This window comes from Nomascus leucogenys, chromosome 7b (assembly GCF_006542625.1).
Source record: "Nomascus leucogenys isolate Asia chromosome 7b, Asia_NLE_v1, whole genome shotgun sequence".
NCBI classification, from domain to species: domain Eukaryota; kingdom Metazoa; phylum Chordata; class Mammalia; order Primates; family Hylobatidae; genus Nomascus; species Nomascus leucogenys.
Window position 1 is genome coordinate 4,594,207 of NC_044387.1, and position 283,685 is coordinate 4,877,891.

Genomic DNA, 283,685 nt, shown 5'->3' on the forward strand with positions numbered 1-283,685 from the left:
GCCCCTGGGCATCTTGGTCTCTGGATAGATTGGAAAACCACTTCTTGTCGCCTCCCACCCATTTTTTTGTTCCTTTATTCACTTGCTTTTTAAGAACATTTGATGGGCCCTGTGTGAAGGACCATCTTCCCCACAGCCCTGTAGGGTGTGTGTTGGGGAATAACCCTATGTATGGATGGGGAAATTGAGGCTGAGAGAGCTTTAGTGGCCTGGCCAAGTCCACAAGGCCAGAAATGGGTGGTGGGGGCCACCCAGACCCCCACTCCAGAGCTTGAGCTCTGCCTGACACCTGGGCTGCCGGTGCCTCTGCCCAAGCCCAAAGTCCCCACTTGGGGCCAGGCCCCTCCCATCAGCCTCTGAGCACCCCCAGACCCTCCTGCCCAATCTCTAGATAATCATCCAGTCCCAGCAGGCACACCAGGCCTTTCACCCCCACCCTGGCCTGGGCATTCCCAGAATTAAGGACTCCCATCCTCTGAGAGTGGGACCCCAGGCAGCCCAGTGCTCCATTAGGCAAGTTTATCGGGAATAAGATTGGAGCAGGAGGAAGGGCTGTGTCCCGCGACATCTGAAACTCCAGGCCTGGCAGTTTGGACTCTGGCCAGTGGAGAGCCATGGAGCGTTCCTGGGTGGGGCTGGGGTGGGTGTGGGAAGATCACTCTGGTGGCTGCTCTGCTTCTCTATCACTTACAAGCCCCTCTTGGGACATACGTTCCCTTGACTGGGAGACAGTTTTCCCCCCATCAGGGGCTGGGGTGAGGCAAAACCAAAGCTGGAGGATGCGAGATCCCTGCTTGGTGCTAGACAGGCGGCCAGTGAGGGATCAGCGTCGTGCTCCTTCTCCAGGGCTCAGCACCGGGCCGTGTCCAGGATGTTAGGACCAGAGGGGTTCTCGGCGACTGCAGACAAGTCCTCATGCTACAGGCCTGGGAACAAAGCCCACGGGGGAGGCCCCGCCCCACTGTAAGGCCTGGCCAGCGCATAGCGCACAGTAGGCCTGGGAGAATGGCTCAGCAACAGAGAGCCTGAACCCAGGTTCTCAGGGAGGATGTTAGGAACTGGCCAAACCGGTTGCAGATGAGTTTCCCGGCAGCTTTTCTTAGGTTTTTACAAGAAGCTGCATGGTCAGACAGGGCCTGCCTTCCTACCCTCCTGCCTCCTCCCTCTATTCTCCTCCCTAAGAGCCACCACCGGGCTCCCTTCTGAGAAGGGCTCTGCCCAGAGGCCCCTCTCCAGCCCCAGAGACCTGGCATCTGGGGAAGCAGCTGCCCTCCTTGTGGTCTCTGGCCAGCCAGCTGCATCTCTCTAGACCTCAGTTTCCATCTCTGTAAAACAGAGCTAAGAGGAGCCAGCTCTTCCCAGCATCCAGTTCTGCATCCCCAGGGCCTCCACCTCGGTCAGCCATGGGTCCCCTGTGGACAACAGGAGCAGCTTGGCCCTTGATGGCTGAGGATGCAGATCTCGGTGTGAAGGGCAGAGCCCCGGAGGATAAGGGCTCGGGACCCCTAGCTCAGTGCTCTGTCTCCAAACTGCAGCTACTTGAGCCATGCACCTTGGCCTCCATGGCTCTATCTGTAAGGGGCACGCTGTCACGTTTTTCTCCACCCAACACTGCCCTGACGGCCGTGTGGCCCCACTCCCTCCCTGGGCTCATAAAGCTTCATCCACAGCTGGAATCTGCACAGGCGCTGCTCTCAGCACTCCCATTGCCAGATCTGCAGCATGCAAGCCTCCCCTGGGCTCTGGGGACAGAACTCAGCATCCTGAGGAAGATGCAGAGGCAGGACTGTGGCCGGCAGGATGGCTGCGGTCAGAGCCTGGCTCTGGTACCGGGTGGCTTCTCCCTGTGGCCTTCAGAGGCCTGTCCTTCCCAGGCCTGCTGCAAGGACAGGGGCCACCAACCTCAGTGCTACTGAGACCACAGCCCTCTCCCCAACCATGTCCTCCACCCTCCAGCTTCCCTGCCTGACCTCAGACCCCACCTGGGTCCTCGCCTGCCTTCTCTGCCAGGCAGACTCCTGCTTACCTCTAAGACAAAGCTCCAGGCCCCCTCGCCCAGAAGCCTTCACTGCCTCCTCGCTGGGCAAGGCCCTGATGAGGGAGGCTGGGGGCCATGGAACCCTGTCTGGGTCCTGGGAAGGCTTCCTGGAGGAGGTGATGATGGAGCAGAAGTTTAAGTCAAAAGGAGGCAAGAAGGAGCCATCGAGGAAGGCAGGTTGGAGTCTGTCGAGGGCCCTTGCCATCCCGAGGTGTTGACCACTTTACGCTGTGGCCTCTGCAGGGGCTAGGCCAAGTCCCTTCCAAGAGCCTGGCACACACACGGTGAGTGCCAATATATTGACTATCTGACCTTTGAAAAATAACACGTGTGGAATATTGAATCTTGGTCATACTCACATTGTTGAGCCCATCTGTCTCTGTGTCCATGGTATTTCACAGTACAGTGTATTTTTAAAATATGGCCTTATTATTTTTAAAGTTTGTTTCCATCAATTTTCCTGCAATCTTCAAAGTTTGAATTAATCTTTCTTTCTTTTTCTTTTTTTTTTTTTGAGAGGGAGTCTTGCTCTGTTGCCCAGGCTGGAGTGCAGTGGTGCAATCTCGGCTCAGTGCAGCCTCCACCTCCCGGATTCAAGTGATTCTCCTGCCTCAGCCTCTTGAGTAGCTGGGATTACAGGCGCCTTCAACCACACCCAGCTAATTTTTGGGGCTGTTTGTTTGTTTGTTTGTTTTGAGATGGAGTCTCACTCTGTCACCCAGGCTGGAGTGCAGTGGCGCGATCTTGGCTCACTGCAACCTTTTCCTCCTGGGTTCAAGCGATTCTTATGCCTCAGCCTCCCGAGCAGCTGGGATTAAAGGCATCTGCCACCGTGCCTGACTAATTTTTGTATTTTTAGTAGAGACAGTTTTACCAAATTGGCCAGGCTGAACTCGAACTCCTGACCTCTAGTAATATGCCCACCTCGGCCTCCCAAAGTGTTGGGATTACAGGCATGAGCCACCACGCCCGGCCTGGATCAATCTTCATTAATCCAAAGGTCATGATCTACCCAGAAGTGTTCACTGATAGCTCACATTCACATTTTAATGGCCCCAGAATGTGAATCTGTGCTGTCCATGGACACTTCTGGGTAGATGATGACATTTGGATCAAGAAAATTGTCTCTCTGTGCAGGGTTGGGGTACCTTGTGAGCACACGGCAGGTTCTCAGTTCTGATATTTTGTGTTGAAATGTGTAAATATTTCAGCCCAAAGTTTCCCACAGGTGCTGTCTTTTGGCCTCCATTCGGAGTAAAATATTTAACAAATATTTGTACAAGACAAATCTCGTCAAATAAATTGCTTCTATGATGATTTTTAATGATTCTTCAAATGTATGTGCTGCAAAACTGTGGGCCTACTTAATTCCATTCCATTTCAATCCAGAATATAAATTTATCCAATTAATAGCAGGAACTCCATGAGCTGATGCTCCCCAAGGTTCAGGATGGTCCTAAGGACACAGGTACGATTTCCAAATGAAATATTGTCACTTTCTGAGCCTTCACTAGTGAATGTGATCAATTCCTGTCTGGCTTCTGTAGGGATGACTGAATTTTAATGTCTTTTGCTTTGCAAGCCGTGTTTCCAATCATTGCAATTCTACATTTCAAAGCTGAAGTGTTTTGGTGCTTCATTTGTTGAAGTCTTTGATTACACTTCTGATTTTTTTTTTTTTTAACAAACCACAAGCAAAATTTAGAGAACCTGTTTCCAAAGACACGCATGAGCATGGCAGGTCTCCTGGGCTTGTCCTCGAAGCAGCGTTCTGGAGGCTTCTGTGCTTGGGAGGCGAGAGGCTGGCAAGGCTGGAGTCTCTGTGCCAGAGCGGCTCTGTGAAGGTGACACCGCATTGTCTCAGATGCGTTGCCGTGCAGCTCCTGTGACTGGGCACACACACGGGAAGACAGTGGCAAAGGTGAATAACCACAGCCTCTGCTTTGCCACTTGGTCACAGCCGCAGTTATGAATTCTGTGAGTGTCACCGCCAAGCTCGTCTCTACCCCATTTGGTGTCTGACTTTAATGAGAACATTGCTTTTACCACAGAATTTCTATGTCTATCATCATCGCAAAAACAAACAATTTTGCCTTCGTGCTGAACTTTTAAACAGAATTCACAAGAGCGTTCACGATCATGTCTAATGAGTCACTCGAGACAGAATCAACTTCTAAAAGCTTTACCTTGATTGCATAGATCGGGGGAAAAATCCAGCCGCCGCTGGAATTTGCAATTTGCTGGTGGTGTCTCAGGAGTAGGGGTGGTCCCAGCTGTCCCCAGCCAGGGTGGCTGCAAGTTCCGTTCCAGGGTTCGCCTCAAGCTGCTCTGCCCAGCTTCTAGAAGCACAGGCCGCTACGGCCCAGGGCCCCAGGTACCTGCCAAGGTGCAGCCAGCCCCTGGGAGGCCGGGGTCTGAGAGACAGGCCTCATGAGGACATGTGGGCTTTTCACTGGCTCATAGCCACACACAGTCTGAGGTGGTGGGCGGGTCTTAGTCCCCCGAGACACAAGTAGGGAAACAGGCTCTGGGTCAGCAGGTGCCTCACCCAGGTTGAGACAGGGTGGAACGGAGACTGAACCCACGTCTAGCCATGCCTGCCTGGTGGGCAAGGCCGGGGGCATGAGGGTGTGTGGGTGCTGCATGTGGGGAAGGGAACTCAGGTCCCTGGCCAGAGGTGGCTCCCCAGGATATCTGGTTCCAACGCCACTTCTCTTACCAGCCTGAAATGCCACTGTTGGGCTTCATGTCGTGGCTTGATGCCTCACGTGGCATCTCCTGTCCTCGCTGGCCCCTGAGCCCTTCTGTGGTCAGGCATGTCCTATCTCGTGGGGTTCCATGGGACACTGTTTGGGAATCACTGAGTGATCTGTGCATTAAAAGCAGTTGCACTGAGAGGGCTTCCAGGGGCTGGCGTAGCCTGGCCCAGCAGAGGGGGCCTGGTCTATGGGCAGTTGCCAGGCTTCTCAGCCTCACAGTGCTGCTTCCTTCCTGTTCAGCCTCCAGCAGGTCCCCTCCTCCGCCTGTTTCCCCACTTGTAAAATGGGGTGACTGACCTGCAGGATGTCCCTTCTCATGTTGTCAGGAGCTGATTCCCCAGGGCCTTGAGCACATGAGGCAGGAGGGGACCTGCCAGGCCAGAGGCTGCTCACACGTCCCAGCCAGGCCCCAGTGGGGCCCCAGCCTGCTCACCACAGCCCCAGACCACAGCTGCCAAGGCCTCCTGAGGCGGCCCCCGCAGCCCAGGGCCCTGCCCAGACAGGGAAGCCCGGGAGCAGGGGGGAGAATCGGTTCCACAGGGCTTAGGTGTTCCCAGGAAAGGCAGCTCCGGGCAGCCTCTGCCAAGACGCCAGAGGGCCACCTGAAGAGGGATGCCCCGGGCTGGGCGGGAGCTCTCTCCAGAGGCTGCTGTGTGTGGGCGAGGGGTCTGGGGTGTTCAGGTCTTGGGGCTCTGGGCCAGCCTTTCTCCTTCCAGAGAGGGTCTCTGCAAATGGCTGTCTGCGTGGACCGGGGAGCAGCGTGACCACACCCAGGGGTGCAGAGATGGGGGCTTGAGAGTGCCCCGGGCCCGGGTGTGGCCGAGGAGACAGAGGGGTTGTTGCCCACTTCAGTCAAGAGAGTCAGGGCAGGCCTGGTGGCACCCCGGTTGGCACACCCCATCGTGGGCTGTCCGGGTGAGGTGGGTGGGGCTGGGACTCTGCTGGTTCTGGTTGCTATAGGCACTGATCCCCCGGGGCACGGGCTCAGCCTGCTCATTTGTTCATTCCACGCACACAGACCACACTCGAAGATGGCCCTTGGGGTGTCTGGCCTGGGGTGGGGGCCACAGGGGCTCATAGCTTGGAGGGGAAGAGAGGCAGAGGGAGACAGATCAGGCAGGGATAGGCTGCTGGGTGGGGAAGGGGCGCTGTGCACACAGGTGTGGCCGATTCTGGGGGTGGGGTGCTAGGTGTCCACACTCACTCCCAACGGTACTTAGCTACTTCCCGTGGGGCACAGGCGCGTGTGGGCACTGGGCCACCGCAGTGAACAAGACAGACCAAAGCCTGCCTCCCTGGATGGCCGCTCCAGCACAGACACAGAAAACGAAAGAGGAAGGGAAGTACTGGGCTGTGATGAAGATCCTGCAGGGCCACTGGGCTGGCACAGGGTGGGGCCCTGAGGGATGGGGTGGAAGCGGGGCCTCACCGAGAAGTGTCCCCACAGCCAAGACCTGAAGGCGGGGAGGGAGTGGGCCCCAGGGTGTTGGGGGCATGGGAGGAGCAGCAGAGGATGAGGGGGACTGAGGCCCAGAAAACATCTGTGGCTGGGGTGGATGAGGCCAGGTGTGAGGGTGCGAGGACGCGGGGTGAGCACTGCCCCTAGCAGAGGCTGTTGGGGGCCGGGCGGACATGGGGCAGGTGCTGCTGCAGCTACCAGGAGAGGGAGGGCGGTGCTGGGACTTGGGATAGAGACGTCTGGTTCTGAACACGCCATGGAGGTGGGGCCAGCGGGGTTGGCTGAAGGACAGACAGGGGGCTGGGAGAATGGCAGGTATGGGAGAACCCAGGGCTATGGCCTGAGCTCCTGGGAGGAAGGAGGCAAGGGCTGTGCGGGAAGCTGGGAAGGGGTCGGAGCAGGGAGGAAGATGGTTTCTCAGACAAGGTCCTCTGGAGAAATGAGGCTGGTCTTGGGCCGAAAGTTGGTTTTAGGTCTGACGGGACATGGAGGGCCCTTGCTCGTGGGGTCTAGCGGTGCCTCCCTTTCTCAGTCTGGCAGCCTGATTACTGCACACATCCCAACGCACCTCCCTGCCCCTCACACACACGCCCTCACACACACGCCCCTCACACACACACCCTCACACACATGCCCTCACACACACGCCCCTCACACACACGCCCTCTCACATACACACCCCCGCACACACACGCCCTCTCACACACACGCCCCACACCCTGTGCAGCCTGTGGGGCACAGCGCACCCCCGTGGGTGTGGGAGGAAGGGCTGACGGCTTTCCAATTCTTACCACGTGCCAAGCTCTGGGACTGGTGGTCCGACCCAGGCCGTGGGACCCCCTGGGACGAAAACATGATTTATCCCCAATTTTTGCAGCTCTGAAAACTCAGTTGAGGCCAGAGGGAGGGAGTGACTTGCCCAGAGCCTCGTGCTGGTTCCCGGGGGAGAGGGGAAGGGCAGAGCTCATCAGGGCCCCAGGACCCTGCCTCTGGGGTGGGGGCCTCTTGTCCTGTTTTCCGATGGAGCATCAGTCCCTCACCCGGGCCACAGAGCCAGTACCGGGATTTGGACGGGGGCCGCTGGAGGCCAAAGCCGCTGTTTTTCCAGGGCTCTTGCCTGCCTCTGGGACCTGTGGGAATTTTCCCTCCCGAGAGCCCTGAAAGGCCGTGGGGGCGGGGTGCTGGGTCCCGCTGATGGAGGCGAAAGGGCCACACGCTTTTTGTGGTCGAATTATCCAAACAGTGAATGGCTGCATCCGCCCGGGCGGCTGTGAACCGGACGGCTTTGTCCAGTCCTGAGAACGGCGGCGCGGAGGGGCCAGACAAAGCCGGCGCTGACGCCGCCTTTTCCATGGTCTTTTTCCACGGTCCGGCACAAAGCCAGGCCCAGTGACTGGGGCGGGAGGGGGCTTGGGCTTTAGTCACGGCCCCGCCGGGAGGGCAAGGGGCCCCACCGGAGCGTCCCATCAGGATGGGAACAAAATGGGGTGGGCCGACTCGCTGACGGTCCTCTCCATCCTTGAAAGGCCCCCCAACCCCCAGAGGAGGGCTGAGAGGGACAGCAAGAGACACTCAGGTCCCTGCTGCCATCAGCACCCACCCAGCCTGGCCCCAAGGCTGGATGCCATCTCCCAGATGGCGCCTGGCTCCTCGGATGGACCTCAGACCCCTGGCTGGCCTCTCCATGCCTGGGTGGGCAAGACCCTTTTAGCCTGATGGCCAGCGACCCCCAAAGGAGCCCAGCCAGCAACGCTAAAGCTGATGTCTCAGAAAGAGTCCATGTGCTTCAGGGGCAGAGGGGACAGCAGAATGTCCCCTCTTTGGGGCCACGGCTGGGAGCCCCTCATCCTCACCACTCTGTTCAGGGACGGCCTGTCCTGGGGGCTCAGTGCTGCCCCTGGCATAGGTGGCCAAGGAGTGACCACAGGCCAGAAGCCAAGCCAGGCCCCCGCCAGGCCACCTTCTGCTCCAGATGGCAGTGTACCCCTCTGCCAGGGGTCAGAGTGAGGCCTGAGATGCAGGGAAGGGTGGGGCCGAGGGGGGCCCAGAAGAGGAGCCCGCAGCGGGCAGCAAGGACCCTGGAGCCCGTCCTGGCTCGGACACCTGGAGCTGGACCGTAGCAGGAGGCCTCTGGCTGCCCTGGGCCTCGCCTGCCTGAGGGTTTTTTGAGGGTCAGAGACTGAGCCCTGGGCCTGTCAATGAGCAGGCGACCCCATACTTGTGCCCACGGTCCACGGCCGACCTGGGCAAGGAGGAACTGCGGGTAGCCTTGGGCCAACAGCAGGTGTGGGGTTTTGAGGGGCCAGGCAGGGAGAGAATCTGAGTGGGCATTGGGTGGGTGGGGGCCCTGCCGTGAGAGCACCCGGGGGCTTGGTGAGAGCCGAGGGCAGGCGGCGTGGGCTCATTTCTGCGTTTAGAAAACTCTTCCCAAGCTGTCCAGGGAGAGCTGGAATGGAAATGCTTGGTGGGTCTGTGAGGGCCGCTGCAGGCATTCTAAGAGCTGGTGTCTATTCAAGAGGAGAGACAGTGGGGAGCTGGGGTGCCCGGGTGAGCTGGCACAGGGTGCAGGGCATGTTGTGAGGGGCAGGGGAGGTGTGTTGGGATGTGTGCAGTAATCAGGAAGAAGGCCTCCTCTGGGAACTGGGGTGCCCGGGTAAGCTGGAAGAAGGGTCAGGTCTGGGGCTGAGCAAGGGGACTGTGCCTGGGAGGAGCATGTTCTGGAGGCCAGGAGAGCAGGCGGGTAGCCCCGCCGTCCGCTAGCCTCTCACATGCCATGATTACATCGCCAAGTCCGCAAGAGTGCCCCTGTGGGTGCCGTGTCACTTACATCTAGGGAAACTGAGGCACAAAGTGACTCACCAGAGCCAGAGCTAGGACCAAGGTGGGCCCCACTTCAGCTGGGACCGATGCCACAGCTCATCCTGAGACCTCGTGCCATCCTGGGGGAAGCTCACCCTGTCCCCACGGGGACTCCCGGCCCTGTCCCACATGGGACCCGGGTGCAGGGCCTGTGGGGAAGTGCCCGGGCCTTGGCCAGGACTGGGTCATCTTCCCTCAGCCAAAGTAGGGCGTGCCCAGCCAGAAGGTGGAGCCCCCGGTATCACTCGGCCCTGCTGCCCTCCGAAGCCTGCCCCAACTCCCATCTGGGGCCGGTCAGCTCTGCTCATAGCCAAGAGCCTGTGGCAGCCGTGGGGGCAGGGAGGACAGCCCTGGCTTCACCCCAGTGGGAAAGGCAGGTTCTGACGAGGAAGCAACTGGGCAGGTCCAGCCCCCATCAGTGGTGCCCGGGGAGGCTGTCCAGGCACCCTCCTGGCCTGGCTACCAGGCTGCGGCCACAGTCTTCCACCAGGATGTGACCAAAGGCCTGGCCGAGGTCTGCGGGCCACCTGGAGGACACTTGGAGGGCCGGGAGCGTGTGTGCATGTGAGTACGTGCGTGAACGTGTGACTGTGCGTGTGGGTGTGTATGAGAGTGCGTGCGTGTGTGCATGTGAGTACGTGCGTGAATGTGTGAGTGTGCGTGTGGGTGTGTGTGTATGAGAGTGCATGTGTGTGAATGTGAGTGTGAATGTGGTGAGAAGTGTGAATGTGTGATGAATGTGTGTGAGAAAGTGTGAATGCGTGAGTGCGTGTGTGAGCGTGAATGTGAATGTGTGTGACTGTGTGTGTGAACGTGCATGTGTGAGTGCATGCATGAGTGAATGTGCATGTGTGATGTGAGTGTGCATGTGTGTGATTGTGAGTGCATGTGTATGAATGTGTGTGAGTGCATGTGTGTGTGTGAATGTGTGTGAGTGCCTTGTGTGCATGAGAATGTGAATGTGTGTGTGAATGTGTGTGTGAATGTGTGTGTACGTATGTAGCCTGCCTGGGCTCTGGCACCATGGGGACCCTGTGGTCAGGTGTCTCTGCTCCCACAGTCTCTGCTCCTGGCCTCCTCTCTGAGCCTCCATCTCCCTGACTCTCCAGTGGGGATGAAAATGCTCACAAAACCATTATGAACAATAGGAAATGAGGTGATTTGCACAAATCAGCACTGCTCTTGGCACATAGCCGTTGCTCAAAAAATGGTAACTTGCCCTTTGCATGACCCAGAACCTTTAGGGGCCTGGCCGCGGTGTCGCAGAGAAGCAGCCGCTGTCTGCACCATTGCAGGCTCCAGATACTCCCGGTTCTCAGCAAACATTTCCCGGGGTCCTACAACAGGCCCTGGGTCCGGCTGGGGCCAAGGATCCCGTGGTGATCAGAACATGGTCCCTACTCTTAGTGAACTCTGATCAGCGCAGGAGATGGAAACTTTGCCTACCACCATATGGTGGCTGTGGGAGGGGAAGTGTGTGTGTGCATGCGTGAGTGTGTGAGTATGTGTGTGTGTGTGGTGTGAGTGGGAGTATGTGTGTGTGTGCATGCGTGAGTGTGTGAGTATGTGTGTGTGTGTGCATGTGTGAGCATGTGAGTACGTGTGTGAGTATGTGATATTTGAAGCATGGCCAGCCCCTAGGCTTGCTGGGCTGGGGTGCAGTCAGGGAGGGCTTCCTGGAGGAGGGAGCATCCGAGTGAAATATGTAGAAAGACTATGCATGGGCCTGGGTGATAGAGAGAAGAACTGCCAGGAGAGGGGTGGGAAGGAGGGTGCTGGGGTTGGTGGGGCCAGGGGTTGTACCTAAGCAAGGTGCCCTGAATCAGGCAGGCTCTGAGTCCTTCCAGGCCCTCCCTCCCGAGAACCTGACGTGGAGGGCCTGGGACCACATGGCCCTCTCAGACCCTCCTTAGGTGGCACCAGAAGATGCGTCAGGCCCTAGTGTTGGGGGCAGGCCGGGTGCAGGGTGCCCCGGATGAGGAGGAGGCCCAGCCCAGTGCTCGTCAGTGCCCTGGGCCCCCTCTGCCCCCTTCCAGATGCAGATGGCAGCACTGGGCTCTCATGGGGCAGAGACCACTGAGGTCTGGGGCTGGGACCTGCTTCAGCGGGCATTCAAGCAGAGTGCGTCTGGCCCGAAGCCACCTGGGAATGGCATTTGTATCGTGAATGAGGGCGGAAGGGAGCATGCATCTCTGACAAGCCCACTAATGTGTTTGGAGACAGCCAGCGAGCAGCCCTGGATGCTCGGTCACTGCTGCTCGCTCGGTCACTGCTGCTCACCCGGTCAGCCGCCTTTGTTCTCCCGGGCCCCTGGGCGCTGGAGTCGCTGTCACGTGACGTCGTCCCAGTCAGTGGAATCCGATTCTGCTTCTGAGGCAGGTCCTGTTCAGACTGAAGTGGGGGATGCACCATAGGCCCAGGACCCCACGGCCCCTGCTGGTCCCTCCAGGCCTCACCACCAGGCTCCTCCCTCCACACCTGACACCCCCAGCTCCACCAGCACAGGAAGAGGGCACATGTTCACCCCTCCATCCACCCCACCACCCCTAGTTCACACCTGGCAGGGAGACCCCCTGGGCAGTGGGAGTGGTGAGCTGAGATGGATGAGGCAGGCTGTGGTGGCGAGGGGACAGTCAGGGACAGAGGGGGCACCCTGAAGATGAGCGTGAAGAGCAGGGGAGGCATGGAGGTGGGGGCCAGTACAAGGCCGAGAGAGTGTGGTGGGAGGGGCAGTGTCTCCTGCTCCCACAAATCCCTGTCCCTGGGGGGTGGGACCCTGCTCAGCCCCTGTGGGAAGGGGGCCATCTTGGCCAACTCTGTGGGCCCCATGGGGTAGTGGGAGGCAGTCACCCCGGGCAGGGCTCCCCACCTCTGCACTGGGGGTGCAGAGGAAGCCCCCCGTCCAGCTCCATTGACGCCCACGAGGCCCCTGAGCAGGCTCCTGTGAAGGGCAAAGGCCGCTGGCTGGGGCCAGGAAGGCTGCGGGGCGGTGCTCGGACCCAGCCTCAAATGAAGCCTGGGAGCGGGTGGATGGGGAAACAGACAAATTCGCTGAGGGGAGGGGCGGCCACGTGCAGACTTGGGGGAGTGAGGCTGAGCAGGGAGCCCAGGCTTTGGGAGGGCCGCCCCTGTCACCACAGCTTGGTCCAGGCCGTGTGTCCCAGCTCCCAGGCAAGGGTTTGCGGCACCAAATCACCCTTCCAGAAATTGCTGAAATCTCTACTGTCCAAACCTATCACCTCCTTAATCAAAGAAAGCATACAGCCCATCAACACAACAGGGGAGCCAGCCTGGCCTCGTCCCAGCACCTCCTGCCCAGCCCCCTTCCTGCACTGCCCTGCCCGCAGCCTGGGCATCCTCTCCAGCTGTCAGTGACAGGGACAATGACAGCCACGTCCTGGTGGCCTCTCAGGGACAGCCACGTGCTGAGGGAGAACATCCTGTCCTGGCTCATCTCGCTGTCACACCCTCACTGACTGGACCGAGGGCTCGGGGCAGCCACCACCACTACCCAGTTGCACAGCAAACCCAAGTGAGACCATTGCAGTCCCCAGGCTGGGCCAGGCCCTTGCCCCGGTCCCCATGTGAGGGACAGCCTGGCTCAGTGCCTTTGGCCGCACCATGCAGCCTCCAATGAGATAAGGGTGGGGAACTCCCTGCCAGCTGCCAGGGGGTTCTGGGCTGGTTTATTCCTGAAACACATCTGCCTTCCTTGAACACATCCCTTAGCTCCCCACGGCCCACAAAGTGCAGCTGGAGTGAGCGGGGGCCCTTCCCAAGCTGTCCCTGCGGCCGGGGGCCTTGCATTGCTCCCAGTCAGGACCCTGGGCTTCCTCAAAGGCTTTGTTTGCGTGGGGGCCCGAGGCATCCACAGCCTTCCCAGTTACCTGCCCTGACCAGCCCTCAGCTGTGCCTTCGATGGCATGGGCCGCCGGGCATCTCACCCCTCCATGCTCACTGAGGTCAGAGACAGCGCTTCCCCGCCACCCAGTCTTGGGTGGAGACCAGGCGCTGCTCTTGACTCGGACTTCAGGAGTCCTGCTGCACGCTGCCAGGCAGAGGTGTGGGCTGGACGGGCATCGGTGTCAGGAGTTCACCTCCCGGCTGGACACAGACACGTTTAAACCCAAGGCCGCGGAGGGACCGGGTTAGTGGTCACGATGCCACACTCCCCATCGCCTTGAGGGAGGCCTCCAAGCTTGGAATTATGGTTCTCAAATATGTACTTACTTGGGTTTGCTTTTGAAAAGGTTAGGATTTAAGTATCACCCAATAACACACACATGCCCAGCTACATCTGAAATTACAGGGCCGCTGGGCTCAGGGTCTGGCCTGTGCCCACAGCTGGGTGAGGAAGTGCCCACTGCAGCTGGGCCATTCCACCCAGGGAGGGGTGGGTCCGAGGGGTGCCGCATACCTGAGCCGTCACAGTGGGGGCTCTAGTGTGTCACTCACCAGGCAAAGGAGGGTCTTCAGGACACTCTGAGGACAGGAGGGAGTTACCTCTCCTCTGCGTGGCTCAAGTTATCATCTGGAAAATGGGGACGAGGCTGTTGCAAGGAGTAGAGAAAATAGATGCAAAGAACCTACCCAAATGCCGCTTGCAGCAAACACACACAGGGACCTTGAGGGTATGAACAGCACGGGAGCAGGGCGGGAGGTGACGAGCCCAGGCTATGTGTGTCTGGGGCTCAGGGCTCAGCATGTGAAATGTGCCCGATAATGGTGGTGATGATTATCAGCCACATCATCACTCTCGGCTGTGCGAAGGCTGGCCCAGCAAGGAAGGGGGTGGCACGGGTGATGCCAGGGATCCCACTGCAGAGGGTAGAGCAAATCCTTGGAGAGTGCAGTGTTCGCCCTGGGAGGAGCCCCTGTGCTGGGCACCCGTGGAGAAGGCCAGGGCATGAGTCAGGACCGCTGAGGCCAAACCTACCCCTGGAGCCCAGAGGCACCGCTGCAGCCAGGTCTCCCAGCTGCCCGGCCTGGCTCTCCACTGATGGTGTGACTGGGCTGGCTCCTCCCCAGGCCTCGGGGCTTTGGATGGCACATGCAGTACCCAAGCTGGCTGGGCCGCAGCTGTCACCGATCACCAGCCTCAACATTCTCCCCCACATCTGCCATCTCCCCAGCCCCGCGGCCGCTGGGTGTGGCTCAGGCCCAGGAAAACAGCACCCTTGCTGGGACTTGCCTGCCCACGCTCCACCTGTGGGGTGGAAGTGGGGTGAGGTGGCCTGGAGAGGGAGCCACCCTGACCGCCCACACCTGGCTTCAGGGAGCACTCCCGCCCGGGCTGCCCAGCGCTGACCGTCCCCCTCGTTCTCCCTGCAAAGTGAGTCCTGGCTCTGGAGCTGAAACACGAACTCGCTGGTTCCACGCCCAGGGCCTGGCATTGGCTCCACACTCACCTGAGTACCGGCCGCCTTCCTCCTGGCTCCCAGCCTTAGCTCCTGGTCCTCCCATCCCTGCCCTCCTCCCTAGGTGTCCCCTCATCCTTCATCCATCTACTGCTGGGAGCCCGGGAGGGTGGGGTTGCATAGGCCCTTTCCTTTACTGCTGTGTGACTGGGAGAAAGTCAGTTAACGTCTCTGTGCCCCTGGTTCCTCTCTGTCGGTGCTGTCCTCTGGGGCGGGCGCTGGGGTTCTGTCGATGTCATAGGTGCTTTGCCCAGTGCTGACAAATGCCCGTCAGGCTGGCGCTGGGACAATGTGGAATGCTCAGGCAGTGGTCGCTTCGCCTGTTTCAGTCAGTGCTCCCTGGGCCGCCTCCATTACCCCACTTTACACAGGTGCGCACTTGTCGGCGGGGGGATCACCGGACTGGGAGCTACCTGAAGGCAAGTCCCCTTCTCCTTAGGCCCCCATGGGTATGGATAATGGGTCACTGGTCTGGGGGGCTTCCCCATCTCTTCGGCGGCAGAGCAGCGTGAGCCCCTCCCAGGATCTGGACTGTGGCCCTTGTCGGGAGGGGGTTTGCCAGCTTCTCCTGTGCGACGTTTTCTCACATTCATTAAACCGCTGGGTGCGGCAGAGCCAAGACGGCTCAGAGACATACGGAGCTTGCCAGCCGCCAGGTTCAGGCCACAGTCAGACCACAGACAATGGCACCTGCAGAATTCTCAGCCTGGCTCATGCAGCTGTAAGAGCCAGGGTGGAAGTGACTGTCCGCTGGGGTTCAACCTCCCATCTTGAACAATGTCGGTCACAGATAGTCTTCAATGGGGCCGGGCGCGGTGGCTCACGCCTGTAATCCCAGCACTTTGGGAGGCCGAGGTGGGTGGATCACGAAGTCAGGAGTTCAAGACCAGCATGGCCAAGATGGTGAAACCCCATCTGTACTAAAAACTCCAAAAATTAGCCAGGCGCGGTGGCAGGTGCCTGTAATCCCAGCTACTCAGGAGGCTGAGGCAGGAGAATCACTTGAACCCGGGCGGCAGAGGTTGCAGTGAGCTGAGATCATCCCACTGTACTCCAGCCTGGGTGACAGAGTAAGACTCGGTCTCCAGAAAAGAAAAAAAAAAAAAAGTCTTCAATGGGTATATCCCCCATAAGACGTGATAGACAGCAGGGAGCTCTGACCCTCACATGGGAGGTGTCTGCCGGCCACAGGCCGTCCCCAAGGATGGAAAGGCCCTGAGCCCCAGAAGCTCGGTGGCCCCAGCCTCCTCCTCCCAAGGAGCACCAGGACAGGGCTGGGCACAGGGACGTCTAAGAGACAGCCCGGGCGGGAAGCACCCACTCCGGACATTGTGGGGCTGTGTGAACATAGAAGCAAGCCGCTTAGCCTCCCGGCCTCAGTTTCTTCATCTATAACATGGAAATGAGAAGACACCCCGTGAGCAGGGAGGGCACTGTCACTGTCACGATCATTCCCATGGTCACCACTGCTCTCCGGAGAGCAGCTGCCACGGGGGCGCTGGGGCCAGGCGGCATCCAAGTGGCCCGGACTCACTGGCTTACTGCAGCCCTCCTGGGACCGGCCGGCCAGCTGGGTGCTGGGAGCCACCAGGAGGTGAAGTTTAAGCGAAGGCCTCACTCGCTTCACTGGCTTAGGCGCAAAAAACCCAAACCCAAACAAAACGCAGCACCAGCTCCTGACAAGCGCCTTTGTGTCTGCAGAATCGTCCACTCTGCTCTAGGACATCTGCGGCTGCCCAGGCAGCGGACTCGGCGAGAACAAGGGCTCTGCTCTGAATAGGGATTCACGCGGGCAATTCTCACCGCGGCTGCATTCATCAGGGCCCCGGTGCCCGGGGGCTTCCTTCAGGCCCTGCCCCCAGGACCCCGGCTGGCTCCAGCATTCTCTCCCCGGGGTGGTCCCTGGCCCTCCCATCCCCAGCGCCTGCCACTGCCCCTGAGGCTGCCCGGGGGACTGGGGGGTATTGTCCCGGGACACCTGCCCTGTGCCGAGCCGCGGGCACTCGGGTCACCACGGCTGGGGCTCGTTCACACGGCCTGAAAGGCGTCCCCTCCATCCGCACTTGCCCTTCTCCTCCTCGCCGCAGGGGGAGGGGCCGGGCAGAGGCAAACAGTATTTTTTCTGTTCTCTCCGGCACAAATGGAATTCAGTTAGTGAAGAAGAAACCCAAGCCCAGCCAAACTGCGCTTTAAAAAATCCCGCAGGAGAGAAACGTCTTCCCATACCCCCGGCAAATCAATGGGATCGATGGTTCCCGTGCGTTCTCCTTCCTTCCCCCCAGAACTCATGGGTGCAGCTGGAAGGTCCTCTCCCGCACCAAGGCAGACCCGGCAACAGGGATACCTGATGAATACAAATACATGAGCCCCAGCCGCGACCCCATTCCTGACAAACCGTGATGGGAAAGCCAGACCATCCTCGGAGGCGGCTGGCCAGCAGACAGACCCTGGGCAGGGTTCAGCCCGCTCGCTGGGCTCCGCTCCTCCCCCACAGTCGTGGGCGCCCTCAGCCCGGCCACCTCTTCTGCTTTTCCTCAAGGACTTGACCACTGCCCAGAGCTGCCAGGAGCAGCCCCTGGGTGGCCTGGGGCCTGGACACTAGGAGGTCACCGCAGGTGGCTGAGTCCAGGCTGGCTGGAGGCCATGGGGCCTGCCTTCCCCAAAGCCTCTGTCACCAGCCCCCTCCCTGCTGTTCCCAGAGCTGTCACTCTTAAGCACTCACTACATGGTCAGGAGGTGGTCGCAGTGGAGGCAGCTGACCTTCCCTCCTTGTATGGCTGCACATGTCCCCCGAGTCACAGCAGAGGTCCCCCCAACAGGGAAACACCAAGAGCCTTCCCAGAGCCTGTCCTGATGGCCGAGGCCTCTCCTCTCCCTCGAGCATCCTTCAGAAGAGGATGGAGGATTTGCCAACATGTCCTGTCCTATCTCTGAAGGTTGCACTGTGTACAGAGACCTACTCTGCCCATAGAACCCACTATTCTCGGATCATCAGTTTGAAACCAGAAGAGAAATGTGGCAGGCTTTTTTTTTTTTTTTAGAGCACTCCCTGACCCTGGGCCGAGGCAGAGGCCACAGCAGCTTTGTGTTATGGGAAGATCACAGGGCAGGGGTCCAGGGGTCTCGGCCCTGGCCATGGTTCTGCTGGGCGCAGCACGATTCATGCAAATCCCTGTTGCTGAGTTCTTCCATTTGGGAACTGGGCCAGTTGGGCCCAGGACCAGAGCATTTGAGGTCTAAGAGTCTTTGACTCTAAAGTAGAGTCTATTTTTTGCCCACTAGATGATAGCAAGGAGGGAGGGAGGGAGGAAGGGAGGGAAGGAAGGGAGGGAAGGAAGGGAAGGAAGGGAGGGAAGGAAGAGAAGGAAGGGAGGGGGGCGGGAGGGAGGGAGGAAAGAAGGAAGGAAGGAAGGAAGGGAGGGACGGAGGGAGGGAGGCAGGCAGGGAGGGAGGGAGGGCAGGCAGAAGTGTGTAGGAAGGAGGGAGGGAAGCAGGGAGGGAAGGAAGAAGGGAGGGTAGGAAGGAAGAAGGGAGGGAAAGAGGGAGGGAAGGGGGAGGGAAGGAGGGAGGGAATGTGTGGGAAGGAGGGAGGGAAGGGGGGAGGGTAGGAAGGAAGAAGGGAGGGAAGGAGGAAGGGAAGGGAGAGGGAAGAAGGGAGGGAAGGAGGGAAGGAAGGGGGAGGGAAGGAGGGAGGGAGTGTGTGGGAAGGAGGGAGGGAAGGGGGGAGGGTAGGAAAGAAGAAGGGAGGGAAGGAGGAAGGGAAGGGGGGAGGGAAGAAGGGAGGGAAGGAGGGAGGGAAGGGGGAGGGAAGGAGGGAGGGAGTGTGTAGGAAGGAGGGAGGGAAGGCCGGAGGGTGTCAGCTGTGGGGAGGCCGCCCTGTCTGACTGGCTAGTGGCCGTCATGGCCCAGAAACCCTCTGCTTTGGGACTTTGCACATGCTCTTCTCTCCCTGTGAGGGGACCACGGGCTGTCTCCCCAGCCCCTCTGCTCTCTCTTCTTCTGGAAGTGCTGGGGCCTGGGTCTACCCCAAGACCCCTCTGCCTCTCCCCAGGCTGTGAGCTCCCCGAGGACTATGCCCCCTCTGCTTATACCACCTGCAGGTCCTCCAGCCCCGGCACTGGAGGGCCTTGGCCACCGGCATAGCAGCCTCATCTTCTGGCTGGATGTGAGTGTCCTCCCGCAGGGACCTCGTGGACACCTGTGTTTGCAGAGACGCTTTCTCAGGAAGGGCAGCTGGCTGGGAGGCCAGGATCCAGCCCCCCAGGCCCACTGTGAGTGCTACCTCAGCCTCCCTGCCGGCCCAGTCCACAGATGAGAACTTTCTAGGGTGCAAGAGTGGGAAGGGGCAGAAATACGCACAAAGGGCGCTGCCTGCCTCTCGCTCAGCTCCACATCCTTTGATGTTTGAAACCCACGGGAATCATTGCAATCGTTCAGAAGGGACTTGGCCACAGGTGACTTGTCTGCAGATTGCTGGAGCGCTAATGAGTGCTAATTACAAGCTGACTGCTTGCCAGGCAATCTGCCCTGCTGGGCAGGCGGGGCCACAGCTGAGCGAGGGGCGGCGCGTGGGGGGCGGGGTGTTGGGCCCCGGTGCTGGCTTTGAGGATGGGCTGTGAGAATCGACTCTGTTTAAACGTGTTGGACATATTCACAGGGGAGAAGAGACCAATCACGCCTTCAAGGAGGGACAGTGGCGAGGCCGGCCCGCGGCGGAGTCTTTGGCTGCAAAGGCGAGGATGGGGCCCAGCAGGGTTGCCATGGAAACAGCTTCTGATTGGAAGGGGCCCCTTGCAGGGTGTGAAGGACAGAAGGCAGCACCCTGAATCCTCTCTACCCCCGCCTGCCACCTGGGATCCTCTCCGGAGCAGGGCGGCTGTGGACCTGCCTGGTGCTCAGAAGGGGGAAGGGGGAACTGCTCTCGGTGGAGGGGTCACCTAGAGCTTGGTCTCTGACGGCCGGCAGGCAGCCCGGTGAGGGCTTTGGCTTAAAAGTTGCTGGTGGATGGCTCTGGCCGCCGTGTTCTGAGCTCACGGCCGGTGCCTGCCACTGCAATGGGCGATGGATGGGCACCACCTCATCCCTGCTTCCCAGTGAGCCCTGGAGGTCAGTGCTGTGATCTCGACTTGACAGATAAGGAAACTGAGGCTCAGAGAGGTCACGAGAATGTGTTTGGGTCACAGGTGGGTGAGGGAGAGGCAGAGCTGGTGACAAACTAGGGGAAGAGGTTCCCACAAGGGTCCAAGGTGAATATCAAAATCACGAGGATGACCGATGACACCTTCTACCTCAGCCCGCTGTGTGGCGGCCGGATTTCCTCAGCGAGTTGGAGTCCAGCTCCCGCCTTCACTTTATAGTGGGAAATTTGGGTCAACCGGGGGAGGGGACTTGCTGGGGCCGAAACCCAGATCGAGCTCCGCTTTCCCTTCCACTGCCTCTGGGCAGCCCCATTGGACCCTGGTTCATGGTCTATTTTTAAAGGAAACGCCCTCCCGAGGGTGTCCCCTGCTCCTCCCTCCTGCGCAGGTGGGTGGGGAGCCCCAGGGTGGCAGGTGCAGTGTGGAGAGGGACCTCACCTTCCATCCTCTTCCTGGATGAGAAATGTCACATCAGGGCCCACGGGGAGAAGCGGCACAAGCTCCATGGGCCCTGCTCGGGCCTCAGGTTACACCCTGCAGCCGGGGTGCTCGTGAGGGGAGACTCTGGGATGATAGTGAGGAGCCACACTGGGAATGCGGTCTCCTGCCCACCCTCTGCTGGTCCACGACCCCGGGGACAGCAGGGCTCGAGGTGGGAGGTGGAGAATGCGGCTGTGCAGGGTTCTGCTGGCTGGCTCTCCAGGCTGTCTCCGTCTCACTCTGCTCTCTGCCTTTTTTCAAAATCCAGTAGACCCAGAATCTTCTGGTCACCCCACTCCTGCGGGGAACAAAGAGGAAAAGGACATCAGTGCTCTGAGCGCCCCCTCCACACATGGGAAGATGCTTAGGGGAGCCCATCTAATCCAGACCTCCTGACAGGCCTGCAAGGAAGCTGTTAGTATCCCCAGTTTTACCGTAACTCCCAAAGTCTCTTTGCTTCTAAGTCGTCAGTACTGGGCCCCGGGCTTTGCATGGGCAAAGTGGGTTCTGTGTGTCCAGGAGATGGGTCCTATTTTGAAAACCCCCAGCAGCTGCCTCAGGGCACTCAGTCTCCATTCTGAGCCCTGCTTCTAGGGCCTCTGCAGCTGGATGTGTGCCTGGCTCTACCCAGAAAAACGCCTCTGTGTCCCAGGTGTTCTCGGCGCCCCTCTGTGGGTTCTCTGGTCCCATGGGGATGGACGTGGGCTGCAGGCCAGGCGGCTGGGTCTTTCCCAGCCTTGCTTCCGGAATGTGTAGACTGGGGTGGGGCAGGGGTGGGAGTGAGGAATAAGAGCCTGCCCCTCCTCCCCCAACCTCTTCCCCCATGCAGCCAGCTAGGAGCCCCTTCCTGAGCCTGTCCCCTCGGGCCACTGGCCTGATCACAGTGCCTTTCTCTAGGAAGATCCTCAAAGAGCCAGAGCCCATGCAGGACCTGGGGAGACCCTGAGGGGGAGCCCACTTCCTGGAGTCTCTGGCTGGCCCCTGTTTCTGGGATGTGTGCATTGATACGAAAGCTGAACATCAGGTCCCAGAAAGGTGCTTTGGGCTTATTTCTCCAACCCACAGACAAGCCCTCTTTTCCCATTAGAAACTCACCTCAGAGCCAAGTGGCCCTGGAGAAGCTGCCTCTGTGGCCCGGTCTGCAGGGTGGAGTCACCGTGGGTCCCTCGCATCAGACATCCTGCCTGTGGGCCAGACACCTGCTCTCCTCCAAGAAGCCTCAATGTCCAGAGAAGGGATCCTGCGGTGACCAAGGGACAGGCCTGTTTTCTGGGTCACCAGATCTTGGCATTTATTATTTGCCCCCAGGAAGGTCTGAAGGATTTTACTTTTAAAAACAATAGTCGGCTGGACGCGGTGGCTCACGCCTGTAATCCCAGCACTTTGGGAGGCCGAGGCGGGTGGATCACCTGAGGTCAGGAGTTCAAGAACAGCCTGACCAACATGGAGAAACCCCGTCTCTACTAATACTACAAAATTAGCCGGGTGTGGTGGTAGGCGCCTGTAATCCCAGCTACTTGGGAGGCTGAGGCAAGAGAATGGCTTGAACCCTGGAGGTGGAGGTTGCAGTGAGCTGAGATCGTGCCACTGCACTCCAGCCTGGGCAACAAGAGCAAAACTCTGTCTCAAACAAGCATACAAACAAACAATAGTCTGGGATTTCCACTGGCAAATACCAAAGCTATGATGTGCAAGAGGAGATGTTATAAGCTGAGTGGCTGAAACACGGCCGGGCTACCTGGAGTGGCTGCAGCCTCAGGGTGGGAGCCGAGGCCCCGCCTGATGGGGGAGGGTCACAGTCATGAGATGTCATCAGGGCTGGGGTGGCACGTGCCAGTCCAGACTGGGTGGTGCTGGGGTCCCTGTGAGGGCTCCCCAAGACAGATGCCGCTTTGCAGCTCCTGGAGGAGCTGGGAACTGAGGGAGTGAGGGAAAGGCCCAGGCCACGTTCTGGGACCAGATGTCCCACTGGTGCTTCCTTCCTGTCTGACCTGACCTTGAGTGCCCTCTCTTCGGTAGCTGTCCCCTCTGGAGCCGCTGTGATTCGTGTCCTGCCTGCTGTCTCGGCCCCCATGGGCTCAGCGAACCGCTTGCTCACTGAGTGTCCGGGGCATGGAGCTGTGAGCTGTGAACAAGGAGCTCTGCAAGGAACCCCAGGACCTTCTGTACCCCGGAAGGGAAGCACAGCACCCACTCCCCAGCGGGAGCCCAGGCTGCCTTTGCCAGGGCCTCCTGACTCACCCCCACCCCTGGGCGTCCCTCTGTCACCGTGTGCTCCACAGGCCGGGCCTGGCTTGTGGGCTGCTCCAAGCCTCTGCTCGGGGGTCTCTATCCAAGCACAGCGGAGAGCCCTCTCCCTGTCCCGCTTGTGCTCTGCAGGTGTCTGGCAGATGCTCACTCCTGGGCCCAGTTCCGCGTCTACCCCACCACAGGGCAGGGCCTGGGAAGGCCTGCTGGGCACAGGTTGGCAGAAACACGGCCTGAGACTCTTCTCCAGGAACAACGTGCAGTCTCTCTCCTGGGTCCAGGGGTTCCCCGAATGCATGTGGGGTGGGGGTGGGGGTCACCTCATGCTTGGCCTCCACAGCAACGGGCAGACCCTCCTGGGGTTAGGGAGGGTTCCACCCTACAAACCCCTAGCTGAGGCCAACTTGCAAAAGGAAGAGAAAGCTCCCAGACAGACCTTTTTTTTTTCTCTTTTCTTAAACATTTTCTTCAGTTTATAGAGATACGACTTTTGTGTTTGCTTTTGTTCCCATCATCAGGGGAGTGGTTGAGGAGTACTGAATCCATTACTACTTTGATGACGAAGGTAAGATTCCAGATTCACATTTCCAGGTACCAAGAGTTCCCTCTAAATGCCACAGTCAAGTCAGCCTTTGTTTACATTTCTTTCTACTGAACACATCATTGGACAACATGGCAAAACCCTGTCTCTACTAAAAATTCAAAGATTAGCAGGTCGTGGTGGCGGGCGTCTGTAATCCCAGCTACTTGGGAGGCTGAGGCAGGAGAATCGCTTGAACCTGCGGGGTGGAGGTTGCAGTGAGCCGAGATTGCACCACTGCACTCCAGCCTGGGCAACAAGAGTGAAACTCTGTCTCAAAAAATAGATAAATAAATGAATAAATAAATAAATAAAGTTGTTTTGATTCTTCTATTTTCCACACATTTCCATATGAATTTTAGAGTCAGTTTGTCAGTTTCTACAACAAAAGCCTGCTGGAATCTTTATTGCAATTACATTGACTCAATAGATCAATTTGAGAGGAAAATGGCATCTTAACAACTTGGAGTTTTCCAAGCCATGAATGTAGTATACCTCTCCATTAATGTAGATCTCATTTATCTCGGCTGTGTATTTTTAATGCACAGGTTTTTCACATTTGTGTCAGATTTATCCTTAAGTATTTCTTAATTTTCAATTGCTTGTTGCTAGTGCACAGAAATACAATTGATTTATGTGTATAGATTTTGTTCCTGCAGCCTTATTAAATTCAGTGATTAGTTCTAGTAGCTTTTTGTAGCTTCACTGGACTTTCTACATAGATGATCATGTCATCCGCAAATAAAGACAGTTTTGTTTCCTCCTTTCCAGTCTGAATTTCCTTTATTTATTTTTCTTGACCCATTTCCCTGGCTAGAACTTCCAGTACAATGTTGAATGGAAGTGGCGAGAGTGAACATCGTTCTTTTATTCCTGATCTCAGGGGGAAAACATTCAGTCTTTCACCACTAAGTGTGATGTTATCTGCAGGGTTTTTGTAGATGTCTGTTGTCAGGTTGAGGAAGTTCCCTTCTATTTCTGGTTTGGTGAGAGTTTTTATAAGGAATAGATGTTAGATTTTGTCAGTTGCCTTTTCTGCACGTATTGAGATGATTATATGAATTTTTGGGGTTTTTTTTTTTTTGAGACGAAGTCTCGCTCTGTCACCCAGGTTGGAATGCAGTGGCGCCATCTCTGCTCACTGAAACCTCCGCCTCCTGGGTTCAAGTGATTCACGTGCTTCAGCTTCCCAGGTAGCTGGGACCACAGGCATGTGCCACCACGCCCAGCTCATTTTGTATTTCTAGTAGAGTCGAGGTTTCACCATGTTGGCCAGGCTGGTCTTGAACTCCTGACCTCATGTGGTCCACCCACGTCGACCTCCCAAAGTGCTGGGATTACAGGTTTGAGCCACTGTGCCCGGCCTATATGAGTTTTTTTTTTCTTTTTAAGTTTTTTAGTGTGGTAAATTGATTAATTTTTAAACCAACCTTGCATTCCTGGGATAAACCCTCCTTGGTCCTTGTATTATTCTTTTTATATATTGTTGGATTCAACTTACTAAAGTTTGTTTAGAATTTTTGCATCTACATTCATGAGACAAACTGTTCTGTAGTCCTGAACAGTGTAGTCCTGTCCCTTCTGTCTCTGGATTTGTGTCATGGAATAAGTTTGGAAATATATCCTCTTCTTTAATATTTTGAGAGTTTGTGTAGAATTCCTTAAGTGTTTCTTAGAATTCACTAGTGAAGGCATCTGGATCAGAAGTTTTCTTTGTGCAATTTCAATTTCTTTAATGGATATTGGGATAGTCACATTCTCTATTTCTTCTTGAATGAGCTTTGGAAGCTCATGTCTTTCAAAGAATCTGATCATTTTATGTAAGTTGTCACATTTATAGGCATAAATTTGTTCATAATATTCCTTTATTATCTTTTCAACATCTGTAGAATCTGCAGGATGCTACCTTTCTCATTTCTGATATTAGAAATTGGTATCTTCTCCTTTTTTCTTCCTGATCAGTTTGGCTAGAATTTTATCAGTTTTATCGATCTTCCCAAAGAGGAAGCCAGTGGTTTCATTTTCTTCCTGTATTACCTTTCTATTTTCTATTTCATTGGTTTTCACTTTGATCTTTATTATTTCCTTTCTTTTGCTCACTTTAAGTTTAATTTGCTCTATTTCTAGTTTCTTAAGGTGGAACTGAGGTCACTGATTTGAGCTCTTTCATCTTTTCTAATATAGGCATTTGGCAGCATCTGAAGCTAAGCGCAGCTCTGCCTTAGGACTTTCTCACAAATTCTGTGCTATATTTCCATTTTCATTCAGGTTATAATACTTTCTAATTTTACTTTTGGTATCTTCTTTGATGAATGGAGTATAAGTTATTTGGTTTTCAAGTATTTGGGGATTGTCAAGTTATTGTTAATCATTATGTTTTTGATTTCCATTATGGCCAGAGAACATATTTTGTATAAGTTGAATCCTTTTACATTTTATGGACCAGAATATGGTCTATCTTGGTAAATGTTCTATGTACACTTAAAAAGAAGGTTTATTTTGCTGTGATTGAGTACAGCATTCCATAAATTATAATTCAGTCAAGTTGGCAGATAATGTTGCTCAGATCTATTATATCCTTACCGATTGTCTACTTGTTCTATCAATGATTGAGAGAGGGATATTGGAATCTCTGGCCATGATTGTGGTTTCTTTCTTTGTTCAGTTCCATCAGTTTGTGCATGCATTTTGAAGCACTGTTATAAGTAGATAGCTATTTAAGATTGTTCTGTCTTCTTGATTAATTGACACCTTTATAATTATTAGGTGGCCTTCTTTATGCCTGGTAATATTCTTTCCTCTGAAATTTACTTCAGTGCTGTAGCTATTCCAGCTTTCTTTTGACAACTGTTATTATGGTGTGTTTTTTTCTATCCTTTTACTTTTAACCTCATGGTGTTTGTCCCTTCCACCATGTGAGAACACAGCTAGAAGATGCCATCTTTGAAACAGAGAGCAGCTCTCACCAGACACCCAATCTGCTAGCATCTTGATCTTGGACTTCCCAGCCGCCAGAACAGTAAGCAATAAATTCTGTTGGTTATAAATTACTCAGTCTAACATATTTTGTTATAGCATCCTGAAGCTTCTAAGACAGAGGAGTTTAGACTATTTGCATTTAATGTGATTATTAATATAGTTAGGTTTAAGTCTATCATCCTGTAGTTAGTTATAAAATCAGGAAGTATGACTCCTCCAACTTTGTTCTTTTTCAAGATTTCTTGGCTATTTGGGACCCCTTACAATTCCATATGAATTTGAGGTTGGCATTTTCTATTTCTGCAAAAAGGCCCTTGAAATTTTGATAGCTACTGCATTGAATCTATAGATTACTTTGTGCGGTATTGCCATGTTAACAATATTAAGTCTTCCAATCCATGAATATGGGATATCTTTTCATTTATTTAAGCATTCTTTTCAATTATCTTTTAAGGAGAATTAAACAATTTTTAAAATCTTGCATACATACCCATGGAGGTGCCATTTTCAGTGTTCTTCTTTCGTTTGTGTAGATCTATATTTCCATCTGATATTTTTCCTCTGCAGGGAGGACTTTAACTTTTTTTTTACAGTGCAAATATGTTGCCAGTATGTTTTCTCCCCTATTTTTGTGTTTTAAAATGTCATTATTTAACCTTTGGTTTTGAAAGATATTTCACTGAGTATATTTTTGTTGAAAATATCTTTTGAAATATATTTTTGCTTTACATGTGGGTATTGGTTGACAGTTTTTGATCCCAGTACTTTAAAGATGTTGCTTCACTGTCTTCCCACTTGCATTGTTTCTGATAAGAAGTCTGTTGCCATTCTTATTTTCTTCCTTTCTAGGTAATATGTCTTTCCCCCTCTCTGGCTGCTTTTAAGATGTTCTCTTTATTACTGTTTTTGAGCAATTCTAGTATGACGTACCTTGGTGTTTTCTTCATGGTTCTTGTGTTTGGAGTTTGAGGACTCCTTAGATCTGTGGGTTTGTAGCTTTCATTGTTTTGGAAAAATTTTGATCATTATTTTTTCAAAAAATTTTTCCATTCCCTACCTCCTCTCCTTCAGGGGTTCCAATTATTAAGCTGCTTGAAGTTGACCTACAGTTCATTGATGTTCTCTATTTTGTGGAATTCTTTTCCCTCTGTGTGTTTCTTTGTGGATAGTTTCTATTGCTATGTCTTCAAACATGCTGGGATTACAAGCATGAGTCACTGTGCCTGGCCTGATTGGAGTATACATATATTTTTAAATCCTATATGTTTCTATTGTGTGACCTTGTGGAATACAATTATGATAATTTTATATATATATGTGTATATATATATATGTGTATATATATATATATATATATATATATTTTTTTTTTTTTTTTTTTTTTTTGAGACAGAGTCTTGCTCTGTCACCCAGGCAGGAGTGCAGTGGCATGATCTCCGCTCACTGCAACCTCCACCTCCAGGGCTCAAGCAATTATCCTGCCTCAGCCTCCAAAGTAGCTGGGATTACAGGTGCACACCACCACGCCTGGTTTATTTTTGTATTTTTTTAGTAGAGACAGGGTTTCACCATGTTGGCCAGACTGGTCTCAAACTCCTGACCTCAAGTGATCTGCCTGCCTCGGCCTCCCAAAGTGCTGGGATTACAGGCGTGAACCACCACGCCCAGTGATAACTATTTTAATGTCCTTCTTTGCTAATTGTAACATCTGTGTTAATCATGGGTCAGTTTTGATTGCTTAATCATTTCCTCATTATGTCAGTATTAGTAATATTTCCTGCTTCTTTGTATGTCTCATAATCTCTGGATATTTGACATTTGGTAAAACAGTGAATATCTTTGCATTCCAGTAAATATGCTTTGTTCTGGGATGCAGTTACGTTACTTGGAATTAGTTTAATTCTTCATAATATATTTATTAGAAAGTCCTGGATAAGTAGTCAGTCTAGGATTAATTTTATTCTCCACTACTGAGGCAAGACCTTTCTTACTCAACCCGCCCCTCCCCAACCCCAGACACAAATATGCCAAATGCCCCACCAGAATTATGGATTGTTCCAGTCTGGCTGGTGGAAATAGACATTATTCCTGGGCCTGTGTGAGTGCCAGGTATTTTTTTTTTTTTTTTTTTTTGAGATGGAGTCTTGCTCTGTCGCCAGGCTGGAGTGCAGTGGCACAATCTCAGCTCACTGCAACCTCCACCTCCTGGGTTTAAGTGATTCTCCTGCCTCAGCCTCCCAAGTAGCTGAGACTACAGGCGCCTGCCACCATGCCCGGCTAATTTTTTGTACTTTTTTTTTTTTTTTTTTTTTGAGACGGAGTCTCGCTCTGTTGCCCAGGCTGGAGTGCAGTGGCGTGATCTCAGCTCACTGCAAGCTCCACCTCCCAGGTTCACGCCATTCTCCTGCCTCAGCCTCCTGAGTAGCTGGAACTACAGGTGCCCACCACCATGCCCTGCTAATTTTTTGTGTTTTTAGTAGAGACAGGGTTTCACTGTGTTAGTCAGGATGGTCTCGATCTCCTGACCTTGTGTTCCTCCTGCCTTGGCCTCCCAAAGTGCTGGGATTACAGGCGTGAGCCACCGGGCCCGGCCTGTACTTTTAGTAGAGATGGGGTTTCACCATGTTGGCCAGGATGGTCTCGATCTCCTGACCTCGTGATCTGCCCACCTCAGCCTCCCAAAATGTTGGGATTACACGCGTAAGCCACTGCGCCCGGCCTGTTCTTTTTAATCCTTTAGGATGATTCTCTCCAAAAGCCTCAATTATTTTCCTCCCATATTTGCAGTGATCTATATTCTGGGGGACACTGGAAAGGCACCCCTGCACGTCTCTCACTTCCCTCCCTGCATAACTCTCTTTTCTCTGAAACTCTGTCCAGTGAACTCCAGCTGCCTTGATCTTCCTGGACTCCCAGCCCCACCTCTGCAACTTGGGAGTCTTCTGGGATCTGTCTGGCTTCCCCCTGCCTGCACCATGGCCGGGGGAGAAATCTGCCTCTCTCAAGGCGGAAATGTGGGGCAATTAGAGGGGCTCACCTTGCTTGTTTCCTTTCTCTCTGGGATCACTGCATTTAATTTTGCCTGATGTTGGGGTCTTGGAAGCCACTGTTTCATATATTCTGTCTGATTATTTCAGTTGTTGCAGGTGTGGTAAAGAAGCCTGTTACTCCATTTTGGCCAGAAGCAGAAGTGCTCTGTCTTTTTAAATCAAGTATTGGCCACCTCCTACTTGCAGGGTATGTGACCCCCCACACAAAGCCAGACAAATGCCAGCCCTCTCCTGACTACAATTCCACCCAAGGGATAATGGATTGGTGGTGGTAGTGATGGGGAAAACTGCAGACAGTAATTTTTACAGAAAGAGAATAAAATGTGATTTGACACAGGTTATTAGGTACCTGGGCTGGCCGGGGTCCCTGGACAGAGGCAAGCAAGCCAGAAGCTACCTCCTGGTGGGATGCCCATGGGCTTTGTTCATGCAGATGAAAAGCCTGGTGTTCCCCATCTCCACGATGCCAAGGCTGAGAGAGCCTGGAACCCCTGGCTTGTGGTTCTGAATGCTGTTCAGAGAGCAGTTTCCCTTTGAACTGGAGAAAGAGACTGACAAAGGTGCCACACGCCAGGAAGAAGGGGGAGAACAAATTTCCCCAGGTGAGGGCAAAATAAAATAAGAGCCAGTTGAGGGGCTGATTGTGATTCAGGCTGCATCAAGCCAAGCCTGGAATTATGCTAACTACAGCCATGGTCATTACCGCCCTGGTCCCTGAGAGCCACTGTGCTCTGAGCATTCCCAGGGTTACCTTGTTTGGTCTACATGGTGACCAGTAGGGTCGCTTGTAGCCTTCCTATTTGAGAGAGGCTGGTGCTTGTCCGGGAGGAGGCACTCTCCCTCACCATGGCCGAGCAGGCATAGTGGAGCTAGCCCTGCCCTTGGGGTGGGCAGGAGCAGGGGCTGCAAGCCCTGTTGCCCTCTGGGAAGGCAGGGTCCTCCTTCCTGCAAATGAGATGCTACACAAGAGGGTCTTGACAGGAAGGGCCCGCACAGGGTTCAGTCTCCTGTTGGGCTGCAAGGAGTTGTTAGCAAAGTTCAGGACCCCTGGCTCCATAACCAGTGGCAGCACCAGCAAGTGTGTGTGTGTGTGTGCAAGTGCATGTGTGCACGTGTGAGTGTGAGCATGTGTGGTAGCAGGGACTCCCAGAGCTCTGAGCCCAAGGCTGAGACTGGGCCTGCCGATGCTCTCCAGTTCTACAACTGTCACAAGAATGTGGCAGCCAGGGCTAAGCTGGGGAGCTAATCCGGCTTTGATGCTGACCCTCTGGCCATCCAGGGCGCTGAGGTCAGGACCACCCGCTCCGGCCCTGGATGAAATGCAGTGGGAGTGGGAGTGGAAGGCTGGAGTGCCCTGGGACTCATGAAGACTCGCCCCTGGGACCACCTTGTTGCAACTTCTGCTTCTGAGAAAGGAGGACGGGGCCGTCCATGTGCTGTTCGCTCAGCAGCTGTTTGCCAGGCACCTGGCATGTGCCAGGGCTGCCCAAGGCGCAGGGATGCAGTGGTGAGCAAAGGGACCCACATGCTACCCTTGCGAGCCAGACAGTGCACGTAATAGACCTTGGGCCAGCCAGATGGCTGCAAGTCCAAGACAACCGGGAGGCAGGGCAGGAGAGACAGGCCACTGCAGGGAGGAGGCTGCAGGTGCAATTTCATGGAGAAGGTGACATTTTCGCAGACTGGGAGGAGATGCGGGAATGAGGTGGCAGATGTCTGAGGGAGGAGTATCCGAGTGAAGGAAGCTTCTGGTGCCTTGGGCCTGAAGCAGGAGGAAGCCTGGTCTGAGTGAGGAGCACCTCAGGGGCCGCGGCGGCAGAAGGGGAAGGCAGGGCAGTGCCCCCTCTGTGAGCTCCAGGGACGCTGGGCAGTGCGCTGAGCAAGCTGGGAGTCTTTGGAGGGTTTTGGCAGAAGAATGATGTGATTTGACTTAGGTTCAGAAAGGATGAAGGGTGGGGACTTATGGTGGCCACACCAGGGGCAAGGAGCCCAGGGAAGGCGCAGCCGTGACCATCAGGAAGAGCAGAGGCAGCTTGCTGTGGCTTAGCCCCGGAGGCCGGGTTCTGGCCATGTCTGGAAGGGACAGCCACGGGATTTTCTGATGGAATAAATGTGAGATTGGAGAGAAAGAGGGGAGTCAGGGACAAGTCTAAAGTTTGTGTGGGGAGAAAAGGGAAGAAAGGAGTTGTCATTTTCTGAGTTTGGGAAGTTGCGGATGGGGGCAGGTCTGGGCTGGGGCGGGTGCCAGGCGAGGCATCCGGCTTGGCCTGGAGTTGGATGTAGGAGTCTGGAGCTCAGGGCAGCGTCCAGGCTGCCCATATTTGGGGGCCATAGGAGAATTATTGCGTCTGAAGAACCAGATGGGTTTCCAGGGAGTGTAGAAGAGAGAAACCCGGTGGAGAGCACAGGGGAGAAGCCGCCAGCGGGGAAAGTAGGGAACCCAGCAGGAGGGCAAGACGAGGAGGAGTCGCAGCCAGACTGAGGGACATGAAAGCCTTCAGAGGAGGAGCTGTGGGGTGGGAGAAAGGGGATCCCAATGGGAGACGCAAGTGGATGGCACTTGAGGGGCTTTACTTTCAGAAAGAGCAGAGACACGCAGGGCAGCTGGAGGGGTGGGCATCAGAACGGGGATTTTCAGATGGGCGAAGTCACAGCTCCTGAGCACCTGCTGTGGGCGGCTGTGGAGTGGTGGGGGGCCCGGGGGCGCAGAGATACAAGGGGCTCGGCTGGCAGCCGGCTCGGCTGGGGGTGGGCAGTGAGTCTGGGGAAGGGGGCTTCCGGTGCTGCTGTTTCCAGAGCTGGAAGGAGGGGACAGGAGCGCAGGGTGGCCGCAGCAGCGTGGATGGAGGCGTGAGGGCTCGGGGGCCGCGGTCATGCCTGTGGTCACGGCTGCCAAGGAACGCGCGAGTGGACAGATTTAACCCGGGAGGAGACCGCGTGGGGCTGCGGAGAGGGCCCGGGGCCGCGGGTGCGTGCAGGGTAGGGGCGCGCTGGGGAGGAGGGCGCGCCGGGCCGCGGGCAGAGGCCGGAGGCGGCGCTTGGCCCGACGCGTTCAGGTCGTGCCCTGCTCTGGAGAGGCCGAGCGAGGGTAGGGAGCCGCTGTCTGTGCCTAAGCTTCCCGCTCTGTGAAATGCAAACAACACTCGCCCTGACCTCCCGGGATGCGACAGCTCTGGAGGGCGCTGGGGAGGGTCCGCCTCATTGTCGTCGTGGAGAAGTGAGCGCCGGGGGCTGAGGCCCGGGGCTGCGGGACACCCCTGGGCGCGGGAGAATCTCCGAGACCCGCGACGGGAGCGGCCTGGGCGCGTGGGGCGGAGGCGGGGCCGGGCCGGGCGGCGGAGGTGCTGGGGGTCGAGGACCGGGCCGGGCCATCCCGCAGAGGGCAGTGCAGGATCGGCCCTGGCCACATGCGCCCTCCAGCTGCCAGGGCCGCTCCGCCGCGCCGCGCCGCGCCCTCTCCCGAGGCCCCAGCGGTTCTCCAGCACCGGGTGCGGCGCTGAGCTGCCGTTCTCGCCTTGGACTGTCACAGCAGCCCCGGGACGCGGCCGATCAGCTCCGCTTCATAGAGAAGGAAACTGAGGTCCCGAGAGGTCAAGCACCTCGCCCCAGGCCACACAGCTAGAAACGGGGAGGCCGGGCTGAGACCCCGCCCTCCGCAGTGGGGACGCGTGGGCTCCTGACCCCTGCGAACAGCGGGTTGCTCCTGACCCTGCGCCGCCGGCTTCCTCAGGGCCCTCGCAGTCCGCCGCCTTGTCCCCTGTCTGGCCCCGCGCCTGCAGGCATCCCTCCCGCGCTGCAGGACTTGATCGGGGCTTGGGGTGGGCCGCGGCGGGTCTGGGGTCCTCTGGCTCCCGCGCTTACGGGAGCGGCGGGGAGGGAAGCCCGCCTCGGAAGGGCCCCCTTTGCCGGGCACAGGCAGGCGGGTCCCCCTGCGCTCCTCGCTCCCGGGCTGTGGCCTCACGTCCCCGGGCCACGGCGCTGCAGCCACGCGGGCGGCGCGAAGTCGTGGAAGGAGCGGACCGTCCTCCCCGGGCACTGTGGGACTGCGGGCCTTCCCGGTCCAAGCCGAAGCAGGTGCGGTGGAGCACGGCCCCGCACGGGGCAGGGGGAGTGGTCGAGGGCCCGGGAGCGCGCTGTCTCCACCTCCCCAGCACTCGCCTGCCCCGCGCCAGAGCTCCTGCCTTCCCCCATGGCCTAGGGGAAGGGAGCTGGGTGTTCTCAGAGGGACCCGGGGAAGGGACGGGCAGGGACCCCTCGACGACATGGAAGGAAAGAGGGGAGGAGAGGGAGGGTGGGCACGGGAAGGGGAGCAGCTGAGGGGCTGGGAGGGAAGCGGAGAGTAGCGGGGAGCCAGGCGGAGGAGCGGACTTGTTATTTACAGTTATTAATTGCTGGGAACAGATTGCAGCTGGAAACGCTCTCGGTGCCAGCTCTCGGTGCCAGCTGAACCTCTCGGAGCAAGCCCCATTCGCGCAGGCCGCTGTGAGCGAAGGCTCCACACGAGCATCTCCTGGGTGTGAGATCTCAGTAACTCCAGGCCTCACATCCAGACACCCAGGCCCTGGAGCCTGCGAGCCTCCTGAGGGTCTCTAACCGACTCCGGCTGGATAGTGCGGGCCCTCAACTTGCCCAGTATGAGTCATCGTGGCAACACTTCGGAAAATACCCAAGTCACTACAATTACAGCATTATCAATCGCTGCCATCGCTCTGGAACTCAACCCAATGAAACTGGCAAGAATGCCAGCCGGGCCGGGCCGGGAGGAATCCAGTTCTTGGCGAAGGCTGCCTGCCTGGCAGTGCGTCTGTGGCCACGCCAAGCCACAAGCCCTGTGTGGTTGAAGCTGCAGAGGTGTCGGCTCCATTTCACAGTCATGGACACTGAGGCCCACCAAGGCTAAGGCCTCTCTTTCAGCCCAAACCCTCGGCAGAAAACCCAGAGAGGGAAAGGCTGCCTGGCCAAAGCCTGCCTCAGAGGGCAGGGGGTGGTGGTGGGTAGGGGGCAGTGGAGAGGGCCTCAGTATGGCCATGCACCACACTAGCCCCCGGCATGGTGGCCTTTCATGGAGCGTCTATCCCGTGTCGGCCAGGCCATGGGCTGTGCATGCATTATCCCATCAACCTCAACAAAGTAGGTGCCATGATCCCTGTCTTACAGACGATGAAACAAAGGCTCAAAGCGTTTGTCACTTGCCCAGGGTCACTCAGTTAGTAAATGACAGCTCTGGGTTCAAACCCAGCCCCATCTGACTCCAGGTCCATGCTGCTTCCACACAGACTCGCCATCTGTCTCCTGCCTGAAGGTGAATGTGCTGACAGAGGGCACCGTCTCAGTGCCTGTGTGCACGTGTGCACATGCCACGCCCATCAGCAAAGATCCCACTGGCCCCCTGCCTCTGACATCCTGCGGGCGGACAGCCTGGCCCAGCAGAGTGCGGAGGCCAAGTACAGCTGGCCCACCCACGATCCAGTGGTGCTCCATGCTCCTAATCAGTAAGATATGTTTCTGGAATAAAAACCACATCAGCATTTTTATTTTCAAGTTCAGACAAGGCTTTTTTTTTTTTCTTCCCAATTTTCCCTTCACATGGGTGAGGCAAATCTTCCTGCCTTGACTGACAAGTCTTTAGACTCAGCTATACATTAAAAGAAGCAAAGAATCAACGACAACGGCGCAGAGAGACTTCTCTTCTTCCTTGAGTTTTTCAGATTTCAGTAACACCACAGCCCATAATTACTAATGCAAAATTAAAAAAAAAAAAAGATACCAAGACGGAGGCTAAGTGCTTCTTTGCTGTGTGTCCCGGCAAACCACATGGGACAAGCTCCAGGACAGTTCCTGTCCTTCCCTTGGTTAAAGTACAGTCTCACCTTTCTTCCCAAGGACCTTCCTGGGGAGCAGGGCCGGGGGTCCCCAGGTAGATGGGCTCCCAGACTGGGAGCAGGGAGGGGGAGAGCCTGGCGAGTGCTGGTGCTTCCGACAGAAAGATGGACTAATATAATAAAAGGAAAGATGAGTGGGGATGAGGAAGCGGGAGGCGGGAAGGGGAGAGGCGAGCCGGCGTCGGGAAGCTGCTGCAACTGTGCAGGCCCAGGTGTGAGCCAGCAGCTAAAGGGAAACCACTTACAGCTCAAGAATACCAAGAGTAGGCGAAAGCCTCTCTCAGGAGTGGGGAGGACGCCATGGTTACAGAGTAAACATTACCATTTCCTCTCCCCTCCTTCTTAGTGTTTTTCAGAGTATATTCAAGTTAAAAGTCTCTCCTCAAGGAATTTAACTTGACTTCTATTTAAGAAAAGGTGAGGGTGAGGGAGGCAAATTCAATGCAGTAAGTTTCTTGGGCACTTGTTCAGAAAGGTTTCTGAGAAAAGCAGAGCCTCAAACGCTGGTAGGTGGAGGAGAGGTGGAGAAGCTACCGGCAGAGCTAACTGCACAAGTTACCTCCTTCCAGAGGCAAACCCGAGAGAACAGGGCACTTCACTGTGGGGCCTGTTCCGGGCACTGCTGGATGTCAGACACTTGGGCCCACTAAATGTCAGTGACTGACAACTCACGCTCCCACATAGTCCAAAATGCCCCCTGGTGGGGGGAGGGGGTACTGCCGCCAGAGAGCTGCTGGGGTGGATAATTGGGTGTGTGGGGATTTTCTCACCTCTGGAAGGAGGTTAGACATGCAGTTAGCTCTGCCGGGAGCTCTTCCACCTCTTCTCCATCTGGCTCACCCAGCTCAGCGTTTGAGGCTCTGCTTAAATGTTATTTCTTATAACTTTTCTGAACAAATGCTCAACAAACTTACTGCCTTGAATTTGCAGTAGTGTGTGATGTGTGGGTGTGAGGGGGCACAGAGTGAAGAAGGATGGTGGTTAGAGATTGGGGTGTCAAGAGGCAGCAGCTGGCTCATCAGTTGCCTCAAATGCCATCTTGGGGAGGAAGCCACTGAAGAATTTCAGGTAGGGGAATGGCAGGACAGATCTGCACTCCAGAAAGATCACTTCGGCTGCTGGGTGAATCATGCTTTAGAGAAAGATAAGATTGATGATTGAGGCCTGGAATTTTCTTTGTGGAAGACAATTTCTTTTCTTTCTTTTCTTTTTTTTTTTTAAGAGACAGGACCTAGCTCTGTTGCCCAGGCTGAAGTGCAGTAGCACAATCATGGCTCACTACAGCCTCAGCCTCCTGGGGTCAGGCAATCCTCTCACCTCAGCCTCCTGAGTAGCTGGGACTACAGGTATGAGCAAACACCCTTGGCTAATTGTTTTATTTTTTGTAGAGATAGGGTCTTGCTCTGTTGCCCAGGCTGCTCTCGAACTCCTAGGTTCAAGGAATCCTCCTATCTCAGCGTCCCAAAGTGCTGGGATTACAGGCGTGAGTGAACTGCTGAGCCCAGCCTCAACTTTAATAGATATAGGGCTATTTGGATTTTCTATTTCTTCTTGTGTCCATTTTAATAATTCATGTCTTTCATGGAAATAATTTCATCTAAGCTGTCAAGATTTTTGGCATAAAGTTATTCATAATTTTTCTTTATCTCCCTTCGTAGGACTTGTAGTGATGTCCCATCTGTCACTGCTGATATCCTTAAAGTGTGGGGTTTTTTTCTAGCTGGAGATTTAGCAATTTTATTGATGTTTTCAAAGATCCAGCTTTTGGTTTTATTGATTTTTATCTATTGTTTGACAATTTTCGATTCCATTCAGTTCTGCTTTTCCTGGTATTGTTTTCTTCTTACTTATGTCTTTCACTTGCTCTTGTTTTTCTAGTTTCTTATGTTGGGAACTTAGATCGTCATTTTTCAGTCTCCCTTTTCTTCTAGCACAGCATAAAGCTCTGCATTTCCCTCAAGCACTGCTTTAGCTGCATCTAAAAAATTTCCAGATATTGTATTTTCCATATTATTCAGTTCAACATATTTCCAATTTGCCTTTTAATGTCTTCTTTGACCCACAAGTTATTCATAAAAATGCTTTTCAATTTCCAAATATTCAGACTTTTCCAGGCATCTTTTTGTTATATATTTTAATTTAGTTCTGTATGTGAAATCATAGTTATTCTCTAGAATTTCAAGCATAAACATACTACCTTAGGATAACATTCTGAGTGAAGGGACATGAAAATGCAGGTTTTAGAAGTAAGAATATAGCTTTCTCTCAGTATATTTGGGAGTATTCCACAAACACTGCATTTTTAGCCTATGTTTGATCGAAAAAAATCCATTTTATAAGTGTCTCCTTGCAGTTCATACTCGTGTTGAGGGCCAGCTGTATTTCCGAACGTTAAAAGAAAGCATGTTCCATTTCAAAATGGATAATGGTGGGTACTACATTTTTCTGTATTTGAATTCTATTAAGATCATTGAAGGAGTGATGTAATTGTTCTATTTTAAAGCATCTCAGCTATTTGTTGAAAATTATATTATTTGCATCTGTAAATACTTAAGATGAAAAAATTAGAAATCAACTTGATAGTTTGATACAGATTTTTTTCCATGTTCTTTGGGGAGATGTGAACAAAATGAAGATAACTTAGCTGAATAATGAATAACAAAGTATCTGGAATTCAGGCATTTTCTTTTTCTTTTAGGATGGGTCAGGATTGAGCCTACAGGAAAGGAGGTGGCAGGGAGGGAGAGGTGGAAGATGCAGGAGACTGAGGATTGCCCAAGCGTGAGGTCCCTGTGGAAGGGGAATGGGCAGCGTCGCTCACAGGTGGAGGGGCTGGCCTTGGAAGGAGATGGGCTTCTTTCACTGTCCAGGAGGGAGAGAGGGACAGGTGGGTGCAGGTGCAGGCTGGAAGGTTTGGGGGTGAGACATCGAGGGAGTTCCTGTTGGAAGGTCCTGGTGAAGTAGAAGGTGAGAGGAGATGGGGGGCCAGATGTTTGGGCAGAATTCAGGTTTTCAGTAGCCCCTGCGGGGCTCAAGGGTGCTGATGGCATGATGCACGCACTATGAAAGGAGACTGTTCGACACTATTGCAGCCCCTGTCACAATTGAAGCTGCGCTTCTTTAGTGCCTTAGTTGGAGAGCCACTGTCTGTCTTTTCCCAGTGCCCAGCCCAGGGTCTGGTGCTTGGTATTTGTTGAAGGGATGGATTGCTGGACACGTGAGCCTGGGCATCATCAAAGCACAGCTGTGAGAAAGCCAGGTTGGGCTGTCATGACCAGGCCTAAGACTGCAGTGACCTGCTGCCTGCTTCCCACAAGTGTCCCGTTCATCTCTCTCCCAGCGCCTGCTCTGAGTGAGTCGTCATGATGCATGAAACCATCTACGGCAGTAGGTACACGTCCCAGGGGTTAGTGGAAGGTGCAGATCGAGGCGGACCGGAGTCCTTGGAAGGTTTCCTGACAGGGGGAGGACACTGTGGCCGGGCTTTAAAGAGCGAGCAGGTTTTTGGTGGGGGAGAACAACGTGAATAAAAGCCCAGAATAAGGACCCACACAGATCCTGCCAATGGAAGCAGGTGGGGCTCTGCCATCCTCTGCTGCAGCAGGATTCTCTGTGCACTCCACCCCGCCCCCCACCCCACTCTGCAGGAGCCCCAGCACGGCAGCTGCCATTTGCTCAGCACCTTCTAAGAGCAAGGTACCCTCTGGAAACCACCGGATGGAATCCTGACCTCGATTCTGGTTTGCTGGAGCGACTGTCTGCCTTTAGTTATGTTCAGGCCTTCAATGTATTGGATGGGGCCTGCCCACGTTGGGGAGGGCCCTCTACTTTATGGGGTTTACCAATTCAAATTCAATTCAAATGCTAATCTCATCTAGAGACACCCTCGTGAGCCCAAAATAATACCTGAACAAATATCTGGGCACCCTATGGCCTGGTCAAGTTGACATGTAAAATGAACCATCATGCCCTACGTCCTGTGAGAATGCAGGGGTGATGTGCGTGTGCCTTCTCATGCAGGAGCACTGGCGCTGGCGAGTCTCACACAGGGGCACTGGCACGGGAGGGTCTCACAAAGGGGCACTGACGCAGGCGGGTCTCACAAAGGGGCACTGACGCAGGCAGGCCTCACGTGCAGGCAAGTCTCAGCAGGGAGGATGGAAAGGAGGAGGGAGCAGGATGGACAGGAGGCTGCAGCTGGTCACCAGGGAAGGGACTCAGGCCTGGCACTCGCTCACCTGGGCCCCATGTGAACTGCACCCCACCGGGCTAGCTCCAGTGAGAGCAGGGACTGAGCCTGTCCTATGACCCCTGTGCATATTTACTACTGTCGTGGGCTGAATGGTGTCCCCCACCCACCCCCCCCAATTCATGTGTTGCAGGACCTCAGAGTGTGACTACATTTGCAGGTAGGACTTTTTTTTTTTTTTTTTTTTTTTTTTTTTTTTTTTTTCTTTGCAGGTAGGACCTTTACAGAGGTCATTAAATTAAAATGGGGCATTAGGGTGGACCCTAACCCAACCTGACTGGTGTCCTTGTAAGAAAAGGGGATGTGGACATACAAGGAGACCCCAGGGGCACAGAAGGACAACCAAGTGAGGAGGTCGCAAGCCAAGGAGACAGGCCCCAGAAGAAACCAGCCCTGTCGACACCTGGACCTGGGACTTCCAGCACCCAGACTGTGAGAAAATAGATTTCTGTTGCCTAAGCCATGAGTCAGCAGCATTTTGTGACGGCAGCCTGAGCTGACTAATACAAGTGCATAGTTAGTTCTCAGTGTTTGCTGAAGGTTGAATCAATAAGTGCTTTCGCCCCAGCCCTGGGTTAGCTCAGTGCAATGCAGGGAGGCAAATGTGAAAGGGCCCAGAGCCGTCACAGGAGCAGAGGGCTGTTCAGGAAGTCTTCCTGGAGGAGATTTCTGGGGGCGCACCCGGTGGACACAGGTTGGGGAGGTTCTAAGTGGGGGCTCGCGTGGGCGTCAGCCTTGAGCCAGAAGAGACCGCCAAGTGCTTTGCGGCTGCTGCATGGTCACCTGCCAGAGAAGGTGGGCTGGAGGAGGGCTCGGGACGCACCTCATGTGCCTCTCTAAGGAGTCTGGGCCATGTCCTGAGGGCAGCGGGAGCCTCCAACAGGAGATTCTCAAGGAAGATACCTCTAGTGGCTGCAGAAGAATTGGGCAACACAAAGCTGGCACTGCAGGGCAGAGGCGGGAGGCAGCCTGGCCAAGTGGAAGGGGCAGACTAGGCTCCGCACCCACCTGGGCGAGCCCAGCGATTCAGCGTCTCTGAGCACCAAGGTCTACATCTTCTCCAGCAAACCCGAATTGAGGGGAGGATTCCATCCAGTGCTTTCTGTAAGGTGCCTTGCTCTTAGAAGATGCTGAGCAAACAGCCGCTGCCCTGCTGGGGCTCATGCAGAGTGAGGTAGTGGGTAGGAGCCCAGAGGGAATCAAAGGAGATTCAAAGGTGCAGGGAGACTGGAATGCGAGAGTGGATTTGTCATTGAAGATGCACTTGCTCACCGTGGCAGGGTCTGGAAGACAAACCTGTCCCCCCGACTGAGCAGCACGGTTTTGAGGAGCCTGGGCTCCTTGAAGAGCTCTGTGATTGCTCTTCTCTGTAGGTCAGACTCGCGGTGGGAACTGTGGTCACTGAGCTGGGAAATGTAAATGCAGTGGGTGCCAGTGAATGCTGGGGTGCCAGGGGCCAAGTAGCAGCCCTCACCCACCAAAGGCAGGGCAGGCACAGCCACTGTAATGTACAGCAGAGCCCAGGCAGTGAGGGGGTCTGACTCTCACGGAGCTGTGACACGGGCTAGTTGATCATGGTGTTCCTACAAGGGCAATAGATAGAGAAGCTACTCAATTCTTCCTAGATACATGCATAAACAGAAACGTTCTAGGTCAAGTGAACAAAAGTCTAACCTGAATCATAAAAACAAGGGCCATGCCCCTCAATTTCTACACCTGAGCCAGTTGACAGACCCAGCACCCCTAGAGTGAAAGGAAGGCCAGGTCCCCTTGAGGAAGGACACCAGTACCCTACCAACATTTTATACAATTAGTATTTCTTGGCTGGGCACAATGACTCATGTCTGGAATCCCAGCTACTCAGGAGGCTAAGGTGGGAGGATAGCTTGAGCCTGGGAGGTGGAGGTTGCAGTGAGCTGAGATTATGCCACCTGGGCAACAGAGCAAAATCTGGCCTCAAAAACAAACAAAATTCTCCCAGGTCTTTTTAACCAGAGTTAACTGTGCACTGAGGAAAAGGAAATAACCAGACTTTTTGTGGACCCTGCTGGACACTGGCTCTGAACTGACCCTGATTCCAGGAGACCCAAAATGTCACCATGGTCCACTAGTCAGAGTCAGGGCTTATGGAGGTCAGGTGATCAATGGAATTTTAGGTCAGGTCCATCTCACAGTGGGCCCAGCAGGTCCCTGAACCCATCCTGTGGTTATCTTCCCAATTCCAGATGCAAAATTGGAATAGTTTGACCCAGCAGCTGGCAGAATCCCCATACTGGTTTCCTGACCTGTGGAATGAGGGCTGTTACAGTGGAAAAGGCCAACTGGAGGCCACTAGAACTGCCTCTACCTGGGAAAATAGTAAACTGAAAGGAATACTGCATTCCTGGAGGGACTGCTGAGATGAGTGCCACCACTGAAGGATCCGAAGGAGGCAGGGGTGGTGACTCCCACCAAACCCTCATTCATTCAACTCACCTATTTGCCTGTGCAGAGACTAGATGGATCTTAGAAAATGACAGTGGATTATCATAAACTCAAGGCGGTGACTCCAATTGCAGCTGCTTTACCAGAAAGGGTTTCACTGCTTGAGCAAATTAACACATCTCCTTCAGGCAGCTACTGATCTGCCAAGTGTTCTTGTCTGATATCTATTAGTAAAGACCATCGGGAGCGGTGTGCTTTCACTTGGCAAGGTCAATGATACACTCTCACAGCCCTACCTCAGGGACACAGCAACCCTCCCATCTACATCATAATTTAGTTCACAAGGATCCTGGTTGCCTTTCCCTTCCACCAGGTATCACACGAATCCACACTGATGACATGATGCTGACTGAACCCAGTGAGCAGGAAGTAGCAAAGCAGTAGACCTACTAGTCAGACATTTGTGTGTCAGGGGGTGGGAAGGAAATCCAACTAAAATTCAGCGGCCTTCTACCTCAATGAAATTTCTAGTGGTCCAGTTGTGTGGGGGCATGTCAAGACAGCACTTCTAAAGTGAAGGATAAATTGTTAAATCAGATCCCTCCTATAACCAAAAAGGAGGCACAATGCCTAGTGGACCTCTTTGGATTTTGGAGACAACATAGTCCTCATCTGGGGGTATTAGCCCTTTTACCAAGTAACCAAAAAAGCTGCTGGCTCTGAGCGGGGCCCAGAGCAGGAGGAGGCTCTCCAGCAGGCTCTCTGCCACTCAGGCCATAAGAGCCAGCAGATCCAGTGGTGCTGAGGTGTCAGTGGCAGACAGGGACGCTGCATGGAGCCTGTGGCAGGCCCCATAGGTAAATCCCAGCACAGGCTCTTGGGATTTGGGGGCAGGGCTCCACCACCTTCCACAGATGCCTGCTCTCCTTTCGAGAAACAGCCCTTGGCCTACTGCTGGGCCTTAGCACAGACAGAACACTTAACCAGAGGCCATCAAGTCACCATGTGACCTGAGCTGCCCATCATGACCTGGGTGTTATCTGACCCACCAAGCCACAAAGTTGGGCATGCACAGCAGCGCTCCATCATCAACCGAAAGTGGCATATATGTGAATGGGTGTGAGCGGACCCTGAAGGCACAAATTACACGAAGAAGTGGCCCAAATGCCCATGTTCCCCACTCCTGCTACCTTGCCCTCTCTCTCCCAGAGAGAGAAGTGTTGAAGCCTGCATGACGGCTTCAGAGAGTTCCCTGTGATCAGCTGTCAGAAGAGAGGACTTGGGCCTGGTTCTCAGATGGTTCTGCATGATTCACAGGCACCACCTGAAATGGGACAGCTGTAGTGTGACAGCCCCTTTCTGGGACACCCCTGAAGGAGACTGGTGAAGGGAAATCTTCCCAGTGGGCAGAACTTCAAGCAATGCATCTGGTTGTGCACTGTGCCTGGAAGGAGAGATGACCAGATGTGTGACTGTCTACCAATTCATGAGCTGTGGCCAAAGGTCTGGCTGGGTGGCCAGGGACTTGGAAGGAGCATGACTGAAAAGTTGGTGACAAGGAAGTCTTAGGACTCATTTTCCATGAGAATGCGCACCAAAAGATGACCTCAGCAAAGCAGGATTTTAAAAAATCTGGTGGAGAGAATAGCCCACTGTGGGAATGCCAGGCAGCCTGTTTTCCCAGCCACTCCTGTCACTGTCCAATGGGCTCATGAACAAAGTGGCCATGGTGGCAGTGATGGAGGCTATGCATGGGCTCAGCAACATGGAATTCCACCCACCAAGGCTGCCTGACTACCACCGAGCATCCAGTTGGCCAGAAGCAGAGACCAACATTGAGGCCAATATGGCACCATTCCCCAGGATGACTGACCAGCTACCTGGTAGCAGGCAGATGACAAGGACTGCTCCCACCACAGAAGGAACAGCATTTTGTCTTTACTGAAACAGACGCTCTGGGTACAATTGCCTTCCCTACATGCAATGCAGTAGCAGAAGGCAGTTATAAATACCAGCTACAACCACATGACCAATCTAATGATGAATATGTTTGTGGGTGTAAATCTATAAAGCATAGCAAGTATCTTCATTTTCTTTCCTAGATTATTCCTTTACCATGCAACATGAGGTGTACTGACTTTACAGTATAGTAAGTATTGTTAATTTTACATCACAGTATTTAAGTTATAGGATATCAAGGAGAGGAATAAACACTTAAGGACTCCATTTCCTCTTCGGGTGAAGGGGTTAGTGCCTTTTCACTTGTACTCGGGATACGTGTATCATTTAGGCAGAATTATGACTTTGTTATTGTCTTCATTTGGAGAAGTATGGTTTATGGAGACAGGTATGGGTGCCAAGTTGACAAAGGGTGAACTTGCAATGGTTAATTTTATGTGTCAACATGACTGGGCCATAGGATGCCCAGATATCTGGTTACACATTATTTCTGGGTGTGTCGATGAGGGTGTTTCTAGAACAGTTTGGCATCTGGACGGAATAATGCAGACAGTCCGCCCCAGGGTGGGTTGGCTTCATCCCATATGCTGACGGCCTGAAAAGAACAAGGCAGAGGAACGTTAAATGCTGTCTCTGCCTGCTGCTTGAACTGAAACATTGGTCTTCTGCCCATGGACTGGGACTTACACCACTGGCTCTCCTGGTTCTCTGCCTTTGGACGCAAAATGGAATTTACACCACTGCTTTCCTGGTCCTCAGTTTGCAGACAGTAGATTGTGGGACTTTGGTCTACATGGTTTGTGAGCCAGTTCCTTATTTTACGTATATTCCTATTGACTTCTCTGGAGAAATCCCTCTCTTAATGGTGTTTCTTGTAATTTTTTTATGAAGTCCATTTTAGGGGCTTTAGTAACATACTTTAAAAATTTTCTTGTAAATTTGTTTGACTTCATTGTAGATTCTGGATATTAGTCCTTTGTCAGATGAGTAGGTTGCAAAAATTTTCTCCCATTCTGTAGGTTGCCTGTTCACTCTGATGGTAGTTTCTTTTGCTGTGCAGAAGCTCTTTAGTTTAATTAGATCCCATTTGTTAATTTTGGCTTTTGTTGCCATTGCTTTTGGTGTTTTAGACATGAAGTCCTTGCCCATGCCTATGTCCTGAATGGTATTGCCTAGGTTTTCTTCTAGGGTTTTTATGGTTTTAGGTATAACATATAAGTCTTTAATCCATCTTGAATTAATTTTTGTATAAGGTGTAAGGAAGGGATCCAGTTTCAGCTTTCTACATATGGCTAGCCAGTTTTCCCAGCACCATTTATTAAATAGGGAATCCTTCCCCCATTGCTTGTTTTTGTCAGGTTTGTCAAAGATCAGATAGTTGTAGATATGCGGCATTATTTCTGAGGGCTCTGTTCTGTTCCATTGGTCTATATCTCTGTTTTGGTACCAGTACCACGCTGTTTTGGTTAATGAACTCAAACAAATTTACAAGAAAAAAAACAAACAACCCCATCAAAAAGCGGGCAAAGGATATGAGCAGACACTTGTCAAAAGAAGACATTTATGGAGCCAAAAAACACATGAAAAAATGCTCACCATCACTGGCCATCAGAGAAATGCAAATCAAAACCACAATGAGATACCATCTCACACCAGTTAGAATGGCCATCATTAAAAGTCAGGAAACAACAGGTGCTGGAGAGGATGTGGAGAAATAGGAACACTTTTACACTGTTGGTGGGACTGTAAACTAGTTCAACCATTGTGGAAGTCAATGTGGCGATTCCTCAGGGATCTAGAACTAGAAATACCATTTGACCCAGCCATCCCATTACTGAGTATATACCCAAAGGATTATAAATCATGCTGCTATAAAGACACATGCACATGTATGTTTATAGCAGCACTATTCACAATAGCAAAGACTTGGAACCAACCCAAATGTCCAACAACGATAGACTGGATTAAGAAAATGTGGCACATATACACCATGGAATACTATGCAGCCATAAAAAATGATGAGTTCATGTCCTTTGTAGGGACATGGATGAATCTGGAAACCATCATTCTCAGCAAACTATCACAAGGACAAAAAACCAAACACCGCATGCTCTCACTCATAGGTGGGAATTGAACAATGAGAACACATGGACACAGAAAGGGGAACATCACACACCGGGGACTGTTGTGGGGTGTGGGGAAGGGGGAGTGATAGCATTAGGAGATATACCTAATGCTAAATGACGAGTTAATGGGTGTAGCACACCAACATGGCACATGTATACATATGTAACAAACCTGCACATTGTGCACATGTACGCTAAAACTTAAAGTATAATAATAATAAAAAAAATTTTACCCTATATACTCATGAGACTCTATTTCCTTTAAGTTTTAGCATTTTGCTGAATGTCATTTAGCATTTTGTCAGATCTACAATCCATCTAGGAATTGATATTCTTATATGGTATAAGGGAAGGGTCACTTATCCTTGCTCCAAGCCCCCAATATTCAGTGGTCCCAGTGTGATTTGTTGAAATGACCACCTTCCCCTTTGCCCGCCACCCCATGCTCTGCAGTGCTACCTTTTAAAACATATTGTGCCCACATATATGTCTGTTTCTGGACACTATTCTGTGATCTACTTATCTACCTGGGTGCTAGTACAATATTCTTTTAACTAAGCTTGCTTTTAATAGTTTTGATATTTACTAGAGCAACTTCTCCACTTGGTTCTTCATTCAGAGTATCTTGGCTATTCTTGGTTTTGTTGTTATTGCATTTTGTTATACACTTTAGAATTTATTTAAAAAATTTATTTCCTAACTCTCTGTTGCTAGTATGTAGAAATTCAATGAACTTTTGTATATTAAACTTGTATCCAGCAACCTTGCTGTATTCATTTATTCATTCTAACAACTTATGCAGACTTTTTTTTGCATTAGCTATATAAACAATCCTACTGTTTTAGTTCTTTTCCCATGATTACCCCTCCACCTCCCTTTTTCCCCCTGCATTTCATTGGCTATTTCACCTTTCCAACATAAGGATAAATGTAAGCAGTGAATTGTGATTGACTTTTGCCTTGTTCTTAATAGCAAAAAGAAAATCTTCAACATTTCTTCAACCAGTCCAACGTTTGCTGTAGGGGTTTTTGTAGGTATTCTTCAGAATAAGAAAGTTCTCTTCTACTCCAAATTTGCTAAGTTTATTTTTACTATCACAATTGAATGTTGAATTTTATTATACTTTTTTCCCTGTACTAGTTGATAATGATTTTGTTTTATTAATATGGTGGTTTTCTAATTGACTTTAACATTTTTTTTTAATTTTTAAATTTATTTTTTAAAGACATGATCTCGCTATTTTGCCCAGGCTGGTCTTTTACTCCTGGGCTCAAGTGATCCTCCCACCATAGCCTCCGGAGTAGCTGATACTATAGGCACGTACCACTGTGCCCAGCTACTGACTTTTAAAAAATGTTGTACCAATCTTACATCCCTAAAATATATAGTTTGTTAATATCATGTTTAGGGTCTTTGGATTTACGTTAATGCATGAGGTCGACTTTTCCATGCTTTCAAAGTTACTGGGTTCAGGGTTCAATATGTCTACTAAGGCTGACCCTAACTGCATTGTTCAAATACTTAATATCCTTAGATATTATTTTTGTCTGCTTATTCTAGCACTTACTAAGAGAAATTTATTAAAAATTTCCACTGTGATTGTGGATTTCTCTACTTTTCCTCTCGTCAGTTTTTGCTTAATATACTTTAAGGCTATGCTCCATACTGATATAATCACCCTTTTCTTGCTCTCTATTCTTTTCTGAAACTACATCGTCCCTGACACTTTTTTTTTTCCTGTCTCAAGTATATCCATTAGTATTTCTATTAGTGAAAGTCTGCTGGCAATGATTCACTAGAGTTTATCTAAAATATCTTTATTCCCTTTTCATTTTTCATTTTTTTTTTCTTTTTGCGAGAGGGCAGGGCAGGAATATAGAATTCTAGGTTGGCAATTATTTACTTTCAACCCTTCAAAGATAGCATTCTATTTCCTTCTGGCTTACATATTTCTGTTGGTAAGTCAGCTGTCAGTCTAATATTTACTCCTCTGAAGGTAACCTGTGTTATTTCTTGTGTAAGTTAACTACTGCTGTATAACAAATTATCCCAAAACTCAAGGGCCTACAATAAGAACATCTGTCAGTTCCTGTGAAGCAAGAATACAGATGCAGCTTAGCTGGTTTCTCCAGCTCTGGGTCTTGCATAAGGATGTGGTCATCTGAAGGGCTGGCTGGGCAGGGTCTGGCCTCCTGGACCATTCAGGTGGCTGTTCCTCATAAGATGGTGGCTGGAGGCCTCCCTCAATTCCTTGCCACGTGAGCATCTCACAACATGGCAGCTCACTTCATTAGAGTGAGCAAGTGAGAGGGCAAGAGTGCCAATAAGATGGAAGTTCCAGTTTTTAAAAATCTAATCATGCAAGTGACATCCATTACTCTTACCATATTCTATTAGAGGCAATTTAGTAGGTTCAGCCCATGCTCAAGAGGAGAGGATCACAGAAGGCACGAGGTAGAATCATAGGAGTCATCTCAGAAGTTGCTGTCCCCATTTTTCAAGCTGCTTTAGAGATTAAATATTTGTCACTGATTTTCAGTGGTTTTGCAATGTGTTGTTTTCTTTGATTTATTCTTCTTGGGGTTCACTGGGATTCTTGAATCTGTGGCTTGATGTCTGTCTCAGTTTTGGAAGATTCTTAGCTAGCATCTCTCCAAAATTGCTTCTGCCCCATTGCGACGTGTGAAACAAATCTTTATGGCGCATGCCTTATCCTCCATTACAAAGGACATTAGGTATATTTGCTGTGTTTCAAACAAACTGGCAAGCAAGGTTCCTACCATTTATTAGTTTGCCAGGGCTGCCATACAAAGTACCAAACACTGAGCAGCTTAAACAACAGAAATTTATTCTCTCTTCTGAGGCCTCATTCCCTGGCTTATAGATTATTGTCGTCTCCCTGTGTCGTCTCATGGTCTTCCCTCTGTATCTGTGTCCAAACTTCCTCTTTTTATAAAAGAACAGCAGTTATACTGGATTAGGGTCCACCCTAATGACTTTATTTTAACTTAGTTCTTTAAAAACCTTGGCTCCAAATACGGTCACATTCTGAGGTTAGGACTTCATTATATGAATTTTGGGGGGACACAATTCAGCCCATAACACCCACCAAAATGTCCTTTTGCTTGTAAACATGTTTCCCTTCAAATGCACTACAGAATGTCTCTAGAAGAGGTGAAAATCATGTTACTACTCAAACACCTGCGAAAATCGTAAATGTGTGCCCTGTTGCGATAAGCATATGTTGTTTGTGAGAGGTTGTGTGTGTTGAGATAAAACATAGTTATTTTACCCAAAGACATAAATCCCTGCTATACTCATAAGCTGTAAGTAACTCCCTTAACCCATGATGTAACGGAGGAGGTTAGTGTGGGCATAACCAGTCAGAACAATGCAATTGTGAGCTTATAGGATAAGAAGCGCACTAAGTGCCCAGATACCCAGTCAAAGCCCAGCCTGTCAGAGCACGTGGAGGATCGAGAGAGCGCTGACCACCTGAGTCTCTTTATAATGCACCGAGCTGGCTGAGAGAGCACTGCATGCCAACCACATATTGACTCCAGCCCCTTATGCAGACTGGGATGAGAAGTCTCTAAGTGGTGGTCACTAGACATGCTGGCTGGGGCAAGAAACCTGCAAGTGAGACTAAGGCAAAAAGAGAGAGAGAAAAAGACTGACCAACCTCGGGAAATGGTGCCCCTCTCTTCTGCTTGCTCACGATTACTGCTTGGCTTATTGAAGGAACTAAAAGAATCACCTCTGGGCTAAGTGATGCTCATGTGAATTTTCTCTCAATACTCTGCTTTCTTGGTAACATTCAAACCCCAAGGTTTGGTGGTGACTTTTGGGTATTATTACTAAAAACTAAAGCACCCATTTTTTCCTCTCTTCTTAGACCCTAAATAGGGATATCAGAACCTTTCACTGTATCCTATATGTCTTTTACTCTATCATCTATATTTTTCATCATTTGGTCTCTTAGCGATCCCTTCTGGATGTTTTCAACTGAGCTATTTTCCTTCCATTTGCTATTTATCTTTTTTGTGGCTAAACTCATCCACTGATTTCTTAATTTTGGTTATATTTTTCCAGTTCAAGAATTTTCATTTGATCCCCATCACAATGTGTCCCTTCTTTTGCTGACATTTCCAATATTATCCTTTGTCTCTTTAAACATATTGAATAAAGTTATTTGAAATTCCTGCCTGAAGACTCCACTATCAGGAGCCCCTCTACGTTTGTTTCTATTCGTTATCGTTTCTTTTGACTTTCATATCGTGTTGTCTTGTCACCTCCTGTTTTTGAGACAACGTGTATGAAAAATTATACAAATAATGTAAGACCAAGGGTAGAGCCATTTTCCTGAGATTTCTGTTGCTAGACGCCTGGGTGAGCAGTACTCTAGGATGTAGTGCATCACTGACATCACACGTCATAGCACACAAGGGGAACTTTAGTTCAGTTTCTGGGGTGGAAATGGTTGGAAATCGAGTGTGGTCTCTAGGAAGAACTACTTCCGGTTCACTGTGACTCTTCTGACTCAGCCCACTGGGTCCCCACCTGTAGCAATGGAGGTTCACCAGGACAGCATCGCACCGCCTTGGCTCCCAGGACTCTCATAAGCACTCCTTGGCCCCTTAGCCACTCTGCCTCCTCCTCTGAAGTAAAAATACTCTCAGAGGAAATAGCAACCCAAATACACTTATCTTCCTGGGCCTCTTTTCACTCCCAGACCCTGGCCCTATAAATTCCTTGCTGTGTCTTGCTAGCTCCCACGTACCTTTAAACAGTAGCTGAAACTATTCTGACCTGTGTTTCAGCTGCCTTCAGAGGGGTTTGGTCAGAACTACCTAGTCAATCACCACCAGATTCGGAAGTGCCTTTTCTTTTCTAATATGATTACTTTTCTGAGACAAATCTTCTTTAACCCCTTATCTTCCTTCCTTGACCTCCCACAGTATGCTGTGGATAAGAAATCAGAAAAACCCAGAAGATAAGGCTTTATGCCCTGAGATGTTCACTGCAGCATTTCTAATGATAAGAAGCAGAAAATAAAATGTCTAACAAGAAGGGAATGGTAGCCGGGTGCAGTGGCTCACGCCTGTAGACCCAAGTACTCAGGAGGCTGAAGTGGGAGGATTAATTGAGCCCAGGAGTTCAAGGCTGCAGGGAACCGTGGTTGTGGCATTAAATTTCAGCCTGTGTGATAGAGCAAGACCCCCTCCCCACCAATACATAAATATATAAAAAACAGAAGGGAATGCTCAAGTCTATTATGGTACATTTTTGTGATAAAGCCATTAAAAATTTTTTGAGGGGTCTCTAACATATTGAGGAGCTTCATGCTCTAATGTCGAGAGCAAGTTTAGACTGTGGGCCACACGTTGACAGCAGGCCTCCTTCACTAGTCTTTCTACAACCTCACCCTAGATAATCTCATTGATTTCCATGGCTTCTTATCATCTATACATAAAACCAATGATTCCAAATATCTATTTCCAGTACTGATCTGTCTTCTGAGCCCTAGTTTACAGGTCCAATTACTTTTTAAAATCATCACCACTTGGATGTCTCAAAAGTATCTCAAACTTCATTTGCCCAAAATAGAATTCTGGATTCTCTTTGCCACAAATAAAACATACACAAGAACTAATCTTCACATTCAACTTTTCCACCACAGTGAATGGACAATCATCCACCCAGCTGCTCAACAGATCTCAGGAGCTACTCTTGTGGACTTCATGCACCCCACCCTCAGCTGGTCCTACGGATCCTCTCTCAGACACATAGTTCCAACACAAGTCTTTCTCTCCAATTCCATTGCCACCATGCTTGTCTAGATCACTGTCATCAACAGCCCCATACGCAATTTCTCTACTTTCATTCTTTCTCCTCTCCATTTTCCACACTGCAGCAAGAGTAGTCATTTAAAAGTGCAAGCAGACGGCAACATGGCACATGTATACATACGTAACTTACCTGCACATTGTGCACATGTACCCTAAAACTTAAAAGTATAATAATAATAAAAAAATCCTATAATTAAAAGTGCAAGCAGAATCTTTGCACTCCTCTGCTAAAAATGGCTCAATAGCTTCCCAATGTACTTCAAGCAAAATTCAAATTCCTCCCATGGCCTTGAAGACCCTGCATGATCTGATTCCTGCTGACCCCTCTGACTTGGTCTCATGATGTTCTCCCATGGCCACCAGGCACTGGGCCCACTGGCCACCCTCCTGGTCCCTGAACAGGTGAAGCTTTTCCAATTTTGGGGCCTCTGCACTTGCTGCTCCCTCGTCTTCCAGAACACTTCTCTCTGATTCTTTGCACAGCTGGCACCTTTTCAATCTTCTGGCTTTTACTCAAAAAGAACACCCCAGTTACCATCAACTTGCCTATTTTCTTCATGGCACTTACTGCAATATGCAATACTCTCGTTTTATGTATTTGTTCACTTATTAATAACTTTCTGTCACCCTCACCAGAAGATAATCTTTATGAGAGCAGAGGCCATGTCTGTCTTGTTCACTGTTGTATCCCCAGTGCGTGGTACAGTCCTCGAGGGGGAAACTTAGGCTCAGAGTGGTTAAGTAACTTGCTCAAGGCCACACAGCTGGCAAGTGAAGTTGAGACTCCAACTTGGGTTTTTCTAATTGCAAGCCTATGTTCTTCCCATAGCACTCTCCTTGCTCTACATCTGATATGGTTTGGATTTGTGCCCCTGCCCAATTTTCATGTCCAACTGTAATCCCCTATGTCCTGATGGGAGGTGACTGGATCATGTGGGTGGATTTCACCCTTGCTGTTCTCATGATAGTGAGTTCTCAAGAGATCTGGTTAAAAGTGTGTAGCACTTCCCCACCACCCTCACTCTCTTCCTCCTGCTCCAGCCACGTAAGACGTGCCTGCTTCCCCTTCTGCCATGATCCTAAGTTTCCTGAGGCCTCCCCAGCCATACTTCCTGTATAGCCTGCAGAGCCATGAGCCAGTTAAACCTCTTTTCTTTATAAATTACCCAATCTCAGGGAGTTCTGTATAGCAATGCGAGAATGCACTAATACAACGTCCAAAACCATAGTCCAGGCATTTTTGCTACATTAATTTTCCATGATTCTGGGAAAAGAAGCTATCTATTTTTTTCTCATTCATTCTCTTCCAATTAACTATAGCAATTAATCACTAAGCATTAACTGCTGTGTGTCCTTGGGCATAACTTCTCTGTGATTCAACTTCCTCATTCATATAATGGGATTAATACCAGGACTAAGCACTTCACACACAACCACTTGCTTGTGCTGTCATGTGCTCTGATCAGGCAGGTGGTATTATGAGCCGCATTTTCAGTGGGGCTGACAGTGAGAAAATGGAGACACCCAGAGCTTATGGAACCTGCCCATGGGTAAGCAGGAGAAAGAGCAGGGACTGGAACCCAGGAATTCTAGCTTCAGAGCTGATATTCTTGGACAATACACTTTACAAAGTGGTGAAAAAATTAAATCCATATGATAAAAATTGCCTAAGCCCTTGCTTCAATGATGTGAAATAAGCATAGAAATTTGTGGGTAAATGAATAATGTATATGACATTGTTTAAACAAAAAGAAACATTTAATATAATGTTTCTAATTTAAGCAAGAATAAATAATTATGGAAAATTATGAAAATTAATTTCCACTGACAGGAATGTCTCTGGTTGAGATGAGGAAAGTCTGATGGATGAGTTAATACCATAACCACTATGTTTACAGCAAAAGCTTAAAAATTCATGTATATTGTGGATGGTCAATCAAATTCATATTGTAAAATATCACATAATATTTGACCTCAAAATATAAATAAATATATAAAGTGTGTAGGAAAGAGGAAAACAGATATTGTGTCATACAAACACAAGAAAAAAATCTGAATTTTGAAAACAAGGTTTTTAATTGATTTTATGTGGACAAGCCAATATGGCTGAAACGATCAGAACCTTGGACAGCACCGAGAGGGCGTTTTATTGTTGTTGTTTTGGTTCCCTCCCATCCCACAGGCTTGGTTTTATATTAAATCTTAAATGTCAAGATTCTTCCTCAACTTTTCTGCATTTAAAAATTCTGCCTCAATTCTACTGCTTCACATGTGAAGCACTTATCTGTAGAACTCACTGATGATGAAAGACTTTTTAAAAAGTTTTCTTTCTGCAAAGACTGTCATTTTTGTTCTAACATCTTTGTTTATTCATTCAAGGATAGAAATTAAAGGACAGTAAAAAAATCATTTTAAGACCAGGCGCAGTGGCTCATGCCTGTAATCCCAGCATTTTGGGAGGCCGAGGAGGGCGGATCATGAGGTTAGGAGTTTGAGACCAGCCTGGCAAACATGGTGAAACCCTGTCTCTACTAAAAATACAAAAATTATAATCCCAGCTACTCGGGGGGCTGAGGCAGGAGAACTGCTTGAACCTGGGAAGCAGAGGTTGCAGTGAACTGAGATCGCGCCACTGCACTCCAGCTTGGGTGACAGAGCAAGACTCTGTCTCGAAAAAAAAATCATTTAAATAACACTTAAATGTCATGTATTATCAGGGCAGTACATGAATGACTTCAAAAGAGAATGGATGTAAGATGCACAATAAAAAAAATTTTGATTTAAAGACGTATTAATTGGTAGCCCAAATCATCTCAATCATTTTTTCTATATCCTATTTTGCAAATGACATGTTTTAGCAGTTTCCAAAGCCCTATGCTTAGATTGTGAAGTTAGTGAACAACAACAAAAAAATGCATCTCAATGTCAGCTCCTAAAAACAAAAACAAAAACAGAACCACAAAATCAGGACGTTGTATTAGTGCGTTCTCGTATTGCTATACAGAACTCCCTGAGAACTGGATAATTTATACAGAAAAGAGGTTTAACTGGCTCATGGCTCTGTGGGCTCTACAGGAAGGATGGCTGGGGAGGCCTCAGGAAACGTAGGATCATGGCAGAAGAGGAAGCAGGCATGTCTTACATGGCTGGGGCAGGAGGACAATGAACAAATATTAACAAACCCTAACAGTTTAGTAAGTTGGCCCTTGACATCTGTGGAGTATTGGTTTCAGGAACCCCCTTGGATGCCAAAATCTATGTATGGATGCTCAAGTCTCTGACATGAACCTTCACAGTATTTGCATAGAAACTACCCGCATTCTCCCACATACTTTAAATCATCTCCAGATTACTTGTAACACCTACTAAAATGTAAACGCTATGGAAATAGTTGTTACCTTGTATTTTAAAATTTGTATTTTTTTGTTGTTGTACTACTATTTTATTTTTCCTGAGTATTTTCAATCCCTAGTTGGTTCAATCTGTGGATACAGAACCTGTGGCTACAGAGAGCAGACTGTTTTAAGATTGCAAAAATAAGTATTTTTGAAATCTTCACATCCATTGTTAAAGTATTAAAAAATAATCACTCTGCAAATACTTGGACTCAGTATCAAGCTGAGAAGCCTTCCCCTCTATCTTTTAAAGTGAAGCCAGCTAAAAGCTTTGTCAGCTTGCTCTTGAAAGCAATAATATGGTCACAAAACTTGCTGTGACCATTCTGTCTCTTTACAAATTTTGTAAGGCTGGCCTGCTTTTTTCTTCCTTCTAAATGACTGATTGAGGTGGTGATTAATCCTCTATAGCATGTAAAACAAGGTTCTCAGGAGCTCTGAGTCCACGGTAGAGGACAGGGAAGCTGTTGTGCTCAAGAATTAATCCATCCGAGGGAATCAAAGGCAGCCACAATGCAGTCATCAGCATGTTTTCACTATGCAAGCCCCACACTTCCTACTTAGAAAACACATAACCATTACCCCATTCTGTATTCTCACAAGGCTCCCTTTTATTTATTTGTGTTTGTTATTATATAGCTCATACCGACAAGTTTGTGTGATTCCACTGGTGTGCACACATCCATTGAGACAGGAAAAAAAGAAGTGTCTATTGCAAACTTGTTAAAAGGGAAAAGGGACTCCCACTGTTTTCTCCCTTTGGCCAGGCTTCTATTTAGAGAACAGAGCTTTAACTCTTTATGTCCCAGGAGAGAATGACTCCTTTGTGTAATTTTAAATTCTGCAATGGCTTCTTTACTGATGGAAAGTCATAAATGAGAGAAAAAATGTTATTCATAAATTGCTGCAATCCTAGAAGCTGATGTGTCTTCAGAGTTACACAGAGTACATTAGATAGCACACAGGAAAACTTTTACTTCATTCTCAACATGCTTAAGCTATTTTTACAAATCAGTTAAAGTATGTCTACACAAAGCTTAGAAGCACTTTATTTGGGAGCAATCAGTATTTTTGTAAAAACTTTTGGACAGGTCTTTATTGTTTTTATTTTGGAAGGTTCAACGTGAATTGTGCAAAATCTCTGGATATATTAGTTTAGCGATATGGCTGTTGAAGAAGATAATATGTTTTAAGCATTCACAACGTGATCTCCCCCTAGAGCTTTTGTTGATGATATGAATGATCTGGATTCAGTGAGTTCAGTGGTCATTTAATCCAGTCCTACCTCTCACACAGCAGACAGATAGACAGATAGATGAACAGACAGACAGATAACTAGATGTCAAATAAACTCCTGCTCCCTAAAAGTACTTTTGCAATTCCAATGAAGACACGGCTAAAACTGAATGGCACCTTTATGAGACTGGTGCTTTTTAAATCAAAGAAGATAGAAATGAACCTTTAATCTATGGCACTGCACCAGAGCAGAACATAAGCTATTCCTTCCCCCATGACAGAGGCATGAAGCCGGGGAGGACACAGGCATTCACCTTGACACAGAATGGGTCCTGGGATGTCTACTTCTGGGACGAACTGGAACAAGAAGAGTTAAGTGCCCACATGTTCTCTCACCAACCTCGCTCCCTGCCACATTCCAAAGGGATAGGGCTCAGTGACAAGACAGCCCAGTACCTAAAATGAAGAGGGAGGGTTCTCGAATTAATTAACTGGAAATGAGTCTTGTCAATGTTTTGGAAAGGCAGAGGGGTGAAAAGAGATTGCTAGAATTAATCACAGTGAGAAACTACTTCAACCGCCTGCCAGAGTTCAGAAAACCCAATGAGAAGAGGAATATAAAGAATGATGCTGACTTGCCATCTGAAGGGACAAACACAGTCAAGCAAACGTCCAAGTTTTGTCAAATAAGGGTTGTGCCCTCCAAGAGACTGGTTTATTATCTGCTGTCACAGTAAGTACAATATATTCTTCAAACGCACTTTCTATCCAGGGGGACAAAGGCAAACCACACAGTTACATTAATGCAAGGAAACAAGAGAACACTCAGTTACTTCACTTTTAGCTTATACATGTTAAACTCTACTACCTAAAAGATTTGTAAGTTCCCAAATTTGTACTTATAAATCTTCAAACACTTGCAATTTCACATAATGTAGAAGATGAGAAATCCATGAAACAGATTCCAAAAATTCAGGTATTTGGATGTAGTTCATTCACTAAGAAGAAAAAAGAAACAAAATTGCAGATATAACAAATCTATTCACAAGATTCATCAGACAAAGGGGAAAAAACCCAGAACTTTGGTCAGTAATGACAAATAACTTAGAGAAACCTAAAACAATTCATGCAATATTATTCAAGGAGTTTTGTTTTTTAAACTATAGTGAACATTAACTATCTTTTAAAGAAAATCTAATTCCTATGAGTAACTTACTTTTAGACCATGTATAAATTTTGATATGCCTTTCATATTTTTCACCCAGAATGAGTTTGAAATTTTATCTCTTTTAAGAAAATGGCAGCATAAAGCCGGAACAAAAAAACCGTTTGCAGCTATCTTTACGGCTTTCCTCGGTAAACCACTACAGAGGGCACAATTCTCCCATCCACATTCTTACAAAGAGCCTCGTGCTTGAAACAACGGGGAAGTGGAAACAGCTTTCTACAAACCAAAGGGAAAGACAGTTCCCTCGAGGGCACTTACTGGCTTAGGGGTGTCTCTAGTAGATTTCAGGATCAACTTGTCGCCTTTCTTTTCAACTTCAAAACCCACTTTTTTAAGTAGGGATGCATCTGCCAGCCCCTGTTCCTCCATCTTTGCAATCAAATCTTGGTTTTGGCTGTTGTCTTCGGTAAGGTTTCGGATGGCATATATCACCCACTGGGTCAGAACTGGAGCCAGAGTGAAGGAATGTGACAACATACTTTCCTGTTTGATAACTTCACATAAGAATTATCAGAAAAGGAGTAGAGGAGCACAGAAACACGGAACGCCCACTATCAATTAACAAGTTTTCTTGAGGATGCATTCTATGAATATGCATCTAAAGTGCAAACACATTAAAAAGAGGCAACGCATGCATATGCACATATACATCCAGCATGTGTGTGTGATGCCCAGCCACTGGCACCCAGAGATATTTACTCAGTATTTGTTGAATGAATGAATGAACAAGGAAGCAAAGACTTAGAGCAGCTCAAACTGAAGTTTATGAACCCAAGAACACACACACAGGCAAACGTGTGTGCGTGCACACACACACATTCCTTTGTTGAATAATTATGTTACTGACTCACTAGGGAAAGAATAAGAGGAGCACTAAAGAATCAGTCACAAAGACGTCAGGTTAGAATCAGGAAAAACATCTTGTTTTAATGGGAGCCCAGTTAGAAACAAGAATTGTTTCCTAGGAGTCACCATGGAATTTCCCGCATTCAGTATTCTAAAGATGAAGCTGGAAGGCCTTTGAAGGATTTGCTGTGTTTAGTTTGAATACTCAGGCTCCTGAAAGCATCGGGGCTCACTGTGCCCAAGTGTTCACCTGGCACGTTCCGCTTGGCAGGAGACCAGAGACAACCTACGAAAACTGGGATAGCATCGCCACATTACTGAGTAGGGCATTTGATTTAATCACCAAGAGCCGTGTAAACCTCATGCAAACATTAACCTATTATATGTAGTTCTATAAAGGACTGTACAAAAACTACTGCAGGGACCAGTCTTCAGTGGTTGGATCCAGGGTCATATATAAGAGACTGCCAAGAGAGGCTGTGTCCCCACTGGGCCTGGCACCCTGATCCAGGGGGAACAACAAAGAACCTAGGGTGGAACAAATACTTTTCCAAAGAAAGAGACCTCCCTGCCCATGAGCAGATAAAGGCATCAAGACAAACAAGTCCTGTCCCCTGATGATTATCAGATGCTTCCCACTCAGGCATTGCCAATGCCAGAACCAGGGAGTCAGTGTCCCCACAAGGTATCAAACCCTAGAGCTAAAGAGCCAAGTCTTCTGATCCTGCCCTGAACGCCCCTATGCAACGCTGTGGCCAGTTCTGAGACATTTCTAGCTCCCCCAACATGGCATGAGAACACGGCGAAAACTTCAACATTCACAAAGCTGGTGCTCTTTCCTGTAGTATTTGGGAAAGAAAATGAGTCCAACAGTTTCTCTCCCTAGTTCAACAGCCTCAAAAGAAAACAGTAAAAATGACTGTCCAATTAAGTCAGACAACTGAAATGTACTAAGCAGGCAGCTGTATGCTCAGGAAGTGTTTTGTATTTAAAAAGGTTGCTCCATCTTAGTCCCTCCAATACACACCGGGTGAGCTGGCCCAGCGTCCTCTTTGCTTCCCCACTCACAGCTCTTAAGCTCCTGGTCTGTCTCCCTGCTCCTCCGTGGCTGCGGTCACGTGTTCCTGGGGCCTTGGGCCTCAACATGGAGCCTGGCACAAAGCAAAGGATCAACCAACATGTGCTGAGTGAATGACCTGCTGGTCTTTGGAGGTTTAGCATCAAAACCACTGGTGGGTATAAATGACTGACCTTTTCCAGATGGCAGAGAAAAGAACTGTCAGTGCCCAGCTAATGCTGGTTCTATAATCAGTCATCTGTCTATGGTGGGGAAAAAGTTCTTATTTTGTCATTTATCTGTCATTCTCTCATGACAAAGTCCAGGTCCTTTATATGGCTGCATTTCTTTTCTGGAGACAGAACCTATTCAAATATTCAAATGCAGAAAACCTAAATTTGAATATCTGCCTCTTTTCCACGATCACTGAACCCCCACTTTGTGCCAGTATAGAGAATAAAGATAATGAGCCTCGGTATCAAGCACTTCCAACATATTCGTCAATTTCTCAACAATGAATTATTTGAATTTCACACCCAGGATGTCACTGTCAATATACAAATTCATTTTCTCACTTTTTGTAGGAAAAGGAGGAGTCAGTGATTACAAGGAGAACTGACTCAAGGAGCATGAAATATGTGTATAAGACTGGGGAATTTTTGTTCATAACTCTCTAATGGTAAATGAAAGAAGCATAACACTTCTTTCTGAAATGTCCTGGTTATTCACTTAAATATAATTAAAGTAGGAAAGCTGAAATCCCCAATAATGCATTCAGAGCTCCTGAGATCAGAGGGGTGGTTGGCTCAGAAACTGAAGAGTCTGGTGCCAGCACCGTCACTGCCAGCAGCAAACGCAGGATGTCTCTGGAGGAAAGGGACTATCAAAGTGCTCCACTCCAGGGCATGCGAGACCCCCCCAGACGGCCCCTACCCACCTCTCCTGCCAGGCACCCTCATCTCTCAACCTCTGGCAATGTTGCAACGCTGGCCTCCCCTGTGTCTCCGCACACACGAATCCCTGACCTGGGATGTGCTTCCCTCAATGCTGCTTCCTTTCTCATGGGGCACACTTAGCCTTCAAGGGTCAGCAAGTATCACAGTCTCCCGGAAGCCTTCCCTGTGTTAGCTACCCCTCGTCACCTGCTTAGATTAGGTGCACCTGCTGTCTGTTTCCAGTGCATTCTCGCTCTCTTTTTTAACAGTTCTCATCACACCGCACTCTACTCATCTGCTGATGAGTCTGTGAGCTCCTTGAGGGCAGGATCCACATCTAATTGACTTCGATATCCTAGCACCGAGTCTAGTTCCCAGCACAAAGTGGATGTTCAATACATATTTATTGAAATTGTGTCTTGAAAGCCTAGGCTCAAGTGATCCTCTTGCCTCAGCCTCCCGAATAGCTGGGACTACAGCCACTGTGTCTGGCCTTATCGAAACTATGTAAGCTATGACTGTTTGTTTGTATTTCTGTATGCCCTAATGTACTGTGAACTCCTCGCAACAAAACCAGTGGTACTCACTTCTCTGTGCTCTGTCCCTAGCGTGATGCTGGGAAATGTTTGCTAAATGAACAAATGTAAGCATGCTATCTCTCATTCACCACGTGGGTGGGGCCATGGTGGCACTGCAGCGACTCACAGGGTGTGTTTTTGCCTCCTGTTCTTGGTGTGGTTTCCCGACTCAGGGCTTTTTAGGGTTTGAGAGATTACATGAAAGTAAACCGATATAAATGCAACCCAGGCAAGGAGGCTCAACTGCATAAATAAATGGTCCATGACAACGAAACACCAGAATTCCCATGTGGATGGGATCAAAGAGTGGCTTTTAATCATGTTCATCTTGGGGTTGGAGGGCAACATTTCTATCACGTTTTGTGAAAATACTGTTATCATGGTATTTTAATAGCAACCCACCCTTAAAGTGTTTGGTATCTAATTTCTGTAGAATACAAACTTACACAATGCCTGCTTTATATATAAGGCAAGTGGAGCACAGAAAGAATGAGACTGAAGAAAAGCCCTCTTGGAGATGAAGGGCTGCCAGGTGTCTCCCTCAAACAGGGGCACTGGTTGCAGCTGGGGTGATGGGTCCTGCTCAGCCCCCTGCAGCCCCAGGATTCAGGCATACTACTTCAGAAACAAAATATGATAGTCAAGTATTTCACACGGAGCAGATTCTTGGAGTAGCCACTGACCTGACAACCTAACAGAAGAAGCACTGAAGCCCAAAGCAGAAAAGGCATTTTTGTCTTCTTCCAAAATTAGTATCCAAAGTGCAAAAACATGTAAGTCAAGGAAGTGTGAAAGGCTGAGAAGAAATAGGGCCACAAGACCACTCTGGAGTCAACTCCCTTTCAGGGCCTTGAAAATCAGAAATCACAACCATGCCAATAATAGTAAACCTCCACACTTTTCATTTAAATATACATTTAATACTCTTAACGTATTTTAAGTGAAATTCATCTTTCCTTCCAGTTTAAGGCGGACTTCACGAAGGTAGAACCCCTACGCATTCTTCTTAGGCAGATGTGAAGTTTGCTCCACTGCCCCCTCTAAATGAGCACCAACATTTTGGGGTTTGTGTTGTCTACCTGTAAATCAAATACTACACAAACCCCCTCTAATCTGTTCCTATTTCCAGTGAGAACATTTTAGCACTGCTGTCTTGGGTTCTAGACTTAATCAAAATCACAAAATCAATTTTTCATAGTTGTTTCTTTCAAGAAATTTTGAGTAGAAAATAAAAACATTGTAAAATATAGCCCTAGGAAGCGTGTCTGGTCCACAGCCCTGGGTCATGAATATGCATGCCACTCCTTGTTAGAGTGCAGCCTGTGCAGACCTAGACAGTCTGAAGTGTCACGAGAGAGATTAAAGCAAGTCTCAGTTAATATTCACATTGCCCTCTTGTTCCCTCTCTAAAGGGACAGAGAGGAAGAAAGAGTAGGGGAGAAAATTAAACATCTTCTAAAGTCTCTAATCCCACCAACATCTGAAGTGCTTTATTGTATGCTTAGCTTTAGAAAGAGAGCTTCTAACGTTTCCATAGCTACTACAAATAGAAGGCATGAGCCTGTTTGTTGCAAAACTGCCTTGAAAGAACCCTGCAATCAGCACTAGAGCGGGACTTGATAGTGCTGGCCAGCTCTTCAGCAGGGGACTCTGGGGTCTTGACCCAGGCCACCAAGACCACAGCGTCAGTAAAGCACCTCGTACTGCTGAATGGCCGAGGCAGCACTGCACTGGGCCTCAGCTGGTTCAACACAGGGCCCAACACTAAACTGGGTGGCCTTGTCAGCAAGGTGATAAGATATTAGCAGGGGAGAAGAACATAGGCTGGGAAACAGCATGATACAGAAAAACAATCCACGGTAAGGGTATTAATGACCAGCAGATTGATGTGCCAAGCTCACTTTTAAAGTACAGTCAGGTAAGCTGAAATGTTAAAACTGGAATTGTCTGATGAGACAGATTCCATCAAGCTAAACTATTCTTTCAGCTATTAAAATCAGTGCTACTTAAAGTCCTGTACATCATTAAATGTAGATTCTAGGGCGACAGGAACTCTGTTCTGGTCACTGCTCTGTCGGTGCTTAGAAGACTGCTAAGAACAGGGGTCAGCAAATGATGGCCTGTGCTTTTTATGACAGTAAACTAAAAACAGTTTTAATATATTTAGATGATTGGAAAAAAAATCTAAAGAATACTGATTTCTGACACATGAAAATTATTTGAAGTTCAAATGTCAGTATCCGTAAACAAGGTTCTACGGCACACAGCCATGCCCATCACTTGCCTGTGTTGGCAGCCGCTGTCACACTGCAAGGGCAGGGTGGAGGAGCTGCCAAGACATAGCATGGCCTACAGAGCCAAAATATTTACTATGTGGCCCTTCACAGAAAAGGTGTGCCAACTTCCAGCCTAGAACATGGGAAGCCCTAATGAATATCTGTTGAATTAATAAATAAATAGGCCGGGCACAGTGGCTCACGCCAGTAATCCCAACACTTTGGGAGGCTGAGGCAGGCGGATCACGAGGTCAGGAGTTTGAGACCAGCCTGGCCAACATGGTGAAACCTCATCTCTACTAAAAATACAAAAAAATCAGCTAGGCGTGCTGGTAAGCCGCCTGCAGTCCCAGCTACTCGGGAGACTGAGGCAGGAGAAATCGCTTAAACCCGGGAGGCAGAGGTTGCAGTGAGCCAAGATTGCGCCACTGTACTCCAGCCTGGGCAACAGAGCAAGACTCTGTCTCAAAAATAAGAAAATAAATAAACCAACCTTAAAAAGTACTGGCACTGAAAAAATATGCATTATGTAAATTAAAATGATTTAAATGTGTTAAAAGACTTTTCATGATGTTCTGATATATATGGACTTTATTTATAATATCTGTATAACAGATGCATATATTATATGTAATATCTGTATTTAGTTTTTGCATCCAAGATATATATTTTAAAACTCTTTTTAGATAACAAACCCATGAAGGCAAGGGATTTGTGTGCTGCAGGGCTTTCCAAAGTACACTGTGGAGCAGGGAGGGGCGCACAATTAGAACCTCTCCCAGAGCTGGCCTGCACATAGCATGGTCAGCACGGGCAAGCCTACTCCACCCAGGCTTTTACAAACCTGTGTAATTATCTGCCCTGTTAGAAAAAGGTTTTCCTAGATGAAGATGCTTCACAAATCCCTTGTCACATCTAAACAAATATCTTCTCGGACCATGGTAAAATGTAGAGATTTTAGAATGCAAAGTAGTAGTTCAGTTTAAAAATTGTTCTCAAAATGCGTTATATTTCTACAAACCAAAATACTTTAAAATATGCCAATTTCTGTCAGCCAAAGAAGAAAACACGCCAAGAGTGTGGCCCTGAAAAGGCAACCTCCTCACCCCATCTCACCCCACTGCATCCCCAGGGGGAGTCCTCATTGACCTTGGCCCTGTTCTCTAAGAACTTTCTTACTGAGAGGAAAAAAGACACTTCCCAAAGTGCTGCCCAGGGAGCCCGGGCTTCCTGGAGTTTCATGGGACTTGTGCTACCTGTTGGGACAACCTCCAAAAAGAAGAGCTCCCACTCGCAGGGTGCGGGAGAGTAGGGCAGGAGGCAGGAGAGAGGGAGCGGGCCAGGCAAGATGGAGGTCCTGTGACAGAGATACATCTGAAGATCCCCTTACTTTTGCAAGGGGCCACAAGTTTTTCAGAATAAACTCAAATGTCAAGAGATGTTTTCACTGCTTTCTAAAGTTCATTTTACTTCCACCTTCATCTGTTATGATTATCTTCTGTTCTCAACTCTCATTTATGTCACTGGTCCCACTGCATACTCTTCTCATTCAGAAAATTAAAGTAGAAGTCTAATTTATGGTGCAGATTCTACACAGTGTCTCCTTGCATGACGCTGGAAACTATGTGTGCAATACCCACCACAAACCAGCCATTTTGGCTCCCTCTTCCTTCTCTAAATTGTTGGTCTATCTGGTATCTAATTTCCCTCTGACTTTTTATATTTTAATACGACAGAACATCTGTGCTTCAAATGTTTCCATGCAGTGCTGTATGTACTGTTCTATGTTTTGTAGCCTGTTATGCCTTAATAGCATTTAAAAATAAAAGCTAAAATCATGAGTATGTATACCCTCCAATTTACCAATTAATGGCTAATTGCTAATACTGAAAGTGTTAAAAAAAAATACTAAAAGAAGGCAGAGAAATAATTGTCAGATTTGGAATTTTTTTTTTTTTTTTTTTTTGAGACGGAGTCTCGCTCTGTCACCCAGGCTGGAGTGCAGTGGCGCAATCTCGGCTCACTGCAAGCTCCGCCTCCCGGGTTCACGCCATTCTCCTGCCTCAGCCTGCCGAGTAGCTGGGACTACAGGCACCCGCCACCACACCCGGCTATATTTTGTATTTTTAGTAGAGACGGGGTTTCACTGTGTTAGCCAGGATGGTCTCGATCTCCTGACCTCGTGATCTGCCTGCCTCTGCCTCCCAAAGTGCTGGGATTACAGGCGTGAGCCACCGTGCCCGGCCCAGATTTGGAAATTATAGGTTACAATCTGAAGAATATAGAGTAAGATTTGCATTTAATACACACTATAAGAAAGAGCAGTTTCAGTCTTTCCGGAGGGAAAAAGCCATCTCAGCAACACCCCTGCACTGAAAGCTGAGGCTGCTTCTCGGCTTCTAGGCTGTAAGGGAAGTGGTACATAGGCCCCATAAAACACTGCTGAGTTTTGACAGAACTACATTTCACACCTCTGTCCACTAGAGATTTTATATCTGTGCATAACCCAAATCAGTACTTTATTAAAGATGCTGAAATGAGGGCCCATTCACTGTCCTTGCTTGGCACAATGTACTTTCCATAAATTGTCAAGGGAGAGGGGAGATGTTCCTGACTTCACAGGCCTCCTCTCTGAAGCCTGAAACCTCTCTCTCTACAAGGCTTACACTTCCTCCACTGCATCCCGTGGGCCTGAGCGAAGGGCTGTGGCACCAGTGTGCTGTCCAGGCCTTGTTGGGCGTGTACTCTCCATCCCTCACCAGTCCCAGATGTGAAAGCTCAAGCGCCCATGCTAGGCAAAGCAGGACCCATGAGCCCATCCATCTGGCAGTGAAGTCATGGGAAGATGACCTGTGCCCTGCACAATCATCGCACACACTGCCCACTCCAAAAGCTTCTGTGGCCAATGGAGGGCCGTGCTCACAGGTACCTCACATTCACGGGGTTTTGGCGGTGAAGGATCCTGTGGCAATGAAACTAATTTTGTACATGACATGCTCTGGAATCATTTTACTGACCACTTCAAAGCAAAGCGTGGTACGAAGCAGTCACAGTCTGGCAGCCCCATCACACACAGGTTTCAGGGTCAGAAACAACCAATACCACTTCTAACTTAAACCACACGAAAGGGTTTCGGGGCCATGAAGTAGTTCCAGTTGGATTTGGGGCAGCACTCCAATGTCACATCTGAGACTCGGAAGGAGCCACTGTATGCAGCATGGTTAGCAGAGTGCCTGGCACACCCATGCACACTGCAGACATTCAGGCCACGGTGCACGAATTCTGACTCCAGAGAATGTGTGTTCACCGTGTGCTCAGACTCCTATCTTACTGGTCCTTGTAGCTCCTGGCTACAGTACGAGTGTTTAAAATATTTGCCTGTTGGTGCCTGGATTTGATCTACTTATGAGGGGGTAGCTCCCAGAGTTCTGTCAGATCTGGGCTGAAAGGGAGGTGTGATTTAATAAATGCATGTGGATACACAGCCACGATACAATGTCAGCCTTCATGCTGCAGGAGACAGTTGTGGGAGAGCAGCATTCTGGGGACAATAACCTTCTAAAGTAAACAACAGTGCTCAGTGTCTCCACACACAACCCGGGACGCTGCCAGTAGCACACCGGCAGAGCTTCACTGCCCAGATGGTGGCAGGGGAGGTCCTAACGATAGGGGATTTATGAATGGGAGTCAATAGAAACCCAGTAGAAACAGGGGAAGTGTCAGGCCTCGCCTGCCAGGTAAAGAGGATGTTTACCAAGTACCTGGTGATCTTTGGGATCAGTGGTCACATAATAAGCTGGCCCCACTGAATTTCTGTTCCTGGAACACACTGCCACTCCCAATGCAAGTGAAACTCGTACATTTAAGTGTCTCTCACATAAGCCAAGACTGAAAATGAGATTGCCAGTTTACCTTCACAAAATAGTAGCACGAGTAAAACTAATAAAGGTAACAGCATCGGTTGTCACATTCCAGGACACAGGATGTGCCAGGGGCTGTTCTAAGTGTGAAAGCATTCAATCCTCACAAACTCTCTATGCGGTAGATGTTCGTTACTATCCTCATTCTACTGATGAGAAAACTAAGACACACAGAGGCGAACATGGCCAAGGTCCCGCAACTGGATGTGTTCAAGGTGGATCTGGAAATAGACAGTCAGGCTCCAGCGTCCGCTCCCCTGATTGCGATGCCATATCGCTGCTAAGTATTCTGTCATGGCCAGTCCATCCAGAGAGACCTCTGCAGGGCAGAGCAGTTCTTCTTCCGGGCTGCTATGACTGCACGTTTCTGAGCTATGCCTGCAAACCAGTACAAGGAACGGTAGGTTTTGTGATACATGAAATACATCCCTTTCTCTTCAAAGAAATCCCAAGTGATAAAATAAACTTGCAGACACCAAAGTAACTATCTCTGCAAAATACCTTTAGAACTAGCTAATAAGCTAACAATTCAAAGGGAAATAAAAATTTGGAGCAGAAAATGTAAACCCACCTAAGTTATAAGACATTAGTGTTCATCTAGCACTGTTGATATTTCAAAATTAATGAAGTACAGCCAAGGATCAAAAATAGTTCTAAGTTAGAAAGGATTAAATGAAGAACATGAACAGGGTGGAGCTTCTGGCGATTTAGAACAGACAAGACACAGCAGGCCCTGAGGAGTCAGGGAGCGCGCTTACGCTGTACACACCAGTGTCTGGGCATCTGGTAGCACTTGCTCCATTAGCATTAGTTACCATGGCCATCCTGACCTGCCTCCTCACCCCACCTCCCCCGACGCCTCAAGCAGCTCCCAGGAAGTCGGTGGTCAAGGGTGGGGAGGGCTTGCAGGGTGAACAGAGACAGATACCAGATGCGTGCGCTTCCCAAGGACTCTACTGTGCTGCAAAGTCAACACAGGAGAGAGGTTCTCATTTCATGCTGTCTGCTTTCACTTCTAACAGTAATAGGTGACTCAAGAGTTAGCTGCAGTCTGATTGATTTCTTTCAACAAGGAGATCTCTAATTCTAATTTATCCTCATCAGGGGAAGAGCACTACTATATCCATTTAAAGTCAGGACAACCTTCAGCAGAAAGGTATAATACATAAATAACTCCAACATTAATTATAACACTTTAGACTATTTAAAAGCCAAGTGGTCATGCTGGTGACACTTAGTTCTAAAACTCTCCCTTGACGCGTATCTCTCTAAAAAATTTCTGAAGTACTGAATATTTCATTTTGGGGAGAAAATTCATTGAATTACAGAAACTTAATACTTTAACACTGTTTTCCTCTTTTCTATAAATACACCTCTTGATATTTAGACTGGCGGTGGAGCAAGGGATTTAGATATGAACAAATTCAAACTGTTAATCTTACATCTGAATGTCTCTCAAAAATTTAATCACGATCTATTCATTCATTTAATAAATATGAAGGCAAAGTGCTCAATACTGGTAAGACAACAGCTAACAGGATAGTCCAATCCCGGCCCTTGGGGCGTTTACATTCTAGCACTTGGAGAGGCAGGCCCTAAACCAAAAAACAAAGTCTGAAAGGGGTGACAGCGCATAATTACAAGAGGACAACTTGGGGAAAGAGGGGAGTTAGGGAAGGCCTCTCTGAGGAATTAACATCACAGCTGAAACTCAAAGGATGAAAAGAAGCCAGACCCCTAGAGAGCTGAGGAGGAGGTTGCAGACGGGAGCAGGCCACGCGGCGCCTCCACATGGAGGAACATTGATGAGAAAAACTTGTATGGCTGGGAAGAATGAGTGAGGGAGAGTGGATAAAATGAAGCAGAGGTCAGTCAAGGCCAGCTCTTTCAGGGATTCTTAGGCTATGGTAAGGAGCTTGCTGTACTGCATTCTAACACAATGAGAACCCATCGAAAGAGCTGAAGTAGAAAAATTAAGAAGCTCTTGTGGGCAGCTGCGTGGAGAGTGGAACAAGGGAGCAGGAGTCCATAATGGCGAGAATAAAATTTTGGAATAATACAGACTTGGGTTCAATTACGGCTCTGCCATTTTACAAGCCGCACGGCTTTGGGCAATTTACACTTTATCAAGGCAGTTGTTCCACCTGTGAACTTGGACAGGTAGTGGGTACAGGTGACGGAAAGGGGTGTTTGCCATGTGCACAACACACTCAGTGCACCTGAGAGCCATGGGTACAGTGGAGCTCCAGCACAGGCTCTAGGTGGGCTTACAGGCCACCACGCTCCTCTATCAGGCATGTGACTTCACATCCTTTCACCAACGAGGGGGGAGACAAAATGATCTCTCAATATGTCAAACGATAGTACAGAAAAGTGATTATGTTCTTGGGCCTTGTGGGCAGAAAGTTGAGGTTCAAATTGCATTGCCGTTCTGCTGCCAAACAGCTGGTGGCCCTAGCCAGTTATAAAACCATTTGCCTAAATTCCCCCCTCTATAAAATGAAGATAAAAATATTGTTTCATAGGATGGATGCAAAGATGAAATAAGATCACAATGCCTGGCATGAAAGAGGCACTCAATGTCAGATATTACTGTTAAACAGACAGAACTGTTTGCTTTTTTTGACCCTGAAGAATGATTAATTAGAAAACTATTTTGTGCTCAGGCCCCTGATGAAGATCTGAGACATACAGGAAAAGTCTGAGGTACAGTTGCTGCCTACATTTATTTTTCTCCAGATTTTACACATAACATAAAATTTCGCATCCTAACTATATTAAAGAGTACACTTTGGTAGTGTTAAACGCATTCACAACATTGTGTGTCTATCACTACCATCCATCTCCACAACTCGTCTCGTAAACTGAAACTCAGTCCCCATTAAACAGTAATTCCCTTTCTTCTCTCCCCTCAACCACTGGCAAGCACTCTACTTTCTGTCTCCGTGATTTTGACTACTCTAAGTACCTCTTATAAATAAGCTGACACAGTATGACTGGCTTATTTCACTAAGCGTAAGGTCCTCAGGGTTCATCCATGTTGCAGTGTGTGTCAGAACTGCCTTCCTTTTAAGGCTGAATCATATTTCATTAAATGTAGAGGCCACATTTTGTTTACCCACTGATCCTTTGGTGGACACCTGGGTTGCTTCTACCTTTTGGCTACTGCACATAATGCTGCTAGGAACACGGTGTACAAATACTTCTTTGAGACACTACTCTCAATTCTTTCGGGTATATACCCAGAAGTGGAATTGCTAAATCATATATATAGTCATTCTACCTTTAACTTTTTGGGGACTTGCCAAACCGTTTTCCACAATGGCTGCACCATTTTACATTCCCATCAGTAATGCATGGGAGTTCTGATTTCTCCACATTCATGCGAAGACTTGTTTGTTTGTTTTTTTTCTTGCTTTATATAGTGGCTATCCTCATGGGTGTGCGGTGGTATCTCATTGTGGTTTTGATTTGCATTTTTCTCATGATTAGTGATGCTGAGTATATTTGCATGTGCTTCTTGGCCATTTGTATATCTTACTGGAGAAATGTGTACTCGGTCTTTTGTCCATTTTTGAATCAGGTTGTTTTATTGTTGTTAAGTTTTATGAATTCTCTATATACTTTAGATATCTATCCCTTATCAAATAAATAATTTGCAAATATATTCTCCCGTTCTGTGGATTACATTTTCACTGTGTTGAATGATTCTTTCACTCTGTTGAATGATGCAAAATATTTTAAAATTTTCATGTAGTCCAATTTATCATTTTTCCTTTTGCTGTCTGTGGGTTTGGTATCACACCCAATAAATAATTGCCAAATCCAATGTCATGTGAAGCTTCTGCTCTGTATTTTCATCTAAGAGTCTTACATTTAATCCACTTTGAGTTAATTTTTGTATATGATGTTAAGTAAGGGTTCAGTTTCATTCTTTTGCACCTGGATATCCAGCTTCCTTATCACCGTCTACAGAAAAGACTGCCTTTTCTCCACTGAATGGTGTTGTCATCCTTTTCAACAATCATTTGACTACATTTGTGGAGATTTATTTCTGGATTCTCTATTCTGTCCCACTAGTCCAGTTGTCTGTCTTCATGTTAGTACCACACTGTTTTGATTATTGTAGCTTTATTATAAGTTTCAAAATCAGGAAGTGTGAGTCTTCCAGCTCTGTTCTTCTTATATATTGTTTTGGCTATTCAATGTCCCTTGAGATTCCATATGAAGTTTGGAATGGGTTTTTCTATTTCTGCAAAAAATTTCATTGGGATACTGACATGACTTGCATTAAAATCTGTAATTGCTTTGAGCAGTACTGACATCTTAACAATATTGTTTTTCAACACATGAACATGAGATGTGTTCCCACTTATGTCTCCTTTAATTTGTTTCAGCAATGTTTTATAGTTTTCATGGTACAAATCTTTCACCTCCTTAATTCCTAAGTATTTTATTATTTTTGATGCTATTATAAAAGGAATTGCTTTTGTAATTTCCATTCCAGGTCAGTATTAGTAAATAGAATGCAACTGATTTCTGTGTGTTGACTTTATATAGTGCTACTTTACTGACTTCATTAAAACATGAGTTTTAATGGTTTTTCTGTATGAGGGGGATGGAATCCTTAGGGTTTTCCATAGATCACATAATCTGTGAAAAGATAATTTTACTTCTTCCTCTAATTTGGATGCCTTTTCTTTTTCTTAACTGGTTTGGTTAGAACTTCTAGTAAGATATTGAATAAAAGTGATGAAAGTGGACATCCTTGCCTTGTTCCCGGATCTTAGAGAAAAAGCTTTCAGTCTTTCATCATGGAATACGTTTGCTGTTGATTTTTCACTTGTTGGGTTTTCATGGCTTTTATTATGTTGAGGTAGTTTCATTATATTCCCAGTTTGTTGAGTTTTTTTTTTTTTATCATGAAGAGATGTTGAATTTTGTCAAATGCTTTTTCTGTATCAACTGAATCTATCATGTGTTTCTTTCCCTTCATTCTATTAATATGGTGTATTACACTGGTCAATTTCAGTATGTTGAACCACCCCTGCATTCCAGGAATAAATTCCATTTGGTCACGGTGTGTAATTCTTTTAGTATGCTGTTAAATTCATGTTCATAAAGGATATCGGTCTTTAGTTTTCTTGTAGGGTCTCTGTCTAGCTTTTGTACCAGGGTAATGCTGGCTTCATAAAATGAGTTAGGAAGGGTTCTCTTCAATTTTTCTGGAAAAGTTTGAGAAGGATTAGTATTAGGTCCCCTTGAAATGTTTGCTAGAATTCACCAGTGAAGGTATCAGGTTTAGGGCTTTTCTTTGTGAGATTTTTCATTGCTGATTCAATTATCTTACTAGTGATAGGTCTGTCCGTATTTTCTGTTTTTTTTGTGACTTAGTTATGATAGGTTTTGAGCTTCTAGGAATTTGTCCATTTCATCTACATTATCCAAACTGATGGTGTACAGTTGTTCACAGTGCTCTCTTGCAACCCTTTTTATTTCTGTAGAATCAGCAGTAATGTCCCCACTTTCATTTCTGATAATTTGAGTCTTCTTTTTACCTTAGTCCACCTAGCTAAAAGTTGGTAAATTTTTGTTTATCTTTAAAAAACCAACTTCTGTTTTCATAATTTTCTCTATTATTTTTCTATTCTCTAGTTTGTTTTATCTCTGCCCTAATATTTATTATCTTCCTTTTGCTAGCTTTGGGTTTACTCTGTCTAAGTCTTTATCTAGTTCCTTGAACTTTCTTATTTTTTAATGTAAAGATTTATAGCTATAAATTTCCCCCTTAGCATTATTTTTGCTGTGTCCCATAAGTTCTGTTATGTTGTCTTTTCATTTTCGTTTGTCTCTAAATATTTTTTTCTTCTTCTTTTTTTAAATTTTTAATAGAGATGGGGCTTCACCATGTTGCCCAGGCAGGTCTTGAACTCCTGGCCTCCAGCAATCCTCCTACTTTGGCCTCCCAAACTGCTGGGATTACAGGTATGAGCCACTGCACCCAGCTGACCTCTAAGTATTTTCTAATTTCCCTTGTGATTTCTTCTTTGATCTACTGGTTAACAGTATGTTTTTTAATTTCCATAAATTTGTGAATATTCCAGTTTTAGTTTTATTTCTGGTATCTAACAACATCCAGTTGTGGTCAGAAAAGATACTCTGTATGATATCTTTAAAAATCTATGGAAACTTAATTTGTTACCTAACATATGCTCTATCCTGGAAAATGTCTTCTGTGCACTTGAGAACAATGTATATGCTCTTGTTGTAGGATAGAGTGTTCTGTGTATGTCTGTTAGATCTAGTTTGTTTACTAAGTCCTTTGTTTCCTTACTTACCTTCTGTCTGGTTCTTCTATCCATTATTGAGAGTAGGGTAATGAAGTTTCCAACTATTACTGTAGAACTATTTCTTCCTTCGGTTTTTGCTTCATATATTTTGGCCTGTTAATCGGTCTGTGCAAATTTGTATCTGTTATATCTTCTTACTGTATTGAAACTTTATTATGTTCTTCTTTTTCTCTTGCAACCTTTATTTGATTTAAAATCATTTTGTCTGATATTAGTCACGTCTGCTCTCTCTTACCATTTCCTTATACTATCTTTTTCTATCCTCTTATTTTCAACCTATTTGTGTCTTTGGATCTAAACTGAATCTCTTGTAGACAGTACAGTTAGATCAAGTGTTTTTATCCATTCTGTTGATCTCTGTCTTTTGATTACAGAGCTTGATCCATTTACATTTAAATAATTACCAATAAGGGCTTATTTATGTCATTTTGCTATTTGTTTCCCATATGCCTTATAACTTATTTCTTGCATTACTGTCTTCTTTTTAGTTTATTTTTTGTACTGAAATGTTTAAGTTCCTTTTTCATTTCCTTTTGTGTATATTCTATAGCTGTGTCCGTGTGTGTGTGTGTGTGTGTGTGTGTGTGTGGTTACCATGGGGATTACATTTAACATTCTAAAGTTATAATACTCTAATTCTAATTTATGCCAGTTTTACTTCAATAACATCCAAAAATGCTGCTCCTTTACAGCTCTGCTTACTCCCTTTGGTTAACATAAAAAAAATTATAACCTTATACACTGTGTACCCTAAAATATAAACTAGTAATCCTTTTAGACACATTAGTCTCTTAAAATATGTAGAAAACAAAATGTGAAGTTATAAACTAGCTTGTATATTGCTCATGAATTTATCTCTATTGAGATCTTTATTTCTTCATATAGCATCAAGTTACTGTCTGTTGTCTTCTCATTTCACCCTGCAGGATTACCTTGAGCATTTCTTGCAAGGCAGGTCTAGTGGTAATAAACTCCATCAGCTTTTGTTCGTCTGTGAATGCCTTAATTTATCCCTCATGTTTGAAGGACAGTTTGGACAGACAAACGATTCTTAGTTGACAGTTTTTTCTTTTAGCACTTTGAACATTTTGGCCCACTGCCTTCGGGCCTCCAGAGTTTCTAATAAGAAAACTGCTGATAATCCTATGGATTATCTCTTGCATGTGATGGACTGCTTCTTCCTTGCTGCTTTTAAGATTCTCTTTATCTCTGTCTTTCAAAACTCAAAACTCTGACGATAATGTGTCTCCTTGAGCTCATCTTACTTGGAGTTCACCAAGTTTCCTGGATGTATATATTCGTGACTTCCATCAAATGTGGAAAATTTTCAGTCCTTATTTCTTCAGATATCCTCTCTGCCCTTTTCTCTCTCTTTTTCCTTGTTTCCCACAATGCGTATGTTGGTTGGCTTGATGGTGTTCCACATATCCCTTAGGCTCTGTTCACTTTTCTACAACCTTTTTTCTTTCTGCTTGTTGGACTTAATATTTTCCATTGTCCTAGCTTCCTTCTGCCTGCTCAAATCTGCCTTCGAATCCTTCTAGTAAATTTATTTCAGGTATTGTACTTTCAGCTCCAGAATTTCTCTTTGATTTATCTTCAGGTCTTCTATCTCTTTGTTGACATTTCATTTTGTCCATATTGGGCTTTTTGTTTTGTTTTGATTTAGAGACAGGGCCTGGCTCTGTTCCCCAGGCTAGAGCACAGTGGCACAATCTCAGCTCATTGCAACCTCCACCTCCTGGGCTCAAGACATCCTCCCACCTCAGCCTCCCAAGTAGCTGGGACTACAGGTGCACACCACCACGCCTGGGGCTAATTTTTGTAGAGATGAGGTTTTGCCATTTTACCAGGCTGGTCTCAAACTCCTGAGCTCAAGCCACCTGCCTTGGTAGGTGCTGGGATTACTGATGTGAGCCACTGCACCTGGGCTTGTCCATATATTGTTTTATTGATTTTCCACACATGCTCCTTTAGTTCCTTGAGCATCTTTAGTAAGACACTTGTTTTAAAATATAGTAGATGAATCCAAGAATGGTTTCTGTTTGTTTCATTTTTTTCCCCCTTGAATGGGCCTACTTTCCTGTTTCTTATGTATGCCTTATGATTGTTTTTGAAATGGGACATCTGACTCTAATAATGTAGTAACTCTAGAATTCAGATTCTAAGCCAAAGTGTTTGCTACTTTTGTTACTGTTCATTATTATTATTATTTCTGGATTGTTGCAGGCTTTCTCTGTGCCAAGGATAAGCCTGAGGTGTAAATTTAAGATCTTCTCAGGTCTTCTCTGAGCCTATGCTATTCCCTGGGAATCTACGGTAACTTTCTAATTTTCCCTGTATATATAGTTATTTTTCAACATCCTAGTATTTAATGCCTGGTTCCCAAAAGATGCAAAAGAAAAATAAAGGGAAGAGGGAAAAAGGGTGTTGGCCTTTTAAATACCCAGAAAGCCACTTCAGCCAGAGATGGAAGGACTTACAACAATGGGGGCAGGTGCAACAATATTGGCCTCCACTCCTTTGTCTGTACCTCTGTGATCAAAAGCTGAAATCAGTCATCAGAGCACTGACCCCAGATATTTGCATGTCAGGGTCTTTTTGGCCCACCCTACCTGGCTCCCACAAGCTGCTTGCAAGATGCCCTAGGAACAGTGTACAGCTGCTGCCATAGGACTGGGGATGGAAGAGGAATAGCTGCCACTGTGCTAGAGCTGAAATTGACAGAAGTTAACTCCACTTTACCATTCAAGCCTTCTTGTGGACATTGCAAGACTTCAGTGGACTTCAGAGTACCAAAAGAGTTACATCAGATTCAGTACAAATGTTGTCTAGGTGAGAAGACAGATTCCTGGGACCTCCTACCCATGAATTTCCCTGAACTCTCTCCCACACAAATCTGTTATTACTGTTGTTGTTACAAGGTCTTTATCTTGAGGTCAACAAAGACAGGTTATAGATTCTGGGTATCACAGAAAAAGCTAGATCACATCACCTCTGTCCATAGATAAAAACCTCTATCAATTCAGTTATCAGTACAAATCTGTTTTCTAGCTGCCACCAAACACCCATGGATATGTGATGTGTTTACTGCATTTTATAAGTTATTGTTCCCAACTAGCATCTGATGCCACTTGAAGATTTCATTAAATACGACATGATTCTTAGAGTTTCCTCATTTTCCCTTTACCAATTTTCAACTAAGGGATGGAAAGTAAAGACAATCACTATGGAAGGGGGAGAGAGCAGAGATGGTGCCTATGTTTACTCTAAATATCAATTCAGTGCCTTCAGGAGAGTTCGTTGCAGAGAAATAAACACATAATTACAAAGTATTATAAAAGCTACAATGTTAAATTATAGGATAAGGTGAAACAATAAAAAGGGGGCCTTAAATTTGAGTTGGGATCATGAAAGCCTTATCTTAAATAAATTATATTTAAATCAAACTCAAAGGTGAGTAGGAGTTGGCCAAATGTAGAAAGGGGAGAACTCCAGTGAGAGGAACAGTATGTGCAGGTCTCTGTGAGGTGCAGGGGCAGTGTGGGATATTAGAAGAGGGTGGCCAAAATGCTGGAAGGGAAAACAGGATAGGCTGACTACACTCAGCAGGTAAGAGCGTGGGGAAGGCAAAGGAAGGTAGGAAGGTAAGTCCCTGCTCCAGAACTTACTGCATACCCACTGTACCACCATGTGCCAGGGACTACCAAAACAAACAAACAAATAAAAAAAAAACGAAGAAGTAAACATGATGTGCTTTGCTCTCAAGGAGCTCACAAAAAAGTACAAGTGACAGACCCAGCAAGGGCACGTCACAAGATGCTGAGGGCACAGAGTCTCCCAGGTGACCTGAGTGCCTGCCCCCAAGCCTAGCAGGGAGTGTGCCCACCTACCATACTGAAACCTTCATGGGAGCACACAGTGTCTCTTTTTTGGTCAACCGTTGTATCCCTAGCAGCTAGAACAGTGTGCAGCACATAACATACCAGCTACTCAATAAATACCTGCCGAATAAATGCATGAACATAATGATACAGCAATTGACTGAATCCAGCAACATATAAGAAGGATAATATATGAAAAGTTGGTTAACATTCAAAATTTGCCCTACCGGATACCAAGATCATAAAGTCACGATGATTACAAGAGTACAGTATCAGGCCAGGGACAGAGAATACAGCACAGGAAACAGAATCATGCCTGTAGGACAATGATTTATGACAAGGCGGTCCTGCAGAGCCAAGGGTAAAACAAAGGTTTTTAAATACTGAAACTGAAACAACTACATAACCACAGGGGAAATTAAAAAAAGATAGAATCCCTACTGTACACAATAAGAATTACAATTCTGATAGATTACAAATCTAGATAGAAGGCAAAACTGTAAAGCTTTTAGCATACTTTTATGACCTCAGAGTCTTCGACAAGACACAAAAATCACTAAACATAGAAGGAAAGACTGATAAATTTTACATTAAAATTGGGAATTTTTATTCATTAAAACACCATAGAAGTCAAAACAGAAGTTACGTCTGGGGACTGACAGTGAGGGAGATGGGACACTCAAGAAGCCTTCTAGGGAGATGGGCATGTTCTGTATTTCCATCTGGGTGATGGGTACATAGGTCTGTACTTATGTCAAGATGTATACTTAAAAAATTTTGCAGTTTACTCTATGTAAGTTATACCTCAATGAAATAAGACGACACCATGAGGAAAGTAAGAACAAAGATGGATGGGAGAGACTATTTCAACACATACAACTGGACAAATAATTTTTATCCTGGATATAGAAAAAAGTTCTTAAAAATCAGTTTTTAAAACACCTAACTAAGGGCAAAAAATCTGAACAAACTCTTCATGACACAAGAAATCCAAATAGCCAAAACCCACAAAACTATGTTTATTAATATTAGAGAAATTTGGCTGGGCACTGTGGCTCACACCTGTAATCCCAACACTCTGGAAGGCCAAGGCAGACGGATCACCTGAGGTCAGGAGTTCAAGACCAGCCTGACCAACATGATGAAACCCCATCTCTACAAAAATTAGCCAGGTGTGGTGGCGGGCACCTGTAATCCCTGCTACTCAGGAGGCTCAGGCAGGAGAATCGCTTGAACCCAGGAGGTGGAGGTTGCAGTGAGCCGAGATCGTGCCACTGCACTCCAACCTAGGCGACAGAGCGAGACTCCATCTCAAAAAGAAAAAAAAAAAAAAATTAGAGAAATTCAAATAAAATCACAACATATTATACTCCTCAGAATGGCAAATATTACAAGGTCTGACTGCATCAAGTGTTGGCAAGAAGGCAGAGTGAAAGGAGCTTTCATATACTGCTGATGGAAAACAGGTATCACTACTCTGAAGGGTCTGGCATCATCTAAGATAAAGATATACATGCCCTAAAGCCCAGAAATCCCATGCCTAGAAAAACACCCACACATATGTGTAGCAGGACACATACACTGTACCAAGATGCTCACAGCAATAACTGTAATAGCCCCAAAGTGGAAATATGACAAATATCCACCAACAGTAGAATGCAAAAATGTTAAAATTTCTTACAATGAAATGCTATAAAATAGACCAAACACAATTTTGGTGAATCTCACAATCATGATTTTGAATGACAGGAAACAAAAGAATGCAGGCTATGATTCTGTTTATATGAACTTCAAAGACGGCCAATCTACCAGACATGGTTTAGACACACTCTGGAGTTGACGCTGGGGAAGAGCAGGGAAGGCCTGGTGCTGGTCAGGCCAGCGGAAGACTGGATGGATTTCTCAGGGAAGGCTGGCAGTGTTTTTGCCTCTCGACCTGAGTGTTGGTATGTGGATGTCTGCTTTATAATTATTTGCCAAATGTATATATGTATATATTGGCTTCACTTTTCAGTATGCACGTTACATTTCAAAATAAAAACAAGAAGTTTTAAAAAAACTAGGATGACTGAAGTGAGACCTGAAGTGTGAGGGGGATCTGTCAAACGCAGTTCACAGGTTGCATCAGGTAGACAGCACCAAGACATACAGCCCCCAAATGTCAAGATGTATACTTAAAACTTGCAGTTGACTGTATGTAAGCGATACCTCAATGAAATAAGACACCATGAGGTACTAAGATGGATGGGAGAGACTATTTCAACACATACAACTGAACAAACAATTTTTATCCTGGATACAGACTCGCAAATGTCGCCATGATGTGCAGTGCCTTCCCAGCTCAGGTGCCTGACTTGCTTTTTCTGCATCAGAAACCTAGCAGGGAGAGGAGGTTGGGGTCTTTCACAATCATCATTTTCTTCTTGAAAACCCATTAGGATTTCCTGGTGCTTCCTAATTATGCCTGGAGGAAACTGTGCTAGGTTCGTTTGATTTTTTTTTTTTTAAACAGACAGGTCTCACTATGTTGCCCAGGCTGCTCTCAAACTCCCAGGCTCAAGCGATCCTCCTGACTCAGCCTCCTGAATAGCTGGGAGGCGTGAGCCACTATGCCTGGTAATTGTACTCGTTTCTACAAGTGCTTTAGGAGAGAAACACAAAGGAAGTAGTTTTGATTCTGATACACTTTGGCTTCTCTCAAAAAACTGGGAAAATATTTTGACTTTTCTACAGGCTTTTCCTATCTTCAGTCAGAAAGTGCACATCTCTATCTGAATCTGACAGAGCCATCATTCTCTGAGCTTCTCGGAGAATGTTAAAGTTAGGTCATTTTCCAAAGACGAAGGCAAGACTCTCTTGTAAAAGTTAAGTCTCGTCATATTCAGGTGAAAAATCTTAAAGGCAAGGCTGGGTCCTTCTCGTAGAAACTCGAGCCATTTCTATTCGTGCTTTTCCCTGGCTTCTGTCCAGCACTGAGGCTCTTTCATAGCACAGGGCCTGTTTTGGGCTGTGCTCAGTTAACCCTGAAGAAAAGGTTTGTCCATTCCCCAAGACGACTTTCCCGGCAGCTCACAAAAACCAACCACCACTGTTGGGATGGCCGGGGTAAGCAAACCACCCTGGCAATGCCTGTGGTCACGGGGTCCAACATCTTTTGTCTTGACCTCAATAAAGATTTTAAGACTAAAGAATGGTAAGAGTTGAAAAGGTGAGAACGTCTAAAAGTTAGCTTTATTTTTATACTTTCTCCAATGAAGGGATAATGTGGATACACAAAACCACAAGGATCAGAAAGCCCAAAGCAGCCAGAGGCTTCCCTTTTCCTCTAGCCACCCCGTCTCACTCCATAAGCAGCAGTCAACTCCAGGCAGAAAAGCGGACCTCTGAATTCCCTCCAAGTTGCTCAGGGTCCAAGTCGCTTATCATTAGAAGAAACACAAATGAGAGATGTGCAGGTTGGGTCAGAGCCTCTGAGTAGACGTCCTTTCTTCTACCACCCCTTAGCGTTCTGTCCTGTATTATCACAATGGCCTGTTTCTCTAACTAGATGGTGATCAGAGCTTGCATCTTCCTTAGGTTGGTGGTCCCACCGTAGCACACGGCCTTTTCATTTCCTAGATAAGGAAATGAGTGCCTGCTTATAAGTCCCATTGGAGATTTTCCTTCAAAGAACCCTTCACAGATTCTAACAGGCCCAATACGTTTTTGTTTTTTAATGTATTGGTCCTAGAATAACTGGTACAGAGAATAGAACACTTCCTGATCCTGATAGAAATGATCATCTCAAAATAAGACAGCCCAGGAGTTACAGTCCAACAGTGCTGAATGGCTGTGACACACTCATGTTTTGACCAGACCCTTGGTCACTGCTAAATGTGACTAAGGTCTTTTTAGACAAAAATCCTGACAATTATCAGGGTTACTGGAACATGTTCCTTTATGCTAAACTTTGGCTACCCAGTCTCTCAGGTGTCTCACAAAATATATAATCTGTGTGGCAATGGTATTTAAGTTTGGCAATTTAAAAAGGTATTAACTTTCTCAATGTATCCAAAAGTCACTGCTGTTTTTAATTAATCTAATGCAAAAAGAAAAACTGGCAAATAATTAACTTCGTAAGAAAATACATACATTAAATGATAATAATAATGTATATAAGCACAGACCACAGGCCAAGAACTCATCTCAGCACTTCATGCACAGGCAGTCACACTTCCTTCCAGTCTCAATCCAGCAGCTTTCCTGAAGGTAAAGCTTCCTCCACGGGACTGCTGTGATCACAGAAGTGCCCAAGTGGTTCTGAGTCAACTATAATGAATACGTCAGTGATGTGGCTTGGTAAAGCCACTTGGGGACAGAGTGAGACATCATTATGCAGCACAGCAAGGGTGTCCTGTGACTGCCGAACTTTGTGTTCGTTCCATGCAGAGACAGGCTCAGTGGAATCAGAGTGTGCTTCCCACCCACAGAGGCAGCATTTGAAGGAAACCATCAGGCATGTGGATTTTGGGCTGATACTTTAGGTTACTTTAGGCTTATGATCTGATCTTATACATCAGATGCAAAATTTCTAAAATACAAAGTTAAGAATTATAAAAGCTCTTATTCTATTCTATTCTATCCTATTCTATTCTATTATTCTATTCTATTCTTCATACTACAGAGAAATCAGGAGGAATGCAGGATGGCTACTCTGTTAAATGTACTGTTTGAGTAAACAATTTTGAAAAACAAGTATTTCATGTAGCTTCTAAATTTAAAATACTTTCTTAAGCTAGTAAGCTTACAACTGGTCTAGAATAGTGACTATTAAGGTGAAATTATTTAGGCATGGATTTCTCATGTTTTCCCTACATATCAGACTACACAAGTTTTAGGCATGCAAAGAAGCCAGAGACACAGTGCACCAAGGTCAGGCCCCAGGGTGCTGCCATCAGCCTGCATCAGTCACGGGGCTTGGCTCTAAGGAGCAGGTCCTTAGGAATAGGCAATCAGTGTCCACATACAGTTTTGTTTCTGTTTTCAAATAAATGTCAGCTGGTGGCCCTTAGAACATTAACAGCGACCACTGAGAAGCACACTTAGGAAAACATGGCAGACAGGCAGCTGAAGTAACCGAGAGCAAGTCCAGGGAAGCAGCTTCCCAAACCTCTTTCGCGCAGCTTCCCAAACCTCTTTCGCACAACTTCCTGTGTGAGGACAGTCGTGCCCTGATCCCTGCCCCGGGCCGCTGAAAGCGAGGGTGGTCACCTTCAGACCAAAAAGGACCATCCACATGGCTTACACTGAGAACCTCGCTCTGAAAAACAACAGGCTGACATCTTCTGACTGATGTGAGAATAAACACGAAGAATCCTGCTTTTACCACAGGTAAACCAGACAAGCAGAACTGTATGCGCTTTGACTCCTGAGAGCCAGGGAGAGCTGAGCAACCAGGCTTGGCAGGACAAACGCAAGGCACCAGCCTGCAGGAACACAGAGGCCTGAGGCAGAGAGAGGGACGCAGTGACCGTGGCTCTAAAGACACACAGTGCATAACTGTTAACGCCCTGGAAAGAAGCCAGGCTGTCTGCCAATCTGTACACTGTAAAACTCCCAGTGTGCTGACACAGCTTTAGCTTCCAGCCTCAGTGATTCTGGAGGTGTAAGAAAATGAGGGGCACAAAACTAAAAGCTAAGTAGACAAAACCTGAAGGAGCACAACTTGGAATATTTACCTGTATAGTCTCATTTTAAAACAGTTCGACTACCTGCCAAGACACCTGAGCGAGGAAAGGAAGTCCCTTTTCTGAAAGCTTATGCATTCCAGCATGTCCTTCTTCTCCAACTTCCAGCTTCTCGCTCTGGGAGCCCGTTGCTAGGATACTAGGAGAGCTGGCTAAAGCAGGTCCCCCACACTCTTTCACTAGGGATGGGTCTGTTTGAATGGTGACTCCTGCATCTGTGTAGTAGAGGCAGTTGGTGGCGGCGGGCTACTCTTACTGGTCTGGGCTGGGAGCATCACCAATTCATCTCACAGTCCTGCAATCTGCAATCAGCTCCCTTCACTCACACAGGGCCCTGGGAGGCCTCCGCTCACCTGTGAAATCACCTTCTGTGTATGCACTTGTTTGTCTTCATTGATCTGGTTTACACAGATAAATCACACTAGTTGAGGGTGAGAGATTTACTACACAACTTAAAAAAAAAAAATTAAGGCTGGGCAGGGTAGCTCATGCCTGTAATCCTAGCACTTTGGGAGGCCAAGGCTGGGGGATCACTTGAGGTCAGGAGTTCAAGACCGGTCTGGCCAACGTGGTGAAACCCCATCTCTACTGAAAATACAAAAATTAGCCAGGCGTCGTGGCATGTACCTGTAATCCCCACTGCTAGAGAGGGTGAAGCACAAGAATCACTTGAACTCAGGAGGCGCAGGTTGCAGTGAGCAGAGATCGCGCCACTGCACTCCAGCCTGGGTGACAGAGCAAGACTCTGTCTTTAAAAAAAAAAAAAAAAAATTTAAATCAATGGGAAGCCATACCAAAAAGATTCTCTCTTAAAAGCAAAACAGCACTAATGGGTTTTCAATAACTGAACAATTAACACGTAGCGCTTATAAGCTGTTTAATCCTGAGAACGTAGAAATAAGCGGAAGAGAGGCCGCCCCTCCAGAGGAAGAAAGGCTGGCTTTGGCAGGAAGATGTCCTAGTCATTCGCTGCATCAAACAAACGTCAGGATGGCCAAAATGAGATATTAAAGCAGACACACATTGCTTTGTGAACACAGAGCAGGTGCTCCCTGGCATGGAAATTCGTTGCTATCTTTTACAAACCACACCGAGCCTAGCCAGCTGTGCCATCTCGAGGTATTTAAGACACTTCCCTGAGGAGCCTCCTTCCGGCTGTTTGGCAGGCCCAATACCACACTAGATTCTCCACCAAGAAGAGTACAGAACAGAACATGTTCCTACATTTATTCTAAGATTCCTGCATTTCCAAAGATGTGGCACTACAGTTCAGAACGTCCCAAATGGAAGCTCCAAAATGCACATGTGACTAATAAAGACTCCATGAGGTTCTGCAAGCCAGAACACCTGCTTCACACAGGCTTTCCCACATTTTATTAAAAGAAGGCTTCTCCCATATATTACCTATTAAGATACTACAGACAAAATATGCTTTGGAGCACATTTTGGAAACAGTCCCCTGGGTTCACAGGGTCCAATGTTGGGGATGCACTCAGGGTGCGGGAGCAAGATGACATAGTTCCCGCCTGGGATAAACTTTCCTCGGGGGAAAGGTTACATATCTGGGTATTCTGGTGTGTTGTGTTCAGGGAGAGGCAGAGCAACCCAACCCAACTATAACACACCAAATGGAGGCACTCAGCTCACTGAAGGGATCTAGAGAGAACTCTGAGAGGAAGACATACATGACCCAAGTCTAAAAGGAGGAAAGAGGGGAAACGGGAGAGGTATCTGTTTCCCAAGGAGCTACTATCTCAGTGCTCAGCACTTTCTCCTGATTATGATCTAAGATCAAAATAGGGCAGTGAATTTTTATTTATTTATTTTTATTTTTTAGATAGAGTCTTGCTGCAACACCCAGGCTGGCATGCCAATGACACAATCTCAGCTCACTACAACCTGCGCCTTGCAGGTTCAAGCGATTCTCCTGCCTCAGCCTCCCGAGTAGCTGGGACTAAGGGTACACGCCACCACGCCTGGCTAATTTTTTTTTTGTATTTTTAGGAAATACAGGGTTTCACCATGTTGACTAGGCTGGTCTCGAACTCCTGACCTCAAGTGATGCACACACCTCGGCCTCCCAAAGTGCTAGGATTACAGGCAGGAGCCACCGCGCCCGGCCAGACAGTGAATTTTATTGAGTGGTTACTATGTGCTAGATGCTCAGTAGGATTAATGAAAGATTTTGTATCCAACACAGATGTATAGTCACCTCTCCCTCAAGGAATTACAATTCAAAGAAACACTGACATTCATCCTTCACATGGATGAAGGAACTGTGTGGAGTTTAAACATCTGAATTAGGAACAAAGCCTTGGAGTCAGAGAAAGCTGGGTTTACACCCTGGCCCCATCACAAGCCAGGAGAGCTTGAACCAGCTACTTTAACTCTCAGAGCTTTAGTTTTCTCACTTGTAAAATGGAAACAATTTTTTCCAACAAAGAGGACTGTTCCAGTGACACCATGAAAAAGGAAGGAAGAAAGGGAGGGAAGGAGGGAGGGAGGGAGGGAAGGAAAGGAAAGGAAAAAAGTGAAAACAAAACAGAAAAACCCAAAGACAACTGTTCTGAAAATGTAGCACAGGATTTGGCATACCGAAAGCACTCAATAAATGATTTAAACAATTTTAATATGAGTGCAGCAGAATGTCCTACCTGCACTGCTCATCTTAGGTAAGTTCTTTCACGTGTACTTCCACCTGACTCCCCGCCATAGGAAGACTTAAAACATGTCCAGCACCCTCCTCCCCTGCCAATCCCTACCCTTCTACCCCACGTAACTATTATTCCGACTTCTATTACCATAGATGAATCCTGCCTGTTCCTGAACTTCAGGTAGATGAACTGTACATCTTTTTGATGTACAGTTTGAATCTTTTTGAATCTGGCTTCTTTCACTCAGTATCATGCTAGTGACATCCCTCCATGTGTTACACATAGCAGTTCACTCCTCTTTACTGCCATATAGTATTCCACGACATGAACACACCACAATTTAACTACCTATTCCACTACTGCACATCCGGGTTATTTCTACTTTGGGGCTCTGAAGAATAAGGCTGCTGTGAGCATTCTTGCACGTGTCTCCTAATGCAGCAGTCCCCAACCTTTTTGGCACCAGGGACTTGTTTCATGGGAGACAATTTTTCCACGGATGGATGGGGGTGTGTGGTTTCAGATGAAACTGTTCCACCTCAAATCATCAGGCCTTAGTTAGATTCTCATAAGGAGCATGCAACCTAGATCCCTCACATGTGCAGCTCACAATAGGGTTCAGGCTCCTATGAGAATCTAATGCCGCCACTAATCTGACGAGAGACAGAGCTCAGGTGGTGATGCTCACTCACCTCCTGCTGATCTGACCAGAGACGGAGCTCAGGTGGTGATTGATGCTCGCTCACCTCCTACTGATCTGAAGGGAGACAGAGATCAGGTGGTGATTGATGCTCGCTCACCTCCTACTGATCTGATGGCAAACGCAGCTCAGGTGGTGATTGATGCTCATTCACCTCCTGCTGATCTGACGGGAGATGGAGCTCAGGTGGTGACTGATGCTCGCTCACCTCCTACTGATCTGACGGGAGATGGAGCTCAGGTGGTGATGCTCGCTCACCTCCTTGCTGATCTGAAGGGAGACGGAGCTCAGGTGGTGATTGATGCTCGCTCACCTCCTTGCTGATCTGAAGGGAGACGGAGCTCAGGTGGTGATTGATGCTCGCTCACCTCCTGCTGTGCTGCCCAGTACCAGGTCTGCGGCAGAGGGGATGGGGACTCCTCTTCTAATAAACATGTATCTGCATTTCTCTTTGGGGATATACTAGAGTGGAACTGCTGATTCACAGGACAGCTGTATGTTTAATGTTAGCACACATTCCCAACCAAAAAGCTTTCCAAAGCAATTCTTCCTCTTTACATCCCACCATCATGTGTTAAAGTTCAGGCTGCTTCATATCCTTGCCATCACTGAGTATTGTTGGGGCTTTTAAATTAGCCATTCTGGTGGGGTCTAGTGGTTACCTGTTGTGGATTAAATCTGCATTTCCCTGATGACTAATGATGCTGAATTCATTCCATATGCTTACTAACCATTTGGATTTCTTCTCTTGTGAAGTGGCATGCAAGTCTTCAGTCCATTTTTAAAAATTGAATTGTTTCTTTTCCTTGTTGTTTCGTATAAGTCCTTATCCTTTGTCAGATATATGTAATGCAAACATCGTTTCAAAGTCTTTCTCTTACAGTTAGTGTTTTTAAGTTAGCCTTTGTGTGCCTTAAGAAACCTTTGCCCATCCAAGATAATAACCAAAGTCTTCTGTGATTCTTCTAGAAGATCTTTTGTTTTACCATTCACACTGAGGTCTATAAGTTCAACTTGAATTGACATTTCTGAATGGTGTGAGTTAGGATTCCCAGGTCATTCTTTCCCCACTATGGACATTAAATCGGTCCAGCACCATTTATGAGAAAAACCATCCTTTTCTCAGTGAACTTCAGTGAGGCCTTTGTTGAGTGTGGGTGAATCTGTTTCTGGACTCTATTCTGTTCGGTGATATTATCTGAGTTTCACCACTGACCCACAGTGCAATCACAGATAAAAATTTACCTTTCTTATAGGAATGAATAGCTACATAGGATATTTGTACAAAAACACTTATTTGTTGAGAAACTATTTCGGGCCACTTTATAGGCATGATAACATTTCACACTCACTATAACCCTGTTGGGGTAGGTCCCATTCTACAGACAAAGCTAAAACTTAAAGAGATTGAGTGCAATGCTCAGAAATTAAGGAGTGGCAGAACTTGAGTGTGGGTCCGCCTGGCCACAGGACTAATGCCCTTGCCACTGTGCCGTTCTTCCTCAACATAGGATTACCGGGAAAACTACTGTTCAGTGATTATTCCTATAAACTCTTACATTTCTGTACAGAAGTGAATTTTATTTTCTTACAAATCAGGTGTTTAAATTTTTAAAAAAATGAAGAAAGGAAGAAAAAAGACAAAAACAAACAAAAAAACCCAAAACAACCCAGTCTGGACTCTCATTCTATCCCTGTCCCCACACCCTCCCCCCAATAAAAACAATATGAAAAAAAAATCCCACATCAAGAACAACTGATCAAAACACAGATCAAAAAAGAATGAAAGAAAAACACTTCAAATAAAGTTCAGCTGTTTCTATTTGGAAACAACAACAACAAAAAATCCCACAATAAACTGACAAATAAGAAATTGCCTCTGTGGTAGCAGAGCTGGAATTTTCCGATGGCATTGGCTACTGTGTCATTACTGTGGGTGACCCAAAAGTGAGTTGGGTGAGTGAACAGCTGGGCCCTAGTTGGGCTCGTGTCCCTGAGGAGGCAGCAGCCAGGGCAGTCCTTCAGAGTTAAGCTTCCCCTTGTAGCTGGTGCCTTTTCCCTGGATTTGGAAATCCCTGGTGGTCTCTAAAAGCTACCTCCAAGAAATGGAAAAGGACCCTTCCAGCCCCACCCCCTACTGTGGGGCAGTTTTTGTTTCTAATCTGCTCTGATAGGCCAGTTTGGATTTCCTAACCCCTAGGGTGGCCGACAAAAGTGGAATCTTCTATACAGTCTTGACTGCAGATGTCCCATGGGGCACGGGTAGACTCCTATCCAAAGGCATCCCAGGCCTCACCCCTATCCCAAGAAGGACATTATCCAGAGTGCTCAGAGAAGGGTGGTATTGTTATTAGTGGATATTCAATATCAGCACTGATTCTAGTCTTAGCATGCCCAAAATATCTATTGCTTTTTAACACAAAATACTAAAATTAAATTCAATAAAACTTGGATGGTGCTAATTACTAGAAAAATGGGTTAAACCAAATTTTAAATAATATGACTGACAAACCAAGAATACTTAATTTACCAGAGTCGAAGAACCCATGGGAGACATTTCTCTTGAGCTTAGAACCACCCTCTCCCCCAAAATAAATACACACACATGCACACGCACACACACATATTTCACCAAGCTGCTCTTTGCTCATTTATTTGTTCTTTCCTTTTCCTATTCAGATATCTATCTAAGAAATATTTTTTGGTTATCTACTACATGCAAGAGAATGGTATATTAATATTGAGGTGAAACACAGAAAACTTGATCCCTGCCCTTCGGAAACAATCCAGCGGGTAATCCAGACATAAATGCACACATATTTAACAATAACCTGTGATGAGCTGAAGGAACAGAACAAGTTTTGGCAGGGATCGGCAGGGGTGGCTCTCGGCTGCGACTTGAGAGAAAAGACACAGAACGCTGGGTGTGAAGCATGAGGATGACCGAGCCCGGGAGGAGCACAAGCAGAGATGTGCTTGGACGACTGCCTTCACGCAGGAACTGAGATCCTTCTCGGGAACAAAAACTTAGGTGTGCCGGGGGAATGCTGAAGAAGGGGAGAACGGCACTGGATACAAATGAAGAGGACCTTTTAGAATGTGATAGACTAGGCTTATTCTGAGGATGATGGGCAGTCTAGGAGGCTCTGTGAACAGGGGCATGCTTATGCGAGGTGGTGTGGGGAGTGGGAGAGTCAGAGAGGAATGATCCAGTTTTGGTTTTCAAAGATCATCACACTGAATGAATGCAGAATCAAAAATCACCTGGACCCAGCAGGAGCAGAAACTGAAAGACGAGTTAGGAAGTCACTGCCGAAGTTCAGGGCCAGCAATGATGCAAGTGTGGATTGGATGGTGGCACTGGGGATAGAGGCAATATCATCATTGTGTGAACATCACAGAATGTACTCACATTCTAGGCTATATTACCTAGTAACCTACTACACACCCAGGCCGTATGGTATACCCTACTGCTTCTAGAGTATAGAACTGTATAGCATGTAACTGTACTTAATACTGTAGGCGACTGTAATACAATGATAAGTATTTGTGTATCTAAACATAGAAAAGGTACAGTAAAAATACAGTATTACAGCCTTATGGGACCAAGGTTGAATATGGGTCTGTGTTGACCAAAACATTACTATGTAGCACATGACTGTATATACTTTATACAAGAAACACATCTCAGACAGAAAGGTTGAGAATAAAAGGACTGATAAAATTGTACCATGTAAATATCAATCCAAAGCAAGCTAGGATAGCTATATTAATATTTGGCAGAAAATCATTTTTAGAGATAAAGAGGGTCACTTCATAATGATAACAGGACTATTCTCAGGACCTATCATACACCTTTACTTAAAAATCTTACCTCAAAACATATAAAGGGAATATTTATATAATGAAAAATAAAATTAGATGAATCCATAATCAAAGGTTGACATTTTAAAACACCTCTCTAATTGATAAATCAAAGTAGACAAAAATATCAGTAAAAACATAAAAGTTTTAAATACCACCATTTACAAACTTGACCTAATGTATGTATATACATTACTATACCTCACTACTGGAAAACAGACATGCTTCTCATGCTCACATAGGACATTTGCAAAAACTGACCATATTACTAGGTCATAAATCAAGTCTCAAAGAATTTCATAAGACAGAGGATATCACGTAGGTGCTATTTGATCACAATGCATTTATACTAGAAATCAAGCTCCAAAAGATAACTAAACAATTCTTAATTGTTTAGAAATGAATTTCTAATAATCCACAAGTCAAAAAAGAAGTTATAATAAAAATTGAAAAACACTTTTAAATGAATGGCAACAAAATAATACATACAAAATCCATGCAATGGAGTTCAAGAGGTATAAAGAAAAGAGTAAAACTGAAAATTATTAATCCTAAATAAGTGGACAGATATAACATGTTCTTGGGTTGGAAACTAAGTATTGTATGTCAATTCTCATCAAATTCATTTCAGTCAATGCAATTTCAATGAATAACTCAGTATGTGGGGGCTTTAAATTGTTTTTGTTAGTGGTAAACGAGGTTATTTGTGTGTATACAGGTATATACATGTATGTGCATGTGCACATGACCAAATGTGTAGAATTTATACTGATTCTAAAACTTTTATGCAAAAATACAAATGACCAAAAATGGTCCTAACACTGTTACAAAAGAAGAGACAAATTCGAAGAACTGACTTATCCTTTACCAAGACATACTGGAAAGCTATAGGAATTAAGACCATCACACTGATGCAGGGATAGACAAAAAGATGGATGGAAAAGAAAGCAGAGTCCACAAACAGACTCAAAACTTGTATCAATACTTCTGATAAAGATGGTACTACAGTGAACAAACACATGTTCTTTTCAGTAACTAGGGCCAGGACAATTGTGTGCCATCTGGAGAGAATAGAAATAGATCCTAACACACTCCGTACACAAAAGCTGACTCTAAATGAATTACAGACATATATATAAAAGGTAAAACTATAAAGCATTCAAAAGATAATATACTATTATCATCATAACCGCAGGGTAAAGAAATACTTCTTAAAACAAGATACACATGCAAAAAACCTTAACTATAAAGGAAAAGAGATGAATTTGACTAAAAGTAAAGAACTTCTGTTATTCAAAAGAAACTATAAAGAAAATGACAAGGTAATCACAGAACAGGAAAGAGAAAATACTAGCAACACATGTAGCTGACAAAGAACTTCAATCTAGAATATATAAAGATGTGTTAACAAATAATAAAGAAAAATATCCCAATGGGCAAAACGTTTGACCAAGGGCATTGTAATGTATACACACATACGCACATATGCACACACACACCTCAAATAGCAAACACTTTAGCAGATGCCAAGCCTCATTCACAGCGTGGGCAACAGGGAACGGGATGTGCAGTCCCAACTCCAGGGGAAGCACGAGGGAGGGAGGGGAGGAGGTGGTGTACAGGAGCTGAATGCTCATGTCATAATATAAACAGGTCACACCAAAACTTGATATATCAAGAAACAACAATAAAGCATATTATTTAGATATACAAAAGTACCTACTAGAAGAAATAGCTAAGAGAGTGAATTAAAAAGTGTAAAAAGTGGAGCTAGAGATATTGTTCCCTCATTGAATGCCTTTTGGTATTTAAAAATCCCCATATGGGTGTATTATTTTCATGAATTAAAAAAATAAAAGAAAAAATCCACAAGAAAGGGGGAAAAAGAGTGAATGGGAAGCGAGGAGTAAAGTAGGAGTCATTAGATAATTCTTTGGGAATAGCCTGGAAGGAGCATCAATGTGGTTTTACCTAGGGTATAATAAGGTGAATTTTGAAATTGTATCATGTCCTTATTTACTTTAGTACTACGAAGGCCAGATTTTAATTTATAGCTCACATCTAAAAACTGAATCTCTAGGCTGTAATGCTTTTTCATTTCTGACCATTCAACTACCACTCTACTCTCCCTTTGCACTGATATTTCAGTATGTGTCTCATATCTTACTACATTTTATATGACTTTAAAATCTGGTAGGCTTAATAAATACAACTCCAAAGAATTACTGAATACACATAACACTAAAGATGCTTGTGATATTTTATCTTTTCTTAATGATTCAGGAGATTCCGTGATCTTGCAATGTTTCACTGATTACCATTCTAAAAGCCAGTTATCCAGCTAAAGATATAGCTATCCATATAAATTTTTACATGTGTAACTCTGAACCATTTCTCCACTATATGAATATGTTTATGTGGTTCTCTGCATGTGCTCTGTCTCCCCCCGGTGACTTGTGAGAAGGCAGTGTGGGGAAATGGCTAAGGTCAGGCACTCACATGTATAAAATCTGGTTCTGACCTCTGGGCAAGGTAGAGACTCAGTTTTATTTCATCATCTACAACATACAGATGATAATAATAGTATCTGCTTCATGGTGTTGTCAGAGTTCAATAAGGCAATGGGTGTAAACACACAAGAGGGACTGAATGAATGTTTCCTGAAGGAAGAAGTGAATGAATGAATGGCCATCTGGCAAGGAGGACACCAAGGTGGAAGGTGCGGCAAGCATCTGTAGGCCTACGATGTGCTCGTATACAACAGTCCTTTTATTTTTTGGTCTTTGCTAAAAGCCAAAGACTAGCAATGAAAATCCTCTTCACTGGAAGGTCAATTCAGGGAATGTAAAAGTAAACTGTGAATTTCTTTTTTCATAATAAATCATCATTTTCATTGGGAAATGCAACATCTGCAATTGTACCTGAACATTCTTGCACTGCTTTCCCACGACTAGAAGCTTTCTTCTTTTTTCTTTCCTTTTTGGGGGGCTAAAAAAACGTCAACACTCTTTAACGAGCACAGCCTGCAGGGACTCATGATAACAAATTTGGTTTAGTGCATGATAACTCATGCACTAAACCAAATTTGCTTTACCCTGCAGAGGAGTCTTCTGAGGCTGTGTATTTGTCTTTTCCTGACTGAACTTACAAGCTACTGTGCTCTTTAAAATAAGATTGTTTTCTATTGCTAATCAGACAAATGACAGTATCTTCAGCACAAATAATAAGCATTGCTCAGTCTACTTAACTTTGAAACACATGATTTTCATCAGCTGCTTTTCTCTTCTTGGCAGAAGCCATAGTTTTATTTTTAAAATGCCCCCCCTCCTCAGTCTCCTCAATGCTAGGCTGGGCTCCTCACTGCCTCCCGCAGGCTACACTCCTAGTCCTTGCAGTAGCCTTATTCACCCCTGCCCCACCACCAGCCAAGCAGTGACCAGGACAAGGAACACAGCTAAGTTTGGCTTTCACCAGGGAAGTTCGTGAAATTAAACAGTAGGTTTTATCTCAAATCTAAACAAGCTGTATCTGGTCCCTGGTTACTCACCACTGTACAGTTTTGTATAGTACAATTACTTGAACCGGTAGGAAAAAAGCAGGGTCCCTGCAGAACACCCTCCAGCAAGGGTGGCCAACCCAAGCCAGGGCAAGAGCCAGCACTCTCAGCTTCTGCAGCAGAGGGCTGCAGGACAAACCCTCCGAAGATGAGAATTCAGCACCACTGAAATGCTCCTTCCTCTTACTAGGGAGCCAGAGTGCACCTCATGTTTCTATGATGCCAAACCCTTGTTAAAACAGTACTTCCAAAAGACTGGATACTCAGAATCTCTATAACAAAACAATGTACAATAGTTCATGTTTACTCTAAAGACCACACACACACTGGAAAGGTGACACTGGTGATGTGCAGCACAGTGCCTTGCATGGGCTGCCACTGCCCCAGGTTTTAAAGTGCTTTTTGGCCACATGCTCATTTGTAATGTCTTATTCACCTTGAAAAAATTAGCTTACCATATTACGAAGATTACAGAAATGATATTCTAGCACCATAACTCTGAGAAAATGATTTGGTTCTCAGGAACAAGTAAACAAGCAAGCAAGGCAGCCAGCTACACACTCAATGAACATGAGGAAAGGGACTTGTTTTGCTAAGGGCCCCGGCTGTAAACTTGTGCAAGGTAATTCACATGCAAGGATACAGGGGTTACCGTCACTGACGTTGCAGTTATCCAGGATCAACGGGATACCATCCAGCTCATTTACCTAGAGAGAAAGAAGATAAGTTTATACACTGAAAACAGCATGGCTATAGTCAGAGATTACAGATGATTTGTTCCTTTTGTGTTTTCTTACTCAATGTTATAATACTGTTTGCACTATTATCTGAAATACCTATATCATCCCAGAACTATATAAAACAGAAACGTAAACGAAAAGTGATATTTTATTTTATTTTCACTGGACTTCAAAAAAAAATATTGGGGCAATTAGGTAGCCATATAAAAAAGAATCTAAGTAGATCACTTCCTAACATTGCTCACCAAGATAAACTCCAGATAGATATGAGATCTAAATTTAAATAATAAAAAAAATCAGTACCAGAAAAAAACATGGGTGAATTCCTCTTCTAAGCTGGGAACAGGAAAAGCTTTCCTAACTATGATTCAATCCGGAAGCAACAGGGGAAAGGTTTTAAAATTTGACTATTTGTTTTTTAAGGCAAATGAGAACCGGGAAAATTATTTGTAAGGTATCACAGATTTGGAAGATATTTGCAAAGGATTAATATTTTAATATATAAAAAACTTGTAAAAATTTAACCACCACCAACAATACAATAGAAAAACAGGTGAGATACATGAAACATACATGGCACTGAAAATACAAATAAACTAAAAAGACATCAGAATATGTTCAAACGTGCTCATAAGAGGGAAGCAAATTATAATTACACACATTTCTTACCTGCCAGACTAACAAATAACCAAGTCTGACAACAAATGCTATCGGTGAGGCCACAGGGAAACAGGAACTCTCATACACTGCTGGAGGAAAAATGGTACAACTCCCATGAAAGGGAACTGGGTGTAGGCAGCAAAATGACACGTGGCCCAGTAACCCCATTTCTAAAACTACAGATCAAAAGCACACTACCCCATGAAATAATGTGTGACAAAAGGTTATTCACTACAGCACAGTTTATTTTGTTATTTTATTTTTTTGTAAAGATGAGGTCTCACTATGTTGCCCAGGCTGGTCTCAAACTCCCAGCCTCAAGTGATCCTCCTGCCTTGGTCTCCCAAAGCACTGGGATTATAGGCATGAGTCACTGTGCCTGGCCCAGTCCATTTTTTGCTGAGACATCATCACAAACTATAAAATTCACACTTTTAAAGTGTGCAATTTGGTGGTTTTCAGTATATTCACAGTTATGTAACCATTAGCATGATCCAATTTTCCAACATTTTCCTCACCCCTAAAAGAAACTCCACACCCACTGGCAGTCACTCCTTATTCTTCCCTCCCCCGAGTCCTTGGCAACTATCCTTCTACTTCCTGTCTCTCTGGATTTGCCTGTTCTGGACATTTCCTATAATGGAGTCAGATAATCTGAACGACACGTAGCCTTTTGAACCTGGCTTCTTTCACTCAAGGTTCACCCATGTTGTGGCACGTCAGCGCTTCATTTCTTTTCATGGCTGAGTAACGTGAATAGTGCATTGTATGGATATGCCACATTGCATTTTTCCATTCACCCACTAATGGACATTTGTGTTATTTCCACCTCTAGGTTATCATGATAATGCTGCTCTGAATGTGCACGTACATGTTTTTAAGTGGATATAAGTATTCATTGCTCTTGGGTATATACCTAGGAGTCAAACTGCTAGATCATATGAGTTATAAACATTTGAGGAACAGCCAGACTGTTTTCACAGTGTTTACAGTATTTTGCATTTTCACCCAGCAATGTATGAGGGTTCCAGCATCTCCACAATCTCACAAACACTTGCTATTGTCTGCCTTTTGTATTAGGCATTCTAGTGTAAGTGAAGTGGTATGTCACTGTGGTTTTGATGCGCATTTCTGATGACTAATAATACTGGGTGCAGCACAACTTACTATGAAACGACTCAAGTCTCCACGAATGGGGGCTGCTTACATAAACTATGGTGCAAACACAGTAGACTGCTATATGGCTGTGAATGTGAGTGGAGAAGACTGCTGATGGACTGCTGTGGGAGGACTGCCAGGAGATGTAGCCAGATTACAACATGTTAATAGCCCTATATGAGAATCTTGTGTGTGATAAAGGAGTATTTTTAAATACTCTGAACAAGAAACAATGGAAGGTTAAACCAAAAACAAATCATGGTTATCCACAGGGTAAAGAGGAGAATGGGGTTGAGGAAACAGGAATGGAGACTCTGTGAATGTGCCTTGTATAATTTTGACTTTGGAATCCTCTGTGTTTTATCTAATTTTAAAAAATTAAATTTAAAGTTACAAAAATTGAAAACATACAAATTAATCTTCAGAAATAAACAGTATTTTGACTTTACATCCCTAGTGAGATATACATAACCTAAGATGATACAGAACTGCATAGAAGTGTTTAAACTGCATTCAGTCATCTGAACATTAACTATTCCAAACGCCATGTCCCACTGAAAGAAACCAGATCTCCAGCTGATTCTAATGCACAGGCTTGCTAGTAATCTATTAACAATCCTTATTTTACAAAGGCCAGGAAAAAGAGAATAAATTAGTCGGTAACCATCTAATTTCTGTAATTTTTTTTCCAGGCACTGAAGGTGTGATGGGAAATGAACTACTATTTAGTAGACACCTGGCATATACTAGGCAATCAGATGCTTTAATGATTTCGTTTAATTCTGAAATGCTACAGTAAGTATTATTGGTTCCCTTTTACAGATAAAAAAGTGAGGCTCAGAAGTCCCCTCCCTGTGGTCACTGACCTAATAAGTGCTATTCAAGGTGAGGTCTGGAGACCACTGTCAGTTTGTAGGAACAGACACTGAAGGGAGGAGCTGAGAAACTGCTGACAATATGACAGCCATGCGGTGTCTGCTGAATCTTACAATGAAATTTGGGCTTGAATTCTTATGTCTTTTTTTAGATTTATTTTTCTAGTCATTCATTTTATACTATATTCTATCCAAATGTAGGTCCAGGATGGTTTGAGGGAAAGATAAGTGGCTCTTCACCACAGCTAGTTTAGGAAGCACTGGCATGGAGGGTTCGACCACTATAGAGAGTGGGTCTTGGAGGGGGGATCATGTGTTTGAGAAGCACGGAGAGAGTTTTATGGCCAAGCTGGTAATGACCCCACCTAAGACTGTATCCAAAGCTTCCCAAGGATGCCCTCACACCCCCACTTCTCCTCGGATAATCTGCCCCACATCTACCAGCAGGATGGGGTACGTACGCACAGTAAAGTCTGCAAATGGGAAAGAAGAGATGCCAAATGCCTTTGCCTTGTGCTGACCGATACTGGGATGAAGATAAGGAGAAATCCAGAAAAGAAGCAAGGGCCCTGTAAGTGTCACTGAGAGGAAAGAATCCAGCTCGTACTCACCAGCTCTCCACAAATGTGTGATCCAAACCCTTCTGGAACACAGGTGCATCTCCACACCAGATTGAGGTTGGTTTTCATGCTCATAGTTTGTTTAGCTAGAAGAACATACAGCATGGGGCTCACAGAGAAGGCCTCCCTAAAGAAGTGGCATTTAGCTTAAGATGAGAAGAATGAACAGGAATTAAATAAGGCAAAGGGGACTGTGGGAGTGTTTTGGGCAGGCGGAAGAGTATGTGCGAAAGCTGGAAGATAAGATGAAACATGAAGCTCATGGAACTGGGAGACAGTGCGGCATAGGGATTAAGAGTGGCCACTGTGGAGCCAGGCTGCTGGGGTCAAAGCCTGGCTATGAGATCTGTTGGCCTTGGGCAAGTCAAGAAACCCCTAAGACTTGGTTTCCTCCTCTGTAAAATGGGGATGATAGTGCCTTCTTCAAAGAGTAACCTGTGAGTGTGTTTAGCACATAGTAAATGCTCAATAAAGAGCACTGGGAGTGATAGCAGTAGTTGGTGACATTCACACTGTTAAATGCAATTAGTTCATTTAGGAACAAGGGGTTGAGCAGTAGCTCCTAAATGCATGACAAAACTGAATAATTACCTCAACAGGGCTGAATTTACACTTCCTCTCTGCATTAGGCAAAATTTCAAATTTATTTTCAAAAACCAAGTTTTTTTTGATAAGTGAGAAATAAGAGTATTCAGGATTTATTATTCAATGCATGGAAAACACCTCACTTTCTACAAAAAAAAAGTAGAACTCTTGGGATATGCTAAATGGGTAAGATGTTCTTTGAAGGAAATGAAATCACACACTAAAAACTGAAATTAAACAGGCAATAAAGGTGAAATAAAGAGTTCTTAAAAATCACGGTTCCACTGGAGTTGTGGGTCAACTGAGGGTATGCGTTCCTGGATAAATATTTCTTATTCATACAGCTGCTTTAGGAAAGGATACAACGGAACCACTTATAGAAGTTCATTAAATGTTTACAACATAAATGACCTATTCTGGACAAGGATGACAGTGGCATTATGATAAATACACAATTATATACTTAAGAATGAACACAGGTTAAGGTCACTGGGAAAAGTAGACACCAATACAGCACCTTCAGGAAGGGTGACTGACAATACAATTTTGTTATTACAAAGTCCAAGTTTACTGCTGTAACTACAAGTGTCAAGCTAATGTTGGGGGCAGGAGAGAAACAATTAAGTTTTCTTCTGTCAGCACTTCATTAAACAAGAAAGTTGTTTGTTTCTTTACTAACATGTTGGGAGTTGATTGTAGGCCCGTAATTAATGAGTCACAAGTTACAGTTCACACTGAGGAGCCAAGCTCAGTCAACACTTTCCCGTGGTAGTGCATCTCCAGGAGACAATAAGCCTGGCTTAAACAAATTAACATTTAGCCTCTGGAAATGAAGTGTAAACAGAGGACAACAAATAGATTTGCTAACTGTTCTTTCCCACATTAGCCAATAATGCCAGAGTAGGCACTCTGCAAAGGGTACAGGCCCAACTCTAATAACCAAGCTCCTTTGGGAAAACATATTAGGTTGATAGAAAACAGAGCCTGTTAGTTGTGTGACCTTGGGGAGGTTTCTGAACTTCATTAAGTCTAAATTTTCTTACATGAAACAAGAGGGCCATACCCACCTCCTAGGTGTACAGTGAGGACTGTATGGGAAAGCATCCAGCATGGTGCCCAGCACATCATGAGACCACAGGAAATGGCAATGATTTGTAATATTATTTTCATTTGGCTCTGAGATTCTAAAGGTTTCCTTTACCATCCACATTTGAAAAGAGCTGGATATGGTAATCCTTCACCAACCACTAGTTGTCTTTCAGCAAAGTTTGAATATGGAAAGATATACTTCTACAATCATAAGAAATTTGGTAGATATGGGGTTACTCTAAGTTAGTGTAATGTTGTTCTTGACTGTCTCTTGAACTGGGCATATGTCTGGATTTGTAATTTCCATCCATACTCTTCTGCTGGCTTTAGCCTTACACAGCAATTCTAAGTCTCACAAAAATATAGTACCATCGATCTTTGTGTTGCATTTGTTTCCATGGTGTTTTGTGCCACTTAGCAGTGGGCATTTCAGGCCTGAGGTGCTGCTTTTGTCCACAATGCCTGAGCAGCAACAAATGGTGTGACTCGAGCAGAAGTAAAAAAGCAAGTGGCCTGGGCATTGCAGACACTCTCTAGAGAGAAAACTCAGAGCCAAAGTCTGGCCAGTGCTCCTTAGCCTTGGCTACAACTTAGCATCACTTGGGGGAGGTTTTAAAAAGTGCCAGTGCTGTGGTCCCAACCCCAGAACAAATGAATCTGAATCTCTGCGCATTAGTGTTTTAGACAAACTCTCCAGGTGACTCTAATATGCAGCCAAGGTGAAACCGCCTGATCTCCCCAAAGCCAAACAGCACCCATCAAGCCAACCTGTGAGACCTGCTCAGAAGAAACGCCTGAAACCTAACACACTGCCCTCCACACACTATCCCCTTTGGTGCTTCGTTTTCTTTACTTCTAAAAGGCACTTTATTGAGGTATAATTTACATAAACTGCAAGTGCATCTGCACAGCCACAGACAAATCAAGACACAGGATGTTCCCATCACCCCCAAAAGCTCCTTGTGCAGCTCTGCATTCACTGCAGCTCACCTCGCTCCTGCCCCATCTCCTCTTAGGCACCTGTTTCCGTCATTACAGGTAAATTTTGTCCGTTCTATAACACAAATGGGTTTAATAAAACCGTTTTCCAATGTTTTCGAGATTCATCCACGTTGTTACATGTATCAGTAATTTTTGTTTATTTCTGATTATGAATATACTACCATTTATTTATCCATTCGTGTTGATGGCCACTGGGTTGATACCAGTTTTATCTGCAATGAATGGAGGTGCTATGAACACATGCATCTGTATCTTTTCATGGGTGCATGTTTTCATTTTTTGGGTGGATACCTATGAATGAAATTGCTGGGTCATATGAAGTATATGTTCAACTTTATTAAGAACTGCCACAGTATTTTCCAAAGTAGTTGTACCATTTTACATTCTCTCCTACAATGTATTGGAGTTACTCTAGATCTTTACCGACACTTGATATATTGTCAGACGTTTTAGGCAGCATCACACTGTGGTCTTAATTTACATTTCCCTGATGGCTAATAATGTAAAGTATCTTCAGGTGTTTATGGGACATTTCTGTTTCTTTAGAGAAATGTTATTCAAATATTTTGCTCATTTTATTAACTGGGTTGTTTTCTTCTCATTGAGTTGTAAGAGGTTCTTTACATATTCTGCATATGAGTAAGTCCTGTGCCAGATATATGTATTGCAAATATTTTCTCCTATACGATGGCTTGTTTTTTCAATTTTTAAATAATACGTTTCAAAGAGCATTGACTTTTTTAATATAGATGAGATACAATTTACCAAAACATTTTTTCATGGTATTTTTTATATCCTAAAAAGTCCTGGCCTACTTCAACATATCCATAATGTTTTCTTCTACAAGTTTTGTATTTCCAGCTTTTATGTTGCTATTTTAAATCAATTTTTGTTTGGTATACATTAAGAGTCTAGGTTCTTTTTTACTCCATAAGTATATAAGATCGTTCCAGTGCCATTGTTGAAAAAAATGTCCTTTCTCCACTGAGTCTGCACTCTATTCTATTCCACTGGTATATACATCTATATTTACATAAATACCATACTATCTTAATTAACTTTATAGTAAGTCATGAAAGAAGTAATATAATCCTCTCTGTTTTGTTTTCAAAATTGTTTTGGCAATTGTATTAGTTTAGTAGGGCTGCCTTAACAAAGTATCACAAACCAAATGGTATAAAAAACAGGAATTTATTGTTTCACAGTTCTGGATGGTAGAAGTCGAAGATCAAGATGTTGGCAAGGTTGGTTCTTTCTGAGGACTAGGAAGGAGAATTTGTTCTAGGCCTCTCTTTAGCTACTGATAGTTTGCTGGCAATCTTTGGTGTCCTTGGTTTTTAGATCTCTGTCTGTATTTTCACATGACATTCTCATTCTGTGTGTTATCTGTGCCCAAATTTCCCCTTTTTATAAGGACACCACTCATACTGGATTAGGGGCCCATCCTCCTCCAGTATGATCTCATCTTAAGTAATTACACTGGCAATGACACTGTTTCCAAATAAGGTCACGCTGTAAGGTATTGGGGTTTAGCAATTCAACATATGAATTTTGGGGGGTAGAATTCAATCCATAACAGCTATTCTAGGTCTTTTGCCATTTCCAAATTTTAAAACCAGCTCATCAATTTTTATAAAAAATGTTTCCTGGGACGGGCGTGGTGGCAGGCGCCTGTAATCCCAGCTACTCGGGAGGCTGAGGCAGGAGAATCTCTCGAACCCGGGAGGCAGAGGTTGCAGTGAGCTGAGATCACACCAGCCAGAGTAACAAGAGCGAAACTCCGTCTCAAAAAAAAAAAACAAAAGCAAAACACAAATGTCTCCTGGCATTCTGACTGGTATAGCATTCACTCTATAGGTCAACTTGGGGAGATCTTATACTTAACAATATTGAGCTGTCTGTTAAATTTTAACTTCTCTCAGCAATGTTTTATGGTTTTCAGAGTATAGGTCTTGCACATATTTAATTAAAGTTTATTCCTAAATGTTTCATGTTTTATGATGCTATTGTACGTGGCATTTAAATTTTTTATTTGCTAGTTTTATATAATTTTCATTTACATATCTTGTAACCATTCAAAATTCACTTCTCATAACTTTATCAATTCCTTAACACATATGATCATCTCATTTATGAATAAAGCCAGTTTTACTTCTTTCCAATCTGTATGCATCTGATTTTTCTTGGCTTAGTGAGTTGCTTTGGACCTTCAGCATGTTCTTTACTGGAGTGGTGAGAGCAGAAATTCTTGCCTTGTTCCTGATGTCAGAGAGAGAGCAGTGTTTCATCATAAAGTCTGAAACTAGCTGTTGAATTTTTTTTTCATAGATGCCTTTTTCAGGATGAGAAAGTTCCTTTATACTGTTAGTTTGTGGCAAATTTTGATGTGAATGAGTGTGAATTTTGTTCCAAATGCTTTTCCTCTATTGAGATAATCATATTGTTTCCTCTCTCTTATTCTGTTAATATGGGAGAATTAAAGTGTCTGCTTTTCTAACATTAAACCAACAGTGCACGGCTGAGATAAACCATCACAGTTCATGATACATTATCACTTTCTGTATTACAAGATCCACTTTGCTGATATTTTGAAAAGTGTTTGTATGTTTCTGATCATGAGACACTGCTCTGTAGTTACTTTGTTCCCTTTTAAGGTTTTTGTCCGGATTGGGAACAGAGTAATGGTGGCTTCATAAAATAAGTTGAGAAGTGTTCCCTCCTCTATTTTCTGAAAGAGAAAGATTAGGTATATGCTTTCCTTCTTAAATGCTTGACAGAATTCACTGCTGAAACTATGTGTGCCTGGAGATTTTGTTGTAGAAACATTTTAAACTACACATTTAATTTTTAAAAATATTTATCCTTTATTCAGTTTTTATTTTGTTTCTTTCAAGAAAACTGTTCATACCATCTGTCAAAAATTTTTGGCATCAAGTTGTTTATGCTATTCCCTTATTATCTTTTTAATGTCTGTAATATCTATAATGATGTCTCCTCTTTCACTGCTGATAGAGGTCATTTATATTTTGTCTCATTTTCTTGACAGGTAGACAGATTTATCTGGAAAGACTGATCAGTCTTTTTAAATATGCATCCAGCTTCTGATTACATGGATTTTCTCCACTCTATGTCTATTATATTTTCTACTTCAATGATTTCCATTCTTATCTTTGTTAATTCTTTTCTTCTACTTACATTGGTTTAATCTACTCTTGGTTTTATCAGCTTCTTAAGTTGGAAACTAAGATGACTGATCTTAAATCTGTCTTGTTTTCTCATGTATTTTAAATTTCCTAAACAGTACTTTATCCCCATCTCACAATTTAGGTATGCCATTTTTCATTTTTATTCAGTTCAAAATATATTCTAATTTCGATATGATTGTGTCTATGATGTGGGTTATTTAGAAGTGTACTGTTTAATTTTCAAATATCTTGGGATTTTAGAGATATTTTATAGTTTTAATTTATAATTCTGCTGTAGAGACAGAATACAGTCTATGTTTTCAGTTCTTCTACATTTATTGAGCTCTGTTATGGCCCCAGCATATGGTCTGCCTTGGTGAATGTTCTATGTGTACTGGAAAGAACGTACATGCTGTTATTGGTGCAGTGTTCACTAAATTTCACTTGATCAAGGTGGCTGATGGTATTCCAGTTTTCCATATTCATCCTGCTTTTCTTTCAGCTTGTTCTGTGATTTATAAAGATAAGAACGCTGATATCTCCAATTATGACTGCAGATCGATTTTTTCTTTCAGGCGAAAGTTTTAGTTTCAGTTATTTGAAATTCTGCTATTAGCAATGTATGTTTAGGCTATTATGTCTTCTTGATGAACTGACCCTTTAATCATTATGAAATATCACTCTTTTATATCTAGGGAAACTCTTTGTCCTTAGGTCTATTTTGTCTAATATTAATATAGCCACTCCAGCTTTCTTATAAGTGTTTACATGGTATATCATTCTTTCACTCTTAAGATATCTTCATCTTTATATTCAAAGTATATTTCTTATCATAGCATATAATTGATACTTGCCTTTTAAAATCCAGTATAGGCCAGGCATGGTGGCTCACGCCTATAATCCCAATGCTGTGGGAGGATCATTTGAGGTCAGGAGTTCAAGACCAGTCTGACCAACATGGTGAAACCCCATCTATCGGGGGAACCAGCCCCCAATATTTCAACATAGGTTCTTTTCTATTTTCCCTAAGTGTCAGCCAGTCTGAGAAATAGTACAAAAGAGAGAAATTTTACAGCTGGGTCTCTGAGAGTGACATCACATGTTGGCAGGTTCTGTGATGCCCCTTGAGCCGCAAAACCAGTTTTTTTATTAGGGGTTTCAAAAGGGGAGGGGTGTACAAACAGGGTGTGGGTCACGAGATCACATGCTTCAAAGGCAATGAAATATCATAAGGGCAGAGAGGCAGAGTGAGATCACAAGGCCAGGGTGAAACTAGAATTACTGATGAAGGTCCATGTCCTGCTGGGCACACACTGTCATTGATAAACATCTTAACAGGAAACAGGGTTCGAGAGCAGACAACCGGTCTGACTAGAATTCGCCAGGCTGGGATTTCCTAATCCTAGCAAGCCTGAGGGTGCTGCAGGAGACCAGGGAGTATTTCATCCCTTATCTACAACTGCATAAAACAGACACTCCCAGAGCGGCCATTTTAGAGACCTCCCCTGGGAATGCATTTGTTTCCCAGGGTTATTCCTTGCTGAGAAAAGAATTCAGCGATATTTCTCCTATTCACTTTCTGAAAGAAGAGAAATATGACTCTGTTCTGGCCAGCCCTGCAGGCAGTCAGGCCTTATGGTTATCTCCCTTGTTCCTTGAAAATCGCTGTTACCCTGTTCTTTTTCAAGATGCGCAGATTTCATATTGTTCAAACACACATGCTTTACAAACAATTTGTGCAGATAATGTGATCATCACAAGGTCCTGAGGTCACACATCCTCAGCTTATGAAGATGATGGGATTAAGAGATTAAAGATAAGACAGGCATAGGAAATTATAAGAGTATTGATTGGGGAAGTGATAAATGTCCATGAAATCTTCACAATTTATGTTCAGAGACTGCAGTAAAGACAGGCATAAGAAATTATAAAAGTATTAATTTTGAGAACTAATAAATGTCCATGAAATCTTCACAATTTATGTTCTTCTGCCATGGCTTCAGCCAGTCCCTCCATTCAGGGTCCCTGACTTCTCGCAACAGTGTCTCTACTAAAAATACAAAAATTAGCTGGGTGTGGTGGTGAACCTATAATCTCAGCTACTCGGGAGGCTGAGGCAGAAGAATCGCTTGAACCTGGTAGGCAGAGGTTGCAGTGAGCTGAGATTGTGCCACTGCACTCCAGCCTGGACAACATAGAGAGACTTCATCTCAAAAATGAATAGAATAGAATAGAATAGAATAGAATAGAATAGAATAGAATAGAATAGAATAGAATAGAATAGAATAGAATAGAATCCATTCTAATAGTCTTTTAGTTGGATATTTAAGCCATTTACATTTAATATATTTATCAGCGCGACTGAGTTTATCATTCTGCCATCTATTTTCTATTTGTCTTGACTATTCTTTGTTCTTATTTTCCAGACTCTTTTGAGACTGAGCATTTTTAAATATTCCACTTATTTCTCCAATACTGGCTTATTAACTGTCTCTCTCTTTTTCTAAAAGTGGTTGCACTGGAGTTTAGAGTATACATCTTTACCTTGTTGCAGTCTATCTACAAATAATAACCATACTACCCCACATACAATGTAAGAATGTTGTAACTGTATACTCCGTTTAATCTTTGAGCAATTACTCTCATATATTTTTCTTCTATATACACATTAAAAATCCCCTAATATATTGCCATTATGATTACTTTAAAGAGCCAATTACATTTCAAAGAAAATTAAAAGTGAGAGTAGAAATATTTTCTTTTTACCCATATATTTAACTTTCCCAGTGATTCTGATCCTTTGTATATATTTGTATAGGTCAGGTTTCCATGTGCTATCATTTACTTTCACCTTGTTGAACTTCATTTAACATTTCTTACAAGACATTTTGCCTTCTTTTTTTTGACCTTCATTTTTCAAGGATATTTTGGCTGGATATATAATTCTAGATTAACAGTTTTCCTTTAGTATTTTAAAGATGTCATTCCATTGATTCCTGTCTTGCATCATTTCTGAAGGAAAGCCTGTTATCATTTTTACCTTTGTTCTTATAAAGTGACAGGCAAGAAAGTCAGTGAATTAGAGTAACAACACTGCAGAGAAGATTAGCCAAAACCAAAAGCTGGTTATTTGTAAACATTAATAGAATGGAAAATTCCAGAAAGACTGAGGAAGGAAAAAAGAGACATCTTTTTTTTTTTTAAGAAAGAATAGAATTAAAATGGAGAAACAGGTTTTAGACAACCTAGATAAAATATTAAAATATGTACAATTTTATGAAAAAAATGTGAAAATCTAGATGAAATAGATATTTCTGAGAAAAGTAGAAAATGTTAAAAGTCACAGAAAAAATCAAAGGCTTGGATACAACTGTCCTTTTTAAAGTGCCCAGCCAGGCTACTGCCCGTGTCCTGCAGAGGTAGGAGGCAGGGCTCGGACACCTGACCAAACTGAGGACTACCTAAAACAGGTAGGTCGGGGCGGCAGCCATTTTCCATAAGACATACCCACCAATATGTCATGTCAGTTTACCATTGCCATGGCAACACCCAGAAGTTACCGCCCCTTTCCATAGCAACAACCTGATGACCTGAGAGTTGCCATCCTTTTCCTAGAAATTTCTGCATAAACTGCCCCCAATTCGCATATAGTTAAAAGTGGGTATAAATATGAGTGCAGACCTGCCTCTGAGCTGCTATTCTGGGCACACTGCCTACAGGGCAGCCCTGCTGTGCAAGGAGCAGCACCGCTGTGCAAGGAGCAGCACCTCTGTGCTGCTATACACTGCTGCTTCAATCAAAGTTGCTGTTTACCACCACCAGCTCACCTCTGATTTATTTCCCGGGCAAAGCCAAGAACCTTCCCAGGCTAAGTCCCAATTTGGGGGCTTGCCTGTCCTGCATCACTGGGGAAAGGCAGGAGTCGGGGGTGGCAAGAGCTCCTCAGTAGCAGGCAAGAGGGCCTCAGCATGGAGCTGTGTGATTGGTGACTTCTCTTGAGATGCTGTGGCACCTGCATCCTTGGCAAAGGCTGGTGGAATAGACTGTGACTTCTGAAGCAATAGCTGCCTAAAATGAAGGTGCAGGCTCCAGAATTCTAGTCATTTGTCACAGAAAGATTGAAGAGCCTGACAGAATTATTTGTTAAAGAGAATTATGAATTCAGAATAGCAGAAGGAGCAGTGAGGGATTTATTAAATGGAATAAGACCTCAAGATGTGGACTCTGCTACCATCGTTACCCCTATTCAAATGCAGTAGATGTTTCCGTCAGCTGGTATTTGGATGATGGACAGGAGAAAAGCACAGAACAATTACTGCCAGGCTTCGTGAAGACAATTTTGAAATTACTACACTCTGGATTGATGTTGTCACTGATGGAAGACATGCTGAGGACAAATTCACAACTGACTAGGAGATGCTGAACACAAAGCTCTCTAGCAAACAATTCTATGTCTTTGGGTTTTGATGGTACTTTATCTAATTTAATAGTTATGGAGATTTTTTAAAATAAGAAAAGTTTGTTGGACATCAACAGAGTACAATACAATTGTTTTTGAATTTTAAGATATGTCAGGTTTTGTGGGAGAACTGCAGACAAACCTGGTGACCACGGTCCTGAGAAGCAACTGCAGAGCCTGCAAAAGGCCTGGCTGGGCTTTAGGAGGAGAAAGCATTTGGGTGGAACTAAAAAAGCTCTTGCCAGTAAACATGTAAATCATTTGATTCACCTCATCTATGATCTTCATGTGGCTCCTTATGTAGGTGTAACTGCCAACGCAAGTTTAGAAGAATTTAACAAAGTCAGTAAAAATGTCGAAGGTTTTTCACCAAAGCCAATGACTCTTTTGGCCTCATTATTCAAAGCACAGAATGATGTCACAAAATTGGACTGGAGGTTGATGATTTCAAAAGAAGAGAAAAACCTTGGCTTATTTATAGTTAAAAATAAAAAAGACTGAATTAAAGCAATAGATAGTTCAGAGCCACTGAAACCCTACCAAGACTTTCTTAGGGACTTTAGGGAACTTGCCGTGACTTCTCACATACGTGAACTACTGAAGAGCCAAGGAGAGCAACATCCCCTAAAGGAAAGGCAGCTGTGGTCCCTTCCTCCAGTTCCTGTTCAGTGGGCACGACACCAGAAAAGTGGACATTTCTTGGGAGAAAAGAAACCAGGGCTCTATTACAACAACTACAAGAACAGTGGAGAAAAAGTGGTTACCAAGGGGAAAAAGATAAACTTCTAAGTTACCTAAAGCTAGAGGGCTCACTACTAAAAAGTGGAAACTTTTTGGTAAGACCAGTTTATTTATTGCCCTCCCTCTTAGTGAGATAAAACTACAGCAGAATAAAAGCCAGCTTAGAGGACCTCTTTAGAAGAATAACGGTCTTATTTAGTGAAGTATAATTATATTTTAGGTACTAAATTTAAGCCTACCTCCTCTTAATCTAATTTATATCATTGAATCTTCTAATTCTTTCAGAATAATTTCTATGAGAAGGGTAGAGTTGACTTCTCCTATTTTAATCTATTTAGACTTTTTTAAAAATTTTTGTTTTTGCAAAGGATAGTGCTAAGATTGATTTTAAGAAAAGGTAATTGCCTTGAAGAAAAAATGTTTATTAACATTTGGAATGTTTATAAGTGTCAGTTCTTATCTGAATTCCAAAATAAACTGTGCCTGAGAAGAAAATAAGAAAAAATATTAAAAGAACAAAAATTTTTAAAGATACTAAAATGACCAAGACTCACTAACAAACACAAAGAAGCAAACAGCTCTCAAGCGAGTTCCACCCAATTTTCAAGAAACAGAACATCTATTTTGTATATAAGTTGTTCCAAAACAACAGAAAAGTAAGGAAAGATTTCCAACTCATTTTACAAGGCTAGTATGACTTTGTTCCAAAACCAGGAAAGATAGACCACTGTAAAGAAATTAAAGGCCTTTTTAACTTAAGGAAATAGATCCCCTTCCCCTAAAATATTCTAGAAATAATACTAGCATAACTAAATCAAAGGTGCTACAATAATACATCATGTTCAGGCAGACTTTTCTCAAAAATGCAAGAATAGATTCAAGTGGATCAGAAAATCTACAATGAACCTCATTAATGCACTCATAATATCAACCATCACAGAAAAAGTACCCGACCATGCTTAGCCCCTATTTATGATTTTTTTGATTACCAGAAAACTAGAGAACTTTTTTAACTTCAAAAAGGCTATGTGTCAGAAACCCACAGTAAATGTCATAGGTAAAGGAAAGTTTACATAGATGCTAAGACCAGAAAAAAAAACACAAGGATACTGTCTCCTGGCACTGATATAGAAAAATAAATTCAATAAAATACTATAATTTTAAAAGGTCTTTGTTTAAAATGTTCTGTCTCTAGAAATCAAGGATGCTCAGAAAATCAAAGAGGAACTAGAGTGATGTAAAAAGTATTTCAGTCTATCAGAACAGAAACAATGAAATAATAAAAACAAACTAAAGCAATAAGGCTGATTTAGCTGGAAAACAGTAATGTTTTTTGGAGTAAGAGCACTTTGGGAGGCCAAAGAGGGAGGCTGGCTTGAGGTCAGGAGTTTGAGACCAGCCTGGGCAACATAGAGAGACCCCATCTCAACAAATAATTTTTTAAAAAATTAGCTGGGTGTGATAGTGCATAACTGTAGTCCCAGCTACTAGGGAGGCTGAGTCATGAAGATGGGTTGAGCCCAGGAGTTCGAGAGTACAGTAAGCTATGTCTGTGCCACTGCACTGCAGATTGGGCGACAGAGAGAGGGAGAGAGAGACTCTGTCTTGAAAAATAAACAATAAAAATAAATGAAATGGGAAATAAGATCTAGAAGGTCAGGATAAAAAGATATAAAAAGGAATGAAAATGCACTGTGTTCTAACACACTTACAGTGAATTTTAGAAAAGAGTAGATGTTTCAGTGGTTATTTGAACAGAAACTGTGATTGGGTCCTACAAAACCCATGAGAGAAGCAAGGCATGGTCTTGACTCACTGGAATTACTGACAGCAAGATCCAAGAAATTACTGAGGAGATTGCTCCCAAATGTGTAGCCCCCCAACTGTCAGAGACTAACTGAAATCTGGTGAAGGAGAAATGAAAACTTTCTCCATCTTTCCCTCAGATATCACAGACTTTCTGCTATGGTCTGTTAGTTGGCAACAGGTAAGAAGTATTCGTTTCTGGGGACATAGTTTTGCTTGGGGTAACTATTAGAAGACCAGGAACTGGCTTGTTTTCTAACTCTGGTGTATGTGTGGGGCGGCGGGGGGGGTGGGTGGGGTGTATGTTTTGATAATCTTGTGTCCTGTTAACTTTTTTAATTTTAAAAAGTGAGGCATATCAGAGGCTTGGTATTGGGTGTTCCTGAAAGAACCACACACATTCCAGCAAGAGACAGTCCAGGCTGCAGCTGTTAAAAAAAAATCCTGACCCTACACAGGCATTAGGAGCCCCTCTAACTGGGATTGTGCAGAATAAGAAATCAGGGAGAATATATTTTGAATTTCAATTTATTTGAACACACATGGGCAAGAGAATTGGACTTTAATGCCTTTGGACTTTAATTTAAAATGCAATGTAATCTTTGGATTTTAATATCTCTCTGGGAATCTGATAATGACATAGAATTAATATTCAAACATGGAGTGTCTCTTATGGGCATTTTATTATTACAATGAATGTAGGCCTTTCATCGGAGTATCTTAATATGGAATGAATTTTCCACCTTGAGGTCAAAGTGATTTTGCAGTTAATTAGATTCATGTGTTGTTCTGACCCACTTAAGAGTCTTCTGGGGGTAAAATATCCACTCCTCAGCAGTGGTCCAAGAGGAAAAAAAAGGAGTGTAGTTGGCAAAGCAGCCTTATGAAGGTGGGAGCAGGACGATCCTGACAAACTGAGCTTCTCTCCAAAGGAAGGACACACTCCTACATCCCTAACGGCCAAAGCTAAAGCCCAACACATCAGTGCACCACCACCACCACCACCACCACCACAAAAGGGCTGGATGGGTTAGAAGGCTCTCCCTCTCTTCTTGTCATGGAGAGAGCTGTATTAACATACTAACCCCTAACTTTTCCAGGCCCTTCACTGGCCCCTTCCCAGGGTGGTGACAATCGAATCCCTCTTTGAGTTGAGCTGTATAGCGTCTATGGTATACAGAGCAGCTATTTGTTTGCTTGTCTCACTCTTTCATTAGACTCTGGGGCTTTCAATGACAAAAACCATGTTTCCACTCATCCTTGCATCCCTTGCCCGGTCCCGAGATACTTAACAATGATTTGCCGAAAAAAATATACGCGCGTGAGAGGCAAAAGCTCACCTTCCACCCTTGCAGGGTCCAAATATAACCAACAGATACGCACTGAATGAAACTTAGCCAGGGGGAGGCAGGTGAGTAAATTAGTAACTAAAAATACATTTACAGATTATGGTAATTCCTATAAAATAAATAATTAAGATGATCTACTAGAGATTGAGAGAGTGGCCAGAGACTGTTTTAGAGGGGTGGTCAGATGAGCCTTTCAGGTCATGATGATGTACTGATACAGTCTGAAGAAGCACTGATACAGAGCAGTAACTCTCCATCCTTACTGTCAATCTACATCTCCTGGGGAGCTTTTAAAACTACCTAAGTCTTGGCCCCACCTCATGCCAACTTAATCTGTATCTTGGGGGTGATGGTCCTGGAACAGATAACATAGTTTAAAAGCTCCTGGCTGGGCATGGTGGCTCATGCCTGTAATCCTAGTGCTTTCGGAGGGTGAGGCGGGAGGACCACTTGAGGTCACAAATTCGAGACCAGTCTGAACAACATGGCGAGACCTCATCTCTACAAAAAATTAAAAATTAGTTGGGTGTGGTGTGTAAGCCTGTAGTCCCAGCTACCCGGGAGGCTGAGGTGGGAGGATCGCTCAGGAGTTCAAAGTTCCAGGGAGCTTTGACTGTGCCACTGCACTGCAGCCTGGGCAGCAGAGACCCTGTCTTTCATTAACTAATGAACTAAAAGCTCCCTAGGTGACTCAGATTCACAGAAGGGTTGAATATAAAGTCTTGGAAATCAGGAAAAAAAATTTAGATTTGCGTGAAAAGGAGCAAGAGCGGCACCAAGAAGGCCAGTAAGGAAGCTGCTGTGGACGGTGAATGAAAGATGATGCAGGCCTGAAGGCTGCGACACCAGTGGGGACAGAAAGATGCAGGTGGATACGAGACACATGGTAACTGCTCTCTAGGACAGCGGTAAGAGAAAGAAACAACTGGAAGATTCTAAGAGTCTGGTTGAACTGGATGTGTGGTGGGATCATTTACTGGGAGGGCAAAGAAAAGTTCTGGGGATGCAGGACACAAGGGCACAGTTTGGGCATATTTCGCGGGAGGCACTTAGAGACAAGACACCTAAGTAAACGTTAGCAGTTATATATTATCCATCTCTTATACATTGAGAATGTGAGCAGTTATGTCCCCTAGTGTGGAGCCCCAGGGACATGTCTGGGCTCAACAGGCATTCTGCTGTCATCTGCACACAAATGGCCCTTAAATCTTGGGCACTGGAAATCTCCTAAAGGGGGTAGATGGAGACAGCAAAAGGCTCAGGACATAAAGGTCTCAGGAGAGAAATCCTGGTGCTCCTTGTATAACCTTGGCATCAGCACCAAGTATTACTCAACCAAAAGATTTGAGTAATCCAACACTAAATAATGTAGGCAAATGTAAACACTCATTCCTGATAGATTAATTTGTAAATGATATGAATATTTTTGTTCCTGGAAAAAGATCATCAGTAACTGAAATTGCATAAGATTTTCTTTAAAAGTTACAGTGATCATCAAATTATTTGCCCGCTGATTGTTTTTCAGGGTAACTTCTTTCGGAAATGTATTTCCAAACTGTGAGCTGTGAAATATGCAAATTTCCTACTGTGTTCTGTTAAAATCATACAGGAATAACAGACACACATACATATATACCTCACTAAACTGAATTAAATTATTTTAATGCCAAATGACTATTCTGTCCAAAGCTGGGATATGGGAAGAGCCACAAAAGTATTGATGAGAAAGTTCAACTCAAGACGAATGGACAGCATTCCTTCCCATACAGTAAGTCTACTGAGTACCGAAGGTCAAAAGAAGCAAATGCCAGGCTTGGGAACTGGAGGCTAGAAGGTGAGAAGGAAACTGCCAGGGCACTCGGCATTTCCTGGGCCCTCCTGTCTCCCTAGTGCCCTGAGGGAAAAGGGGCCAGGAGGCAGATCAAGACACAGCAGTAGACGGAAAAACGTCCGAACTCCAGTTTTGGAGTCAACGAGAATTAGAGTCCATTTCAGCTAGAGGATCGTCACCCTCAAATCTCACTGCAGCCCAGCTGAACAGTCTAGGGTCTGACCTTTCTTTCAGGAGCCAAGCCCCAACCCTGAGATGGGGACAGATCCTATCCATGAAAATTCTCTGTGTTTTTCGATGCACATATATTAAATACTTATACTTAATTTGTTAAAAAAATGAAGATCTTTATATATACAGTATTTTAGATCTTTCCATACAATAAAAATTATTTGAAAATGTCATTTTCTGACAGTATATTCTATTCAGTCACTACAACCTACTATAATTTACTGAACATTTCAGGACATTTGCATCATGACTAAATTTTCACCAACAATGTAATGAGCATCCATATATACAATTTTTTTTTAACCTCATCACTGATTATTTCCTTTGGAGAAATTCCCAAAAGAATTACTGGACAAAAACAAAACCAAACCATCTTTGAGTGTCTTTGAGACATACTGTTAAAATGCCTCCCAAGAGGGTTCTCCCAATTCATACCACCCCTAGAACTGTCCGTGCTTCCCTTTTTCTTACTGATGCTGCAGATTTTTAAAGTTGCTTTTTTGATAGGTAAAAAATGTTCTTTGGGGCTTTCCTCTGCCTTAAAGGAAGGCTGAGCATTCCTCCAGCTGCCTACATTTTATAAATTAAGATTTTATGAGATAAAGGCATTTAATAGTACAAGTTTTGCTGACCAGCTGAGATGTGCCCGCAGCATTGCACTTGGAGTGGGTACGAGACCTGAGTAAGGAAGAACCAACAATCCTTCCGACCAGGGAGCAACGCCCTGGCAGGAAGGGTGATAAAGTGCGGGCTGCACTGGCGCCCAGCTTCTCACACAAGGACTGCACCAATGCACGGGGCCTCAGTGGCCACATGGGAACACAGTGAGGCTGAGAATGTCAGAGACTGCATCCCATAAACTAACGCTGCTCTCCAAGACACCTCCAAAAAGAAAGGAATCCAGAGAGAATGATACTAGAGTTCCATGGCAAAACTCAATAGGGTAAAGTAGTAAGTAGCATTCTCCAAGCTTTTGTGACAAAATAAAGATGCTTTTCAAGAATAGTAATGGCAGAGGCTCTTAAAGTACCCAGAAGTACAAAACACAATGTGATTGATACAAATATTCTCTGAGTTCAACTACCAAATTCCAGAAAAATTAGCAACTATCTTTTCTTTAGCAAACATTCACATCTGAATTTACTGCAATTTTCTCATGAATTATTCAACTAGCAGATAAAATCTTAAATAATGAATGAAATTAGCTGATTTTTAAGAAGCTAGCTATATTTCTGATTACAAGATGAAAAAAATATTTGGTGAATGAATGTTGAATCACTGCATAGCTATAAAATTTGTCTGCTTTGTCCAAAACCACCAGAAACCTTAGAGCTAGATGTCAGAAAGGTATTTTCAACTGATTTGGAATGCAAAATATCTTCCCATGTTTGGTCCAGGAGGATGTGGCTCAGAGGCTGCCAAGTATACCCCTCCTGCAGGACGATGCAGACCCCTTTGCACAGGACTGTCTCTGACTCTGAGCCTCGCGGCTTCCTCAGACTTCCACAGAACAAGAGGTAATGGCAAGAAAGCAGGGACAGGACCCAGGAGCATTAAGTTAAGCCTGGCACTGTCACCTGCTCGGCCATGTGAACTTAGGTGAGTCATTTTGGCCTCATGAAAAACAGGCCAAAAAGCTCTACTGCAAACAGAAGGTGTCATTTTGGTGTCATTTTAGTGTCATTTTAGTAAACGGTAAGAAAACAGAACATCTTACACAATACCTGGCTTCTAGAAAGTGCTCAATAAAATGGTAGAATTTAATATCATCTTTTATTTGTCCGTCTACTTAGGGCATTTTTGTTGCATTCTTTCTAAAGAACTTTAAACTAGCTGAATCATAAGAAAAAAAGTAGAAGCACAGTGTTAGTTTTCGATTACTGTCATTTCTTTAAGACAGTTTAATTAGGCAAAATGTCAAAAGCTGGCCAGTGAAGTATTTAAAGAGCTAGATGAAAGATCCCCATTTTTAAGCAGAAGCAGGAGAAAATATGAATCAAGAAGTGAATTTATCTCTAATGTACTTGAGTGCACATTACTTAAAACTCCACTCCATTTAGTAGCCTTCCAAAAGTACCACAAGACATGACTTGAGAAAGCAACAATACCAGAAAGGGATGGGTAAACCATGGCAGCAGCAGAGAAAACAAAGCAGCTCTGAAAAGTTGTTTTGGCACATCTGTGCTAACACGCACAGCTACATTTAGAACAAAAATAACCCATACAGCAAGTTTTTAAAAATATGCATTCTGCCTCTGCTACTTGGGGTGCAATCCCCACCCATAATGCATCATCTACAATGTCATACTTCAGTGCCTGAACAAACAGAATTCTGTCATGAACACATTCAGTCTTTAATTTTTAACCCATGGACAGAATCTCAATTGCTTGTTGTATTATGATAAGCTCCTTGCCATCAATAAATAATGCCTTGGAAACTGTTGATCAGCTTGCCCACGGTGTTTAAAAAATAAAAAAAAAAAAGGCTTGCTGGGAGCTCAAGTGTCCAGCCTGTGCTGGGAATCTGCCACACAGCAGCCCTCAGAATGACTATCTGGAATGTGTAAGAATAGCCATGAGGTCCATTTGGGCCCTGCTCTAAGCTGTGTGTCCTCTGGGAACAGGGAGGGGGTGGACAGGCGAGCCCACAGGAAGCCAATCCCTTCTCCCATGCCTGCCATCCACACATCCTGACAGCCTAGCACAGACCTCCAAGGTGAGACATGTGGAAGCCCCACTGTTACCTGAGGCAGACTGTGCAATGTGACACTTAGGGTGCAGATTACGATTAGGGGACTACGTCTTGCAAATCAAGATCATGTGTCTTAGAAACTGTGTTAGCTCTGCCTGAAAATGGGAAATAGGCGAGGGAAAGGAAACATGCCAAGTATCCTATTATATTGCAAATCTCTTACATGCAAATATTTGGTATTCCTAATGGTTTTGCGAGGTAGAAAATAATGTTCCAAGGTGACAGATAAAGAAAATGAGATCTGTAAGGGTTAACTTGTTCACAGTCACAGAGCTTAATGAGTGGCAAAGCCCAGATCTGCTTAATTTAAAAATGTACGTTTTTTTTAATTGTACCACGCAAATTGCAGGTAACTATTTCTGGTTTTCAGAAAAGAGAGAATGGCTGAAATAATATTAAATGTGCTGGAAAACCTCAAAGTGTGCAAATGAAGAGTGTTGAGGATTAAGAAGGGGAGAGGGAGGGCCAATGACACAGACCCGGCCTGCTGTAGGACAGGGGCCGGCCCGCAAAGCAGTCAGGGACAAATGCAGGTAGTGGGCTGCCAGCCTCAGCAGACCTAGGAAGACACCTCAAGTGCCAAACTCTCAGCAGCCTTGACCTACAGGCAAGAAGTCTGACCATTTCCTCGGTGCCCTCGGGAATCGTGCCATCAGCACGACACAAACATGACAACAGCATTTTCAGGTCCTTTTTCCAAGACCTATTTCTCTGTGTGCTAACACCTGGCACCTCTTTTAATTCTTCTATTTATTTATTTGATAAACATTTAAAAGAAAGCTACTTTGTGACAGACCTTGTACTGGGGACTAAAAGGTAAATCAGAAACAGGTACTGCTCTTACCAATGTCACGATGTGGGTGGGGATAAGGGAGAGAGAAGGCCCCACAGACAAGCAAAAAGCACCATTCACATCCAGCACTGGAGGGAAACACGAAGGGCTGCGGGAATACAGAAGAGGACACCTGAGCCGGCCAGGCAGGTCCAATCAGGGGCAGCCCTGAGGGCCAAGCTTACCAGTTTTAACTTTGTCCTGAAGGCAACAGGAAGAATTTACAGAGACTAGTGTTTCAGAAAAGAACAGAGAGTTGTACCCTCATTCAAGGATTCACGTTTTGCAATTTTCAGTTACCTCTGGTCTGAAACTATTAAGTGGAAAATTCCTAAAATAAACAACTCCTGTTTTTTAAGTTGTGCACCATGCTGAGGAGCATGAGAAAATCTCTCGCCATCCCTCCCAGTGCTTGAATCCTCCCTTGTCCAGCACATCTACACTGTCTATGCTCCCCAGCCATTCTGCCATGATATCACAGTGCTTGTGTTCAGGGAACCCTTATTTTACTTAACAATGACCTCAAAGTATAAGAGCAGTGATGCTGCCAATTTGAATATGCCAAAGAGAAGCCATAAAGTGCTTCCTTTAAGTGAAAAGGTCAGAGTTCTAGACCTAAGAAAAAAACCATATGCTGAGGTTGCTAAGATCAATAGTATGAACAAATCTTGTCTGTGAAATTGTAAGCAATCTATTGTTGTAAACGTTCTAGTTTACCATTAGTTATTATTGTTAATCTCTTACGGTGCCTAATTTATAAATTAAACTTTATCACAGGTACATATGCATAGCACAAAACCTCACATACATAGGGTTTGGTACTATCTTCGGTTTCAACATCTACTGGGAGTCTTGGAACATATCCCCCATGGATAAGAGGAGCGGACTGTATACATTTCTTTGACATTTAATTTATTATGGTAAAGTGCACAAATAGTATGTGTATCGCTTATACAAGTTTTATATATGTAGGCAGATGTGTAACCACCACTCATATAGTGATAAAGAACATTCCAGCACCAGAGACTCCCTTGTGTCCTCTCCCAGTTGATAACCCCTACTAGAGGTTAGTATTCTGACCTCTATCACCCTACATTACTTTGGCCACTTCTGGGATTTTGGATCAATGGAGTCATACAGTAGGCACTCTCTTGTGCCCAGCTGCTGCACATCCCAGAAGCTCCCTTGGTCACCACTATGTATATTCCACTGAATGAATACCATAATGTATTTATCCACTCGATTAGTGATAGACACGTGGGTTGTTTCCAGTCTTTGGCTATTATAAATTAGGCTGCTATGAACATTTGTATTCAGGGCTTTTGGTGGACACAAGCACTCATTTCTACAGAATACATACCAATGTAATAGCTGGTTTAGCAAAACAATATATTTAGCAAAAACACTATCACTTTTGTTGAAAATGCTGGTTGATGTATCCTGGACTAAGGCCAATAGGCCCGAGTCATGAAGTATAAAAGACTGAGAAGAGATCCTTTCTTGTTTTAACAGGAATGATGGGTTAATAGGATCATGAAAATTTCCAGAGAGTTGAGTCATTTGCTATTCAAAAGCTATACCAAGGAAACTCGATCCAGTCTTGACCCTCTTGAATTTCTAGGTTTACGGTTTTTGCCAAATTGAGGAAATTATTCTTTTGAATACTTTTTCGGCCTTTTATTAAAGTCCCACATATCCCTGAAGCTTGGTTAACTTTTTCGTACAGTCTATTTTCTTTCTGTTGTTCAGACTGGATAATTTTTATTCCATCCTCCAGTTCCCTGATTTTTCCTTCCAGCATCTCCATTCTGCCACTGAACCCAATCACTGAGTTTTGGCTTTTTATTTCAGGTTGCTGTCTTCTTTAGTCCTAAAATTTCCACGTGGCTTTTCTTTGTATCTTCCATTTCTTTGCTGAGATTTTTTTCATTTGTTTCCAGTGTGGTCATAATTGCTTACAGAAGCATTTCTATGATGGATGCTTTGAAATCCTCATCAGATTATTCCAACATCCATGTCATCATCTTGGTATTGGCATCTGTTGACTGCCTTTGCTCACTCAAGCTAAGATTTTCCTGGTCCTTAGTGTAACCCATGATTTTTAATTGTACTCTAAACATTTGGGTGTAGTGGTATGAGAAAACTGAATCTTAAGTTTAAGTCTCCTATTTTAGCAGAGCTTGTTCAACAACAGCATGTGGAAGGCAGAGCAGCTCACTACTGCCAGGTTGTGGTGAAGATCTAGGTCCCTCACTCAACCTCCTTTGACACCTGGGGAGGGAGGGGTGCCTCACTACTGCTGGGCAGAGCTGGTTGTTCATGCTCCCTACTCGGTCTCTGCTGACAGTACAGCTGGGCAGGGGTTGGGTGATGCCTCATTACTGCCCAGTGGGGATAAAAACCTGGCTCCCAGCTCCATCTTCTCTGACACCACCTAGCAGGGGTGAGGGGTGCCTCATTATAACCAGGGGAAGGTTTCTGTTTCGGCTCCCCATTCAACCTTTGTTGGTGGGCTGGGGCCACATTCTTTTCCGTGGTGTTTGGCTGAAATAGGGCACTTATTGTCTAAAAGTTTTCTGTCTTAAGTTGCCCCCTTCTTGGTCCTTTAGGGAGAAAGAGTGAGCTTTCCTCAGGGCTTTCTGGTCTGCACCCATTGGTGTTTCTGCGTTGACAGCTTCTCTAACATTAATCAGTCTGAGAAAACCCAGGGAACTTGCCACCTTATCGTTTCTGAGTCTCAAGGCCCCTTGCCAGTATGCCATCTTCTCCCCACCTGTCAAGTGTTTCCATGATTGTTTCATATATGATGACAGGGTTCTGGATGTATTTAGCTGGAGAGATACAGGGAAGTGCATCTGTACCACCTTAATCCAGAATCCCAAGTCCAATTGCCAACATATTGTTTTTAAGGTGCCAAAGGACTTCCATTAGCAAATGAAGACACAAGTCACTGATCCAGGTTTAGATTTCAGAAGATTAGGATATATTTGTGCAAACAAAAATAAAGGCAGTTAATACGTACTAAGCATTGGCCAGCACTGTTCACGTTACATGTAGTATCTGACCTAATCCTCCCTATGAGCCTCTGAGGCAGGACTTCCTGTTATCCCATTCTACAGAGGGGTAAACAGGCTGGCACAGGTTCATGTCCACTCCACAGCAGGGCCAGGGTTGAACCTAGGTCTGCCTGACTCCAGAGCCAGACCTCTTCCCACCACACTGCATAAATTCTGAAATGGGCAACAAGGGGGCTTTCACATCCTGCTGTCATGAGAGCAAACAGTCCGACGGGCACAGTGGCTTATGCCTGTAATCTCAGCAATTTGGGAGGCTGAAGCGGGCGGATCATTTGAGGTCAGGAGTTCAAGACCAGCCTGGCCACCATGGTGAAACCTCATCTCTACTAAAAATACAAAAATTAGCTGGGCATGGTGGCACACGCCTGTAATCCCAGCTACTCAGGAGGCTGAGGCAGGGTAATCGCTTGAACCTGGGAAGTGGAGGTTGCAGTGAACCAAGATCGTGCCACTGTACTCCAGCCTGGGTGACAGAGCGAGACTCCGTCTCAAAAAAAAAAAAAAAAAAAAAAAAAAAAAAAAAAAAAAAAAAAAAAAAGATGATGCAGTCTGCCTTTTTATCTGTATAAGCCTTTTTATTTGGAATTTCATGAATGTAGAATACTTAGATACTGAAAATATTAACTTTAAATGTTTAAGGGCAAGGACTCCTGATTGGTAAAATTATTGGAGTATACTTTTCCACTTCTTTATCAATCAGAGATTTTTTTTCAAAAACACATTATTAATTCCTAAATATTTTAAAAATGAAAGCTCCAGAAGAATGGCATGTTTCCAAATAAAGTACGAATGATTCTTTTTCTTTGTACTCTCAAAAAGTATGTACGAATTCTATTTCATCTCTGCTAGATCACAAACCACAAACTACAGAGTTCAAGTCTTCGCTTTCTTGTCTGTAACCAAGCAAGGCAATATAGAATTGGTCCTTTCACAGCATCTGTGCTTTCAGATCTAAACTTTTCCTACAGGGTTATGTGCCAAAGGAAGAGCGTTAGAGGAAAAAGGATACTACATAAACACCACATAAAAATGACAAAGATGCCTACTGAGGCCTGAAATCACTACCGGTGGTTGTGTACTGCAAGACGGCCACTCACCCCAACAGCAAGTCTAGTCTCGCTCCCAGCTGTGGAGGTTTCTCTCCTTGAAAGAACAACAACAACGAAAGCCCAACATAACCTTCTTCCTTCCCGTCCGTCTTTAGTCTTCTGAATTACAGTCTTCTGAATGATATTCTGGAGTCTCAGAATGCCAGAACTGGAAAGTGCCTTCAGTGACTATGTGGTCCAACAAAAATCATACTTCCACTTACAGATGAGGCCCATGAAAGAAAATTATCCTCATTAAGAAGTTGAAGAAACTGACAATTTCTCAAGATGAGTAGGGTCGTGTTACTCCAATATTATGCATTCTGTACTTAGAAACATGAAGAAATGGAGGTGTTGCTTCATTATGAAAGGGAAGAAGTGGTGGCTTCTTGCAGGAGAGAAGAATGATGCAAAGCTTTATTTTGGGAAATCTGGTCACAGAGAAAATTCATAAATCTCATACTCAAGAGCTGAAAAGAGTCTGGAAAAACTCAGTCCAGTCTCCTTACTTTACCAACGAGGAACACAGCAAAATTATTTTCCCCAACTCATGTAATCAGGAGCTTCTACATCCTCTGATACTCCATATCCATTCCACTCACCAGACATGCCTGAGTGCCAAGATGGAGAGTGCTCACATCCTAGGACCTTTTTGTATAAATATCAAATTAATTAATTATCAAAATTGAATGTATACAAAGAAACTAGTATTAATTTCATATATTAATCAAATGTTTACTTTTTCCATTCTCATCTTTTCCATCTGAGCCATCCTGTGTACCAAGAACAATCTTGTCAATCTCAGACTGCTCTTAGCTGGGAACTCAGTGACATGATTTTATTCACTTAATGGAGAATCCTAATTTCATACAAGCTCCTCTCTCTCTTTTTTAGGCTAATTGTACCAGATATATGCCCAATTACTTCTAATCATTCGTTATTTAGCAAAAACCTCAAGAATAGTAAACATGGACTTATAAGGGTTCCAACCCTGAACAGAGGTTCTACTTTGTTTTACACATTAACAACCCTATATTTAGCATAATAACGAACATACTGAGCATGTATTCTACTTATGCTTTACAGGTATCATATATTAATTCATCTAATCCTCCCTAGGAGGCATGTACAATTATCCTCATAAAGATAAATTTCACTGAGACGCAAGCTCCATAAGGGCCAGTATTTGTTCACTGCTGTATTTCCTGAGCCTGGAGCAGGGCCTGGCACATAGTAAGTTCATAATATATACTCACTGAGTGAATGGATAAATGACATTAATAGGGGAAAAATTAAGGTACAAAGAGGTTACAGAACATGATCAATGTCATACAGCTATTGCATAACAAAGATGGGATTCAAATTACTGAGTTTTTTATTGCATTAAGTCAGGGGCCAGCAAACTTTTTCTGTAAAGGGCTAGAAAATAAGTAGTTAAGACTCTGCAAACCATACGGTCTCCACTGCAACTACTCAACTGTGTTGTAGTATGTGAATGGCCATAGGCAATATTAAAGAAATGGACACAATTATGTCCCAATAAAACTTTATTTACAAATAGAGGCCCACAGCATAGTCTGCTCACCCCTACATTAAATCCTCATAAGAATCAAGCTCTTTCCACTACACCTCATGGTCTCTGAAAAGGAGACTTGCAGACCAATCATGCAGTAAGAATTTGCTTTTGCATTTTTAGGCTATAAAGCAGAATCTCAATTCTCATTTGCATCTTGAAATCAGAACCATGACTCCAGCAGGCAGCTAGAGCTTAAGTGAACAGGCAGGTGTGGAGGGGTGCATGCAAGTGCACAGACATAGTTAATCCAAAATCTGTTTTCACAAGAAAATCTGACCTTACATTAAGCACTGTGATCTGGAAACAATGCAAAGACTCCATCTGGAAGACAGGCAGGGCACAGGACTGGCCATTTCTGTTCTCATAGGAAAACAGCCTAACCAAACTAAACACTAACCTGGTTAAACGTGAGGCTGAACATAGCTGAATGCATTAATCATCAGACAGGACAATAAAGGAAAATATGCAAGCTCTCTCCCAACTGTTTACCACTTGTATTTTTCTTGGAACAGAAATGCATTTTCTATATTATATGAACCTGTAAAAAACACATACCTGGTAAAACATCTGAACATATACTCTGGATCAAGAGAATATTAAAACATGAAATATTCCATCATCATTAAAGAATTTTGAGTTCACAAAGGTTTAAACACCCACCTGACTCCAGCTATGGTAACAACGACATAACAGAAACTAAACAGCACTTTATGCTAACTAGATATAATCTTGATAATTATAGGCTATTCAGTGTGTAACAAAGTATGACAAACCTCTCCCTAAGGCTGATCCATCTCAGTAAGTAAGGTATCACTTAGGAGTAACATGGCAAAGTTTGAACAGGAAAACCCAAATGAATTATTTTTCAAAATATAAAAGTAGCTTTCTGGTTTATTTAAAATTAATGCTCATGCATACATAAAATCATTCAAGTTCAACGTTGTCCATTATTCAAATGACATAAATATTATTTGCCTCAAAAAGTTCAACTTGATACATTTATTGAGAAATTATGTGCAAAAATGATGCATAGGAATAAAAAGCTGAAAACGGTATAGATCCTTCCATGAAGAAACTTTAAAAAACTCTTATTTGTCTCAGAATCACTGGCAAAAACATAATTTAATTAGAATACCAATGCTTAAAAAAACAGTGGCAGCAGCAGTTAGTATTTTCGGTGATATTCATATACCAAACATCATGTGATATACTTTACATATATTATCTTTTGTGTTTATAGCAATGCAGCAAGACATAATGCATACATTATTTTTATTTTCTCTATTGAGAAAGCTAGGGCTCAATTACTCTTGCTCCAGATCACACAACTAGTGGGCAGCTGAGCCATGCAGGCTTCCGAACCAGGTTGCTTGGCCTTCAAGTAGAAACTTCTCTTCCATATCACAGTTTAATTCCCTTAAAGCAGGGTTCCAACTTTGACATTTAAAAAAAAAAAAAAGGTTATCAGGGAGTGCAAATTATATGAAAAACTTTGTATGGCTGTGGGTGTGTGAACTTTCCTGAGGGGAAAATTTTAAGGGGGAAAAAATGAAAGGTGGTCAGACAAAATATCCATGTCACACATCACACCTGCAGACATGATGATCTTCGTTTCAAACACCTTCTTGAGTGACATGCTTATGAAAGTGCTTTATAGACTGGAAAGTGCTATCAAAAGATTAGTTCTTATTAACAAAGCAACAAGTGGGTGGTTTATGATTAAGGTAAACCATGGTCCACATTAAGTTTTAGACAGAAAGAAATGGAAACAATCACTGAAGCCTTTACACAACGGGTGTTTTTTTATTCTGCAAACTATTACCTCTGGTTAACCGTAGGCTTACAGAGTATATCACCATCTTGATTTCGAGAACATGAAAACTAAAGTTCAGAAAGGTAACAGGACATGCTCAAGGGTGGTGATGCACAGCCCTGGGCTCTCTGAATTGGGTTCCCCTCTAGCAGACAGGTCAGGTGTGGGTCAAGGGCGGAACCAATGGGCTGTGGAGTGGCCACAGATGTCGGTGCCCACGGTGGCTCCACTTAATCTCAGGGAGTGCCAGGTTTCAAACAACAGCAAAGGGATATTAATGTTACCTCACTGGCTGGCTGTGAGGGGCTGAATGATATAACAGGTTAAAGTCTATAGAAATATTTATTATTGGTGCTACTGTGCTAAATAAATTGAAGATCCAGGTCATGACATAAGGCATTAATGAGGAAATAAAAACTTTAAGCATGGAAACTACTCAAATGCTGTTTTTCACTAAATCTCTCTCAATAACAATACTGCAAGTCACATTTTTATTATAAATAGTCACACTAAAGAGAAAAACAGTGTTATTACACAGGCTAACACTGCCGAAAGCCATGTTTGGCAGTCACCTAATTCTAACCATATTTTCCAATATTAACTGCATTTTAATAAAACTGAGACACTACAAAATAATTATTTCTGAACCTGCTTCAACAAGTAAATAGAAAATGTTTGAACAGAATAAAGACAACTAAACATGGACTAAATATAAACTTTCAGCAAGCACCCGCCCCCTCTACAAACCCTCACAATGTTTGTGTTTTCCAACATGTCTCGATTTCTTACAAAATCTCCATCGAGCCACTTAAGAGAGGGTGCACCTCAGCTAACAGCCCCTATGTTGAGGTCCAGATGTGAGCACAGGGACAGGGACACAGCCCCATGCCCAGGACCAGTGGCCTCCTGTTATGTCCAGCCCTCCCAGTCCTCCATGTGCACACGTCTGTCCCCTGCCCACTACCACCCGCCCCTTCTCTAGGAGTGGTAAGGACTGAGGGCCAGTGTTTCCCAAAGAAGGCCCCAGACCAGAATTCCCACCTCTAGAAATGGTGGAGTCCTAAAATCTGCAGAGTGGGTAAGTGCTTCTGGTAATACAACACTAAAGTTTTACAAACTACTAAAAAAAGGGATGGGGAAAAGGCAAAACAAACAAAAAACAAAACAAAACAAAAAAAACTTTAGTGTTTCTCCGACCCCTGCCTTTACTTATTTATATGTTTGTTTTGAGACAGAGTCTCACTCTGTCACCCAGGCTGGAGTGCACTGGCGTGATCTTGGCTCACTGCAGCCTGCAACCTCCACCTCCCGGGTTTAAGTGATTCTCCTGCCTCAGCCTCCCCGGTAGCTAGGATTACAGGTGCATGCCACCACACCCAGCTAATTTTTTTATTTTTAGTAGAGACAGGGTTTCACCATGGTGGTCAGGCTGGTCTCAAACTCCTGGCCTCAAGTGATCCGCCCGCCTCAGCCTCCCAAAGTGCTAGGATTATAAGCATGAGCCACCGCATCCAGCCCCCCTGCCTTTATTTTGTAAAAAACATTAAACATCCTTTCGCCTTTTCAGGAACCTGACGTGGAAGATTTCCTAGAGTTGGGATCCTTTGCTGTACAACACTGGTCAGGACTGGAGAGGCAGGGAGGTGTCAGGTGGACATCTGGAATTTCCTAATAGTGATCTCCTCTTACATCAAAGTAGTAGTTCCCCTCTGCCTCTAAGGCAGACTTGATTTCCAACATAAGGAACAGGAGACCTGGAGCTCACAGGACTGCTTGCTCGCACACTGTGTCTGCATTATCTGTCTCACTCCAAAATAGCGATGCGGGGACTGGTAGGGACAGGCTGCCATTCCAGACAGGTGCAGCTCCTGCTCTCGCTCTACTGGACAGATGGCCATGGTCAACAGTCACAGAGTTATGGAGGCCAAAAACTCCCCCAGCAGAAATGCCAAGTAGGAGGCAGCTGCCCCACCATTCCTACTAAGGCAGGGCCACCCCCAGACATTAGCGGGCTGTCACAGTGCTCCCAGAATGCCAGCGCACACATGCACATGCTGAAATGGTGCTGGCTGAAGCACATGGCATCAAATGGTTCTGTCTGCAAGACCTGAAGAGGGGCTGTCTTGATGGCTTCATGTTCCTTACAGTTTGATTCTACTGGCCATTCTCTCTACCCAGAAAGGACTGTAATGAGAAATCTACATAGTATCCCACTAATGGGAAATCATTACATAGAAATACACCTGTGGATAAACCCATCCTTCTCTTGTTCTTCCAATGGTTGAGTCTTTTAAAACAAACAAACAAACAAACAAACATTAGTTCATTTCTTTTTTCTTTCTGTGGTTTTGTTTTTCTTGTGATATTTTTTACTGTCTCTTCAGGTTTAATAATTCTTCATTCAGGCCAGGTGCAGTGGCTCACACCTGTAATCCCAGCATTTTGGGAGGCCGAGGTGGGTAGATCACCAGAGGTCAGGAGTTCGAGACTAGCCTGGCCAACATGGTGAAACCCCATCTCTACTAAAAATACAAAAATTAGTCAGGCATGGTGGTGCAGCCTGTAATCCCAGTTACTCAGGAGGCTGAGGCAGGAGAATCGCTTGAACCTGGGAGGTGGAGGTTGCAGTGAGCCGAGATTGCACCACTGCACTCCAACCTGGGTGACAGAGACAGACCCCCATCTCAAAAAATAAATAAATAAATAAATAATTCTTCATTCAGTAAAAAGTAGGTTCTGTTCCCATTTAACCCCCACAGAGAAGAAGGCAGGCAGGGACATCACAGCATGATCAAGTAAGGCTTGTGACTCAGTGAGACATAAAATGGCAATAAAAGGCATACAAATTGGAAAGGAAGAAATAAAACTTCATCCTTATTCACAGGATATGATTGTTTATGTAGAGAATCTCAGAGAATCTATTTTTCAAATCTCCTAGAATGAATGAGTTGAGCAAGGCCATAGGACACAAGGTCAATGCAAAAGTTAACCATATTTCCACATGCGAGATGAACAACCAGGAACTGGCTGTTTTTAAAGAGTAACATGTACAGTAGCTTCCCCACCACACGTTATACACAGTCAGCCCTTGTGTCTCTGGGTTCCACAGCGTCAGACTAATTCAACTGCAGATCAAAAATATCTGGGGGGAAAAAACTTTAAAAATACAGTATAGTGACTATGCACACAGCATTTACATGTATTAGGTATTATAAGAAGTCTACAGATGGTTTAAAGTATATGGGAGGATGTACATAGGTGATATGCAAATACTATACCATTTTGTATCAGGGACTTCAACATCCATTTTTGGTAGCCACAGGGGTCCTGGAACAAATACCCCATGGGTACCAAGCAACCACTGTGCTAAATAAATCTAACAAAGCACATACAGGATCTACATGCTGAAAATGAGAAAACACTGATGAAAGACATCAGAGAAGATCTCAATAAAAAGACATTCCTGGTCCACGGATGGGAAGACTCAACACAGTAAGACATTCATTCCCCCCAAAGAGAGCTGTATATTTAACGCAATTCCAATCACAATCACAGCAGAATTTTGTAGAGTTATGAAAGAGCTATTCTAAAATTTACATGGAAGGGTAAAGAAGATTAAATCGCTAAAATAAAGTTGGATGAATCACACTATCCAATTTTAAGATTTACTGTAAATTGACAGTAATAAAGATAACGTTGTACTGGTGAAGAGACAGGCACAAATATCGACGGAATAAAATAGTGTATCCGGAAATAGACCCACACAAATTGGGCCATTTGATCTTTGACAAAGGTGCAAAAGCAATTCAATGAACAAAAAAGGAGTCTTTTTAACAAATGCTGCTAGAATAATTCATCATCCATTTGCAAAACAATGAACCTTGACCTAACCCTCACACCTTATAGAGACTAACTCAAAAGGATACTAGATCTAAACAGAAAACATAAAAGTACAAAATTTTAGGAAGAAAACCTATGAGAAAATTCTTGTGATTTTGAATTAGGGACAGAGTTCTCGAAATGACACGAAAAGTATGATTCACAAAAGAAAAAAATTGATAAAGTGAACTTCAAAAATTTTAACTCTTGCTCTGCCAAACACTCTGCTAAGAGAATGAAAATGTGGACTACTGACTAAAGAAAATACTGTGGATCACATCTTTGACAAAGAACTTGTGACCGGAATACACAAAGAATGCTCAAAATTCTACAATAACAAAACAATCCAGCTGGGCACAGTGGAGAGCACCTGTAAGCTCAGCTCCTCAGGAGGCCAAAGCAGGAGGATGGCTTGAGCCCAAGGAATTTGAGGTCAGTCTGGACAACATAGCAAGGCCCCTTCTCTTTTAAAAAAATAAAAATTAAAACAGAAAGAAAACAACCCAATTTCAAAATAAGGAAAAAACTGGAACAGATACGTCACCAAAGAAGACTCAGGCCGGGCACGGTGGTTCACCCCTGTAATCCCAACACTTTGGGAGGCCGAGGTGGGTGGATCACTTGAGGTCAGGAGTTCGAGACCAGCCTGGCCAACATGGCGAAACTTGTCTCTACTAAAAATACAAAAATTTGCTGGGTGTGGTGGTGCATGCCTGTAATCCCGGCTACTCGGGAGGCTGAGGCAGGAAAATCACTTCAACCCGGGAGGCGGAGGTTGTAGTGAGCAAAGATCACATCATTGCACTCCAGCCTGGGCAACAGAGGAAGATTCCATCTCAAAAAAAAAAAAAAAAAACTCAAGGATGGCAAATTAAACATATGAAAAAACGTCCAACATCATTAGCCATTAGGGCAATAAAAACTACAACAAAATGAGATACCACTACACACTTATTAGAATGGCTAAATTAAAAATACTGACAATACCAAGAGCTGACAAGGATGTGCAGAGTTGTATTCCATTGTATGGATGTACCATTGTTTATGCATTCAACCATTAAAGAACATTTGGGTTGTTTTCAGCTTTTGGCTACCGTAAATAAAGCTTCTGTGAACATTTGTGTGTAGAGGTTTTTGTGTGAACCTCTTTTCACTTCTCCAGGGTAAATACTTAGGAATGTGACTGCAGGGTTTTGTGACAGTATGGTTAATTTTATAGGAAGCTGTCAGGGTGTAGTGGCTGTACCATTTTGCATCAGAGGGAAGAAGGCAGCCGCAGAGAGCCAAAAGGGCTGGCCTCGAGTGCTCCCAGGATAGATCTTGGGTTCTTCTCTCTGAGAAGGCTCTGTGGCTCTGTCCTCTCTCTCCAAGTGAGCACTTCCTGAAAAGCTACTCAGGGATCAAGGAGGGAATGTGGGGGTATTCCCAGGCCATGGGACCAAATGAAACAATTCACTGGCTAACGGGTCCTGGCAAGGCATGGAGAATGTGAGGTGGCTGGATCCTGCCCTTAGCTCCCCTTTCTTTGAGAAGCCCTCTTCAGATTCTGGGCTGAGCCTAGCTGCAGTGAGCTCTCATGCTTACAAGTTTGTTGCCTCAGACAGTCAGAGAACCAACAGTGGCTCTCGCACATGTGGACGTGGCTCTGTGTGAAGCCCTCAGGTCTGGTCCATTCTGGGAGGACTCAGAGGCCAGGTCTGCCTATCATCCAGCTCATTCAGAGCCCCCTCTGCAATGTTAAACTTTCTTTGAATTTATCTCATCGTTAAGAAACACATATGCATTGCAACCTAATACAAACACACATTCACAGACACATACAGAAACACACGTTTGTGTCCCATTAGTGTGTATATTCATCACATACCTCCCTCTTTTTCACATCACCTGTCCCAACCAGCGACAGTACTTATTACAATGTGTCCTTATCCTGTGTCATTTTTAAAAAATTCTCACTATGACCAAAGAATTCACTTCATATCTCATTAATGGGATGCAACCCACATTTTTAAAAACTCTGCTTAAGATGGGATTTAAACAGACATGGGTTTCAATCATATTTGCTATAAATTGCTTGGGCAAATTACTTTTGACTTTGGTTCCTCATGTCCTCATGTGTAAGACAGGAATAACACCTCTCCTAGGTAAATGGCATACAGAAAGCACACAGCTTGACACATAATCATTTCTCAAGAAACAGTAGCCATTACTGGTCTAGAAACTCTAAGCCGCCCTTCTTCAGCTCTTAGTCTTGCCATCTGGGCCACAGCCTGCTCTGTGAAACTGCATCTGAGAACCTTTATTTAGAACTGTATTTATAGAGTGACAAAATACTTGTGGTAACATTTAATTTTTATTCAACCAACATGTTTATAACTTACATTTCATCAGAAAATTTTTTATATTTTTTAATTTCCTGACACTTTTAAGAGTTTTTGTTCAGATCACACTCTACTGCATACAGAGTAAATTCATTCATCAGACATTTTCTGAGCACCTGGCAGACATCTTACCAGGCTACTCAAGAAGGCAAGAGAAAAGAGGCGTGGCTCCTGGCCAGGAAGATGCCCAAGGCTGGCTTCAAGGTCCTAGGGAATCGGCCTTGGTCTACTTTTCTTGACCAAGTCTATTTGAGATTCTCTCTAGCTTTAGCCAAACCTATACTGACCCTTTACCTTTCTTCCTCTGTACCTCTGCTGGTGTAATTCATTCCTTTGGAATATTCTCTTCATCTCCACATAACTGCTACCCACCCTTTCTCAAGGCCCAACTCCACGGTGACCTCTTTTCCAAGCCATCTCCACTCCCCCATACTGTGGCATTGGGGGCCTTCTGTGCCCTCATCGGGCAGGATTCTACCCATTTCATGCTTGATTCTCCCATCTACCTAGCACAGTGCCCTGTAGCAAGCAGATCCTGTAGAAATGTCTGTTGTGTCTATGAATATAACAACAAAAATGTGTTTATATGGGGGAGCGGGGACGAATGGCGCCCAACTGCACACATTACTCTGTTGATAAAGCTGCCTTTCAGATTCCATGATGATTCCCCTACCCACCAAGAGCTCTCAACCTCGGGTCAACAACAACAACTCTTTAAAAATTTTTAACCATTTTTTTAAATGAAAATTTTCAAATATACCACAAAGTACACAGAGAGAGAGGTATAATACATACTCACACACCCAACATTCGGCTTCAAAAACCACCATGTTGTCAACTTGTTTCATCTGTCTTCTTCCCACACTTTTTCCCACCAAGAGTATTTAAAATAAATCTCAGCGAATCATTTCACCAGCTAATACCTCGGTATTTCTAACACATAGCACCTTAACAAAAATAACCAGACTGCCATTGTTTTGCCTAGAAAGATTAATTACAATTTCTTAATATTACCTAAGAGCCAGTCCATGTTCAAATATCCATGGACATCTCTACATGAACATCTCAAAAATGTCCTTTACAACTAGTTTGTTCAAATCAGCACTCCAACAAAGTCAACACAGAGCATCTGCTTGCTGTGCCTCCTAAATCGTTTTAATCTGTAAAGGTATGTTCCTCCCCACTCCTTTCAGGCCATCTGTCACTGAGCAAGTTGGCTGTTTGTCTTGTAAATTTTTTTTAATGCCCTCTGGATTTGGTGACTACGTTTTCTTTAACGTGCCCTTCTCTCTCATGCCTGTATTTTCTCTAAACTGGCAGTTAGATCTAGAGGTTTGATTTGGTTGCAATGAATTTGTTTTAGCAAGAAAACTTCACAGGTGGTATTATACTCACTACATACATTCTTAGCATCATTACGAACTATGGGATTTTTGTGTTTTTTACACAAACCAGTTGTGTTTTGTATGTGTTTCAATCCACTACATTTTTTTTTTCATCCTCAAACCACCCCTGCTTTGCACAATGGACAACACTTTAAGGGTCTTGTGTCCTTGTGACATAGCTGCAGGGGGACTTTGGCAACTTTCTTGTACATCTGTATGTCCGAGGTCCCCACCTTCCCCATTTCCTGCCCCACCTAGAACCAGCCATATCTCCAAGGAGCCCTGGTTCCTTATAGAGAAAAATGGTATTAAGAAAGCACAATTTGGATGATACCAGGGCTCAATGACTTTAGTTCTTTTCAGTGAACAAGGGTAGGAAATAGGCACTTTCTGGAAAGAAAAACACTAACCATGAATTCATACTGTTATTTCCAACTCAAACTTTAAGGGTTTTAAACTTCACCTCTTTGCTTTTATCTTTTTATCTCTATTATGCTGAAATTCTTGCTTTCTAACAGCTTTAACATAATCAGTTTTCTCTACTCTAAAATAAAGTATGTAGCACACACACATACAACAGTGTATACACATACACACATCCAACAGTGTGTACACATACACACACACGTGTGCACACATACACACATACAACAGTGTGCACACATACACACATCCAACAGTGTGTACACACACACACATCCAACAGTGTGTACACACACACATCCAAGTGTGTACACACACACACATCCAACAGTGTGTACACATACACACATCCAACAGTGTGCACACATACACACACACAACAGTGTGCACACATACACACACACACAGTGTAAGTATTTCAGAGTAGCAATACCAACGCTGCTACTAACAGAATGCAGTTTATAATTTCTCTGTGGCTCTTCTGTTCCTAGGCTATATCCCACTAGAATTACATTGTCAAAGTACGATGTTTTAAAATCAGTTCAAATATCCCCTCTGTGAGATATACACAGATTCCTTCCTTCCTTTTCTCCTTCTTCCTTCCTCCAACCCTCTCCTTTTTTTTTCTTTCTTTCAAGAAGAGATTGTATTTGTATTTCCTTTTTAATTTTTTAATTAAGTAAAACATATACCTGATTTCAAAGTAATTCTATAAAACAGGCACACTCAAAGAATTTTAGTTTCTAACCCTGTCTATTCCACCCTGGCCTCTCCTCTTAAAGCTAACCATGTTTAAAATGAGTTTTTAGTTTATTCTTCCATGGTTTCTTTTTTAAATTACATAGAAAAAATGTGTGGGGGGTGTGTGTGTGTGCGTGTATGTGTATATAAATACACATAAATATACATTATATACATATATGTATATAAATATATATGTACATATATTCATATTTCTCCCTCTGTATTACATAAAAGATATAGTATACTATAAAAATGTTTTGCGATTGCTATTTCCACATAATAATACATCTCACTCAGATCACTCTGCAGAATATATAGAGGTCTACTTCATTCATTTTTACAATGCACTGTATTTCATTATATGGACATACCAGAAATCCCCTCCTGATGGACACCTGGTTTGTTTCTAACTCCTTGGAATAAGAAATAATGTTGCAATTAGTGGTCTTGAACTAGTTTCTAGTATAGAGTCCTAAAAGCAAGACTGCTGAGTCAAAAAGCAAAAGCATATGAATTTTACCAGACACTACCAAATTCCTATCTACGAAGACGGCTCCATTTTGCATTTCCACCACAGCAAGAGAATATTTGTTGCCCTATGGTCTTGCCAACTACATTTGATATCAAACGGGTGAAAAATGGTATCTCAGTGAGTAGTTTAATGTGCATTTTTCATGAGCAAAGTTAAGCATTGTTTCACCTTTGCGTTTATTTTTCTGTAAACTGTCTATTCATATCTTTTATCCATTTTTCCGTAGGGCTACTGGTTTTTTCCTTAATTTTTGGAAACTCTTTGTATTATGGATATTAGGCTTTCTGTTTGTGATTTAAGTTGCAAATCTTTTCCCCTATTTTTTCTTTATCATTTTATGTGCTTATTTGCTCCTTGTCATCCAACTTTTTTTTAATGTACTTAAATTTATCAACCTTTTCTCTTATTGCTTCCAGACTCTGAGGTTATATAACGGAACTCATTCATGTTTTCTCCTAATACTTGCGTGGGTTCAGGTGCTGTTACATTTACACCTGTGCCATGTACAGTTCATTCAAACTGATGTATGTTATAAGGGATGAATCCAATTTTATCTAAAGGAGGAGTTCCCAACCTTTTTGGCACCAGGGACTGATTTCATGGAAGGCAATTTTTTCCACAGACTGGGGGGAAGAGGGGTTGCGGGGAAGACTTCAGGATGAAACTGTTCTATCTCAGATCATCAAGCATTAGATTCTCATAGACAGCATGCAACCTAGATCCCTCGCATGCACAGTTCACAACAGTATTCACGCTCCTGTGAGACTCTAATGCCACCTCTGACCTGACTAGAGGCAGAGCTCAGCTGTGTGGCCTGGTTCCTAACAGGCCATGGACCAGTACCAGTCCATGGACCAGGGATTGGGGAACCCCTGATCTAGAGGTAGCAGATATCCTTGTCCCCATACTTTTTGTTAAATAATCCTTCTTTTCCTCCCAGTGATCTGAGATGCCAGCTTTATCACACACTGCATTTCCAAAAACATTTGAATCTATTTCTGGATTTTTCTACTGTGCCCCATTAGCCTGTCAGCCCCTTCATGTGCCAATGCCAGGTTGTTTTGAACAGTGGAAGCTGTGTAACATTTTTAGTATCTGATAGAACTAGCTGTTATTTTTCTTTTTCAGGGAATTTCCTGGCTATTATTGCTCATTTATTTAGCTAAAGAAATTTAGAATCAATTAATCTAGCTCAAAAAAAATGAGGCTATTACTGAGATCATATTAAATTTGTAAATTAATGTAAGGAGAAATGCCATCTGAATGAAATCGAGTCTTTTTACCTAAGCACATGGTACAAATAGGAACAATTTTCATGTAGGCTGCTTCCATCTCAGTAGGGTCTTCCTGAGAACAACCAATATTTTGAACAGCAAGAGTAAGATTTGCAATTTTCAGGAAGTAATTTATATTTGAGGAGTGATTTATGACATGGAGGGGCTTTTAAAATATTTGCACTAAAGATATGAGCACCAATAAGGGGGAATTTAGGTAATGCCAAGGTGCAGGTGGAGGAGGGGAGCAAATCCACCACAATCAACCCCTCAGTCCCAGCCGATTCTAGCGCAACTTCTTGCAATTAGGAATTAGGGATAGAGAGAAGAATAATTCACCAGAGCACAAGTTTATCTTCCAAGATTTGGGCAGCATTTTAATGCCTCTAAACTAATTTCTAACGACTGGCAAAGTTTCACTTTACTACAAAGCCTGCCAAGTCTCCCTAGTGCTCTATCTCCCTCCTGGTGGCTTTCAGACTCGTCTTGCTCCTCGCAGCATCTCTGTATCTTCCTATGATGCTGTGCTGCAACCTCCTGCTCTTTATCATCCCCACACTAAGTCAAATCTTTCCTCCTGCCATTGCCTTGGGGAAGAAGTGGCTTCTAGGACTGGCCCCGCGATGAGAGGGCAATCTCCTTGGCTCCCGGTAGTGTTTCCACAGGAGCATACTTTACACTGCTTTCCAACCAGTATGTTTCTTCAAACGTGTTTCACCAGAAATCCTGAAAGGGATTTTTACCATTTATAAAATGGAAAGTTTATCATATAATCCTTTAAACTGTAAAATATAAGATTACTGGTGACAATGACTGTTGGGAATTAACTGATTGAAAAATGAAGAGCATATACTGAAGATGTGAAGAGGTTCAGAATAAAAGCCTCATAACAATTTAAAACAGACAAATGTCCCCACGGTCGCAAGGACACTAGCAGACAGCACTGACATCCTAGCTGTCTGATGCTGAGAATTCAACAGAATGTGTGTGGAGCAGAAGCGCCTGTAAATTTCCAATAACTCCACAGCTTACTAAATATACATGTGGTTTCGGAATGTTGTTATTTGTTCCATCCAGAGAGTCTCATCTTACACCGTTCTGAATAAATTCTTTGGGTGCTCAAATTTTGCTTTGCTCCACTTCACCAAAGCATGCAAGGGTTTGATACCAAAAAAGAGAAAACTCTATCTTAGCTTCAATCTACCCACAAAGGATGATGGAGTAAAAAGTCAACGAAACTACCACTGAGTAGTCGACTGAGTAGTTCACTGAGACAAAGGCTCGTGAAGAGCGAGTTGGATTCTGAAGTCTGAAAGGATGAGGCCAAACAAACCCGGATTAGCCAGATGCAAGGGATATGTCTTTTGAGAGCTGAGACTCAAACTCATGGGGAAGGGAGGGGAGTTGTAAACATTTTATAGAACAGAAGCCTTGCTAAGGGAAACCCTTTCACGGAACCTTACCAGGTGCCCCGATCACATGCTCAGCAGGAAGGCAGTGTGACAGGAGGGAATCTGAGAGGTCTGGGCCTGGGGCAACAACGCTTGCCTGAGTGGGAGTGGGAGTGGGGGTGGGGGTTGGGGGGTGGGGATGGATCTAACCCTGCAGAGAGGGAACTCCCCTGCGATGGCGGAAGGAGAAGATGATTCCTGCAGAGAACTGGGACTTAGCAAGCAAGCGTATGAAGTCAGGGTCAGATGCTGCAGTATTGAAGATGAGTGTGCACCATGAGGAAGGATTTCAAGCATACGCTGCAGGATCAGGGAGAAGCAGAGAGACTGCCGGAGAGGCCAGGGAGAAACTGGCTGGCCGAATTCTGGAATGGAACTCACAAGTCAGGTATTATAATTTTCTCCAATAACATGTAGCAGCCTTAGATAAGAAGGGGGCCTGGAAGACACTGGGGGAGGTAGGGGTAAGAGCCTAACACGCCAGCACTTCAGTATGGCCCACGCTTAGCAGCTCACTCAGTGAGCCCACTCCACCACCATGCTATGCTGTTCCCAGCACCAGAATGGTGAAGAGACAAATGGTCCCTGCCTATCCTCCTTGTACTTACATTCTAGGGTTGCAAAGAGCAGAGCAGACAAAACCAACCACAAATGTGCCTGTAAATGCGTGCATATGAAGACAGTCTGACCTGTGGCAATGAAGGAACAGAGAAAAAGGCAAGAGCCCAACCTGGGGCAAAGGAAGGGCCCAAAGAGCAGGGACAGAGAGGTGGGGGGCGTGGTGGGGTCCGACTTTTAATGGGTAGGGGGCAGGAAAGGCCTGTGAGGAGATGAGCAAACACCTGAAGGTGCAGCAGCCACACACTCTGCAGACCTGGGGCTGTGGGGAGGAGTGCAAGCACAGAGGCTCAGGCAAGGAGCTGCCTGTCTCCTGGCAAAGCAAGCGAGGGGCCAAGTCCAAAGGCCTCAGCTTGAACTCAAAGGCCTTCCGTAACCTTGACGAAACCTTCACTCCCACTCAGCCTCATCTCTGAGGAGCCCTCCAAGTCTCTCCAGCCATTTCCCGCGTTCCTTCCTTCTCTGCCTTCAACACGCCAGGCCCACCTCACCACCGCACTCTCTCCAGTTCTCCACATTCTCCCACCACCTCCCTGCCCCCAGAACACTGCCCGGCAGCCCTCCCCAACTGAGAGTCACCAGGGTGAGGGAGAGGGGGCAGGAAGGCCACAGAAACATCATTTCCTAGGCCTCCTTCCAGATGAAAATGCTGTAGCCACAGCCTCCTACTCCAGGAAAAGGGACCACGCAGTTCTTTGCACAGGAGAGGCCATGGCTTTACAAAGCGCTTCTTAAATGCTTCTGTGCATTCCAATCCCCTGAGGATGGTCTGATTCTGAATGCTGGGGTGGAGCCTGAGACTCTGCATCTCAGACAAGCCCCTAGGTGATGCCTCTGCAGTCCATAGTCTGGGCTGCAAGGAACTAAGACAGGGATGGAGACAGACCCAAGGGAAGCCATGCAATTACTCTCACTTGGAATTTGGAGCCAAAACACAGGAGGAAGGCATCTGTCCATGGGGGCTCCAGAGCAGGGAGGGGAGGAGGTGGAGAGATGGCTGGGGCCATGTGAGGCCACCAGCCTGGAGACAGGAGTAAGAGTGAGGTGGCCTCTGGGGGACCAGGCGGCAGTCCCTGAGTCCTGGAAGCCCCTTGGTTCATAATCTGTGCTCTCCCTGTGGCCTGAACACATACACTCTTGCCCAGCTTCTTTTCAGCCAGCTGGAGAGCGAGGAGGAAGCACCCTGGCCAGACAGCAGCATGCCTGGGAGCCTCCCAGGAAGACATAACAGGTGTGCAGACCCAGGTTCGGCTAGGGTGGAGCCATCAACACTCAGCCAGAACATACACCGTGCAAAGAATCCTGCTGCTGTGGTCTGCTTCTGACTGAAATCAACTGCTTTATCTGCTATCTATCATAACAAAGATAAATAAGAAATGAGATGTAGTCATGAAGCAGGAGTGCCTACCCTGGGTCGGGCCCTCTGTCAGGCAACGCAAAGACACAGAAAAATAAGCTGAGGTACCTGCACCTCCAGAAAGAAACGCAGGCTGCTCAGAGGAAACAGACAAAGGGCAAATAAATAGAAACACAGTCTCAGAAATGCACAGGGGACAGAGACTGACTTCCTTTCTACCTGTAATGTCAAGCTTTTCACTTTTTCTGTAATTGTTACACGTAAAATACTCTTTTCTGAGAAACTTTTGTTGTTGGCTCACTTAAACCATAAAGTGAAGTAAAAACATATGACTAAATAGGAAGTTTTTAAAAATCAGAAAACCTGGGACTCAGAAGGCTCTTAAAGGTGAATCTGGTCCATTCACTTGCTTCAGTTAAGACCACACCTACTTCATCCTACAGATGTGTTTTTTTTAAAAAGCCAGATTATACTTTAATCTATTTAAGTATAGTTTCAGCCCAACTGCACTTAAATCAACCTCTTCTGTTGTAGCCAACATTTTAAAAAATCTAACACAATGGTCTAATTTTTTAAAATTTTAATTAAAGGCCCATTTAGAAAAGCAACCAACTTTTGATATTCCCTGAGGTGGAACTTAAAACAGGTTTTAATGTAACTACTAACAAGGACTAAGCAAAAACTGGGAAGAAGTGTATGATAAAAAAATAAATAAAGAGCAAAGGCTTGCATAAAATGTTCCAGTCACTGGATTATAATACTTCATTACATTTAATTTTTACCTTTTCAAAATTATACCTATGATACCGTATTACAATTTAACCGGTTATCACCTAGTCTTCCATAAAGGTTGGTGAGAAATGAAAATTAAGTAAACATAGTATTACATAAGCACTTAGAAAAGTTTAACTGTGAAAACAATGAACAGATTCAAAAATATTCATTTGTTCATCCCTAAAAGTTTATAGAGCCCAGAACTGTGCCAGGGGCCCTGGAGAGAATGAGGAGCAAACCGACATGGAGCTTACATACTAGGCTTGCAGTGTGTTAGATGGTAATATAGTCTCTGCTCAAAATCACCAATATAAAAACATTAAAGTCACAGCTACTTGGGAGGCTGAGGCTGGGGAATCGCCTGAACCTGGGAGGTGGAGGTTGCAGTGAGCCGAGATCGCACCACTGCATTCCAACCTGGCAACAGAGCAAGACTCTGTCTCAATAAAATAAAATAAAATAAAATGCTGAGGTCACCCTTGAAAACATAAGGCAACAATGAAAATTCAACTTATTTCCCAAAAGGAAAACAACAATAATGAAACAGAATAAGCTACCTGAAAGAAAGCTTCCTCTTTCATTACTCTTTTATCAAATTATTGTCTCTCAAATATGTCCTTTTATTTCCAGGCTTATCACCACCCTCCAACCAGGCCTCCACTGCTGCAGCAACCTTTTTTTTTTTTTTTTGAGACGGAGTCTCGCTCTGTCGCCCAGGCTGGAGTGCAGTGGCGCAGTCTCGGCTCACTGCAAGCTCTGCCTCCCGGGTTCACGCCATTCTCCTGCCTCAGCCTCTCCGAGTAGCTGGGACTACAGGCGCCCGCCACCACGCCCGGCTAATTTTTTGTATTTTTTAGTAGAGACGGGGTTTCACCGTGGTATCAATCTCCTGACCTCATGATCCGCCCGCCTCAGCCTCCCAAAGTGCTGGGATTACAAGCGTGAGCCACCACGCCCGGCTGCAGCAACCTTTTAACTGGCTCAGGAATCCACTCCGCACACTGGTGCTCTTATCAGTGAGGATGGGCTAGTTCGTGCTGCAGTAACAAACAATCCACAAAAATCTAAGTGGCTTAAAATGTAAGTTTCTTTCTTTCTCATGCCACTTAACAGCTGTGTGGCCTTGGGTACACTACTTAACCATTCTGGCCCTCAGTCTCCTCATCTGCAACATGGGAAAGGTATCATCATTAAATGAGGTAAGAGATGAATACTCAGAACTGTGCCTAGGACACAGGACACACTCAATAAACAACTACTATTGCTGTCATCGTTGTTATTCTTGACACCACAAATCTTGATCAGAAGCCTTCCTAGCTTCTGATCAAGGCTTCTGATCAAGATTTGGGGTATCAGAAATAATGGGATATGACTACACCCTATCATCTAGCCATCTGTCTCCCACAGTAGATCATGAGCTACTTGAGAACAAGGACTGCCTCTGACTCCACTGCTGAACTGCAGAGGTTCACAGAAAGTGGCACATGGTAAGCACTCAGAAGTGCTTGCTGCACTAAAGGGAACGATGTTGAATAATAATTACTGGTGCGTGAATAAACCCCACATGTGCTGGACATACACAGAGTCCCATATTAATGAGGGAACACTCTCAGATGCATCTGGCCCACAGGAAACCTAACTAAAAGCACATGATGAAGATAGGGAATGTCATCTGTAGGTAGGAAAGATGGTTTTACAGGCCCAGAACCAAGCCACAGTGTGAGCTAGGCCACCAGTACATGGGCTACTGCTCCCAGGCAAGTCTAAGCAAACGAAAGAGGATGTTCCACGTTGTGGAATTAGCACAAATCTATCTCCATGTGGGGAAAGAATGTAATTCAAGATTCCCCCTGTTCCTCCTTCCTTTCTTAGGGCCATCATTCCCCTGCCCCATGCTCTCCTGGCACACTGGCACACAACAGCCAGCATGAAAAAAACTTTCTGAGGGGATAGAGGTACTCTCTGTACCTTGACTGGGGTGGTAGTTACACAGGTGCAGACATCTGTCAAAACTTATCAGCCATTCATTAAAAATCTGTGTTTAGCTATATATAAATTAGAAAGAGAGAGAAGCAAGTGGTGGACAGTGCTGACTGTTATATGGTCCCTTAGCTCATGCTGGCAGGTGAGGTGTGACCCCGCCCCACCCCATCCCCTAGAAAACTAGAGCCTTATGAAGGGCAGGGTGGCTGGGAGGGAGAAGCTGATGCAGCTCGGTAAACTGGCCTCTGGAGGACATTACGAAACCTTGCTCATCCTCGTGCAGCCTCAGCTCCCTCAGGAGGCCTTTCCTCCTGCTTCATGGCACAAGAAGAGTACGGAACCCTCACCCTGATCAGACTGCTCTAGAATCTTTTTTGTTTGTTTGACACGGAGTCTTGCTCTGTCACTCAGGCTGGAATGCAGTGATGCGATCTCGGCTCACTGCAATCTCTGCCTCCGGAGTTCAGGTGATTCACATGCCTGAGCCTCCCGAGTAGCTGGGATTACAGGCGTGCACCACCATGCCCAGCACTTTTTGTATTTTTAGTAGAGACAGGGTTTCACCATGTTAGCCAGGCTGGTCTTGAACTCCTGACCTCAGGTGATCCGCCCACCTCAGCCTCCCAAAGTGTTGCGATTACAGGTGTGAACCACCATGCCCGTACTCTAGAATCTTTTACTATTTAACATCGTCCTCTAAGCTTCAAGTTACTTGAGGGTGAGGACCTTTTCTTCCCCTTCCTTCTCTCCAGCACCTTGCATAATGCTTGGCACACACTGTGCTCTTAATCAATATTTGTTTCTCTGGCAGTAAGTTTCTAAAGTTATCTTTAAAGATATGAGATATACTGCCTTTAAATAAGAATGGTACTTCTAAGTAAGAATAATGTCTAAATTACATTAAATCTTGTTAACTCTAAAGATTTAAATCTCTTCTTTTTTGGATAGGTATGACTCCTACTGCCATGATTTATGACTCCATAAAAGCCATGTATTTACTGGGCAGAATAAATGGTAAGCTTGGTATGCATAACACAGCACTAGAATTCTTGCTATAAAGATTACTGATGCCTCAGGCTGTTATAAACGAGATGTCACATGAAGCTATGCATCAAGAGCTTGCCCTGAAGACAAAAACGTCGCATACTGCTCTATCGAGTCCACGTTCAGTTACAGCTCCTGGCGCTCTGCAGTGGCTATGTGTATGCACATGTGTGTGCACAAACACATGGCCAGTGTGTTTAAATGAACACCTGGCAACCCAAAAACAACCTCTTAAAGATAGCTGTCAGAGCATGAAACATTGTACTAACCAGGAACTTCCATGGTTGTGGATTAGCACAATAACACATCAAAGCAACCTTGAATTACGTGTGATATGCCTTAGGAAACTTCAGTTATTGATGATCAATAATTTGAATCTAATCTTTTGAACCAAAAAGAATTATGTATTTTGTTCCAAGCACAAAGTCAGTGGGTATAGCTCAAGCCATGAATATGTAATTTCCTAAAAGTAAAACTGGTTTTTCTGAGTCTTCATATGGATTCTCAATGGCTAGAGAAGCCTGCAGTAACAATGGTGGTGCTCCATGGAGGCACTGGTGGTCTGTCGAGTACCTGTGCTTTCCACACCGTGGCTCAGCTAACTCCAAACAACCCTGCAGGGAGACTGTGGCCCTGCTCCACAGCCAAGGGACACGAGCAGTGTGGACGACTCTGAGCCAAATGTCAGGCGGGAGCCCCGGAAGCTCAGGACAACGGGGGCTGGCAGGGGCGGGGTGTGGAGGCAGCACCAGGTGTCCCCTACCCACTGCATGGGGCTTCCTGATGCCACTGTTCTCGTAACAGATAGTTGCATCTGTCTCTGCCATACATTTTGGAAGCATCAAATTTAGTTTGAATTTGTGTGTCTCATCACAAAAGCTCAACTTTTTTTCTTCTTTTACAAATTTCAAAAAAAGTAAATAGTATCTACAGCAGAGGTCCAATAAATGCCAATTTTATAAATATAAGCTACACAAATATGACTGTGTGGAGAAAGTGTGCCAGAGTTTATTTCTCTAATAAGTCCAAGTTGAATCATGTAAGAAAAGTACTAATAGAGAATAACTCTTAAAAGAGAATCAAATATGAATGAATATAACTCTAATCACATTTTTTAATAAATGTAATTTCAAAACAATTTGACTTATAAGGTCAGCATATGAAAAATGTATTGAATCTTATGTGTATGTAAAAAAAAATTTATCCTATCCATATTTACTAATACTGTACTAATGTTTTTTTTTTTCTAAAATGGCTAGAAATGATTTTTCAAGATTAAGAATAAATCTATCTTAAAGAGAATACAGAGAAAGAACCCATTTCTTTCTCCCTCCAAAGTACTGAATGAAACATCCACACCTCCCCTTGGAACATTCTCCAGAAGCCTTGAACAGGGAGCAGCGAAATCCTGAATTCCAGCCTGGGCTCCCACCTCGGAGCCTCAGGCATTTTCTGCCCCTGCTCCCAGCCAGCAGGCGCTGCTGGGCCACACTGTTAGAATCAGCTGGTATTGCTCCAGCTACACTGAAGCTCTGAGGCATTTTTGTTTTGTGTGGGGCTAGGGGAGGGAGGAGGGTGTAGCTGAAAGTCGCCAGGGTTGGAATTCCAACAGGCAAAGGACACACCCTCTCTTCGAACTGCTCCGAGGCCGCCAGTGGGATTTTTCCTGTCAACACCCCCGCCACCCGCCTCCCCATCACTCCCCAGTCCTCCTCCTCCACAGCCCCAGCCCCAGGCAGTCCAGCCAGAGCTGCAGGTGCAGACCAAAGCCATTCCTCCACAAATAGGAGGAGGGCACAGCCACTTGGGAAAGCATCTGGAACCGTGTCTCTCGTCTGGTTCTTCTCCACTCCTTCCCTCTTCCTCAGTTTCCACATGCTGATGGAGTGGGATTCACACGATGAAAACTCAACTCCAACTCCCTCTCTTGCCCCCAACTCTGACATGGAAATGATTTCATTTAAAGGTTCCTCTTGGATTTTTCCAGTGGATATATTCAATATTATCACTAAAACATGTCAAGTAAATAGCAATGAATCATTCCCAGAAAGTAGTCTCACATTAAACCAATTATTCAAATGTCTGAGAGTAATATGAGCTAAGTGCAGCTTGTAGAAGGATTTGTAACATAAGATGTACAATAATACAAAAAGTTCAACCTGAAAAGGACAATCACAACCCCCAACCCCAGCCCACAGTAAACTCTGAAGGGCAGCTTCAGCTGGACTGGGAAAAGTTCAACATATTTAGCTCTTTTCTTTTCACGCGATAGTTCATTTTTCTCAAATGATTAAAGCATACATATTCTCTTGCTTAAAGTTGGTACACAATTTCCTCTAATAAATATATCTTTTGGGAAATGTCAGTCTTTTAAGGCTGTACACAGAATATTGATTACTTAAAAAGGGTCTGGGGCTGGGCACGGTGGCTCATACCTACAATTCCAATGCTTTGGGAGGTGAGGCAGGAAGATCACTTGAGATTAGCCTAGGCAACAAAGCAAGACCTCATCTCTACAAAAAATACAAACATTAGCCAGGCATGGTGGTGGACAACTGTAGTCCAAGCTACTCAGGAGATTAAGGTGGGAGGATCCCTTGAGCCCAGGAGTTTAAGGCCACAGTGATCCCGTTCACACCACTGCACTCCAGCCTGGGTGAGAAAGCACAACCTTGTCTCTTTAAAAAAAAAAAAAAAAAAAGTCTAGGTAAACAAAGATAATTCCATTTTAAACTTAATTTATGATAACATGGAAAACTCTGGCTAATGGCATCCCCAGTGGTCACCTCTCTCAAGAGACTTGGCCAAGGCCAAGTCTGTGCCAAACATGGCAGAAGGAGGTGGGTGGGCGGCTATGCGGTGGTGCAGAGCATGGGTCTGGGGCCAGGCCACCTGGGTTCTTATGTGGTTGCACCCTTGACTGGCTGTGTGTGACCTCGGGCAAGCTATTGAACCCTGATGTGCCTCAGTTCACAGATTTCTATGATGGGGATAGTATGTTCTCATCTAGGAAATATCATGAGGATGAACGCACTGATATATTTAAGGGCTCAGAAGAGTACCTGACACACAGTGAGCACTATAAAATGCTCGCCTGCATTACTGTGACTCTGGTCATTATTATTCATTTTGGAAGCAGTTTACTTTTCAAGGTCTTGAATAAGGTTCAAAATTTTATTTTTCCAATCTATATAAGAAACCAAGTTAATATTACCTTTCCCCCAAAAGACACATGGGTACTTCCAAATATACACAAATTATTACTATTAGTAGCATGAAAAACACAAACAAGATATTGATGACAGTAACCAACCCCAGAACTTAGCGTGGCTAGGAGGAGGGGAGGGGAAAGGAGCAGAGCCTGGGAGGCAGTGAGAAGGCAGAAAAGCCAGAGAACCTTCACACCTCTTCTTGCTCCTCTTTGGTCTCTTCAGACCCCCTAATCAGAGTTTGCTCTCAGGAAAAACTAGAAATACATCCATACAAGTATGCAAAAGAAGGATGAGGGCTGAAAACATTTCCCCTCCAAGGTGTGTTTGCATTTTGACATAGATCTGAACTAAAGGAAACGAAAAGTTAAAAGTGGAATTCCTATCACGATGACAATATCAGAAGGATAGAGGGTCATGGAGAAATCAGGCCACACCTCTGACTATCTGAATGGGCCACTGCTGCAGGATTTACAAGCACTGTGCAGGCACAGGAAGTCCTGAACAAGCGTTTGGAGGGTTGGAGATCTGCTGTAAGGGCCACATACGTGACCAGCACAGGACCACAGGTGGTACTCCTTCCCCATGCCCTGCCACCTGGCTTTCCTGAGCACCAAGATGCTGGCTTGTGAGAGAGAGCCAGTCAGTCCTGTGTGTTGAGGGACAGTCTCGCAGCTCACAGGCAGAGAAGGAACTGGCATGGACCTCATGCTTCTCATACCCTTGGCACCCCTTCATGGTGGCTGCCTGCCCAAGAGCCTGTTGCAAGGAGGGCCAAGACTTTTTTTTTTTGAGACAGAGTCTCACTCTGTTGCCCAGGCTGGAGTGCAGTGGCATGATCTCAGCTCACTGCAACCTCTGCCTCCAGAGTTCAAGCGATCCTCCTGCCTCAGCCTCCCAAGTAGCTGGGACTACAAGCATGTGCCACCATATCCGGCTAATTTTTTTGTATTTTAAGTAGAGTCAGGGTTTCACCATGTTGGTCAGACTGGTCTCGAACTCCTGACCTCAGGTGATCCACTGGCCTCGGCCTCCCAAAGTGCTGGGATTACAGGCTTGCAGGACTATTGAGACAGCACTCCCACCACTGAGTGGCTTTGAGGAGGCCTTTCCTGCACATTTAACTTAGAGAGGCAGAATGACGCAGTAAGCACAGGCTCCGAAGAGGATGAGATAAAACAAAACACACCTCTGAAACATCCCACTAAAGCCCATGCAGGAGGCATTCATGGAAGGTCACTGTGACTGCTGTCATCAATAGTAATTTAATCCTTACAAGAAATGTATGAGGGAAGCAAAATCATCTCTACTTTACAGATGAAGAAAGGGAGACTCACAAATTAAGTCAACATGTGAGGCGTTGCCTGGGTAGAAAGCAAGAACTTCTAGAATTTAAACTGTTTTTTCCCCTGAATCAAAATTTCCCATGCACCATGAAGGTACGTGTGCCAAGCTGCTGGAGCCCACCTCCGTGGGTTGTCTCTCAGCAGCTCCTGCTTAGCTGACAGGACTCGCTTTTGCACTTAACCCGATAAGGCTCGGGAACCCAGGTTGCGTCCTGCCACTGGGCACTGTATCATTCTCAGAGGCCAGGAATAAAACCCAGAGAGGCAGACAAGAGTGGAGGCATCCAGGATCCAACTAGGACAAGGTTCCTGGAGGCTAGAGTTTTAAGGACTGCAAACAAGTAGGTGGCTTTGGGCTTACAAAGGGCAGAGACAAGGAATGAAAAACTCTAGTCTAGGATGGGACCCCATCACAGGCTGCCACTTCATAAAAATCTCTGTGTACCAGTTAAAAAGGTTTTGGGTTGCTCAGACATCTCAGTGGGGGACCAGGGAAGACCATTATCACAGGTAGCTACTGCATCCAGAGTCACATTGTCAGTGTGGTACTAGAATCCTAAGTCAAGAAATTATATTAATATAAAAACCGAGATGGGCGCAGTGGCTCATGCCTGTAATCCCAGCACTTTGGGAGGCTGGGGCGGGTGGACTGCCTGAAGTCAGGAGTTCAAGACCAGCCTGGCCAACATAGTAAAACCCCATCTCTACTAAAAATACAAAAAATTAACTGGGTGTGGTGGTGCGCACGCATAATCCCAGCTACTAGGAAGGCCGAAGCAAGAGAATCGCTTAATCCCGGGAGGCGGAGGTTGCAGCGAGCCGAGATCACACCATAGCACTCCAGCCTGGGCAAGAGCGAGACTCCGTCTCAAAAAAAAAAAAAAAAAAAAAAGTGGTAAGAGGTGAGTGGACCCTCTAGGACCCGAGGAGACGAAAACAAAAGCAAATCACTCTGTGAATACAAGTCCACAGCCAGGACCTATGGAACTTCTGCAGAAAAAGGTTTCTCCTAAGAAGAGGAGATCAAGTTAAAAGACAGAAAAGAAAATCACTGGGAGAAGAAACCACGGGTGGGGAGGAGGAGGGGAGGGGTTAAGGGAAAAGGGAAATGAGAGAGAACAAATGAGAAAAACTGTACCCTAAAAACTAGAAATAAAAACAATCTCCAAGAGAAAATAAGTGTCTTAAATGACTCAAGACAAAGATGGACAACACAATAAAAAAGTAAGTTGATCAGCTGGGCACAGTGGCTCACGCCTGTAATCCCAGCACTTTGGGAGGCCGAGGTGGGCGGATTACCTGAGGTTGGGAGTTCAAGACCACCCTGACCAACATAGGGGAACCCCATCTCTACTAAAAATACAAAAATTAGCTGGGCATGGTGGCACATGCCTGTAATCCCAGCTACTCGGGAGGCTGAAGAAGAAGAATCGCTTGAACCTGGGAGGCGGGGGTTGCGTTGAGATCGTGCCACTGCACTCCAGCCTTGGCAACAAGAACAAAACTCCGTCTCAAAAAAAAAAAAAAAGAAGTGGATCTGAAAAAACAATACAAAATAATTCTCAGAAATGAGAGCTACAATAAGGAATCTACTAAGGCTGAAACTGGCCTAACCCTTAGCTCCCACAGTGAGTGCAGAGCCCATCGTGCAGCCAGCGGGCCAGCTCTCTGGCACAGTCCCAGTCCCAGCCCCAACCCCTCAGGTGCCACTGGGTCCTGCACTGTCCCACACACCTGCTCACCCACAGCCTGCAAGGCTGACCCACTCCTCTAACTGCCTAACTCTTTCTCATTCATCCTTCAAGGCCTGGATCCGGGAGGTTCTTCCTGAAGTTCCAAGTAGAGCCATTTATACCAAGCACTTAGGTACTTTTCTACTGGCTCTCAATCCTGTCACACACCACTTATTCTATGATACTGAGATGATAGTTTCTACATCTGTCTCCTTCTTTACACTGTGAATTCCTCGAGAGAACACTAGGCCAAATCCATTTCTGCATTCCCAGTGTCTAGAATACTGGCTGGTACACAGCATATGGCAAACACATACTTGTTGAATTGAACTACAAGCTCTTACCACTATGCCAAAATAGCACATGCATTTCTATTTGGAGTAAAAAATATTCCCAACTTTAACTGCAATATAGCAGTAGGTTTGAATTCAAACTAAAATCCACAGCCTGAAACTAAGTATCATTTTTGTTCTATTAGAATATGATGGGTATGAAATTAAATTCTACCTGAATAAGATAAGCAATCAGCTTTTAAAACATGGGGGTGGGGGAGTCAGACAATGCCTTCAAGCACTGATGGGAAAAAAGTCTTTTATAGGAACATAACTTTGATCCTCTTAATTTTCAGCTGCTGCCAGGAAAAAAAAAAAACTAAATATGCTAAAGATCAAAACTGTTTGAGATGTGGGACAGACATTTCCATCTTATTATTATTATTTTTAGAAAAAGGTAGAGCTACTTTCCAACATTTGAAATAAGAGCACTTTTCTCATTTAACCAAGGAAATGAAGCCTGGGGAGATACATAGATATTTCACAGTCAGATTTTCATTAGATTGAGATATGTCATAGAAATCTTGAACATTCAAGCACTCAGTAAGAGCTGATGTACCCAAGTCAGAACACCTGACAACAGAAAGGAAATTCAAATTCCTATTCCTTTAAAGGGGAAAAAACACATATAACACAGTGGAAGAATGATCTTTATATTTCCATCTCTCTGTCTGTCTCTTTCTCTCTCTCTCTCGAAAACACACAAACCCTATCACCACCAGCCCAGCTATTAATTATCTCAGTTAGCAAAATTCTCCAGATCCAATGCTAATGTTTTACTTTTAAAAATCTTTCAACTGAAAGTATAATTGAAATTGTCATTGCTAAAGCCCCCAGATCTTGGCCAAAGAAGGGTTAAGAGGTGTACAAAGTATAAAAGAAGAACAAAGAGGCTGGGCATGGTGGCTCACACCTGTAATCCCAGCACTTTGGGAGGCCGCTGCAGGTGGATCACTTGAGGTCAGGAATTCAAGACCAGCCTGGGCAACATGGTGAAACCCCGTCTCTACTAAAAATACAATAATTAGCCAGGTATGGTGGCACATGCCTGTAATCGCAGCTACTCAGGAGGCTGAGGCAGGAGAATCGCTTGAACTCAGGAGGCAGAGGTTGCAGTGAGCTGAGATCACACCACTGCACTCCAGCCTGAGCAACAAAGCAAGACTCCATCTCAAAAAAATAACAGGAAAGTAGAAGAAAGAAAGAATTACTACAATCACTAATGAACGGAGCATGTTCTCTTCTTATGGAGAAAAACAGGAGTTCTAGACAGGTACCCCTCTCTTTTCTAACAGCACCTTGTTGTTATTAAAGTAATTCATGTTCAATGTAAGGATCACAAAAAGTACACAGAAAAAAAAAAAAGAACCAATCTTTAATGCTCTCAGCCAGAGAGAATTGCTATTAATATTGTACTGTATTTCTTTCGGGTCATTTGGTCATGCACATATGTATTTGTGTACCTTAAATATACATATAACATAGATATGAAACATACACAAGTAGGGACTTATTAGGCACAGGGCTGTCTCCAGCTTCAAATTCCCACTTACTATGACATCATGAGCACTATAACAATACACTAAATACACTCTGAAAACATGATTTTTATTGGATGCATAACATTTAACTACAATTTATTAAAAACCCATTTTCCACCTATGGGAAAAGTAGACTGTTCTTAATATCAATAGTGCTGAAATAAGCATAATTATAAATGTATCTGATCCTAAGTGCTTATTATGTCTTCTATTAATTATCTAACTTCACAACCCTATGCCATAAATGCTAACATTATTTCATATTTGGTTGAGTAAACTGAGTCACAGAGAGGCTAAATAACTTACTAAAGGTTACCAGCTATTATTTAGAAGAATCCAGGTTTCAATGCAGGTAGGCTGGCTCCAGAGCCAGAGCTCCTCATTTATTTGTGGTCAGATCTATGATAACCTTCATTGTTTCTAATCCATAAAATATAGTGCCTTATTCTGAAAAATGAATTAAATATTATTCTGGTGTTTGTTACAGGTGAGCCTAGCTTCCTCCCAGTAGTTAGCCGGTTACTCTTGGTTCCCCTTTTACATAAGCTTTCCTTTTCTCCCCGGGTTGTTGGATTATCCTTATCACATGGTAAATTCGTGTAACTTCTCCTGGGTCTGTTTGGAAACTATGTCCGCCTCCACTAACCTATAAACTTTTGTAAATTGTTTTGATTATTTTAGCCTTAAAGTATATTTTAATATTAATATGACAATTCCTCAATTATTTTCATTTTATAGTCAAAATTATGGCTTATTTTTCACAGTGGGATTTTAATTGGTCTAATAATAAAAATGAGTTTAAAAATAACTAACATCTTTCCCATATTCCATACTTCCATACAGGAACAAGGTACAGCTCTCAGTTTATACAGCTGGTTTTCCCCTCACCTAAGTCTCAGATATTCTTCTTTTGGATACTGTGAAATAATTGTTTTTACTGTTAAACACAAATCCATTTAAAATCACTGTTGTCAGCCGGGTGTGGTGACTCATACCTGTAATCCTAGCACTTTGGGAGGACAAGGTAAACAGATTGCTCAAGCTCAGGAGTTCAAGACCAGCCTGGGCAACATGGCAAAATCCCGCCTCTACAAAAAAAAAATACAAAAATTGGCCAGGTGTGGTGACACACCTCTAGTACCAGCTACTTGGGTGGCTGAGGCGGGAGGATCACTTGAGCACAGAACTGCGGTGAGCTGTGATCACACCACTGCACTCCAGCCTGGGTGACAAAAGCAAGACCCTGTCTCAAAAATAAAATTAAATTAAAATGTCTGTTATCTAAAAATTGATCATATGGCATAACTAAAGAAAACTGAGTAGCAGTTAGGAAAACTGGATTCATGACTTTTACAAACTGCGGAATCATCATGGGCAGCACATTACTTCCCCAATGTCTCCCTTTCTGTGTCTACAGTATGGGGTAAATTATGCTTCTCGGAAATATGCATGTGCCTGAAATGTAGCCCTCAACATGAACCTTAAAGAAACCATATTCAGGCCAGGCAAGGTGACTCAAACCTGTAATCCGAGCACTTTGGGAGGTCAAGGAAGGAGGACTGCCTGAGGCCAGGAGTTTGAGACCAGCCTGGGCAACACAGTGAGACCCTGTTTTTCTACCAGAAAAATTTTTTTAGTAGTGGTGGCACATGCCTGCAGTCCCAGTTATGTGGGAGGCTGAGGTAGGAGAATCGTTTGAGCCCATGAGTTCAAGGCTAAAATGAGCTATAATCACACCACTGCACTCCAGCCTGAGCAATAGAGCAAGACCCCACCTCTTAAAAAAGAAAAAAAGAAAGGGAAAGAAAAAAGAAACTACATTTATGAAAACACTAGACATTAGACGATAATGAAAAAAGTTCAGTAAGAATTGTGGAAAAAGCTATAATACAATGCCCTGCCACCTCAAGGAGTCACACAGATTTGGTCATAGATTTCAAAGGACCAGTCTCAAACATCTCCTTTTGTGGTGATAGTGGAAGCAGTGGATGGTAACAGGAAAAGTATGGGCTCTGGAGTCAGAATTTGGCCTGCTATCGCTCCAAGCAAGTAACTACTCTAAGCTTGGCTCACCAGTAAAGCAAGGGAAGTCATCCAGCGTCCATTAATTTCACTACACTATGTACCCAGTGTTACGGCAGGTGTTAAGCCAAATATGATGTGTCTGCCTTCAAGGCACTTAAAGCCTAGGGAGGAATATGTGGTGGTAGGAATTCCATGATGAAGCACAGGTCAAGGGCCTGGAGCCTAGTTAGTTTGCAATAGTAATGGTGATCGACAATAGTACGCTGTTACATTGCGATTATATAATTAGTATCATTCTTCTTTTTAAATAATGTTATGCATTTCCTAGAAAAGAATAAGTCAATTATTGTACAACAAGACACAGAAAAGGGGTTTTTGGAGTCAAATGGTAGACCATCCTTTAAGTCTTTAAAAAAAAATTTTACAGCTGCAACAAACTAAACCATGATAGGTTTCCTCTAGATAGGAATTTTAATTTCATTTACTGTTACAGGAACTGTAAGTTCAGGAAACTAATGGTGACAGTTTGATTTATGAATTTTGACATATTTCTTGAACTGGGATTACATTACAAAGAAGTGGAATTCTAAGCAAGCCAGATCTTGCCTATACATTCAATCTTCAAATCAATAAGCTGAGATTTGGTGCAACTTGCTTCTGACAAGAGGAAAAACACACAATCCAATTGAGGTAAGACATATGCCCTGTAATTTAAAAGTTCCTTAACATACTTTCAGAATTGAGCTAGAACAGATTTTGGAATTCACGCAGAAAACACTTCAGCTCTTTACTAGATAATAACATAAGAGAAATTCAAGTCAGAAAGCATTTATGACAAGAATCAAAATTACTCTCATCCTAAAGAAAGTTCTCACATTTGTTTTCATTTTACTTCCTCCATAAAGCCCCATCTATTAGAAAAAGTAATATATACAGAATACAGAATATGAGGATTACTTTGAATTTTGCAAATCCTTGTGAAATGGTGTCTACAAATTTCTATGTAAATACATACAATGGGGAGACACTGGAATGAACTAGATCTTTTCAATTCCAGAGGGACTGGTAGGGAGGGGAAGAGGAGGGACACGGAAGTATTATAGTTAGAGACATAAGGCAATCCATTATATACTTACTTTTTTTTTTTTAAGACAGAGTCTCGCTCTGTTGCCCAGGCTAGAGTGCAGTGGCACGATCACGGCTCCCTGTAGCTTCGACCTACTGGGCTTAATCAACCGTCCCACCTCACCCCCCCCAAGCACCTGGGAGGACTGGCTAATTTTTTAATTTTTTTAGAGGAAGGGTCTTATTACATTGCCCATGCTGGTCTCAAACTCCTGGGCTCAGGTGATCCTCCTGCCTTGGCCCCCAAAGTAACTGGAAATACCGGCTATTTATTTTTTTAGAGACGGGAGGTCTTACTATGTTGCCCAGGCTGGTCTCAAACTCCTGGGCTCAAGTGATCCTCCTGCCTCAGCTTCCGAAAGTACTAGGATTACAGACATGAGATACTTCCTATACATGATCACATTTAATCCTCCCAACCCCACAAGGAGGTGTAACTGCTCCTATTTTATACATGAAGAAGCTGAGATTCAGAAAGGTTAAGACACTTGTCCAAATTTAAACAGTTAATAGATGGTCAACTAAGAGGCAACTCTGAGTTTACTGAACTCTAAAGTCTCATAAGCTCTCTGCCTGCTGTAAGGTTCCTCTATGAACAGCACACATGTGGATCCAATGTTACAAGCCAAGCAATGACAGAAAAGTCAGTGACAGGAGAACCCACTGCTCAGACATTTTCTGTTCCTTTTTTTTAAAACAGGGTCTTGCACCCTCACCGAGGCTAGAACGCAGTGGCACAATCACGGTGCACTGCAGTCTTGACCTCCTGGGCTCAAGCAATCCTCCTACCTTAGTCTCCCAAATAGCTGGGACTACAGACATGCACCAACATATTCAGCTAATTTTTAAATATTTTGTAGAGATGGAGTCTTACTATGTTGTCTGGCTGGTCTCCAATTTCTGAGCTCTAACAATCTCCCGCCTCAGCCTTCCAATGTGCTTGCTGGGTTTACAAGCATGAGCCACTGCACCCAGCCCCCCAGACATTTTCAATAGCCTGCCTGGAATTCCCCAATTAGACAGGCAGAGAGTTAGGTTGCTATAAAGAAGGAAAAACATATATCTGGGAAAGAGAGTGAATTAAGCCATTATCATCCAGAAAGACTTGGGAGATGGGTTTTATGAAAGACAAAACATCAAGGGAGGAGGCAAGGACAAAATTGGTGGTAACGGTGGTATAACTAAGAAGGGATGGAGGTTGCTAAAGTAAAATTGAGTGATACCCAAATCAAATGTTTCATACGTCACAGTTCTGCTGGTGATCAGTTTATGTATGTGTATCACACTAAACACTTATTAAGTAAAACCAAAAACAACAGCACACATATACTGAAATATGCATCAGAATCAACAACCCATAACTTATTTACCCACAGAAACTGATTATAGGTAGAGTATAAGTCAGAGGGCGAGCAGAGGGCAGAAGAGTATAGTGAGGAGTGTAGAAGAGAAAGTGTTTCTGCACAGGTCAACAGGGTACCTGTGACCTTGAGTTCTGAAGGCCAAGTTAAGCTCACTCAGGGAAAGTATGAAGATTGGGAAGTCCACACAGTGCTAGTATAGGCTGAGAATATAGAAGCTGGCCCTGCCTGAGCACCAAGGGCCATGCCACCCTGGCCTATTTTACAGTTGCAAAAAGAAAAACACTAGCACATATTAGTTAAGCATTTATTTATTTCTCTGCAGAGCAATCACTCGATCAATTATTCGAGTAACTGACAAGTCAGCCAGTACTGATGTACAAAACAGGTACTAATCCTCATTAAGGGCAACAACCTAAATAAAATCATTAGGAAATAGCCATCGATTTTTTTTTCAGTTTCATGATTTAACAGACAAATACGCTGCTTGAAAACATTTCAGACAGGAGGAAATAATAAAGGAGTTAATAATTTGCCTGTTCTTGGCTCCTCGCAACTAGATACAAAAAGGGTGGAAAATAGTACGCCCCACCAAAAAACCCACTAAAAATTGATCATGTTATGAATGTTTAACAACTGTAAATTCAGTCTTAAATTTTATTTAAGATTAATGAAAAAACTGCATTCAGATCTACAAAGCCTAAACCTGGGATTTAAAAAATATTTTTTAATTACTTGCAAATATTATACAATACAGATGTTCTTACAATTTAAAATATATATGATTTGGATCAAATAAAACTATGGCAAATTACAGTAAATTAGAATATATTCAAACATAAAAAAAGACTTTCAAAAATAATTACAGAACTCAGAATTTAGAGGAACATTAATTTTCATTTGAAAAGTTATTTATTTTTACTAGTCTTTGTAAATATAGTCAGAAAATTGTATAGTAATATTTACACTCCTTGAACAGAACTGTGTCTTATTTGCTGTATATCTTCAGAACCTAAAAGTGTACTTGATATGTAGTAAACATTCAACATTCAATTTATTTTACAAATAAATTGTCATTCAAGAAAAATTAGAAAAATTTACTGAATGCCTACTATGTGCCAGGTACAACTTAGACGCTGGGAGTAACATGATGAGCAACACAAAGTTAATGAAAAATGTATTACAAAGATTAGTTTATGTATATAAATGAACCTGCCTTCAAAACTGACAACTGAAGGGGCCAAATAAAGTTTGTCTTTACATGTTGAACTTTTTCATATAGTACAGACTTACTTTAAAATTAAGGTATGCTTGTAGTAAAAGATTTATAGGCACATATATTTGACATGGGATCATCAAGTATGTGACTGCTGGGAATATTTTCTATCAGGGAGGAGGAAGGAGGAGGAGAAAAAACTGAACAGCATTTCTACAACCTTTAGCAGAACGGACATATGGCGCATCCTAGTCAATACAATTTCCTTGGTGGGCAGAAGGTAAACTAGATCATCTGTCTGTCCGATTTGAAAAATGCACTTAGCTTTATGAAATAAACATATTTGATTTTTCTTCTAATAAAGATTCACTTAAAGAGGTTATGACAATAGTGAAGAAAAGAAGAATAGGGAAGAAAAAGGTAAACCATACATTCCTTATTCTAAAAAAGAAGAAGCTGAAGAATGCTTTCTTCATGTTTATAGCATTAGTATCTTTGCGCTTCTTACAATAGAAACCAAAACAGAATCTCCATTTAGGTCCACAAAAGTTTAGAAGTAAACTACTCACTACAGTGATTAGCAAGGAAATACTACACAAGTCGAGAACAAAAAAACAAGGTAAGAATAGAAGTCAGTAAGGATTTGACACCTCCCTACCATGACGAGGTAAAGGGAAGTCTAGCAATTCCTTTACAATTCAGGAAACACTACATCTATCACGTGTACAGACTTAAGCATTAAAGACTCATGAGAATTTGGGATAAAATACATTTCTGTACAGATTTTAGATCTGAGGTGAGGTACCTTGATTCTCTTAAATCTTGCCCAAAGACAAGTATCTCAAAGAAAGATGACCATCCTTCCAATTGATACCATGCTCCTGGCAGTCCAGTGCCTGTCCTTAGAGAGAAATGCTCCTGGCACAGCCAGCCCAGAGGACACATCACCCCCCTGTTCCTCTCTGACAGGCCTCACCACATGGACTTTTGCTACAGCTCCTAGTGCACATGTGTCATTCCACCACTAAAGTGACTGTCTCCTCCAGAGCATGCAGCACTCGGCAATTCTCACTCAGCAAGTGCTAGCTGAGTTAAATCACACTTGGTCTCTGGGCCTTGGTTTCTTCATTTAGAAAATGATGGTGGAAATATCTTTTCAGCCCTTTCCACAGAGGTATCATAAGGCTCCAACAAACTAAAACAGATGAAAAGAGCTCTGGAAAATGGAAAGGGCCACAGAAGTGTAAGGGGCCATCTAGCAGGTGGGCACCATACTCACTGCAATGGATGAAGGTACACAGACAACACGGACACAGTTGGGCTTGAAAGAGTCTTGCTCAAAATTCAGAGGAATCAGGCAGTACACAAAGATTTTAGGAAAATTTGTGTCATGAGCAGTTTTGAGATTCTGATTCAAAGAGGCAAGCATGGTCCCCAGATGATGCCAGAATGGAAGCTTCACAGAAGATATTAATACCTTGCCTGAATTACCCATCAAAGGATCCCCAAGCTGGCAAACATTCATATTTGATGAATGGGTGAATCAGAAACAAGGATGAGAGGACCCCCAGAGCTCCAGACTTCAATCAGGAGGGAGTCTAAGGGTTCTGGCTGGCCTAGGAGACCCAGATTGACCAGCCTCCAGCCTGAAGTCCTTCAGGAAGTCTATTTTAAACCCTTTTCTCCAACCTTTTGGAAAGTTCTCACTATGGGGCAGGGAAGTGAGCATAGGCCTGGGAACTCAATAGGCAAACAAATCCAAATTCTACCCTGGGCTCTGCACCTCACTAGCTGGATGGCCTCTCTTTAAAATGTGGTTACCAGAACCTGCTTTGCAAGGCTCATGCAAAGATTAAAGTTGATAATACATGTAATTCACTAAGCACAATGCAAGGACATAGTAAACACTAAACAATAAGTCATCAGTCCCTTTTGTCTTCTGGGCAAAGGAGGAACCCAAATTAGGCTAGATGATACGAAATCCCTCCCAACTCAGATCTTTAGTCTTAGAGCAGAGACAGAGCCAAATTTCCCTTAAAGCCCTAGCTGGGTTAGAAGTGAGACAATCCATCAAGACAAAACACTGAGAATTACTGGTCCCATGATAAAGACCTGCTACATAACCATCCATTCCATTTTCCCAAAACTATAACCAAAGTCATCTGAGTGCGAGTGAACTCCATCCCTTGAGGCAACAATGAGCAAGGCAAATATCTGTAACACCCAGCTGGAACCAGGATTTGGCTACAAGAATAAAGAAGACTCTAGCACATCCAGAATAAGATTTCGGTGTTGTGCCGGTCTTTGGAAGGAGGAAAAAATCCCAGAGGTAATGCTTTCAGGTTCAGGCCTTTTGTTGACACATGTAAGAAACTGAGAGAAACAGAGGGCATTTGAGTTGATACTCAAAGAATGAACTCCTTCATACCCTCTAAACTGTTTGCTGAGAAATCAGCAGTGCTATTAGCAACTGCACAAGTGACAGGACACACCATGGACTTCCTGTGTGCCCCAGTGACCTCTGCACAGCAGCACTTGGGCACACTCCATATTTACTTATGGTGCAATCTGATCCTGACTTCAGTGAGTTATTTCACAAGCCTTTTAAGGGTTACTACATTTTGTTTCTATAAGAGGCCAGTCCAAATTAGCAACAAAAGAATAGTTAAACACAAGAAAAACCACCTCTTTTGTGCTCAGGAAAGGCAGTCCTGGTCTTTAAAGAGGTAAAGTGCTTTATTCTCTATCAACTTTCTTTTGCAAAAATCAGTCCAGTAATTTCCCAAGGGGGAATTAGTAGTCTCACTCTCCTGGAGATGAGGATTGCCAAAATGGTGCGCCCATATACTGAAAGTGCAAGTTGTCCAGCGTTTGGTTCTGTGCCATGTCTCACAGGAATTATTCCAGTTATCAACGGCTACATAACAAATTACCCCAACATTTAGCATCTTAAAGTGGCCATTTTATTTTCAATCTTTCTCCCCGCCTTTGTTTTTCAGACTAGATGATTTCTAGTGATGTATCTTAAAGTGTACTGGCTCTTTCCTCTGTGATCTTTCCTGAGGTTAGGCACATTCAGTATTTTTTATTTATTTATTTTAGATACTATATTTTTCAGTTCTAGAATTTCCATTTGGTTCTTTTTTATAGTTTCTATTTCTGAGACATCCTATCTTTTCACTCTTATGAAGCGTATTTCCTTTACATCCTTGAGCACGGTTACATTTGGTACTTTAAAATCCTTGTCTGCTAAGCCCAGTATCTGTGTCCTCTCACAGTCAGTCTCTGCTGATCATCTTTTCAATTGAGAACAGGTCACATTTTCCTGAACGTCAAGTAACTGTAAACTGTATCCTGGACATTACAGGATACATTATGCTGTGGCAATTCCGGATTATATTATATTCCTCTAAAGAGTGTTGATTTTTTTTTTTTTAGAGGGCAATTATCAATTATCTACAGTGTAAGCTGGACTTAATACTATAAACTCTAAGGTGGGAGCTCAAATCTCAATACAATTATTTCATCCTTAGCTTAGCTGCTTGGAGCCTGCCCCACGTGTGATTCAGGCATTAGCAGAGATTTAGGTAGCTGACACCCAGAGTTTGGGGTCTGTTTTCTACTTTCCACAATTCCCCCCTCACTTTCCAATGCTATGGTTGCCCTCAAACTGTTCTTTGATTCCTCAAGCTAGAAAGACGGAAGATTTTGTAACTGACTTTTCACTGCCCTGCATGCCACACACTGTGTCATTCCCTTCTTCCAAGTGTCAATTTCACTCCAGAATCTGCCCGTTTGTGTCAAATTCGAGTGTCTTCACATGGCTATTTTTTGTCCAAAGTTTCTAATTGCTATTTGAAGAAGGATCAGTCCAACAGTAACTGACTGGGCTACTAACAGAAGCAGGACCTACATCACTTATTTATTTTTTCCTATTTTTTACTTTTTCTCATAATACTATGGGTCATAAATTCAGGAAGGACTTTGCCCAGTAGGGGGGCCCTGATCTATGTGGCATCACCTGGGCAAGTAAGAAACTGAGGATGGATCCACTCCCAAGATGGTTTCTTGCACACATCTCATGCCTTGGTGTTCCTGCACTAGACTTTTCCTCTCTCCTCATTGTATCTTATCTTCCAGGGCTTTTCCATGTGTATTCAGCAACTCACAGCAAGGTGATCTCCGGGAATCTATACTTCTTACATAGTGACTGGCTTCTAAGAAGCCAGAAGTAGAATCAGCTAGACCAGTTAAGGGCTATGCTAGAAATGGTATAGGATCACATATTTGATTGCTCACAGCAGCCACAGGGCCTGCCCAGATTCAAGTGGATGGAGAAATAGATGCCAACCCTTGACAGGGGAGTGGCAAAGTCATACTGCAGACACACATGTACAATGCAAGACATTCTGCCACCATCTTAGAAAAATATAATCTGGCACAAATTTGATTAATATTTAACTAAGCAATGCCACCTGGAGTAAAACTCCAGAAAAATACAGAAAGGCGAGATCAATCTGAAGCATGTGGTCCAATTGCCCTGAGATCTTTCTTACCATTCTCTCACATTCTCAATATAACTACCTTCAAGCTGTTCTGCACATAAGAGGTTTCTAAAAGCAGCCTACTAAGTCCTCAAAGACTTCATACTTAAATATTATATTCCTTTTATATCCATTTTAAAATGTCTAGAAGAAAAGGCTTATGATGCTATTGTCCATAAACATAGGATATAGATCTAAGCTTTGTTTGTTCTTAAGAAAATAGGCAATAATAACTAGTGTTTATTAGATATGTACTGTGTGTTAGAAATTTGTCTAGGCTCCAAAGAGCCTATATGTTAACATATACATATATATACACACACACACACACGTGTGTGTATGTGTGTATGTGTGTGTGTGTGTGTGTGTGTGTATTCATATATAATATATATCTCTCTATCCAAGCTACTTTCTAAGCACCTCAGGCTTTCACTCCAATAGAGTGAATGTCTTCCAAAGACTATATTCTAAATGAAGCCATGCATGTATAATACATACTAAGAAATCCTCTTACCTTGTCTTGGTTATCTTTATTCTTGTAACATAGATTTCCAATCAGACGAATGAGATGAGACTTAAACCCCTCGGCCACATTGGAGATGTCACCTTCTGCTCTCACGCAACCACAATTACTGAAGATGTTTGTGGTTTCTTTTCCAGCTACATGAATCACCCGTAAAAGATCTATAACCAAAAGAGTAAACTTCATTTTCCACAGAAATGTAACTTTTAGTATTTTGTACTAATAGTTTTCCATAAACGAATCTAATTTATTTTAATAGGCTAAAGGTAGAGCACAGAAAGCTTTATTTAAATAATGATTACAAGGCTCTTCTGCCTTTGCTTTAAAAAATGATTAGAAGGCTCTTCTGCCTTTGCTTTAAATTTTTTGACTCTAGTTTTGGGGAGATAAGCCATAATGACTACCCCAACTCAGAGTTTCTATTTATCTACAAAAAAAGTTAGCTAAAAGTTTGCTAGCATCCTTCTTACAAAAAGGTTTCCAATCTCAACTTCTTTATGAAAGAATTTTTCTAATAACTTCAGTCAGTGAAGTCTAAAACACAGTATCTATCCATAATGATGCATATGACAGAAACCAAGAAGAGTGCTTATTTTTCCCTCATCCAACTGGCCAAATCATCAGAAGCCAGCATGTGTTCTCTATACTTCACTCCAGCTACATTCAGGAGAAAGAACTTACCACTGCTCTACTTTATGAGCACCTCCAGGCAGCCAATGAAAACAGACAATCTTCCAGGAACTGCATTTCAGTGTTTCTGCATTATCTCATTTAACCCTCTCAACAAACCTATACAGGAAGGTATCACTTTCCCAATTTTATAATGAAGAAAACAACAGGCTCAGAAAAGTTGGCACTTGGCAGAGCTGAGATGGCAACCCACATCGACCCTGGCTCCAAACTCAGGCTCTTTCCATAATCACTCAAGGGTGCTAGGTTTGCGGTGTTTCATTTAAATTATCACTAAAAGCACTGTACTCAAAATACAACACTGATGAGGAATTCTAAGGATCTTACTCTACAGCTCACTGCTAGCTCATCTATACTGCTAGACACAAAGTCATCTTTCTCAGTACACTGGTCTCCAGAGTAAGTATCATCTTTTTAAAGGAAAAAATTGCAAATAATGAATAGCAAACTTAAGCATCGCTAGCCACAAGAAACAGGTTCTACTTGAATTATTTTGCAGACAGCTTTTTAGCAAGGTTGGTAATACTTTTAACAATGGTTTCTTGTTTAAAACCTTTTTCTCATAAGATTTGTATATATAATATGTATAAAACACCATTCTATGTGTTCACTAAATGTAAATGGGAAAAATTTACTGCCACATTTTGCAAAGCTATAGTAATATAAAACCACAATCATCATCGCAAACCTGCCTGCCCCACCTTCTTCATCACATCCTATATTGATGAAACATCTACTATGTGCATAAGAGGCATTGTCATCCTCATGCTACTGAGAAGGAATCTTCAGTTAAACAGAAGGAAAGTGGCTGAACAACCATGTGGGCTCAGGTTTATCTGGCCTGCCTGAACTGTTACAACACTGTGATTCCTCTCAAAAAAGTATATTCACAAAATTCCCAAAAGTACACTGAAAATTAAGGATTTGTATTTGGATTTACATTACAGTATGACAAGCCAAAGATTTCTTAGCTAAAAATACAATGTGTGATATTTCACTCACCAATCACTCTTTCCAGCAAGCCAGGGAAAACCTGCAGATAGCCGAGCAGCTCAGTATTCGCAGTCATTTCGCACAGGACGTCGAGAAGCCTAATCGTAGCCAGCGCCTCCTAGAAAGAAAAGAAAACATAAGTTTTAAGCATATTTTAAGTGAAATTATTTAACTGTTATAAATAACTGTAAGAGAATAAAATATTTCAATAAATTTAAAGAGTCAGTGCTTGTAATAAGTCAAAGAGAAAAAACTATGAAGAACAAAACAGAAGTATGAAATATGTACACGACTCATCATTTTCACTAACAGCAGACATCTGCCATCAAGAATGCAAGATTATGTGTCATTATGTGTCTTCTTGGAGCAAAGAGTCAGAAAAGTTCTTATTCAAGCAAAAAGACATTCCAACAGTGGAATAAATGTTCAAAATTACTAGCTACGTACATGACATTTATGCAAATACTTTCTTTTTAAAGCATTCCCAGCATGCAAATTCCACTTTAAAGATACAAATATCCCATAAAATACATTAATTCCTTGTCCACAGAAATCCTGTAAAATGCTGTGGTTGAAAAAACTCTGGCTTTAAGAACTTGCATAATTTCTGGGTAAATATGAACTTCTATGCAGTATCTTGGTAGATCAGAAAGACAGTATTATTTGAAAATGCTACTTCACATAGTTACTAAATAATTTATCAAATACACTGCATGACCAAGAAAGTACCCAGTACCAACTGCACAGCATTAAGTAGTCTATACAAAAATTTTAAATGTAACTTTTGTATAGATTTTGAATCCCATTTTTAAAGTACCCATTATTTGACAAAATGTGGCAGAGATTATAAAGTTAGTCCATAAAGATAACATTCTTTTTTTTTTTTTTTTTGAGACGGAGTCTCGCTCTGTCGCCCAGGCTGGAGTGCAGTGGCGCGATCTCGGCTCACTGCAAGCCCCGCCTCCCGGGTTCACGCCATTCTCCTGCCTCAGCCTCTCCGAGTAGCTGGGACTACAGGTGCCCGCCACCACACCCGGCTAATTTTTTGTATTTTTAGTAGAGACGGGGTTTCACCGTGGTCTTGATCTCCCGACCTCGTGATCCACCCGCCTCGGCCTCCGAAAGTGCTGGGATTACAAGCGTGAGCCACCGAGCCCGGCCAAGATAACATTCTTCACTTTGGGAGGCCGAGGGCAGAAGATCACTTGAGGTGAAGAGTTCAAGATCAGCCTGGTCGATATGGTGAAATCCCGTCTCCACTAAAAAAAAATATAAAAATTAGCCAGGCCTGGTGGTGGGTGCCTGTAATCCCAGCTACTATGGAGGCTGAGGCAGGAGAATCGTTTCAACCCAGGAGGCAGAGGTTGCAGTGAGCCACGATCACGCCACTGGACTGTAGCCTGGGCAACAGAGCAAGACTCTGTCTCAACCAAAAAAAAAAAAAAAAGATAACATTCTTCAAAAGAAAGACAAATTACTTCCTTGTTAATTCTAAATGTGTATTTACTGTTTTCTAATTAAGAGATTTAAAGGTAATACATTAATATAGTATTCTGAAATCTCAAAATAAATAGCAAAAAACAACACATATTTTTAATGTCTTGGATCTTTAATTTTATATCATAGCCTTCTTTTGCTAAAGAGTTAAGTGGGAAAAATCTAGATTAGAAGTCTAGATTAGTAGTACCATGTTAAAACGAGTCTTGACCAAGTCCATGAATTTCACAAAGCTTCATCGACCTCTTTTGTTAAAGGTGTAGTTGCCCAGATTGTTATCTTGAGATATCACTGCTCCTTCAAGAATAGACCTGGGTAACCCTGGACATCTTGTCATAGCAGATAACAAAAATGCTATTACAGGCTACTAGGGTCATGTCAGAAATTCAGAATCAGAAACAACTTGATGAGGCTCCCACCGGCCAGCGATGGCACATTAAACATCAGAAAGAATTACAATGGCAACAGACTGAAAACAAAGCAAGCGGTTTTAAAGCTATGGCTTCATAATGAAAATAAAACAAAACAAACCAACTCACTGGTCATCTTTGAATGATGCCACAAAACCAACTCATTACTCTGAAGATTGGTAATCAAGAGGGAAAACAATCGAGCACTTATCCTGCCTTTCTTCACCCAGTGTACCTCACAGAACCTAAGAACTGGCTAGGGAAAGTTTCTCTTTAAAAAATATTCCTGCTAATAAACAAAGAAGGAACAATAATGTTAAAATGCCACCATTTTGCAACCCCTAAAGAATTCATGGATCTAGGTGATCATTAATGACTGCTAATATCACAAAGAGATAACCAAGCCTCATGTGCTTCTTGATGAAAGTAGTATCACCAACAGTGAAACACTACTGCAAAAAATAAACAAAAAAAAAACTAACCCAAATCTGAATATGCCTGTGGAACTAATTTTCATTCACAGGAAATGCAAGGTAAACAAGAATATGTTAAGTGCCACCCTGGAGACATACTCATCAAAATCTGAAATCCAGAAAAGTCTACAGGAAAAACAACCCAGTTTCTCCAACAAATAAGTAGCAAAGAGGAAAAAAAGAAGAGGAAAGGGGAACCTATACACTAGAGTAAAGTTATGTCAATCACTTGCAACATATGGCCCTTATCTGTATGGTGTTTCCACAAAATAAACTTGAAAAAGATTATTAGACAATGGGGGAAATCTGAATACTATTTATTTGATAATAAATGTTATTATTAGTTATTTTAGATGTTCTCATCACATTATACTTGTGTCTGAAAACTCCTTATCTTTTAGAGTAACTGATGAAATATGCTGGAGCTTTGATTCAGTCCACGGCAACTGGCATAAGAATGAGTGGAACTGTGGAGGAAAGAAGAATGGTGATGAAGGGGAAGCTGCTGAAGCCAGGGGATGGCATATGGAGTATAAGTACACTTTCTTCTTAGTCTATGTTTGAAATTTTCCACATTAAAACGACAGAAATAAAATTAGAGGTTGGAAGAGATGAACTGGAAGTCTCCTTCCAGCTCTTAAATTCTATGATATTAACTAAAATAAACCTAAAAGAAAATTAATCTATCCCCACCTAACACATCCCCAATTTTAGTCATTAACATCATTTTATTAATAAAGTGTTTTTAATGAGCATCTGGAAATTAGTAATGAAAGAACAGCCAGGAAAAATTACTGTCTTAAAAAATAAGATTAATGAGTAAAATGCCCTTCCAGATATTTAAAAGTCTTATGAAACTAATATTAATTAAATCAGGCACTAGGGCAAAAAAAAAAAAGAAAAAAAAAAAGACAAGCAAATGAAGGGAACATCGTGAAAGATTTTGAAGTGAGCAAAAAAAAAAAAAAAAGATTAATCTCCTGTCTAGCTCACCTGTCTCACGTAACACTGTCATTTAATATCTTTGAGCAATTTTACAGTTTTGTAAGTTACAGAAAACTTATATTAATACAGAATTATTCCTGTCCATTAAAATGCAAATTAGTTATATCTGCCTGGACTGCAACTACTTGGTCGACAGATCAGTTTTTGCATTTTTTTGTATGTTCATTTCAGCGTTCCTTTATGGCATATAAACACATACCTCTCTGAATTCTCCCTTCTCCAGTTGTTAACATCTTACTGGTTCCCTCCAATTTGTTTGGAGGAACCAGTAATTGATCCAAATAAATAAAAGAATTTTGGATATGATATAGGTAGGTGGGAGGATCCTCAAGCCCAGGAGTTGGAGCATATAGTGAGCTATGATTGACCACTACACTCCAGCCTGGGGAACAGGGCAAGACCCTGTCTCTATTAAAAAATATATATATATAGTGGAAAGGATAAGATTATTCACTAAATGGTAACGAAATAATAACAGATAACATTTAGGGAACATTAACTATGTACCAATCCGCATATTAAATGTTTATATTAAAATACAACCTGGCCGGGCACAGTGGCCCACGCCTATAATCCTAGCACTTTGGGAGCCCGAGGCGGGTGGATCACCCAAAGTCAGGAGTTCAAGACCAGCCTGGCCAACATGGTGAAACCCCATCTCTACTAAAAATACAAAAATTAGCAGGGCATGGTGGTGGGTGCCTCCAGCTACACAGGAGGCTGAGGGAGGAGAATCGCTTGAACCCGAGAGATGCAGGTTGCAGTGAGCCAAGACCACACCTCGGCATTCCAGCCTGGGCAACAGAGCAAGACTCTATCTCAAAATAAAAAATACTACTAATAATAATATAACCCACTTCAAGAAAAAGAAGGGCAGAGAGAGGATGAATAACTTTTCCAAGATCATATACCTGTAACAGAAGATTCAAACCCAGTCAGTCTCACACCAAAGATTTTATAATCTTGGATAGTCAAAAGACATAAATAATTCATTTGGATCCGTAACTCACTCCTTACTCAAAAATAAATTCTAGATAAATAAAAAATGAGAACTAAGTACTGAAAGAACTAGACTATGTAGGTGTGTATTTCCACAATCTAAGTGGAGAATTTACTTAAAAACAAACAAACAAAAATCTTCTTGGCTGTCAGCTGTCAAAAAAAAAAAAATCCAGAGGCCAGAAGGACAAAATTGATAACCTTAACTAGATTAAACACAAACAAAAAACGACTACAAGGCTAACAGAACATCAGAAATAAATTCAAACAAAAATTACATAAACAATAGTTTACTGTATGTATGACAGAAAGATTAATTTCCAGAAAACGCTTTTTAATAAATGCATTTTAAAGAGTAACCTAATATGCAAAAACAAACATAATGGTCACTGAAAAACATTAACAAGAAATAGTAATTAAATCAGATCTGCAAAAGGCAGCTCATGCAATCTTGTGTTGCACTGGTGTGCAACTTAGAAATCTCTCTAAAGTTTTTAAATACACATAATTCTTCGACCCAGCAACTCAACTCCAGGAATTTATAATCTTAGATTTACTTATCCAAAATTTGTTCAAGGATGTTCACTATAACATTATTTGTAAAGGTTAAAAGAAAGAAAAAGCAACCTGAAAGCAGCTGAAACATCTATAGGGAACAAATGAAAAAATTATGAGTCTATATAGTTAAATATTATTCAACTATTAAAAACATACAATGAATATACACATGCTAAAATGCAAAGATGTACAAGTTATATCATAAGTAAAAACAGGAAGTTGAAGAATAGTGCAAAAAATGAAAACAAAAAACATATAGGTGTGTATATACAAAAAAAGACCTTTGAAAAGAAAACAAAAAGGATATGCAGATAGATCTATAGAAAACAAATGGAGGCTGGACAAAACGGGGAAAACTTTGTAACTTTTTTTTCTTTCTAAGATGGGAGTCTTGCTCTGTCACCCAGGCTGAAGTGCAATGGCGCAACCTCGGCTCACTGAAACCTCCGCCTCCCGGGTTCAAGTGATTCTCTGCCTCCGCCTCCCGAGTAGCTGGGATTACAGGCGTCTGCCACCATACCTGGCTAATTTTTGTATTTTTAGTAGAGACGGGGTCTCACCATGTTGGTCAGGCTGGTCTCAAACTCCTGACCTCAGGCGATCCGCCCACCTCGGCCTCCCAAAGTACAGGTGTAAGCCACCACGCCTGGCTGAAACTTTGTAACTTTATGTTTCACTGACTTCAGCTTAAATAATTTTTAAGAACAAAGCAAGTACTATTTGCATAATACAAAAATTTAAGCCCTTAATATGTGGAAAAAATACACTATTTATTGTAGAATATGTATTAAATATGTATTATGTAATTAAATATGTAATACCTACTGCATAACAGGTACTACAATATGGCCTAAACTGGGGTTGCAAAGATTAAAACAGAATGCAAATCCCACAACCTGGCGACAATTATCGTAATACATGGGTATCAGAAAATACAAAGCTAAAAAGAATGTTTTTTGAGCTTTCAGAGAAAAGGCAAGGCTTGCTGCAAGTGAACAAGATTCTGAACTGACAAAAATATATCAAAAACTGGAAACAAGTATACAAAATAGAGGCCGGGCGTGGTGGCTCACGCCTGTAATCCCAGCACTTTGGGAGGCCGGGGCAGGCGGATCACGAGGTCAGGAGATTGAGACCATCCTGGCTAACACGGTGAAACCCCGTGTCTACTAAAAATACAAAAAATTAGCTGGGCGAGGTGGCGGGCACCTGTAGTCCCAGCTACTCGGGAGGCTGAGGTGGGAGAATGGCATGAATCCAGGAAGAGCTTGCAGTGAGCCGAGATCATGCCACTGCACTCCAGCCTGGGCAACAGAGCGAGACTCCGTCTCAAAAAAGAAAAAAAAAAAAAAAAAACAAGTATACAAAATATATCAAAAGACAGGAATAAGTACATTAACATGAAAACCCAAAACTATTTTTATAAAGAAATGTATGAAGAAAACCTTGAGATTTTAAAGCCAAACAATTACATAAATTAAAAAACACATGCTATAAATACAACTGTTTCCATTCTCACTTTTCAGTCATAGCATTGAGAACTTTATTGAATATCTATCTTGTCCTAAAAAGATCACCAATGAGTAAATGCAGTGGTTTGGCAGAAGAATGGCTGGGGTGGAAGAGGCAGGTGGAAAACCCTGATTTGTAGCATTTGCTGGTTTCCATGGCACAACTACTTCCACCATGGATGATTTCAAGGTACCAACAATTTAACAATCAGCTCACAAATTTCTAAGCACTTAATAATCAACTCTTAGAAGTCACCACAGGCCAGCTCCAGTATACCACCTGGTCTCTGGCATATTTAAATACTGGCAATAAGGGGTCCTCTTTAAAAAAAAAAAAAAAAAAGTATGACATATCTGCATTAATATGCACAAGTCATAAATGTATAGCTCAATAAACTTCCAAAAGTAAATTAATTTGGCTTTGCAAAAGAAAACTGCCTACAAATTTTTTTTTTTTTTTTTTTTTCTGGAGACAGGATCTCACTCTTCCCCTGGCTGGAGTGCAGTAGCGCAATCACAGCTCACTGCAGCCTCAACCTTCTGGGCTTAGGCAAGCCTCCCACCTCAGCCTCACCAGTAGCTAGGACCACAGGCACACGCCACCACACCCAGCTAATTCTTTGTTTTTTTTTGTACAGATGGAGTCTCCTTATGTTGCCCAGGCTGGTCTCCAACTCCTGGGCTTAAGCAATCCTCCCACGCGTTGGCGTCCCAAAGTATTAGGATTACGGGCATGAGCCACTGTTCCCAGTCTACAATTTTCCACTCCATTAATATATAAAAATACTTCCCGTCTTAGAGAACAAAGTCTGAAGGAAAAAAAGAAGTTTTCCTAAATATGAAAAGTTACACCAGGAATTTCTCGCTACAATACTGAAATCACCTATATTTTAAACAGAAGTGCCTTGAAAAGTTTAAAGCTGTGATCTGTCTTTTCTCTGTCTCCTAGAGAATTTTTAAAACTGTTCTTAAGCCCGACTCACTGCTCCTCCTGCTGGAAACAAAGGCAAATCTATCTCCAGAAAGTAAACGCAAGCCCCTGAATAAAGACCTTTCTTTCCTATCACAGAAAATGAGAACTAAAGTAACGAAATGATTAGTAAGACCTAACATGGTCTATATGACAAAGCACAGAAAATCAATACCAAAATGGTCCTGAAGGAAAGTATATTCACAAAAAAGGAAATATACTCTCATGGTCGAGCAGTCATAGCCATGAGCTGCATTTACAACAGGAGTTAACAGTTTCACAGTATTACACATCACTCTCCGGGAAACAATACGGATCACATTCTCTACATTCCCGCCTGTGGACAGTGGATGAGTACCCACTCTGGATTCCAATCCCTCTCCTCCAGTGTCACCCATTTGCCAACAGTGATTCCAGCATCAATTACTCCCTCTCTACCTGACCATTCATATCAGCATACAAAGGAACTCTCTATCATCTTTTACTGTGTTTAAATCAGCTTTATTGAGGCATAATATACATGCAATGAAATACATCCACCTTAAGCATACAGTACAGAGTTGTGTCAAGGTATACAGCTAAGTGCCACATTCTACTATGCAGAAAGTTCCCTCCTGTTCCCCTGCAATCAATTCCACTCATTCATTTCCAGACCCACGTGACATCTGATCTATTTTCTGTCAGGACCGATATATCTGGCCTGCTACAGAATCCCATGGAAATGGAATCAGCCAGCATGTTTTCTAGTCTGTCTGGCTTCTCTCCCTCAGCACTTTTGAGATTCTTCCCTGTCGTATCACAAGTGCATCCCTTTTTACAGCTGAGTGGTCCAGAGAAAGAACAATTCTAACTTTATGACAGAAGAAAGGGAGAATAGATAAAAACAGGAAGTTCTGAAGTAAAGAGGAGGGATAGAGAACTAACATAAGCTCCCTTCCACACCCTGATAAAACAAGACCTGAATGATCTAAGGTAGGCTTAAGGAGAATAAAAAATAGTTTAAATAATTAACCAGGACAGTATACAACTAGGAATCTCCTATAAGGAAGAGAAGAAGCAAACTGTCTACAAAGCAGTTTGGAAGTATGTATCAAGAGCTTTAAACATGTGATATCCTTATACATAGCAATTTCATTTCTAAGATTATGTCCTAGGATAATAACTGTGGAAATGTGCAAAGATGTAACTATAAAGGCATGTACTACAGTATTATCTAAAATAAGTAGAAATAAGAACAACCTACTGCCAGACATGGTGGCTCATGCCAGTAATCCCAGCACCTTGGCAGGCTGAGGCAGGCAGATCACTTGAAGTCAGGAGTTCAAGACCAGCCAGGCCAATATGCTGAAACCCCGCCTCTACCAAAAATACAAAAATTATCTGGGCATGGTGGTGTGCACCTGTAATCCCAGTTATTTGGGTGGCCAAGACAGGAGAATTGACTGAACCCGGGGGGCGGAGGTTGCAGTGAGTCAACATTGTGCCACTGTGCTCCAGCCTGGGTGACGGAGCAAGGCTTTGTCCCAAAACAAACAAACAAACAAAAAAACAACCTAAATGTCCAACTACAGGGATTTGGACAAATAAATAGGAAATTCTTTACTTGAAATGCTATGTTGGCTTTTTTTTTTTTTTTTTCTTTTTTTGAGACAAGGGTCTCACTCCATCACCCGGGCTGGAGTGCAGTGGGGCAATTATGGCTCACTGCAGCCTCAACCTCCTGGGCTCAAGTGACCCTCCCACCTCAGCCTCCCAAGTAGCTAGGTCTATAGGCATGTGCCACCATGCCCAGTTAATTTTTGTATTTTTTGCAGAGACGGGGTTTCACTGTGTTGCCCAGGGTGATCTGGAATTCCTGGGCTCAAGTGATCCTCCCGCCTTGGCCTCCCAAAGAAGTGGGGTTACAGGTGTAAGGCACTGTGCCCACCCTATGTTGGCATTTATTTAAAAAGACATTTACAATGTATTATTTATTTATTCATTCAGCAAATATTTGTTCAGTGCCTACCATATACATAGTACTATGGACACAACAGTCAAAATTTCTGCCCTTTTAGAGCTTACATTCCGAAGAAAAAATGGGAACCTGCAAACAGAAGGCACAGAAAGATTCCACTTTTAATAGATACATATGTGCACATGTCTATGTCTGTGTGCACGTATCTGACGTCATCTGCCTAGAAAATTAACCAGAATTTCTCTAAGTCATTGACTCTGGATGGTAGGAATAAGGACACTGTTTTCCCTTATCTAAATTTTCTAATTATTCTCATACATGGATACATTACTTACATAATATTTTTTACAGCTTTTAAAAAAGAATTCTCATAGAGGACTTGGCTGAGTTAGAAAATCTGTCCATTCTCTTTTACCCGAGATTGGGAAATCTGCCTCCCTTACCTCATCATCAGGAGGCTCCTCAGAGGCCAACTTGAGCACAGTCTTGCACTGATCCACAAAGGTGCTTGCAATCAATTCAGCATGCCGCAAAAACACAGGGATGTCATCCTTGGTGAGTGGCTCATCACTTGTTATCCTGGCTATCATAAGGTCTAACAGTGTAACTCTGTAAAACATAAAGGATTTCTGCATGAATCTATAATACTTAAATTATACAATGCTAAAAATACCTAGGAAAGCAACTTTAAGGGAATATTATTATTTTAAATTCCTTACCTTGCTTATAATGTCTAGCTAGGAAAAACATGAATAAAGTTAATCTTCATCAATCACCTATTTTTTAAATTCTCAGTTTCTTTTATGTGTCTTGGCCACAGAAACTAGAAATGCTTAATGCAGCTTTTATGTCCATTACTTTCAACATTAAAATAATTCAACATTTTAGACATGCGCAGTTTTTTGTATGAACACATCTGCAATACTAGCAACAGCAAAGTGAAATGGGCTAACATTCATTCACTATTTTCTACAGAGCTAAGCATTTTACACACTTTTTTTTTTTTTATTATACTTTAGGTTTTAGGGTACATGTGCACAATGTGCAGGTTTGTTACATATGTATCCATGTGCCATGTTGATTTCCTGCGCCCATTAACTCGTCATTTAGCATTAGGTATATCTCCTAATGCTGTCCCTCCTCCCTCCCCCAACCCCACAACAGTCCCCGGAGTGTGATGTTCCCCTTCCTGTGTCCATGAGTTCTCATTGTTCAATTCCCACCTATGAGTGAGAACATGCAGTGTTTGGTTTTTTGTCCTTGCGATAGTTTACTGAGAATGATGTTTTCCAGTTTCATCCATGTCCCTACAAAGGACATGAACTCATCATTTTTTATGGCTGCATAGTATTCCATGGTGTATATGTGCCATATTTTCTTAATCCAGTCTATCGTTGTTGGACATTTGGGTTGGTTCCAAATCTTTGCTATTGTGAATAGTGCCGCAATAAACATACGTGTGCATGTGTCTTTATAGCAGCATGATTTATAGTCCTTTGGGTATATACCCAGTAATGAGGTGGCTGGGTCAAATGGTATTTCTAGTTCTAGATCCCTGAGGAATCGCCACACTGACCTCCACAATGGTTGAACCAGTTTACAGTCCCACCAACAGTGTAAAAGTGTTCCTATTTCTCCACATCCTCTCCAGCACCTGTTTCCTGATTTTTTAATGATGGCCATTCTAACTGGTGTGAGATGGTATCTCACTGTGGTTTTGATTTGCATTTCTCTGATGGCCAGTGATGATGAGCATTTCTTCATGTGTTTTTTGGCTGCATAAATGTCTTCTTTTGAGAAGTGTCTGTTCATGTCCTTTGCCCACTTTTTGATGGGGTTGTTTGTTTTTTTCTTGTAAATTTGTTTGAGTTCATTGTAGATTCTGGATATTAGCCCTTTGTCAGATGAGTAGGTTGCAAAAATTTTCTCCCATTCTGTAGGTTGCCTGTTCACTCTGATGGTAGTTTCTTTTGCTGTGCAGAAGCTCTTTAGTTTAATGAGATCCCATTTGTCAATTTTGGCTTTTGTTGCCATTGCTTTTGGTGTTTTAGACATGAAATCCTTGCCCACGCCTATGTCCTGAATGGTATTGCCTAGGTTTTCTTGTAGGATTTTAATGGTTTTAGGTCTAACATTTAAGTCTTTAATCCATCTTGAATTAATTTTTGTATAAGGTGTAAGGAAGGGATCCAGTTTCAGCTTTCTACATATCCTTGATGAACATTGATGCAAAAATCCTCAATAAAATACTGGCAAACCGAATCCAGCAGCACATCAAAAAGCTTATCCACCATAATCAAGTGGGCTTCATCCCTGGGATGCAAGGCTGGTTCAACATATGCAAATCAATAAATGTAATCCAGCATATAAACAGAACCAAAGACAAAAACCACATGATTATCTCAATAGATGCAGAAAAGGCCTTTGACAAAATTCAACAACCCTTCATGCTAACAACTCTCAATAAATTAGGTATTGATGGGACATATCTCAAAATAATAAGAGCTATCTATGACAAACCCACAGCCAATATCATACTGAATGGGCAAAAACTGGAAGCATTCCCTCTGAAAACTGGCACAAGACAGGGATGCCCTCTCTCACCGCTCCTATTCAACATAGTGCTGGAAGTTCTGGCCAGGGCAATCAGGCAGGAGAAGGAAATAAACGGTATTCAATTAGGAAAAGAGGAAGTCAAATTGTCCCTGTTTGCAGATGACATGATTGTATATCTAGAAAACCCCATTGTCTCAGCCCAAAATCTCCTTAAGCTGATTAGCAACTTCAGCAAAGTCTCAGGATACAAAATCAATGTACAAAAATCACAAGCATTCTTGTACACCAATAACAGACAAACAGAGAGCCAAATCATGAGTGAACTCCCATTCACAATTGCTTCAAAGAGAATAAAATACCTAGGAATCCAACTTACAAGGGATGTGAAGGACCTCTTCAAGGAGAACTACAAACCACTGCTCAATGAAATAAAAGAGGATACAAACAAATGGAAGAACATTCCATGCTCATGGGTTGGAAGAATCAATATCGTGAAAATGGCCATACTGCCCAAGGTAATTTATACATTCAATGCCATCCCCATCAAGCTACCAATGACTTTCTTCACAGAATTGGAAAAAACTACTTTAAAGTTCATATGGAACCAAAAAAGAGCCCACATCGCCAAGTCAATCCTAAGCCAAAAGAACAAAGCTGGAGGCATCATGCTACCTGACTTCAAACTATACTACAAGGCTACAGTAACCAAAACAGCATGGTACTGGTACCACAACAGAGACATAGATCAATGGAACAGAACAGAGCCCTCAGAAATGATGCCGCATATCTACAACTATCTGATCTTTGACAAACCTGACAAAAACACGAAATGGGGAAAGGATTCCCTATTTAATAAATGGTGCTGGCATTTTACACACATTGTATCATTTAATCCTCACAAAAACTCCATGAGGCAGGTACTGTCATTAGTTTCACATTAAAGGTGGGTAAATAAGGCTTGGTGAGGTTAATTAACTTGTCCAGTGTCACAAAACCACTGAGAGTCTAAGCTAGGATTCAATCTGTGCCCTGAGCCAGGTGCTTTAACCATTCATTTGATAGTCTTTACTGTGAAACTTTACTATTCGTTTTAGTTTACACAAACACAAATCTGAAGACCAAGACTGTGCCATTTTTACGTCAATATATGAATTACCAAATAAATATTTCTTTTCAACCATCTCTTTCCTTCTCCTAGGAAAAATGAATCACATAGGTCAATCTGTCTAGCATAAATCAATTAGGACATATGCTCAAAATTACATTTTGATTTGGGATTATATGTGTAATTCTAATTTCTATAGAAGAAAGGGTACACATATCTAAACTGCTTGTTAGCAAATAAGGGTAAATGCACTCAAATTAGGCATGGAACATTTCTTACCAAGAGAAAAATTTAAATTATTTACTGCTTCAAGTAAGAAATAAAACTATACCAAACACTTCCTGTACTGTGGCCAAATGATGGGAAATATTATCAGTCTGGAAAAATCACCTACAGACCTTAGCAATTTTCAAAACTCCTAAAACCTCAGATTTCTTGTGACAATAATTAATCCAAAATAAAACAAATACACGGTCCACTCAGTTGAGCACAGTATTAGAGAATTTCTGCTTTCCCTTATTTATATATAATCTTTAAAAATAAATTGAGGCTAAAAGTTCTAAAGCTTGAAATAAAAGGTCAACAGGCACCAGAATGGAACCTCTTGAAAGCACAAAATGCACAGCACCTATAAAACAGTAACACGATGGAGAACACAAAATATCCAGGTAACAATCAACATGATAGCTGGAATAGTACCTCGCATCTCAGTATTAACGTTGAATATAAATCATCTAAATGCTCCACTTAAAAGATACAGATTGGCAGAATGGATTAAAAAAAAATCACAAACCAAATATCTGCTGTCTTCAACAGACTCACCTAAAAGATAAGGAGTCTTACAGAATCAAAGTAAAGTGGGTGGGAAAAGATACTTCATGCAAATGGAAACCAAAAGCGAGCAGAATAGCTCTTATGTCAGATAAAATAGACTTTAAAGCAACAACATTAAAAATAGACAAACAAGGTCATTATATGATGATAAAAGGATCGATCCAACAGGAAGATATTATAATCCTAAATATATATGCACCTAACTCTAAAGCTCCCAGATTCACAAAACAATTACTAGACCTAAGAAAAGACAGACCACATGACAGGTCACAAAGCAAGTCTCAATAAATTTTTTAAAAATCAAAATATATTGGCCAGGTGTGGTGGCTCACACCTGAAATCCCAGCACTTTGGGAGGCCGAGGATGGGGGATCACCTGAGATCAGGCATTCGAGACCAGCCTGGCCTCATCTCTACTAAAAATGAAACCCCATCTCTACTAAAAATACAAAAACAACTAGCCAGCCGTGGTGGCAGGGGCCTGTAATCCAACTACTCAGGAGGCTGAGGTGGAAGAATCACTTGAACCCAGGAGGCAGAGGTTACAGTAAGCCAAGATCATGCCACTGCACCCCAGCCTGGGCGACAGAGTGAGACTCAGTCTTAGATAAGATAGATAGATAGATAGATAGATAGATAGATAGAGAGAGAGAGATATAGATAGATAGATAGACAGACAGACAGATAGAACCATATCAAGTATCTTCTCAGACCACAATAGAATAAAACTAGAAATCAATTCCAAAAGGAACCCTCAAAACTACATAAATACATGGAAATTAAACAAGCTGCTCCTGCATGATTTTGGGGTTAACAATGAAATCAAGATGGACATTTAAAAGTTATTCAAAATAAATAATAACAGATACAATTTATCAAAACTTCTGGGATACAGCAAAAGCAGTGCTAAAAGGAAAGTTTATAGTGCTAAATGCCTACATCAAAAAGTCTGAAAGATCACAAGTTGACAATCTACCATCATACCTCAAAGAACTAGAGAAACAAGAACCAACTAGGCCAGGTGTGGTGGCTTAGACCTGTAATCCCAGCACTTTGGGAGGCAGAGGCAGGAGAATTGCTTAGCCCCAAAGTTTGAGACCAGCCTGGGTGACATGGTGAAATGCTGTCTCTACAAAATATTAAAAAATTAGTCAGGCATGGTGGTGCATGCCTGTAGTCCCAGCTACTTTGAAGGCTGAGATGGGAGGATCACTTCAGCCCAGGAAGGTCAAGGCTGCAGTGATTGTGCTACTGCACACCAGCCTGAGTGACACAGCACAACGCTGTCTCAAGAGGAACAAGCCAAACCCAAAGCTAGCAAAAGAAAAGAAATAACAAAGATCAGAGCAGAACTAAATGAAATCGAAACAAAAGATGAAAATACAAAATATAAAAGTTGGTTCTTTGAAAAGATAAATAAAATCGATAGACCATTAGCTAGGTTAACCAAGAAGGGAGAAAATTCAAATTAGCTCAATTAGAAACAGAAATGGAGACATTATAGCTGGCACCACAGAAATACAAAAGACCATTTAAGGTCACTATGAACACCTCTGTGCAAACAAACAAGAAAATTTAGAGGAAATGAACAAATCTCTGAAAACGTACAACCCTCCTAGCTTGAATCAGAAAGAAATAGGAGGTCTGAACAGACCAGTAACAACCAGTGAGATTGAATCAATAATAACAAAAATTGCCAAAAAACAAAAAGCCCAGAGCCAGACGGATACATGGCCAAATTCCACCAGACATTCAAAGAACTGGCACCAATCATACTGAAACTATTCCAAAAGGCTGAGAAAGAGAGAATCCTACCTAACTCTTACCTAACTCACTCTATGAAGCCAGTATCACTCTGATACCAAAAGCAGTAAAGGACATAACAAAAAAAGAAAACTACAGACCAATATCCCTGATGAACATCAGATGCAAAAATCCTCAACAAAATACTAGAAAACTGAATCCATAAGCCCAGCAAAAAGATAATTCACCATGATCAAGTGGGTTTCATCTCAGGATGTAGGGATGGTTCAACATACCCAAGTAAATGTGATTCATGACATAAACAGAATTAAAAACAAAAACCATATGATCATCTCAATAGACGCAGAAAAAACGTTCAACAAAATCCAGCATCCCTCTGTGATAAAAATCTGGGCATAGAAGGAACATATCTCAAAGTAGTAAAAGCCACACATGACAAACCCATAGCCAACCTCATACTTAATGGGGAAAAAGACGAAAGCATTGCCCCTAAGAACTGGAACAAGACAAGGATGTCCACTTTCACCACTTCTATTCAGTATAGCACTGGAAGGTCTAGCCAGAACAATCAGGCAAGAGAAATAAACAAAGGGCATCCACATTGGAAAAGAGGAAGGCAAACTATCTCTGTTTGCCAATGATACGATCATATGCCTAGAAAACCCTAAAGACTTTACCAAAAGACTCCTAGATTTGATCAATGAATACAGTAAAGTCTCAGGTAACAAAATAAATGTACACAAATCAGTAGCACTGGTATACATCAACAATAACCAAGCTGAGAAACAAATCAAGACCACAGTCCCTTTTAAAATAGCTGCAAAAAAAAAAAAAAAAAAAAAATCAAATGCCTGGGAATATACTTAACCAAGAAGGTGAAAGATCTCTACAAGGAAAACTATAAAACATGGCTGAAAGAAATCACAGATGACACAAACTAATGGAAATACATCCCATGCTCATGGATTAGAAGAATCAATACCATTAAAATGATCATATGCCCAAAGCAATATATAGATTCAATGCAATTCCTATCAAAATACCAACATCATTTTTCATACAATTAGAAAAAATAATCCTAAAATTCATATGGAACCAAAAAAGAGCCCAAATATCCAAAGCAATATTAAGCAAAAAGAACAATTCTAAGGCATCACATTACTCCAACTTCAAATTATACTACAAGGCTATAGTAACCAAAACAGAATTGTACTGATATAAAGCTAGATATACAGACCAATAGACTAGAATAAAGAAACCAGAAATAAGGCCAAATACTTACAATCAGCTGACCTTCCATAAAAGCATACAAAAACATAAATTGGGGAAAGAACCTCCTATTCAATAAACAGTTCTGGGAAAACTGGATAGCCATAGGTAGAAAAATAAAACTAGATCTCTCACCATATACAAAAATCAACTTGAGATGGATCAAAGATTTAAATCTAGACCAGAAACCATAAAAATTCTAAGAGAAAACCTAGGAAAAACTTTATGACATTGTCAAAGGCAAAGCATTTATGACTAAGATCCCAAAAGCAAATGGAACAAAAACTAAATAAATGGGACCTAGTTAAACTAAAATGCATCTGCACAGCAGAAGAAATAATCATCAGAGTAAACAGACAACCAACAGAATGGGAGAAAACATTTGCAACTATGCATCTGACAAAGAACTAATATCCAGAATCTACAAGGAACTCAAACAAATCAGTAAGAAAAAAACAAATAATTTCATCAAAAAGTGGGCAAATGACATGAATAGACATTTCCCAAAAGAAGATCTACAAATGGCCAACAAACATGAAAAAATGCTCAACATCACTAGTCATCAGGGAAATGCAAATTAAAACCACAATGAGATGCCACCTTAACCTGTCAGAATGGCCATTATTAAAAAGTCAAAAAACAACAGATGTTGCCATGGATGTAGTGAAAAAGGAATGCATATACAATGCTGGGGGGAAAGTAAAATAGTATAACCTTTATGGAAAATAGTATGGGGACTTCTCAAAGAACTAAAAGTAGATCTACCATTCAATCCAGCAATCCACTACTGGGTATCTACCCAAAGGAAAAGACACCTGCATGCATATGTTTATCACAGAACAACTCACAATTGCAAAGATATAGAACCAATCTAAGTACCCATCAACTGATGAATGAACAAAGAAAACGTGATATACATACACAATGGAATACTACTCAGCCATAAAAAAGAATGAAATAATGTCTTATGCAGCAACTTGGTTGGAGCTGGAAGCCTTTTTTTTTTTTTTTTTTTTTTTTTTTTTTGAGACAGGGTCTCACTCTGTCACCTAGGCTGGAGTGCAGTAGCATGATCTCGGCTCACTGCAACCTCCGTCTCCCAGGTTCAAGCAATTCTTATGCCTCAGCCTCCCCGAGTAGCTGGGATAACAGGCATGCGCCACCACGCCTGGCTAATTTTTGTATTTTCTGTAGAGACGGGGTTTCTCCATGTTGGCCAGGCTAGTCTCAAACTCCTGGTCTCAAGTGATCTGACTTCCTCCGCCTCCCAAAGTGCTGGGATTACAGGTGTGAGCCACCATGCCCAGTTAGAGGCCATTATTCTAAGTGAAGAACTCAGAAACAGAAAAATCAAATACCATATGTTCTCACTTATAAGTGGGAGCTAAGCTATGGGTACACAAAGACATACAGAGTAGTATAATGGACATTGGAGACTCAGCAGGCGGGAAGTTAGGAGGAGGGTAAGAAATAAAAACTACATATCAGGTATAATATACACTGCTCAGGTGACAGTGCACTAAAATTGCCAACTTCACCACTATACAACCCATCCATGTGACCAAAACCACACCACTATACAACCCATCCAGGCAGCCAAAACCACACCACTATACAACCCATCCATATGACCAAAAACCACACCACTATACAACCCACCCATGTGACCAAAACCACACCACTATACAACCCATCCATGTGACCAAAACCACTTATACCCCAAAAGCTACTGAAATTCTATGTCTATATAAAATATAGATATACCTATCTATATATATCTCTATCACAAGTGGATCTATCTACATATATATATACATACACACACACACACACACACACACACACACACACAACTTTCAAGGAATGCTAAGAAAGAGACCACCTATTCCATGTGGCCCAAATGCCTACTCTAAATACATTCCTTTTAAATCGGATTACATAATGTAGCAGTTATTGCTAAGTATAAGAAGTCAGGGTCCCTGGCTTCAGGGAATTTGGCACCTAGTTCACTATTTCTTGAATAGGTAATGAAATAGAAGAAAATAATTGTATCAGATTTGTAAGTGTTAAGGTATCCACAGATAGGGATGTGGAGAAATGAGAAAGAAAACAGATGGGTTACAACTGAAGAAAAAAAACAAACAATAGTGCAGATCCTGAATCAGGGGCAGATCCCAAATTGGCAGTCCTGAGGTGAGGACAGGAAGGGTGGGCCCCAAGGTGGTGGAAATCAAAGTTGTTCAGCAGCAACAGGAGACTCCGGGGGTCCAAGTGGATGAGGTGCAGGGAGATCTGCAAGTGCTAAAGGGAGGTAGAAGCACACGCTGCCTTCCTTACACAATGACACACAGGCCAGCCTCCTCTGGCTCAACTTCTCCCTGGCCCAGCAGATGCCACCTGTATAATGCAGGTTTATTATATGGTTACAAGACGAGAGAGCTAACGATGTGGGTACTGAGTGATTCCAAAGGAAAGAAGCGGTCAAAGTCAGAAATGAATCTTTAAAATATAAAACTGCAAACTAAGTTTGAATATCACCTCAGAATAGACTATCCTTCATTAAATGATCCTACTTACATTAAGTCACCTGCCATTTAAACCTTCTAATGGTTCCCACTGTTAAGGAATGAGTCTAAAAGCTCTTTAGTCTGGTATACAGGTCTCCCCACCAGACACTCCACCCAACTCTCTACCTCTTCCTTGAAAATATAAAAGAATACAAGTGGTCTAACAAATGCTAGTTACTCACTGACTTATTCACTGTGGTGTGAAGGATGCAAAAGTAGGAAAGACTCAGCTAAAGCGGTTAGAGGTTACAGCTGTCTAGAATTATTACACATTGGTGTGAAAGTCTTGCTCCCTTAACCCAGAAATCATCACTCAGGCTGCTCTGAGTTCACCAGACACACCCCTCCAAGCAGAGCCCTGCTGCCATAATTTTGTCTCCCAATCACTGGCTGTCATTAGCATTCTATTTCTAATTCTCCCCTGATTAAATACAGTACTTACATAGTCTGCCTTAAAATTATGATTCCTGTTTTTTTTTTGTTTTTTTTTTTTCATGTGACAGAGTCTCACTCTGTTGCCCAGGCTGGAATGCAGTGAAGCAATCTTAGCACACTGCAACCTCCACCTCCTGAATTAAAGTGATTCTCCTGGCTTAGCCTCCCGAGTAGCTGGAACTACAGGCCTCAGAACTCCAATTTGGAAAACGTCAAGAATAATACCTATTTCACAGAGTTTGTGAGGATTAAATGACAAGGGCTACATGGTGCCTTCTATACATAACAGTGATGCTACCTGGAGAAAACGGCAAGGTCATCAGCATAGTAGTATTAGTTGTTAGACTTGTAGTTGCAGTAATAGTAGTAACAGCATGGAAGCAGAAATAGCAATAGCTCAGGTTACAGATTAAGGTATTTGCCCTGGGTTACAGAGGTACTGAGGTGGTATTTGAACTCTTTCTGATGCCAAAGTCAATTATCTTCTTCCCTGCAACACATTTACGGGGGTGACCATTACATGCCAGGCACCGAGAGTTTTATACATATTTCAATCAGTTATCATAACAATTTGATAGGGTAGCTACCATTATTCTCATTAACCTATCCAAAGTAGTAAATGGCAGCGCTAGCATCTGTCCTTAACTACTATGCTGTACATAGAGATTATAAACCTGAAAACTACACAAGCTGTTTACCACGAGCAGCTAGTCCAATTTGTTAATATTCACTCCAATTCACCTGGAAAAGGAGACCAGACAAGTATGTAAATGTAGGCTCTCATTTTTGCTGAATCATGCCACGCAAATTGATGATGAGTCTATATCCAAAATTTCCCCACCAAGTAATCTGCATGAACAGACTACCAGCCTCTGGGTGAAGAAGTCAACTAATTTTGACAACAATGAAAAGAACTAGCACAAGAAAAAAGCTTAAGAATTTACACAGCACTTTCATTCTTGTACATAACAACACATGGTTATTACCCTCACAGTGAGGGCAGGGACTGTGTCTCTGTAACGTTCACACGCACTCACTTGCCCTCTCACCTCCCACCATGGGGTAACACAGCAAGAGAGCTCTCACCAAATGCCAGTGCCATGTTCTTGGACTTCCCAGCCTCAGACTGTTAGAAATAAATTTCTTTTCTTTATAAATTACCACTCTCCAGTACTCTGTTATGGCAGCAGAAAACAGATTAAGACAGTAGATGCACCATTTACATTCCCACCAGTGGGAAATAAACAGTGCACAAGGGTTCCAGTTTCTCCATATCCTTGCCCAAACTTCTTCTTTTCAGTCTGTTGATAGTAGCCATCCTAATGGGTATCAAGTGGTACCTCACTGTAGTTTATTGTTAATGGGTACACAGAGTTTCTGATACACAAGATGAAAAAGTTCCAGAAGTTGGCTGCACAACAATGTGAACATACTTCACACCAGTGAACTGTACATTAAAAAATGTTTACAATTGTAGTCTGGCATGGTGACCCACACCTGTACTCCCAGCTACTGGGGAGGCTGAGGTGGGAGGACTGTTTGAGGCTGTAGTGCACTATGATCACACTTGTGAGCAGCCACTGCACTCTAGCCTGGGCAACACAAGCAAGACCTTGTATTATACCTTTTCCAAAAAAAAAAAAATGGTTACAATAGTAAACTTTATATTATGTGTGATTTACCACAAGTTTTTGACAAAGGCTATTGTCAAAATCTAGTCAAAGATTCCACAGGGTAAACTAGGGCTGTGACAAAAAAGAGAATAAATACATAAGACCTTGGGATAGTATAACTGATAAGGTTTACTGACCAGTATGAACTGAAAAGGTAAAGTGGAGAAGCTGAGTATAACCTTGAGGTTTCCAACTTAGTAGATAACATTAATCAATATACTAGAGGAACACTTTATTGAGTAAGAATATTCATTCATTCATTCATTCATGCTTTCCCTGAAAAACTACTTTTTTTTTCTTTTTGAGCACCTGCTATGTGCCAACCACTGACTGGAAATGTGGAATGAAGAATAAGAAGGGATGAATCCTTGCCCTCAGGGTGCCAAAAATCTAATGGAAATGTGCTACAATAACAAACAGGTATGTGACATGACACGATGAATGAATGATGTGATGAAATGACAGCTCATCTCCTCCAGAAGAAAAATAAAGCAGGGGCAAGAGGAGGTGACAACTGAGCAGAACCTTGAATGAAGTAAGGATGCACCTGATACAACTTTATCAATAAAAATAGAACATTTTTAGTCTACCATCCCCATGTAGTTATGTAATAAATCATTTAAAAACAGGTAATTTTGATAGACTATGGAAAATATCAGCTTGAATATTAAAATACAATTAAACTGTGCATTCTTCTTGTATTCAGGTGTTCCTTACTGCAAAAAAAAATACTAATTTTTAGCACTGTATATCGTATTATTTCTTTTAGGTCAAAAAACTACAAATACTTCTCTATCTGTAATGGGGGTATACATATAGTGAAAGGAGCACTGGAATTGGACTTATAAACCTGGTATTTCATGTGACTTTAAAGCATAAGCTTTTCCTGTTTGTTAAAGATATTAAAGAAGAAAAATGACCTAATTAATAAAAGACTACAAAAAGTACACAAAGCTTAACTACTGAAACCTAAATATAAAGTAAAAAGTCCAAAACCACTAAAACTCGTGACTACAATCAAAAGATTAACAACTTTAAGAGATTTTCATCATTAGATCTGTAGTTTCTGAATATATTTTGTTATTTTCCTAAGGCAACATTTCTAATAAAGTTAGGAAAAATATATTCTATTGAAAAGTGTACTGCAAATTATTTATTCAATCTCCTTAATTTACAGGTCAAGAAACTGAATCCCTTGTACCTTACCATAGAGGTTTAGGAAAAAAAAAAAAAAATACACACACACATGAAACTGAATCCCAGCAAGGTCACATAAAGAACTATAATCATAGCAAAGCACAGGGCCAGTGTCTTAGACTCCTAGGTCACTGTTTTTCCTACTATAATAACTGTGACATTGTGGACGGGTGTCAATTTTTAGTCCGAATTATCCATCAGAAACCTATAAACCTAGCAGAGTGTATCACAAATAATAACACCCATGACCTAAACAAATGAGTACACCTCAAATATTCAACTGTAATACACAGCTACATAAATTACTATTCTAAAATCCAGGCATATGCGTAATATTTTGTTCTTAACGTTTTTCTTAATATGCATTTACTGAATAATGGCACCAACCTGGATCCTGCTACCCTCCATAAATCACTGCCTATCGTGGCTAAGCTGTAATGTTAACCAACCAATTTAAAACCATTACCAACACAGAAACATGTATTTAGAGATTCTGTGCCAACTCAGAAACCACACAGCTTTTCAGTCACATGCACCGAATACCCTATATGGAATGCTAAATACTCAAAACCACGCTGGTTGGGGGGTTACCTTTCTTGATTGTTCAGTTTGGGAAACATGGCTTGTACCAATTCGGGGCTTTTCAGAAAGAGGTCTGTAATAATCAAGAACCTAGGGAAAAAAGAGGAGGAAAGTTTGGTTACTTGAAACGTAGTAAAAAGAGACACGCCCTTACCTACTTTATAGCCACAGCTTACACACAAAAGCATTTCTTTTCAGTGAATTTTTGATTTGCTGTAATCTTAAATGTGTTAAAAGGTTCGCATACTATTAATCTATTAGCAGCTAAAAGGAAAAAAAATCCTAAAAATATTTTTCTCCAATTTTACTACTGAAAGCTTTATTGAAATAATTTAAATTGATTCAATGGAAAGACAGGGCTACTACAGCTTTTATCTAAGTTGAGAAAGAAAAATTCTTCATTTAGCAACAAGATCAGGTATAAACAAAAAACATATTAAATTGTTTTAGTCAGAAGCTAACTGCTATAATGAACCAGAGAAAGACTTGTCACACTTCCATTACTGGCTTGATTATTCATTCTTTAAGAATTCTCAAGTTACCAAGAAAACATCCTCATTGTCAAGCAATGCACTCATCTAAACTTAAGAGATCAACTTATGGAAACCCCAAGGCAAAGATTATAGGAATAGTTCTTCAAAGTACCCCTGTGACAACTAAAAAGATTCAACAGTATTATTAATTAATTATGAATTATATTTACCAGAGGGCATCTGAGGAAAAGACTTAAGAACTAAGGAATACACTGTTTATAACCAGGTTATAGCAATAAAAATTGACTGCAAGCATTAAATATATTGACACATAGTTTAATCATTTAACAATACAATAATACAATAAAACTATATTCAGTCATAACCAAATGAAGCATATTAACTACTACAATACACTGTCACTTCACATAAAAGCGAAATCCAAATACATATTCTATTTCCTCTACAGCATTTAAAATAGCTGATCAACACTCTGATGTAAAATATTCCTAAAAATAATGGATAAAATCTGAAATTCTCAAAAAGTATTCCTATCAATCTGGGCAGGTCAATAGAAATCTATGCATTCCCAGATGGATACACAAACTAAACTGAGATCTTAAAGCTCATTCATAATTCAGGTACTTAGAATTTAAAGCATTTTCCCATAAGAATAGCAAAAACGCAATATTCCTAGTCACAAGCCATATTTCCAAATATATTCTCCAAACAATAAAGACCCATATTTAGACAGATAATTTTACAGAAGACCATGTTAAGTGCTGACAGACACACATTAAGGATTATATAATAGAAACAAATGTATCTAACCAATAGGCTGGGGGCAAGAGGGGGTGATAGGGGGCAAGAAGATCAAACAGGCTAGAGGAGGTATTTTGCCAATCCCTAGAAGAAGGAAAAGAAGACAGCATTTAAATTAGAAGGGGAAAAAAAGGACTTAGAAAAACCGCAAGAAGGAAAGAACAGCAGTGTGTTTGGGGAACTACAAGCAACAAAATACTATTAGGGCTTCAAAAGGAAGTCAGGACCCAAAAGCGTGGGTCTTCAGAGTGTCTCAGGTGAAGAAAGTTGCCTCAACCAAGGTTTAAGTTTATTGAAGACTGATGTGATAACTACACATTCTTTCATAGTGTTGGTAATTAGTGCTCTCTTTCTTTTTTCTTCATCAATTTTGTTGGTCAAAGATCAACTTTTGCCTTTGTGAATTTTTTCTATTGTTTTTGTCTTATGTTTCATTGATTTCTGTCATCTTTTATTTCTTTCTTTCTTACTTACTCAGGACTTACTATGCTCTTCTTTTTCTATCCTCTTAAAATAGAACTGTGGGTCACTGATTTCAGACCTTTCTTTATTAATAGAAACATTCAAGGCCGCGGCTCACACCTTGTAATCCCAGCACTTGGGAGACTGAGGTGGGTGGATTACTTGAGGCCAAGAGTTTGAGACCAGCCTGGCCAACATAGCATAGTGAAACCCCATCTCTACCAAAAACACACAAAAAATAGTTGGACGTGGTGGTGCCTGCCTGTAATCCCAGCTACTCAGGAAGCTGAGGTATGAGAATCACTTGAACGCAGGAGGCAGAGGTTGCAGTGAGCCAAGATCATGCCACTGCACTCCAGCATGGGTGACAGAGCAAGACTCTACCTCCAAAAAAAAAAAAAAAGCAATAAACTCTACTCTAAGCACCGCTTTCGTTTTTGTTGTCTTTTTAAGACACGGGGTCTCACTCTGTCGCCCTAGCTGGAGTGCAGTTGTGCGATCATAGCTCACTGCACCCTCAAACTTCTAGGTTCGAATAATTTTCCCACCTCAGTCTCTCAAGCAGATAGGACTACACGCATGTGCCACCATACGCAGCTTTTTTAATTATTTTTTTGGCAGAGACAGTGTCTTACTATGTTGCCCTGGCTGGTCTTGAACTCCTGGCCTCAAGCTATCCTCTGTTCTCAGACTCCCAAAGTGCTGGGATTACAGGCATGAGCCACCACACTTGGCTGCTTTTGCTTTACCCCACAAAACTTGATACTTCAGTTCAAAATATTTTCTAATTTGCCTGTGATTTCTTTTTTGACAAATCAATCAGATGTGTTAATTTCCAAAAGTTTGGAATTTTTCTAGAAATCATCTTATGAGTAAGAGAATGTGCTCTATGATTTCAATCCCTTACACATTTACTGAAACTTTTCTACAGGCCAGCCTATGGTCTACCTTAGTGAACATGACACATGCAGGTGAAAAGAAAGTGGAGTTTGGAAGTGCTAAGGGAAGGTCTATAAATATCACTCAGGTGAAGGTGGCTACCTACGACAGTACTACTGAGATCATCTGTATCAGGGGTGTCCAATCTTTTGGCTTCCCTGGGCCACACTGGAAGAAGAAGAATTGTCTTGGGGCACAGATAAAATACACTAACACTAACAACAGCTGATGAGCTTAACAACAACAACAACAACAAGAAGTAAGAAAGACAACTCATGTTACAAGAAAGTTCACAAATTTGTGTTGGGCAGCATTCAAAGCCATCCTGGGGCACATACAGCCCACAGGTTGGACAAGCTTGATCCATATCATCATGTTTATATAATGTATAAAACATCAGTCTATACTGATATTTGTCTATGAGTTCTGCCCATGGCTGAAAAGCAGGTGTTAAAATCTCCAACCATCGCTTCTGCTTCTGGGCATAATGGAATAACAATTTACCCCCTACCTTAAACAACATAAAACCAGACAATATATATGAACAGTTTTTAAACAGTGGGCAACAGACTGGGTCTGCTTTGCTTTGGAAATTTTCTTCTTGAAAAACCAAAAAACTCCTAATAAATGTTCAATAAATGTGATTTGATCAATATGTTTATAAAATCCTTAAGGACTTAAAATAGTAGAACTGAGACATCGTAAAGGAAGGACTAAGTTCTGCACGCTGGAATGTGTGGTCAGGAAGCAAAAGTTGAAGTAAAAAAGTTGTCCATGGATGGAGCAGTAAGGGTACAGGGATTAGGGCAAGGACGGAGGAAAAGGGAAGACAGGTCTCAGCCATGACAATGCTCTGTTGCTGGGACCACCAGCATCATCTGAAACAAAAATGAGAGTGAATCCACACTGCAACCTTTAAACCAACATAAATTCCAAGTAAATCAAATACTTAAATAACAAAATTGAAATGATATACTAGAAGAAAGCCTTGGTAGAGGAAAGGCCTTATTATAGCTATTATCAAAACTACGGTTCAGGAGAACCAGATAAAGCCTGAAGTGACTGAAGGACAACAATGCCACCAATCACTAGGCTTATTCAACAAATACTACTACCAAAAACCCTTCAATGGATGGGGTTGGCAAACTTTTCCATAAAGGGCCAGATAGTAAATATTTTAAGCTTTGCAGGCCAAATGGTCTCTGTCACAACTACTCAACTCTGCCACTGTTGCATGAAAGCAGCCATAGACAATATATAAACAAGCTTGGCGTGTTCCAATAAAACTTTATTTATAAAAAGAAGCAGTGGACTGGATTCAGACCATGGGCCATAGTTTGTCAACACATCTTCTAGGTGATTTGGATAGAATGATGACCAGGACAAACTCCAGGGCCTTATGGAGCTAGTCCTACATTCTAGCAACCAACAATAAACAAGAAAGCAAGTAAGATTTGTATAATGTTCGACAGTGGTAAGTGCTATTAAACAAATGAATAAAAGAGAGTAAAGCTATACGGGTTTAGAGGAAACACTACTGAACATAAAGTGCTGGGAATGTCTCTCAGTCGAAATGATAGATATTTGAACAGAGACCTAAAAGAGCTAGCCATGCGAAGATCTAAAGGAAGGTTCCATGCAGAAAGACAGTGGGTGTTAAGATTCAGGACAGAACAAACTTGGAGTATTCAAAGAAAAACAGTAAGACCAGATGGAACTAATGAGCAGGAGTAAAAGTAGTAAGAAATAAGATGAGGTGGTCAGTCAGACGCCAGGACATGACAAGTACTTTGGATTTGCTTCTAGGTTGCAATAAGAAGGCACTGAACGGTTTATTTAAGCAAGGAGTGACAAGAGCTACAGTAATTTTTAAAAGGTCACTCTGGCTACTGTGTGATGATTCAGAGGGCAAAAGGAGAGACAGAAAGATGAGTAAGAAAGTTCTGGCAGTAGCAATGAAAGACGTCTATGGCAGAGGAGGTGTGAAGTAGGTGAATTTGGAACACATTTTGAAGATAGGGCTGACAAGTATAAGTGAATGAGAGTGAAAGAAAATCAGGACTCAGGTTCCAGGCCTCAGCAAACGAGTAAATGATGGTACCAGTTACTGAACGATAAACGTTGGTAGAGTAACAGGAGGTGTTATACGTGGGGGAAATCAAAAGTTTGGATGCAGCCTTCATACATTTCAGATGCCAATTAGAAGCACATAATAGGAAGCTGTATATGTAAATCTGGAGCTTCAGCAAGAGGTCAAGGCCAGAAACATAAATGTGGAAATCATCAATTTAGAAGAGGTATTTAAAGCTGTGGTATGAGATGAGGTCACCCAGAGAATGAGCAATAATGGAGAAGAGTGGTCTGAGGACCAGCCGTGGGCCATGACAACCCTGAGCAGGCAAGAACAGGAGCCAACACAGGAAGCAGGAAATATGCCTTACAACAAAGCCAGCACAGGAGAAAAATGAGACAAAGATGAGACAGATACTGATGACATCTTTCAGCCCTGGATTCACCGTGCCTTCACCCAATGACCCTGGAATTTTTCAGTTGTATAAGCCAATAAATTCCTTTATGTGCATAAACCATCTGAAGTGGACTTCAGTCACTTAGATTCAGAAGAATCATGGCTAAAATAATGCTTATCACATGCCAGACGTTATCTTGTTAAGGATCCAATAACAAACAACACTAAATCCTGCCTTACAGGGAGCTCACAGTCTAATGGACAATTAAATGTGCTAAGTGCCATGAAAGTGGAATGCATGGCTGTTGTGAGCGAACAGAAGAGCGGCAACAGATTCAGACTGCAAGAGGATGGACAATTATGTTTATCTTCCTAATATTGTTACACTTAAGCTGATAATAAAATGTACATGCATAAGGCAAGACACATCCCTAGAGAATACAAAATAAATCAACTAGATAACCCAAATATTAACAAAAAAGAATGCTTTGCTCCCAGTTATAACTTCATTTTTGTAGTGAAACTGGGTAAAAGTTCAATGGATTAATAAAAGTTTAGGCCGGGCACGGTGGCTCATACCTGTAATCCCAGCACTTTGGGAGACAGGTGGGGAGATCACCTGAGGTCAGGAGTTCAAGACCAGGCTGGCTGACATGATGAAACCCCGTCTCTACTAAAAATACAAAAAATTAGCCAGGCGTGGTGGCGCACACCTGTAGTCTTAGCTACTCAGGGGGCTGAGATGGGAGAATCACTTGAACCCAGGAGGCAGAGGTTGCAGTGAGTCAAGATCACACCACTGCACTCCAGCCTGGGCAACAGAGTGAGACTCTGTCTCAAAAAGAAAAAGTTTATACCAAAAGAGGCTAAAACTGAAAGAGTTCACACCTCACCTTTGAAATGCAGACCTCCTCTCTGAAAATTGGTAATTTTCATAATACATGACATGGTATTAATAAAAATGGGATAGGCCCTCAAGTTTGGCATCACTTGCAATCCTGCCTCTGCTATATGCTAGTTGTGTGACCTTGGTCAGGCTGGTTTACTCTGCTTAACTTTCATATGTACATAGTAGCAAAATACAATTCACAGGATGGCAGCAATGTGAAAATGAGATTACACAGACAAAGCAACCAACACATCACAGGATCAGCACGAGGCAGTCCTACCTCTTCCTCTACTGTGTAATTCTGCACTGACTGACCTAACCTACCAGTGCACATTTACTGGACTTTCAGATTTAGATGAACTCAAAATAGAATCCCTGGATTCATCTAGGGTTATCTAAGAGCATGAAAACATCTTTCACACCTACAAACAAAAGAACAGACATTTTTAGAAAGACATTATCCCAATAATTCAAACCAAGTAGTGCCAAAGACTTTCTCGCCTACACTTTCCTGTGTCTCTAGTATACTCAAATAAAAAAACCCAAAGTTATTGGAATCACATTTGCCCTTTTCTAAGAAACAAGCAAAGGAAGAAAAGAAAACATAATGAAACCATGAATTCTAAGACCATGTAGTTTTGTATTACTTGCCACCTATCTCCTAAAATGTAGGGGAGAAAAAAGGGAGAAAGTGGGTTTTCTCCAATTTCTAGGGATAAGTTTATATTTAACAGCAAAAACAACAGTTTTGTTGGAAGCCTCTGGATATTCTGTGATCTCATTGTTTGTTACCAAATGTAGAGTTCCTCTCACACAAATCAAAGTATTCCGCACCTGGACTGCAGAAGCGATCATTTAACCACTACTAGATCCATCCTTTGTTCCTTTCTGAATTCCTTCTAGTGGTCTCTAATACCTTTAACTTGAGCTATTTATATTTTATATTATATTAACAGATTTTATATTCTGCCCTTTACGACCTTTTGCCCTTTATTCCAAGCTGCTAAAAAAAAAACTGCAGATGATTAAAATACAGACCCAAGGTACTCAACAAATAAAACAGAACTCAGCTACAGAAAATTTCTCTAAGTTGACTCTAATGATTGATCCTGTCATGTTACATTTGCATACAAATGGAAGTTTTCTAAGTTAAACACATCATATTATTGTATGTACCAACTTCTGTTTGTTTGTAAATCTTGACTGAAATACAAATGAATATTCAGAAAAAGAAATAATTTCAAAATTAAGTATAATTTCAACAGAATGATAAAAGATTACACTGAAAGAAGCCAAAATTGAAAAAGCTCATACCTCACCTGTGAATGCCAGTGGGATTACAGGTGGCTCAAGGCTTACTCCCTGGAGAAAATCTGTGGCCTAATCATACACTGACTACTATGTGCAAAACATATGCAAAAATAGATTTTCTTAAAAACAGGATATTACTAAAACATAAACAACAAAATTTGTGATAAATTTTATAATGAGAAAGGGTCAACGCATCAAGAAGGTATAACAATCATAAATATAAACGTGTGTGTGTACTTAACAGAGCGTGAAAATAAGGGAAGCAAAAACTGACAGAACTGAAGGAAAAAATGGATGATAATTCACTTTCAATAACGAAAAGAACTAGAACAGAAGATCAGCAAGGAAATAGAAGATTTAAACAACACTATCAACCATCTAGCCAATCAGACCTAATAGATATCTACAGAACATGCCACCAAAACCAGCAGCATACACATTCTATTCAAGTGTACATGGAACATTCTCTGTGATAGATCATATGTCAGGCCATAAAAGAAGCCTAGGTAATGTCAAAAAGAATGAAATCATATAAAGTGGGTTCTCTGGCCACATGGAATAAAATTAGAAAACCATAACAAAAGGAAATTTAGAAAATAAACAAATATGTGGAAATTAAACAACAAACTCTCAAATAACCAATAGGTCACAAGGGAAATTAGACTATAATTTGAAATAAATGAAAATAAAAGCACAAACACCAAAATTTACAGAATACTAAATTATGTGATGCTAAAGCAGTTCCTACCAGGAAATTTGGAGATGTAAATGCCTATGTAAAAAAGACGGAAGATCTCATATCAGTAACCTAACCTTCCATCTTGAGAAACTAGAAGAAGAAGAGCAAACCAAACCCAAAGCAAGCAGAAGAAAGAATATAATAAAGATTACAGCAAAAAGAAATGAAATAGAGAATAACAGTCAAGAAAATCAACAAAACCAAAAGTTGGTTCTCTGAAAAGAGCAAAAACTCTAACAAACCTTTAGCTATAGTGAACAAGAAAAAAGAGAAGACTCAAATTACTAAAATCAGGAATGAAGAGGGGACATTCCTACCAATCTTACATAAATAAAAAAATTCTAAGGGTCTACTACTACTATGAACAATTTGTGCCAACAAATTAGACAGCCTAGACCAGTGGTCCCAACCTTTTTGGCACCAGGGACTAGTTTCATGAAAGACAATTTTTCCATAGACAGGGGTGGGGGGACAGTTTCAGGATGAAACTGTTCTACCTCAGATCATCAGGCATTAGTTGTAATAGATTCTCATAAGGAGTGTGAGACCTAGATCCCTCGCATGCCCAGTTCACAATAGGGTTTGTGCTCCTAAGAGAATCGAATGTGGCTGATGACCTGACAAGAAGTGGAGCTCAGGCAGGAATGCTTGCCTGCCTGCTGCTTATCTTGTGCTATGTGGCCCTGTTCCTAACAAGCCATAGACAGGTACCAGTCCACAGGTCGAGGGCTGGAGGACCCCTGGCCTAGACCAAACAGGCAAATTCCTAGAAAGACACAAACTACCAAAACCAACCGAAAAAGACAACAATCATCAGAGATGAGAAATAAATGTATTTAATATCTTGGCCGGGCGCAGTGGCTCACGCCTGTAATCCCAGCACTTTGGGAAGCTGAGGCGGGTGGATCATGAGATTAGGAGTTCAATACCAACCTGGCCAAGATGGTGAAACCCTGTCTCTACTAAAAATACAAAAAAAATTAGCCGAGTGTGGTGGTGGGCACCTGCAATCCCAGCTATTCAGGAGGCTGAGGCAGAGAACTGCTTGAACCCAAGAGGTGGGGGTTGCCGTGAGCCGAGATCGCGCCACTGCACTCCAGCCTGGGCAACACAGTGAGACTTCGTCTCAAAAAAAAAACCCAAGACCTGTAACAATAGCAGGTTTGAATTAGTAACCAAAACCCTTCCCATGATAAAAAGCCCAAGACCAGATGGCTTCACCAGTGAATTCTACCACATATTTAAAGATGAATACCGATCCTTTACAATCTTCCAAAAACAAAACAAAACAAAACCTCATTCTGTAAAGTCAATATTTACCTGATACCAAAATCGGAAAAAGAAACCACAAAAAGAAAAAAAAACTACAAACCTATATGCCTTATGAATATAGATGCAAAAATCCCCAACAAAATATGAACCAAATCCAGCAACATATAAAAAGGATTATACACTATGAACAAGTGGGATTTATCTCAGGAATCCAAAGTCGATTTAAAGTATAAACATCACTGTCAGACAAAGTATTAATAGACTAAAAGACAAAGCCATATGATTATCTCAACAGACACAAAATATATTTGATAAAATAGACTTTCATAATAAAAACATTCAACAAGTAAAAGAAAATCAGTAGAAGTAGAACAAAGTTTATCATCCTGAGCAAGGGCTTCTAAGAAAACTCCACAGGCAACAACACACTGAAAGACTGCCCCACTAAGATCTTAAATAAGACAGATATGTCTGCTCTCACCAATTCTACTCAACATTGTATTGGAATTTCCAGTCAGGGCAACTAGGCAAGGAAAAGAAAGAAAAGGCAACCCAACTGGAAAGAAAAAAGTATTACCTACTTGCAGATGGCACGGTCCTGTACAGAGAAAATCCTGAGAATCACATACACAAAAAAACTACTAAAACTATAAATAAGTTCAGGAAGAAAAATTGCAGGATACAAGATTAATATACAAAAATCAGTTGTAGTTCTACACATTAGCAATGAACAATCCAAAAATGAAAGAATTCCATTTGCAATACCATCAAAAAGAATAAAATACTTAGAATAAACTGAACTAACGACACCCAAAACTCATAGACTAAAAACTACAAAACATAACTGACGAAAATTTAAAAGGCCTAAATAAATAGATGAATATCCTCTATTCATGGATTGGAACACTTAATCTAGGTAAGATGGCAATACACCCCCAAGTTGGTCTACAGATTCATGTAATTCTTATCAAAATTCCAGCTTTTTTTTTTTTTAACAAATTAAAAAGTTTATCCTAAAATTAATATGGAAACAGAAGGGACACAGGACAACAAAACTGAAAAAGAACAAAGTTAGAAAACTCACACTTCCTGATTTCAAAATTTACTATAAAATTACAGTAATCAAGACACTGTAGTACTGGCAAAGAGAGAAAATGGACTGGAAAAAAAAAAACAAAAAAGCACTGAACAGAGCCTCAGGGACTTACAAAACAACAACAAAAGACTAACACTTGTATCTTCAGAGTCTAGGGGAACAGCTCCACATAATGCCCTGGTGACCTTGGATGTATCCATATATACCATGCATGCCAGAGCTTGAACAGTGGCTAATCTGAGTCTTGCCTGCTGAATACCTGTGATCCTCCTGGAACCCGAGATTGGAGGGGCCTGAGGCTTCTGAGGCTGTATCCTTTTTGCTCTTCTGTCTTCTAAGGGAGGCTGTCATGAGACAGGTTCTAACGAGTTTGGAGCTAATGAGGTACAGAGCTTTCTGCCTTGTCCCTCTTAGCATATAAAGCCTCTTTAAACAGTCAAGAAGGGCTCCTCAGGGATGGGGTACCTTACAATTCACATCCTAATCATCCAGGTCTTTGTGGTGTCTGGGACAAGGATCAGGAGGAGCTGGCCCCTTTGCCTTCTTCTTTTCTCTGTCTATATAAGTAACAAACTGTCTAAACCTAAAAGTAGATTGTTGTAACTTGTATTATTTTCACAGTCCCATCAGTTGAGCCACAGCCTTGGCCCTGCCTTGGACTGTGTGTGCGCCTAAAACATGGAGTCCCAGAAGAAGTGGAGAGAGAACAAGGGCCTGAAAAAAAGTATTCAAACAAATAACAGCGAAAATTTCCCAAATTAACTTCCCCAATTTGGCAAAAGACATAAATCTACTGATTCAAGAAGTTGAGGAAACCCCAAAAAGAGTAAACCCAAAGAAATCTATGCCAATACCATAATTAACCTCTGAAAAGACAAAGAAAAATCTTAAAAGCAATCACAGAGAAATAACACATTATGTATGAAGGATGGCAGTACATTATGTATTGGGGGGCAATTTGAATGGCAGTCACTATCTCATCTGCACAGATGCTTACAAGGCTCGCACCAAACTCTGATCTAATGAACTAGTTACTGCAGCCACAGCAGTCTGATCTGTACACTCCAAAGGTGCCTGGGCATTTCACACTGTTTTTTCATACACCAAGAATGTCTTTCCCACTCCTCACCACCTTAAAGAATTCTCTTTGTCCTTAAAGGCTCAACTCAAGCCTCACTTTATTCACCTCATTCACAAGTTCTCTAGATTCTGCTCAAAATCTTTTCTAATTCTGTCAACACATGCTAAGTTTTAACTTATCGTTCAATTATCACAATGTCCAAATTTTTACTTGAAACTTCTGCAAGGGAAGTGATCTGTCAGGATGCCCCAAAGCAATCAAATTTCTAACAAGATACTTACGGCCATTCTGATTCAGGATGTTTTTGGTAAGCAACTATGACATCAATCGCAATATTGAGGTTTTCCTCCAGTTCTTTCATTCTTTCATGATTAAGGGATGTAAACAAAATCATTGAAGAGTAGGCAACAATTTTTTTGTCCGGGTGATTTAAGCAAGACCTTCCAAACAAGGAAATGAGATTGTTAGCCCAATTTAGTAAGGTGATAAAATAAAACACAAAAATAACAATAATACCATTAGCAAATTCACTACATGCTAACACTTTTGAGGACTTAAGGGAGAATTATAGCACTTTAAAATAAGTAGATTATTTACTATAAAAATAGTAAATATAAACTTAGTCACAATAAAAAGTATCCAAAATATTAAAGTTGAAGTTGACATAGAACTCAGAAGGCAAAAAGCAAATAATTTACCATTAAAGAAAAAGATTAAAATGACTACATTTATAAAACATTAAAATGTTCATTCTTGTTAGAAAGAAAAAATCAACAGGTACAAAATGATACCTCAATGACTGCTGGCACTGCTTTAATAGTCCTTAGGGACAAGATGCCTACAGGAGAGATGGTATAGTGGGGCAAGAAATAGAATTTGGAGTCAGGAGCCTCGCTATAACTCCTAGCTCGTCTAGCTATCAGCCAGGTGACCTGGGGAAGGTCACTGACATATTGATTGTCAATTATATCATGGGTTATGCAATATGGCAGGGTTTTTTTTTTTTTCATTTAAACTTCATAATACTCTTCTGAAGGAGGTATTATTCATATATTTCAGATAAAGAATTTGTTAGCTTCACTTGGCCAGTAGCACAAAGCCAGGACCTGACAAAACTGGAATTCAAATTTGGTTGTATCTGTCCCATAAATGCATAAAGAGTGAAGGCAAAGAACCTCTCTTAATACGTTTTCTGGTATAAAAAATAAAATACAATAACAAAACCTTCTCTATTTCATAGGGTTTTTAATGACGATCAAATGAGATCATCTAAAAGCAACATGTAAACTGTTAAGACTTCTCTGACTGTCCTACACTTAAGCCTCTCCCTTGTTTTTCTACTACACCCTGGATTTACCCTAATTACCTTAGTTCTAACATCACAACGTATGTGCCTGTTCCTTTACTTTCCCAACCAAAGAATGAAATCTTCAGGAATAACGAATATTTAAGTTACCACCATATTTTAATCATCTATCCCAAAACCTGGCAGATATTAGGTGTCCAAAATGTTTTAAGGGAATGAATTCTCAAAAATAAGCAATGTCTATTTCTGTAGCTTGAATTTCATAATTCTCTTCTTCCACCTAAGCTGAAATATCATTAATATATATAACATTAATATATATACACCTTCAACTCTTAATTATTTGCAGGAATTTGAGAAATTCCATGAGCTACAAGTGAATTAGAGTTTATCCCATCTTAACGCTATACTTCACAGAGGAGCCCAGGAAAGCTGTACAACAAGGAAGGGCATCACGGAATTTAAGCAGCACGGGTATTTACAATGAGCATAGATAGACTTTGGATCCAGATGGCAGCAATGGGTTTACACTCTACCTCTGCAGTTTACCAATGATGAGCTTCAGGTTTCTCATCGGTCCAAATGGGGAGATAGTAACACTTACTCTGCAGGCTATTGTGAGAACAGAAAAAATATATGGATAATGCCCAGTTCAGGGTATGTACACAACAGCTGCTGCCCTGCTGTGCTGCTTATATTGTTGCAACCACCAGAGTCACCCCATTCATTGGCACCAAAGCCTGGATTCCAAGCCAGGCCTCCCACTCCCAGACTGTGCCTTTCCTACTAGGTATACTGCCTCTATTGCCTGCTCACCTTTTACCTCAATGCTCAATTTCTTATGAACAGAGCTGGTTTTTAAGAAGTAGAATCACCAGAAAAAGTACCAGGATCCAATCCAGACAAATGGAATGTTACCCACATCTTATACTGATAAACGGACTGGTTACTCACTTCTTACATGGATAAACTGACTGTTGATCCCTATCTTCTTCTCATCTTCCAAAACATATAGCATTGTGCTGAGCATATCCGTATTCAACACATAAACAATTTTAATTCATTGCCCATACTTTGATGTTTTATTTTCATTGTGTTTCTTATAAATTTCAGTGTCCTTAACAATATTACTTACTTTATCCATGACTTTATTTTTGTAAAAGTAAACTGATATACATACAATCAAGGGCACAAATCTTAAGTGTACATACAGCTCAGTGAACAAAGTTTGGATATGTACACATCCATGTAACCACCACCAAGGTCAAGATATAGACGAACACTTCCAGGACCCAGGTGTTTCCCTAGTGCCCTCTCCCAGCTGGTACCCACCCACCAAGAACAACTACTATCCTGAACTCTATTACAGTGGGTTACTTTTTCCTGTTTTCAAACTTTATATAAAATGGAAAAATATAACCACAGTCTTCTCACAAGTTAGAAAAATTCTTATCAATATACTCACAAAAACAGTTCTGGGAAAGCATGCACCCAAACAATAGACTGGGAATCTTCATTCCGTGAGGCAATGTTGCCTAAAAACTGCAGGCCACAGCGAAAAGCTAAGAATATATAAAAGTTATAAATAAATAAATCATTAAACACAATAAGTAAATGCATCTTAAGAAATATTCTCCATGTTATTAAACAGAAAGTTTCTGCTTGCTTCTTTTAAAAATTAAGGTCTCTCTCCACAAGTTCACTTTGGGAATAACATGAATATGCTGTGGCTGGGAGCGGTGGCTCACGCCTGTAATCCCAGCACCTTGGGAGGCCAAGGCGGGTGGATCACTTGAGGCCAGGAGTCCAAGACCAGCCTGGCCAATATGTCAAAACCCCATCTCTACTAAAAGTAAAAAAAATTACTCGGGAGGCTGAGGCATGAGAATTGCTTGAACCTGGGAGGCAGAGGTTGCAATGGGCCAAGATCATGCCACTGCACTCTAGCCTGGGAGACAGAGTCTCACTCAGTCTCAAAAAAAAATAAATAAATAAATAATAATTAATATGCCTTACCAAAACAATATACTCTACATACAAAATTAATTAACTTATCGCCTGGGTGCAGTGGCTCACACCTGTAATCCCAGCACTCTGGGAAGACGATGGGGGTGCGGATCACCTGAGGTCAGGAGTTCGAGACCAGCCTGGCCAACGTGATGAAACCCCGTCGCTACTAAAAATACAAAAATTAGCCAGGCGTGGTGGAAGGCGCCTGTAATCCCAGCTACTTAGGAGGCTGAGGCAGGGAGAATTGCTTGAACCCGGGAGATGGAGGTTCCAGTGAGCCAAGATCGAGCCACTGCATCCAGCCTGGGAGACAGACCCAGACTCTGTCTCAAAAAAAAAAAAAAGAAAAAAGAAAAAAAAAAGATTTCTACTGAATATTTTAGAATATTAACACTCAGATCTGTATAAAACTGAACATGCAAAAAGCCAACAGTATAGGTTGATCTGAAAACCAACTGATCCAACAACTCATCAGGCACCTAAGATTCATGCTCGGGATCAGAACACAATTCTGAAAAGGAAAAGGCTTAAAGATGTCCTAGAAACAAGAAAAGAAAACTCCAGACAGGTACAAATGACAGTTTACTTTACCAAACAGCTTATCAACTGATCTTTATGTAAATACTGCAAATGTTATGAAGACCCTCAAAAATCCCAACATTATTTTTACAGATTAAGAAAGAATAAAGTCCAAAAACAACACCAATAACTCCATTAAAATAACTCATGCTTGTGTTTACATAAAATTTGATGAGCATAATATATTCGTCATACCACTGCAATTATTCCCTGAAAATAATACTCTAAATATTATTTTGGCAATGTAATTACAGTTCTCACCTCAAGTGTGGTAACAAAAAACTGGCACACATACCCTGCTAAAAAATCTACCTAGAATAAAGTTCTCAAAGAGAAAGAGTCAAAAAGGTACAGGCACTTTGTTAGGAACCAGAATACTTTTAAAAAGATTATTTGTATTAGGTTTAAACTAACACACCATAAAATTTTTTCTAAGTTTCACTGTTGAATCCAAATTTCATTGCTGAATTTCAACTAAAATTCGGTCATTTCACTAACTGCCGTTTTCAAGGTGATGAGAAATATTACTTCCTTTCCGTTTTCCTTCTTGCCTCAATAATACCCTTCCAGTAGTATCTGTGGCTAAACACAAGCCATCTACTAAATAGGAACACAACTGAAAAATTAAATAAGACCTGAATAAATAGACAGATGTTCCATATTCATGAACTTGAAAACTCAATAGTGTTAAGACAAAAATTCTTCCCAAATTGATCTATAGATTCAATATTATCCAAAGTATCTACAATGTATAGAAAACCTTTACAACTCTACAAGAAATAGACACAAACAGCCCAATTAAAAACTGGACAAACGACTCAAATGGACATTTCTCCAAAGAAGATTTACAAATGGCCAGTAAGTACGTGATCATTTAGGAAATGCAAATCAAAACCACAATGAAGTACTCCCACTTCACACCCACCAGGATGACTACAACACAGAAAGAAAGAGTCAGCAAGGATGCAAGAAATGGGAACATTCATACGGTGTCGGTGAAAAGTCATATGATTCAGCTGCTATGGAAAAGTCTGACAGCTCCTCAAATGTTAAGCAGAGTTACCATATGACCCAGCAATTCTATTCCTAGGTATACACCCAAAAGAATTAAAAACAGATAAACAATTGCATGTACCAGCATGTTCACAACAGCATTACTCATGATAGCCAAAAGGTGGAAACAACTTAAATGTCCAACAAACAATGAATGGATAAACAAAATGTGATATATCAACACAACCGAGTATTACTCCACCATAAAGAGGAACGAAGTAATGATACACACTACAAGGTGGATGAACCTTAAAAACATTATGCTAAGTGAAAGGAGTAAGACTCCAAAGGTCACATAATTAATTCTATGATTCCATTTATATGAAATATCCAGAGTAGATAGATCTACAGAGACAGAATGCAAAATAGTGGTTGCCAGGGGCTACAGGGAGGTGGAAAGAGAGCGACTGCTCAATGAAAACAGGGTATCCTCTTAGGATGATTTTTAGGCTGGACACGGTGGCTCACGCCTGTAATTCCAGCACTTTCGGAGGCCAAGGTGGGTGGTTCACCTGAAGTCAGGAGTTCAAGACCAGCCTGGCCAACGTGGTGAACCCCCATCTCTACTAAAAATACAAAAATTAGCCAGGCGTGGTGGTGGGTGCCTGTAATCCCAACTACTCAGGAGGCTGAGGCAGAATTGCTTGAACCTGGGAGGCGGAGACTAGTGAGCCAAGATTGTGCCACTGCACTCCAGCATGGGCAACAAGAGCGAAACTCTGTCTCAAAAAAAAAAAAAAATTTTTTTTTTAATTAGGCAGAGATGGTAGTTGCACAATACTGTGAATGTACTAAATGCCACTCGATTGTTCACTTTAAAATAGTTAACAATATGTGAATCTCACATCCATAAAAAATAATTAAACTCATATAAATGTAACTACCTAAATTAAGAACAACTCTTAATACAGCTAACATGTAACAAGTCTGTAAGAATCTACCCTCCCTGACTAGTGAATATGAGTGAATAGCCAAGCTAACAACCAAATAACTAATTTAGTCCTCGATGACAAACTGGTTCATAAAAGTAGTTTCAGATATCTGCTCCGTTAAAGTTTTTCCTAGGTCATCTACCTGCTTCAGTGAAAAGTAATCCTGTGAAGGATGAAATAATCTTTTACCATATATTGCAAAAACTAAATACATCTTTTGTAGCACATTTGGGATAGAGCAGAAAAACGAGATACTGGACTGAGGGGGACATGGAGTCAAAAGAAGATATTTTTAAATGAAAAATGGGAGAGCATATTATATGCTGATGAAAATGATGGAGTAAAGAGGAAAAAAACAGAGGCTGCCTGAGAGCAAGGGGATAATTTCAGGAGAAATGCTTCTGCGTGGGCAAGTGGCGAGGAAATCCAGCACATGGTGGAGGGGCTGGCTCCACTCTAATAGTTATTTAATCACAGCATTTATACAGCACTTCCCCTTTGCTTCTTTATTTAGGATATATCATTAAAAGAGAAACCTCCTTCAGCCCACCACAGCGCTGCAGCTCTGGAGCGCCACACTGCCCGTCCCATCAGGATCACCAATTATAAAACACAGTACATTCTGAACTTTCTTTCTCAATTACTATACCACACAGAGACCTCAAAATAGCTGCCTTCCCAAGTGACACAGTGAAACACGGACTTTACTGCTAATTTATAATTCCCCAATTTTGAGTACTGATGCTTCCATTTTATTATAAAATGGAGCTACAGAAGTATCTTTAAATATATAATGTCGTAAAAACATTTCACAACTAAATCCTACATCCTTTCAATTTCTTGAGACTATTTTAAAAACTGATGCTCAAAAAAACGTTGCGATGCACTTTGTGTGTAAATTCCTAAAGGAAGTAATTAATTTTTAATTACCATTTCCTAAAGGAATACTTCAAAATCAAATAGCAAGATCCAAGAATTTTTAGCAAACTGAGTTTAAAATGAAAACACTAAGAAATCACAGAAATTAAACCAAGCCAGACAGTGGCTCTAACACGCTAATTTAGCCTATTTCACCTGTGAAAAAAGACCATCACCTCTAGTTCTTGTTTATCTACCAAGAGAAGCACACATATTAACATCAATAGAAATATGCCTCATGTGGCCAGGTGCGGTGGTTCACGCCTGTAATCCCAGCACTTTGAGAAGCCGAGACGGATGGATTATGAGGTAAGGAGTTCAAGACCTGCCTGGCCAAGGTGAAACCCCATCTCTACTAAAAAAATACAAAAAATTAGCCGAGCCTGGTAGCAGGGGCCTGTAATCCCAGCTACTTGGGAGGCTGAGGCAGGAGAATCACTTGAACTTGGCAGGAAGGCGGCGGGTGCAGCGAGCCAATATTGCACCACTGCACTCCAGCCTGGGCGACAGAGTAAGACTCTGTCTCAAAAAAAAAAAAAAAAAAGAAATATGCCTCATGCGAAGTAGAGGCATTAAAACTGTATATAAAACAATTTGTAAGTCAAATCATATTTTAAATGCAACTGGAGACTTCTCATTCATTGAATTATAAAGACGTTATTACAACAACAATTTTTTTTTTTGAGATGGAGTCTTGCTCTGTCGCCCAGGCTGGAGTTCAGTGGCGGCAATCTCGGCTCACTGCAAGCTCCGCCTCCCAGGTTCACGCCATTCTCCTGCCTCAGCCTCCCGAGTAGCTGGGACTACAGGCGCCCGCCACCATGCCCAGCTAATTTTTTGTATTTTTACTAGAGACAGGGTTTCACCATGTTAGCCAGGTCGATCTCCTGACCTCGTGATCCGCCCACTTCGGTCTCCCAAAGTGCTGGGATTACAGGCGTGAGCCATGGTGCCTGGCCAACAACAACAAAATTTAACCTATAATTTAGCACATCTAACTTATCCACCTGGAAATTTACATTAAAATTTTCTGGGTTTTTTTTTTTGTTTTTTTTGTTTTTTTTTGTTTTTTTTGAGACACAGTCTTGCTCTGTCACCCAGGCTGGAGTGTAGCGGTGTGATCTCAGCCCACTGCAACTTCCACCTCCCAGGCTCAAGCAATCTTCCTACCTCAGCCTCCAAGTAGCTGGGACTACAGGCGTGTGCCACCATGCCCTGTTATTTTTGTTTTTTTTTTTTTGAGACAGAATTTCACTCTTGTCACCCAGGCTGGAGTGCAATGGCATGATCTCGGCTCACTGCAACCTCCACCTCCTGGGTTCAAGCAATTCTCCTGCCTCAGCCTCCTGAGTAGCTGGGATTACAAGTATGCACCATCACGCCCAGCTAATTTTTGTATTTTTAGTAGAGAGGGGGTTTCACCATGTTGGCCAGGCTGGTCTTGAATTCCTGACCTCAAATGATCTGCCCACCTCAGCCTCCCAAAGTGCTGGGATTACAGGCGTGAGCCACTGCACCCAACCTTTGTATTTTTTTAGAAACGGGGCTTCACCATGTTGCCCAGGCTGGTCTCGAACGCCTGAGCTCAAGCAATCTGTCCACCTTGGCCTCTCCAAGTGTTAGGATTACAGGCATGAGCCACGGCACCCAGCCTACATCAAGATTTTCTTATCAAATAATTTAGGTTTACCCATAAAGTATTTCAATTCCTGGGACAAAGAGATCATATATTAAAAATCTATGTTTTTTTTAAACATTATGTTAAGATAATAACCACTGACCAAAGGAAAGGTGTTGATGCTAGAAGAACAAAGACCAAAACCATTCTACTAATGAGTCTAAAGAAGCGTGGTGTTTCTCTTAATCCCAAGTCAACAACCGTTAACAATCAGAGCTAAGTTCCATTTTCATCACACTAGATACTTAACTTAGACACTTAACATGTGGCTCCCCTCAACGGAATGTGAGTTCTCTAAGGGCAGACACTTTTTGTCTGTTTTGGTCACTGTCTGAATCACACCCAAAACCTAGACCAGGGCCTGTCACATTCATAAATATTAAAAGATGGTCTATTAGTCTTACCACAGACTGAATGGCTTAAACAACAGACAATTATTTTCACACAGTTCTGGTGGCTGGAGATCCAAGATCAAGGTGTCAACAGGGCTGATTTCTTCTGAGGTCTCTCTCCTTGGCCTGCAGAAGGTCATCTTCTCCCTGTGTCTTCACATGGTCTTTACTCTGAGCATGGCCATGTCCTAATTTCCTCTTCCTATAAGGATACCAGTCATATACTCTCATTTTACCTTAATTACCTCTTTAAAGACCCTATCTCCAAATTCAGTCACATTCTGGGTACTGGGGGTTAGGACCATGCTATGATCTGAATATCTGTGCCCCTCCAAAATTCCTATGCTGAAATCTAATCCCCAACATGCTAGTATAAGATGGGGCCTTTGGGAAGTGACTAGGTCATGATGGTGGAGCCCTCGTGAATGGGATTAGTGCCCTTATAAAAGGGGCCCAGAGAGCTTGTTTACACCTTCTGCCTTCCACCTTCCACCACAGGAGAACAAAGCAAGAGGCACCATCTATGAAGACGAGAGCAGCCCCCGCAAAACACCCAATCGGCTGGTACCTTAATCTTGGACTTTCCAGCCTCCAGAACTGTAAGCAATACATTTCTGTTGTTTATAAACTACCCAGCCTAAGGCATTTTGTTATAGCAACTGGAACAGACAGACTTCAACATACAAATGTGGAAGGAACAAAATTCAGCCATTCAGGAAGGGAAGTTGCTACAACTTTATAATTCTTTAATATTTCACTATTAAAGTTTCCCTATCTCATGAAATACAGAACATGTGTTTCAATGAATGATGTTAATGCTCAAAGTACTGGTTTTGAACGCTTTATAAAGATATAAATAATCCATGAATTATATTGCATGCTACCTGTCAACAGAGATTCCTGTTCCACTCGCAGTTCACGAAACAGAAGAATCAAATCAACAGCAACACCAATCGTATCCAAGTTCCTGGGTTTTTTAAAAAAGACAAAATTAGACATGTTCATTCATTCATATATTGTCTATGGCTGTTTTTGCACTACAGTGGGAGAGCTGAGAAATCTGACAGAGATTACAAAGCCTAAATTATTTATTATCTGGCTCTTTACAGGAAAACTATAGCAACCCTAGCAATAGAGGTTATATTTACATGTAGAGCTAACTGCTTCCAACAGTTTTCTTTGAGCACTTCCTGAAGTTTCCCATGACTCAGATTCTTTGCTTTATTGTATTATACCCCATTCCATGCATTCTTGGCAAAAACAGTCCCAGTCCACACAAAGTGCAAAAGATGTAAAAAGATCTAGGCCTTAATAGCATCACACCTTTTGATTAACTCTTTCTTTAACAACTTAAAATAAAACATCAGAAAAATATGTACTAGCTGCAATCTGAATCTTGACTGGCTCAGAAATACTGGCCTTAGTTAAGCTTGGCCACAAAGTCTTTACTAGACTCTTTGTAGTATTTCTAACTAGAAAATTCTTTTCTGAAAATTGCTGCCCTAAATGGTTGAAATTTTCCTTTAAAAATCAACAGTGAAAATAATACAATCCTAGAAGGGAAGAGGCAGAAAAATTAACACCCTTAAATGTTCATTTTCATTTCAGCCCAACCGTAAGTTGCATGCAATAAAAAGATATTATCACAAACAGCACAGCCCTTGCTTGGCTGGCCCTACCAAAAGACCACCGATAACTTACTTGTCATAGTATCTATTTTTGTAATGTTTGAATTTTTATAGTTTGCATATATTACTCAAAAAAGAAAATAAAAATTGACTGCTTTGAAAGAAAGTTATTAACATAAACTTGTGTTGTACATTCATTCCTGAGGCAGAGGCAGAAACATTTAATGTTTACTGAGCACACAATGTGCATTAGGCATTTACGTAAGTATTCTCATTTACACCCCATAACCAGCCTGTTTGGAAGACATTGCTTACCCAGTTTTACAGAGGAGAAAACTGATACTCAGGAAGACCAAGTCACCTGTCTAGGGTCAAGATGGAGCAGTCATCCGCAACAGGACCAGTATGTAAGGCTCAGGACAGCAAGAGTACACTGCATTTTTTTTTGAGATGGGAGTCTCACTCTGTTGCCCAAGATGAAGTGCAGTAGCACAATCTTGGCTCAGTGAACCTCTGCTTTCCTGATTCAAGCGATTCTCCTGCCTCAGCTTCCAGAGTAGCTGGGACTACAGGTGTGTGCCACCACACCCAGCTAATTATTTTTAGTAGAGACAGGGTTTCACCATGCTTGCCAGGCTGGTCTCGAACTCCTGACCTCATGATTCACCCGCCTCGGCCTCTCAAAGTGTTGGGATTACAGGCGTGAGTCACCGCGCCTGGCCCAGACTGCTTTTGAGCTTAAGCTCAGAACAGTAAGGGCAGACTGCTTGTTAAGCTTAAGCTTTAGAGTCAGATGTCTGGATATGGAGAGAATGTTCCCAGCCTCTCTCACTTAACAAGTGACTCTCAGACAAGTTATTTAACCTCTCCAAGTTACAGTTTTGTCTTTTGTAAAAATGGAAAAATTTATTGAGTTTGTTCTAAGAATTAAAGAAGATACTACAAGCAAAGCACTTGGGACAAAGCCCAATGCCGAAGGCAGGCTCAACGAATGCTCGCTCCCTTCCCCACCAAGGTTAGCCAAGCACAAAGCTGTATCTGCCAGCCACAGTCAAAAGTTAGTTCTAAGGCTCTCCTTTCCTTCCCGATCACACTAGAGCACCTTTTGACTGGAAAAGGACAAAAGAAACTAGCCTTTCTGGCCAGATGCTTCTAGCATATAACTAGTTATGTTTTAGAATGTTTACTATTATTATCAAGATTATTGTTGTTTCTATCCATTTATCTGCAAACGGATGGCAGGTTTGGTTTAGTATTGAAGTTACACGACTCACTTTTTACCCTCTCTCCTTTGATCTTAAAAATCTCATTAATCATATCAAAGCCTCGGGTATATGTGTCTAACCGAAGGGAGTCCCTCAAATGGCTTCTGGACCAGCCCAAGCTCACCCGTCACAGTGGTGACAGGGAAGCCTGGAGGCTCTGTCTACATCCAAGTCCAGGAAAGAAAGTGAGCATCCTGTTTGTGGCTTCTGACTTCAAGTAAAAATTTTTAATAAAAAGCAGGTTCCATAAAATCAAAGAAGAAAGATGCTGGGTTCTGGGAGGAGACAGTAACATGTAAAAGCAAAGAAGAGCACTGGACAGCTCGCCTGCTCATGTTTTAACTACTTTTAAAAATGTGCACATCATAAAATAGGTGGAAGCAGAGCTTGGAACTTTACACGATCTTTAGGAAAGACAGGTCATCTTGTAAATTTACAAAATATGCTTCTTGTTCAAACGTAAGAGTAACAAATTAAAACATTAAAAGTAATTAAAACATTTACAACCTGAGGTCAAGAACTGCATATAAACTTAGGCAGGTAAAATCTAGGAACAAAGACTCAAAATCAGCTTCAAAACACTATGAAGAACCAAATACTTCAAAACATGTGATAAAAACAAACAAGAAACCTAACCCCTAATGTTAAACACACTCTATTATTTTATACACTAGTCAGAGAGACTCCAATGGCAAGGCCTGTAGAGGGCCTCTCCCCGCAGATGTAAAGGGCAATCCTACAATAACAGTGGGTGATACTATCATGCCAGAACAACTTTTTTTTTTTTCCTAAGACAGGGTCTCAAAATGTGGCCCAGCCTGCAGAAATGGCATCATCCCAGATTACTGCAACCTCTGCCTCTCCCCGGCCCAAGCAATCCTCCCACCTCAGCCTCCTGAGCAGCTGGGACTACAGGTGCGCACCACCATGTCCAGCTAATTTTTTGTATTTTTTTGTAGAGATACGGTCTCGCCATGTTGCCCAGACTGGTCTTGAACTCCTGGACTCAAGCAATCCTCCTGCCTCAGCCTCCCAAAATGCTGGGATTACAGACATGAGCCACCTCAGCCAGCCCAAAACAACTTCTAACAGATAAACCAAATGACAGAACCAGCATGCACATATACAAAGAAACAGAATCCAAGGTATATGTGTAACTACCTGATTGAATTCTGGTTCACAGAACACTCTATGCAAGCATTGCGAAGACACCTGAAGCATTCTGTTATTAACTGCAGACTGGAAGCCAGGTTTTCCACTTGGGATGGATCTCTGCAGGCAAGCTCAATAGCATGAGAAGATTTCTTTAGGATATCCAGAACTCTTTGGAAGATAGTCCTGGGTGCTGTTTCTCTGAAAAAGGATAAAATTATCACGAATCAGAAAAAAAGATTATGATTTCCAAATGTCCTGTTCAGAAAACTGCTTTTATCTACTATTGTGGGGAGGTACGCTAGGCTTAACTGTTTTAGCTCCTTAATTTACAACACCAAATAAAAGACCTACACATATTGAGCACTTGCTATGCACCAGATAGTGTTCTTGTCACTTCTCATGTATTATCTCAGTCTTTGCAATAGCCTTATGAAGCCAACACTGTCCTCTCCATTTACAGATAAGGTAAGTGAAGCAGAGATGGTAAGTAACTTGCACAAATCACTCAGCCAATAACTGGCAGAGCCACAAGGCCAACTGAAAGCACTCTGGCCTGAGTACTTCCACTACCCATAACAACCCAAATCCCAGTTCCAGTGACTGCTCATGCTTATGGATTTGCCCTGAATCAGAACAGAGTATCTTTATTTAATGTCCTAGATAGAGAATATACCCAGTCCTCTGTCACCCGATACGTACCTAAGTTCAGTTATAAGAAACAGTATTCCTGTAGGACAAGGATACTATCTACTCTGTAGACACAGTGAGGCTGACAACACACACACCAAACTTCTACACAGTCAACTACATAGATGGGAGAGAAAGGAGAGAAGGAGAATATAAAGTGTGCCCGTTCTTCCACCAAGAATGTATGCCCAGGGAGAAAGATGAACCTGTGGCTGTACCCTCTGGGCATCTCAGTCTCTGCGTGCCTCTCATGCCAGGAGTACTGCCTGCACTGGCTATCATTCCAGAGCTCTGAAGATAAGAATTTTTTGTGCAACATGGCACCTAAATGCAAGCCAACTTCCTCATTCCATAAATCCCCTAAAGAAACAGCAAATCTCTTTTAACGTTAGAAGGAAAGTTGCCACATTGGACAATTTAAGAGATTCTATAAATGCCAAATGATTTAGACCATATGAATTTTCTCCTTCTGCTCTCGCTGTAGATTCACAGTGCCCCACCTTTCACCCTTGGATTGAGCCAGACCAGCAGGAAGCTACATGTTCATTCAGAACTCCGGACACTGAGCTGCCCAGGTTACAGAGCTACTCAATTGCTGCAGGAGACACCTATGGAGGCCCCTTTTCCGGGGGCAGAGGAAACACTTCTCTCCTTGAACTTCAGTACCATGGCTTCTTATATACCAAGTGATGTGTGTTTTTATCTTACGAACAGACAATAGAACTCACATTACTTATTATGTTTTCTCTCTATCGGGGCCTTTCTTAAGTCTGGAGTCAAATTTATGACCCAAACAATATGAATCCTTACTTTTTCTATCTGGCTTTTCCACTATCCCTAATTTCCCCCCTTATCTTTTTCTCGTATTTATTTTTTAAGGCATCTCAAACTTGGTTTTGAAAGAGGCAGAGTATAAATTAATTAAAAACTGGGAAACTGCACATAAAATAATTTGTCTATGTCTCCCCCAGTCAGCCCTCTGAGTGTAGATAATGAAACTTTGACTCAGTGTCTTGGCAACCGAGTGACCAAACTAAAAAATGAAAATTCAAGGCTACAGCACTAATCCTGCCTCAATAAACTATATGACACAAGTATATAAGCCATTTTTTAGTGACAACATTGCCATAAGAAGAATAGAAGAATACTCACTAACATTCTTTTTTTTTTTTTTTTTGAGACGGAGTTTTGCTCTGTCGCCCAGGCTGGAGTTGCAGTGGCGCGATATTGGCTCACTGTAACCTCTGCCTCCCGAGTTCAAGCGATTCTTCTGCCTCAGCCTCCCGAGTAGCTGGGACTACAGGCACACGCCACAACGCCCGGCTAATTTTTGTATTTTTAGTAGAGACAGGGTTTCACCATATTAGCCAACCTGGTCTCAAACTCCCGATCTCGTGATCTGCCTACCTCGGCCTTCCAAAGTGCTAGGATTACAGGTGTGAGCCACCGCGCCTGGCCGATTCACTAACACTCTTAAGGTAGCTTTAAGGAGTACCAAATATATTGTAGCCACTAATAAGCTAAGAAAATACCCGGGAGTTTAAAACACTATGAAGAATGCTAAGGCTGATCACAATTTCTAGGACAAAGAACACATCTAATCACCTCTATCTGCCCCATCTGCATGAAGTTTTGAAGCCATTTATTATTTAATGCTATAGTCAAATAAAAGTAGACCTCTGCAACTTGAATAAGCTTCAATAACGCCTCTCTTTTCCTACTGAGAGGACTAAGAATGTGTATTTACAGCTGTAAGAAAGCAGCGAGAATTATTTCTTTCACCTGATCCTTTGCCGTCTGCCTCTCACAAGGGAACCCACCTTTCCCCTGTGAATGCTCTTCCCTGAAGTCATTCCTTGCAATCTTAACATCTGTTTTACTCAAAATTGGTATCTAGCACAGCAAAAGCTTTGGAATCAAACTATGGTACAGACTAAACAAGATAGAAGAAAAGCAATATTCTTAAAGAAAACGGGAAAAATGCTATCCCGACCACAGAATAAATATTAAGTTCATGAACTATGTTGTGAATAATTCCTAATGCTACATGGTAATTTGTTATATATGCACCATGCCTTTATAATAATTTTAACCAAATGAAAAGCATTTAACTGAGCTAAGGCCAACCAAAAGATTCCTGAAATCCAAATAACTATTAATAGCGACTAAAGAGTAATCATGACAGCATCTATTTGGCACACAATAATTCGCGTTTGCAGTATAAAGAAAAAATAATGTGGAGCTGTGATCACTGTCATATGCTCTCCCCAGGTTGTAAACCATGGATTCCTGAAAACCCTCGATTTCGCCAATCTTCTGTCTTTGCTCAAACATACCCCACCACGAGAAGAAAGTCCTCTCCAAATCTCCTAATCCTCTGCCTGGGAGAAACTTACATCTTTTTTTTTTTTTTTTTTTTTTTTTTGAGATGGAGTCTTGCTCTGTTGCCCAGGTTAGAGTGCAGTAGCGCGATCTCAGCTCACTGCAACCTCCGCCTCCTGGGTTCAAGCGATTCTTCTGCCTCAGCCTCCTGAGCAGCTGGGACTACAGGCACACGCCGCCACGCCCGGCTAATTTTTTTGTATTTTAGTAGAGACGAGGTTTCACCATTTTGGCCAGGCTGATCTTGGTCCTGACCTCGTGATCTGCTCGCCTCGGCCTCCCAAAGTGTTGGGATTACAGGCGTGTGCCACTGCACCTCGCCTGCATCTCCTTTTAAACCTTTGGAAAACTCAGACCTGGTGAAACTCCTCCACTTTTCCAGACAAACAGACTCCCTCTGTGCCGCCCTGGATCTCTGTTCGTAGGACTGGAATAACTTGTCCACATCAGATAAGATTTACTTATCCTATCTCCCCAGCTAGACTGTTAAGTCCTTGAAAAATGGAGACTATCTTATTCTTTTCTATATCTCTAGGGCCCAGAATTGGCACCCATTAATTGAATTTGTTCAAGTTTTAAACAGTGATGAGACTGTTCGCACACTCAAAAGTGGCCCCTGACTGCATCACAGCCTTGCTATGTAATCCAAGCACTTACAGAGCTTGTGCTCAGAGCCAGGAATTAGGCCTGACATAGGCAGTGAAACCAGTGCTCTTTGAGTCAGCAACGGAAAGAAGGGGAAAGTGAGGCATCAGCTCAACCCTCCCTTTCCCATTAAGAAATCCATATAATCTCTACTCAGAAACTTAAAAACCTGTCAGATTTTTAAGATGTGAATATCATGTAGATATTTTATGATTTCTATTAAGCAAACATCGAATTTCTCCTTTCCCATTAAATGATACAGTGGATAAGCCTGAGGGTCTGGGAGGAGTTATAACCCAATTAACTGTATTTTAAATTTCTTAAGAGCAAAGAACATGTTTTAGATGTCTGTTTCCTTTTATAAATGGTGTCAGTAAAACTCTTCCTCTAGAGTCATATAATAAATATCTATAGCTTCTATTCACTATATTTTTATACAATATATGTCAACAAGTTTCATCAGATGAGGACAAAGAAGCTTTTATTCAGTAACAGTAAATACTATGAAAGCATTTAACTCTTCTATACATCTTTACCTTCTCTACAGCCTTGAAAGAAAACTATTTGGCATTACAGATCCAGAGTAGTCCTAGTATACTCTTGTCTGCAAAATCTACGTTCACTGTAAAGACAATGCAGCTAAGTATGTGTAATGATTAATGACAATGAAATAGTAAAGATCAATCACTCCAATATTACAAACGTTATTAATAATAACTGCTGTCATTTCTGCTTTAACCAAACTAACAAAAAATGTACAGAGACTTTAAAAAGCTTAGCTACTTCATTCACAGAAGGCGGAAAGTACTTACAAGGACAATTAAAATTCAACCGTTAGACATTCCTATTAGAAAGGAATGCATACCCTGAAGACAATGTATAAATGAAATGTTACATTACAGAACCAAAAAAATCCTTTGAATTATACAAAAGGTAGAATTTCATTTCCTTCAAGTTTGAACAGATCTGTAGGGTTTAATCTTGGCAAGTCCTGTTTGAGTAAAATTAAAGAAAACTACCTGTGATTATATGTAACAGGTTAGATAGGTCTAATATACTGTATGTATATACATTTTACAGTTAAATCATCAGGTGGGACCTCCTACTGAAAAAAAAAAAAGCTACATGCTAGTCATTGTAATGCTACAACTAAGACCTTCATACTTGTTAAAAGATTTATTCTAATACCTTAGATTTACTTAAAAACTGGCATATGTGGTTTAGAGTAGTTTAACAACTGCCAGTGAGAAAAACTATTAAAATCCACACAAGTTCAGAGATTAAAATAACAATCACTCGTTGTTATTTAAAACCATAATCTTGCTGATTTGACTGGGCAGGATTGAACAAAAACAGAAAATAAAAACATTTGTATCTCCTGCCACAAACAGCCTAGGATAAAATTTTGAAATCTGCACTGAACTCAAAACTTCTTTTCACACTCTTCTCTCCTCTTCTGTCACATCCAGGATTCTGAAGCTGTCCTGACAACCCAGACCAATCCATTTTGCAGGGTCACAAACTTTTTCTGTAAAGGGTCAGAGAGTGAATATTTCTAGCTCTGATGGCCAAACAGCCTCTGTCACACTCTCAACTCCCCCAGTGCACAAACGCAGCCATGGGAAACACCTAAACAAGTGAACATGGCTGGGCTCTAATGAAACTCTGTTTGTGGAAACTAAAATTTAAATTCATATAATTTTCATGTTGTCATGAAATTTTATTATCTCCCCAACCATTTAAAAACGCAAAAAACCATTCTTAACTCATGGGTCATAAAAAAAAACAGGTAGTGGGCCAGATCTGGCCATGGTTTGGCAACCCCTGCTTTAAAGGGCTCCAAACATACCAGTCCTCTCCCCACTCCCCAAAAACCACACACTTCCTCTTTCCCACTGTCCTCATCACATTCAAAATTCATGTTTCATCAGAACAAATGCACTGTGCTAAATGAAAGGAACTAAGGCGGCCAGGCGCAGTGGTTCGTGCCTATAATTCCAGTGCTTTGAGAGGCAGAAGCCAGGAGAGTTCAAGACCTGCCTAACATAGCAAGACCCTATCTCTACAAAAAAAAAAAATTGTTTTAATTAGCTGGGCTTGATGGTCTGTGCCTCGTAGTCCCAGCTACTTGGGAGCCTGATGCAGGACTGCTTGAACCTGAGTTCAAGGCTGTGGTGAGCTATGATCACAACACTGCACTCAGGCCTGGGTGACAGAGCAAGACCTTGTCTCTAAGAAAACATGAAAAGAAAAGAAAATGAAAGAAAGAGAAGCTAAGAAAAGGTGAAATTAGCACAGAGGCAGAAAATCAACCACTGGAAAAGAGAGCCCAAGAGCAGAACTGTGTATACATGGTAACTTGTTAAATGGCATCTATCGATAGCATTAAAGACCTGGGGAAGATGGACTGTGCTCGAAGAGGTGCTGTAACAACTGTTAATCTAGAAGGAAAAAAACTGAATTGGATCCTTACTTACACTACCCAAAAAGTAACTCCAGGTGGATTTAGAAATATATAGAAGACAAAATTGCAAGGCTTTGGAAGAAAATAAAAAGAGAATGTCTTTATATTCTTAGAGAAAGATTTTGTATATAAGACATTATTTAAACCTTATTTTAAAAGTAGTATTTGAGCACAAACCCAAAGAAGGTGAGGGAGCCGACTATGCATCTTGCTGGGAGAAGAGCTTGGACTAGAGGCAAAGGCATACAGAGCACGTCACGGGGAAGTCAGGGCTGGCTTCAATGAACCCCAGTGAGAAAAGAGAAGTGCGACTCAGAGAGAGAAGATGGAGCCACCCTGCACAGGCACAGTAGGCTGTAGAAGGACGTTGGCTTTTATCCTGACGTGAAGCCATGGAAGGTTCTTTTTTTCATTTTGTTTCTGAGACAGAGCTTTGCTCTGTTGCCCAGGCTGGAGTGCAGAGGCAGGATCTCAGCTCACTGCAAACCCCGCCTCCCAGGTTCAAGCAATTCTCATGCCTCAGCCTCCCAAGTAGGTAGAATTTCAGGCATGTGCCACCATGCCCAACAAATTTTTGTATTTTTAGTAGAGATGGGGTTTCACCATGTTGGCCAGGCTGGTCTCAAACTCCTGGCCTCAGGTGATCCACCAGCCTTGGCCTCTCAAAGTGCTGAGATGACAGGCGTGAGCCACCGCGCCCAGCCCATGGAAGGTTCTGAGCAGAGGGGTGACATCATCTGACTTACGTGTTAAAAGGATCTCTTTGGCTACTTTGTAAAGAATCAATCTTAAAGGAAGAGAAGACAGCAGGAGACCAGTTAGGAGGCTGTTTTTGGAGCAGAGGGAAAGCAGCAGATATGGTAAATAGAAATCAAATTCTGGATATTTTAAAGATAAAGCCAATAGGACTTGATGATGGATTCTTATGAGGGTGTCTAAAAAAGGGGAGTGAAGGATGACACCAAAACTTTAGCCTGAGCCATAAATTGAAAGATGTATTTATTGTTTACAGAAACAAGAGTACTCTGAGGATATCTGGTGGATGAGAGGATCAGGAGAAATATAAGTAGAATGTGAAGTAGTCAGGTGAATAAACAAGTCTAGCATTCAGGAGAAAAATCTAGCTAAGCCAGGTGCAGTGGCTCATGCCTGTAATCCCAGCACTTTGGGAGGCCCAGGCGGGTGGATCACCTGAGGCCAGGAGTTCAAGACCAGACTGGGCAACATGGTAAGACCCTGTCTCTACAAAAAAATTCAAAAAAATAGCCAGGTGTGGTGGTGGATGCCTGTAGTCTCAGCTACAAAGGAGGCTGGATTGGAAGAACTGCTTATGCCTGGGAGGTCAAGGCTGCAGATCGTGCCCCTGCACTCCAGCCTGGGTGACAGAGCAAGACCCTGTCTCAAAAAAAGCAAAAAAAAAAAAAAAAAGTCCAGCTAAAGAAAAATGTTAGTCACCAGCAAACGGAAGTTATTAAAGCCACAAGATTGAGTGAAAATACTGTGAAAGTAAATATAGGCAGAAAAGAGAAGAGGTCTGAGGACTGAGTTCTGAGATCTGGGAAGAATTATCACTCAGGGAAATGGAGGGAGAGATTTTTCTTAGTATCGGAAAAATCACAGCAGATCTATAAACTGATGAGTGCAATCCAATAGAAAGGGTAAAATTGATGATTTTTAACAGGGGAGGGAAGAAGACTGCTGGAGCAATGTATGCAAAAGGCAATGGAATTTAGTGCAAACTTAAGGGGAGCTCATATTCACAGCAAGACCGCTCATTCACAGACCAGAAGCAAAGGCAGGTTATGGGCACAGATGCAAGTAGGTGGGCAGAGAGGGTGATGAGAGTTCCTGGAAATTATCTTCTGGTTGCTCCTATTTTCAGAGAGCTGAGAGTGAGGATGAGGGAGATGGGATGGAGGTTTGAAGAGAGTGGGGCATGAAATACCTGACTCAGGGAGCAGGAGAGTCAAGGGACCAGGGCAAGCAGCGAGACTGACAGGCAGCATTAAGGGCCACCTTAGTTAGTGATCAGCAAGTTAAAGTGAGAGCAGTCTGCACGGCTGTACGTTTTTCTCTAGCCTTGTTCAGCTATTTGGGTACTGGCACAAAGGAAACAAGTTGGATTTGACCAGAGCTGGAGTTTTACTGGGCAAACATAACAAAGTTTAGAGAGGAGGCAGTGGAGTTGAGGATGTACATTAAAAAATGCTCTTATTACTCATCCATGGATCTAAGCCAGATCAAGATGGGAATGTGAACATTAAGAAGGGGAATGAAAAACAAAAGGGGTAGTAAATAGGAAATAGGGTCAAAAGACTGTAGGTCCTGGTGAGGTTAACGACTTGATGAAGCAGGGGCCCTAAAGAGAAAACAGGGATTGGGACTCTTGAGATTGTGGGGGAAGGCAGCTACAGTTATGGATAAAGTCTAAGTAAGGTATGGCAATATGTGGCTGAGATGGGATGGAGGTCAAGCTCACTAAGGGAGTCAAAGAAATTCGAGGTCAGGATAATGAAAGGATAATCTATATAAACAATGAAATAACCAAGATTTAAGACAGGAGAAGAAATAGAGTGAAAAGTGAGACAGGGCTAAACTCTTCAAGGAATGAGGCAGACTGACCCAAAGGTCTCTTTTAACTACAAAAGTGATTAAACAAGTGGTACTGTGATGTCATGAGATTAAAAGTTGGAGTGGTCTATGGAGGAAAAAGGTCTGAAAGCAGCAATGACAATCAAAGAGAACTACCACACCTTTGAGCCAAGCATTATACTGAGTGCAGGAGAGAAAACAGCCTCCCACTTTCAAGAACCCTGGGAAAGGCATGTCCTCAGAGCCATATTTCATTTAGATCAAGATGATGAATGGATGTTTACAGAAGTTCAGGATACAGAGAATTTTGCTGAGGGCATAGAGAAGGATCTTAAGAACTGGGGAGTCAGAAAAGGATTCATGTAAAAAACCTTAAAGGGTTCCAGGCACAGTGGCTCACACCTGTAATCCCAATACTACGGGAGGCTGAGGCAGGAGGATCGCTTGAGCCCAGGAGTTCAAGACTGGCCTGGGAAACATAGTGAGAGCTAATCTCTACAAAAAAACAAAAAAAAAATTTTAATTAGCAGGGCATGGTGGTGCTGTGATAGCACCACTGCACTCCAGCCTAGGTGACACAGTGAGACCCTATCTCAAAAAAAAAAAAAAAGCCTTTATGGGATGAGAGTTCAGAGAGTAAGAGAAAACCTAGGAGTTTCTCATATAACTTAGAAAATCAGTTTGTGAATTTCTAGCAAAAACCCTGCTGCAATTTTATTAGGAATGGCATTGAATCCATAGGTCAATTTGGGAGGTATTGATGTCTTTGTTATTGAGGTTTCCTATAATACAATGGTGTATCTTACCATTTAAGTCTTTTTAAATGTCTTTTGATAGTTTTATAATATTCTCATTGATGATGATGATGACAATGACACCAACAACGATAACGCTAACACTTAAACTGTGTCTATTAGGTGCCAGACACTGTTCTAAGCAGTACACAAAGAGACTCCTCAATAGCTATAATGAAAGAGCATCCCTCACTTATGGATCATCTTGTTAACTCTAATAACTTCTCTAAGCTTGTGGCCATCAGAGGGCCCAGCTCGCCCTAGTGGTAGTCCCAGTTCCTTTGCTTTTGAGTGTCATTGCCCACAGTCCAGTGACCAAGCCCTTGGGTCCAGTGACCACCACAAAAGACTGGAAGAATGAAAGAGCTGAGAAACTCTGCTCTGAGGGTACTGGTGGTCACAATCCTAACCTTATTTATTTTGATTGGCTGGCTCAAACTCTTTCCTGTCTACTTCATGCATTTAAGATAATTGAATGTATGAGGTGGCTCACACTGACCACTTCTGTATTTTGAAGCTGAGTCAGAACACCTTACCAAACAATTCCATGTAGCATTCCAGCTCATGGCATAGGTAAAAATAAAGGAAATTGCCAGCACACTCTAAAATATGCTTTTTATAGTGTAAGTTAATTGATGTTCTCTCTCAACAAAGTTGAGCTGAATCACGGTTGAGTCAAAACGCCATATGGCATCCTTAGCCAAGCTGATGACTCGTGTGGGTTTTTGTTTTTTGGGTTTTTGTGTGTTTTCGTGTAAAGACACTTGCTGGCCAGAGGCTCAGTAACGTCCGGGGAAAATCCATGTACGTGTGTATACACAGATGGATAGGTTTATTTTTTACCTCTGTGGTATGTTGACCTCTAAAGCGCTTAATCTATTCACTTTCTTTATGAAGGTTAGTCAACATATTTATACAACCAAGTAACAATACCAAGTCATTTCTTACCCCTTGAAATCAGTCATCTGTCATATTTAACGTTTCCTTTCCCCTCCTAATTAAAGTCTTCCTTCTATGCTCTCATTTTCTCTCTCATGGCTCAAGAAAATTAGGTGTTCAAGAAAATAATAAAAATACTATTGAATGCTCATTATGTGGTAGGCCTGAAAGTTGGTACTGAAAACAGAGGTAAATAAGAGTCCTGGCCTCAGGCTGCTCTCAGTCTAGTGAGACTGGTAGGTAATTAAGTGATTGTAATACTCTATGTGAAGTTCTTTGAAAGAGGTAAGCACAGAGTGCCAAGGGAATACAGGGCAAAAGCACCTGGAGGTCAGAAACGGCTTTCAAAGGGAAGTGAAATGATAACTCAACCTTGAGGGTAAATGAGGAGTGTGTATAAGCAAAGGAACGAAGGCTTAAGACATTTATATTTACAAATTTACAAATTTGTTTTGTAAATATAAATTACAAATATACATTTTTAGCAAATTACAGATTTATTAAACTTAATAATTTAATAGCATGTGAGCTACTCCTATGTTAATAGTTCAAAGTAAGCTACACATAGTTAATTTTATCATATCGATCACAGCTGCAGCACTAAGCACAGATCTTACATATATCATGTGTGGTATGATTCAATGAATGAATTACATGGTAAAGTAATCAGTAGCATTTTAGTAATTTGAGTAATCACTGATTGGCTCACTGGAGCTACTGGCTCCTCATTGCTCTATTCAGTTCAGTTCAACATTTACAGAGTACCCAAAATGGGTCAGGCACCCTGCTAAGAAACACCAGAAAGTCCCTCCCTTCAACAAAGGCACTACTGAGTAGGGAAAAAGATACATAAAAGGCTATTTTATTATGAAACAAAAACAGCAGTGAGGGAGGAGTTCACATTTTAAACACACCCCTCCACTCCAAACAATGTGACTTTTTAAAAATCATAAATATATAGCTTCACATGCCCACCAAAATTCAGTGTCACTCATTTTCATTGTAGCCATTCTAATAGGGATGCAGAGGTATCTTATTATGGTTTTGTTTATAACAGCACTATTGAGATAGGGTTGACGTGGCACACTAAAGTCACCCACTTAAAGTGTACAATTAAACGGATTTTGGTACATTGTATTATTAATTTTTTTAATTGTGGTAAAATACATATATATAACATAAAATTTGCCATTTTGTTCATTTTAAGTCTACAGTTCAATGGCTTTAATTATATTCACAATGTTGTACAACTATCACCTCTACTTCCAAAATTTTTTTAACACCCAAATAGAAACTCCGTAAACATGAAGCAGTAACTCCCCATTTCCCCTCTCTCCAAATCCTAGTAACCTCTAATTTACTTTCTGTCTCTACAAGTCTGACTGTTCTAGGTATTTCATAAAAGCAGAATCATACAGTATTTGTCCTTTTTCATTTTCTTCGGTCATATACCTAAGAGTAAAAGGGCTTGGTCATATTCCATGCTTAGCTTTTTGAGGACCCACCAAATTATTTTCCATAGTGGCAGCACCATTTTACATGTCCACTAGCAACACACAAGGGTTCCCATTTCCCCACATCCTCAACAATACTTGTTCTTTTCCATTTTCTGGATAATAGCCATCCTAAACGGTATGCAGTAGTCTCTCACTGTAGTTTTAACTGCATTTCCCTAATGACTAATGATTTGGAACGCTTTATCATATGCTTATTGGCCTTTTTCTTTGTAAAGCACAGATTTTGCCCAATTTTTAAACTGAGTTGTAGGAGTCTTTTTTACTGAGTTGTAGGTAGGAGTCCTTTATATATTCTGAAACAACTTCTTTATCATATATATTTTAAATACTTCTCTAAGTCCAGGACTTGCCTTTTCATTTTTTTTTAAGATCTTTTGGCCTGATTTTTTTTTTAATTTTTAAATTAAACACCAATGAAAACCTCATTTTGTCTAAGCAGATTAAAGAGAAAAAATGAGCTATACTGATAGAAGCTGAAAAAAACATTACTGTCTACATGACTAAGAAAAAGACCAAGCAAGTGCAATGAGTAATAAGGTATAGAAATTGCAGCAACTCAAGAAACTGATAAGCATCTGCCACTATCAACTCTATGCTAGATGCCAGGCGTACAGTGAATGTGATGTGCCCACTTTATTCAAGAAGTTTACCAGGTGGAAGACCAATGAGGTATCAGTTTAAGTATGAGATGAATTTATAGAAAGCAGTATCCAAATGTTCCATTATTTCAAGAATACTCAAGAGTCAGAACATGATCTCCCCTATAGAAAACTTATTACAGAAGAGCACTATTTCCAGAACTTTCTGTGATGATGGAAATATTCTATATCTGTGCTGTCACAATCACATGTGGCCAATGAGCACTTAAAATATGGCTAATGCCAGCCTGGGCAACATGGCAAGACCCCATCTCTACAAAAAATAAACAAAAAAAATTATCTGGGCATGGTGGTGTACACCTGTAGTCCCAGCTACTGGGGAAAGAGGCAGGAGGACTGCTTGGGCCCAGGAAGTTGTGGATGCAGTGAACTATGATTGTGCCACTGTACTCCAGCTTGGGCAACAGAGTGAGACCCTGTCTCTAAAAATAGTAATAAAGGGCCGGGCACGGTGGCTCATGCCTATAATCCCAGCACTTTGGGAGGCCGAGGCAGGCGGATCACCTGAGGTCGGGAGTTCAAGACCAACCTGACCAACATGGAGAAACCCCGTCTCTATTAAAAATACAAAATTAGCCAGGTGTGGTGGTGCATGCCTGTAATTCCAGCTACTCGGGAAGTTGAGGCAAGTGAATCGCTTGAACCCGGGAGGCGAAGGTTGTGGTGAGCCAAGACCACACCACTGCACTCCAACCTGGGCAACAAGAGTGAAACTCTGTCTCAAAAAAAAAAAAAAAAAATTAAAAATTAAAAAATATGGCTAATGCAACTAAGGAAATATTAATTTTACGTATTTTCAATTAATTAAGTAGCTACATGTAGCTAGTGGCTACTTAATGAACAGCACAGATGGAGTATGACAACCTACCTCACCTGGCTCTACACTTTGGGGGGGTCTGGAGATGCTTCACAGATGCATTATAAAGGCAACTAGCCAGGTATGGTGGCTCATGCCTGTAATCCCAACACTTCGGGAGGCCAAGGCAGGAGGATCACTTGAGGCCAGGAGTTTGAGACCAGCCTGGGCAACATAGTGAGACCCCTTCTCTAGAAAAAATGCACTCCAGCCTGGATGACAAAGTGAGGCCTTGTCTCGAAAAAAAAAAGAAAAATAACTAAAGGAGCAACTAAAATAGAATTTTAAATGTGTTTGTCTTACTTGTTCAGAAAGAATTTAACATGACTCGCAAAGACTCACAGCAAGCTAAATCACTTGTTAAACAAATGTGAAATACGCTGATATCTACATTAAGCAAAAAGTATAAAACAAATGTGAGAAAAAAGAATTATCTTACACAGAGAAGAAACAGCTGAGGAATATCTCAATACTGGTATTATATGACCATAAGCAATATGTTTAAATTATTTTAGTGACCAAGACACTGTTTAAGAAGTGGGTTACAGAATGCATTTAATACAGTGCATGCAGAATTTAGACTGGTGTATTAATGATGTATTGCTACATAGCAAATTAGCCCCAAATTTAGCATTTTAAAACAATAACATTTATGATCTCACACAGATCTGAGAGGCTTAGGGTGTCTCATGGGGTTGCACACGTGGCTGAGGATGTGACTGGAGCTCAGAGGACCTGCTTCCAAGGTAGTTCATCACATGGCTGTTCAAAGGAGGCCTCAGCTCCTCACCACACAGCTCTCTGCATATGGATGCTTGAGTGTCCTCATGACATGGCAGCTGGCTTCGTCAGAGTGGGCGATCCAAGAAAGAGCTAGCAAAGAGGAAACTACGATGCTTTTTACGACCTAGTCTGAGAAGTCGCACACTGTCACTTCTGCCATATTCTACTCTTCAGAAGCAAGCCACTAAGTTCAGCCCACACTCAAGGAGAAAAGAATTAACCTCCTCCTCTTGAGAAAGTCAGAGTATCAAAGAATTTGTGGACATATTTAAAATTACCACAATGGGATATAAGAATTTCTCTTCACTTGGGGGTTGCTAAAATTGTAATGAGATCCTGAGATCCCTTTCTCTGGAAACCCCAAAATTAGAACTATCTTCCTGAAATAGCTTCAATTTTTGTTTTTGATAAGATAGGAGATTCAACACAAATGGATTCTTGGTCACTTATAACCTTGTTATATTTTAATAACAGGTCCTAAATAAATGGCATTTACTATGCATAAACCACTATGCTACACATACAATATTACAGAGCCTCAAAATAATCCGTAAAAGTGGCTACCATCATCCCGTTTTCAAGACAAGAAACAAGAAGTCTACAGAGACTAAGCCAGGATTCATATCCAGGTCTCCATGGTTCCAAAGCCACTGCTCTTTCCACTGCATGACACTTCTATTACTCAAGCTACCACAGACAGAAGTTTGTTTTGTAGCATGGAAGAGCTCAGAAGGACCACCAACTACATTATGTCTATGATTCTTCAAATATAACATGGAATCCTAGAGAAATAATGTATTCCACCAAAAGAGAAGAACCTCTTAATTACTTTCCTCACTGTTTTTGCTTTTTGTCTGCTGTTTTCTATTTGCTACACTGAGGACTCATTTTGCTTGGCTTTTTGTCTCGTCCACCTTGTAACACCTTGGCCCATCCTCCCCCTGGGTCCATCTGTGTTCCTGTTCATACCAGACAACAGCCCTATGCCCTCTCTGAAGAGGAGACCCTCAAGGACAAACACTGGCTCCCTGAGCATCAGAACTGGAGGGATTCTCTCAGAGGGGTGGGAGTCTGGGCCCAGCCCCACAAGACCCTTATAATTTGTCCAAAGACAAAGAGAAGCAGTGACAGAACCAGGACCAGAAGAAGCCTGTCCTTATAAACCCTGATCATGAGTTCTCTGCACCACCACACAACTATGTCTTTCCATGCCAGGCCCTGAACATCATTTCACCCTTCCTGGTCTCCAATCTCTGCCTGGACAAAGACACCGCCCCAGAACTCAAATGAAACCTGGGAAGCATCCTCATTTCCTCATTCTCTCCCCAACAATCCAATTGGTCCGAGTCCTGTCCATTCAACCTTGTATCTCTCAGTATTTATTCTACTCATCCTCACAATGTCCTAATTTAGGCACTTTTCTCTTTCACATGGGCTTCTGCTACCACTCCTTAAAGGTCCCCTGTCTCTGGCTTCATCCTCTCATTTATTCCCCACAATGGAGGTGGAGGAGGCGGCGGCCAGGAAGATCTAACAGGCAGATCTTATCATGCCACTCCCTTGACAAAAACCATCAATGGTTCTCTGTAACTTCTTCCCTCACAAGAGATAGAGTCAAGAAAGGCCTTCTAAACTGGCTCAGGGGCTTGGATTTTCTCCAAGTTATAAAAAGGGAACTGATGTCTGAATAAATGTCTCCTCTGTAGGAGAAACCTAATCTATGTTACTTAATTGTCTCATCGGTTTTGCAAAATTAACATATGGCCCCTTTGCAGACACTGTTCCTTCTAGTCCTCTCATCTATAACCCAGCACCTGAAATAACCTTAAAAAGCCTCTCCTGGGCCAGGCACGGTGGCTTACGCCTGTAATCCCAGCACTTTGGGGGGTCGAGGCGGGCGGATCACAAGGTCAGTAGATTGAGACCATCCTGGCTAACACGGTGAAACCTCGTCTCTACTAAAAATACAAAAAAATTAGCTGGGCGTGGTGGCGGGCGCCTGTAGTGCCAGCTACTCGGGAGGCTGAGGCAGGAGAATGGCATGAACCCGGGAGGCGGAGCTTGCAGTGAGCCAAGATTGCGCCACTGCACTCCAGCCTGGGCGACACAGCCAGACTCCATCTCAATAAAAAAAAAAAAAGCCTCTCCTGGCTCGCCAATCTTCCAACAGATCCACACGTTCCCCTGTGCCACCACCTCTTGTATAGATTTCCATTACAATGTGTTTATTTAGCAATTTCCCAAATATGCTTGGTAAAAGGGATCACATCATTCCTCTTTGTACCCTCAGACCCTAACAAAAAACCTGTTTCATAGTAGGTGCTCAATAAATGGTTGATGACTGGGTTATTAACTAAAAGGAGGGCCCATCATGATACAGAAATACCTAAGCATTAAATCAATAAATACATCTCCCCCAAAGGCCCATAGAGCAGTACCAGGGACTTTTAATAATAGCATTATTTCAGCAGCTCCACATTTCCCAAAGTGATTTGAGGTAAAGAAGTGCTCAGACCAGGTGTCTAGTTTAAAGAGAGGAAGTCCTCTAGTGATCACCTAGGCAGACCCAAGTCTGTCTGTCTTCAGTGTTCCCTCTGCTCTTTGTACATACATACCCCCACAGCTGTATGTTATCTTGTACGTACTAGTACAGGAGAGAGCAAGAACTTTCCATTTTCCCACCCCATCACCTAGCACAATAGCTGATACCTGGGGAACTACCAATCAATGTGTTGTGATATCAGCTACATTTAGTGCTATGTACAGGTATGTCCTAAGGATTTAATATGCATTATATCTCATTTAATCCTTATGACACTATCACCAGGGAGGTACTCTTCAAATTTACTCCCATTAAATAGACAAGAAAACTGAGGCCCAGAGGACAGAACAAAATCAAATAAGCATTGACTGAGGGCTTCGCACATTTTACATTTTCACATGCTTTATTTCATTTATTCCTCTGTACAACCCAGCAACTAAGCTATTTATTATAGTCCCATTTTTTTTACACAAGAATTCTAAGGCCTGGAGAAACTGCACAGTAACACGCAGCTTGCAAGGCCAGGAACCAAATCCACAACTGTCGACTCCTGGGCACCTTTTCTTTTTGCCTGGCTATCTTGCCCCTCAGTGGCATCAGGACTGGACTGGTCTCTCCAGGCCCGTGCTCTTCCACACTGCACAGAGCACTGCCCTCAGGGGGGATGGTGCACCCTGGGCTCTAACGCCGAGGAGAAAGGAGTGCCAGTCCCACTCCATGCCTAGAGACTGCCATCCCCGCAAGTGCGCAATTCCCGCGTCCGTAACACGCGTCTCTCCCGCTCAAACACACGCTGCATGACTCTAGGGCCCGCGTGGGTCTTGCAGCCAGGGCCTGGCGCAGCCCTCGCACATGACAGGGGCGGCCTAAGCGTGTGTTGGGTCAACATCACCGGCACGCCGCGGCAAGGGCTCCCGGGGTCGCGGCTTCGCATCCGGACTGGCTGCGGTGGGGGAGCGGGCGCCCGCCCCAGGCCCCGCGGGGACCCACGAGCACGAGGCGGTGCCTGGGAGTCGGGAGGCCTGGGTGGCGCTCGGACAGCCCGCGCAGGCCTCGCCCTCCGCGTCTCCAGCGAGGCGGGGGCGGCGCCTGGGTCCAGGCCGGGGCCGCCGCGGGAGTCCCGGCTGCCCTCCCCTGCCCGGGGCAGCCCCCCAGCCGGGCCCGTTACCGGTTCCGCTGCTCTTTGAAGAGCGCCGTGAGCGCTCGCAGGGCCTCCAGGTCCTGGATGGGTGCCGGCACCATGACGCCCGACAGCCTGGCAGGCGGCGGCCTGGGCGCCGCCATCTTGCGGCTCACAGCTCGGCCGAGCCTGACGAGGAGGAAGGCGAGGAGGACGAAGGGGGAGGATGGCGAGGAGGGAGAAGTAGGATGGCGAAGAGGAAGGGGGAGGCCTCGCCCTACACAGCCCTAACCGCCGCCGCCGCTGCAGCTCGCGCTGCCCTGAAGCTGCGCCGCGGCCGGAGAGCTCCAGGCTTAGCCCAGACTCGCCTCAGGCTGGAGGAGGAGACTGCGCCGCGGGGGAGGGGGCGCCGGCGGAAGTCCCGCCTGAGGGGAGGGGGCGCGGCGGAAGTTCTGGGTGAGAGCGGGGAGGGATGCTGGGGGTGATTGACTGGGAAGGGTCGCAGACAGGGCTCCTCCGAGGGGAGGGGACGTCGGGGGGAGGGGGACCCGTGTTGATGGGGCCGTAACAGGGTCTCGGTCTTGGGAGCGGGTATCCGGAACCAGAGGTTCACCCTGAGAAAGAGGGGCGCGTCCTATAGGAGGGGGCCCGCGGACAGAGGGGTCTCCCCCAGGGGAGGGGATCCGGGGGGTAAGGGGCCTGTGGAGGGTGGGGCCGTAACAAGGTCTGGGTCTTGGGAGCGGATATCGGGGGCAGAGGTTCACCTTGAGGAAGAGGGGCCCTCCTATGGGAGGGGGCCCGCAGACAGAGGGATCTCCCCCAGGGGAGGACATTCTGGGTGGAGGGGACCCTCTTGGGAGGAGACGCTGACTGAGGGGCTCGGGAACGAAGGGGGCCAGGCAGAGGCTCCCCCTGCTAAGGCTGAAGACCTTGATCCCACTGCTCAAGTGGGTTGATAAGTGCCTCCGCCCGGGTCCACTGGAAGCTGGAGCGGTCTGTCACCAGCTTGCAAGTCTCAGGCCCTGAAAACTCACTTCCCAGTACTTACCGATCATTGCTGATCAATACTAGACCACTTACCAGGCACTCTGCCTCGAGTGAGTATACATTGCTCCAGCTCCTCAAAGGCTTAAAATACCATTCGAAGTCAAGAACCTAAGTTACACAGCAATAGGGTTAGAACTGTTTTTTTCCTAAGGGAAATGAATATATTTCACAGGAATCAGACAAGGCTTCTCTAGCTGGTGTTGATAACTCACATATTTTCTTTCCACTGCCCTTTATTACAGTGTATATACTTTCTTTCAACAAAAATTGTTGCTAAGCCCTGTGCTAGGTGCTGGAGATATAAATAAAGATTAATAAAAGATGGTTCCAAACCTGAAGGAACCTCACAGACTATTGAGAAGGAGAGAAGCAAACGTAGCTGAGTATAGTTGTGAACTGCTATAACTGTACAAATTGCTGTGGGACCACTTAAAATATATAAATACATACCCCCTACATTCTGCTTGGAGGGCAGGAGTGTGCTTGTAACATGGTGCTTTTAACAGTCTTTGCTAAATAAAATGTAAAGATACAATAAACACCACCAGAGTATGCAGAAGAAGTGAATCCTGGTGGGGCATGGTGGCTCATGCCGGTAATCCCAGCACTTTGGGTGGCCAAGGCAGGAGGATTGCTTGAGCCCAGGAGGTCGAGGCTGCAGTGAGCTGTGATCACACCACTGCACTCAAGCCTGGGTGGCAGAATGATACCATGTATCAAAAAAAATAAAAATAAAAAAAGGAAGGAGGGAAATGAATGCTGCTGCACAAGCAAGTTACTTGATATTGTCATTCAGTTTACCCATTTAATTGAGTATGTATTTACTCATTCCACGAATATTGCTGTGTACTGTGTGCCAGGTATTAGATCACTTATTAATAGGATCACTTATTAATAGGATTAATTGCATTGCTCAAGACAATGCAAAATGTTTAACACTCCTTAAGCTAGCAGGGCAAAATCTCTTAATTTTCCCTTGAGGAGCACAGGATGGTAAAATGTACTTGTTATTCACCAAAATCCTGACCTTTAGGCCAGACACGGTGGCTCACGCCTGCAATCCCAGCACTTTGGGAGGCTGAGGCGGGCAGATCACTTGAGGTCAGGAGTTCAAGACCAGTCTGGCCAACATGGCAAAACCCCCTTTCTACTAAAAATTAGCCGGGCATGGTGGCAGGCGCCTGTAGTCCCAGCTATTTGGGAGGCTGAGACAAGGGAATTGCTTGAACCTGGGAGGCAGACGTTGCAGTGAGCTGAGATCATACCACTGCATTCCAGCCTGGGCAACAGAGGGAGAGTCCGTCTCAAAAAAACAAACCTGACCTTTAGTTTTCTTATCCTCAAATGTAACAACATTCCCAGAAAAACATTCCCTATAATACTCATACTTCTTGCCTGGAATATTGCAATGTATTCCTGATTGGTCTTTTGGCCTCTGCTCTTGCTTCCTTACGTTTTAGATCCTTTAGAAAATATGTCAACATTTAACTCTGCCCAAAACCCTCTAAGGGATTTCCATTTCACTCAGAGTAAAAGCCAAGTTCTTCGAATAGAAAAGCCCCTAAATGACCTGCCTCCTCCTTCGCCATCACCTCCAGCCCCTGTGGGCTCTAATCACATCTACTAGCCTCTTCCTCTTCCATTGTGCCTCAGCCATACTGACCTTCTTATTGTCCTCTGTCTACTTAAAAGGAATAAGCTGAGGTAAAATCAATATAAAGAGTTTATTTGGGCCAACATGAGCACTGCAGTCCAGGACACACATCCAAGTTGCCTTGGGGAGTGCTCTGGAGAACGAAAGAGAAGCTCAACTTTTTAGAGAAAAAAGGACGAATCAGGAGAAAGCGTGATTTAAAAGGTTGTTTGTCATGAATTCTCATTGGTTTAAGAAATAATGTTGGTTAATGATTGGCTGTACAGTGTTGAACTATAGATTGTATGCCATTCTGTGGCTAGTTGACATCAGTTTGTCTAGAGCCCAAATAGAATGTGGCTTCAAGAGGTAATTGGGCCAGGCATGGTGGTTCATGCCTGTAGTCTCAGTGCTTTGGGTGGCTGAGGCAGGAGGATTGCTTGAGCCCAGGAGTTTGAGATCAGCCTGCACAACATAGTGTGAGACCCCCCCATCTCTACGAAAAAATTTTTAAAAAATTAGGCATGGTGGTACATGGCAATAGTCCCAGCTACTCCAGAGGCTGAAATGGGAGGATTCATTGAGCCTAAGAGTTGAAGGCTTCAGTGAGCTATCACCACACCACTGCTCTCCAGCCTGGGTAATAGAGTGAGACCCTGTCTTTAAAAAATAGTAATAATTCTTTTTTAAAAGAGGTAAGTATTTAGCTCAAGGAGGAGAGACATGATTGCTGTTTCATTCCAATGCTTCTCTAGGCCTGATCATTTAAAGGAGCTCATATTCCTCAGATAAAGTTTTTTTTCTTTTTTTTTTTTTTTTTTAATCCCACAACTCCACCAGGAAAAGTACCCTCCTGCCTTAGGACTTTGTATATGCTGGTGTTTTTGTTTTTATTTGTGTTTTTGTTTTTTGTATAGAACAACTCCTCACAAACATCTCCATGACTCGCTTCCTTATTTCCTTCAACTACCTGTTCAAATGATCTTTTAACAACCTTCCTGATCGATCTATTTAAAATTGTAACAGGCTACCCAAATTCCTGATCCCCTGGAATTTTCCGCATAGCACTTAATACTTGTTATATTCTATAACTTACTTTTCTGCTTCGTTTATTGTTACTTATCTATTTTACTTACTACTAGAATGTAAGCTCCACAAGGGTAGAGATTTTTCTCTCTTTTGGTTATTTTTGTATCTCCAGCCCAGCACCTAGAAGAAGACCTATTATGTGGTAATTGCTCAATAAAAGTTGAATTAATGAACAAAGAATCTTTTTAACTATATCAGCAGAGGCCGGACGCGGTGGCTTACGCCTGCTCATGCTTGTAATCCCAGCACTTTGGGAGGCGGAGGCAGGCAGATCACCTGAGGTCAGCAGTTTGAGACCAGCCTGGCCAACATGGTGAAACCCCCATCTCTACTAAAAATACAGAAAAAAAATTAGCCAGCCATGGTGGCAGGCACCTGTAATCCCAGCTACTCAGGATGCTGAGGCAGGAGAATCGCTTGAGCCCGGGAGGCAGAGGTTGCAGTGAGCTGAGAGCACGCCATTACACTCCAGCCTGGGTGACAGAGCAAGACTCCATCTCTAAAGAAATAAATAAATATACATATATATATCTGCAGAAAGGAGAAAGCATGCCTCTAGAAGAAGTGCAATAATCCAAAAAGTACAGAAAAGGAGGCTGATGGGAAAAGAATAAAAAATTATAAGGGAGAAGATTAAAAGAGAGATTAACAAGACAGACAAAAAGTAGAAATTGCATAAGAGAAATGAAAGGAAATTAAACTGGTCAAACAGTGGATGTTATTGACTGCCCAAAATCGACTAGAGGATTTCAACCTTGACTGAATTGACAGAACCAAGTTAATATTTCACTAGGGCTAAATGACATTTTTAATGTCATATAGCTGTTTGACCTAGACGAACCAGACGAACATGCCACTATGTTATTGTACGTGAATTCAACTTCAAATGAAATTTGTGATATAAATTTGTACCTTGAGCCCACTGCAGAAGAATTGAATCAGCAATGACTCAGTAATCAAGAAAGAAGTAAATACAAAGAAAAGAAAAGGAAGGAAGGCAGAAAAGAAAATCAGAGAAGAATGTAGATGAGGTGTAAGGCAAAAACAGATTCGAACCAAAGTGCATATGATTTTGGCAAGGAAAAGAGAGAGGAAGTAAGTGAATACTGGTAAAGAGAATAGAAGATGAGGCCGGGTGCCGTGGCTCACGCCTGTAATCCCAGCACTTTCGGAGGCCAAGGTGGGTGGATCATGAGGTCAGGAGATCGAGACCATCCTGGCTAACACGGTGAAACCCCGTCTTTACCAAAAATACAAAAAATTAGCCGGCTATGGTGACAGGCACCTGTAGTCCCAGCTACTCGGAAGGCTGAGGCAGGAGAACGGTGTGAACCCGGGAGGCGGAGCTTGCAGTGAGCTGAGATCACGCCACTGCACTCCAGCCTGGACAAGAGAGCGAGACTCTGTCTCAAAAAAAAAAAAAAAAAAAGAGAGACAGAATAGAAGGTAAGTGACACGGGGATAGAAAAATGTGTGCTTGTGCTGGCTCTTCTATTGGAAACTTCCTTCTTAGCATCTCTGCCTATGATGCTCTTGCTAGAAAGCTTTTGTCATATATCACCAACTCCACAAGATCTCATGTGTTCATCAGAAGAATCTCTGGTCAGCCTGTGCCTCTCCTTTGGCAATGACTTTCCATAGTCAGCCTATGCTATAGATGTGTATTTATACCCTCCTCTTCCACATCTGAGGTCCCTCAAGGCAGGGATTTTCTCATCTTCATCCCAGCCCTGTGCTTAGAAGCAATGCTATCAATATCTGTTGAATGGAAAACTCTGGAGATTGAGAAAAAGGAGAAAAAAATAACAGAGTAGTGCACTTGTTCAGAGCAGGGATTGGCACACTATCACCTATGAGCCAAACTGTTCCCGCCACCTATTTTCATAAATAAAATTGTGTTAGAAACTGTCATAGTCATTCATTTACATATTGTCTATGGCTACTTTGGCACTAAAGTGGCAGAATTGACTTGTTGTTACAGAGACTGTGTGGCCTCCAAAGCCTAAGATATTAACTATATGTTTCTTTTTAGAAAAGGTTTGCCAACTTCTGGTAAAGAACATGAGCTCTAGAGTCAGACAGACCTGGGTGATGTGACTCCCTCTTTTATCTCTTAGCACCTGAACTTGGACAAGTAACCATCTCTTTAAGACTTTTTTTTTTCATTTGTAAAATGGAATAGTAATAGCACCTACTTAATTAAATTCTTGGGAAGATTTGATGATAGTCAATCCAGAGTCTGTCATATATTTAGCTTAGTTCAATACATGTTAACAGTGAACTGTGTGGTGTAAAAGTGAGAAAGTAGAAAGAATGAAGTGGGCAAGGAGATCAAAAGCTGTTGGGTAGTTGGGCAAATGAGAAACAGTAGGAAATACGTAGGAAATTGTGAGTAGGATCAAGATATAATTGGTAATAAGTGACTGACAATAGACTACCGGTATTTGAGGTGATCATTCTGATGTAATAGTTGCCTTGTGGGGATCAATTATTTTTATGTAATTTGTAAAGTTATTAAGCTATTCCTTATGATTGTTACCAGTCCATTTTACATTTTATTTTTCATATTTCAATTTAACCAGAAGATTTGAGCATCTATCATGGACTATATTAGAACCTAGTCTTACGAAGATGAATAATATAATACCTCAGTCTTGAATAACCTCCGAGTCTATTAAAGGAAAACAGAAATATATACTGATAATATAGCATAATAAATAATGTCAGAAAAAAAGATGTATAAAGAGCTAGGAAGCTGGAGAGATGAAGAAACACAACTAGAGCAACCATGTAAGCTGAATCTTAAATAATTATATGAGCACTAGACAAACAAAGGTGGAAGTACATTCCAGAAAATGAAGCACAAAAATATAACCTCAAACCAGCTGACTTTATATATGGTTCTACCAAACATGGAGAAAAGATGTAATCCCTGCCTTACACGAGAAACTTCATAAAACAGAAAAAGCTTCACTTCTGGTAATGTCATGCCAAGTTATTTAAAGCTAGCCTCTGAATGAGAAAAACTTTTATTTTAAACCCAAATGAAATATTTCAAAAACCTCTTTGTCACCTGGTTGATCCAAGCAACCAAAACACCTGAAGTGGGATTAAGACAGACCCAGAATGGTGGCACATTTAGACATATGGCAGAAGCAAATGAAAACCATCTTTGGAAGAATGTGCCATCCTAAGCATCAAATTATTTGTACAAATACTTCTCAAATAGAGTGAACAACACAAAAATAACTCAGTCACAGGGAAACCAGATATTATAAGAACCAGCAGAAGCAACGTACAACAGAAACTGATCCACAAAAACTTAAGCTATTGGAATGAAACATGGCAATGACACAACAGGTTTACTATGTTCAAAGAAATAATTCGGCTGGGCGCGGTGGCTCACGCCTGCAATCCCAGCACTTTGGGAGGCTGAGACGGGCAGATCATGAGGTCAGGAATTCGAGACCAGCCTGGCCAACATGGTGAAACCCCGTCCCTACTAAAAATACAAAAAATTAGCTGGGCGTGGTGGCATGCGCCTGTAATCCCAGCTACTCGGGAGGCTGAGGCAGGAGAATTACTTCAACCCAGGAAGCAGAGGTTGCAGTGAGCCGAGACTGCACCACTGCACTCTAGCCTGGGCAACAGAGTGAGACTCCATCTCAAAAAAGAAAAAAGAAATAGTTCAAAAGTCCAAGCAAGGAATTGAACTATAAAAAGTGAAATAGTGTATTTATATAATAAATAAATAGAAATTCTGGAACTGAAGTGAGAAATAACACAGTAACAACTCAATTGATGGGATTAAAACAGGTTAGCGAGACCTAAAGAGAGAATAAATGAACTGGAAGACTTAGAAAGAAACTATCCAGAATGAAGAAATTAAAATACAAAAAATACAGAAGAGCTAAGAGATGCAGAAAATAAGTTGAGAAAGTCTAACACATGTAACTGGAGTCTGAAAAGGAGAGAGAAACAGGACAGAGGCAATACATAGGATAATAGCTGAGAATCTGCCAAAACTGATGAAAGATTCCAAACCACAGATTCAAGAAGCTCAATGAATAGAAAGCAGAATACACAAAAAGAAATCTAAATATAGACACACCATATATTCACATCCAGTGAAGTTATGGAAAAAGACAAAGACAAAATCTGATAAGAAGCCACAGGGGAATAAAAGGTTTATTTTTAAAGGAGTGAGGATTGAGTGAGCTGCATTCTCCACAGAAACACTGGAAACCAAAATAGTGGAATGCTATCTTCAATGTGCTGAAAAATAAAAATAACTGCCAACAGATCCATGCTAAAGGAAATACAAAAGAGTGTGAATTAGAGACAAAAACAATCCCAGATGGAAGATGAGAGACACAGAAAGGAATAAAGAAGACTGAGAATGGTATTTACCATCAGCTTCATCTAAATGAACATCCAGAGTACAAAACAATCAAAAAGCAACAATGCCTCATAGGGTTTAAAATAAAAAATTAAAATATTCATGACATGGCTCTGCTGCAAACCATTGTAACACTACCTGGGACTTTTGCCTTCTGCTGTCCCAGCTAGTGCTCCCAGGCCTCTCAGAAGACCATCTCTGTAGGAACAGGCCCAGGTTTATCTCCTGCCTAAGGACTTCCTCTGCCTTACACTTCCCAGCAGCCAAGATCACAGAAAGTCAAAGGCCAGCAAAGAAAGAAAATCCATTGAGAACAGTCTGTAAAAGCCAGAACTGTTTTTTATGAAATGAGCTTTGTCAAGTCAATCAGTACCAAACAATATTTGTATATTATTGGCACTCTGTGCTCCCTCTGCCTGAACTGGGAATTTCTCTATTAGTTTTGACATTATCTGGTATTGAACCTCACTTATAAACATCTGGTAGAAAACTATGGAAGAGAAACTTGCAAATGCCATTCTGAATGGGGCCATCATTGAGACAGTGGTTTAGGCCAGGACTATTCAAAGTGCTCTGCGGACCAATTCATGACAAGCTTCCACTTCTGGGTAAGATGGACAAAGACCCTACTTGGTGACCCCCACATGTATGTACCCCATAGTAAATAATCATAAAACCTAGATATACTACAATAAAACAACCACCTGAAGGGCTTGAGAGTGAACAGACGCAAACTCTGATGAGGAGTACCTCCTCACTTGGAGGAAGGGAGATGGGGAGCTATACAAGTAGGTTCACATCTCTGTAGCTTTTAGCCTGGGACTAATTGTAGCACATGGATGTGCACAGCAATGGTTGGGGGCACATGTGCAAAACTCTGCGTTCTTTCTGGCCTGGGGAAACATAAAAGTCAATGTATGAAAATGTGAACACTGAAGAGAATGGGAAAAATCCCAAAAGGGAAAGAGCCAGAGAGCGTGCTGTGGTTTGAATGTTTCTCCTGTCCAAAACTCATGTTGAGATTTTAATCCCCAATGTGGCGGTATTGACAGGTAGGGCCTTTAAGAGGTGACTGGGTCATGAGAGCTGTCCTCATGAATAGATTAATCTATTCATAGAATAATGGATTAATTGGTTATATTGGGAGTGGTCTGGTGGCTTTATAAGAAGAGGAAGAGAGACCTGAGCTAGCACCCTCAGCCCCCTCACTATGTGATGCCCTGCACTGCCCTGGGACTCTGGAGAGAGTCCCCTTCAGCAAGAAGGCTCTCGCCAAATGCAGCCCCTCAATTTTGGACTTTTCAGCCTCCATAACTGTAAGAAATAAATTTCTTTTCTTTGTAAATTACCCAGTTTCTGATATTCTGTTATAAGCAACAGGAAATGGACCAAGATAGAGGGGATCCCCAAATTAATTATATCCATATAGCTGACTGCCCACTTAATAAACCTTATCATGTGGTATGGACCCAAAGCAGCTCAACTAAATACAAAAGATCTGATGCAAAACTGGAACTACCCCTGAAGAAATAGAGTTTTCAGCCCAAGCCCACATAAGAAAATTGTCTATGAAAACAAAGGAAACAACACTCCACAGAGGAAAATAACAGAATCCAGAATCCCCACAGCTTACTATTAATAGCATCAAAATACAATCCAAAAGTTACCTGAAATACAAATATGAAATTGGAGAACATTCTCAGGAGAAAAGAAAATCAAATCCATCCATGAGATGGACTAGATGTGAGAACTGACAGATTTTAAAGCAACGATTATCATTAAATTAAATGAGGTAAAACAAAACATGACTTCAGTGAATAAAAACCTCAAGAGAGAAAATGATCAATCTCAGCAGAGAAATAGAAATGATTAAAAAGGGCTGGACATGATGGCTCACGCCTGTAATCCCAAAACTTTGGGAGGCCAAGGCGGGCAGATCACTTGAGGCCAGAAGTTCAAGACCAGCCTGGCCAACATGGCAAAACCCTGTCTCTACTAAAAATAAATAAATAAATAAATAAATAAATAATAAAAAAGGACCAAATGTAAGTTGTAAGCCTGAAAGATTCAATTTATTCATGTGAAAGTTCACTGGAGAGATTTAGCCAAAAGGATATGACAGAAGAAAAACAAGTGAAATTGAATCGGTGGATAGATAGGTCGATAAATGATAGATACGTAGATACATAGACACATACACACATATATTGATACATACATACAAAATTTCCAAGGAAAACTATATATATATATTTTTTTTAATTATTATTTTTTTTTTTTTTGAGAGTCTTGCTGGGTCAGCCAGGCTGGAGTGTGGTGGCGCGATCTTGGCTCACTGCAACTTCAGTCTCCCGGCTCAAGCAATTCTCCTGCCTCAGCCTCCCGAGTAGCCAGGACTACAGGTGCCTGCCACCACACTTGGCTAATTTTTGTACTTTTAGTAGAGATGGGGCTTCACCATGTTTTCCAGGCTGGTCTCAAACTCCTGACCTCAGGTGATCCGCCCACCTCGGCCTCCCAAAATGCTGGGATTACAGGCGTGAGCCACCACACCTGGCCTAAAAAATATATTTTTTTAAAACAATGAAGAGAAAGAATCTCAGGGACCTGTCAGAGGATATCAGATTTTCAAATATTAGTGTAATTGCAAGACTAGAAGGACAGAAAAGAGAAAACAGGATCCCCCCCAAAAAAAGCATTTGAAGAAATAATAGCCAAAATTTTCCAAATTTGGTGAAAGGTGGAATCTTGCAAATATAAGATGCTAAACTAACATCAAACAAAATCAACATAAAGAAGCCTATGCTAAGACACACACTGGTGAAAGCCAAAGAAAGAGAGCAAACATCTTGATAGCATCAAGATAAAAATGACATACACAGAAAAACAATGATTGATTCATGACTGCTTCTTATCAGAAACCATGGAGTCCGGAAGATAGTGGAACATTTAGGAAAAAAAAACTATCAATCAGGAATTCTACATCCAGAAAAAATACTATTCTAGAATAAAAACAATATAAAGACAGGTTCAGATAAAATAAAGCTAAGAGATGTCCTCACCAACAGAACTGTACCACGAGAAATGCTAAAGGAACTTCTTCATGCTGAGGGAAATGATATCAGATGGAAACTCAAATCCTCAGAAAAGCTGACAAGTATTAGACATGGTAAATAGCTGGGTAAATACAAATAATTTTTCCCATTTGCGTTTTTCTTCTCAATTGTTTTATAAACCATATAATGGTTCATAGCAAAAATTAAGCATATGCTTGTGAGGTGTATAATGTATGTAGATGTATTACATGTAACAACAATAACAAAGGACAGAGGGGGATACTGACCTGTAAGTTCATTGTATATTACATTCCTTAAGGTAGCCATTAAAAAATGTAAGGAATTATAGCTAAGAGGCTAATGGGAAAATCAAAATGTAATTCTGAAAAACATTCAAATGAGAAAATAAAAAAGAAAATGAGGAACTGAAAGGGGGAATACAGAGAAGAGAAACAGAAAACAAAGGCCAGGTGTGGTGGCTCGTACCTGTAATCCCAGCACTTTGGGAGGCCGAGGTGGGTGGATCACTTGAGGTCAGGAATTCAAAACCAGCATGGCCCAACATGACGAAACCCTGTCTCTACTAAAAATACAAAAATTATTTGTGCGTGATGGTGCACGTCTGTAATCCCAGCTACTTGGGAGACTGAGGCAGGAGAACCTGGAAGGCAAGAGGTCGCAGTGAGCCGAGATTGCACCACTGCACTCCAACCTGGGCAACAGAGCAAGACTGCATCTTGAAAACAAAAACAAACAAACAGAAAATAATAAAAAGGGCATACTGTGAACAACTTTATAACAATAAAGTTTCACATAACCTATGTGAAATGGTCAAATTCCCTAAAAGACACAAATTACCAACTCATTCAAGAAAAAAATACAAAACTTAAACAGTCTGATAATCAATTAAATAAATTGAACTTATAAATAAAAACCTTCCCATAAAGCAACTCCAGGCTGACATGGCTTCAGTGGTAAATACTACCCCGCATTTAAGGAAGAAACATCACCAATTCTACACAAACTCTTTCAGAAAAGAGAGAGGGAACACTTCCTAACTTATTTTATAGGAGGCTATTATTACTCTGATTCTAAAACCAGGCAAAAGCTTTACACACACATACACACACACACACAATCCCTGCAGACAGGCCGGGCGCAGTGGCTCACCCCTGTAATCACAACACTTGGGGAGGCCAAGGTCGGTGGATCACGAAGTCAGGAGTTCGAGACTAGCCTGGCCAAGATGGTGCAACCCCATCACTACTTAAAATACAAAAATTAGCTGGACATGGTGGCGGGCACCTGTAATCCCAGCTACTCGGGAGGCTGAGGCAGGAGAACCTCTTGAACCTGGGAGGCAGAAGTTGCAGTGAGCCAAGCTCATGCCACTGCACTGTAGCCTGGGCAACAGAGCAAGACTCCGTCTCAAAAAAAAAAAAAAAAATCCCTGCAGACCAATATTCCTAACTATCGTAGACATAAAAATCCTTAACAAAATAGTAGCAAATTAAATCAAACCATCTATAGAAAGAATAACGCATCAAGACCAGGTGGGGCGTATTTGGGGAATACAAGATTAGTTTAACTTCTAAAATGATTTAAAAGTTTGATGAATTAATACGATTCACCATATTAATAGAATAAAAAAGAAAAGCGTTATGATCATTTCAATAGATAAGGGGAAAAGCATTTGATGAAATTCAATATGCTCTCAATAAAAACTTCCAGAAAATTAGAAATAGAAGGGAACTTTCACAACCCGATTGAGAGCTTCTACAAAACAAAAATGAACCAAAATTTACACCTCATATCATACTCAATGGTGAAGGACTCAGCTTTCATATAAGATCAAGAACAAGGCAAAGATGTGTGCCATCACTATATTTGGTATTTTACTGAAGGTCCTAGCCAAGGCTGGAAAAAGAAATAAAAGACAAACAAATTGGGGGGAAAAAAGTGTATATAGATAGTCCTAATGAATTTATAAAAACACTATTAAAACTAATAAGTGAATGTAGCAGGTTTGCAAGATACAGGTTAATATATGAAAAATATCCAGCACTATATTTCATGAAAGATATACAAGACCTGTGCAATGAAAAACACAAACCATTACAAAATGAAGTTGAAAAAGATCTATTTCAATGGAAAGATACACCATGTTTGTGAGTTGGAATACTCAATATTGTTAAGATGTAAGTCCTCTTCAAATTGACCTATCCATTTGGTATAATTCCAATTAAAATTTTAACATGCTTTGTGAAAAGATTTTGAAAATCTGATCTTAAATTTATACAAAAAGGCAAAGGACCCAGAATATCCAAAACAATTTTGAAAAAGAACAAAGTTGAAGGCCTTAAACTATTTGATTTCAAGATACTATAAAACTACAGTTATCAAGATAGTGTGAAATTGTCACGTAGATCGAGGGAATAGAATACAGAGTCCAGAAATAAACACACACTTATATAGTGTTAAAAGAAAAACTTTAGCTGAATTGAATTGAATTGAGCAAAGAATGATTCATGAATTGAAGAGCCTCCTGAGCCACAGTAGACTCAAAGGTACCAGCATAGCTGCATGGTGGAAGAAGATGTATGGACAGACAAAGAAAAGTGACAGAAAATGGAAGTGAGGGACAGAAACAGCTGGACTGGTTACAGCTCAGCGTTTGCCTTATTTGGACATGGTTTGAACAGTTGGCTGCCTTTGATTGGTTAAAACTCAGTGATTGGCACATTAGTAGGCACACAACTCTACTTAGGTTTTAGTTGACGATGTACAGAGAAACCCTTAGGCCGAACTTAAAATATGTAAGGAGGTAGCTTTAGATTAAACTTAATTTAACAATTCCCCTCTTTTGGTCATCCTCTCAATTTTGAGAGGATGACCAAAACTTTAGTCATTGATGTTACTGTCACCATCATAAATGTACTTAGTTAGTCTTGAAACCCACTGGGAAATAGCAAAACAGTGGGTTTTGTAAGTTGGGAACAAGGACTTCAGGTTGCTTTTTTGTAAAGGTTAGAGTAGAGGGTACATCCTGGAATGTCCTGTTCCCAGGAAAAAGATAAAATCAGGCCTTTTCTAGGATCTGTGTGTTTCATGAAAGTTTTAGTTTGATTACATCACATTTAGCATGAGTAACTCCATTTTGGTTTGGTCCGGTCTACTGGGGCTTAGTGCATGAGCTCAGTCCAAAACAATGGCCTCCCATAATTTTGTTTTAAAATTCTCCCCTTTTGGTCACGTTCTCACTTAGGTGAGAACGTGACCAAAACGTAGGGCCTTAGTGCCACTCTCAGTTACCATTATTTTGGGCTTCTGGTCTCAGCACATCATTCATAGGTTATAGTGCCCTCATGGCCACACATTTCTTTCAGCTCTTGTCATTCCACCTGAAAGGAGACCATTTGACATTCTAGAGATGGCTGCATGCAGACATTTAAAACTTTTAAGAGAAGACAGCACACCAGGGAAATGATGATTATGAATATCAGAAAGATAATACCAAGAGTTTGGAGTATGCTCCTTAGCCAGGGTCCCCATAAACCAAACAAGCTAAAACCAAATAGATCAAAGGATCAAAGAATGAGCTAAAGAGTCTACTCACTTTAACTGAGCAGTCTCTTTGTTAATCCCCTACAACCGAATCTCTATAATACCAGATGTTATGTATTTCTCTGTGGGCAACAAGTGTCAGCAGCTCTATAGATACTTCCGTTTAGCCAGTAAGTAATCCAGAGAAATTCTATCATTTAGCATAACTTTCCCGAAAGAATTTAAAGTCTGTTGTGTAACCACAGGCTTTACGGTAGAATCTGCTATGGGGCCTCTCATGAGGGACACATTTCTAATCATTGCCTCATTTACTCCAAACCATGGAAAAAGGACCTAACAAATGATGCCCTTCTAGAAGAGTGAAGACCTCCTGGCAATGTTCTCTTTAACCCATGAGGTGGGTAAAGAGGAGTAGACCCATGTTGTCTTTCTGACTGATTATAAGGGAACATAATATACCATTCAAATTTCTCACCTACATTGGGCCTCCATCTTCCATCTGTCAAACCATAAGGTTATCCATGTATAAGGCTGGCTGCAAAATCCTTCACAGATGAAAGTATACCCCATGAGTACACGCAACTGACCCCGACTTCACTTCTATTGCTCATGGAGGCATAAGCCAGGGGGAAAAATTTGAAAGATTAAGAGTCTCCTGATGGTAGAGAAATCTTGATTCATGATCTTGGGGAAAAGCTGTTCACATCAAGAATATCATCTTCTGGGGAGACACTTCCCTGGTTAGCATTACCTTAAAGTTTCCAATGGGTGTACGGTTCCAGGAGTGTGGAGGGAACCTTTTGGGTTGTGAGATTATGAACCCAAAGTTCAAGGTCCCAGAGTTTTGCTGTAGTGTGGATGGCAAAGGCAGTCTATTTCTCATGTTCTCAGAAGATCCAGTCTTCAGGTTCTAGATTGTGGAGGGGTTGATTTTCCTCAGTCAGTGAACCACGAAAAGCTTTCTTTCCCTGCAGAAAATACACTGCAGCATAATCAGCCACCGTCATAACATCGGCCCTCTTGCATGGGAAAGCTTTTCTACAACCAGAAAACAGGCACTGAGGATGACATTTGAATGAAATCTGTCCATATATATTTAAATGGCCCATCAGGTAGTGGAATATACCTGACATTTTGATAGTCTTACCAGAAATATGGGTTTGACCGAAATGCAAAGTTAATTCAAATAGGAAATCAATAAGCTATCAATACACACCAGTTAGAAAAAATAAAGTCTATGAGTGTCACTGAGGATTAGAGTAACTGCAACTTGTTTTGTTTTTAAGACAGAGTCTCACTGTGTCGCCTAGGCTGGAGTGCAGTAGCACGATCTCGGCTCACTGCAACCTCCATCTCCCAGGTTCAAGTGATTCCCCTGTTTCAGCCTTCCAAGTAGCTGGGACTACAGGTGCCTGCCACCATATCTGGCTAATTTTTGTATTTTTAGTAGAGACAGGGTTTCACCACGTTAGGCAGGCTGGTCTCCAACTCCTGACCTCAGGTGATCCACCCACCTCAGCCTTCCAAAGTGCTGGGATTACATGCGTGAGCCACTGTGCCAGGCCTAGAGTAACTGGAACTCTTACACATTGCTAGTTGGAGTGCGAATTGGTATGGCCACTTTGCAAAACAGTATGGCAATACCTTTAAAAACTAAACATTGCCAGGCACAGTGACTCACACCTGTAATCCCAGCACTTTGGGAGGCCAAGACAGGAGGATTATCTGAGCCCAGGAGTTCAAGACCAGCCTGGGCAACATAGGGAGATCCTGTCTCTACAAAAAAATTTCAAAATTAGCTGGGCGTGGTAGTGCACACCTGTAGTCCCAGCTATTCGGGAAGCTGAGGCAATAGAATTGCTTGAGCCCAGGAGTTTGAGGTTATAGTGAGTTATGATGGCACCACTGCACTCCAGCCTGGATGACAGAGTGAGACCTTGCCTCAAAAAAAACAAAAGCTAAAGATACATTTACATGTCCTCTGATTTCCATGTATGTCTACACAAAACATTTACGTAAATCCTTATAGTAACATTATTCATAATAGCCCAAAACAGAAGCAACCCAAATGTCCATCACCTGGTGAATGGGCAAGCAAATTGTGATACAGCCATATAATAAAATGCTGCTCAGCAATAAAAAGAAACAAAATACTAACACATGCAAAAATGTGAGTGAGTCTCCAAAACATCATGCTGAATGAAGGGCATCAAGCACAAGAGACTGTGTACTGTATAACTTCATTTACACAGAATTATAGAAAGGACAAAACTATAGTGATAACATGGAAGACCGAGGTGGGTGGATCACTTGAGGTCAGGAGTTCGAGACCAGCCTGGCCAACATGGTGAAACCCTATCTCTACTAAAAATACAAAAGATTAGCCAGGCATGGTGGCGGGTGCCTGCAATCCCAGCTACTTGGGAGGCTAAGGCAGGAGAATCACATAAACCTGGGAGGCAGAGGTTGCAGTGAGCCAAGATTGCACCACTGCACTCCAGCCTGGGCGACAGAGGGAGACTCTGTCTCGAAAAAACAACAACAACAAAAAAAACACAGAAACAAAAAAAAATAGTGATAACAGATAAGCAGTTGCATGGAGTTGGAGAGGGGAGAGGATGGAGTGTGAAGGAACAGGAGGAAACTGGCCAGGGGAAGGGAATTGTTCTCTCTCATGATGGTGATGGTGGTTACCTGTATACAGTTACCCTCTGGGCACATGCTGGTGGCTCACATTTGTAATCCAGCACTTTGGGAGGCCGACGTGGAAAGACAGCTTGAGGCCAGGAGTTTGAGACCAGCCTGGGCAACATAGTGAGACCATGTCTCCAGAAAAAAATTTAAAAATTAGCTGGGCATGGTGGCACATGCCTGTAGTCTCAGCTACTTGGGAGGCTGAGGCGGGAGGATTGCTGGAGCCCAGGAGATCAAGGCTGCAGTGAGCTGTGATTGTGCCACTACTCCAGCCTGGATGACAGAGCAAGACCCTATCTCAAAAAATAAATAATTAATTAATTAATTAAACAAAAAATAAAAGGTGAATTTGATTGTGTATAAATAATAGATCATGAAAAAAAAAAATCCAGGGCTGGGCACGGTGGCTCACACCTGTAATCCCAGCACTTTGGGAGGCTGAGGCAGGCAGATCACGAGGTCAGAAGATCGAGACCATCCTGGCCAACATGGTGAAACACCGTCTCTACTAAAAATACAAAAATTAGCTGGGTGTGGTGGCACGTGCCTGTAATCCCAGCTACTCGGGAGGCTGAGGCAGGAGAATCGCTCGAACCAGGAAGTCGGAGGTTGCAGTGAGCCGAGATCGTGCCACAGCACTCCAGCCTGGTGACAGAGCAAGACAGTCAAAAAAAAAAAAAAAATCCAACAACAATAATGGTCATGAAGGATAACTAGTGGCAGACTTGCCCTCTTGCCTCAAACAACAGAAAAACTGAGCAAAATATACGGGAAACAGAACCCTTTCTCAGACATTGATTAACTGGAAGAACAGGACTGGGATTCCTGAGAGAAGGAAATAAACGAGGTGATCTTTATGATCGCCCAGGCTTTCTGCCTGGACTCACATTCCACATCACAGCACAGAAAGCAGGGGCTCAGGAGAGCAAGACAATCTCAATGACTTAGGGAGGCAGAGATCACAGATTGCAAATCGAAGTGGCTGGAATTTCCGGAGGTGGAAGCTTTGCAGAGAATGAACTCCAGAAATCAGATAGGCATCTGCTTGGGTCTCGGACTAAATATTAAACTGTGCGTGCATGGGGGAGAGTCCACAGAACAAGACAAAGAACGACTGTCAGGGAACTGTAACCTTCACAATTCCCGGGGCTCACACGGGGCTAGGAGACATTGGAGTTCTGACTGTCAGAGTGGAGAGATTCTTAGGACATGGATATACCTAAAAAGCATTACGATAAAGGAAAGGCAGCAGACAAAAAAGACTAGATAGCATATGATTACATTTATATGAAATCCCTGGAAAAGACCAAAAACGATCCAGGCAAGCAGTAGATTTGTATTTGCCTAGAGCTAGGAGTAGGAACAGGGATATTTGGCAAATGACCACAGGGCACACTGCAAATAGACCACAAATGGCAATACTAGGGGTGACGGAAGTGCTCTAAAACTCCTTGATTGTGCCCCTGAGTAAATTTACCAACAGTCAGCAAACTTCTTTTGTTTTTGAGACAAGAGTCTCGCTCTGTCGCCCAGGCTGGAGTGCAGTGGTATGATCTCGGCTCACTGCAGCCTCTGCCTCCCGGGTTCAAGCGATTCTCCCGCCTCAGCCTCTGGGGTGGCTGGGATTACAGGCATGTGCCACCGTGCCGAGCTAATTTTTGTATTTTTAATAGAGACGGGATTTCACCATGTTGGCCAGCTTGTCTCAAACTCCTGACCTCAAGTGATCCGCCTGCCTTGGCCTCCCAAAGTGCTGGGATTACAGACATGAGCCACTGTGCCAGCCCCAGTCAGCAAACTTTTAAAGAAAACAAGCTCCTGTCATGCTAACCAAGCCCTGGTAGATACGGAGACCCTGACCATGGTGTCAAGGGTCCATGTGACCAGTACTGTGCATCACAAACCGGATTCTATCACACCCTTCCAGGTGCTGCAGCAATTCACCAGAGGACAGAAGTGGTACATCCGGGACTGAGAACTGGCAAGGCCAGAGGGCAAAAGCAAGTCACACAAGCCAGTGGCCCAAACTCACGTCATCCACCTCCGTTGCACTGGTACATGTCCCTAAGCTTATACCTGTGGCCACCAGGTGGGAGTGCCTTAGATCACAGGAATAAGGAAAAAGGGCAGGCTTGGTTCACAGATGGAATTGCTTGGTGTACTAGTTCCTGGCGGCTGCAGTAACAAATACAAATTGAGTGGCTTAAAACAACACACATTTAATATCTTACCGTCCTGGGGTTCAGAAGACGGAAATGGGTCTCACCGGGTTAAAATCAAGTTGTCCATCAGCTCCTTTTTTTTTTTTTCTTGAGATGGAGTCTTACTCTGTCACCCAGGCTGGAGTGCAGTGGTGTGACCTTGGCTCACTGCAGCCACCGCCTCCCAAGTTCAAGCGATTCTCCTGCCTCAGCTTCCCGAGTAGCTGGGACTACAGGCTCATGCCACCATGCCTGGCTAGACAGGGTTTCGCCGTGTTGGCCAGACTGGTCTCAAACTCCTGACCTCAAAGTGCTGGGATTACAGGTGTGAGCCACCTCACCCAGCCCATCAGCTCCTTCTGGGGACTCTAGGGGAGAATGTTTCCCCGTCTTTTCTACCTCTAGAGGCGTCCACACTCTTTGGCTCATGGCTGCTTCCTCCGGTTTCAAAGCCAGCCCCACAGGGCTGAAGGGCTGAGTCTTTCTCACACTGCCATCCTTCTGGTTCTTTGCTTTCATTATCACACCTCCTTTCTATCTCTAACGTGAACTCTCCTTTCTCCTTCTTTTTTGTGTAAGATCCCTGTGATTACATTGGGCCCACCCAGATAAGATAATCTCCCACTTCAAGATCAGCAACCTGAATCCACCCCCTGCCTTGTAATTTAACATATTCACAGGTGCCAGCACTTAGGATAGGGACCTCTTTGGGAGACCGTTCTGACGACCACACTTGGTCCGCGGGCACAAGCCAAAAGTGGGATATGGCTGGATTGCAGCCCTATCCAGGGATGGCTTTGAAAGCAGCAATAAGTTGAAATCTTAAGGGACAGAGTTTCAAGGGTTGGGCTGGTCATCTATTTCGCAATGAAAGAGAGGTGGCCCAAGGTTGGAGTATATAGAGATTCATGAACAGTGGCAAATAGCGTGGTCAGAAGCCTGAAGACTGGGAATCAGATCTTGAGGAGAAAGAAGGTGTGAATGAACGAAGAGTATGGGTAACAAGAAAAAAATATCTTTACATCATAGGTTCACGTGCGCCGGAGAGTGTCCAACACAGAAGAGGCATTCAACAACTAACAATGGCGTTAGCCACCAGCCTTTTTCCTTGGCCCCCAGGGAGCGGACACAATGTTCTCACGAATCGATTGGCTACAGTGGCAAGGATTGAAGCCGTGCATGAGCCCACTGGCACGGACAGCCACTCATTGAAACTGATCCACCCACTGTCACCATCAAACATTCAGCCTCTCCCCCTGCCCAATCCCGCTTCCTTTACTCTCCACTGTAATACCGAGAGAACTTCCCCATAAACTTCCTATGCCCAAATCCTCTAACCCCCACGTCCTAGGGAGTCCCAGCTGGGACAAGATGCTCACCGACTATTTGTTGACAGGAATTGAACTAACCTGCCTCCATTGCAGCCCAGGCCATCTTCCAAAGAGGGAGGGACCCAGCTGAGGCACCCATCCAAGGCTGGTGACCCAAACCATGGTTTTCTCTTTTTGTTTTTTTTGAGATGGAGTCTCACTCTGTTGCCCAGGCTGGAGTGCAATGGCACCATCTTGCCTCACTGCAACCTCTATCTCCCAGATTCAAGTGATTCTCCCACCTCGGCCTCCCGAGTAGCTGGGATTCCAGGCACCTCCCACCACCCCCAGCTAATTTTTGTATTTGTAGTAGAGATGGGGTTTCACCATGTTGGCCAGGCTGGTCTCGAACTCCTGACCTCAGGCAATCTGCCTACCTCGGCCTTCCAAAGTGTTGGGATTACAGGCATGAGCCACTGCGCCCGGCCCCTGGTTTTCTCTTTAAGGACCCATTTCTTCCCTAGATGACTGACCCCACAAATACCCCTACAACCTCTCTACCTCTAGGCCTCAGTCCCCTAAGCTCATCATCTATACCAAGGCTACTTGCCCACAATGAGGGTGAGATGCTTTGCTAACGCTGGCATCCCAAGCACAGAGGAGTGTGCCGCCCTTGAACAGGTGGAGGTGGATAGCAAGGGACAGGTGGCTAGTGAGAGAGGACGTGACTCTCCTGCTGGGGTCTCCGCTGACCCCCCACCTAAGCCAGTGTGCTCTGCGTTCTGGGTCATTGAACTCTGCGTCTTCCTTTGCCGACACCTACACAGTCTGTAATTATTCAGTGGAGTCACTCATTTCCTTGTTTGTTGCCTGTCTGTCCTAAAACATATGCTTCATGAGGGTAGGAAAGTTGTCTGTCCAGCTTGTGGTTCTATTCTTGGCACCAAGCCTGGTACCTGGCTCTGTGGACTCAGGGCACACATGTGAAACCCCTCGCTTTCCTACCTGCTGGCTGTGGAACATCAGGCAGGTCAAAGTCACTCCATCTCCCTGAGCCCCAAGTTCCTTACCTGCAAAATGAGAATAAAGGGGGGTTGGCACAAGGATGAATGAGATAACACAGCCACAAAGCACTTGGCACGGTGGTCACACATAGAAAATGCATTTCTAGGCCGAGTGTGGTGGCTCACACCTGTAATCCCAGCATATTGGGAGGCTGAGGCAGGTGGATCACAAGGCCAGGAGTTCGAGACCAGCCTGGCCAATATGCTGAAACCCTGTCTTTACTAAAAATACAAAAATTAGCCAGGCCTGGTAGCGCGTGCCTGTAGTCCCAGCTACTCAGGACGCTGAGGCAGGAGAATCGCTTGAACCTGGGAAGCAGAGGTTGCAGTGAGCCAAGATTGCAGCACTGCACTCCAGCCTGAGCAACAGAGCAAGACTCCATCAAAAAAAAAAAAAAAAAGAAAGGAAGGAAGGAAGAGAGAGAGAAAGGAAGGAAGAGAGAGAGAAATAAAGGAAGGAAGGAAGAGAGAGAGAAAGGAAGGAAGGAAGGAAGGAAGGAAGGAAGGAAGGAAGGAAGGAAAAAGAAAGAAAGAAGGGAAGAAAATCTATTTCTAGGTAGGGGAGCACAGCGCTCTGGGCATCCATGCCTGCGTCCTGCCCTGTTCCTTTGTGAACTAGAAGACAGAGCCATCTGCCGGAAAAGATGTCACCCATTTGGAATGCATGCTGGGAAGAGGAGGAGGCTGAGACCATGGGGTGAGCAGCTGCCTCTGGGTACCATGGCTTTGCAGGCACCAAACATCCTTGGTGTGGGCTCTCTCCCGCTAGAGCGCGGAGGCTAGCATGGGATGGGGGAGACAGGTGCTGTGTAAATCCCTGGCTTGGGTGCTGCGGATGAGCAGGGCGTTAGGACAAAAGGGCCAGGCATGTGAGGGTGCTGGCAAGAGGGTGGCTGGGATGATGTCCCCTGTGGTCCGGAGGCCCGGAGATGGGGACCCAGGGTGGCTGGTGTCCACGGGAAAGTGCAGGGAGCTGAGATCAGGACGAGGTCAGGGGGTGCGGTGGGACAGAGGCGTGAGAGGCCTGGCCGCGTCGGAAGTGGTCAGGGAGTGGGATCTCGGAGTGCAGTTGGAACCTTCAAGTGATGACAGGGCCCAGGGCGTGGGTGGCCACAGTGAGCGGAGGTGAAGGTCACTGCCCAGGAGGTGTGGGAAGGGCAGCCCAGCGCTGGCAGCCCCCCGAGGCTTTGTGTGCACGGTTCCTGGGTTCCATGCATCCCTTGATGACTCACAGGTGTGCTTCTGTGGCCCTTAGTTCTCACCCTCACTTCCTGCTTCTGTCTACCCTGTGAGCAGTGTCTCACCACCACCAAACAGTGCTGAATAGGACTTATTTTCTTTATACCAAATCCTTCCCTTTTTTAACCACCCTATCATTGTCTTCCCAAGCCCCCGATTTTTATGTCACTCATTTCCTCCTCTCCTTTGCTGGTTTGGCTCCTCCCCACCCCCAGTCTATTACAAACCCTCAGGAATTATTTTGTCCATAACATTTCTAAGCTAAGTGTCCTTCTTTCCATTTTCAGAGCTAAAACCATGCCCGGGAACTGGCGTCCCAAATCTAAACAGTGAGGCTTGAGAAGCGGGCTGGATTCCACGGTGGACAAGTGTGCAGAGGACATAAGCCGAGAAGAGGCCCTCGGGGAGGACAGAAATAACAACATCGTAGGCAGACAGCTGTGGGTTCTGCCAGTCACGCTTTCGCACAAGTCACAGCACTCAGCCTCAGTAAGTGGAGGAAAATAACAGAAAACGAAGTTGGAAAGCATGGCTGAGGAGAGGGAGATAAACCGAGATAAATCGTGAAGAGTGGTTGAAATTAGCTACCGACAGGCCTGACCCGCAGCAGGTGCCTGACTCTGCTGGTTCCCAGTCCAGCCCCAGCTCAGGTGCACAAGGCATCCGGGGGACTGCCAGCACCGCACAGCCCTTTCCATACCTCCTGGGTGGTGACCTTTACCTCCGTTCCACCGTGGCCACCCATACCCCGGGCCTTGTCATCTCTCAAAGGTTCCAACTGCACTCTGAAATCCCACTCCCTGACTGCAGCTTCCGAAGCTGCCAGGAAGCTGCCAGCTTCCAGGCCAGCCACTCAACAGCCTCCGAGACTCACTTTCCTCGTCTGTAAAATGGGGTTGCTAATATCTGCTTTGCCCAGCACACAGAGCTGCTGGGAGAATCAAATATGACTATGTATATGAAGATACTTCATGAATGATGACATTCTAGTAAGCTAGCAAATAGTTGTCCCAGCCATACCCACTGCCAAATGGGCCACTCAGGAGATGCAAGGAGATCACTCTCCCGCAAATGCTATTTTATTCGTATCATTCAGGACCTTCATGGTGGAGGCTTGTTGACATCGGCTTGTGATGGAGAGGAGCTCTGGAGTCAAGCCGTCTGTGTCCAGATCCCTGCCTCAAATGCTACCAGCCATGTGAGCTGAGTGCATTATATAACTCCAGCATGACTCAGCATCCACTTCTGAAAGATGGGATGGACAATGGTGACAGTGAACATTCATTGTGAACATTCAACGAGAGGGCATAGGACAGTGGCTGGTAAGTGCTCATAAACTGTTAGCCGGCCGGGCACGGTGGCTCACGCCTGTAATCCCAGCACTTTGGGAGGCCAAGGCGGGTGGATCACCTGAGGTCAGGAGTTCGAGACCAGCCTGGACAACATGGTGAAACCTCGTCTCTACTAAAAATACAAACATTAGCCAGGTGTGGTGGTGGGCACCTGTAATCCCAGCTATTTGAGAGGCTGAGGCAGGAGAATCCCTTGAACCCAGGAGGTGGAGGTTGCAGTGAGCCAATATCATGCCGTTGCACTCCAGCCTGGGTGACAGAGCGAGACGCCATCTCAAAAAAAAGAAAAAAAAAACTGTTAGCCATTATTACGATCACACTGTTCACAAGTTCACCCCACTACCAAAAAATGGCCACATTCCACCCACTCCCCACCAACCAAAGGCACAAGCACCTCTGTCATCTGTTCTCTCAGGATGGTCACACATCTCAATGGCCTGGACCATGAGGCAAGGGTGGACTTTCATCCAGAGTGGCCCTCGCTTTCCAATTTTGTTTTCTGTTATTTTTGTGCTGCATAAAAACCCCACTGCTGCAGACAGTACTGCCTAAACAAACTGTTAAGTAATTAATGGTTCGACCATTTTTTAACCTCGGCTTCTAGGAGAGGAGACATTTGTACATGACCTGGAATGTCAGGAAACAAGACCAAGGGCTTCAAGAGGGTTGGGGCAGGTCTCCCGGCTGCCCCTCTGCAGCCAAAAGCCTCTCATTGCTCCACAGATGTCTGTTTCTGCCCCCAAGCATAGCCCATGCCTTGCGCCGCACCTGGGAGGCTCTCTAGCCTCTCCCCGTGCCCTGCCAAGGCCTCCCTCCAATGCAGTGCGAGTTGACACTGCCCTCAAGCCCTCTCCAAGTTAGGACCCCACACCCATCCCACACTTGCCCTGTGCGTGGACACACACCTCCTTGCATTCCCTACTTTTATGATGAGCGCAATGATTGGTTTTGAACAAGTTTCCTTCTCAGGGTTGTGTATGTTTAAAAGCTTTCTTGTGGCCAGGCGCGGTGTGGTGTAGCGCATTAAAGTGGGGAGATACTCGCTCACAATCTGGAGGGTGAGAGGGCGACAGGCAGGGGACCACAGAAGGGAAGGGGGGCGCATTGCGGAGGCGGGGGCAGGGCGGAAAGAGGCCAGGGGCCGTTCAGCAGGTTAGCATGGAGCAGGGTGAGACAGTGCTGGAGGAGGAAACGCACCCGGCGAGGAGCCGCCGCGTCCGGGCCCTGCCAGCCGCCATTCGAGGCCGCGCACCGCCACCTGCTGGGCGCCCGGGGAGGTGCCGCCTAGGCGCACGTGGGTCCCAGCGCCGGCGCCACGCAGCAGCGGAGTCCACCCGGGCAGGTGCTGATCCCCGGGCTCGTCTCCCCACTTCGGAGGGAAGAGCTTGACTGAGGACTCTGGGTCCCAGTCCCAGCTCAGACACCGGCTGGGAGGCTTCCGTGACGGTCAGGTCGGGGGAGGGCTCTCCTGCCTGCTCCACGTCCTGTGAGTCCGTTTGTTCCTCTGCCGGCCCCAGCCCCACCGCAAGCCCCCTGCCTCCGCTGCTCTGTCCACTCTCCCTGGGGCACTGGAGTGGGCCCTGAGGGACGGCAGAGGCCCATCTGCACAGCTCTGAATACGGCTCCCAACAGCAGATTAAATGGCACTCACGGAGGCCAAGCTCTCAGCACAGCGCTTGACTGCTCCTCTGGGTGCCCAGAAGACCGTCGGTCCGTCTGTTCTTCCGAGGAAAGAGCCCCGGACCTTGAGTGAGGATCCTAGCCCGGTCTAAACATACACGCTTTGGGGACTGGGAGCTGAGCAGTTCTTCTAGAAAGGTCTCCTTGTTCCTTAGTCAAAATACAGGTTTGCCCCGTTTGTTCTTGTTCAGCCTTCTGAAACAATCAGAATAACTTTTTTCATACGATGCCTACAAACAGCTTTAATGTTCCCTGTAAATATTCATTTCGAGCTGAGTGTGCCCAACTTCCTGCATTCTTTAGAGCAGTGGACAATTTCAACCGAGGACGATTTTGTCCTGCAGGGGACATTTGGCAATGTCTGCAGAACTTTTGGTGATCTACCCGGAGGAGGGAGACCACTCCTGGCGTCTGGTGGGGAGAGGCCTCCGTGCTGCTAAACATCCTACGGTACATCGCGTAGCACCTCCATCCCGCAACACACACAACAAAGAATTGTCCCACCCAAAAGTCAGCAGTGCTGAGGTTGAGAAGTCCCGCTTGAGAGTTCTGAGGTGTTTTTTGTTTTGTTTTGTTTTGTTTTTGAGACGGAATCTGGCTCTATCACCCAGGCTGGAGCGCAGTGGCGCAATGTCAGCTCACTGCAACCTCTGCCTCCCAGGTTCAGGCAATTCTCCTGTCTCAGCCTCCCGAGCAGCTGGGATTACAGGCACGCGCCACCACCCCCAGCTAATTTTTGTATTTTTAGTAGAGTGGGGGGTTTCACCATGTTGGCCAGGCTGGTCTCGAACTCCTGGGCTCAAGTGATCTGCCCGCCTCGGCCTCCCAAAGCGCTGGGATTACAGGCATGAGCCATCGCAACTGGCTTCTGCTTGAGAGCTCTGAGTCTTCTCAAGGTTCTGGCCCCTTCTGTAGATACTCTTCATGCATTCATGTTTCTATCGCCAACTCCAGGCCTGGGTACCAACTCCAGGCCAGCTCCCACCAGCATGGCCATCATAAGTTCTAGATACCAGATGTCTCTCAGTGGAGCCTAACAATTACATCAGCCTTCTTAGCAATGCTTTGCTCATATGATCAGTATATCTTTTTTTTTTTTTTTTTTTTTCCGAGATGGAGTCTCACTCTGTCACCCAGGCTAGAGTGCAGTGGCGGGATCTCGGCTCACTGCAACCTTTGCCTCCCGGGTTCAAGTGATTCTCCTGCCTCAGCCTCCCGAGTAGCTGGGACTACAGGCGCATGCCACCATGCCTGGCTAATTTTTTGTATTTTTAGTAGAGACAAGGTTTCACCATGCTGGCCAGGCTGGTCTCGAACTCCTGATCTCGTGATCTGCCCCCCCCCCCCCCGCCTCCCCCACCCTCGGCCTCCCAAAGTGCTGGGATTACAGGTTTGAGCCACCGCACCGGGCCGATCGGTATGTCTTTAATCAGTGTTATGGGCCAGGTGCAGTGGCTCGTGCCCGGAATCCTAACACTTTAGGAGGCCAAGGCGGGCAGATTGCTTGAGCCCAGGAGTTCAAGACCAGTTTGCACAACATGGTGAAACCCCATCTCTACGAAAAATTAGCTGGGCATGGTGATGTACACCTGTAGTCCCAGCTACTTGGGCGGCTAAGGTGGGAGGATCGCTTGAGCCTGGGAGGTCAAGGCTGCAGTGAGTCATGATAGCACCACTGCACTCCAGCCTGGGCGACAGAGCAAGACCTGTCTCAAAAAAAAAAAAAGATCAGTGTTTTGAACAGAGAACTTAGAGGCTTAAATATGCATATGATTAAATGAAAGACATATATTACCTAGAAAAACTGGTATTATTCTCACACAGAAAAATGTTGGGTAAAATAAACATTCCTATTGGATGGATTCGATTTTAAATGATTCCTCTTATACAAATTTTGTTTCAACCATTCCTCTTAACAAAGAAATGGCGAAGCCCTCCTAAAGCCCTCCAGAACAGACTGAACAAAGAAAAAAAGATGCTTGTCAACTCAAATATGAAAGGCCTGCTCCAAGCTCCCCTAATTATATCTTGGAAGGGAAGCTTTGTCCTATTGACATTCGGGATCATTTTTCACAAGCTCAGGTTACTCCCTTGAAGATTTTTAGGAAGTTTCATGATATGGAGACATTGTTGAAAAATTGGCTGCTTGACTTCTGCCAGCAATCAGATACAGAGATCAAATCTGTTTCTGCCCACTTAGCTTAGAGCATTTCTGGTTATCTTGGGCAAAATGAGTTTGCAACTTTTAACTCAGACTTCTAAGAAGTCAGAGGGTTTCACTCACTTTTTGTGTGTGTGGTTTTTTTTTTTTTTTTACAAAGGATCTCTGAGGAAACTTGGCTGAAGGTATGGGTTGATCTCTAATATCTGACATATTCTACATTTGTAAATACCAGAGTACTTAAGAAGCAACAAAAATGGTTTTTATTTTATAAACTGGAAGAAAAGATCCGAGGAAATACAACTCCTTTCATCAGACCCTTAGATCTTTCCTTTAAAACATACAATTCTAAAGTAAATTGTGGGTTACTTTTGCCCTGTCCTGAATTCTACGAGTTTGGCTGCTTAAAATATCATTAAAACATAATGAAATAAAGCTGACGTGGCCATGCTGCATATTGATTGATGCACATCTGTTTATATGCTAATGAAAGCTTTTGAGGAGCATATTTTTATATGGGGTCAAGATACTGAGCAGACCTCCTGTTTCTGTGCTGGGTCTTCATTCCTGGGAAAAGGAGTGTCTAGCAAATAGAAATATATTATAAATCACATTTTTAGCGAGAATGACAAAGCTTAGCAACCCTTGCCTTAGGGAACCTGTCCAATTTGTCAGTTAAAATTCAGCCTTCTGATATAAAACGAGCCCATTCATGTTGTGTGCGGGCTAATTCCCCGTGGAAAGAATCTGTTTGAGAGCTGTCAGCAGTGCAGAGAACGGGAGTAATAGCGGGTGGAATGTGGGATCTCTGTGCAGGAGGCTTTGTGTCACTTCCTCAGTTTACCGCCTGTCCCTAAATCACTCACCCATGCAGGACCTTTCTCAGACCCTACATGGGCACGTGGGTGAGCCTCGAAAATGCAGAGCTCCCTTCCAGGGGAGTTTTTGGTACTCAAGATGAGAACACAAGTCAGAATCTGTTCCCTTTATGAACAGATGGGAGTATCTCATCTGAGTCTGTAAACCAAGGTAAAAGCGTTTCATTGGAAGGAGAGGGTGGCCGGGTGTGGTGGCTCACTCCTGTAATCCCAGCACTTTGGGAGACGGAGGCGGGTGGATCACTTGAGGCCAGGAGTTCGAGACCAGCCTGGCCAACAAGATGAAATCCCGTCTCTACTAAAAATACAAAAATTAGCCAGGTGTGGTGGTGTGCACCTGTAGTCCCAGCTCCTCAGGAGGCTGAGGCAAGAGAATCGCTTGGCCCTGGAGGCAGAGGTTGCAGTGAGCTGAGATCGCGCCAAAGGGAAGGGTCAAGGCAGATCCATTTCCCTCAACATTTGGGCACAGACAGGCCTTTCTGGTATAGGCGGAAGAGGCGGATTTTGATTTTGAGCCCCGTAATTTGTTGATTCTGAGAGTGCGCCCATAGACAGGTTCACTGAAGGCTGCGTGGACAGCAAATGCAAGGGGCTTTATGTTGAATGGTGGCACACTTTGAGGAGCAGAGGATGCACTGTATGCCCACACCATACATCCGTGTGTTCCCTCTGTGTCCCAAGCCCAGGGGGATGCCCGGCCTCATCCTGCCCTGTCTTCCCAGGGCCAGCGGCAGTCAGCCTGTGTGGCTGCTGCACGAACCCCGCACTGACGCTGGACCAAGGCCCTGAGTGCCATGCACGGACCACCTGCTTCGGACCCCACACCTGCAGTGCTGGCGAAAATTACACCTTTTGGGGCCCTGCGCCAGACCTCCCAGTCAGGATCTCTGGGGACTGGGCCTGGGGACTGCACTGAACCTTCATCTCGGGTGATTTGAGAGCCCCATGAGAGTCCACCTGTGCCTTCCACGCCTTTCCTTTGTCTGGGGGTGACCGTCCCACAGGGACCAGCCCCAGCCCTGCTCTCTGGGGCCCTGCCACCACTGCCGCTTCAAATGCCGGCCTGTGAACCCCACAGGCACCGGGTAAGCCTGGCAGCATCATTTCCAGATGGGCCCAGAAGCTTGAGCCATGGCAAAACTCATGGGATTTGGGAGCTGGGATTCCTGGCCACTGCACCTTGCACCCGCCCAAACCCAGCAGAGACTGTGGACTGGAGCAAGAGCGCTGTGAACCCAGCCTGGCTGCTCCCTGGAAAGGAGGGCGTGCGACTGGACTGAGCCCCACATGCCTGAGGGAGGAGCACGGGCCCCAGGAGCTCCTGGTCTGGGCTACCACGGCTTCTTCCTGGCTGTGTTTCTTCTGGTCCATCGGGCAACCTCTCTGAACTCGACTGTCCAATCAACAAAACATGGGTAAGGGAGCTCCCCTCTGCCTCTTCGAGGGTGGAAGGGGAGGGTGGGGGTGACCCTCTGTCGGCTTCCTCCCCTGTCCACCTTCCCATTTTAGACCTGGGGTGGGAGGGGTGTAGACTGTGTCCCAGGATTCAATCCCAGGTTCTTGGCAGATGTGAATGCTTGGCTGCCCTTCAGGCCAAGTGTAGCTGCCACAAAGACAAAGGGCCCAGCTGACTGCAGGGCTACTGTGTGCCTTCATTCTGAGGCCTGCAAGCTGCCAGCCCTATCCCTTCAAAGGGGTAGTTAGGTGCGTGTATCTCAGACCAGGAGCCACCACAGTGAGGTGGGAAAGTCAAGCACCTCCATAGCCCTTCCCTCTGGGACCCAGGGGAGTCTTCCCAGACCCCAGCACTCCCTACTCTCCACCAAGGCCAGCCAGCACCTGAGGGCAGGCCCCTCCCTGTCCCCAGCACAACTTCCTGACCAGGGACCACAGGCCTAGGGTCTGTGTCACTGACCAACTGTGAAGGCTGAGACACAGCCACCCCCACCCATTCTGAAAAGGAAAAGCCCTCAGAGCTTCCCAGACTGGCACCTGCCCCTAGGGTGTGAGGAGGGTAGAACAGGGTCTGCCCTCAGAGACCTCAGGCTCAGAGAATCAAGCTTCTCCCTCCCCTCCTGGGACCTACAGGGTCTGAGATCGGCCACCAGGAGGAGGAGAAAGGAGTAGAGACCCCCTTCCTGGCTGCTGTCCTGGGACAGCCGGCACCCCCGGCACCCTCTGCTTCCCCACACCTCCATGGCTTTGCCCTCTGGGCTTTCTGAGCCTCTGCCAAGCTTCTGTGCATTCTTCAAGACCCACCTCAAGAGCCACCTCCAGGAAGCTTTCCTGGGTTCCTGTCCCTCGACCCCCGACGGAATTAACTGCCCTCACCTCTGCTCCCGCCTCCTGCTCCAGGCCCCTGGGGCTCGCAGCTCTCAGGCTGTGGTCTTTCTCACCTTCCTGCACCACAGCACCTCCCTGCGCGGACCAACTTTATCCAATCAACAGACAGGCACTGAGTTCTTCCCTGAGCAAGCTCCGTGGAGGAAAGGGGCCGCCACGTGGGGGATGTGAGATAGTTTATCCCCTTGGCCTACATGCAGGGGTGGGCTGGATGAGGCACCCCTCTCATTGAAAGTCCTGTGGAGGCTCTGAGGGCACCCAACAGTATCTAGAGCTGGGGCCAGAAGCTGGACCTGTTGCCAACCGAGACGCTGTCTCCCTGGCCCTTGCTTCCCTCACTGTAAGAATAGGAGCGGTGCATGCAAAGGCATGCCCTCAGCAGCCCTTCGAGGGAGGTGCTGTGAGGGGATTGGCGGCCAGGGCACAGAGAGGTTAAGTGTCTGGCTGAGGTCACACAGCAAGGCAGGTACAACTCCAGGAGGTCTCTGCACAGGGCGTGTTCTCCGTCTGCCCTCTCTGCTACCCGAGGTGTGGCCTCGGGAGAGGGCCCGTCTCCAACTGCACACTTCCTGGGTAGCAGTGATCATGGACACATTTCAGGTTGGGCACTTGCAGTGCCAAGGGGAGGAGGACGCAATGTGAAGGGAAGGTTTCTCGGTCGTGGTCTGGATCGACAAGGAGGGCCAGAGGCAAACAAGGATCATCCAGACGGGACAGTTCACCTCTCCCTAACCTCGACAGCAACCCCAGGGCAGTTGGGCGCCAGAGAAGGAAATGCTGACTCACTAATAGGAAGCTGGGACACACCCTCGTGTTGCGACCATGGCCTCCCAGGGGTGTGTCGGCCTCACCTGGCCACTGGGCTGGCGTCCCGCTCTGCTTTCCATCAGTGCATACTGGCTTCCCTCACCTTTTGCCGTCCCCACACTGCGCCACTCTGCACCTGGCACCACTCAGCACCTCCTCCTGGCCCTACCCCTCCGCCATGGAATCCAGTCACTGAGAAAGGCACCATTGAAACAGACATAATCATGGGTCAGAAGATGTGGCTCAGCCTCTACTCAAATCTGTTTGTCAAACCAAAAGGTGCTTTGTGTTGAAGTCAAACTATCCCTAATGCATTTTCCATTCTCTTCAAAAACCACAGCCATCAGTTCTAAAAAAAGACAGAAAACATGAAACACACTTCTCTTGCCTGGTTTAGCATTTTCTTTGATCCGTTAAAATCCAAGAGTGAGCCCTTCCTCGTCTCTAGAGTGTGAAGCAAAGAGGGAATAATTATCCATAAAGTGGCCTTCTGAGTGTTTGCTTTGCGATGAAAGAGAACTTTTGAGAGCTTGGAATAAAGAAGGAATATGTAAGTCTCTCCAGATCCCATCAATAATAATATTAATCAATTAATGATTTACTTGCGTTTTATATGTCTGTTTGCTTTGCTATTCATAAGAATACATCGTTTCCTTAGTAACCCTGACATCAGCCAAACTCCATCTCTCTGGGAGCTAAAAGGCAGCTCTCAAGGAAAGACATACAGCTTCTCTCATTTTTTTTTCAATGTTTGCAAATGGGAAATGATGAATTGATATATTCTAAAGGAGCCATTTTTCTTCTTTCTTTTCCTTCCCATTACCATTGAAATCTGACATTTGAAACACCTACTGTATCAACATCTAATTCCACCACCTCCCTTGCCAACAATACCTTTAGTCTTAACCAAATAACATTGCTTTCACCGTGTGTGTCATTTATTTACATATGTGTATGTGCACACACACATATATATATACAGTAAATATATATGCCATCAACCTCTTACTGACAAACAAAAATGTTGATTTATTTTCTTAGCTGACTTTAAAAACTTTAGTAATCTCCTTGCTCATGTAGAAGACCGTAGTAGAGCAAGGAGATTACTCCTTAACAGGAGCTCACAAAGTGTGGGTTGATGACGATGGAAAGTTCTGGATTTGCCAACTAAAAAGCCCATTTATCCACAATACCTCAAATGGCAGCAAGTCAAATTTCCTTAGTACAAATACTTACAAAGGAATCCGGTCAGACAGACAAATCTAGATGGCTGAGAGTAGAGTGAATGTCGATTCAGGCACGCCCAACTCAATAACACTTTCTTTCATCTGCCACTGCTGTGGAGAATATTCTTTTAAGAGGATTTTGTAAGTTTCCTTTTTGGGGACAGATTATAAAAGAAATCGGGCTGGGCAAGGTGGCTGGCACCTGTAATCCCAGCACTTTGGGAAGCTGAGGCCGGCAGATCACCTGAGATCAGCCTGGCCGACATGGAGAAACCCCGTCTCTACTAAAAATACAAAAATTAGCCGGGCGTGGTGGCGCACGCCTGTAATCTCAGCTACTTAGGAGGCTGAGGCAGGAGAATCACTTGAACCCGGGAGGCAGAGGTTGCAGTGAGCCGAGATTGCACCACTGCACTCCAGCCTGGGCGACAGAGTGAGACCCTGTCTCCAAAAAAAAGAAAAAGAAAAGAAAAGAAATTGAAGGCGTGGGAAGGGAAAGCTACTTGCTGAGGAAAAATTGGAATATTTTCCAACAAGCAGAAAACTGGGAGGTCAGACAGGTGTTCCCCCATGTTAATGAACATCTTTTCATTTTTATAGGGGTTCCCTTTCCTGCAGTAGCTACTTTGTTTGGGTCTGAGAAGCACCAGTCATGGTCAAGGTGAAACTTAGTGGCTGGGACAGCTGGAGGAAGGAGCCGTTTGCTTATTCATTCAAGCAAATGAGGGTGTCCTGGGCGGGTAGGACAGCTCTTGGCCTCGGCAAGTCTCTGGTCCAGTGGGATGGAGCTATTCAGACAGCAATGAGTTGGGGGTCTAGAAAAGAAACGAGAGCACAGAAGAGGGGGTTCCTTCATCCCGAAAGGGGTTGGAAAGGCTTTCTCCAGACACAGAAGACAGAGGATGAGCAGGGCCTTGGCGGGTGCAGAGGTCAGGAGAGAAGACATTGTTCTATGGCAAATTTCAGATTCTGAAACTATCACTTTCCTTCTCATATCAGCGAAATTCACCAGACTCAGAAAACTGCCCTGCCCCGTGACTTCCATCTGCTCCTCTCCTGCTAACTGTAAAAGCCAATGAAGATTGTGCTTCTTAACTACATATCAGCTGGCTGGTTGTAAGTGTTGGGAATATAAATTAGGGGTACACAGCTCTGACCCTCACTCTTCATAGGTTTAACAAGATTGGACTTACACAATGGCAAGAAGGAAACCGAGATTGAAAATGACCAATTTTGCTGGTTGAGAGGCGTCTTGTTTTCTAAAAGAAACCGAGAATCTGCAGTTGTAGGCTGGGAATGCTAGAACCTCTGGAGTGGCATCAAGTCGATCTGGGGCCAAAACCAGGAGAAAGCACCAATATTTTCCACCGTTTTTAACCAAACTCGGCTGTTGTTGGTCTAAAACCTGCCCTGGGTTTTGAGGGAGGGGTGCTTTTGTGAGCCCAGCTTGCCTTGAGTGCATGGACGGGAACCTGAAACCAGCCAGTCTTGCTTCCCACCCTCTCAACTTTTCCAGTAAAAAATGTGACGGGCACTTTTTTTCCGGTAAAACTGTTCCCCCAGCAGGACAGCCTATCTGCAATTAGGTTCCTGGCAAATGAACAGGGAATAATAGCTGGCTAGAGGTGGGTGGGAATGAAATACAGCTGTCCACCTCTCCGGAAAACATCACCCAGGGTTCTCCCCATCTGACCTTCCAGCCACTAAACAAATAAATAAGGCCTTAGAGGCTCCTGGAGTCAACCAAGGCCTCAGCTTCTAAACCGAGGCTGTGATTCTGCGAAACTCACCTCACATCTGTGTCATCTTTGAAAGACTCCAATGGCTGGATTCGTTTGATCCTATTCCGAGGGGCTTATAAAGAAGAATCGAGCCGGGTGTGGTGGCTCACACCTGTAATCCTAGCACTTTGGGAGGCCAAGGCGGGCGGATCACTTGAGCTCAGGAGTTTGAGGCCAGCCTGGGAAACATGGCAAAATCCCATCTGTACAAAATATACAAAAATTAGCCAGGCATGGTGATGTGGGCCTGTAGTCCTGGCTATTCAAGAGGCTGAGGTGGGAGGATCGCTTGAGTCTGGGAGGTGGAGGTTGCAGTTAGCCAAGATTGTGCCACTGCTCTCCAGCCTGGGCGACAGAGCCAGACCTTGTCTCAAAGAAAAAACAACTCAAAACCTTAAACTCACTCAGTAAATGGAATGCTCCTGGCCTTGCTGCTGTTCATCTGACTGGGTTAAGTTCACGTAGAGAAGGGATCTGAAACATTTCTACGTAGCTCCTAGTGATGCACGCATGGGGGGATCCCTGGACCTCTCCCCTGAGCAGAGGCCGTTTACAGCTTATAATTGTTTGTGTTGCAATCAGTACCTACTCGAGACCTAACTACAGAGTTTTCTTGGGAGCACAATGGGAGCCTGGCTTGGAGATCTTTGCTGAGCCCCCACCCCCCAGGATGAGTTCCAAAGTCGTTTATTTCCCTGTGGCTTTCTCTTTTTCTTTCCTTCTCTATTTTTCTTAATAACCCAGTTACTAACACTTTAAGTGGACTTTTTTTTTTTTTTTTTGAAATGGAGTTTTGCTCTTGTTGCCCAGGCTGGAGAGCAATGGTGCGATCTCTGTTCACCTCAACCCCTGCCTCCCAGGCTCAAGCGATTCTCCTGCCTCAGCCTCCCGAGTAGCTGGGATTACAGGCATGCGCCACCACTCCCGGCTAATTTTATATTTTTATTAGAGATGGGGTTTCTCTATGTTGGTCAGGCTGGTCTTGAACTCCTGACCTCAGGTGACCCACCCACCTTGGCCTCCCAAAGTGCTGGGATTACAGGTGTGAGCCACTGTGCCCGGCTTAAGTGGACTTTTAAGAAAGGGAAAGCTCAGTGTAAACAAAGCAGGTGGTTTTAGAATATAGTATCTTGATGGAAACCCATCTGAGAAGACTCTTTTTTTTTTTTTTGAGACGGAGTCTCACTCTGTAGCTCAGGCTGGAGTGCAGTGGTGTGATCTCAGGTCACTACAACCTCCCAGGTTCAAGCAATTCTCCTGCCTCAGCCTCCCGAGTAGCTGGGACTACAGGCATGCACCACGACACCCGGCTAACTTTTGTATTTTTAGTAGAGATGGGGTTTCACCACGTTGGCCAGGCTGGCCTCGAACTCCTGGCCTCAAGTGATCCTCCTGCCTCAGCCTCCCAAAGTGCTGGGATTACAGGCGTGAGCCACAACACCCAGCAGAAGATTCATTTTTAAAAGTATTCTTCCCAGTACTTTGGGATGCCAAGGTGGGAATATCACTTGAGGCCAGAAGTTAAGAGACCAGCCTGTGCAATCTAGCAGGACCCTATCTCTACAAAAAAAATACAAAAATTAGCCAGGTATGGTGGTGTGCATCTGTAGTCCCAGCTGCTCAGGAGGCTGAGGTAGAGGATCACTTGAGTCTAGGACTTGGAGGCTGCAATGAGCCAAGATTGCATCACTGCACTCCAGCTTGGGTGACAGAGCGAGACCTGTCTCAAAAAAAAAAAAGTATTCTGAGGCCCTAGAGCGCAGAGGTGAAGGGAAGGAAGTCTGAACATGGTTCTCTGCCAGTAAATTCTGCTGCTGCTGTTGACATGTGACCTTGGCTCCATTACACAACCTCTCTGAGCCTCAGTTTCCCCATCGGCAAATGGAGATGATGCAAAGAAATCCTAGCTTAGAGGGCTGTCAGTATCGAATGAGCTGCTGCCTTTAATGTACCCAGAAGTGGCATTGCCCATGGTATCCACCACGCAAGGGTGTTGGCCGTTAGGAAGATTAAGTTGTGTCTTGAAGGAGTGCTTCCTTTAGGCATTAAGGGTATAAGAACAGGGACCCATCAAGAACAGAGCCTTCCCTTGAGGAGGGGAGACTTGCTTGAGCCTCACCTCAGTGTAAAAATTGCTGCCCGGCCAGGTGTGGTGGCTCACGCCTGTAATCCCAGCACTTTGGGAGGCTGAGGCGGGTAGATCACCTGAGGTCAGGAGTTCGAGACCAGCCTGGCCAACATGGCAAAACCCCATCTCCACTAAACATACAAAAATTAGCCGGGCATGGTGGCATGCGACTTTTGTACCAGCGACTCGGGAGGCTTGAACCCGGGAGGCAGAGGTTGCAGTGAGTGGAGATAGCACCACTGCACTCCGGCCTGGGCGACAGAGCCAGAGTCTGTCTTAAAAAAAAAAAAAAAAAAGTAACTTCTCCCATTTGCAGACAAGGAAACTGGAGCTCAGCAAGCCTCAGGGATTGATCCCAGATCACACAGCCAGTATGTGGCAGAAGCAGGTATTTTACCCAAGTCTCTGTGACTTCAAAGCATACACGATTGTTTTTTCACTTTCAGCTCAGTGGATGCTCTGTGACATAAGGATGAGAAATACAAACACAAATACACAAAATGTGACTGCTTATTCAAATGCCCACCCTCACCAAGGATGCCTTTGACCAAGGGCAGATGACAGTAGTAACCCTTTGAGAAGCAGCTGCCCTTTGGGAATCTAAAACAATCCTTCCGGCTTCAGGGTCTTGGGGTCACAGGAAGGCATCTCGGTCCGCCAGTGTGGCTCTATCCTGTTTGCATCTGCAGGCGTGGCCTCTAGAGTTCTCTGCACTTGGGGGCTATCTGTTGTAGGATTTTGACTGCCCAGCCCTGCCTTTCTTCATCCCAGTGACCTGGTATCCCCCTCCCAGGCCAGGCAGATCGTACTGTCAGCATTCCTCCAGCTTGGGCTAACTTAGGGGAATCAGAGCTGTTGCTTCTCTGCAGCAGTGATTAGCTGGCTCCTGCCCGGCTCCGAGCTATTTATCAGCCCAGTCCCTCATCACATCTTAGTTTCCATGACTTCTATTTTCCAGGGTCGACCCTGCACTACACACTAAGGTGGCTTCTGAAGACAAAACAATAGAAGCACATTCTTGCTTGGGTGGTTTGAAGTTAGGTCATAATCCCGGGCTATCTGTTGGTTAGGAAAATAAACACTGGCACCCCCCCAACCCTGTCTCCCCCGCCCCACAGAAGGGAATGCAGGCTTCGGACCAGAGCACAATGCTTCTCTTTTTCCATTGCCTGCTCTGGGGGATAAGGAATCACTTTCAAAGTAGGGTTAGCCAGAAGAACAGTAGACAACTTGCCTCTTGACCCATGGGGAAAGGACAGATTGGGCACTCCTCCGGCAGGGGTGGCGTGGGGGTGGGGCAGGTGAGCTGCTGCTGTAGGACTGGCCGCTCAGTCACCAGGGACCACAGGCACTGCCCAGAAATCCTGGCTCCTGTGCTTTCCTCTGCTGGGAGTTTCCGTCTCCCCGCACCTTTTCTTGTCCTCTTGTGCCTCCTTCTGTTTTGGCAGTATACTTATTCCTCTATTTCTTGCTCTGCCGATCACTGGAGACAGGATCTCTCTCCTGTTTTCAGAACGTTCCTTTCTCAGAGTAGTCTGTTCTTGGTTTACGAATACAGCATCTTCTCCAGTCTTTCTAAGGATCCTGATTAGAGGTCTTTGTGGTGGTTGTTTTTGAAGTCCTCACTCATTTCCTTAATTCTCTGTTACTTTAGGGATTTTTTTTCTATTTGTTTATTCTGTTTTTTGTGTGTGGGTCTCACTCTTTTGCCCAGGCTGGAGTGCAGTGGTACAATCACAGCTCACCACAGCCTCGACCTCCCAGGCTCAAGTGATCCTCCCACCTCAGCCTCCCAAGCAGCTGAGACTACTGGCACATGCCATCACGCCCGGCTAATTTTTTTATTGTTTGAAGAGACAGGGTTTCACCATGTTGCCCAGGCTGATCTTGAACTCTAGGGCTCAAGCAGTCTCCCTACCTCAGCCTCCCAAAGTGCTGGGATTACAGGTGTGAGCCGCTGTGCCCAGCTGTTTACTTTCACCTTAAATGTCAGAGGCATTCCTCAAAGTCCAACGCTCCTTGGTTGTCCCTCACATTTTATTTTTACTTTATTTATTTATACAGATGGGGTCTCACTATGTTGCCCAGGCTGTTCTCCATTGATCCTCCTGCCTTAGCCTCCCAAAGTGGTGGGTTTACAGGCGTGCGTCATGGTCCCCAGCCCCGCCTCATGTTTTATAAAGTCATTAACGGTACAGGTGGGCAGGCCTGCATTGGCGGGTTTAAGTTTGGAGCGACGAGGTGGGTAGCAGAATACTTGTCAGAATATGGGGGGTTCATCTTTAGAGAATTGCTGGTTTTTGGTATGAGGGCAGATGCCCAGTCCCCTGGGGTTCTTAGTGAGTGAATGGTTGAGGGGTCTGGAATCTGACTTTTGAATTCATCGCCAGCTGTATGAGCTTGGGTGAGTCGTGCACTCTTTCCAAGCCTCTGCTTTCTCATCTGTAAGAAGGAGATAATTCTAGTAGTGCTGGCAGCTGATCCTGCTCCCTCTGGCCTCTGCAGCAGGCATTATACTGGTCAGGGGCAGCCGTGGGACTCCTGACATTCACCAGACACCTGACCACCACCAACATTAAGTGGAGGATCCACCAGGACCCAAGGGAGCCCTGGGCACCCTGGGCCTGGTGTAGGCTTTTATGCAAGGCGAGTTCTTCTTTTCACGGCCTCATTCTTTGCTGCACAAATACCTCCTGGACGCCTCCCCAGTGCGGCCTCAAGGACAGACCAAGTGTTTGCTCTTCCCCACTAATTGCAATTTACCTCATTTGCATGCAGCTTTTTCATTCTCATTCCCTGAACCAAGGCTGGCTGCGTTGCCAGGGCAACTGAGAGCAGGGCTGGCTCCCTCCTTGCCTGGCTGTCTGGGAGACCACAGCATCCCTCAGCACCCTCAGAGGGCAAACAATCTGCAATTTCCTCTGCTCATTTTGTCTGTTTCTCCCGGGGTCTTGGTGATCTTTGAAACCCCCAGACTCGCTCGGTTTCTCCTGGTCGACCCAGGCTTGTGCATCCCTCCTCTGACACGGTGAACCCCATTCTCTCTTTTTTTTCTTGAGACAGAGTTTTGCTCTTGTTGCCCAGGCTGGGGTGCAATGGCGTGATCTCGGCTCACCGCAACCTCCGTCTCCCGGGTTCAAGCGATTATCTTGCCTCAGCCTCCTGAATAGCTGGGATTACAGGTGTGCACCACCATGCCTGGCTAATTTTTTGTATTTTTAGTAGAGACAGGGTTTCTGCATGTTGGTCAGGCTGGTCTCGAACTCTCCACCTCAGGTGATCTGCCCGCCTCGGCCTCCCAAAGTGCTGGGATTACAGGCGTGAGCCACCGTGCCCAGCGGAACCCCATTCTTATCAATACTGCCCCCCTCACCTGGGCTGCCTCTGGGGTTCTTGTGACGCTGAAAGAGATGATATGTACGCCTCTCTTAATCCCCACTCGTGGTTATAGCAGTCACCTGTCCGGTGCTCCACCCGGCCCACATGGGGGTCTCGGGTCCTGATGCTCACAGGATCCACACTTGTTGGATGGCCCGCTTTGTTGATTGCACCTCCCTTGGGTGGTGGCTCAGCTCACCTCTCCCCCTTGCCTCTCTTCTTCCAGCCGCCAGCACCATTTCCTTGGCGACCACCAGTGCGTTCTCCCGCTTCATCCCCCTGCTTCTTCTCTCGAAAACATTTTTATTTAATTTAATTAATCTATTTATTTATTTATTTTTGAGACGGAGTCTTGCTCTGTCACCCAGGCTGGAGCACAATGGCGCAATCTCGGCTCACTGCAACCTCCGCCTCCCAGGTTCAAGCAATTCTTCTGCCTCAACCTCCCAAGTAGCTGGGATTACAGGCTCCCGCCACCACGCTCGGCTAATTTTTTTTGTATTTTTAGTAGAGACGGGGTTTCACCATGTTGGCCAGACTGGTTTCTAACTCCTTACCTCAACTGATCTGCCCGCCTCGGCCTCCCAAAGTGCTAGGATGACAGGCGTGAGCCACTGCACCCAGCCGAAAACATTTTTAAAATGGGAACCTCAGGTGTGTCTATTGAACTATGGCTCATGACAGCCCTTGGCTGCTGACACACGCTGCTGGATGAGCCAATGGAGGGATGTGAGGCCGTCACCACGTTCACATCCCACCGCCTAGTTCACAGCTTAATGGGGACAACCAGCGAGCAAGGGCAAGGACAAAGCAAAGTCAACAAGCCCATACATAATCCTCCAGCTGCTCAGGGCCGCGCTTCTCCCTGTAGCTACTAAGTAGCTCACATGGCTCAATTTTCCCTGCAGACCCTTCAGAGGTGGTGTGGATAGGCGGTGAGATTAACAGTGCGTGGACGGGGAAGGAGATAATTCACGAGGGGACGGCTGTGAGGTCACACTTTCCTGGCTAGCCGAGCTATTGTGGGCTGCCTGACAGTGGCCTCGGGGCCTTCCCCAGAATATCTACATGGCCCCTGACTTCTGGGGAGAGAGGGGGTGACGGCAGGGGGTGGCAGGGAGTGGGTGGGGACGGCAGGGGGCGGGCGGAGAGGACAGCCCTTACAATAATGGTTTACATGACAACTGCTACCTTGAAAGGTGGCCCTTCAAAAAGCTGACCTCATGAACACTTTGGGGGGGTATTTAAACAAGGAAGGAAGGGAGGGAAGAGGGAACAGAGGGAGTGAGGAAAGGACAGAGCAAGGGAGGAAGCAAGGGAGAAAAAGAAAGAGAAACTCTTTTAATTCCAGCTCAGCTTCTTACCAGCTTTGTGACCTTGGTCAAGTCCCTTAACCTCCCTAAGATGTCATTTGCTTGCCTCTTGCCCAGAATCTAGGAGGTTCTCGGTAGAAATTATGGTGCAGACCCACAGCAACAGTTAAAATGGAGAGAGCATAGTAAATTATAGCAATGGTTGTGATTGCACACAGAGATAGCTGGCTTGCGTTTCCTCCCTTCCTTTCCTTCCTCCCTCCCTCCCTCCCTCCCTTCCTCCCTCCCTCCCTTCCTTTCTTTCTTTATTTTTTTTACAGTCTTGCTCTGTCATCCAGGCTGGAGTGCAGTGGCATGATCTTGGCTCACTGCAACCTCCACCTCCTGGGTTCAAGCGATTCTCCTGCCTCAGCCTCCAAGCGCGCGCCACCACGCCCAGCTAATTTTTGTATTTTTGGTAGAGATGGGGTTTCACCATGTTGGCAAGGCTGGTCTCGAACTCCTGACCTCAAGTGATCCACCTGCCTCGGCCTCCCAAAGTGCTGGGATTACAGGTGTGAGCCAGCGCGCCCAGCCCCAGCTTGCATTTTCAAAGCCCCTACCCAGTGCCAGGCTGGGGACCGTCACGTGGTTTCTCTAATTCACATAATAACCATAGTGTGAGGCAGGCATTATTAGTTCCACTTTAGCCACCAGGAAATAGACTCAGAGAGTTGAAGTGACCTGTCCAAACCCACGTGGCTATCAAGCCACTGGCTGCCTGAACTCAGGTTTATCTCCTCCCTGCTTTGATAGGTTACCAGCTTGGAGCTATTTCCAAAGGACACATGCTGCCTCTCCCTAAAGAGATGTTGTGAATTTTATTCAATGTGCCTCTAACAGCTATACTAGCATCACAAAAGAAAAAAAAAAAAGAAAGAAAAGGCCTGGCATGGTGGCTCATGCTGTCCCAGCACTTTGGGAGGCTGAGGCAGGTGGATCACGAGGTCAGGAGTTCAAGACCAGCCTGACCAACACGGTGAAACCCCGACTCCACTAAAAATACAAAAATTAGCCGGGCGTGGTGGTGCATGCCTGTAATCCAGCTACTGAAGAGGCTGAGGCAGGAGGAGAATCGCTTGAACCCGGGAGGTGGAGGCTGCAGTGAGCCGAGACCAGCCTGGGCGACAGAGAGAGACTCTGTCTAAAAACAAAAACAAAATCAAATAAACAAACAAAAACCAGCCCCAGAGTGAAGGATGCCACCGCGTATATCTCCTGCCATAAACTGTAATTACTGCCACGACATGATTGCCACAAATCTGTTTTGCTGAAGTGAGTCAGTTTACCTTCTCATCTTCCTTGAGTGGCTCCCGAGGCACTTGGAGGTTCATTCTGGCAAGGCGTCAAAGGGACAGTCACCCACCGAGGCAGTGTTCCCATCACGTGCATCAGGAGCTGCCAGGGTTTCTGGAAATATTTTACAGACGCGATCATCTGCCTCTCTGCAGAACCTTCATTGATTTGTTATACCCCATTTCATTAGAGGTTTGGGGGTTTGTTTGTTTTATGCAGTCCCAGGAAAGGAATTCTAGGGTGACACCCACCCAGCATAAGCAAAGACCAGTGCCACCCCCTTGCGTTGAAATCCACGTGGCCCATGTGCTGCAGATAAGTGAGCCGTGGCAGGGGAGCCCACAGCAGTGGAAAAACACAGCACAGACATGGCCTTGACCTCTACCTGTCAGCAAGCCTGGGGCTGTAGAGAAGGGTACAGGATTTCACAGCTTTACATTTCAAAATCTTTTTTTTTTTTTTTTTGAGGTGGACTCTTGCTCTGTCGCCCAGGCTGCAGTGCAGTGGCACAATCTCGGCTCACTGTAACCTCCACCCCCTGGGTTCAAGTGATCCTCCTGCTTCAGCCTACCAAGTAGCTGGGACTACAGGCATGTGCCACCACACCAGCTAATTTTTTGTGTGTTTTTAGTAGAGACAGGGTTTCATTGTGTTAGTCAGGATGGTCTCGATCTCCTGACCTCATGATCCGCCCGCCTCGGCCTCCCAAAGTGCTGAGGTTACAGGCGTGAGCCACCGCACCTGGCCTCAAAGTCTTAGGTAATTGTTTTCAACGCCGTTAGTGATTATGCTTGTTTTTTTGGGTTGGCTTGTTTTCTCCCCTGTTTATACCTCAACCCTAAGTCAAGAGGCCTGAGCTTCGCCCAGACCTGGATCCTGATCCAGAGCCCTCTTAGTGCAGCAAGGCCTGGGCCTCCATTTCCTCATTTGTCAAATAGAAATTTTAAAAAACAGGCCGGGCACGGTGGCTCACGCCTGTCATCCCAGCACTTTGGGAGGCCAAGGCGGGCAGATCACCTGAGGTCAGGAGTTCGAGACCAGCCTGGCCAACATGGCAAAACCCCATCTCTACTAAAAATACAAAAATTAGCTGGATGTGGTGGTGCATGCCTGTGATCTCAGCTACTTGGGAGGCTGAGCTAGGAGAATCACTTGAACCCAGGAGGTGGAGTTCACGGTGAGCCGAGATGGCACCACTGTCCTCCAGCCTGGGAGACAGAGTGAGACTCCATCTCAAATGAATAAATAAATAAATAATATAAATAAATAAATAAATAAATAAAATACAAATAATTCTTACTCTGAAGGAACTAAAACCAGTTGTGAAGACAGGACTTCACCCAAACACCACAGGACAGAATTTGGCCAAAGCCCTCTAACATGAACAGGGTTTTGTCCTGAGCTTCTTGGAAATGAGACCCAGCCCATACCCAACACATCAATCCCTCAACTCTAGTAACCTCTAGGCTTCATTACCTGGCAGCCACGCCCTCCCTCCCTTGTCTCGCTTTAGAGCGAGATGGGCGTGTCACGGAAGAGGCATTTCCCCCATGCGTGTTCCATCCTGGAGCCTGGTAAACTTTGCCAAAGATGACTCAGGTAAACGTGTTATCAAGCCGAGCCGCCAGTCACCCTGCAGTGACCCAGCCAGTACGGCCATGCCAGGTCTCCAACTGTGCTCACCTGCGCAGCTCCCAGAAACTTCCCCAGCCTGTCTCCACTGGAATCGGGATGGAAGGGAGCCACAGCTGGCTTAGCCCCTCTCAGAGCAGAAAGAGGAAACTTCTGAAAAGAAGATAGGGGCTGGGGGAGGACATCAATCAGCAGGGACAAGTAAGTACTCAGTGCCAGGTGCCCACGTGGCCAGGAACTAAACAGATGTGCCTGTGCCTTCATAAAGGAGGCAACACAGGTTACAAAAATAACAAGATGCATTATATGATTACAAAGCATAGGCCTGGCGTGGTGGCTCACACCTATAATCTCAGCATTTTGGGAGGCTGAGGCAGTCAGATCACCTGAGGTCAGGAGTTCGAGACCAGCCTGGCCAACATGGTGAAACCCCGTCTCTACTAAAAATACAAAAAAATTAGCCAGGGGTGGTGGCAGTCTCCTGTAATCCCAACTACTTGGGAGCCTGCGGCAGGAGAATCACTCGAACCCGGGAGGCAGAGGTTTCGGTGAGGGCAGGTCAGTGCTCTCCAGCCTGGGCAAAAAGAGCAAAACTCCATCTCGAAAAATAATAAATAAATAAAGTATGGTAAATTCTAGAAAGAAAACAAATGAACAGGAATGATAAAAGGTTATCAAGAGGACCTGATTTGAACTGGGGAGGAGTCAAGATGGACAACTTTAACAGGAGCATTTACACTGAGACCTGCAGGAGCGGGACCTGGCCGGTGAAGAGGGCGAGGACAAGCATCTCAGCCGAAGGAGCAGCACAGAGGGCTCCAATGTGGGAAAGAGTTTGCAGTGTCTTAGAAATGGAAAAGGGGCCAACATAGCTAAAATATTGTGAGCAAGGGGGAGAGTGGCTTGATGCTATTATTTCATATACATAAAGATAAAATCTACTCCGTTTAATAAAGCTGCCATGTGGGGAGCCTACCTTGGGAACCGGAAACCCACGCCACTTTTAAAACTTTGCTCAAGGCTGGGCGCAGTGGCTCACACCTGTAATCCTAGCACTTCGGGAGTCTGAGGCGGGTGGATCACAAGGTCAGGAGTTTGAGACCAGCCTGGCCAACATGGTGAAACCCCCGTCTCTACTAGAAGTACAAAAATTAGCTGGGCGTGATGGTGTGTGCCTGTAATCCCAGCTACTCGGTGGGGCTGAAGCAGGAGAATCGCTTGAACCTGGGAGGCGGAGGTTGCAGTGAACTGAGATCACGCCACTGTCCTCCAGCCTAGGGGAGAGAGTGAGACTCTGTCTCAAAACAAAACAAAACAAAAAGAAAAACAAAAAAACCTTGCTCAGTTGAGACTGACTTGGATTTGAATCCTGACCTGGCTGCTACGAGAATATTGCTTAATTCTTAGAACTTCGGTCCCCTGCCTGTCCAGTGGAGCTGACAGCACTTGTCTCAGAGGATGGGGCTCTGGGTGGAGTGAGAAAAGGTGTGGGATGTACGCACTGTGGTGCCGGGCACAGGGCAGGCTGTCATTAAATGGGAGCTGCTGTCCTTGTTCCAGATGCCACTCCCACTCTCAACTTGGGGCCCCTGTGTCCACGATGAAAGGGGCAGATCTGCACCTGCCTCTCCCCGCGGTGCTTCTCAGCTTGCTCAGAACCTGGGTGAGGGAAGAGGGTATTATTTTTTTAGGACCTTTTGGAAACCCACACCAAGAAAACAAGCAGAGGGTGTGTGGCCTCTCCCTTCTGCTCCTCATCGAGGGGAGGGACTGAACAGAGAAACTGGAAAGAAAGGTATTTTTAAGGGCAAGTGTAAATGCTTTACAAATGATGCTATGAGCTTGTTTGGGCAGCATGTATCCTAAAATTGGAATGACACATGGAAGGCAGCACGGCCCCCAAGAGTGACATGCAAATTGGTGAAACATTTCACATTTTTGGAATCCAGGAGATGATAGAATGAACATCTTTAAATTGCTGAAAGAAAAAAGCCAAACAAACTGGCCAACCTTTTGGAGGAGATAGTCTTCAGAAATAAAGCATAAACAAAAATGTCTCCAAACAAAAGCTAAGAAAATTCATCACCAGCAGCTCCACCTCCGAGAAACCCTAGAGCAAGTTCTTTGGGCTGAAGGAAAGAGACCCCCAGCGGAAGCATCAAACTGCAGGAAGGAATGAAAGACACAGAAAAGGGGAAATATTGGGTGAATATACAAAAATGTTAGCTACGGAAGGTAAAAATAAAGGAGTAAATGCTAAGACGCCTATCAATGGTGCCAGGGCGGGAGAGGAACAATGGAACCACGGAACATTTACCAAAATAGACCATATGCTGGGCCCTAGAGCAAGTCTCAACAGATTTCAAAGGGCTGAAATCACATAAGAGTGTGTTCTCTGACCACAGTACAATTAAACAAGAAATGAATAACAGAAAGATAATTGGAGAATCCCCAAGTGTTTGGAAATTAAGCAACGTACTTCTCAATAACCTGTGGGTCAGAGAAGAAATCACAGTAGAAATTAGGAAATACTTTGAACTGAGTGATAATGAAAATAAACATTGAAACTTGTGGGAAGTGTCTAAAAAAGTGCTTAAGTGGAGATTTTTAGCTTAAAATGCATGTATTAGGAGATAAGAAGGATGAAAATCAATGATCTAAGCTTCTGTCTCATAAAACTAAAAAAACAAAAACCCCAAAACCGAGTAAATTAAGCCTAAAGAAAGTGAAAGGTAGCAAAGGCTTGGAACCAACCCTAATGTCCATCAACGATGAACTGGATTAAGAAAATGTGGCACATATTCACCATGGAATACTATGCAGCCATAAAGAAGGATGAGTTCATGTCCTTTGCAGGGACATGGATGAAGCTGGAAACCATCATTCTCAGCAAACTATCACAAGGACTGAAAACCAAACACCGCATGTTCTCACTCATAGGTGGGAACTGAACAATGAGATCACTTGGACACAGGGCGGGGAACATCACACACCGGGGCCTGTTGGCGGGTGGGGGGCTGGTGGGGGAGAGCATTAGGAGAAACACCTAATGTAAATGATGAGTTGATGGGTGCAGCACACCACCATGGCACATGTATACCTAGGTATCAAACTTGCACATTGTGCACATGTACCCTAGAACTTAGAGTATAATAAAAAAAGAAAGAAAGTGAAAGGAAGAACGTAATCAAGACAGGAGTAGAAATTAATGAATTAATTGGGAGCAATAGAGAAAATAAAGCCCAGGTAGGTGTTTGAAAAGATTAATAAACGATTAATAAATTGGACAGCTTTAGGTACAGTGGCTCATGCCTGTAATCCCAACAGTTTGGGAGGCTAAGGTGGGTGGATCACCTGAGGTCAGGAGTTCGAGACCAGCCTGGCCAACATAGTGAAACCTCATCTCTACTAAAAATACAAAAATTAGCCGGGCATGGTGGCGGGCGCCTATAATCCCAGCTACTCAGGAGGCTGAGGCAGGAGAATCACTTGAAGCCGGGAGGCGGAGATTGCAGTGAGCCAAGATCGTGCCACTGCACTCCAGCCTGGGCAAAAAAAGCAAAACTCTGTCTCAAAAAATAAATAAATACATAAAAAGAAAAACAAAGTTAAGAACTTCTGTTTATCAAGAGAAACCAATGAGTGCATGAAAATGCAAGCTGCAGACTGGGAGGAAATGTTTACATTCTGTATATTCAATAAAGGATTCCTATCCAGAATATAAAGAAACTTTACAAATCAGTAAGAAAAAACAGACTGATTAAAAATGGGCAAAAGACGTAAACAGGCACCTCATGAAAGATGATATCAAATGACCAGAAAGTATGATAAACAGAGCTCAATATCATTAGCCATATTTTTTATTTTATTTTATTTTATTTTATTTTTTTGAGACAGAGTCTCACTCTGTTGCCCAGGCTGGAGTGCCACTGTGCCCGGCCCACATCTTTTAACAAAAGGAACTTAAAACCACAATGAGATACTGCTCAAAAAGGCTAAAAAAGTACTCAGTCATATAGCCAACTAGAATGGCTAAAATGAAAATGACACCACCAGTGTTGGTGAGGATGTAAAGAAAATTCTCATAGAGTGTTGTAAATTGGTAGACTTTTTGGCCTACGCTGCAATTCCGCTCCTGAATATATAACCAACAGAAATTGGGGGGAGGAGGTATCCACCAAAAGACATGGACAAAGAAACCCATAGCAGCTCTGTGTAAATAAATTGTGGTTTATTCCTACAAGGGAATGCTACACCACAATAAAAAAGAATGGACTCCTCCTATACCCAATACCATGGAGGAATCTCACACACGTCATATTGAACAAAAGAAGCCAGATACTGAAGAACACACACTACATAATTCCATTTATGGGAAGTTCAAGAGGAAGCAAAAGGGTGACAGGAGTCAGGATGCCTCTAGGGGGCTGTGCACTGGCAGGGAAAGGCATGGGAGAGTCTTTTGGATGCTGGAAATGTCCAATACCTGGGAGGTGAGTACATAGGTGTATGCAAATATAAACATTCCTTAAGCTATACATGTAAAAGATGTATGCACTTCACTGTATGTATGCTAAACCTCACTTTTAAAAAAATGGGCTGGGCGTGGTGGCTCACACCTGTAATCCCAGCACTTTGGGAGGCCAAGGCAGGCGGATCATGAGGTCAGGAGATCGAGACCATCCTGGCCAACATGGTGAAACCCTGTCTCTACTAAAAATACAAAAATTAGCTGGGCGTGGTGGTGCATGCCTGTAATACCAGCTACTCAGGAGGCTGAGGCAGGAGAATCGCTTGAACCAGGGAGGCGGAGGTTGCGGTGAGCCGAGATTGTGCCACTGCACTCCAGCCTGGCAACAGAGTGAGACTCCATCTCAAAAAAAAAGAAAAGAAAAGACCAGCCTGGGCAATATACTGAAATCCATCACTACAGAAAATTTTTAAAAAATCAGGCAGTCATGGTGGTGCATACCCGTAGTCCCAGCTACTCAGGAGGCTGAGGTGGGAGGATGGTTTGAGCCTGGGAAGTTGAGGCTACAGTGAGCCATGTTCTTGCTGAAGTAGGAGGTGGGACTCAACTCTAAAGGCGGGGCTTAGAAATGTGACTAATTGAGGACTAACAAGGAGAGGGGATGGCAGAAGGAGCTTTCCATAAGACACACTCACTCGTGTGCCATGTTAGTTTACCATTGCCATGGCAACACCCAGAAGTTACCGCCTCTTTCCATGGCAACGACCAGACAGCCCAGAAGTTGACACTCTTATCCTACAAATTTCTGCGTGAACCGCCCCTCAATGTATGTATAATTAAAAGTGGGTATAATGTGAGTGCAGACCTGCCTCTGAGCTGCTGCTGTGGGCACACTGCCTATGGGGTAGCCCTGCACTGCAAGGGGCAGAACCTCTGCTGCTGCTGTGCACTGCCACTTCAATCAAAGCTGCTCTCTAACACCACCGGCTCACCCTTGAACTCTTTCCTGGATAAAACCAAAACCCTTCCTGGGCTAAGCCCCAATTTGGGGGCTCACCTGCCCTGCATCATTGCCACTGCACTCCAGCCTGGATGAAAGGGCAAGATGCTGTCTCAGGCCCAGTGTGGTGACTCACACCTGGAATCTCAGCACTTTGGGAGGCCAAGGTGGGTGGATCACTTGAGGTCAGGAGTTCAAGACCAGCCTGCCCAACATGGCAAAACCTTGTCTCTACTAATAATACAAAAATTAGCCAGGCATGGTGGCACGTGCCTGTAATACCAGTTACTTGGAAGGCTGAAGCAGGAGAATCGCTTGAACCCAGGAAGCGGAGGTTGCAGTGAGCTGAGATCGTGCCGCTCCACTCCAGCCTGGGCGACAGAGCTAGACTCCGTCTCAAAAAAAAAAAAAAAAAAAAAAAAAAAAAAAAAAAAAAGATGCTGTCTCAGAAAAAAACCCTAAAACTAAGACCCAAGTATGGAAATCACCTTTTAAAGAAATTTCATACCAAAAACAGACAAACAGACAAAAACAAATAAAAAAACTTTCTATGAGGCTGAACAAGTGTTTTCTTAGCTTCCTGCATGCATTCTTGTGGGGGAACAGCCCTGTCCTGGCCTCTGCGTGTATACAACCTAGGTCACAGGGGCTGGGTTTGAAACACAGATGGCCTGAGTCTTGGCTGGATGTCTTGTGGTCCTCCTGGACCATGAGAACTTGGGGGGCTTGTGAGGAGCTGCGACAAGACTGTTTCTCATTGGCTTCCCTCTCTACCAAGGAGATTATCATGAGACTCTGGATGTCTGGTTTCTCCCAGACTCAGAGGAGGTATGAGACTTTCTGCCTGGTCCCCCCCACCGCTTGGGTTATAGCCGGAGGACCTGAAACCTCTTAGCTGCAATCTCAATGGGCTCCTGTGCAGTGGAATTGCCTTGGCGTCTGTGCCATTGCCCTGCACAAGGGCCATGGGGAGATGGCACCTGCAGCTGCTCTTCCCTTCAGTCTCTAAGCAAGCAATAAACCAAGGCCAAAGAGGACTATTTGCCCCTGGACTGCTGGTTCTGCCAGCCACTGGCCTCACCTTGCCTCAGGCTTGACAGTTTGTTTTTTTTTTTTTTTTTTTTTTTGAGACGGAGTTTCACTCTTGCCCAGGCTGGAGTGTAATGGCGTGATCTTGGCTCACTGCAACCTCCGCCTTCCAGTTTCAAGCGATTCTCCTGCCTCAGCCTCCCAAGTAGCTGGGATTACAGGCACCTGCCACCATGCCCGACTAATTTTTGTATTTTTAGTAGAGACAGGGTTTCCCCATGTTGGCCAGGCTGGTCTCAAACTCCTAACCTTAAGTGATCCGCTCGGCCTCCCAAAGTGCTGGGACCACAGGCGTGAGCTGCTGCGAACGGCCGTGCTTGACAGTTCTTATGCATGAAGTGGATTGTTCATATTCTGAAAGAAAAAGAGAGGTTAAGCCAGGCGACTGGCATTGGCTATGTGCTAACTGCGTACTGAACCCTGCAGTAAGCATATACATGTCACCGAGTTTACTTGTCACAGATTTGCCTTTAGTTATCTTGGATTGTGATCACTGGCCATCTCCATACTGCTTCACTCGCTTCATTATCATCGCTGCTGATTTTGGGGTCACGGCCTGCCGTCCAGCAGAGACTAGATGGGCAGAACACCCAGGCCATGTCCTTAGAAACTGGCCCTTTGGTCTCTGCAGGATGCCAGCCAGCACAGTTCTCAGAAGGAGACAGTGACCATTGTCCCTTCGAGGCTCCTTTCTCCATGAATGGAGGGAAGTGCAGAACCGGTCCGAATGGGCAGGATGGTGTCTGGAGTTTTGTTACCAAAATGGACAGGACTGTATTTTTCACCGTAGGCTGAAGGGGAGGAGGATGGTGGACGGTGACCAAGCGTCACCGAGCCCTTACTAGGTCTCGGGTACCACGCTAGGCGCTTCCATCGGTGCTGCCACCATATCCGTCTCAGAGAGGCCCAACAGCTCGCCCCCACCACGTGGCTTGTCAGCAGCAGAACTGGACTCCAATCCAGGCCGTTCTGGCTCCCCGGTCCAAGTTCTTCCCACCACTGTGCTTCGGCCAGAAATGTGCATCACCATTGTTAGAGCCGGTTGCCATGGAAACGGTGTCTCTGCCCTGCATCAGGCGGGCCACAGTCACCTCCCGCTCAGGAAGCAGCCCACAGACCCACCGAGTCAGGCACCAGCCAACGGGCAGGCCTGGCCTCTGTCCACCTCTGTCCACAACTGTGCTGTTTCTGGCTCTGAGGGCCTCTGAGACCGGGAAAAACAACAGCAAGTCCCCACGGGGTCCTGACCAGAAGAAGTCTCCCACTTTGCCTCGTCTGTCACCAGCCGCAGCTACGCGGCGGACGCACCGTCATGCAGCAGCCACCCTTCCTGTTTTCCTCCTTCCCCAGACAAGGGTTGCTTCTTTTTTCTTTCTTCCATGCCCCCGTATTCTAATGGTAGCTCCCTCCCCGAGTGGTTGACAAGCACAATTGTGGCTGATGATATAATATGACTAATAATGGGGAAGCGGTGTGAATACCCAGAGGCCAAAGAGAAAATAAAACAGCGATGACAGTCGCTGCTACATTTACGGTATTTCTTTCCACCGAGGCCTGTGGGCTAGCCGCTGCTGGGGCGGGGGCCGGTCACGAGGAGTTGCTAGCAATAGGCTGCGTCCTGCTGTTGCACGAATGATCTCAACTCCTGTTCTGGGACAGGGGTTTGCTCGCTCATCAAATTACAGCAGGCTTGTGTCGGCTGCAGCTGGTAGCCGGGCAGCATTTGCACTCTGGGTGCCTCCTGGGAGAAGCCTGGAGCGCAATTCACTTCAGTAGGAAGGGAGGTAGATGAAAACCTGGCAGCTGCGACAGGAGCCCTCGACTGAGAAAAAGAAATTGCAGAGATCGGCCGAGGGCAACTCTTCGTAAGACAGAAGTTTTACAATGTTCATTTTCAGGTGATTCCTTTTTTTTTTTTTTTTTTTTTGAGACAGAGTCTCGTTCTGTCGCCCAGGCTGGCGTGCAGTGGTGTAATCTCGGCTCACTGCAACCCCCGCCCCCTGGGTTCAAGCGATTCTCCTTCCTCAGCCTCCCAAGTAGGTGGGACTACAGGCGCCTGCCACCACGCCTGGCTAATTTTTGTTTTAGTGGAGATGGTGTTTCACCATCTTGGCCAGGCTGGTCTCGAACTCCTGACCTCAGGTGATCCTCCTACCTCGGCCTCCCAAAGTGCTGGGATTACAGGTGTGAGCCACCTCATCCAGCCTTTTTTTAAAATTTATTTTTATTTATTAAACATTTTTCAAGGTGGTAAAATATACATAAGATAAAATTGACCATTTTAATCATCTTTGGGCATATACTTCAGCAGCACTACATTCATTCATATCGTGGTACAGCCTTCACCACCATTC

At 43.9% G+C, this 283,685-nt stretch overlaps 1 protein-coding gene, 1 long non-coding RNA gene and 1 pseudogene across 3 annotated transcripts; 1 reads left to right on the plus strand and 2 right to left on the minus strand.

The window, feature by feature from the left end:
• Window positions 1-3,583: 3,583 nt before the first annotated feature.
• On the minus strand, window positions 3,584-5,557 carry LOC115835934. Its single transcript, XR_004030901.1, has 2 exons — window positions 4,225-5,557; window positions 3,584-3,927 (listed from the first exon to the last, which is right to left on the minus strand). It is a non-coding gene; the product is annotated as an uncharacterized LOC115835934 (long non-coding RNA).
• Window positions 5,558-55,905: 50,348 nt separating this feature from the next.
• Window positions 55,906-229,944, minus strand: ATXN10 (ataxin 10). Of its 2 annotated transcripts, XM_030815375.1 has the most exons (13): window positions 229,510-229,944; window positions 211,488-211,679; window positions 208,318-208,400; window positions 201,337-201,433; window positions 198,847-199,005; window positions 187,024-187,104; window positions 173,476-173,641; window positions 170,899-170,914; window positions 163,662-163,772; window positions 161,961-162,130; window positions 94,344-94,407; window positions 57,613-57,800; window positions 55,906-57,124 (listed from the first exon to the last, which is right to left on the minus strand). In XM_030815375.1, the coding sequence occupies exons 1-13, from the start codon at window positions 229,623-229,625 to the stop codon at window positions 57,122-57,124; spliced, it is 1,446 nt and encodes a 481-aa protein (XP_030671235.1). In that variant the 5' UTR covers window positions 229,626-229,944; the 3' UTR covers window positions 55,906-57,121. The 2 variants fall into 2 exon arrangements, with proteins under 2 accessions (XP_030671235.1, XP_003281315.1); XM_003281267.4 differs by lacking the exon at window positions 170,899-170,914 and having other exon boundaries at window positions 163,662-163,770.
• LOC105740026 lies at window positions 107,655-108,974 on the plus strand (annotated as a pseudogene).
• Window positions 229,945-283,685: the final 53,741 nt, after the last annotated feature.

Excerpts from the sequence above, each read along its gene's own strand:
- ATXN10 (XM_030815375.1), bottom strand. The coding sequence starts at position 229,625 with ATGGCGGCGCCCAGGCCGCCGCCTGCCAGGCTGTCGGGCGTCATGGTG. Across the intron at positions 208,401-211,487 it reads GTGAACCAGAATTCAATCAG|GAACTTGGATACGATTGGTG; the intron begins GTAGTTACACAT and ends TAAAAAACCCAG. Across the intron at positions 162,131-163,661 it reads CTTGCTGGAAAGAGTGATTG|ATCTTTTACGGGTGATTCAT; the intron begins GTGAGTGAAATA and ends TTTTGGTTATAG.